The sequence below is a fragment of the Lacerta agilis genome, chromosome 5 (genome assembly GCF_009819535.1).
Source record: "Lacerta agilis isolate rLacAgi1 chromosome 5, rLacAgi1.pri, whole genome shotgun sequence".
In the NCBI taxonomy this organism is placed as follows: Eukaryota; Metazoa; Chordata; class Lepidosauria; order Squamata; family Lacertidae; genus Lacerta; species Lacerta agilis.
This window is the reverse complement of record NC_046316.1, coordinates 5,917,706-6,185,543: the sequence shown is the minus strand read 5'-3', so window position 1 is coordinate 6,185,543 and position 267,838 is coordinate 5,917,706. Positions and strand designations below refer to the sequence as shown.

The following is a 267,838-nucleotide window of genomic DNA, read 5'->3' as shown; positions in this document are numbered from 1 at the left end:
TCCCCTGCGGCGCCCTCTTTTAATATCAGAGAATGCAGCATTGTGTAGGAGGAAAGCAATGCCAGCTCGGCAGTGGAAAACTTTTTGCTTATGTCTAGAAGTTAATATAACGTTAGAGGAAGTCCCTTGCATTTATTAATGGTATTCCAGTGATCAGCAGCCTAAGCTGAGAAAAATAATAATTTATGTTGTAGTAACGTTAACCACCTATCTACCTTCCCGCCAGAGCGATACCTATTTATCTACTTGCACTTTGATGTGCTTTTGAACTGCTAGGTTGGCAGGAGCTGGGACTGAGCAACAGGAGCTCACCCCATTGTGGGGATTCGAACCGCCGACCTCTGATCGGCAAGCCCTAGACTCTTGTGGTTTAGACCACAGTGCCACCCAGGTATTGGGATCAAATAGACTCCAGTTTAAGTCATTGGCTTGGATCCTAAGTGCACTTAAGGATGAAGTATTCCTGTCCAGGACAAGCCTATAATAAGGTTGGGGGCAGGCTCCTGGGCAATGTGGGGTGAGGGCCACTGCGGAAGGGGAGAACCCCCCAAGATCCTGTCTTAGAAGACTATAATGTGATAATACATGAATCTTCCTCATATACAACCAGAAGGGAGTCTCTGTTGGGGGGCGGGGATGCTCTGAGAACAATTTGGGCTCAACAGTTGTAACATGTTAATTATTTGGCAGTAAATTGTTGTTCCATTACTGCACATTTAATGGCTCTGGCTCTCTACCTGTCAGGTCTTCTAGCTGAATAGGGAAGATAATGTTTCTCTTATCTGATAACATTGGAGGGATAACAGACACAGCAATGAAGGATGAGTCTTTTCCAGGTATGTAAATTAAACTTTAGATTGGGTCAATAATCTCCTTCCACCTCCCCTTTCTCAGGACCATTGATCCACTGTGAACATGTAGACATATCTGGCCATTTTTGCTTTTTAATCTACTTTCCTGTGTCAAAGTGGTTGAGGATTTCATCCCCACACCCTTCCCCAGGAATGCGAGGCAGGAGCAGATGAGCTCCCACTCGGAGCTGTTTCAATGCTCTTTTTGTTATTAAAAAAAAGAGAGTTTGGGGGTTGGGAAAAGCCTGCAGCCACTGTGTAAGGTAAGGCACAAAAACATCGAGATCTCCTGCCTCTCAAGATTAATGCAATCTTCTAGGGTTGGGGGGTTGCCACTGCCATCCCAACCTATGAAAATTGCCTGGGTCAAAGTCATCCCCAGCATTACCCTGAACATGGTTGGTGCAGATGCCTTGTTTAAAATGTTGTATCCTTCTACTGGATAACTATTCACATGTCAAATCAAAAATCTGTTTTCCTTATCTGATATGACTCGGTAGTTTCTCCTACAGTACTATAATTACCATATGCCAGAAGATTGATTTGACACTCCTGTTTGGTCATGAGCAGAACTCTAATTCTGTAGCCCCCGAGGCTAACTCAGAAATTGAAGTGAAGAATGTCGTGTTTTACTGGTAACACACTGGAGATAAGAAAAACGCTTGGGAAGAGAAACGTGTGGAGCTTTTGTTTCCCTTCCCCAGAAGGCAACATAGTTCAACAGGCTGAAAATGGAAACGAAGAGAAAGGAGAACTTTTTTTTTTTAAGTGACTACTTTTGAAGACTTCAAATGCTGCTGCTTTGCTCCTTATAGTGAATCCCTTATAGTGCAGCCCAATGGGAAGGTGTTATCTATTTTTTGAGTCGTTCAGAGTGATGACTCAAACCTTAGTGTTAAAGTCTTTTGTTTTATCAGCTTCCCAACTGTTTCCCATGGTGTTTCTTTATTTTCCCCTTTTGCTACACCCTATCTTCTATCTCTTATAAGGTAAAGGATCCCTGAACGGTTAAGTCCAGTCAAAGGCGACTATGGGGTTGCGGCTCTATCTCGCTTTCAGGCCGAGGGAGCCGACGTTTGTCCACAGGACAGCTTTCCAGGTCATGTGGCCAGCAGGACTAAACCGCTTCTGGCACAATGGGACACCGTAAGAGCGCACGGAAATGCCGTTTACTTCCCACTGCAGCGGTACCTATTTATCTACTTGAACTGGTGTGCTTTCGAACTCCTAGGTGGCAGGGGAGCTCGGACAGAGCAACGGGAGCTCATCCCGTCATGGGGGATTGAACCGCCAACCTTCCAATTGGCAAGCCCAAGAGCTCAGTGGTTTAAACCACAGCACCACCTCCCGTCCCTCCTATCCCTTATACCATAACAGTAATACATCTAATTCCTTCTATTGTTCAAATCCTGCTCTTGAGATCATCATATTATAATATTTCTTTAGGTAATCTGAAAAAAAGGATTCCATTCTTCCACGTGTTAAAATAGACTCCTTATACAAGATTTGAAGATGAATCTTTACTTGTCAGGATGGCAACACTTGAAAAAAGCTGTATTATTTATATATATCAAGTTCAATACAATTTGTTTCTCTCCTTTTGAGCCCAAGAGAAGGTTTGATCTTCTTTCAATGCATAAATCATTAGTCCGTAGTTTGACCATCCATATACTTTTCTGGACAGAGTCTACTTGAAATCTTCACACTCTGATGTTCTCAGTCAACAAAACAACAGTGAGACAACTAGGCAACCTGCTTTGCCGCTGTTACATTGCATATGTTTTCTTTCCCCCTTAAACAGTTTATTCTTTGTAAAATACATTTTCTAACAAATACAGTACAGTACAAATACGAACTAAAAGAAGAAGAAAAACCACACACACTCTTTTACTGGGGGCGGTGGGGGGGAGAGCATGTCTGTCTAGGCACTTTTCTCTGACACAATAGCAAGTAAGGAATTATTATTATTAATATTATTATTATTATTATTATTATTATTATTATTATTATTATCATCATCATTATTCCATTTTGCACTTTAATGTGAAACTACCTAACTCCCTTTCCCATAAGGCAACAGCAACCCACCCACAGGGAAGCTAGCATGTTGACTCTGCCACACCCGGCAAAAACTCTAAGAGAGCCCCTGTTATGGTCCACATTAGGGGCCACATGGGATACAAGATTCTAGTCCATTCTTTGGCACATGTGGGAGTGAGTGGGGAGGACCAGTGAGGCTCACTCTTCCACCCTTACTCAATTGAAAACACACATTAGAATAATACGTACTGATCTGGGATGGGCATATATTTCCATTGATAAACAGATATATCAATTGATATTCTTTTCCCATTTGCTGCTTCTATCCCTTATACCATAACAGTAATACAATAATTTTCTTTTTCTTTTTAAAATTTTTTTTCCTTTTGAAGTTGTTTTTTCATCTTTTCATCTTTTACCGCCAAAAGATGAAAACTTGTTTGCTATAACTTCTGGAAACACTGTGAGTAAAACATTCACTTATTTGCAAGCTAAGTTTCTGTGATTTATTCTAGCCTAAGTATTTTCATGGAGAACACTTGTTTAAAGGTGGGTGAGGGCAGATGTAAATCTAAACAAGTTTTAATGCGCTTGGTAACAATCACCATTGTGGCAATCACCACTGCGATCTCTGCTATGAGAGAGTAAGAGGATCTTGTTTTGAAACCCGTCTCTCCAACAGAAACAACATGTAATTCCATAACCAGGACAGTGAAATTGCCTTGCTGGATCAGATCAAAACACTTACTATTGAACATTCTGCTCTCTGCTTCCAGAAAAGGTGAGGAAGATGCTTCTGGAAGTTCATAGGCAGCCCATTGCCTGTTAGCTCCCAATGTTTATGGGTATACTGCTACTGTTCATGAAGTTCCATTTAGCCATCATTAACCATTGCTAGACCTATCCTCCACTAATCTGTCTTTTGAAAAGTAGTTGCCATTGCCACATTTTCTTATGGAACACACAGCTTTGAATTCTTTCTGTCTGTCTTTCTTTCTTTCTGTATGGAATTAATTTGGATCTCTTACAGTTAGCAAGCCAAGAAATTGTCCTACTCTCATTGCACAGACACTTAATGATTTTTTTCCTCCAGTTTTCAACCCTAATCTTAATGAACGAGGCAAGGAATTAGTTGGCTGAGTTGAAGTCTGGATCAGGGTCACCCAAAGGGTAAAATATTCTGAGAATCGTCAAGTCTGTTCACAAGTTTTTGATAAATTGCATTAAAGATAATGGGTGACAGTTTTCAAAGGCTATCTCTTGGTGTAAATGCAAAGCAATCCACACATTTAAAATAGCAGACTCCTCAACAATAATTCAACTCATTTTTGGTAAATCTCTTACTTAAAAAAAATAAAAAATAAAGTGCATTGCCAAGTCTATTAGCAAATAGCACTTCACAGATGGATTCATTTTATAATGTACAGTCGAGTGCAAGCATAGACAGTAGCAGGTGCCCCATGCTGATCAGGAATCAAAAACTGCAGTGAACAGCTGAGGGGCCTTTGTGACAGAGCACATTCTGTAGAAAGTCCTGGGTCTGTTTTATTTTCTTTGTTTCTTGGTATGATTGAGACCTGTTTTCATTTGTGGCACACTTGCTTGCTGTAAAGTAAAAGTTAAGATCAATTCTCAGACCATGAAACCCTATTAAAAAGATCTAGCACAGCATCCCCCACAGTCAAGCACCTTCATTTGCCAAAGGTTTTGCTAAATATGCCAAGAGCCCAGCTGCAACTAGGGAGTTGGGTGTGGTGTAGCTGCACCTCTGGAGCCAATCCGAGGTTCCTGCCAATATATTTGCATCATGCCAACCTCCCCACAGAGCCTAGGGCTTGCTGATCAGAAGGTCGGCGGTTCGAATCCCCGCAATGGGGTGAGCTCCCGTTGCTCGGTCCCAGCTCCTGCCCACCTAGCAGTTCGAAAGCACGTCAAAGTGCAAGTAGATAAAGAGGTACCACTCCAGTGGGAAGGTAAACGGCGTTTCCGTGCGCTGCTCTGGTTCGCCAGAAGCGGCTTTGTCATGCTGGCCACATGACCCGGAAGCTGTACGCTGGCTCCCTCGGCCAGTAATGCAAGATGAGCGCTGCAACCCCAGAGTTATGATACGACTGGACCTAACGGTCATGGGTCCCTTTACCTTTAACCTCCCCACCATCTCACCCCTCCCAAGAAGCAACAGTGAGTCTTCTGTTCGTACCTGAGTGTAGCGTCTCCTCCCCACCTGGTGAGATGTTTCTGCTGAGCTAGGTGATTCAGTGGCCAGACCAGGTATAAGGAGCTTCCTGTGTTTCAGAACAGGAGTGACTTTAGTCTACAACAGGAGTGCAGAAGGAGAAGCTTCACTCTTCTTCAGCCTCTCCTAGAACTTAGTCCAAAATATTACTCCACTGTTGAATAATGAGCATGCACACATTAATTCAAAGTATTCCAAAACAGATGACTTTCCTCTTATTTATTTTTTTTGCATCATTCCTATTGTTCTTCTTAAAATGAGTGCGTCATGTATTCCAAATAATGGAATCTTCCAGGGGCAATAATAACCATTCACATTAGAAAATTATGTGCACATGTAGAATATATATCCGTTATCACTTGAGCAAACATTGTATATCGCTTGGCTTAGCTGATGGGATATTGCTTAAGATAGAACAAAGATTTTATATGCTTAAGACAATTTGCATTTGTATAAAAGGACTGGGGAAAGAATATGGCCCAGATGGGGATATCAGCTGGTGTATGTTTGGCTGAGTCCTTGCTGAAATGTCTGGAGAGGGACCAAGTTCTGCCAGCTGATGCTTCGAGCAGAACTGCGACTCTGGAGTGCTATAAAGCAGAGCGATTCATATTTCTTTAACTCATCTATTTATTTTTCATAGTATGTTACGAAGCAATAAACCGCGTTGTAGCAATGTGAGAAAATTTAAAATGAAGTATATTTAGCCATCGTCTTCAAATGTATAGCTGTGAAGTCAGCAGCTGCTTTTGAGTTGACTTTGTGTGACTTTTTTTTTCCAATCGTGTCTTGCTTCTTGTATGAAACCCTTGGAGGCTTCCGCTAGGTCAATTGAAGGGGACTTGTGCTTCGAGGCCCAAACCCCCCCCCCCCAATATAAATAAATACAAAGTGACTCAGAATCAAATTTGAATGTTGATGGGCATATTTTGGCCACAACCTTATTGAAAAAAGTCCCAGAAGTGTGACTGGTATTGGCTTAGGCATTGGTATTAACTATTCAGGTTCCTGTCCACCCTGCAGGCAGAAGAAGAAGAAGAAGAAGAAGAAGAAGAAGAAGAAGAAGAAGAAGAAGAAGAAGAAGAAGAAGAAGAAGAAGAAGAAGAAGAGGAGGAGGAGGAGGAGGAGGAGGAGGAGGAGGAGGAGTTTGGATTTGATATCCCGCTTTTCACTACCCGAAGGAGTCTCAAAGCGGCTAACATTCTCCTTTCCTTTCCTCCCCCACAACAAACACTCTGTGGGGTGAGTGGGGCTGAGAGACTTCAGAGAAGTGTGACTAGCCCAAGGTCACCCAGCAGCTGCAGGTGGAGGAGCAGGGAAGCGAACCCGGTTCACCAGATTATGAGTCTACCGCTCTTAACCACTACACCACACTGGAAGGGTAAACAACCAGAAGAGGGCGCTCCATCAATGCATATTGACGGGACTCACCCCCCCCCCGGAGTCCCCCGGATCCTGGTATGGCCCTACCCTATCAGGGTTTCGGACAAAACCCCAGGCACCCAAATTCCTTTAACGGAATGCCCTTGAATTGGAGGGGCAGGCGATGGCCAGACCTCCTCTCCCCAAATTCCCCCTCTCCCGCCAATGCCTAACAGCCAATCCTTACAAAGTTGTGACGATTGCTAAGGAGTAGGCAAAAACCAAATGGCCATAGTCGATTTGCCATGATGGAAAAAAAATCCTACTCGGCTCCTGCCGCAAAACAGACGACCAACTGAAGTCTGAAGCAAGGCCATAGAGAACCTGGATTTATGGGCGGGCAGGCGGGTGTTCGACAGCGCGAAGCAAGAAGAATCCCCACGTCGCGTTGCTGCAGTTTAAAACCCCCAACCCCCAACCATTGCAAGGCTGCAGATTGGCTAAAAGCCATTGCGAGCCAGTGTGGTGTAGTGGTTAAGAGCGGTAGACTCGTAATCTGGTGAATCGGGTTCGTGTCTCCACTCCTCCACATGCAGCTGCTGGGTGACCTTGGGCTAGTCACACTTCTCTGAAGTCTCTCAGCCCCACTCACCTCACAGAATGTTCGTTGTGGGGGAGGAAGGGAAAGGAGAATGTTAGCCGCTTTGAGACTCCTTCGGGTAGTGATAAAGCGGGATATCAAATCCAAACACTTCTTCTTCTTCTTCTCTGCCAACCTGGGTCGGGTCCAGCCCTGCCCCCAGGCCGGTTGGGGGAAAATGTTCCAGGGCTGAGCACAACATGGCCCCTCTGTTAAGCGGATCCACCTTCCTGATAGGCACAGCCTCGCTTCCAGTGGCAGTGTCTCACATGGTGGAATATTTCTGTATACCAAAAACACGGGGGATGGGGGGACGGGACCTGCCTCTCTATACAAAAAGAAGAAGCAGCATGTAATGGAGAAGGATTCTCGCCTTCTTCTTCCTCTCATCTCCCTTCCTGCCTCTCTCCCTTTGTAGAGGGAATCCTTTTGTACAGAGGAGCGTTCAACTGAGCAAAGCCTCACCTGAAATGATGTAACCCAGATACAGGAAAGCATCTCAGTGAAAACCAGCCCATACTTAGCCATGCAGAGTGGTAGCCTCAAACTAGAGAAATAAGTGCTCTCTGTTTGGTTAAGCAGCTGCTGTTTCACCAGTTTTTGTAGCTGGTGGTGATGCATGAAGCTGAACAGACTGATGTTGAATTCAGATAAGGAGTTTCTATGTCGATGGCCGATGAAGTGCTCTCTGAGAGACAATTCACCTGTGCTCACCTGTGCTGGTTCGTGGAGGTAATCTGGGAGCCAGTGCTTTGTCTAGATTCAGGCACGTCCAACTCCCAAGAGACTGGGATCTACTCCCAATATATATATATATATATATATATATATATATATATATATATATATATATATATATATATATATATATAAAATATATATATTTTTTAAAAAAACTGGCAGTGATCTACCCACTGTCATTGGAGGGAGAAGGAGCGTGTGGATTGCCCAGAGTTCTTCAGCTTTTATTTGTTAACTTTTGGTAAACTTTACTTAATCCCACAATTACAGGTGGGTAGCCGTGTTGGTCTGCCATAGTCAAAACAAAATCAAAAATTCTTTCCAGTAGCACCTTAGAGACCAACTGAGTTTGTTCTTGGTATGAGCTTTCGTGTGCATGCACACTTCAGTGTGCATGCACACGAAAGCTCATACCAAGAACAAACTCAGTTGGTCTCTAAGGTGCTACTGGAAAGAATTTTTAATCCCACAATTGATAAGGGTCCTGTGATCTACCAGGATCAGCTGGGGATCTACTGGTTGGACATGCCTGGTCTAGAAGAACAATTAGTGGTTATGACCAACAGCACCCATGAGTGACTTTGTTGTGTAGGCTGCGCCCACTCTTAAAGATGAAGAATCTAACCATCCTCATCCATGTCACTGGATTGACCTGTGCAGAGCTTTCTAAGCGTGTCTGCCTTGAAGAAAACTCACAAGCTTTAGCTGATGCTAAACTATGCTCCTTGCTTTCTGGAGCATGTTGAGAACAGAAACAAAGGAAGAAAAAAATCTTACAGTGGTTCTGCAGACTACCAGTTACCTTTGGGGCATATTTGAGCAAGATTTTCTCAGTGGTGGCCCTTTCCAGATGAAGGCTCATTGATGGCTTTCAGAATAGACTGCAAAACCTATTTATGCTGGAGAGAGCACTAGGAAATTAGGACTGCAGCCTCATCATTTATACAGTGTTGCAAGAAATCCTATATAGGATAAATATCTAGATAGATAGATGATAGAGATAGATAGATAGATAGATGATAGATAGATAGTTAGATAGATAGACAGACAGATAGATAGATAGATAGATAGATAGATAGATAGATAGATGATAGGAGATTATAGATATAGATATAGATATAGATATAGATATAGATATAGATATAGATATAGATATAAAGGTAAAGGACCCCTGACAGTTAAGTCCAGTCACAAACGACTTTGGGGTTGCGGCGCTCATCTCGCTCTATAGGCCGAGGGAGCTGGCATTTGTCCGCAGACAGTTTTCCCAGGTCATGTGGCCAGCATGACTAAGCCACTTCTGGAGAACCAGAGCAGTGCACAGAAATGCCGTTTACCTTCCCGCCGCAGCGGTACCTATTTATCTACTTATACTTTGACGTGCTTTCAAACTGCTAGGTTGGCAGGAGCTGGGACCGAGCAACAGGAGCTCACCCTGTCGTGGGGATTCGAACCGATGACCTCCTGATCGACAAGCCCTAGGCTCTGTGGTTTAACCCACAGTGCCACACCTTTGAAAAGGAAAGAAAGAAGCCAGCCTGGATGCAGCGACTTCTCCCTCAATTCAGCTGCCAGGCTGGTGAGATTCTGTGCATGAAATTCTTTACGTCTTGTCTTTTGCCTCAGGAAGCAAAATGTCTTGGGTTCACCCAGGGGATAGGGAGGAATGTCTTTGTACATATGCCATTCAATTCAATGCATGCTCTTACTGAGTGGAACATGATTTACTTTACTCCATTGTTGTTTGTTTGTTTGTTTGTTGAACATAAGAAGAGTTCTGCTGGATCAGGCCAAAGGCCCATCTTGCCCAGCATCCTCTTACCATAGTGTCTGAGTAGTTGCATGTGGACCTGATGCAGCAAAACTCTCCCTAATGGTTATTAACAGCAACTGGTATTCAGAGGCACACTGCCTCCACATGTCTGTGTGTGTGTGTGTGCGCGCGCGCGCGAAGTACAGCACAATGCCATAAAATGAGCAGCAGGTAAAATAATCTAAGACCTCCAAAAACTGGAGGGTCGGGGAGAAAGAAGGTCTTCTCATGCTAGAGGATTTGCGTGTGCCCTGAGCTTGCAGCCTTAGACTGAACCTTTTATTGTCTGCGTCCACCGCAAACTCTGGAAATATGTTGACTTCGATTTCTCCAGAAACCATCTAAATGCATGCCAAGCTTCCTCCCACTTCGTAGGTTGTTTTTGGGGATTTTGCTTGCCCCGACAGCTAGAATTTAAAAAGCCATCAAGGAAACAGGGACCATGTAATTTACAATCAGAATGTAAAACCGGCTCCACAAACTACAGAGATAGTATTGCCTCTGTGGCTTGAAATGAGAGAACCACAAGTTTTGATAGCTTGCACCTGCAACATAAATTTTGCTGGATTTTTCCAAACCTGAAATGCTTAGTTATATGTGCCCAAGTGGGGAGAACCCTCAAGCTTCATTTACGTTGGACGGAGGCTCCAAAATAAGATTGCCAGAAGAAACAGATTCTAGTGTTTTAAACAGCCAGCGACTTTTCAAAACAAAACAAAACATGCTGATGAATAGCAAAACTGGGCCAAGTATATAAGACAGGACCACCAGAAAGGGCTTTGTGGACCTAATGATGTACATGATAGGAAGACATAAGGGCAGGGGAAGGGATGACTCGTGAACAGTGAACACTCGTGCCCTGAATGAATTAGAAGCCTTACACAACATTTGTAGCTAAATGGGCAAATCGGGTTCTACCATGAGTAAGAGCACGTGTTGCGATCGGGAGCTGGCAAGACACATCCCTTCCTGTGGGGGTGGGGCCGGCAGCCAGCCTTAGCAGCTATAGGGCAGAGAGGTGTTGCTGGGCAAAGCTAGATGTAGCAATTTGTGATGGACAGCTTAGCGTCCTATATATTCCTCTGCACGCAGGGTGATCCTTCTCTTGGCTTCGAGCTTCTGATCACCCATCCCGCCCCCCCCCCCTCTTTTTCTTAGGCCTCTGCGCTTGACCTTGCAACTGCCTGTCATGGGATTGTCTGCTTTGGGGCAGAGGCCCAGTAGGAATTTGTCCATCTAGCTGATTGGCTGTTGCCATTTGGTTTTGCCTACTGCAGTAGCAACTTGTCACAACTTGTAAGGTTGGCGGTTAGGCATTGGTTCCTGTGTGGATTGCTGGATTGGGCGGTTCCCATCCAGAATCATGATGATGCTGGGAATTCCGTTAAAGGAATCCGGCGACTCTTATGCTTTGTCCGAAGCCCCCGGTAGGGCTTAGGGCCATGGCCGAGTCCCCGGGACCATGGGGAGAGGGAAGCGTTGTTTCCCCCCGCTCCTTAACTCTCCTCAGCGGCATTCTCCCAATCGCTGGTTCTAGGCCAGCCTCTGTCCCGGTAGGACAGTAGTCTGAACCAATGCCTACGCAACCACTCACGTAATTTGTATTTTAATAAAGTTGTGGCCTAAATTATTGCCAAAAACCCAAACAAAAATTATGTCTCCTGTGTCAATTCATGGGGGGGGGGGACTTGAGGTCCTCGATACGCAACAATATGTAAACCTGGGCTTTATATATGCTTTGCCTTCCAAGCCAACACCCAGATTACCGTTCCAACATGCACAGACTTTTTGTAAAAGTTGAAATGCCACCAGTCAGCTGTTCAGGAGGATAAGCCAATAGCTAGATTTATGAACACACACACACACACATTTGTATTTACACTAAACAGCCAATTGGCTGGATTCCAGCTTTTAAAAATAGGTCTAAATGTGTACATCCCTGGCTGCTCCACACACACTCGGTTATGTCTGAATCAATCTCACCACCCTCAAGCACAATATCCTTTGTTTTAAATCAAACAAGCCACCATTTTCAAGTGAGGCTATCCCTCATAACTTTCTAAACAGCTGAGCTGTAAATCCACAATTCTGTCAACCTTCCTTGGCGAGGAGAAGTCCTTTTATTGTCTGAGGTTTGCCAAAACTCGGGGAAATCAATATGCCTCCACTTAGATAAGCGACATTATGCTGTTTCTGATGTGAAATCAAAGAGAATCTGGCACCCAGCTCCAGTTAACAGAGCTATGTGTTCACCAAGAAAGAGAGAAAGAAATACACACTGTTGTTTTCAGACACCATTATTCTGCCACTGGAATGCCCATCCCCCCCATCACAAAATATGTAATTTGTGAAAAGTGACATCATTTAATAGGCTTGGGTGGGAGTACATATACAGACCACATGTAAGCAAATATCAGCAGTACCTACACAGCTGGCCAACCCATTATTTCTATACAGGGAGTGACTATATTGTTAGAATTGTATGGTCCTATTTACTAAGTATGTATGCCAAATGAGCATATCCATTAAGTGTTTAAAAAAGAAAAGAGGGGTGTGGTAACTCTTTGGCCTTTCTTGAAAACGTTGTTGAAGATATTATAAGTCATAAAAGTAACCGCAACCAAAAAATGCTGTTCTTTCCCCCCTCTCTTGAATTTCATCTTGAAGAGATTCAAAAGCAGGCCTACAAACTGAGAATCTTGCCCACTCCTGCAAATGAAACCCAAGATGGCATCCTGACCACAACATCTTTTTCGTTTGGTACCAAGAGTTGACATCAAACTGAGTGGAATGGTTGGTGCTGGGGTTAAGCAAACATCTGGGGATTTGGAAAGGAGCTTAAAATGTTTTGATACAGCAAATGGAATCCATCACCCACACCTGTCTCTTATGGGGCTCTCTTCTGGAGCACAAGCTAAGAGCCAGGAGGGTAGGTTAGACTTTTTCACCTCAATGGTGTTCCTGGCCTAGTTCTCACTGAGGTGCCCTCCCTGTGTCTGGGCTGTACCAGTAGGACCTTATGTATGCTCTTTCATACAGAAAAAAACAACCCTGTGATAGAAAGCTAGAAAGCAAGCATGTCAAAAACTATGCTAGAAACCTTGCCTGACCTTTCAGCTTTCTACGTGCAGAGTATTTTTTTTACAGAGTAATATTCAATGAGGTGAACCTCTAGTGTCATCAACTGCAACCTGGAGTTATAACATCTCGACAAAAGTTTACCTTCTCAATGAGAGTCTCATCCCATTTATTTTGTCCGAATAATAGCTGCTCACTTGTATATGGTGGTGGGTAAAGTCCACTAAACCAGTCTCACAATTAATGTGGATGTTCCAAGCTTTCTTGGAGAACTCTCAGAAAATATTGAGATCGTACCAAGTGCACTCCAAAATGTTTGGAAAGGCAAGGCCAAGGGGACTTTCCTTGGCCAGTTTCCTCCCTGTAAAGTTCCATTTGCACACATACACACACACACCAACTCCCAAACTCACAGCCATATAGAAGAAAATAAGGCATGACATTTGGAGACATCAAGTCAATGCTGGGAAAATCTGCCCACTCAGCCTAAGTAACCAGTGTGGTGCTTTATCAGGTTCTCACTTGTGAGAGCACGCGTTGCGGTGGGGGCCGAAAAGACACCTCCCTGGTAGCTGGGCAGGCTGGCTGGCTACCTGGCCACAACTCCTATAGGTCCCTGCGAGTTGCTGAGGAGAACTGAATGTATCAGTGTTGTGATGGACAGCCCAGCGTCCTTTATATTGCCCTGCATGCAGGGATTTCCTCCTCTTGGCTGCGTGCTTCGGATCACTCACCCTCCCTCCCTTTATTTAAGCCTCTGCTTTTGACCTTGCAACTGCCTGTCATGGGGTCGTCTGCTTTTGGGGCAAGGGCCCAGTAGGAATTTTGTCTAATTGGCTGTTGCCATCTGGTTTTCGCCTACTGCAGTAGCAACTAGTCACAACTTGTAAGGTTGGCGGTTAGGCATTGGTTATTGTGCTGGTTACTGGAAGGGTGGGCCCCCCTTCCAGAATGATGATGGTGTGTAGTGAATTCCGTTAAAGGAATCCAGGGGCTCGACATGCTTTTGTTCGAACCCCCGGTAGGGGGACAGGGCCACGCAAGAGCCCCTGGGACCTCTGGGGAGATGGAGGGCCCTGCTCCCGGCCTCCTTAACGCTCCCCAGATGGCGTTCTCCCGACGCTGACTGAAAGTCAGCTCTGCCCCGGCGGACAGCTAGTCTGAACCAATGCCTATGCAACCACTCACGTAATTTGTATTTTAATAAAGTTGTGGCCTAAATTATTGCCGAAAACCCAAACAAAAATTATGTCTCTAGTGTGAGTTCTTGGGGGGTGCCTTGGGGACCTCAACACGCAGATGAAATTGACAATTTCATCCATCTCTACCTTCTTGTCACCCCTTGCAAATTGTGGGTGTGACCAGGGCCGGATTTAGGTTTGATGAGGCCCTAAGCTACCGAAGGTAATGGGGCCCTTTATATGTCCAGCTGTCCTTTGTAAACAACAAATTGTCGCTGTTTTTGTTGTTGTTGTTGTTGTTGAATATATGCTGTATGGTAATTTATGGACCTAATAGGTATCTAAAGCCATTTGCACATAACAAATAGGAGCCTTGGGGACCTCAACACACAACTAGATGTGGTTGTACTTCCATCATTTCTGACCATTGGCCATGTTGTCTGGGGGGGGGTGATTGGAATTGGGGTCCAACAAAAAACAACAACATCCCTTCTGTAAAGTGGTACTGCAATCTACCAACCCTCCCATCACAAAGAACCTGCCCAGCATAATGAAAGACGCTTTGCCACTATATCATAATGATTCGGAACAGTTATCTGAAAGGATAAAATACTGAGTTTCGGCCACACTTGCCACTTGCCACACCAGGTGGGCAGTTTAATGTAAAAGCAGATGGTTTCAATGAAACTAAGCCTAATAAATTATGCATTTTTAGACTTTATCCCAAAAGTCTGAAAGGCAGCCAAGCATTAGCCACATTCTAGACATGTTGTCGAAGGAAACTGCATTAAAGCGAGTGCCCAGAGAAAAGCTGCTTGTGCTGGAAAAAAAGCAATAAACAACATGAATTAGAAGTGTAGTTTGTGTATCTTGAATCGAGAATGTTTGCTTTCGGATTAGGGTATAAACTTTCATTAATATTAAAACATCTGACCATTAGTCAAAATGTGAGTGCTTTGTGGTGAGGCTTGTTTTGTGTATAGAAACTCAAGTTTCTGTAGCAACTTGCATTGAAAAAATTCTGGCCAAAGACAAAATACGAGTGAAACCTAAGAATTTAAAAAATCCAGTCCGGTGGAAGTCTCAACTCACATTGCAGTCCTGGGAGTACCTGGGAGTGAGCTCTATTGAACTCAATGGGGCTTACTTTGGGGTACACAACTGAACTGTAAGTGTTGTCACGTTATGTGTCTTTAACAGGGCAGTCGGTTGTGTGCAATACAGATTGGTTTGCCTTTTAAAACCTTTCGTCAAGTCCCCCCCCCCCAAAGCGGTGTACAGAAGTAAAAAGATCCGCGCAACATTCAAATAAAACAGTACTAGTAAAAATGAAAAATGTGTAAGAACAACGCCAGGGATTAAGCCCGTATGAATTGCTGCGGCCAAGGAGGAAATTGTCTAAGTTAACTTGACTGAAAGCCATGATGACCGTATGGAATGAGGGCAGGGAATCATGAAACATCATGACATCACATCACAAATGTTACCAGGAGACACGGGGGGAAAGAGGTTGGCTACAAAGACCGCACCTTTATTGCAATCTGATGCCGATTCCCATTGCTTTGCTGGATTCTGCCTATGAAGGAAATTCCAGATTTGTACCTAACAGATGACTAAACCAGACATCCTACTCTTTACTTAGTCAGAGGCCTTGTGGCTGAATCTCAGATCTAATTTGGGTAAACGCAGAGGCTGGAGGAATCACATGGGATGCTCCAATATCACAGATGTCAGGAACATTTGACCTCCCGAATGCTGCCAGCTACAACTACCAGTGTGATGTAGTGGTTAAGAGCGGTGGACTCGTAATCTGGTGAACCGGGTTTGTGTCTCCACTCCTCCACATGCAGCTGCTGGGTGACCTTGGGCTAGTCACACTTCTCTGAAGTCTCTCAGCCCCACTCACCTCACAGAGTGTTTGTTGTGGGGGAGGAAGGGAAAAGGAGATTGTTAGCCGCTTTGAGACTCCTTTGGGTAGTGATAAAGCGGGATATCAAATCCAAACTCCTCCTCCTCTTCTTCTTCTTCTTCCATCATCTGCTTGCCGGGGCAGATAGAAGCTGTAGTTCAGCAACATCTAAAAGACCAAGGATTCCTCACACCTGCAATAGTAGCACTACAGATGGCAGAGAATCCCCTGAAAACAGATTTCTTCCCAGGAAAAACTGTTCGACAGTAGAACTGTCTCCCTTGGGATGTTGTGGTCCTCTCTTGGAGTTTTTTTAAGCAGAGGTTGGATGGCCATCTGTCATGGATGCTTCAGTTGCGATTCCTGTATTCCTTTTTTTTGCCAATTCATTTTTATTAGTTTCCAATACAACAAAATCACATCGAAACATTCCAAATTACATTCCAAATTATTTATCCAATTATCAATTAAAAAAAAGAAAAGTTCCAATTCTGCCGAATTATTATTTGAATTTATTTGGAAGGTTTCCTCGATTCCTGCATTTCAGGCAGTTGGTCTAGAGACCTTGGGGTCCCTTCCAACCCTACAATCCTATGGTTTTATGAAAGGGAACACACAGGGGCGGTAATTGATTTGTAAATACAGTATCTGCGGATGGCTGAGATATGTGTGCCTATTGCTCACTACAATATAAGTTTAAAAAGCATAAATATATGTATTGGCAGAAGACAAATCCAAAGAAAGAACTGTGCAAATTAAAGCAGTCATAGGGGGAATGAAGAATACCAGGTGAAGATTTCAAGGAATACCAGGAGGGACGGAGTAATTCACTTTGGCTTGGTAACTTGTCAGTGAATCTTTTGTATGGCTCTGAGTTATACTGACACAGAAATGATGAAATTCTCTCTCTCTCTCTCTCTCTCTCTCTATATATATATATATATATATATATATATATATATATATATATGAGAGCTTTGTTTTGGACACACAATGCTGTAAGGCACTTTTGAAAAAATCACCAGCAAAGATTAGCTGACTCTGCTATTTTAAGGAAGTTCGTTATTCTGAACCTCATCCTTAGACCAATAAACCATCCCTGTCAGTTTCTATTTTTAAACTAACATTTTTGAATGCCCAGTGTGCTCTCAAAGCACAATGGGGAAAGAACTGCGGACAAAATGGTAAAATTGTTGAATACAGGAATGCAGATTAAACAGTGAAGTATAAAAATGGCTATAAATTCATATGATAATTAAACAACACATTATTATTATTATTATTATTTATTTGATAAATTCATTTTCACATCTAAAGACACTTGACATCCATATTTTTTGCGTTTGTTAAAATAATTACATGCAAATGCTAAAATTATTCTTAAATGTGGTACAACATACTTTTATAATCACACATTTATTTAATGTTCATATACACAGGATTGTGGTTTGGTTCAAGCCTGAAATGAACCATTCCAGGGGGGAAACCTCTATGTTACCTATTCTTGCAAATGAGCGTTTGTTGTTTTTTTTTAATATAAAAAAGACGTGGAGAATATGAAAAGTTGCAAAGAACATCAAGAACGCAGGTCTAAGCTGCTAGAGCATGTGGTTTACTTTAGCAGATATTTTGCTTGAAAAGGGACCAAGTTATATGGACCTTAATCAGGGTCGGAGGTTATGCACACCAAACTAATAATAATAATAATAATAATAATAATAATAATAATAATAATAAATAGTAACAGAGAAATAAATAATCTATAAGAGATGAACTAGTCATTTGAAAGCCACAAAGAGCTTTTCACCAACTCCCTCTGTTGCTTAGTTGTTTATCTGGCCTAGCCTCAGCCACATCTTTTTATTATTAAAAATGTTACATACAGGATTACAAAGGACATTCATGGTAAAAGAAAACAGATCTGAAATTCCTGCACTGGATCAGAACGAACTACTGTCAAGAATTTCGCATGCATCACCACCTACAATGGCTGAGCTATATGAGCTTAAAGCTGAAATAAAGTGATTGATTGATTGATTGATCAATTGATTGATTGATTAAAGGGACCCAGGTGGCGCTGTGGGTTAAACCACAGAGCCTAGGGCTTGCTGATCAGAAGGTCGGCGGTTCGAATCCCTGCCACGGGGTGAGCTCCTGTTGCTCGGTCCCAGCTCCTGCCCACCTAGCAGTTCGAAAGCACCTCAAAGTGCAAGTAGATAAATAGGTACCGCTCCGGCGGGAAGGTAAACGGCGTTTCCGTGCGCTGCTCTGGTTTGCCAGAAGCGGCTTTGTCATGCTGGCCACATGACCCGGAAGCTGTACGCCGGCTCCCTTGGCCAGTAACGTGAGATGAGCGCCGCAACCCCAGAGTCGGACACGACTGGACCTGATGGTCAGGCGTCCCTTTACCTTTATGGCTGAGCATCGGATCCCACAGGATGCCCAGCTGCACGTTCTTACTTCTGGTTATATTTCCTCCAACTGGGAGGAACTATCAGTACATTATATGCGCCCATGTGCAACGGCAGTGGAATGTCATGATCAGCGATGGTTTAAAATACCGCATTAAACAGGGCAGAACATTTTGTCCAGCCTGAATCGAAAAGCAAAAACTGCAAACACAATATATATGCCTTTCAACTTGGCACTAATGCCTGATCCTCAGTAACTTCCCAATAGCATTTCTAATTTATTAGGGCGGGGGGAGGCATGTAGCTCATTCTTCACAATTTACCAAGAGTTTTATTAGCTCTTACAAGCTCCTATGCATCACTGGAAATATCTGACAACTAGCCACCAGAGGGCATCTTTTTTCTTGGATTCCTGCCTGCAACAAATGGCTAGATATAAGAACCTTGGAACACTTAAAAAAACCCTATTTGGTTTATTTTGGTTTAATGAATTTTACTTAATGAACTACCAAGGAAAAGCTGTTGTCTGGGTTTTGGTGATATTGTATCCTTTGGTATCAGAAATGTGAATAAAAATTCATAGCAGAAAATGTTCTGCAGATATATATATATACACTGTATTTATGCCGAGGGAATTCTTCCTTCAGACTTCCAGAAACTATTGCCAACAGGAGGAAAAAAACAGCAGCAGAAATGGATAGGTGAAGGCCAATGGAGGAGTTGTATTTTGTAGCCCTGTTTCCTCAATAATACCTACAGGTTTTAACAGACACCAAAAAAAGACTGGCTGCAAATTCATATTGCAACAGGTTCTAGCCAAGTGTCCCTTGGTTTGATACGATCAGTTCAACAGGCACAGTGTATTTCTCTCTCAGCTATAGTCATGACGTTGTAGTTTTAAGGGTGTTCTTATTGAGAAGCTCAGTTCCTCTGGAACTCTGCACATGCCCTGGAACCATGTGCCCACACTTGTTTTGCACTGGGCAATGAGCAGAGTGCCATTGCCAAGGGATCAAAGGAAGCCAGAGTTGTTCCTGCGCCTGCAAATTTCATCCCACAGTGGATGTTAAGTGTAGGATAAACTATAACAGCAGTGCAAACCTAATCAGCCCCAAGAACCTTTGCCATATCTAATGCAAGTGGGCATCTTTCTTTAGCTATTAATTACCTCCCGGAAAGTAATCAAAACCATCCCCCAGCATGCATCTTCTGACCGTATTGGATTAGCTTTAAAGTTACATATTCTGAGAAATGCCCCTACGTAACTTCTCCCACAGGGACGCGGGTGGAGCTGTGGTCTAAACCACAGAGCCTGGGGCTTGCCAATCAGAAGGTCGGCGGTTCGAATCCCCGCGACGGGGTGAGCTCCCGTTGCTCGGTCCCTGCTCCTGCCAACCTAGTAGTTCAAAAGCACCCCAAAAAGTGCAAGTAGATCAATAGGTACCGCTCCGGTGGGAAGGTAAACAGTGTTTCCATGCGCCGCTCCGGTTCGCCAGAAGCGGCTTAGTCATGCTGGCCACATGACCCAGAAGCTGTATGTCGGCTCCCTCGGCCAGTAACGCGAGATGAGCGTTGCAACCCCAGAGTCGGACACGGCTGGACCTAACGGTCAGGGGTCCCTTCACCTTTACTTTTAAACTTTCCACACACCTGTGGGGACACCTTGCTGTCTCTTTGGACTGAAATGAGACACCAGTTGCTTAGGATGGCAGAATGAGATGGCTGCAACAGCTGTGTGCCCTTCAGTCCCAGGTTTCGATCCCAGGTGAGGCTGGGACTGAAGGGCACACGGCTGTTGCAGCCGTCTCATTCTGCCCTCCCAAGCGACTGGTGTGTCATTTCAGTCCAAAGAGACAGTTATTCCGCTTTGTGTGAAAGGGTACCCAATTGGTTCACGGGAGAAGGCAGGCTGGCCAATAAAGCAATTGTTGAGTCAAGTCCAGCTCCCACTCTGGGTTCTGTAGAAAGTTTCTAATACAGTTAGATTCCTTGGCAATGGCACTATGCCCTTCTGTCCCAGGTTTCGATCCCAGGTGAGGCTGGGACCGAAGGGTGCGTGGCTGTTGCATCCTTCTCATGTGCCCTTCCCTGAGCGGCTTTGTGAGGAGCGTTTCCATGGTGGGGTGTGGAGGGTGAACACAGCCTGCTGTGCCAGGACGGCCCTCGCCACCCAAGTGATACCAGCTGCTTTGCGAGGCTGGGGTCCTTCTCATGCTGCCCTCTGCGAGTGGTTTTGGAGAGAAAGCCATGCAGGGCAGGCTCAGGGAGTGTGGCGTGACAAGTACCCCGCTGCAAAATGCGCCCAGGGCAATCAGCCTGGCACACACACACACACAAACCCCATGCTATGCCCCTGCATTTTTTAAATTATTCTATTGTTTACAAACTTATGTGGAAATGTGGGGAACTGGAGAAACGGAGGAGAGAAATTCTGATGATAATAATTTAAAAAGCCAACCCACTTTCTCATTGGGCCATAAATTTCTGCTAAGTTGGACTTGGCAAATGGTTTCAAACACATTGTCAGTTTACAGGAAAATGACTTCTCTGGCATGCTGGCGGGCAAGGAAAGCTTATCAGTTTCACGGCTTCTTTTTACAGCTTTCTACACAATCCTCCAAACTTGTGCAAGATGTTACATATCCAACCCATTCCCCCACCTAAGTCGCAAGCAGAAGAGTCTAGGGCTCCAGCTGCTGATGCATTTTTTTTCCACTTCAAAAAAATAGATAAAATTGGATATATGGAAGGTCTTGGATACTTGTCTCTGTCAGCAGAATAAATCTGCATCAGAAATCAAACCTGGTGGATTACTGGGGTATGCCTAGCATTTGTACAAACAATGCATGCAGCATGATTCAAAGTTTAAATAATAATATTGCTATTTGAACTATGCTAATTTTAACATCCCACCCATAGTCCTCCTCCATTTATTTTTGTTTCTTGGGGTTTTGTTTTGTTTTGTTTTGTTTTGTAGATTGTTGGCCACTTTGGAAAGGACCGACTGGTTTCATTTAGCCTTTCTAAAAGGCTCTATTGCACTTTCTTAAACTTGAAATAAGGGATGTGGGTGGTGCTGTGGTCTAAACCACTGAGCCTCTTGGGCTTGACGATCAAAAGGTCGGTGGTTCGAATCCCCATGACGGGGTGAGCTCCCGTTGCTCGGTCCCTGCTCCTGCCAACCTAGCAGTTCGAAAGCACGTCAAAGTGCAAGTAGATAAATAGGTACCGCTCCACCGGGAAGGTAAACGGGCAAGTGTGTGCAATGTCTTGCTCATATTTTTCCATGTAACATTTTTACAAAGCAGTTTTGGTTGTTATCCATAGTGTTAGTATGTATATTATCTAAAACACAATTTGACGGAAACAATAGTGTCCAACATTAGTGAGAACAAACCCATTTACAATAATGTGCATTACTATTTGATGAGTTTACTCTGTGTAAAACTCTTTGGGCTTAGGCCCAGGATATCCGGAGGATTGTGTTCTCCTGTATGGACCTGCCCAGGCTCCAAGATATTTTGGTGAGGCCCTTCTTTCAGTCTGGCTGCCCATTTTTTATGGGCAGTTGGGAGAGGGCCTTGTGGGTGGATGCTCCCAGACTTTGGGAGTCCTGATGGCTAAATGGTGCCTCCAGGATCTGGGGCAGCCACTGCTGGGAATCAGCCACAGAAGATGTACCTCGAGAATCCCTCCTGTCTCACTTGTGGGGTTTTCAGAGAGACAGATGGTGAACTTCTGTGGGAGGAAGGATGCAGGGCCACAGAGGCCTTGGGCAAGCCCCTTTCATGCTCTTATCCTCTTGTCAGTGTCTGTGATGAAGGAAGAATGTCTCTTTCTGTCCCTGGAGTAGTTGCAGGAGGGGGAACAACAGGCTCAAATAGAAAGGAAACTCTTTCCGAGTTTAATCTCCCTGCGGCTGATGATCACTTTGTGAAGTGCTGGGCTTCCTCCCTCATTCCTTCTCCCACTTCCTACTTGTACATCTTATGTTTGGAAGTTCCTGTTGCTGTTGATTTACTATCATTGCAGGACTGAGTGGCCATTGTTTTCCTGCAACCCCAGCTCCAGAGAGGACTTTTACAATATGGAATGAGTCACAAAATTCACGTTCAGCACATAACACTCCATCCTTTGAGGACTTAGCACAAACAAAGAGCTAAACGGAAGCTTTTTTTCCGACGGGGCAGCCGTTTTGCAAACGGGCAATCCAGGCAACTCTGAAGCATGAACATGACTGAGACAGACCATCTGTTGCACCCATACTGTCAGCTTCCTGACAACCCCTGCTAGCCGTCCATGCACCACATATGTTCAACCACATGGAAATATACAGGTAAACAGGGCTACAAAAGGGCGAGGATTGTGTGTTCCCACATACAAAACACTGAAGGCTGGGAATAGGCAATGTCCCCACAATCTATGTGCAACCAGGTGGGAAGAGGTGTGGTTGGTGTGGTCCAAATTTGCACAAAAAATTGTTGTCAAAAAAGTGTGAATAAATTGGGGGGGGCAGTTTTTGTTTTTTTGCTTTGCTGGATTTCATGGTTCAGACATAAGTGAATTTCAGGCCAAAGAGCCGGAAGCTGGAGAACTGGAGCAGCACTTTCTCTCCTGCTAAGGTTTAAACCACCAGGACTATATTCGTATCCCAGACCAGGGGCGTAGCAAGGGGGGGCAAGGGGGTGGGCCACCCCGTGTTCCATAATGGAGAGGTGACAAATTAGCAAGGAACAAATTTTTTTGAAAAAAATAATAATTTTGAATTTTTTTTTAATGCCTGCTCCGAAGGTCTTATCTTACTATACTAGGGATGATATAGCTATATATGAAATTTCATGCATATCGGTTAATATCTTGACCCTCCTCCACCAAAACAGCTGTTCATTTGGCTGTTTTCCTATGTCATGAAGGCTGAAATTTCAGTTCAGAGAACACTTACTGGTCCCAACCCTAACCCTGTGGAAAGCCATCTAATTAGACTTTAATTTGATTTTGAGATGTTTTTAGGAGGTAATTTAATTATTGTTTGATTTTATACCAATGTTATGTATCTGATGTTAGCCACCCTGAGCCCGACTTCGGCCGGGGAGGGCGGGATATAAATAAAAGTTTTTTTATTATTATTACTTGTTATTATTCCTTTGTAAGAAAATATGAAATAACGTAAAACAATATTTGTGGGGGGGATCAATGGGGGGGGGGGTTGACAAGAAATTTTCTTCACCGGGTACCACCTGACCTTCCCATGCCTGGGGGGGGGGTGACAAATTTTTTTTTGCCCCCGGGTACCAATTTACCTTGCTACGCCACTGTCCCAGACTTCCACAATCTGGTATCTTCAGAACTTTTGGGCTACAACTACCTTCAACCAGCACATCCACAGGGACTTGGGCTGCTGGGAGTTGTATTGCAAGACACCTGGGCTGTAAGCACCTGGCTGGGAAAGCCTGCATTCTTCGTTAAGTTGGCAGGCTGTGACCTTCCTAACATCGCTGGGCTCTCTGTGCTTCAGACCAACAGGGCCAACGGTCAGGGATGATGGGACTTGTCGTCCAGCAACATCTGGAGGGCCACAGAGTCTCCACACCTGTCTTCCACTCTCAGCAATTAGCTTCCTCTTTCTCCTGCATCTCTTTCAACTTCTCCTTCTGAGGGGGAGGCCGTGAGGCACGGCCAGGACCAGGGCTAGGGCTTCTTGCGCCCTAGGCGAACCACCTTTTGGCGCCCCCCCCCCTCCTAAAAGCCTGCTTTAGCATGAGGTAGGGGTGGTGGAGAGGCAAGCAGCAGTTTCTCCGCTGTAGCGGAGAAGCTGCTGCTCGCCCGTCCCACCGCTCGCCCCCCGCCAAAGCCTTCTGGCGCCCCCATGTGTCCAGGGCGTCTGGGGAAGAGCGCGGGCGGCGCAAGCACCTGGCGTGTGGGGGTGGGGGAGGCCGCCGGCAGGGCCGCGTAGCTCCCCCCGCTCACTGCGCTCGAAGACGGGGCTGGGCGGCCGGCTCGCAGCCCACCCGGGAGCAGCATGGGCGGCAGCGGCTATGCTGCCGGCGTGCGAGCGCCCGCCCGCCCATGGGGGCAGGTTGGGGAGGGGGCGCCCGGTATGCCGGCGGGCTCGTGGGGGCGCCCCTGGGGGGGCCGACGCCCTGGCGTGCTGCGCCACCAGCCCTAATGGGCGAGACTGGGCTGGCTAGCCCGTCCCGCCCAAGCCTGGCCAGCGCCCCCTCCATTTTGGCACCCTAGGGAATTGCCTAATTCGCCTAAATGGACGCGCCGGCCCTGGGCACGGCCCCAGACCAACAACACCAGTCCATTTCCAAAAGGGTATTAGTATTATTAACTCACTGTGTATCCTGCGTTTCTTCGAGAAGCAGAGCCGGTTGCACCAACAGCAACAAAGAGTGACAAAAAGCAGCTGAGTGACAGATCGCTTTAATTCACTTAAGCTGTGCAAACCAGTGTTACCAACCTAAATAAAATACTGGGGGACGGGAAGGTAAACCCCGCTCTGCATAATCACTATGTTGCACAAGCGCATCATTGGAATGGCAATGCTTGGGGGGGGGGCTCAAATATTTTCTTGCAGGTGGGAGGGGGCTGAAGGGTCCTTGGCCCCAGGAGTTGACTCCTAATGTGCAAACCTGAATCCCTTCTGCAAAATATTGGCCGTCTGTGGGGAGGGGGGCCAGTTACCATAGACATCGGAAACATGCAGAGTCTACACCGTGTGGTGCTCTCTCTCTCTCTCTCTCTCTCTCTCTCTCTCTCTCTCTCTCTCTCTCTCTGTGTGTGTGTGTGTGTGTGTGTGTTTTGTGTGTGTGAGTGTGAGTGAGAGAGAGCCTGAGCGAAATATTCCAAGTAAATCAAAGGCTGCACCACGGAAGATCAGTTGGAGATTTCCTGAAACAGAGCAGAAAGAAACGCGCAAGTCAGGCCAGCCCTTTGCTCCGGACTTTGACAGGCTTCACTTCGGAGCTCAGGGTGGGGGGTGGGAGGGTCTTCCCCGGGCACAGTTCGGAGTCCCCCACCTGCGCATAAAGAGACTCTTTCAAAATAAAATAAATAAATAAACACACAAAATCCCCGCAGCCGAGCCGAGCGCCCTTCTCTCCGCCGCTCAGCCCCACGACGGATCCCGCGCTGCAGAGTCGGAGGAGCGCAAGGCTCCTTCTTGGCGCAGCAACCGGTCAACTCCGCGCCGCCGCTGCCGCAGCCGAGAGCGCCCGGCCTCCGGGACGACCTTGAGCCGGAGACCCCTGACGCCGCTGACGCCGTTGCGAGAAGGCTGCTCGCCTCGCCCGCCTTGCCGCGCTCTCTTGGCTGGATCCTGCTCCGGGACAGCCGCCCGGCGGAGAGCACCGGCCGCCTCCCTCCCTCCCTCCGCTGCACGTGGCTGCGCTGAGCCGCCGGCTGCCGGGAGGGGGAAACGGGCAGCTCGGGAGCCGGAGTGGAGAAGCGCAGAGCCGCCACAGCAGCGCAAGAGGAGGAGGCGGCGGCGAAGTCTTGGCTGCCCCAAGTTTCCCCGAGCGAGAGGAGCGCGCTGCGAGGCAGGAGGCGGCGCCCGGCAGCAGCAGCAACAGCCGCGCCCTCTGCTCTCCGCCGCCCAGAGCCACGCACAGCCGGCTTCGCGCAGGAGTCGCTCGGGCAGCATCCCGGCCAGGCGAGGCTCCGCAGCGCGCACAGCACAGCGCTCGTCTTTTCGCGCAGCCGAGAGAGCGAGCTCAAGCCCGGAACAGGTAAGGACCGGCTGGGCAACCTGGGTACGCGCGGGTCCTCTTCTCCGTTGCCCCTTTGCGAGTTTGTTTGTTTGTGTTTGTTTGCTTACTTATATTATTACAGATTTGTAAATTGGAAGGGGTCGGCAGGATCAACTAGTCTAACCCGCTGCCAGGCAGAAATCCTTCACTCAACACAGGGGCTCGAACCCACGTCCGCACTGCTTAAACGTTTTGGGTCCCCATTTGAGTGCCACGACTCAAATGGATTATGTAGCACAGATGTTGTCAAGGTGTGGTGATCTGTCCTGGAACAGCCCCATTGAAGAAGAGAACAGGGCTTGTTTACCCAGACCTCGTTGCTGGTTGAAAAGGGGCCCCCATGACAGTTCAAGCTTTAGCAGCACCCCCGAAATGTAGGTCCGCCATTGGCTCTACCAACCGAGGTACCCCGGTTGTCTTCTTCCAGGGCAAGGATTGCGTCTTGCGGCTGACAAATTGGCTGAGCAATTGTGCCGATGCGCTAATGTGCTTACAAGCAGCGTGTCTGCTGCAAACAAACTGGGACGTGTCAGCTTTCAATTATTATTATTATTTTTTTAAAAAAAGTTGGGAAATCCTTTATTTTGTTTTATTTTGGGGTTTTTTAAAAAACTTGACCAAGCACAGTTCTCTGCAATAGGAAAGCAATAAGAATAACGAGAACAATAAATCATTTATATTTTCCACTGCGATTGGTTTTTGGCGAAACGGGGGCTCGGCTCTTGGCTGCTCCCTATTTTTTCCAAGGATGCCTGTCGCCTGCATATCCCACCTGCCGCTGTTTCTTTGCAGCATGATCCTAAGGCTGAAATCTTTATGCACCTCTCAGCTGCTGGAAGTAAGCCTCATTTAACCCAAGAGGGTTTAACCTCATGTGTCTAGGATTGCAGTTGATTGCAGTTTTATTCGGGGATTAAACCTGGTGCGTTCTTACTGTGGCTTTCTGGGCATGTTTGCCTGAAAAGCATGTCCCGCTGCTCAGTGGGTGCTTTCTAGTTGAGGGTGTCGGTTGTTGTTCAGTCGTGTCCAACTCTTCGTGACCCCATGGACCAGAGCACGCCAGGCACGCCTATCCTTCACTGCCTCCCGCAGTTTGGCCAAACTCATGCTAGTCGCTTCGAGAACACTGTCCAACCATCTCATCCTCTGTCGTCCCCTTCTCCTTGTGCCCTCCATCTTTCCCAACATCAGGGTCTTCTCTAGGGAGTCTTCTCTTCTCATGAGGTGGCCAAAGTACTGGAGCCTCAACTTCAGGATCTGTCCTTCCAGTGAGCACTCGGGGCTGATTTCTTTAAGGATGGATAAGTTTGATCTTTTTGCAGTCCATGGGACTCTCAAGAGTCTCCTCCAGCACCATAATTCAAAAGCATCAATTCTTCGGCGATCAGCCTTCTTGATGGTCCAGCTCTCACTTTCGTACATTACTACTGGGAAAACCATAGCTTTAACTATACGGACCTTTGTCGGCAAGGTGATGTCTTTGCTTTTTAAAATGCTGTCATTGCTTTTCTCCCAAGAAGCAGGCGTCTTCTAATTTCGTGACTGCTGTCACCATCTGCAGTGATCATAGAACCCAAGAGGGTGTCTAATAGGTATCTAAACCTGTAGGCTTCTGTGTTTGTCACTCCAAGGCCATCTAAGCAGGAGCTTTGGAAGGAGTTGGAGCAGCAGAATGTCAAACCAAAACTCACTGCCCACCCCACCCCCCCACCAAAAAACTTAGAGGGAGAAAGGGTTCCCAACTCTCAGATCTTTTCTCCTGATCTTTCCCTTGCAATCCTCTCCATGGGAGCTTTTGACAGGTTGAACTGCAAGTGGTGTTTTCTCCTCCAAGAGGGCAGGTGTGTTAGTTGGGTAGCAACATTGCAGACACAAGTCTTTTGACGCCCATCCGGGACAGATCAGGGTCAGTGATGATTAACACTGGGATGGAGGACTTATGGGTGGTGGAGTATAACTTCTCCATTAAGGCAGATCTCTCCTCTCATCCTCCTGTTAATTTCATGGCACTCAGATGTTAACTGTCTAACCTTTCTGGTGGGTGCACTTAAATAAGTTCCAAGGTCCGGAGCTACCAGCAAGTCCCTCCAAATCACATAGTAAACACTTAGGGTTGTAGTTACAGGTAGGTAGCCATGTTGGTCTGCCATAGTCAAAACAAAACAAAATAAAAAATTCCTTCCAGTAGCACCTTAGAGACCAACTAAGTTTGTTCTTGGTATGAGCTTTCGTGTGCATGCACACTTCTTCAGATACATAGAAACTGAAACACAACTTGTGTTTGGACTGATTGGCTTTATCAGTTGCATTTATATTTGGGCAAACACATCTGTAACAACTATGTACTATGTAACTATGTAAGTTCACTTTTCACTCCCCCCCCCCCCGGCACATGAGAGTTGCTTAGGATGGTGCCAGAAATCAGGGACCAGCCTATCCAGGGGGATGCAGTTAAAGTTTTAAAACGGCCTTCCCCAACCTGGTGCCCTCTAAATGTTGGAGATTCCAGCTGTGACCAGCTCCTGCCAAGCGCTGCTGTTCTGGCTGGGAGTGGTGGAGATGGTAGCTCAAAACATCTGGATGACACCAGGTCGGGGCCTGTCTTAAAACAACTGCTTCTTTTTGCAAGTATTGGCTGTGAGATGTATGAATAAGTATTGTCATTCAGGGAGTGTAATATGATTGCCTCTGGCCGCTGTGCTCTTTGCAAAGGATCCTTGACTGGCCTCTTTTGTAGCATTCCCGTTGCAAACTGCATTCAGAGCAGCAGAAGTTTGAAATTAAAAAAAATTGTTTTGATTAGTGCCCAGTCTCTTGGGGAAGATTTTGAATTCTCACTCTGCAGCGGTAGCATTCAGTATCATGCCCTGTGAAGTTCTGGAGGAGCACGGTTGCCTGCTGCCCCCAAATGATGGGGAGCAGCAATTTCCCTGCTTTGATCAGCAGGTGTGCTCTCCGGCTTCTCTCTTGCTCTGGCGCTGGCTCCAGAAACACCTGGCAGCACCTCCTCTGGCGATGGTTCTCTAATGCAGGTGTAGCCAGAGCTTTGTTGTTGTTGTTGTTTAGTCATTTAGTCGTGTCCAGCTATTCGTGACCCCATGGACCAGAGCACACCAGGCACTCCTGTCTCCCACTGCCTCCTCCAGTTTGGTCAGACTCATGTTAATAGCTTTGAGAACACTGTCCAACCATCTCATCCTCTGTCGTCCCCTTCTCCTTGTGCCCTCCATCTTTCCCAACATCAGGGTCTTTCCAGGGAGTCTTCTCTTCTCATGAGGTGGCCAAAGTATTGGAGCCTCAGCTTCAGGATCTGTCCTTCCAGTGAGCACTCAGGGCTGATTTTCTTCAGAATGGATAGGTTTGATCTACTTGCAGTCCATGGGACTCTCAAGAGTCTCCTCCAGTACCCTAATTCAAAAGCATCAATTATTTGGCAATCAGCCTTCTTTATGGTCCAGCTCTCACTTCCATACATCACTACTCCTCCAAATGTTTGTGGCCTTCCGTTCCCATCAGCCCCAGGTAGCTTGTCCAATGACCAGCGATGGGAGGAGGTGCAGTCCAGCCACCATATTGGTTCCCCTGTCCCCGGTGCCCTGACAGGAGGCAGAGCTGGATGCTTCCTCCTTATGGCAAGTGGAGAAGACAGGAGACCCTAAACTAGGGGAGAACCTGATCCAAGAGAGAAGGCAGATTATTCAAATATTATGTTTTTATTTATTCATTACCTGCCCTTCACCCTAACATTAGAACATTACAACATTAGAATGCACATTTGAAGACGGTTTAATACAACTTACAATAATAAAAATTAAGGTGCATTCTAAAAAACATACACCTCAAGTTTCAAAAGTCAGAGTAAAGTCAGAGTAAAGAGTGGCATTTTAGCATCCTCCGGAAGCTGCATGATGGAGGTGCCGGATGCATCTCTGTGGAGAGGCAGTTCCAAAGCTCACAGCTGCCGCCACCCCAATCTCAGAAGGTTTGTAGGGAAGGAGATGGTCTTGCAGGTATTTGGAGCCCGAATCATTTAGGGCTTCAAGCACCAATGTGAGCATCTTGAACTGGGTCTGGAAATGAGCTGGCAACCAGTGGCAAATGGCACAAAACTTTCAGGTGGCAAGAACTGCCCTCTTTCAGGAATGCTCTAGCTCCCTGCACTGAGCATGGTTGGGCTCAATAACCACCAAGGACACTCGCCAACTCCATCCTTCTAGCTCACAGATCTGTTTGCTTGTTTCTCTGCCCCCTGTGTGAGTTTCTAGTCCTCCTTGTGAACAGATGAATCATAACTCAGTTTCTCTTCTGATTCTGGTGATGGAAACGGCAGGTTTCTTTAGAAGTTTATGTGTTGATCCTTTCCTGACACACAGAGTTATGAGCAACATGCACCTTATCATGAGCGTACCCAGGGGGGCAGGGGGGGGCAGCTGCCCCCCCCAGAAGCAAAAATAAATAAATAAAAATTTAATGGTTATCGGCAGCCTAAAAGGAAAAAAAGCTCAAGACTGGTCTTTCTCCCCCTCCCAAAATCTCAATAACAATTGAGCTCTTCCGCTCTTGCCCAAGGCACAGTTGGCCACTGTGTGTGTGTGTGTGTGTTGCGCCGGCTGTTTCCCCCTCCCTCATGCTGACAAAGAGCTGGCATGCCTATCTGAGACCGGATCTTAGCCTGCATCCTGCTTGGTCAAATGGGGATGCAGGCTGAGACTTGGGCAGTGTCAGGGGGCGAATTCATCGTTGCTGGGATTCGTCGTTGCAAGGGAGCTTGGCAAACCGAGTTCCCTTGCATGGTGAGTAGTTCCTTTGCGAGGACTGAGGATCCTGGGAAACTGAGTTTTTCAGCCATTTGGGGCTTTCTGTTTTGGGGGGGTGGAAGTTTTTCTGTTTTTTGAAGCTGTTTTTGTTTTTGAACCTGAACGACCATGGCTTGCCCCCACCCCCCTAGTTTTGATCCTGGGTACGCCCCTGCACCTTATTAAAGTTATTTAGCAGTTGGGCTACATCTCTGTGCTGAAAAGTAGTCAGGTAAATTTTAGAAACAAACAGGCAAGCCAACACTTGCTGCCTTATAAAAGGTCCCAGAACATTTCGTTTTGCCTGTCAAAATGGACTGGCCCTTTCACAGTTTCCTCTTCCTCGCCTTCTCTGCAGGTGAGCTGCACCGACAGGTAGTCAGGAATTCACCTTCAATGGGGTTACCTACCAAGAGAAAACGAGAAGCATCCTTCCATTTCCCCCTTCCCTTGTCCAACGCCGGTGAGGAGATTGCTTTCCATTGAGAAGTGGTCAGAGGCACTTAGCCTACGAGCGCCATTCTCTGGAAAGCGCAGGAGAGGAGAGAGGGTCCTGCTTGAGATTTCCCCTAAAGAGGCTTCAGGCTGGCCACTGTGAGAACAGGATGCTGGACTAGATGGGCCATTGGCCTGATCCTGCAGGTTCCTTTTTTCGTGTTCTCTCTGCCCTTTACCACCCCATTCACTGAATCCATAGGATTCAAAAGCCCAATATTTTGCTATAAGAAATTGTCATCTTCTGCACCTCTCTCTCACCCATGCTTCCTTAATGTAAATGTGCAATTCCTGTAAAATGGATGGATGGTATGCATGTGTATATGTGGTTGTAAATGTATAAATGCGTATATGTGGCTGTAAACGTGGGATGACATTAAATTTCGTTGTACTAGGTACAATGACAATAAGGTATCTATCTATCTATCTATCTATCTATCTATCTATCTATCTATCTATCATCTATCTATCTATCTAATCTATTTACTGGGGAGGAGCCCCATTGATCTCAATGAGACTCACTCTGAGTAGAAATGATTAGCACCGTGCTGTTATAATTAACTTTCAAATTTAAATTAAGGAACAAATTTAAAGTTGTTTCTTCTATGCCAGCAGTTTGATTTCGTAAAGTTTTCATAACTTGGACCAGCTGAGGTTGATTAAAGTTGATCTTTTCTTCCACATAGAGGACTTCTTTTTTAAAAAAAATGCTATATATTTGATATTGCACTTTAATGTTGCAACTTGCCCTGGGACCTAAGGGTATTATTATTAATAATATTTTTTAAATAATAAAAGACTAAGGGTAAGAATCAAGGGTGAATCATTTCTCATGTGGTGATGATGAGAGAATTTGAGCTGAACATTTATTCCACCTTGGTCTGGTCTGGAGCCCACTTGACTGCCTGCTGCGATCCCTCTTGACTAAAGGGCTAAATGCTGGTGTCGTCTTTGTAGGAAGCCTTTGGCTATCATTAAGGGATCAGGGGATGGATTTGAGAGTCTCCAAATTCCTTCCCTGCTTCCAAAACCAGTGGTCAACAAATCTCTTTTTGGCAATTGCCGGCAACGAGAGACATTTCCCATGGGATCTGTTTCACTGCAATAAGTGAGATAGACTTGAAATTAAGTGGGTTTGGGCTTGTGGTGGAGCACTGCATTAAAGATCTAAAAAAGAAAAAGAAAAACCCTTTGAATCTGTATTTAGCTTGCTAGGTTTTTTTTTTCTAGGTCATCTATTACCTTTGGCGTATTTAGTAAGCTACGAACTGGTTTTACAAAGCTAATAAAATCCCTTGTGTATAATTCAGATCATTGCTGAAGAATGACTATTTTCAACAACTATTTCCAAAGGGGTGGCAACATTAGGCTGTTGTCACACTGATGCCTTAGTGTTATTCCCCCTCCAGGCATGCCTCAGCTCCAGCCTCTCCCCAACCCCAAAAATGTTCACATCAGCATGACTTATTTAGTGTCAGATTCATTTCTGTTTGTGTTCCCACCAGGGGGCTTTAATGGAGGGGGGAGTGTCTTTAGCCTATGCAAAGGTGTTCACACCTTGGTTAGAGACTTTCTCGGAATGACTTCAGTCAGTTGAGAAACAATGTATTTTATAACAAAGTGCAGGGTACATGTGCATTTTGGGTAACATTCTCCGGATAACGTTAAAAACCCAGTAGCTAGGTTTTTAAAACTTTGCTGTATGTACCTGCAATTCGTTTTGTTTTTATACTGAATATGTTCCATGCATGGTTCTGTTATTGTTTACATGTTTATGTGTTAGTTGGTACATATCTTTATGTCAAATCAATTAACGAAACAACCGGCACTGGAAACGCAGTCAGTGCTCAGTAAAGTGGTACCTCTGGTTATGTACTTAATTTGAGGTCCGTTCTTAACCTGAAACTGTTCTTAACCTGAAGCACCACTTTAGCTAATGGGGCCTCCCGCTGCCGCTGTGCCGCCAGAGCATGATTTCTGTTCTTATCCTGAAGCAAAGTTCTTAACCTGAAGCGTTATTTCTGGGTTAGCAGAGTCTGTAACCTCAAGCGTCTGTAACCCGAGGTACCACTGTAAATGGGCAAGGGAACACAGCCAACGTCTCTTGAAGCAAAATCGTCAAAGAGATTTTTATTTCATTTTCTTTAGATGATGTATATTGTTGTTGTTGTTGTTCAGTCATTCAGTCGTGTCCGACTCTTCATGACCCCATGGACCAGAGCACGCCAGGCACGCCTATCCTTCACTGCCTCTCGCAGTTTGGCCAAACTCATGTTAGTATTACTCCTTCTACCTTTTGAATTTTATACTTCCAGGTTTGTGCTTTTGCAAGAGGTGTGCTGCACCTGGGTGATGAATTCTGGGGGGCGCCCGCCACTGAAGCAGCCTCTTAACTATCTACCTCTTATGAAATAATAAATAATTTTGATCAAGCTGGAAAAAACAAAATACATATATACCTAGGTATTACTGAAAGACTCTTGAGAGTCCCATGGACTGCAAGAAGATCAAACCTATCCATTCTTAAAGAAATCAGCCCTGAGTGCTCACTAGAAGGACAGATCCTGAAGTTGAGGCTCCAGTACTTTGGCCATCTCATGAGAAGAGAAGACTCCCTAGAAAAGACCCTGATGTTGGGAAAGATGGAGGGCACAAGGAGAAGGGGACAACAGAGGATGAGATGTTCTTGAAGCGACTGGCATGAGTTTGGCCAAACTGCGAGAGGCAGTGAAGGATAGGGGTGCCTGGCGTTCTCTGGTCCATGGGGTCACGAAGAGTCGGGCACGACTGAACGACTGAACAACAACAATTACTGAAAGGTATACCTACTGTTTCACTAAAGAACTTTCGACTTTGTGTGCTCATTTACCAAAGCTGTGCACGCCAGCGGCGGCGCTTGTCAGACTCAGCGCCGGCGCTTGTCGTTCTCAATGGTGCCGTGCACGCGAAATTAACTAAATTTGGGGGCGCTGGGTGGATCTTTGCACCCCTGCGGCGCATATGCCAAAGACGGCCCTGTATAACTCCAAGGAATTATTGGGATAGGAATACACCCCACCCCCAATCTTTCCTGCTTTTTATTATGAGAAATCCCCGCATTAATGTTATCCCACCTGGAAGTACTCTGCCTGGGGACACCACCTCTCAGGTAACAAGGTGCAAAGCAGCCCCCTCCCCTCACCCTGCCCAGCTGTGGTCTTTCAGAGATGAAGGCAGCCCCATTGTCTTCTGGACCTCTGCCAAACAGGCAGAATCCAGTGGCAGCAGTAGGTGGTGTTGAATGGAAACACACAAGTACTGTCAATGTGTTCCTCATTTGCTTCCTTGTTTTCGTGGAATTTGCCTGGGCTGGGGATGAGCCACATTAAAAACCCCAAGCTTTGGAAGAGAGATGCCTGCAAGGCATTTGAAACCGTGAAGAGCAAGGGCTCCATTTAATTCATGTGAAGCTGCCTTTAACTCCTCCGCTGAGCTATTTTTACCTTTTTAATAGTGCTGCACCTCAGACGTACTTCAGCAAAAGCTGACATCTTTGTCTGGTTGTCATACTGTAAACCTAACAATGCCAGGGCTTAAAATAGCCCTGGAATACACCCTTTTTGTTTCCTCTTCTGCTCACTCGTCCTCCCTCTTTCCACGTCCATCGGTGTTTCAACTAAATGCATCCTTTCTGTATTTATTTACTCTTCGCGAACTTTCAAGTCCAAATTAAGGGCTGTAACTCGCCTGATTTTCAACCACTCACTTTACTCCTATGCCGCCTTTCCAAAGCTAAAACCAACCTCACGGCGGCTTACAAAATATAAAATGTTGCATGGCTGCAAACGTAAGAAAAGCATAAACGATAAGCGAAGCACCAGAAAGTACACAACCAAATCGCACAATTGCCACGTAAATCATACGGTCCCAAAATAAACGTGCAAAAATGAAGAGCAGCAACAGCAACACACCCACCCACCCACCCACGAAACAAAACCCTCCAAACAGCACCCCAGCTCAAGAGTCTGTTCAGCAGCCTCAGCTCTTTTGTAGCTGGAGTCAGTTTTCACACACACACAACACACATGACCAGGTGGGAAAAGGCCAGCAAGGCAGGGAGCAGGTGTGGCAGAGAGAGAGAGAGAGAGAGAGAGAGAGAGAGAGAGAGAGAGAGAGGAGGGGAACTGAAATTGACAATTTCATCCATCCCTACCTTCTTGTCACCCCTTGCAAACTGTGGGTGTGACCAGGGCCAGATTTAGGTTTGACGAGGCCCTAAGCTCGTTATATGTCCAGCTGTCCTTTGTCAACAACAAATTGTCACTGTTTTTTGTGTTGAATATATGCTGTATGGTAATTTATGGACCTAATACTTATCTAAAGCCATTTGCACATAACAAATAGGAGCCTATACAACACAAAACACTGTTGCTGTATGTAGGTTTTATTTTATTTGTTTTTTTATCTTATATTTTGGAAATGTACATACAGGTTTTTTTCCTTTAATTTTTTTGGGGGGCGGGCCCTAGAGAGTGGGGTCCGAGGCTATAGCTTGTTTAGCTTATACGCAAATCCGGCACTGAGTGTGACCTAGAATGAACCCAACGCTCCTCTGCTAAGCATGGAGGAGGAATTCATTTGGCTCTCGTTTCTTCCATGGACCTGATCTGAAACAACCTGACTTGTTTGCAGATCGGAACAGATTTTTGCAATGAGTTTTTGACGCACAAAAAGTGTGCACAGAAATGTGACTTTTACACAGAAAGGTGCGTTTCCGAATGTGTATTTGCCTGGTGAGAAAAACACAAACATTGAAAGGTGGGTCCTTTGTGTAAAATGACTGAATTGTCCCTCAAAAGCATGTACAAAATGCACACAGGAGGGTGGGATGGCACACAGGGAGGTGGTTTGGACCTATGCTGGATTGCCAGGGAGACCGAAACAGGATGGAGAAGACTGGCCAACCCTGTCCCAGTTGTATAGGTGCACTTGTTTGGTGGGCAAACTTTTCTCAATTCTCTTAGCCTGACCTCTAATTGAAGCACCACAGGGTTCCACAGAGCATTGGCGAGGAAACCAACTGTTCTTTTCCGTAAATATGCATCTCCTCCCTCTGAATACGCACGCACGTGTCTCCAATCCTTAAAGCAGCAAGCAGTTCGATTGCTTCCAACCTACTTGGTAAATGCCTGAGGATTACTTCAGGAAGCAGATGTTTTGCCAAAATAGCCAGGCCTTCAGAATATTTATTTATGATTCACTGGTGGCGGGGGGTGGAGGGGATGGATTGTGATTTATGCAGAAGAGGGGAAATGGTTGAATTTCCTGGAATATTCAAGTTTACAGTTTTGTTTTGCCTTTGTTTTAGATTGTGCAAACCATATATCGATCATTCCCAGGGTGGCCAGTATTTTGAAAAGGCCACATCCATCCAATGGAAACGTAGCTAGAGGCTCTTCAGCATGAAAGCTCATACCAAGAACAAACTTAGTTGGTCTCTAAGTTGCTACTGGAAGGATTTTTTTATTTTTTATTTTGTTTTGACTATGGCAGACCAACACGGCTACCTACTGTTGTTGTTCAGTCCTTCAGTCGTGTCCGACTCTTTGTGACCCCATGGACCAGAGCACGCCAGGCACGCCTATCCTTCACTGCCTCCTGCAGTTTGGCCAAACTCATGTTAGTAGCTTCGAGAACACTGTCCAACCATCTCATCCTCTGTCCTCCCCTTCTCCTTGTGCCCTCCATCTTTCCCAACATCAGGGTCTTTTCCAGGGAGTCTTCTCTTCTCATGAGGTGTACTAAAGCAATATGTTCCAGTTACAGGTAGGTAGCCGTGTTGGTCTGCCATAGTCAAAACAAAATAAAAAATTAAAAAAATCCTTCCAGTAGCACCTTAGAGACCAACTAAGTTTGCATGGCCAGGTGGAGTCCCCCGAACCCCGGGCAACCCCTGAGGGAAATAACGGCACGTGACAACGTTCTATGGGATTAAATTGGCCATGACTTTATTAATATTCAGATTCAGGAGACCTTGGCTCAGGCATTGGGCGTTTATCCTTCCCAGCCCCCCAGCCAGGGTTCTGGGTAATTTCAGGGTTATCCAGCATGAGTGGGGAGTGGGCTAGCTCTGGAGAACATATGTTCAAGCAGATAGCCCACCCCCCTGTTGGCCAGCGCTGGAGGGGGAGGGCAATGACGAACTCTGAGCGTATGGTCAATGCCTCCCCCTGAGACCCATTTAACGGGAACCCTGTTATTGACACCGCAATGGGGGCGGGGGTCACCGCCCCATGCCCCCCCCAACTCTGTAGATGACTAAAGGATTCCGTCCAAGGCCTGCAACCGCCAAAGTTGTGACGAATTGCTATGGGAAAGGCGAAACCTGCCAATGCAGGGAAAGTCCTTTCCGGACCCTCAACAGCGACCTTGACATAGCAGCGCCTGTGCGCCTGTGGGAAATAAGTGGTTAAACCTGCAAAATAAATGTCAATTGAGGGAGTGGAGGGTGGGCAAGCTCTGAATCCAACGGCTGCTTCCCAGGTATGACTCAAGCTCTATTGTGTGTACTGAATAATCCCTCCTTCTACCTGGCCAATCCCCCCCGGCAACACCTCCCCAGCCGGGATTGGGCAGCTGCTGGAGTAGGTGGAGTCCACAGGTATCGAACCTGGGAAGGTGGTGCCAGGCCCCAACTGCCAGGAGCTGCACCGTGATCCAAGGGGGCTACTCGCAACCATGCAAAATGCGCACCCTTTTGATGTGGGAACGTTCATTGTTCTTGGTATGAGCTTTCGTGTGTGTGCATGCACATGAAAGCTCCTACCAAGAACAAACTTAGTTGGTCTCTAAGGTGCTACTGGAAGGAATTTAATTTAATTTTTTATTTTGTTTTGACTAAATCAATATGGTTTTCCTCTGTCCCTGAATAGCATTCCTGAGTTGTGACAACAGCGTTGAGCTGATAAATGTATATGACTGCATCGAGAAGAGGCCACTTTCTGTTTTTAGTAGTTGACACATGTGTGCATCTCTTCGTTTCATGACTGGCAGCAGATGTGTGAATGGACTTGGGGTGGGAGCTGACAAAATTCTGTGGCATCCTGCCTGGGATGTCGCATTCACACATGAACATGATCACTCATGTGAGGCAGGACATGCATGTATACCTAACTTTACAGACCTTCTGTCTGCAGTAGGGTGGCCAACCGTTTTTTTCCCTTCCCTAGCAAAGATCTTGTGACTTTAAAAACTACCCGAGACATACCCCAATTCAAGGGCTTTTAACTGGTTGAAATAACGCACGGCCTTTGCTTGAGATAATCCTGCCAACTTTTTTTCCTTGTGCCTTTAAAAGCTGCTTGATGAAAACTTTATCTACCGAGTGAAGCTTTTCCTGGGAAAGAAGGAAAACCTATTTCTGCCTAGCTAGCAACTTTGGAAGGTGGAAGGGCCTTTGCTAGCAGGGAAAGCAGGCAACTCCAACCTGTTGTTTATCTGCACCCATTTCTTGTGTGTGTGTGTGTGTGTGTGGTGGGGAGGGGCAGACACAGCAAGAACTGAAGTCCCAAGACCTCTGTGACTGACCCTCAGGCTTTGAGATACACTGAATAAAGGGGAAAATGTGTCTCCTCTTGCTCCCTGTCTGCTTTGCTGGGGAACGTGGCTCTGTTTTCTTCCTTATCCGGAGGAGAAACAACTGGGAAACTGTGTGGAAGCTGGTTATACGTAGAGTCATATAACTGTAGAGTGGGAAGGGACCCCAGCGGTCATCTAGTCCAACCCTCTGCAATTGGACATTTGCCATTGGGGATGTGCTGGAGCCCAGCAACTTTGCAGGCACAAGGTCCCACATTCAACCCCTGGCATCTCCTGGGGCAACATGGAAAGACCCTCCGTCTGAAGGTCTGGAGAGGCCATGGGATGTGGGGTGGTGAGTGAGGTCAAAATGCTTTACATAAAGAATAACTCAACCATTCTTCACAAGAATTTCCTTAAATATTGTAAGATTATCACCTGCTCTCACAAGATAGATTTCCAACCCAAAACGTACTGTGTGTATCTGAAGAAACTTACGCTGTGTATCTGAAGAAGTGTGCATGCACACAAAAGCTCGTACCAGGAACAAACTCAGTTGGTCTCTAAGGTGCTACTGGAAAGAATTTTCTATTTTGTTTCGACTATGGCAGACCAACACGGCTACCCACCTGTAACCAAAACTTACTATTATTAATAGGATAAGTTGCCTTGATTTTTATTTTTATTTTTGAAAAAAAAAGGTAAATAGAATTTTCAGGTGTTACAATGGCAGGATGCGAAAAGGTCCCTCGTTGTAACCCACATTTCAATAATTCAGGTGGCAAACTAACTCTGGGCTCGTTTGGACGAGCAATTTGGAAATAATTCACCCTACCAGCCTTGACTGATTTGTGGGTTAGCCTACCTTGCAGAAAGCAGCTGTGTGGTTTGCTCCTGGAATCGCTTACCAAACAACACACAAAGAAGCCCCTTTGCCCAAACAGCTTCCTGCTTGGTCTGTGTGATCTTAACCATACCAGCAAAATCCTTCTTGTTCAGCTGTATGTTTAATATCACACAAACTGTGTGACATGTGCATGCGAGGGGTGGGGGGTGGGGTGGGGTGGAGACAGAATGGCTTTCGCACAAATGGCTTCCATATGATTTCCCATACGATGAATATGATACAAGAATTGGCCCGTGGAGTTGGCCCTCTTGCTGCTGGCCATCCTCTTTATTGCTGTTAGTAATTGGGCCAATCCTGAAGGACGCAGGTGGCACTGTGAGTTAAACCACAGAGCCTAGGGCTTGCTGATCAGAAGGTCGGCGGTTCGAATCCCCACGATGGAGTGACGGTCCCTGCTCCTGCCAACCTAGCAGTTCAAAAGCACATCAAAGTTCAAGTAGATAAATAGGTACCACTCCAGCGGGATGGTAAACGGCGTTTCTGTGCACTGCTCTGGTTCACCAGAAGTGGCTTAGTCATGCTGGCCACATGACCTGGAAGCTGTACGCCGGCTCCCTGGGCAAATAAAGCGAGATGAGCGCCGCAACCCCAGAGTCGTCCGCGACTGGACCTAATGGTCAGCGGTCCCTTTACCTTTAACTGGGCCAATTGCCCCAGTCCAAAGTTTCTTTGTTGGGCTTCCAGGACATATGCACATCGGGTGCTGAAATGAATGTGTCTTCCCAGTTCTTTTCAAAGTTGTCATGTGCACACAGAGATGTGTCCATACCAGGGATCCTCGTGGATTTCATTTGGGTCTGCATTTCGAAGTGAACCAACCTGATTCACACTCTGTCAGTGGCGTAGCATGGGGTGGTGGTGGCCCGGGACACAAAATTCTGACAGGCTCCCCCATTGAGGCTGCGTGGCTGAGCTCCTGCCACCTCCCAGAGATGCTGACTCCATTGTCTCTCAAGATAGGCAGATGCCATCAACAACAATTGTCTTGGTTATTATTCCTGTGTGTCTTCTAAGCTAGCAGGTTCCTCTGAAAAATGCATTCATCTTTAACCATTGGTCATGGTCACCAAGGCTGATGGGAGTTGGAGTCCAAAAACATTGAGGATGGCCACAAACGTTTAACTCATGGGTGTTTTCTCTCTCTAGTTATGTTCATGATAGCAAGTTATTAAAGACATGTTAAGATCTCGTTATAAAATGGAAAAATATTTTTATTGTTCTGATAGATCTTTTTTCTCAAGATGTTTCAATTCTTGCTTTATTATGGCTTTTAGGAGCACTCTATAAAATATATGCATGGAAGCTTTTGTTTTTCCCATTACTTTGATCTAAGAGGAGATAACTGGCTACACCTAAAAAATTCAAAGGAAATGTTTGAATTTTGTCTTTGATACATTTCTTTTCCTTGGATTGAAAGAGAGACTGGAGTTTGTCAAGTTTTTCTGTGTGCCCAGAAATAAAAGGGGGGATGTATTTACTATGCTGTTTTCAACTGCAGATATGGCACCCAAACTGACCAAGCTCGAAGCTCTCATTCTGAAAACCTCATCCTCATTGTCAGCTGACTCTAGAGGACACTCTCGTTGCTGCCCAGCCACCATGACCTCGGGCATCGTGCACATTCATGTGTGCACAACCACACATCTATTTGGTGTGGATACCAACAACCTCAGATGAATCTTGTGAATATACCTGAAAACAGACACACATTAGGTTTACCTTCTTTTCAGTGCCAAACAGCATGCAATGTAAATTAAGCTGTTTACTCTTGAATGGGGTGTTCCCTGCAGTGCTACGGATTTGAATTTATTTGTTGTTTTGGAGGGGGGTGTCTCTCAATCACTCTTATGTATGGGTAGCCAAAGTCCTGCCATCCATATCTTGCCAGACTACAACTTCTATCAACCTTGAATAATGGTGTAGAGCCAGTGTGGTGTAGTGGTTAAGAGCGGTAGACTCATAATCTGGTGAACCGGGTTCGCGTCTCCGCTCCTCCACGTGCAGCTGCTGGGTGACCTTGGGCTAGTCACACTTCTCTGAAGTCTCTCGGCCTCACTCAACTCACAGAGTGTTTGTTGTGGGGGAGGAAGGGAAAGGAGAATGTTAGCTGCTTTGAGACTCCTTCGGGTAGTGATAAAGCGGGATATCAAATCCAAACTCTTCTTCTTCTTCTTCATTGTTGGCTGGGACTGCCTGACAACCTTAGGAAGTTGCCACATGGGCTGGTACTGCTCTGATGGAAGCCCTCCACAATGCAAATTGCAAGCGTGAAGAGTTGGGGATCAAACCTGGAAGCCCCCCCTCCCCCACACAACCACCAAACTGGATTGATGCACCCACACTGGCTATTTCCCCCCAAGAATAATGTGCACTCAAAAAATTGTACACTTAATATCTTGTGCAGAACCGCAGATATATTGCAGTGAATGATGACACTGAAGTGAGCATCTCTGTGGTTTTGAACATTTTCACATTTCCCAACAAATCTGTTTAGGTAAAGGGACCCCTGAACATTAGGTCCAGTCGAAGTCCAACTCTGGGGTTGCGGCGCTCATCTCGCATTACTGGCCAAGGGAGCCAGTGTACAGCTTCCGGGTCATGTGGCCAGCATGACAAAGCTGCTTCTGGCGAACCAGAGCAGTGCACAGAAACGCCGTTTACCTACCCGCCAGAGCGGTAAAAAGGTAAAGGGACCCCTGACCATCAGGTCCAGTCATGTCTGACTCTGGGGTTGGGGTGCTCATCTCATTCTATAGGCCGAGGGAGCTGGCAATCTTGTGCTTGTCTCCTTAGAAGTCTCACTGAGTCCAATGGGACTTAATCCCAAGTAAGTGTGTATTGCATTGCAGCTTCACATAAGAAAGACAGGTGTATGGTGTAGAAAGGTAAAGGTAGAATCATAGAATCCTAGAGTTGGAAGAGACCACAAGGGCCATCCAGTCCAACCCCTTGCCAAGCAGGAAACACCATCAAAGCATTCCTGACAGATGGCTGTCAAGCCTCTGCTTAAAGACCTCCAAAGAAGGAGACTCCACCACACTCCTTGGTAGCAAATTTGTAATTACTTCGTAGTAAAGGGACCTCTGACTGTTAGGTCCAGTCGCGGACGGCTCTGGAGTTGTGCGCTCATCTCACTCTATAGGCAGAGGGGGCCGGCATTTGTCCGCAGACAGCTTCTGGGTCATGTGGCCAGCATGACAAAGCCGCTTCTGGCAAACCAGAGCAGCGCACGGAAATGCTGTTTACCTTCCCGCAGGAGCGGACCCTATTCATCTACTTGCACTTTGATGTGCTTTCGAACTGCTAGGTGGGCAGGAGCTGGGACCGAGCAACGGGAGCTCACCCCATGGCAGGGATTCAAACCGCCGACCTTCTGATCAGCAAGCCCTAGGCTCAGTGGTTTAACCCACAGCGCCACCTGCGTCCAACAAACAAATCTGTTTACATTCCTTCTATTTCTTGCAGCCCATGTGATATAGGGCAATTATGTGGAATGCTTTTTATTTAGAAAGTATTTATAAGCTTCCAGCTGATTAAAAATATCATGGTGGTGTACAGTCTTGGGAATAGCAGATGCCTTTCAGAGCTCACACTATAACTTTGATCATGGGCAACTGACATTAATCTTGCTCCCATGACTGGGAAGGACCAGTGAGGGGGCAGGAGCCCAAGATGAAACATTGCCAAAACAGGGGCTAGATTTTGTGGATGCACAAGGTGTACAGAACCCCCCCCCAAACAAAAGAGACATTCTTTTGAACAGGAAAAATGATTTGTTGCAACTGCTGTACACTGAAAATTGCGATTGCAGTGGAAAATTACAATGTAATCTAGCTCACTGGTGTCTTTCTGTCTGCTATTGGTAGGTAGTAAATCGTAGCAGCTGGTCTTTTACGTTGGAAGGGTCCTCATGGAAGCATCCGATCTTGTGTGTTGGTTTTTTCTAAGACACATGCTTTCTATTACATTTTCACTTACATATGATGATATTCTCTTTATTAGCGAGCATGCTCTTCCCCCCTCCTTGTTGAAAAAGCATTGCTGTGGTTTCTTGAAAATCATATCTGGTGCAGGTTTCACATTTGCTTTCTGGGGAAAAATATCCACCATGTTTTGGGGTTCCCAATGATCAAGGCCAGCAGGGAAGCCAAGAGTTGCGTATGTCTCAGCGCAAGAGATATGAAGTTGGGTCATAGTGATTACAAGGCTAGATATATAGGATGAGCCCTTCAGCAAATCTGAGCTCTTTGGTCCACCTAGGAGGTAAATATGTCTCAAGGGCAACAGCTCTTTTGGGTTTTCCTTCCAAGTATTTTCACCACTTCAAGGCTGGATTTAATGCAAAGAGGCTGGAGTGGAGACAATAGACATGGGAAAGGGGACGAGTGGAGCTCAACATATGTAAAACAACATTTTTATTTTATTGAGTTAATTTTGTGCGCATGCATCTTTTTATCCAGACTCTGTTTCTGGTGATCTCAGTAAAAAAGACCAGTGATAGCTGGAAGGATCTGGACCATCCATTGCTTCCAAGGATTACAGCAAAGATGCAGCAATGAGACCCATTGCATGCAGAAGATTTCTGCTTCTGGACATCCTGGCTCTAGAATCAAAGTGGGCCCAAGCTATCAGCTTTTATTACCTAGTCACATTATCAGAAAGGTCTGCCAGGAATCTCCCCATGCGGGTGTTTTTCGTTTTCGTTTTGGATTGGGGCTTTTTATATTTAGCCAAAAGTCAGAGGCCTGTTGGACTAGCATTTTTTTTATTTCCAGAGAGCTTACATATAAAAAGAATAACAGAACTAGGGATGGGTTGATTTCTGGACTGATTTATGGTGATGGGCTCAAATAAACTAGAACTTTCATGGTTTTCACTTAGCCAAAAGGTGGGGGAGGCAACAGACATCCATAGTTATGTATTTATAAGGGTATAAATATTGTGAAGGAACGTGAGTTGCCAGGGCAGTAAATCAAGGTACAAGGTCAGAATAATAGGAGGATGAGGTGGATAAAAGAGAAGATTGATCACAGTAGTCTGGAATCTTGTTTGCAGGAGCCCAGCCCTGTGACGGATTTAATATTTGAGTTCTGAACCCGTGTAGTACAGGGGTGGGAAGAACGTAGATGGAGAGCTACTGTTAGATTTCTCGGTGATTTCCAGCAGATCAACAAGGATTTCCTGCTGCTTGAATAACAAAATAACCTGCCCCCCAAACAACAACAACAACAACAACCCACTATAATTCTGAAATGAAGAAAGCAAGTAGTGACGTGGCTGTCAGGGGTGTGGTGCAAGTGACAAGCAGTGGGGTTTTCGTGTGGATGGACTGTGAGCTCTGTTCAGTTCTGGTACTCAAAATTAATTTTTTGGGTTCAGATTATTTTTTTAAGGTATGCCTGTTGCGTATCTTTATAAAACACTGTATATTCCAGTTGGTAAATGTCAGGGTTCCAGCATGTGTTTTACAATTTTGTTGTTGGGGGTTACTGGAGGAAGTAGTTTTGTAGGTAAAAGCTAAAGGGCCCCTGGACAGTTAAGTCCAGTCAAAGGTGACTATGAGGTTATGGCACTCATCTCGCTTTCAGGCCAAGGGAGCCGGCGTTTGTCCACAGACAGCTTTCCGGGTCATTTGGCCAGCAGGACTAAACTGCTTCTGGTGCAACGGGACACTGTGATGGAAACCAGAGTGCACAGAAATGCCGTTTACCTTCTTGCCGCTGCGGTACCTATTTCTCTACTTGCCCTGGCGTGCTTTTGAACTGCTAGGTTGGCAGGAGCTGGGACAGAGCAACGTGAGCTCACCCCGTCGTGGGGATTCGAACTGCCGACCTTCTGATTGGCAAGCCCAAGAGGCTCAGTGGTTTAGACCATAACACCACCCGTGCTTTATACCCACCAGGGCGAGACCCTGTGAACTGTCTTGTCAATCACCGTGCAGGCTCCCAATTGGCAAAAAGGAAGAGAAAGTGGAGGCAGGCACAAGGTCCAGGGTGCTGAAGGCATGTGAAACCCTAGTCCCTAAGCTTCTGACAGTTTGTTCTCCCTCCCTTAAGTTATACAGTGGTACCTCAGGTTACATACACTTCAGGTTACATACGCTTCAGGTTACATACTCCGCTAACCCAGAAATAACGCTTCAGGTTAAGAACTTTGCTTCAGGATAAGAACAGAAATCGTGCTCTGGCAGTGTAGCTGCAGTGGGAGGTCCCATTAGCTAAAGTGGTGCTTCAGCTAATGCAATTCTGGGCTGCATCAATAGGAGTATAGCATCTAGATCAAGGGAAGTAATAGTACTACTGCATTCTTCTCTGTTCAGACCTCACCTGGAATACTGTGTCCAGTATTAGCCACTTTGAGACTCCTTTGGGTAGTGATAAAGCGGGATATCAAATCCAAACTCTAGCTTTGGGAAGGCTTATGATTAGCCTTATGAAACTTACCTGGGAAATGATGGGCTTCCTTGTTTGTGGGCCCTACCTTGTTGGCTGCCATTGACGGGTCAATGGTGCTTAATGCTGATCTGCGGTGCTGAATTCAATTATGGGCACCCCATTTTAACGGCTAAGGAAAAACAGACGGAAATTGACCAACTGCAATAACCAGCTCCTCTCAGTGGCTGGGGGGTCCATGTGCAGAACAGCTTCACAGAGTGGGCTCTTTTGAAAATAAGAGTAATGAAGAAAGGCCCCCTAATAACAATACAGGGGACAATGGACAACCCAGGAAATTCCCTCTTAAAGACCTCAGTAGGAGCATTCATTTTCTCTTCAAAGAAAACAGGGACTAATTGGTCCAACCTGCTCAAAACACATGAGTTGCTTGATTTCTCATATGAGTTATTGGACAGCTGAAGAATACTCTCTCATTATTTTTTAGTATTTGTGTCCTGCAAACTATTTTTATGAGCAACATGCTGTCTCAGTTACAATGAGATTCCCCAAACCCACCTCCTTAACTTTCTAATTTCCACAAGCTGCTTTCCCACTTCCTCAATTGTTTATTCTAACCTTCTGTAAAGTTGCCATGTGTACAGAAATGCCTTCTTTTTTTAATTGCCCCGTTTTTTCTTCCGAAAACAGAGTCGAATCACAAGTCATCTTTACAGCATGGAGAATGTCATAGTAGTTTGAGGACCAATGACTGTAGATGAGAGTATGTGAATTCGTAGGATCCTCAAATGGACATGTATGAAGAAGAGGGCTGGTGGAAGTTGGTGTCTAACAACATCTGGAGAACTACAGGTCTCCCACCCATGAGTTAAAATATCTCTGAGGCAAAGTTGGGAAAGATCTGTCAGCCTGAGATCTTCTGCCAGTTGAAACAGACAGTGCTAGCCTGGATGGACCCCTATGTTGGATAGCTTCTTGTGCCCTTAGCAAGATCATGAGTAGATGTTTGTGCTGGTGATCCTCATATCACAATTATTTTACCCTAGCTCTGCTTATGAGATCAGCTGCTCACTGCGGCCATAATCACGACATCTACCCTCCGTGTTAAACACGTGGGAAAATAATGCTAAGGTGATATGAGTCTTCAAAGAAGTGTGTGGGCGGGAGTGAGCCATGGTGCAATGCGCTCTATGTGGGGCTACCTTTGAAGGTGACCCGGAAACTGCAATTAATCCAGAATGCGGCAGCTAGACTGGTGACTGGGAGTGGCCTCCGGGACCACATAACACCGGTCCTGAGAGATCTACATTGGCTCCCAGTATGTTTACGAGCACAATTCAAAGTGTTGGTGCTGACCTTGAAAGCCCTAAACGGCCTCAGTCAAGTATACCTGAAGGAGCGTCTCCACCCCCATCATTCAGCCCAGACACCGAGGTCCAGCTCCGAGGGCCTTCTGGCGGTTCCCTCACTGCAAGAAGCAAAGCTACAGGGAACCAGGCAGAGGGCCTTCTCGGTAGTGGCACCCGTCCTGTGGAACGCCCTCCCATCAAAGGTCAAAGAGATAAACAACTACTTGACATTCAGAAAAATTCAGGGAAGTTTTTAATCTGTGACATTTTAATGTATTTTGATATTTGTTGGAAGCTGCCCAGAGTGGCTTGGGGGACCTAGCCAGATGGGCAGGTACTACTACTACTACTACTAATAATAGTAATAATAATAATAATAATAATAATGGAAGAACACGCAAAGTGTTGCGCATCCACCTCGGACAGAGCTCAAAATATTGAACCAAAGTGGCCTCCAGAGGTATCTGGAGCACTTGCCAAGCAAAGCTGCTCTTGTCCAAACCACACAGGCTTGTCCTGAAGCTTCAGACCTCCTTCTGCAAATGGTTTACACTTTCCATTTTGCAAGCTGAAGACTAACATTGGGAAGGAAAGGTGAGGGGCGAGGGAACACGTGGGCCAGCACACTGCGGATGCCCCAGCCGGAGTGCAGGATGGCCTCCACCAGGGCATTTGGACTGCCCTGACCTCCTCCCATAGCTGTCGACCTTTTCCTTTTTTTGCGGGAAATTCCCTTATTATAGCATTGGGAAACAGCAGGGAGGGTTGACAGCTATGCCTCCTCCCTGCCCCATTGGCCCTCTGCCTTCTGGTCAGCAGCTGCCCTGCTGTAATCTAACAGGCGCAGCAGCTCCGCCCCTCCCCCCCCAGTCAGCCACTTCAGTGAACTGATGCCCCCTCCACCATTTTGCCCATCATAAATAACATGGAGATTTTTTGGAAGCCATTTTTGCTGAGTCGTTACACACACCCCCACCCCCCTGCAATAGGCATACATTAAAAATGTGATCTGAGAAGGAGTCCTATGTCTCTTCAAATTACCCAGTAAGAGCCACTCAAAATCCACTCCACATGTATACCCAACATACGGTTGTGTGAATCCCAGTTTCCCACGTAGCATAAATAGAGTAATCAATTTTGCATGTACAGATTTCACACGTGGAACAAAAACGCCCGGCGCCACTTGGTTCTAGTCAGCATACTTGGGAGTAAGGTGATGTTTGCATTTTGGAAAACATATCAAACTTTACTATGTTGCTAATGTCATAACTGTGCAATGCCATCAATCTAATTGCAGAGAATTGTTCTTATTTACCAGCTGTTGGAGATAAAATGCACGCCAAGACATTCTGTGTTGCATTGGAATCAAATGTGAGGAAGTGATTTCAAAATGTTGACTGTTGGCAAGTGCGCTATCGAGATAAATGTTGTGTTCTCATGGCAATAGAATTCTCAACACTTGCCCACAACCAGAGGACCAAGCAGAACCAAAAGACCACTGAAACCCCTTCCCCAAAGCATAGTGATCGCAACGTCCCCGGCAAAGAACTTTCAACACAGAATTTTATGAAAGGGACATGATTCTTGAAATGGGTTCAAAAAAATTGTGTGTCCTCCCTCAAAGAGGGCACGTGTTGCGGTGCAACCTGGCAACCAGACCCTGTGTTGTGGGTGGGTCTGATTGGATAGCCACAACACCATATTGGTATGTCCCTCGATGCTGGGTGTAATCAGACCAATGGGACGCTAGCCAAATGGATCAAGCCCATCCATGTGTCCCTGAGTTTCCTCTTTGGGTCAGTGCATCGGAACACCCGCCCACCTCTCCATCTATTTAGGGCTTGCGCTTGACCTTGCTATGCTGTCATGTGTCGCTGCACCCTCTGTTGTGTAGGCTGGGTAGTCCCTCCCCTTACCTGGCCAATCCCTTGGCAACGCCTCCGCCCAGGCGGAATTGGACGGTTAACTGGGCAGGCAGAGACCCCAGGTATCCCTTCTGGGGGAGGGCGCAGCCAGCCGAATTACCAGGTGTCGCCCAGGAATTCAGGGGGCTGCGCACGACCACGCATAGGTCGCCCCCCATTTGATGTGGGGAGCAGTCATTTTCCCCACTTGGCTGATTGGCTGTTGCCATTTGGGTTTCGCCTGCCGCGTAGCAAATCATCACAACTTGTAAGGTTGAGGATAAGCTCTGGTTCAGGTGATAGGGATGGGGGAATGCTCTCGCCATCCCTAAGCAAAGGGTATTCCATTAAAGGAATCCAGGGACTCGATGGTTTGGTCAACCCTGAGAGGGGTTGTGTCTGTGCCTTAGTCCAGGGGACATCTGGGTGGTGGACTAGCCTGACCCCGCTTTCCACTGTCCCAGGTCTTCACCCCAGGCTGACCTATGCTGGTGCCCTGGGTCAGCGCTACCTGCCACGGTGCAGGGAGCTAGTCGAACCAGAGCCTATGCAACCACTCACTTTCTGTAATCAATAAAGTTGTGGCCTAAATTCTGCCAAAAACCAAACCAAAAGTATGAGTCTTGTCTGAATTTAAGGGGGAGGTCTAAACACGCAAAATAGAGATGCGATGAAAAGTGCTGTGCAGTGAAAGGACCTGGGAATAAAGATACTAATGTGGAGACAGCCAGCGTAGTGTCCAGATGTTGTGGACTACAACTCCCATCATCCCTGAGCAGCACAATACGTGTTGGGTTTTACCCAATGAAATCATGGCACTCAACTTCCACTCAAGCAATGGAGCTTCCTTTCCCTCTCTTCCTCCTTCCATGGGCCCCACAAATCTGCTCTGGAGGTTCCTTCATTTGCAGATACCAACCTCGGCCGAAGCTCGCCTGCCCTGCCGAGGAAACTTCTAGAAGTGGCGGCAGCTCGATGCATCTCATGTTCAAATATGCAGGATCTGTTTAGTGTGACAGCAGCAAAGCAGCTGAAAGAGATGGGTTTTACCCCACAGATATTCATGAAAGTTAATACTTTACAGTGGGAGATTTGTTTCAAATTAAAGGCTATCAGCCAAATTGTAAGTAAACCTCACTGAGTCGGGTCTGGGTGCATGAAATGTCCCTCTCACATGATCCAGATGTATGAACATTAGCAGTGTGGTTTGTTTGGGATCTCACGCAAAGTCGTGACTGCAAGGCCTGAACCAAATGAAACTCACTTCCTATGCTACAGTTCCCCCCCCCCCTTTTAATGAAAAGCTTTCTGGAAAGGAATATCAGCTTGTTCTCAAAGCATAGTGACAATCAACAAACACGTTGATCTTTTTTTAAAAAAAAAAAATCTCAACTAGATGGTATAAATGAAACTCATTCATATAAGAAGTATATTGTAAGCATGTTAACTTTATTGACATGAGCCTGGCTGTTGTTGTTGTTGTTGTTCAGTCATTCAGTCGTGTCCGACTCTTCGTGACTCCATGGACCAGAGCACGCCAGGCACGCCTATCCTTCACTGCCTCCCGCAGTTTGGCCAAACTCATGTTAGTAGCTTGGAGAACACTGTCCAACCATCTCATCCTCTGTCGTCCCCTTCTCCTTGCGCCCTCCATCTTTCCCAACATCAGGGTCTTTTCTAGGGAGTCTTCTCTTCTCATGAGGTGGCCAAAGTACTGGAGCCTCAACTTCAGGATCTGTCCTTCTAGTGAGCATTCAGGGCTGATTTCTTTGAGAATGGATAGGTTTGATCTTCTTGCAGTCCATGGGACTCTCAAGAGTCTCCTCCAGCACCATAATTCAAAAGCATCAATTCTTCGGCGATCAGCCTTCTTGATGGTCCAGCTCTCACTTCCGTACATTACTACTGGGAAGACCATAGCTTTAACTATACGGACCTTTGTCGGCAAGGTGATGTCTTTGCTTTTTAAGATGCTGTTATTAGTATTAGTATTTACTAAAACCAGTGCTTTTTTTTCTTTAAAAAATGTTTAGGGGTGCTCTCATTTTGACTCAAGAAAATCACCATTTTATAGTTCAAATCACATACAGTAAATGGACAAAGGTACCCCCAGAAAAAGCACTGATTGAATCTATATACTGCCCTTCATCTGTCGATCACAGGGTGGTTTACAACATTAGGCAGCCTCAGAAGCAAAGGCCTTGCTCCTGAAGTCAGATTTCCCCCTTCCTTCCTGTTGATCGATCTTGCCGTGTACCACATGCAAAAATAATAATGTCAAGCATGCATGTTAATTAGGAAGTAAGTTTTCATGGAAGTGAACTTGGCTGACGGGGAGTGCAATCTTGTGCTTGTCTCCTTAGAAGTCTCACTGAGTCCAATAGGACTTCCTCCCAAGTTAGTGTGTATTGCATTGCAGCTTCACATAAGAGAGACAGATGTATGGTGTAGAAAGGTAAAGGTAGAATCATAGAATCATAGAGTTGGAAGAGACCACAAGGGCCATCCAGTCCAACCACCTGCCAAGCAGGAAACACCATCAAAGCATTCCTGACAGATGGCTGTCAAGCCTCTGCTTAAAGACCTCCAAAGAATGAGACTCCACTACACTCCTTGGTAGCAAATTAGTAATTATTTGGTAGTAAAGGGACCTCTGAATGTTAGGTCCAGTCGCGGACGACTCTGGAGTTGTGCGCTCATCTCACTCTATAGGCAGAGGGGGCCGGCATGTGTCCGCAGACAGCTTCCGGGTCATGTGGCCAGCATGACTAAGCCGCTTCTGGCGAACCAGAGCAGTGCACGGAAACGCCGTTTACCTTCCCGCCGGAGCGGTCCCTATTTATCTACTTGCACTTTGACGTGCTTTCGAACTGCTAGGTGGGCAGGAGCTGGGACCGAGCAACGGGAGCTCACCCCGTTGCAGGGATTCGAACCGCCGACCTTCTGATCAGCAAGCCCTAGACTCTGTGGTTTAACCCACAGCGCCACCTGGGTCCCTGTAAATTAGTAATTACTTGGTAGTAAAGGGACCTCTGACTGTTAGGTCCAGTCGTGGACGACTCTGGAGTTGTGCGCTCATCTCACTATATAGGCAGAGGGGGCCGGCATTTGTCCGCAGACAGCTTCCGGGTCATGTGGCCAGCATGACTAAGCTGCTTCTGGCGAACCAGAGCAGCGCACGGAAGCACCGTTTACCTTCCCACCAGAGTGGTACCTATTTATCTACTTGCACTTTGACATGATTTTGAACTGCTAGGTTGGCAGGAGCAGGGACCGAGCAACGGGAGCTCTACCCGTTGCGGGGCATTGAACTGCTGACCTTCTGATCGGCAAGCCCTAGGCTCTGTGGTTTAGACCACAGCGCCACCCGCGTCCCTATGGCGTAGAAAAGGGACAGCATAAACAACAATACTAGTGTTTTGAATACTTAAATACAGTTTTCTTCAAATAACACTGATTGGCATGTAGGATGCTGTGACTTCTACACAAGAACTGGCCATGCAGGCAAGAGTTTTAACTTGTCTTGCATTCGAGAGTCTTCCTACTTAACTTGGGGTAGGTACATGTATGATCAACGAACAATGCTCATTTACTTCAAATGAAAAATAACAATAAATCATTGGACTTATTTTAGTCTTTTCCAAAATGCAAGCATGTCCGCCAGCTCTGCCATAAGAGATCAGTTCTGCTTCAATAACAGAGTGCTGACGTGTGTTTCAAACTCAGACCAAGACACCCCCTCCCCAAATTAACACAAATGAGAAATAGTAATTTATTTGGCACCTGCTTCTTTGTATTTTATGAACCCTTCTTTGGCTGTCTGGGCAGGTAGACAAGCTTTTCTTTCTTTCCTTTTTAAGCCTGCATTTCTTCTACTTCAGCTCCTCATTCTGTTTGAGCAGAGAGACTCTCAAATGCTTTCCGAGAGACATATCCTTGCCAGGCCAGGCATTCTGGAAGCTGGAAATTTGGGGCAGATACCATTCTTAGCATATTTTGGACAAAGTGAAGGCAGTGAAAGGAATCTCTGTGTGCGCAGATGGAGGATGTACTCCAGAGATGATTTATAATATGAGAGGTGAATACCTCTCTTGTAATGTGATGACTCTAATCTTATCAGGTTTGTTTGGGAAGCTGTCCAGGATTGATGCTTAACAGTGTTTGACAGAGGAACGGTCTCCCTCAGGAGGTGGTGGACTCTCCTTCCTTGGAGGTTTTTAAGTGGAGGTTGGAAGGCCATCTGCCGGGGATGCATTAGTTGAGATTCCTGCATTGTGGGGGGTTGGACTTGATGACCCTTGGGGTCCCTTCCGACTCTGATTCTATGAAAGTGGTTTCCCCATAACTCTCAAATTGTTATAGCGAGTTTTGCATTGGCTTCTTCTTCTTCTTCTTTTTCATGCAGCTTTGATTATTTCTTCAGGTCAGACCACAATAAGCTAGAACCTAGGAGTAAGTCCCATTGAATGCAGTGGGGCTTATTTCTGAGCGTATTGATATAAGATTGCACAGTTGGGCTGCTGACTTATGGATGCATCTCACAATGTGTTCAAACAAGAAATAACATGGGATTATCAGTGTCCTCTGTACAGGGGCGTAGCAAGGTAAATTGGTACCTGGGGGCAAAAAAAAATTGTCACCCCCTCCCCAGAGGCGTAGGAAGGTCAGGTGCGAAAAATTTCTTGTCACCCCCATTGATCTCTCCCCCCCCCCCGCAAAAATGGTTTTACGTTATTTCATAATTTCTTACAAAGGAATAATAACAAGTAATAATAATAATAATAATAACAACAACAATAACAACAACAACAACAACAACAACAACAACAACAACAACAACAACAACTTTTATTTATATCCCGCCCTCCCCTGGCTCAGGTTGGCTAACATCAGGTAAATAACATTGGTATAAAATAAAACAATAATTAAATTACCTCCTAAAAACATCTCAAAATCAAATTAAAGTCTAATTAGATGGCTTTCCACAGGGTTAGGGTTGGGAACAGTAAGTGCTCCACTGAACTGAAATTTCAGCCTTCACGACATAGGAAAACAGCCAGGTAAACAGCTATTTTGGTGGAGGAGGGTCAAGATATTAACCGATATGCATGAAATTTGATATATAGCTATATAATCCCTAGTATAGTAAGATAAGACCTTTGGAGCAGGCATTTTTTTACAAAAAGTTTTTTTTTTATGAACTGCCCTAGTAGGGTAATAATTGTTCCTTGATAATTTGTCACCCCCTCCATTATGAAACATGGGGCGGACCGCCCCCTATGCCCCCCCTTGCTACGCCCCTGCCTCTGTATTATTGGCAATACATCTGTATCACCAAGCAACATGAGAACTTTTTCAATGCCCAGAAGGGTTGGAATCTGACAGAATCAATTGAATAGTGTAGTTCTTGTGCAGTTGTCCCAAACCCTCCAGGCCGTTACTGAGGCAAGACACCAGTCTAGCATTTCTCATTCTGCACCTGCAGATGTAAAGGAAAAGCACGACTCTGTGCCATCAATATATTGCCAACAGCCCATTCCAAAATGCTAGATAACCCCACTCATTTGTTTCATGTAGATGTATGTAAGGTCCGTGGGGTGGTTGCTCGCGAGTAACCAGGCAAAACTCCGGCCTTTCTTTTGAGCCTTTTATTGTGCATGCTATATACAGCGCAAAGCTACAAGTTCATGACTGTATCAGTCACTCGCAGAATCCGGGAGTGGCGGCTTCCGGCTGTGACCCCAACAAAAGAGTTTCGGCATTCCAAATCTCCGCCTCCCCTCCCGGGGTTTCATCCCTCTGCGCACTTGGGGCGCCGGAAATGGCATGTCTCCCTGCTGACCCACTGTGCAAGGGGGCTGCGGGGTCTCTCCAACATCCCCAGAGCCCCTGCTCTCTAGACTCGGTGCTGCCTGCCCCTCCCCACTGGAGACATCGCCACTGCCTCCGCTGGAAGAGGAGGTGCTGCTGGTCAGGTTGGGCCGGGGCTCTCTGTAGCATCCCAAGAGCCCTTCCACCACCCTGCGCTGAGTCGGGGACAGTTCCCTGACAATGTCAAACACCAGGGGTATAAAGATCGAACCCTGCAGAACCCCACACTGAAGCCCCCATGAGGATGAACAATATTCGTCCAGCACCACCCTCTGAAAATGACCACCCAAGTCGGATCAGGACCACTGCAGAGCAGTGCCATCTGCCACCAGTTCAGATAGCCTCTTCGGAAAAATACCGTGGTCTGTGCTTTTCTTCTAGAAAAAAAATGTGCCATTGAGTATCCCCAGAAAGAAAACACAGGCCATGGTCAGTGGCACTGAAAGCCCCTGAAGGATCAAGGAGAATTGACAAGGAGACACTCGCCCTATCTTAGAGGGTGAGCAAGGCCGTTTCTCTGCCAAAACCCCAAAATGAAATGGATCTAGAAAATCAGCTGCATTAAAGAAAACATCGATAAGAAGAAAGAGGCCCTGAACACCAACAGTTAATACTTGGACCACAGACCTCTCAGGCAACTGGGCCACCTGGGCACAGTCTTCCCACTATGGTTAGAAATTATTTCTAAACCTGCACCTGTACATATAAGTTAGCATGCACAAATGTTATACAAATTTGCACCTCCTTTTTTTTTGGTTATACAGGCGTGGCCACTCTAGCGAGGGAAAAAAAATCGCCCAAACCTTCCATTTTTGTTATTGCTGCTGCTCGTAGAGCCCTGGAGACATATTTTTGCTGCAGCTAAATGTTATGAAACTTGGCCCTTGGAAATATGCAGGGCTGCAATTCTGAATAGATTTCTCTTGGCAGTTTTAAATATCATTTAACTGCCTACATTTGATAACGCAAAGCAATTCGTGCAGCAGATTTTGAGGCAGGTGTACAGAATGTTCTGAAAGGTGCCTTTGACTTCCTGCAGTGAGCAATCTGCAATGCATTTCGCTGTAAGCACTTCAAGCCAGCAAACACAACTGTCTTTCTTTAACTGGCTGAATATTCATCAGTGTCCTTGCCAGGAACCCCATCCAGCTAAGTAACTTTATCATGATTCACTTTATCTTCTTCGCCATTATGAAAAGGGAAATTAACTGTGGTTAGCTCAGTTATTTAGACTACTGGCTAGCCTGTGCAAATTCAGTGCGCCTGCAAGGTTAACATATGGTTGTGGTATCTGATGAATTCAACATCCCAAGGGTGCCTTTCAAAAGCAGAGTTGAGTTTTTAGTCTTTGTGGCTTCAAAGGGGATGCGAGCAAATCAGCATCTTCAGACGTTTGAGGTAAGTTTCTAGTCCTTATGAATGCAGAGAGAAACTTAAAATGAAGAGAAGAAGAGAAGAGTTTGGCTTTGATATCCCGCTTTATCACTACCCAAAGGACTCTCAAAGCGGCTCACATTCTCCTTTCCCTTCCTCCCCCCACAACAAACACTCTGTGAGGTGAGTGGGGCTGAGAGACTTCAGAGAAGTGTGACTAGCCCAAGGTCACCCAGCAGCTGCATGTGGAGGAGCGGGGAAGTGAACTCAGTTCACCAGATCACCAGATTACGACTCTACCACTCTTAACCACTACACCACACTTGACGTAGTGAAGCATAAATCTCAGAAGCCCAGGATGAAGACAGCCCCCTTGAGCTTTCACCACCCAAGTTGGCTGCCTCAGCTCCTGAGGAGGCAGGCCCTCACTCTTGATAAGAGGCGGAGCATGACTGGCCATGGGGCCATTGCCCCGGGCGCATATTTCTGAGGTGTGCGCAACACAGCATTCCATAGAGAAGATTCTCTTCCATTTCCAAGATGTTCTTCGAGGTGCTGTATCCTCTGTTACCTCCCATTTTCCCCATCCTTAAAGCTGGACTGGTCATTTTTTGGTTCAGTTCTACCGAATCCTATCAAGCATTTAATTAAACTTAACCTCATGCTTGATGCTTACTGATTCTATGGAATTTCTGATATGGGGATATCTAAAGAAGTGAAGAAGTGGTTTTCCCAGTAGTAATGTATGGAAGTGAGAGCTGGACCATAAAGAAGACTGATCGCCGAAGAATTGATGCTTTTGAATTATGGTGCTGGAGGAGACTCTTGAGAGTCCCATGGACTGCAAAAAGATCAAACTTATCCATCCTTAAAGAAATCAGTCCCGAGTGCTCACTGGAAGGACAGATCCTGAAGTTGAGGCTCCAGTACTTTGGCCACCTCATGAGAAGACAAGACTCCCTAGAAAGAATTTACTGAAGAAGCCCAAAACTGTCCATGGGCGAAACAGGGGACAAACGCTGGCACCCTGTCCATCACTTGTGTGTAACATCTTCGATATTTCATCTGACTGGACTTACCTTCATTGATTCCCACAGGAGCCTGGCTAAAGGAACTTTAAAGACTGAAATTTTCCTGCTGCATTAACTTGTCCAGTTTTCTGTTTGTGGCTTCTTTATTAGATTTTTCACATTGTCCTCTCTATTCTTGGATTACTAATATAGGATTCGGAATGTGGAATGGTTTGGTGGATTTCTGTGCGCCGTTTATGTGCTGTTTACTGTATACTGGTCTTCAGTCCAAGAACATCTTAAGATGGGATCCACCTTGAACTCATCAGATCTTTCCTGGCCCTAGCAATTGTGGACACGCCTAGTGATTAAGGGCTATTTGTTTTCACTGTCTCACCTGTCTCTTGGGCTGTGTTTCAAAATCTGTCAGCACGTCTCGGGAACTCCTTCCTTTGAAGGGCAGCCAGAGCCCAGCGACAGAGTTTTAGCCCAGGGTCGACCTCCTTAGAAAACAAAACAAAACTTCAAACTCCAGAGGTTCCACTGAAGATTTCTGTTGGCTCTGACACCCGAGATTCTCTGTTGTTTCCATTCTAACCAATTTGTCTCTGTGTAGGCTAAGTTTATAGTTATCACTGTTTTTTAATCATAGTTCTGTTTTTGCTTTGCCAGCTTTGAGGTCTTGGAAGGATTGGCTCACATGGGGTGTTGACTTGAGTAATGGATGGGCAAATATTTAATGTCGAAAACAGGCAAGTCAAGGGAGAGCATGACAGATTTACAAAGTTATGCATGTTGTGGAGAAAGTCGATAGAAGGAAGTTTTCCTCCTTTCTTTCTTTACACTAAAACCCAGGTTTAACTCAGGAAACAGATTGACAGGAGTCAGAGATGGGTCTGTTTCAGTCCAGTTTTGTAAAATTCTCCTTTGTTTTTTGACCACTGTCCATCAGCTAAGAAGGGACGCGGGTGGCGCTATGGGATAAACCACAGAGCCTAGGGCTAGCTGATCAGAAGGTCGGCAGTTCGAATCCCTGCAACGGGGTGAGCTCCCGTTGCTCGGTCCCTGCTCCTGCCAACCTAGCAGTTCGAAAGCATGTCAAAGTGCAAGTAGATAAATAGGTACTGCTCCGGCGGGAAGGTAAACGGCATTTCCGTGCGCTGCTCTGGTTTGCCAGAAGCGGCTTAGTCATGCTGACCACAAGACCCGGAAGCTGTACGCCGGCTCCCTCAGCCAGTAACATGAGATGAGCGCCGCAACCCCAGAGTCGGACATGACTGGACCTAATGGTCAGGGGTCCCTTTACCTTTACCATCAGCTAAAGAAAAAACCCCCACCTAACTGCATTTGAACGTTATAAAATATAAAAATAGAAATGGTGACATTCTCATGAGTGGGGCAGAGGGTTTTCATTGTGCTTGCCTTTTGAGGTGGCTGAGGAGGGTTTGTGAGATTCATTTTGTTCATCCTGCAAATCATGTCATCCAGTGACCTGCACTCTGCAGCCTCCCTGGGTTGCCTGCCCTTCAACTGAAGGGACGATGACATGAGGGAATCCATCCTATGTGGGCCTTTGCTGGTCAGGCAGCAGGAACAGTCAGGGAGGCTGCAGAATGCTGGAGATGTGTGCAACAGGGGAAAAAAACAGAAAAAGATAAGGGAAGCTCAAAACCCACCACCCACCAAAAAATAAAAAGAAATTCTAAAGCACCCTGAGACTCAGGCAGAAAAATAGAAGCATCTTTCACAGGGGAGGAAAGCTTTTGAGAGATGGGGAGACATGTTCTGGCACAGTGCTAATTTGTTTAACTGACTGGAAGTGAGGGGAAAAGGCATATATCGTGCTTTGTTTCTAAAGATCTTTTATTGCTCACCTGTCGTCGTCGTCCCCGCTTGTTTTGATTGAGGATGTTTTCAGTAATGCCCCAAATAGCACCTTTTATTCTCCAGTGTGTCACATCTGAAGCTTGATTTATACATGGAGCAGAAAAAGCCAGAAACCAAATCGTCCTTATTCAGGGGACAGGTGGGGGATTACATCTCTGAATGTTCCCCATTTTAAAAAAAGAAACAATTTGCAATCCAAGCCTCCCTTTGTGTAGAAAACTGGCTTTGCCCTCTCTGACTTGCAGAATCAGTTTGTTTTTTTAAGTGTATGAATTTAACATAATTTCCACACCTGCAGTCTGCCATCCTTTGTGTACAATCTGGACCCAGTGTGTGGCACACAGAGTGGGAGAATGCTATTTTTAAAAAAATCAAAAAAATCCAGCGCACCCTTACTAGACTCAGTGGGAACATAGGAAGCTGCCTTGGACCAAGTAAATGTACTGTTCCATCTAACTCCATGTTGTCTACACTGGCTGGCAGTGGCCTTCTAGGCTTTCAGGCGGGAATTTCCCCAGTCTGACTTGAACCTGGGATCTTCGACATGCTCTACCACTCAGCTATGGCCCTCAGCTCTGAGTAAACATGTGTAAGAGTGCATCATTTGTGATGTGAAGTGTGGTGTAAAAGCCAGAGTGGTATAGAGGCTACATTGTTGAACTAGGACCTGGGAGACCAAATCTCATGCCTGCACTCAGCCAGGAAGCTCATTGGCTGGTCAATGTCTCTCAGCCTATCCTACCAAGAGAGAAAACAAAATAGAAAAATAAAAAAAATTCCTTCCAGTAGTACCTTGGAGACCAACTAAGTTTGTTCGTGGTATGAGCTTTCGTGTGCATCCACACTTCTTCAGATACACTGAAACAGAAGTCACCAGACCCTTATATATAGTGAGAGAGTGGGGAGGGGTATGACTCCGAAGGGGGGTGGGAATGGGTGATTGGCTGATAGGTGTGGTAAACCTGTTGACGACTGTTAACGACTGCAATTGGTCTTACAGGAAAAGGCAAGGGGTGAGATGGCTAAAGATAGCTTTGTCATGTATAATGAGCTAAGAATCCAATGCCTTTGTTCAGACCAGGTCTCTCCATGGTTTTAAGTGTGGTAATGAGTTCCAATTCAGCAACTTCTCTTTCCAGTCTATTTCTGAAATTCCTTTGTAGTAAGACAGCTACTTTGAGATCTTGTATAGAATGTCCTGGGAGATTGAAGTGTTCTCCTACTGGTTTCTCTGTCTTGTGATTCCTGGTAGCAGATTTATGTCCATTTATCCTTTGGTGTTGGGTTTGGCCTGTTTGTCCAATATAGAGAGCTGAAGGGCACTGTTGGCATTTGTTGGTTACCATGGAGGGGGTAATCATGTGCATTATGCATCATCTTAAACTTATGGGTGGAAAAGTCAAATATAAATGTAATAATAATAATAATAATAATAAGAAGAAGAAGAAGAAGAAGAGGAGGAGGAGTTTGGATTTGATATCCCGCTTTATCACTACCCGAAGGAGTCTCAAAGCGGCTGACATTCTCCTTTCCCTTCCTCCCCCACAACAAACACTCTGTGAGGTGAGTGGGGCTGAGAGACTTCAAAGAAGTATGACTATCCCAAGGTCACCCAGCAGCTGCATGTGGAGGAGCGGAGACGCGAACCCGGTTCACCAGATTACGAGTCTACCACTCTTAACCACTACACCACACTGGCTCTCAATAAATGAAATCCTATACAGTGGTACCTCAGTTTAAGAACAGTCCAGTTTAAGAACGATTTGGTTTACAAACTCCGCAAAACCGGAATAGTGTGCCTGTTTGAGAACTTTACCGCGGTCTAAGAACAGAATCTGAATGGTGGAAGGGCACTGGCGGCGGGAGGCCTCATTAGGGAAAGTGTGCCTCGGTTTAAGAACTTTTTTGGTTTAAGAACAGACTTCCGGAATGGATTAAGTTTGTAAACTGAGGTACCACTGTATACACTTACCTGGGAGTATGTCCCGCTGAAGCCAATAGGGTTTACTTCCAGAGAAACATACATAAATGATTCTCTATTTCCCCATATTTGTAAATGAATTAAAAAACCTTATTTATCAACATGTACGTTCATTTAAACAGAAGCCTTCCTATTCATATTGATTTATCATATTCTGAAGGAAGCCCCATTGAGTTCAATGGGACTTATTCCCAGGTATGTGTGTACAGGTATTCAGTCTAAGGCTAGGAAGATGAACTCATGCAAGATAGTTCAGTTTGATGGGGATCAGCCTCTTGGGTTGGGCATCTCTTTCTTCTTACTTGCTAAAGGTAAGTTTTGCCTCTCAGAGATGTCCATCTAAAATGGGCAGTGGAGGAGTGTGTGTGTGTGTGTGTGTGGAGATTTACTCTGAAAAAGCCATTATGTGGTTTGGAAGCTGTTTGCTAAATCTCCTCTCGAGTTCCAGTCTTCACTTATTTGTCTTCATCTTTGCTTTCTCCTTGAGCAAATTTTAAAGAGTTCCCGAGTCAATAATTTGGACTGGTGGTGAATAGGGATTTGTCACAATGAGAAGCAATAACCAGGAACCTCTCTGTCTCGCCAGGCGCATCTCTGAATGTTGACGAGCCTTTATCAAAGAGGCTGAATCGAGACAAAGTGTGTATGTTTGAGAGTGACACTCAACCCCTACTAAATGATGAACTGTTGAGAGAATTGACACCAGGGGCCTTGAAGAGCTCCCTCTCGGTGGGGAGGAATGTTGGTACTCGCTAATCTGAAGTGAAAGATTGCTCTTATTGGAAGATGAAAAAGTCTGCTAAATAAATGTTCCCTACCCATCCCCAGTAATAATTGTCCCTTCAACATTGGGCCAAAGTTAAAGCAAGCCAGCCAACATTTTGGCAAGAGTTCAATATTTTGCATTCCTCTGGAGACATTAGTCAACAATATTGCCAATGTTGGCTTGTTTTTATTCTTAATCTGTGTTGACATTCGTGTTTTGCCCAGGCTTCTCCATTTGGGTAGATTCTCAGTTTTAAGAGAAGCACAATGAAGTGTTGATTTCACAACAATGGCACATTGGTGGAACAAAGAAGATTGTAGTGTTTCTTTTTTAATTAAGAAGGGGACATACTGAATATAACCTGACAGATTCTAGCTTTTCTTTCTCCAACGTTTGGCCCAATCCCCTTCAAACTCTGCCATACTTTCCCGTTGCAAAACTGTTGCTTTGCACTCCTGGAAAGGCTAGCCTGCATTTTCGGGGAAAGAAATGTTGCATCCATCAATGGTGATCATGGCTAAACATAAAGTTTATTCCAAATGTTATAAGAAAGGCAATGCTGTTCAATGGATATAATGTATGCAAATGTAAAATAGCCAATCAAGCTGGTATTGTTTGAGGAAAATCTTGCATTTCATGCCAAAACCTGGGCCTGGATGTGGTTAGGGCCACTCCTCCCTTCTAAGCAAGCCGTTGCAGAACTCTGGTGTGGGTCTTCCCAGACAATTTTTCTGATGTTTCCCATAGTTTGGAGTGCCCCTTGCCTAGAGTCTGTGTGGGAATATTAAGGATAGTAGGGGAGGACATATTGATTCAATATTATCCTTCCTTTACTCACGCTAGTGAGTCATGTAGCAGAACAGATTCCCCTCAATACAGCAGGAATCTAGTTTGCTTCATTTGAATCTCTTTAGTTAAGCAATCCAGATTGGATTATTCCTGGTAAGCCCCCTTTGATCCTTCTTAAAAGAATAAAGACACAAGAGTCTTTCCTTAAAAGTAACAAGAAGTTTACTCACATTCAGTTCACGGTATGATCCCTGAAGGCAGGCTTTAGCTAGTAGTTACAGAACAAAGTGTGAGTTCATCCCATATGGGGATTGATCCCATGTGCTGCTGGCTGAGAGCCAGCAGACAGCAAAATACATTAAGAGAACAGCATCAAGAGAAGAAAATGGCATCAAGAGAGAGGTGGCTGCATGACTTGGCTCTTTTATAGAGTCAGCCGGGTCATACCCATCTGGTCACATGCAGGGGGAGTCTGCTCCAGACCAGTAGAACAGGAAATTATACTGGCTGGAGTAACATCCCCCTGCCTGTGTCCACTCTAGGGAAACAAGGAATGTTACATTTGACTGTTCCAATGGATTACATCCCAGTCTGGAATAGTGCCCAAATGAAATTGGGATTTGTTTTCTTAACCTGTTTCCCAGAAGGGCCATCACATCAGCAATTTGTGGAGTTATTGCTAAGGACTGAGAAACTGTTTAATCTTGATAGTTGTCCTTAACTGGCTAGGATCACCCACGTGGACCAATCAAGAATCGCTGCCATCACTCCAGTTGGCTACACTTGCCCCTCTTGATGTCAGAACATTGTTAACTCTTATAGGGTCAGGCATCATCCTGCCCAGTGCCTGATCCCTGATTGTCTAGGGCCACTTGAGGAGAAATGAAACAGAGAGAAGAAATAGCAGGCAAAACTGTGGCAGAAGGAGGAAGCAAAAGCTGTAAACCCTTGCCAGACCATTATAAAAGAGGATTTAAAATGGTTAATGCTTGAATTATCACCATCATCCCTACACAGACACACAGAGACACAAATTCAATGGAAGCAAATTCCAGAATCCATGCTGGCACGTCAGTAATCCCCCCCCCCCAAGCATTTCTTTGTTGGGGCTGACATGTTTGTTTGTTTGTTTGTTCTGAAAGTGGCACAGAAGAGGAACTCCCAGCAATGCCTAAAGTACAGGTGAAACTAAAAAAATTAGAATATCGTGGAAATGTTCATTTCTTTCAGTAATTCAACTTAAAAGGTGAAACTAATATATGAGATAGACTCATGACATGCAAAGTGAGATATGTCAAGCCTTTATTTGTTATAATTGTGATGATTATGGTGTACAGCTGATGAGAACCCCAAATTAACAATTTCAACTTGGGGGTGTTCATCAACTGCACGCCATGTTCATCACAATCATAACAAGCAAAGGCTTGACGTATCTCGCTTTGCATGTCATGAGTCTATCTCATATATTAAACTCCAGTAACTAATGAAAACAATTGCTTACATAAATGGACTTTTCCACTATATTCTAATTTTTCGAGTTTCACCTGTAGAGGCAGGGAGAAAGTTTCAGTAAAGTAATTCAATAGCTGTGTGCCAACAGTTCAGTTACACCTTAGCACTGACACTAGGTCTTGTGGCTCAACCTTTTCCCCTGTGCTTATTTAACTTTTTAAAAAGTTCCAGCACATTATTTTTTAAAAAAATTCTGCCACCCCGTTTCTGAAAATTCCCTCTTGTGACCCTGTCAGGGCATTCATCTCCATCATCGCAGTGTTAACTGAGAGCTGGATTTCGCAGAAACCAGATAACTGGAACTTCTGCTAAATAGATAAGGGCATGTTTGGATCCATGTGCGTTTCGTTCACCTCAGCGGTGTGGAAGAAATGAGCAAATTTCCCTAAATTGCTGCCAAGCTAGAAGGGAAACAATAAAAGTTATAATTTGAGGGATTTGTCCCACAATCAAAGGAAACACAGATGTACCTATAAATTAGGGTGTGCGGCATATTAAAATATTGCTCTTTTATTACTTGGGTGTTTATAAATAAATGGAATGAACTTAGTAGATGAGAAGTTATTTCATTTTCATCCTCTCATTCCATAGAGAAAATACCAGGAATTATATCCCTGTCTAATTTGGGTGCAATTCCACTAAATCAGGTCCGAACAACTCAAGTGGGGTTGTTCTCTTGCATGCTATGTGCTTTGAGAGCCATTTCAAGTTTTGCTTGTAGTTGTTTGCAGGCAACCAGCAGAAACATGAGTTTGTTTATGGGGGCCCTAATACACCACCGAAGACCGAACAAGACCAGTGCAGCTTGTGTTTAGCTCAATGAATCTTCATGGGCGCTTGGAAAGGGGCTAAATTGTTCCCACTCCAACACCCAGCAAGGTAGTAGGGGCAGCTTGCATTTTTCTCCGTGTCAAACGCTCATAAAATGTACCATATTTTTCTGTGTATAACACGCCCCCGTGTATAAGACGGGGGACGCAAAATTAAGAAAATGAGGGGAGATTGCCCTGAATTGTTGAGCTATTTTTTTGGGGGGGTGGCCCACAGTTGTTGAGATTTTTTTAGGGGGAATTGTCGAAAAACGCACGCGACGCAAAAGCCAACTATTGTCTGTCCACGCACCGGCAGAAGCCTCCAATCGTCTGCAAAATACCCAATCACATGTCCCTCCTATGCACTATCCGTGTGTAAGAGAAGAAGAAGAAGAGTTTGGATTTGATATCCCGCTTTTCACTACCCGAAGGAGTCTCAAAGCGGCTAACATCCTCCTTTCCCTTCCTCCCCCACAACAAACACTCTGTGAGGTGAGTGAGGCTGAGAGACTTCAGAGAAGTGTGACTAGCCCATGGTCACCCAGCAGCTGCATGTGGAGGAGCGGAGACGCGAACCCAGTTCACCAGATTACGAGTCTACCGCTCTTAACCACTACACCACACTGGCTCATTGTGTGTAAGACGACCCCCAATTCTTAGCATAATTTTTTAATATATTATACACGGAAAAGTACAGTATATAAATTAAACATGGATTGATCATGCCTACAGGTGAAACTCGAAAAATTAGAATATCATGGAAAAGTCCATTTATGTAAGCAATTGTTCTCATTAGCTACTGGAGTTTAATATGTGAGATAGACTCATGACATGCAAAGCGAGATATGTCAAGCCTTTGCTTGTTATAATTGTGAGGATTATGGCGCACAGCTGATGAAAACCCCAAAGTTGAGATTGTTAAATTGGGGTTCTCATCAGCCGTACGCCATAATCATCACAATTATAACAAATAAAGGCTTGACATATCTCGCTTTGCATGTCATGAGTCTATCTCATATATTAGTTTCACCTTTTAAGTTGAATTACTGAAAGAAATGAACCTTTCAACGATATTCTATTTTTTTGAGTTTCACTTGTAGATGGTGTGGAGATCTACCAAAGCCCAGGATGGAATGAACTTCTGCTTGACTGCAAGCAAAACTGGCATGGAATGGAAATATGCTTATGCACCCATCCCTAGGATTCAAGTTTAAAAGTTTGTTGTTAACTGCAGTTGACATTGGTGCTGATGCATCCTGAAACTGGAGCTGAGACCCGTTGATGGAAGGGGCAGGTTGACGGAGCCTGCAATGTAATAGCTTGAGCCTGGCTGGTTAACTGTGCCCCTCAAAAGGGTGTATGTACAGATATATGTCTCTCTGCTTTCCCCAGGACTTAGTTGGTCTCCTGCAGACCCACCTCTTTCCCCATGTGGAGTTAACATTCACCTTCTGTTTTAATGTCAAAGCCATCTCCAGAGAAGCAGACACGGGGCAATGGATTCAAACTACAAGAAAGAAGATTCCACCTAAACATTAGGAAGAACTTCCTGACAGTGAGAGCTGTTCGGCAGTGGAATCTGTTACCAAGGAGTGTGGTGGAGTCTCCTTCTTTGGAGGTCTTTAAGCAGAGGTTTGACAGCCATCTGTCAGGAATGCTTTGATGGTGTTTCCTGCTTGGCAGGGGGTTGGACTGGATGGCCCTTGTGGTCTCTTCCAACTCTATGATTCTATGATCTCAGGAGATGCATGGCTCATAAATTTTATTTCCTTTTAGAGAAGTCCATTCTGAAATATTCTGCAAGCCGCATATCTGTCGTTCTCCTGAAATAGACACTGATCTGTGTGCCTATGTTTGTGGAAGTTGCAAATAATCGTCCCTTGTGGCACTGAGTTAGGAGAAGACCAATGTGTGTCTGCCTGAATATGTAGGGAGTGGCCTCTATGTGTGTCCATTTTGGCCGGTTTCTTTCTTGTGCCTCATTGTGCCTTTTGGTCTGAAAAAAGCTAGCTTCTCTTGTTTTAAATGAAAAGCTATCATGCACAACTGCACTCCCACCAGCTGCCAGTTTCCTGTTTCTTTTATCTCCTTTTCTCTTGATAACACATTGATTTTCAGTTGCTTTGCCTCGTTAACATTTCCCTTGATGTTCATGAGAGAGACGAGAAATAAATTGGCTGTGCTCAAGGGACAGTAACATTCATTTCCAGCTCCAAAGTCCTTCAAATTGGTTTCTATACGGTTTACTTTCCATTGATTAAGAGCATCAGAGGATGTAAAAACATGCAACTAGCACAATGGACCATATCTCAACAGGCAAAGTTCACAAAAGAACTACTGTGCCAAATCAGTCCAATGCAAGAAATGATATTTCTATTGGCCTCAGATGATGCAGTTTTTTGTTTGACCTACAGGGAGATTTGTGCTCCTATGGGAATGTAACATCTACCAAGGGTAACATCTGTTCAGGAGGAATTGTGGCAGTGGAGATAAGAAGTGGGGGGGGGGGGTTGTTTGCTTTTTTGGAGGAATTTTGATATTGTAGCTGCCGTGCTTTGACATCAGAAGGTCTTTTGTGAGAAAAGCACCATTTTGCCAACAAAAATACAGATAACTCTTAATTGGGAGTTAATACTCATTGAGCAGTTCCTGTACCTCTCATAGATCCATTCAGTTTTGTTTTCTCTGGCTTTCTTAGTATGACTAATGGATGATGACAAGAGTGGAGAGGTTGCCCTGGATTGCTTTGCTCCGTAGTTCTTGGAGCAGTGGAAAGCAAAGTGTTCTGAAACAAACACAGCACAGCCTCCAAGATGGACAAGAAAAGGCTCCAACGAGCAGTAAGAATTGCAGAAAGGGTAATTGGTACTAGCTTGCCTTCAATAGAGACACTCTATGCTACCTGAGTTAGGAAGAGAGCAGAGGGAATTGTTGCAGATCCTTTGCATCCCGGTCATCATCTGTTTGACTTACTTCCATCTGGACGTCACTACAGGATTTTATACACAAAAACGGCCAGGCACAGGAACAGTTTTTTCCCTTGTGCCATTCATTTGTTAAACTCATAGTTGTGTAGCGGAAGGGGAGGCCAGTTATGGGTGGGGTTTCTTTGCTGTGTCATTGTATTGTGAGTGGAACAGTGTTTCTATAAGGTATGTTTACATTGCAATGTAGCCGAAGCAAAATTCCAAGTATGTTGGAAAATGTACTTGACCAATAAATTATTCCTATCCCTATTCCCATTTCTATATGGTTGCTTGTGGTTTGGATGTTATATTGGACCTAAAATCTTTTTATCCCTCCACAAACTCAAAGCTGTTTACCACCTACCTAATAAATTAAACCACAGAGTCTAGGGCTTGCTGATCAGAAGGTTGGCGGTTCGAATCCCTGCGATGGGGTGAGCTCCCGTTGTTTGGTCCCAGTTCCTGCCCACCTAGCAGTTCGAAAGCACGTCAAAGTGCAAGTAGATCAATAGGGACCGCTCCGGTGGGAAGGTAAACGGCGTTTCCGTGTGCTGCTCTGGTTCGCCAGAAAGCCGCTTTGTCATGCTGGCCACTTGACCCGGAAGCTTTCTGGGGACAAACGGCGGCTCCCTTGGCCTATAGAGTGAGATGAGTGCCACAACCCCAGAGTCGGACACAACTGGACCTAATGGTCAGGGGTCCCTTTACCTTTAATATTCAAGTAAACAAATACTATAGTGCAGTCCCTTGCTTTGTCGCTCCATCCTTGGGTCTATCCACTGCTGTTCAGACCTTGGAGAAAAGGTCTGAAGGTGGCCAGGCTCTGCACTTTAGCCTACCTCCATCATGCATGGACAGCAGGTGGCAAGACTGAAGGGGGCGCAACAGGAGGTGGAGGGGTTGTCTTGCTCCACACAATTGTAACTGCAGCATTTAAATGACGAAGGCTACTCTCCTAAACTTATAGACAAAAAAGACAGTCACGGGAATAAGAATCTGCACAAAACAAATAAGGTACCGTGAAAATCCCTGAAACGAGGGGGAATGGACTATAACAATTATGTAAAAAGTAAGGCTAAATGTATAAAGCAGGGGTGTCAAACTCAAATTCATCGGGGGCCGCATCAGCAGTTTGGTCACCCTCAAAGGCCAGTTGTATCTGTAGGACTATGTGTTCACTCTTTATTATCATAGTGAATACAGGAAAAAACTAAAGAAGTAAACAAGACCTTAACCAGTTAGGTTTTCAAACCTTCTTGGTAAATGCAGTACTAGAACTTTTACATCCATGTTTTCAACCCTATATTACTGCTTTTTTTTGCGTTTGAACCTGTGTCATTTAAATATCTTATTTCCTTCTGAAGAAACTGAATAGTTCAGTGAAACGAGGTATTGTAGCCGGCATCCCGTTAAGGTCTTGTTTACTTCTTTATTCTCTCCCCCCTGTAGTCACTTCATATGTTTAGCCTTACTTTTCACTCTCCTAAACTTGGCTGCTGTCTGGCAGGGCTTAGTGGAAGAGCAGACCCAATGCCCTACCTGCAACCCTGCCACACATGCCGGCCAGCAGCAGAGATGGGGCAGGGGGACAGGAAAATTGCTGTGCAAGCCTGGTACTAGTATTGCATTTGGATGCAGCTCTGGCCCAACCTCATCACCAGCTCAGTGTCCCATGTATCCTGGGCTGGCTCAGACCCTCCCTGCCACTGGGAGGCCTCATTTCAAGGGTTTTTGCTGGCTGCCACCACCTGTGGTAATAATAATAATAATAATAATAATAATAATAATAATAATAATAATAATAATAATAATTTATTATTTATACCCCACCCATCTGGCCGGGTCTCCCCAGCCACTCTGAGCGGCCTCCAACAAATACCAAAAAACAATACAAAGTCACAATTTAAAAACTTCCCTAAACAGGGCTGCCTTTAGGTATTTTCTGAATGTCAGGTAGTTGTTTATTCCCTTGACTTCCGATGGGAGGGCATTCCACAGGGCGGGCGCCACTACCGAGATGGCCCTCTGCCTGGTTCCCTGTAGTTTTGCTTCTCGCAGTGAGGGAACCGACAGTACTTTGAGCAGCCCAACCAGGAGCTGGAAGGGGGAGTCCCACATGGTGGTCATTGGAAGTATTCAAGGCTGGGCAGGGGCACACCTTGGCCCAATCCAGAGCCTATCCCAAGGCGGTTTGGATTCCACCTTAAACGGGCTACTCAGTTCCAGTGAACATTCTGTAGGCTGGAGTCAAATAATTGTGCCTGGGGCATCCTTAAACAATAACATGGATTCAATTTCTTACCCAGATACTAATGAAAGTTATTGGCTTTTCAAAACACTTTTTCCAAAGCAGGGGTACCAACTTGAATAAAATATTGGGGGGGGGGGGAGAGAAGGGAACAGGTAAGCTCCACCTGGCATAATTGATCATATGTTGTGGCACATAAACACTACAGTGGTACCTCAGGTTACATACGCTTCAGGTTACAGACTCCGCTAACCCAGAAATAACGCTTCAGGTTAAGAACTTTGCTTCAGGATAGGAACAGAAATCGTGCTCTGGCGGCGCAGCAGCAGTGGGAGGCCCCATTAGCTAAAGTGGTGCTTCAGGTTAAGAACAGTTTCAGGTTAAGACCGGACCTCTGGAATGAATTAAGCTCTTCACCCGAGGTACCACTGTATTTGAATGGCAATGCCCATCAACTTTGGGTGGGGGGTAACCCCCTCAAATATTTTATGGGGGGGCAAAGGTATCTTGGCCCCAAGGAGTTGGCTCCTCTGAACCAAAATGCTTTCATTTGTCAGCAATGGATTTTCTGACAGCCAACCTCACTGAGGAACCTCTGGTTCAAGTAGTAGGGGGACAGGGACGGTGTATCTGACCCCACTGTTTTTGACTTCATAAACCTCTGCTGTGTCCCCAATTAATATTTCACGCCTATACTTAGAGCTCCAAACTCTTGAACCTTTTGCCACCATGGCCTTCTATTAACTGTTGTAACTGCTTTTCTGCAACATGTAGCAACCAGAAATAGACCGTAGTTAATAATGACGGGAGCGTGTAAAACCCGCCAGATGAAATCAAACATTTGTGTTCTGCTATTGAATTAATTAACAGCCACAGACAATTCAACGAAGTAGTAAGGAATTTTAATATATAACCATCCATATTTACCTCAGACTATAATAAACAGAACCCAGGAATGCTGCAGAAGAGCCACAGGACATTTGAAGATAAGTTTAATGAGCTGAAACACAAGTATGACACGAAGACAAGATGTTCTTTATTTGAATTTTCTGGGCACAATTTGTACAGTTCCACAGCTCCACTTGAAATACAGCCTTACGGAGGCTCCATCTCCCAACGTAGTTTTTTTTTTCTTTTTCTTTCCCCCAGTAGACAATCACAAACCAAAAATTAAAAGGGATGGGTGCAGTTGCAGGGAAGATTATTCCAGATGTGCGGGGAGCCATTCTAGATGCCACGCTTGGATGTGTTACTGAGTGAGCTCCAGCAGATGTGGGGCCGTGGGGAGGTCCAACAGATGTGGCCAGTCATGGGTAAGCTGAATATCCCACCTCTGCAAAGCCCCCTGGTTCTTGAGTCTCCTCAGCAGGCAAATTGATGTGGAAGGGGTTTCTTGAAGTTTGGAGTTTTTCGAAACACGTCACAATGGGGTTTCTGCAAACGTTCTGTATGCCAGTTTACACGGCATGTCAAAGTTTGCAAGCTTTGGGATGGACAGCTCTCCATTTGGCATAGCACAGCTTGTTCGTGAATGAGGTATACTGTAGACCCTTCCAAGCCAGTTCGGCTTGTTTTTTTTTTTTTTTGTCCATCATCTCATGTGGCTATTTGGAAATCAAAGTGCATTGCTGGTTTATAGAAGCATAACTTCTGAATGAAATGCATTCCATAGGTCACTCCTTCTCCACCAGGTTTGGCTTGGATAAACTCTGAAGTCTTTGAAGCTTTGCCTCCAGATTCAGTCAAAGGTTTTGCTTGGATGGGAGCAATGGTTGTGTGTTCTGCTGTGGTGTATTTTATGGTGGTTCCGCCCTGCAGCATTTATATTAACTAATGATTAATATCTGATTACTGGTGTCAGGGAACTGTCCTGTGGTGTAGTGGTTAAGAGTGGTAGACTCGTAATCTGGGGAACCGGGTTCGTATCTCTGCTCCTCCGCATGCAGCTGCTGGGTGACCTTGGGCCAGTCACACTTCTCTGAAGTCTCTCAGCCCCACTCACCTCACAGAGTGTTTGTTGTGGGAGAGGAAGGGAAAGGAGAATGTTAGCTGCTTTGAGACTCCTTCGGGTAGTGAAAAGCAGGATATCAAATCCAAACTCTTCTTCTTCTTCTTCTTCTTCTTCTTCTTCTTCTTCTTCTTCTTCTTCTTCTTCTTCTTTTTCTTCTCCTCAGTGCAGCGCAGGGTGGTGGAAGGGCTCTCTGGATGCTACAGAGAGCCCCAGTCCCACCTTGCCAGCAGCTCCTCCTCTGGTAGCGAACAGAGCAGTGAGACGTCCAGCGAGGAGGGGGAGAGTTCACAGGGGAAAGGGAGTAGAGGCTCTGGGGATGCACGAGAGACCCAGCACTCCCACAGTCCCGAGGGTAATACAGGGGGCACGCAATTTCCGTCGCCCCAAAGACATTGTGGGATGAAGAGAAAGGATGGAAGGCGGGGTTTTCTCATACCGAAACTCTTTTATTGGGGTCAGAACTGGAAGGGGCCATTTCCGGATTCTGACACCGCTTGATAAAGACATGAACTTTTTAGCTCTGCACTGTACATATAGTTTGCACAATAAAATCTTTAAAGGAAACAGCGGAGTCCTGGCTGCTTACTCATGAGCAACTAACTGAGAACCTTACAACCGGTAATATTAATAATGTTCATCCGTTTGAAAGATACCGTAGTTGGATTTTTAATATGAGACATTTGAGCTCCATATATTGTTTTGTGATTCTTCTTCTTGTGAACTCTTTTTCATGATCAAGGTTTAAAAGTTTTAATTAGAGGTTGTGGAACTGATTACAAAAACAGGGTGACTTGATTTCGGGGGCAGGAGAGACGAGGAATTTGAGATCATTGTTGTTGTTTTTACAACAACATTTGAAATTTGCCTACTTGTTCTTATTTGCCTTGGTGGCCACCTGGAATGATTGGTGCAATTTGGACAACTTTCAGGTGCGCAGGAACAACATTGCAAAGCACTCAGGCTCTGAAAGTGCTTTGAGCAACCTGCACAAAGCAGCTGTAATAACCACGCATTGTCTTTCAAAAATATTTTTTAAATAGTAATTGTCATATATTTTCAAGCTCAAACCCATAAAAGGAAAGGAATATAACACTCTAAACATTCTGAGGAGTGAAATCTGAAATGAATTCTTGAAATCAGGTGGAATAATTTAAAGCAAGGTTAATTTTTGCCAACTGGATATGTTCTTGTTGGTAAAGCTGGTAGCTGTAGATTGAGCAGGCAGGGAGAGTGAAGACCAGAACACCTTGGGTGGATGCAGAAGAATGCATACATTAATGAAAGTAACATACCAAAAAAGATAGAATATTATTAAGGAAAATTGCTTGTAAAAATGTGTATGGAGATATGGCTCTAAAATACCAATATGTTTGTTTAATCACAAACTGGTGTAGAAATATGGAGAATTCCACCTAAGATGGGGGAACTGAGGAGCAGAGAGACCCTGAAGTTGACATATCTGCCCATCCCTCGTGGACTCACCTTGTCGCGGGGATTCGAACTGCCGACCTTCTGATCGGCAAGCCCTAGGCTCTGTGGGTTAGACCACAGTGCCACCCACGTCCCTTCAGCTTTCCTTGGGATGTCCCTATTTTCATTGGAGAAATGTTGGAGGGTATGGTCAGTTATGCAACCACTGAGCCAAGGAGATAAGTAACTATACAACCTTTAGAAGACATCTGAAGGCAGCACTGTGTAGGGAAGGTGGTTTTTTTTAACGTTTAATGTTTTATTATGTTTTTATATATGTTAGACGCTGCCCAGAGAGGCTGGGGCAACCCAGCCAGATGGACAGGGTAAAACAAATAAATAAATAAGGCATCACTAATTTTTTTTTTGGGGGGGGGAGAGATATATTGGAGGCTATGCTCTCTCTTTTCTCTCTCTCTCTCTCTCTCTCTCTCTCTCTCTCTAATAAATTTTATTTTGCATTTTCTATTTTACATAAAAGTTATTTTCAGTATTTTTTTCAGTTCATTATATGTTCATTTCCCAGAATAGCTTCTGGTAAAAGTTTTATTTTTTTGAATTAATTCTGTGCTCACAATAATGTCTTTCCCGAAAGGAAAGGCAAGGAAGGAATACGTCTCAATTGCAACTTGTTCTTCTTTAGCCAATTTGTAGCGCACTTCTGCTCTGGGTCAAGTATGGCCCGAATCAATGCAGAAGGGCAAATGCAGTGCTGTATTCATGGGGAAAGGGAGAGGCAACTCTGGGTTATTCCTCCCAATATCAGCCTAGACAAATGAGAACTGAAATCCATATCTTCAGGCTATGATGAAATTGATTTACTTGCTCTGCATATGATAATCAATTCCAAGTGCTGCATAAGCATTTTGTCTCACAAATTCTATTTCTGTACAATCCAGGCACACTTTGTAGGGGTGTTTGGAATTAATCCCGGTTGGGAATATGTTTGAGTGCAGATAGATATGGGTACATCGCTCTGCACTTTCCCTGCATGTATTCTCCTCTTACCCTCTGGGCAAAATCCAGCAAAAGTCCGCTATGTGTGTGCAACACATTCCACTGGAGCTGACGGGGCTGAGGCCCGAGAGCTTTTCCTGGATTGCGTCAACTATGACTATAAAAATGCGAATCCGAAACCTAGTTGGAGAAAGAGGAGCGTCTCTGAAAGCATTCCTGTTAGCTGAAGGCACTTCTTTCTCAATAGCACCTCCTAGTATTAGGAGCTAAGAGATCTATACAGCGGTGATGACATGGTAAGAACAGGGATGTTTCGCTCACCCCACCTTCCCAAGTGGGGAATAAGTTTCAAGGGAAGGTGTTCTTTTGTTTTTTTTACAAGGTTAGTTCCCTTGCGAGGAGAGAATACTGGAGAGCTGGGTGTTCCTGCAAGAAACGTTCATGTACCGCAGGCAGGGGTCCAGACAGCAAGTGCTAATATTTAATGTAGGATCCGTTTCCCAAAACAAGAGCTAGTTATGCAGTTGTCTCCCCTCCCATATTCCTCTTCCTTTTTGCCAGCCGAACCACATTCCCCCCCCCTCTTTTGCTGGCTACAATCAAACTCCACCACCCTTCGTCCCTGCTAAGATAAGGTTACCAGATTCCCCCCCCCCAATGAATCCGGGGACACTTTGCAACTTCAATGGATTTTGTATGGGGACTGATTTGTAAATCCGGGGACTGTCCCTGGGAAACGGTGACGTCTGGTAACATTATGCTAAGAGAGATAAGAGTTGTCCTTTCTGTGGTCTATTTTGTCACAGTGGAATTGTTGTTGTTGTTGTTGTTGTTGTTGTTCAGTCGTTCAGTCGTGTCCGACTCTTCGTGACCCCATGGACCAGAGCACGCCAGGCATGCCTATCCTCAACTGCCTCCCGCACTTTGGCCAAACTCATACCAGTTGCTTTGAGAACACTGTCCAACCATCTCATCCTCTGTCGTCCCCTTTTCCTTGTGCCCTCCATCTTTCCCAACATCAGGGTCTTTTCTAGGGAGACTTCTCTTGAGGTGGCCAAAGTACTGGAGCCTCAACTTCAGGATCTGAAGTTGTAGAATTGCACACAAGCAACTCTAGGAGTGCTATCCTGATGCAGAAGAGCTAAGGGATTCTTGTGGATATAAGCAGATATTCTGGGCCCTAAGAATTTCAAGTGCAGCTCTTAGCGACTGAGTCCGAGATGATCTCTTAGTAACTGGAGAAGCAGCTCAAAGTAAGGCTTTGATCAATGCTTAAATGTGTGTTATAGGATACTTGGCTTATGGTCCAAGAGATGAGTTGGAAAAGCTGGAAAAGTTGGGGATTGTGGCGGTGGTATCGCCCATGCGAGGATCGGGGCAGTGGCCTTGTGGGCATGTTGCTCTGCCCCATGGGCAGGTCACCCCGCCCCCACCGCAATGGGTACCGGATGAGATAGCTACGCCCCTGCTGCAAAGGTTATGCATTAGGGTGACTGGATATAATTTGCTAATGAAGGCGTTACGGAGTGAAAATGTCCACAAAATGCAAACAAAACACGGCATGCAAAGGGATGGAGCAGACAGAACTGACCTGCGATTGATTCCAGCAAGATGGATAAAGTCGCGGAGCCCATCTTTTACCCGGACTGGAAACAATCTGATACGCTGCTTTCTCTGTCTTTCAGATGTGTGTGGTTTTTGTTCTTGCGTTTGTCCTGAGGTTACTGCTTGAGTATCTTCTCTGTATCTGAAAATAATGAGCCTTTCCCCAAGCTGAGATTTCCTCTTAACATTTGCATTCAATATGTAGTTAAGATGGGCTTAAGCTGCTGCACAAGAACAAGTTGGCATTGGACTGGATTTTTCTTTCTTTCTGGAGGCAACTTGCAGGCTCTTGTTGATGGTGGTCCAGCAAAAGCCATCATGGTATGCATTTCTTTCCCTTAGATCTCACCTTTGAGATCAGTGACTCTTCTACCAAATATCTTCGAGGTTAGCTTGACCCTTGATAAGTGCTTTTTAAGTGCTTTGTTCAACTGATATCCTCCCCACCCTCCCCTATGGAATTGTGCCTGGCCCTTGAGAATGACGTATCCATCTCTCTTCCAAGCTTCTGTTAACACCTGCCTTTGGGCATAAGCCACAGTGAATAGCTTTTTATATTGGACACAATCCATTGGAGAAGTTCCCCAGATCGTGTCCCATGTTTAAATCAATGGAAGCAGGGAGAAGGCACAGCCAATTCCATTAATAATGATGATAAAAGATCCAAAATGGAACAAAAAAGCCCACCTTGACGAAAGCCAAAAGTAGACATCGCGGAAAGTCCCATAGGTCCAGGGTCTTACAGCTGTACCACCATGGTAGAGCTCTCTATCTATCTACCTATCTACCTATCTATCTATCATCTATCTATCTATCTATCTAACTCAGCTAGACTATCTACGTGGTTCCCCCGTGTGAAGGCAATAAGATCTCTGGCCCACTATCTGAGTGACCTGACAAACCCTATGCAAAGAAGAGCCTTTACACTTGCCCGCTTCCACTCCATTCCTACACAGCATTCCTACAGGGTATATTTTCCAACACTCCTCCTGATCTTCGCCTTTGCCCGTGCAACAGGGGTAAGATAGAGGACTTTATTCACTTTTTCTTTCACTGCTCTTTTTATGACTCAATAAGACCGAGGCTCTTCCTATTAATTCCCCTGTCCATCGTCTTGGAAGATGACTGTATGAAATACTTATTGGTGGACGCCAACCCCATGGTTACCCACGGTGTGGCCATCTACATTTTGCAGGCCCTGAAACTCAGGGGCACCTCAATAGGTTAACTTTTTTTTTTATAAAGCCCTGGACTTTTGTAAATATTCTGAAATACCCATAGCCACGTGATTTATTACTGCTTTTACCATATCTTGTTTTATCTACCATGATTTTATACCTGTTGTTTAGCAAATGTATCTAACATATCTTGTATAGCTGTTACAGGTGGGTAGCTGTGTTGGTCTGCCATAGTCGAAACAAAATAGAAAATTCTTTCCAGTAGCACCTTAGAGACCAACTGAGTTTGTTCTTGGTATGAGCTTTCGTGTATCTGAAGAAGTGTGCATGCACACGAAAGCTCATACCAAGAACAAACTCAGTTGGTCTCTGAGGTGCTACTGGAAAGAATTTTTTATTTTGTATAGCTGTGGCAGGTTTCTGCCTGAATTCTTTTCTATGTGCTATGGCCAATTGGCCAAGGCAATAAACTTTGATTTGATTTGGTAGAGCTCACAGTCCCAAGACAGAAAATAACTGCTATTGGTAACAATAACTGAGGACAGCAGCGATTCCTGTGATTTTATTCATCACGGTGCTTGGTAGAGACCAAAGGGTATGACCTCAGTTTTACCTGATATTGAACTCCCAGCCTTCAAGCACGCAGTATAACAATGTGCAATGTGATAACTCTAAAGGTTATTTCACAATCATCAACTTTTAGCCTTGCAATGAATAGGCAGGTTGACATTCCATTGTTAGCACATCATGTTCAACTTTTTTATCCTTAAACAAATCCCTCTGCAGTGCACTGCACCTGATATGTCTTTCTATACACGCATACTCAGCGTTGTTCCTGGAACCGTCTTGTTAATGGCTCCTTTAAAACTCTCTCTGGATTCAGTTAATGTAGTTTAAGAATAATAACATGGATGTTATGTCAGTCAAGGCTGACAGGCTGAATTTATGGGTGAGTCACAACCCTTTTGCATTAAGACTCTGCAGCTAAACCGCAAAACCTTCCCCAAGTACTGTACGTTGCATTTAGATATCAGATTGAACAGAGTGGCCCATGAAGTCTCATATAGTTACACTGACTCCTATTGGCTGCTGTGAGAGCCTGGATTAAGTTGACTATCCATCCATTGGCTCCAGCTCCACAGTTTCGTGGTGCAGCAGGGCCAAAGGCTGCCCTGGACTTTCCCAAGACCGGCCCCTTCCTGCTGCTGCTCCAGTGGAGACTGGTGCTCCCTGGGACTGGTAGGGCAGAAAGCAGGGAGCCCAAGCCAGAGCCAATACCAGGTAGAGTTAACTGACCGATTCTAGTTTTGGCCCCATCTTCTTCCCTTCTACAATGGCAATGCCAAGACTAGCAAAAGGGGAGCTGATAGGCAGTGCCACTCCCTGGATGGTAGGTGCTGGCTGGAGGCAGACCAAGGCTGGTAGGGCAGTGTCCCACTCAGAGCTGAAGAAGAAGAAGAAGAAGAGTTTGGATTTGATATCCCGCTTTATTACTACCCAAAGGAGTCTCAAAGCGGCTCACGTTCTCCTTTCCCTTCCTCCCCCACAACAAACACTCTGTGAGGTGAGTGGGGCTGAGAGACTTCAGAGAAGTGTGACTAGCCCAAGGTCACCCAGCAGCTGCATGTGGAGGAGCGGAGACGCGAACCCAGTTCACCAGATTACAAGTCTACCGCTCTTAACCACTACACCACACTGGCTCTCAGTGTGTCTTTCCCCTTGATCTTAGTGGTTCGTTGTGCCAGGGCGCCGGCCTTTCAGGGGCGCCCTAGCAAGTGGGGGAGCTGCGCGGCTTTGCCGGCAGCCTCCCCTTTCCTTGCATGCCCGCCAGCTGCACCCCACCAACTATATGGCTGGCGGGCATGCAACTTCCTTCCCAGGAGGAGGAGAGTGATCCCCACAGAGGCTTAGGATAGAAGCTGTGTGCAGCTTCCCTCCCAAACCTCTGCATCTGCTAAAGACGTCCTTCTCCCGGTCGTTGTCCTCCTCCTCCTGCTTCCTGGAGAAAGGTGGCACGCAGCCTTCCCGGGCTGCCTTCTCAGGCGCCCCGACGCCAGAGAGCATGTCCGCCAGCATGTTTTCCTGCTTGATCACCACCACCATGCCAGGGATTGGGACAGTAGGGGAGGCAGAGGACATTTCCCCTTGTTTTGGAGTTGCCGGGGGGGGGGGCGCCGGAGGGATCTTTGCACCACGGCGCCGGATATGCTTAAGACTGCCCTGGTGACGTCTTTACGATCTGGATGCAAATGTTAATGGAATTGCTGGCCTAGTAATCACGGACTCTGTGAAAGGATCCTTGCATTCCCATTCAGAACTTCATGGCACCGAGTACATCATCCATTTGCGCCGGAGGTATTTTTGCACCACAGCACCGTATATGCTTAAGATGGCCTGGTCCCATTTGCCCGAATGGACCAGCCTCCGCTGCCCCTGTGCCGTGATATTGAGCGCTTTCGCCTGGTTGGAACATGTCCTTGACCTGTGATGATGTCTCATTTGCCAGGGTGGAGAAGGTGGAGATTGGGTGTCTGTTTGCGTGTGTCTATGTATGTGAAACCTCTGGCTTTTGCGTGGATGGAATGTAACCCACTGTACAAAGGGGGGGCTCACAGCCATTGTTCTGGCCACATTTTGCCTCTGGCTCCCCACCATTGGCATGCAGCCCCCACGAGGGAGTGTGGTCCTCAGGGTGAAAAAGGCCCTCCCTCCACCCTTGTTAAGCATTGCCCCCCCCCCGCCATATCATTCCTGTTTTTTCCATGATCTCTCCAAAAGGGATTCTCAGGGAAAAAAAGCTTAACAGAAATACTAAAGGCTTAAACCAAAAGCAGAAGCCCCTTTTTGAGTTGTGTCTGATAAAGAACATGAATGATTTGGTCCATACAGAAAACAGTGGCTCTTCTTCGCTCAGTCTCAGAGCATGGATCTCATTCACCCTTGGTGATGGGGGGAGCAGGAATTTCCTCTGGCTTGATGTCCCGTGGGCACCATTGACAAAACAACCACCAGTCTCTTAAGAGAATCTCTTGAGGTCTCCCTTCTGCTTTTAGGAGATGGAGCAACAAATTGGAATCTGATGGGGATCCAACTCCAGCAGCAGCCAAGTCCGCAATGAATAAAGACGGACACTCAGTTGGCCCCGATGTCGCTGAGCAGCTGCCTTGTGTATAAAGGAGGCCTAGTGTGTTGTGTTCTAAGAGGATTGTATATTAAAATAAATAGACAGAAAGGACAAATGTCTTCAGTAAACAAAAATTGCTCAACAGAGGAAGAAAAGTTCATACTGTAGCCATTTTCAGGATTTGCTGAAAGCAGGCAAGTGCATCTTTGGATTCATTCATTTATTTATTTGCTGGTTCCATAAAGAAGGCTGATCGGCGAAGAATTGATGCTTTTGAATTATGGTGCTGGAGGAGACTCTTGAGAGTCCCATGGACTGCAAGAAGGTCAAACCTATCCATTCTGAAGGAGATCAGTCCTGAGTGCTCACTGGAAGGACAGATCCTGAAGCTGAGGCTCCAATACTTTGGCCACCTCATGAGAAGAGAAGACTCCCTGGAAAAGACCCTGATGTTTTCGCCTGCTGCCTAAAGATGTATAATGAAGATGCCAGGAAAACCTCCCTGGGGAGAGCATACCACAAGGGGGAACCACCACAGAAAAGGCCTGTTCTCATGGAGGAAGCACATGAAGAATGATGGCCGCAGGGTTGTTGGTTCATACCTGGAGTGACATACACAATTCCTCACCTCAATGCCTATGGCCAAAGCTTCACATAAAGTTCTTGCTGTTATGTGTTGAAGTTCTCACCCTGGCCAACAGGGGTGTTGTGTATATAGTTTTCACTCAGGTCCACGTCAGTTAGTTTTGGCGGGCTGTTGTTGTTACAATGTTGACAGCCGACTGCCTATAAAAGCAGGCCAGCTGAGCTGTTTGTGTTATGTACTGAAGTTCTCGCCCTAGGCCACTAGGGGTGTGTGTATATAGTTCATTCTGCTGCAGTTCTCACTCAGGTCTGCACATGCAAACGAGGGATTGAAAGTGACGTTCAGGGATTGGGTAACTACAGAAAGTTGTTACTGTTGCTTGTAGCTGGGTTCTATATAAGCAGGCTGCTGAGCCCTTCAGTTCAGTTCTGTTCCAGCCTGAGAATAAAGAGAGCTGCTTGGAGAATCACTGTGTCGTCTGCTATGTCCACCCACTACCTGATAATTGCCTTATTTGATCCCAAACCAATATGCTGTGTGCTGTCTAGTTATATGCGCCTTAGGTGGTTACGGGGCTTCGACACGCAAGTGGGAAAAGGTCAGCATGCAATCCTTTCCTAACCCATCTTTTTATTTCAGTTCTTTTAAGATGATGATGATCTCCCAGTGACTCCAATGAACAAGTTGCTTCAGCAAACACAGGGGTCAGCAAACTTTTTAAGCAGGGGGCCGGTCCACTGTCCCTCAGACCTTGTGGGGGGCCAGACTATATTTTGAAAAATAATAATAAATGAATTCCTATGCCCCACAAATAACCCAGAGATGCATTTTAAATAAAAGCACACCTTCTACTCATGTAAAAACACCAGGCAGACCCCACAAATAACCCAGAGATGCATTTTTAAATATAAGGACACATTCTACTCATGTAAAAACACGCTGATTCCTGGACTGTCCGTGGGCCGAATTTAGAAGGTGATTGGGCAGGATCTGGCCCCGGGGCCTTAGTTTGCCTACCCATGAGCAAGCATGTCTGGCTCCTCTGAATTTTTTTCGAGTGCATCATAAAATATTTTCCGTTGAGAAGAATGCTTTTAGCCATCCTTCATTTAAAAATGAAACAAAACAAATCTTACTTCACCAAATACGATGACATTTTATTTTTCTTTACAGATTTCTTTTGGATTGTTGAAAGAAAGGAGAAGTGCAAGAAAAAATTCCGGAGAAATGACTGGAACAAGATCTCTCCAGACCCAACATCTTTGTATGGTGTTCTGCTTGGGAATGATACTCTTTCCAGTGTCTGTGACATCTAAACAAAATGTCCCAAGACTTAAACTCTCCTATAAAGGTAAACATTTTAAGTGACTTTTCAGTGTTAGTATTCCTGCTTTGTTGTAGCATTGCCAACCAATATTTTCAGTTATTCAGGGTTCCCCCCCCCCCCCAGAAAAGTAACTCAGTTGTTGTCATTCTTTTGGAAAATGGTAAATAGCAACATAAGTTATTTTAAACACTCTAGACCAAAACAAAACTTTGAGTAATAATGTTTGTATGTTTGTGAGGGTGGTGGTTGAGTGGAAAAGTCTGGCAACAGAAATGAAGACATTCAGATTAGTTTTATGACTCTCTGGCTGATAAAAAATGATTAAAAACAACATTGTTTACATGGTAAATAAGAGTGCGTTGCATGCTTTAATGCAAAAAAAAAAAAATGGCAAGAAAAATGGGAACAAGAGAATTAGCCAGTCTCTTTAGATTGGTAAGAAAAGGTCCCAAATTCTTCACTGAATAAAATGCCTTTAAAATTTGGTAATATATTGATAATCCTCTATGGCACTGGTATAACCCAATTGTTTAGTTTAGCTTCTTTTTGCCACTATTTTTAAGAAGGAAAAGTCTGGCTGGAAATTACATTTCGAAACTCCATCCTGCTTTTTTGTTTTTGCTTTTATTTTCTGACACTTACATCCTGACTTTCTTCCATCATGGCACCCATGGCAGCAAACACGTGGTTCCCAAGTGGTCTCCCATCCAGACCTAGCTGATCAGACCTAGCCCTGCTTTAACCAAGAAGGTAGATCCCTCCATGTTCATGTACCATACCCTGGAATTCTTGCTCTTGTGGTTGTGTCTGGTCTGGGATGTTTTTCTAATATTTCCAGAATTACACAATTCAAAAAACAGTTTTAAAACTGGAAAATTTCAGAATCCAAATCTGACTTTGGAATTTTTAACATTTAACCTTTTTTCCTTTTGGAATTCAATTTTTGTGACACACCTAAACGAAAAACAAAACAAAAAAAAACCCAACCCTCCCACAACTTTTGTGGATTATTTTTTAAGGAAATAAGTTTTAACCTGTGAACTATTTTATCATAATGACACTTCTCTAAAATTACTAAACTCACGGGTGTCATAACTGTTAGTGCTGCTGGTGGTTCGAATCCCCATGACAGGGTGAGCTCCCATTGCTCGGTCCCTGCTCCTGCCCACCTAGCAGTTCGAAAGCACGTCAAAGTGCAAGTAGATAAATAGGTACCGCTCCGGCGGGAAGGTAAACGGCGTTTCCATGCACTGCTCTGGTTTGCCAGAAGCAGCCACATGACCTGGAAGATGTCTGCGGACAAACGCCGGCTCCCTCAGCCTATAGAGTGAGATGAGTGCCACAAGCTCAGAGTCATCCGGGACTGGACCTAATGGTCAGGGGTACCTTTACCTTTTTACTCAGACAAACATCTGAGGTATTCTGAAGGAAGCCCCAGAATGGTTTGATTAAGGTTGTCTCTGCCAATGCAGGTTCCCAAACACCAGGAAACAACTGCAAGGCAGGAGGGGAAGGAGAGAAGCTGATCATAGTTGGATAATAAATAGTTTCCACCACGTTGTGTTTTCTTTTATCCCACTTTTAGACACTAAGTATGGAAGATGCGCTTTTAGTGCCTGTTGCACTCTTTTTCTTGTAATTACCCAGCCCATTGTCTCCTTCAGGCAGCCTCCACACTGACATCAGCTGTTTACACAGCAGCCAAACTAAGAATAACCTTGGAGAACAGACCCATATCCACTTTGTAAACAGTTATGAACTTACCAAGTCCCCTCCCCACCCTTATGTATTTGCAAAAGGGTCTTTGGGAGGAAAGAAGGGGAACACTTTTTTTACTACACAAGATACTATCCAGTAATTCTTCAAGCTGACCTGGCTAAATCCCAGAAGCAGAGATAGGACATAGCACAGGGAATGGAGGCAGGCAGTGGAAAAAGGATGAGGCTGCGAACAACTGTGGGTGTGGTCACCCCTGTGTGGCTTGCTCCTTTCCAAAGGCCTAACCGGAGACTCTCAGCTGCCGCTGACCTGCACCACCCCATTAATGTCTATAAAATGAAATGTCTGACACGATATCATGAGATTCAGCATCTCCCTGCCTTATAGAGCCAAAGAACTGAAGCAGCAATGCTGAACACAAGAGGTTCTTCCGCTAGATGTTACCGAAACATTAGGGTCAGTGGCAGCCTCACACCCCCAGTGATGTACAGTTGTGCTGTAAATGGAGAATAGCAGCACAACAGAGCAGTGGTGTCACATGGGGGTGGGGGGTGATTTGCCTCGGGTGCCAGGTCTGGAGGGGCGACCAGAAGGCCCCCCACGGGGTGCTCGCCCAGCCCCCCCTGGGCGTGGCGGTGCAAGCAGCCATCACGTCTCCATGCATGTGGAGGATCTGCCATTTGTGGCTGCAGCCGCCAGCAGAGGATCCTGCCACCGTCTGTACAGCGTTCAAGCGGCACCGGCGGCAAACCGCTACATACAACACATGCGCGATGTCGCTCACATGCGCTGTATGTAGCGACGCTGCACATGTGCTGTACATAGTGGTTTGCTGCCAGCACCACCTGAGCTGACGGCGGTGGGATCCCTTCATCACCACTACAGCCACAAGCGAAGGATTCCTCCGCTGCCGCTGCAGCCGTGAGCAGAGGATCCCGCCACCGCTGGCATGGTGCTTGGGCGGCGCCGGCGGCAAACCGCTACATACAATGCATGTGCAGTGTCGCATGCATGTGCTGGACGTAGCGACACCGCACATGCGCCCTACATAGCGACACCACACATGCATCGTATGTAGCGATGCCACACACACATGTCGTACGTAGCAGCACAACGTGTTTGCAGCCGGCGGTTTTCACCGCCCCGGGTGTCGGTTAGCCTTCGTTCGTCCCTGCAACATTTTGACATAGGGTAATAAACAGCTGTTGGGGAATTGCTGTAGTCCTGTTTGGGTATTCGGGTCAGATAGGGGAGAGAGGTTTAGCAAACGTCTGCTCTGATGGTTTACACAAAGACACATCTGAATCATTTGAAGTGTGGGCTAAATCCTAAAGAAAAGTGCAGGAATTGACACTGGAAGCAAACTTGTGGGAGACCCCAGCAAGGAGGCAGGAAGGGCACCAGCAATACCACCTCCTTCTATGTAATTTGTGGGCCGGCTCTGCTCCAGAATTCTACCATTTGACCTCTGCTGTCTCCTTCCTCCATACATGCCTTTCCTGGATTTTGAACCCAGCTCTGTTATTGACTGGCTGCACCATTCCCAACCTGGTTGCTTTCTGTCAATTGCTTATTACTATTAAAATATTCCTTATTTGCTGCAGGCAGTTACCAACACCTGCCCAAGACTGATCTTCCCATTACCCCAACTTAAAGTTAGCTTATTGCAGCTGACTTGCAAGATTCTTGAGTGCACAGTTGCTGAATCATTCAGGAAAATGACTACCGGTACTTTATGACGTGCACACAACTGACTCCAGGCTGGTAAAAAATAAAATAAAAGATGTTGCCTCCTTTAGGAAGGTGGACAGAATCTTTTGTTCACGGAAGGTGCCACTGCCCATCAGGCAGAATAGTATGGCTGCTTGCCCTGTGGGTAACCAGGAAGAACTCTGAAATATTCCCACTTGGCATCATTAAACTGATTTGCCTTTGGCAGAAAGGATTTCCTTTTTTCTTGCTTGCAAAAAGTACAGCTTCCCTTCTAAATAACTTTCAGCGAAATGTCCAGCATGTTTTCCTAGAACTCCCCAAGGTGCTGATTGCTTTGACAATGACACACACACACATACACACACCCATTTAAACTGTGGTGGTAAATTTTAAAACCCAAAGGCTTAGGAGAGAACACAAATCCTCAGCCATCAGCTAAATGTCTTCCCATTGCAGCAAAATCATTTTCCAGATACCGATTGGTAGAAATACCCTATTAGAAGGATATCTATTGCGGGGTTAAACATCTTGCACTCTTGTAAGCAGTTGTAGGCATCTTGCCAGAGAAGTGGACAGTCTACAGGTGAAACTCGAAAAATTAGAATATCGTGGAAAAGTCCATTTATGTAAGCAATTGTTTTCATTAGCTATTGGAGTTTAATATATGAGATAGACTCATGACATGCAAAGCGAGATATGTCAAGCCTTTGTTTGTTATAATTGTGATGATTTTGGCATTCAGCTGATGAAAACCCCAAAGTTGAAATTGTTAATTTGGGGTTCTCATCAGCTGTACGCCATAATCATCACAATTATAACAAATAAAGGCTTGACATATCTCGCTTTGCATGTCATGAGTCTATCTCATATATTAGTTTCACCCTTTAAGTTGAATTACTGAAAGAAATGAACCTTTCCACGGTATTCTAATTTTTTGAGTTTCACCTGTATTTAACTGCAGAGCCAATGACTAAATGTGCCCACAGCCAGGCTTCTCCAGCAGCGTGTAACTAAGAGAGAAGCAATGCATCATGTGACAATGGGAGTGTTATGTGGAAATATGCTGGAGCGCTCCCGCACGCAGCCGCCATTGCGCATGTCGGGGAAAAGCGCGGCAGGAAATATCAAACACTAAGAGGAAATACAAAGCAGAACTTTGCTGGTAAATGGGAGGTCTATAAAAATATGTGTTAAAATATAATAAAAGTATTGTTACCATGCCGGCATTCGAGGGATGAAGGGAATGAAAACAGTTTGAAGGAAAGAAAGTGGAGCAATGAAATGCCTAAGAATGTATGGCAGAATGGAGATAAGAAAGTGTGCAGGGTTGTAAGCATTCACACATATTAGTTCAAGCAAAGGGATTTGTCAGGAAGACGGTAAATACTTTATGTGAAGACAGAGCAGAGCATTTAATTTTTTTCTTTTTTTTCTTTTTTCCCCATTTTTTCCATTTTTATTTATTTATTTATTCATTCATTTTTTCATTCTTTCATTATACTTACCTATTTTCTTTTTAGTTGCGTTTATTGTATGTGTATATGTATAATATACTTTGTTCAGAATTGGGAAAATAGGACACATATAATCAAAATAATTATTGTATATAATTTTACTTAAGTTTTGTATTTGCGTTTGACTTGTATTTGTAATTGGAGATTTAGTGTTTAGTTTGTTGTATCTGTAAAATCTATAATAAAAATATCAAGCACAGTGAAGGAAATATCAAGCACAGTGACACTGCAGAGCTGTTCCCGCCAGGAAATACTTGTATGTGTATTATTGTTATTGGTTAATTGCATGGCTACGTCAGAAAAAAGGTTGAAAAATAAAAGTCCCCGCCTGGGTGCGAGCGCGAGGATTCGTCGGTTGCTCTCTGTGCGCACCAGTTACCCAACTGCCGTCTCCTGTTTGTCCCGTCTCTTTCGTTTCCTCCGCTGCTTTCTTTTCCACCCTCACGACCTTCCTTCAGTTGTTGGAGCAGGCTTCTCCAACAGTGTTGCAACTCACGGGTAAAAGATTGCCCCTCACTTCATCTGTGATATGTGGGAAGGTATGCTGCTGCGTTTGCTATAATCAAGGCTGAGAAGGGGAAAGGAAACCAGGCACCAGGTTGACTGGGTGCCTAAATATTTCATGCAGGTGTCTAGGAACTGAGAACCTCACTGTCAGCTGTACACGGCGGAGGATGTTTTTGAGTTTGATGCTGCCTCTGGATTCTTTCTTCTCAATGTGATGTTGGTGCCTAGGAATTTAAGACATTTTCCCAGCCCTGCTTAGCATCTCACTCAACAGGTTACTTTCTTGATAAGGGAGGAAATAATCTTCTGATTGCAAGATTGCACAACCGGCATATCTGTTACAAGGTAAACTAATTAAAAATCTAGGGGAACGACATTTCCATTTTGATTGCTGAAGGTCTGCTCAGCTTACATAACCCGCTAACGCCAGTGCAGCCCATAAGCTATGTAGCGTCACCTTGGGCATGGCAATCCCACCAGGTGTATCTAGGTCGTGGCCAAGAAACCTGGTAAAAATCTGGTGGTCATTTTTACTTCCCCTCCCACCACCCAGTGGTGGAGGAAGGGGGTGCGGTGGGGGTGGGTGGCCCCCCTGGTGCCATCCCTTAGGGGGTGACATTGCCACCCTGGAACGCTCGCTGTGGGCGGCACCCCCCCTGGGATGCTTGCCGCGCACCACAGGCAGCACCCCTTGACTTTGAGAAGACATCTGAAGGCAGCCCTCTTTAGGGAAGTAAATTAAAATATTTGATGTTTTATTCTGTTTTTAATCTGTTGGGAGCCGCACAGAGTAGCTGGGGAAACCCAGCTGGATGTGCAGGATATGTATGTATGTATGTATGTATGTATGTATGTATGTATGTGTGTATTGTATGTATGTAAAGGTAAAGGGACCCCTGACCATTAGGTCCAGTCGTATCCGACTCTGGGGTTGCGGTGCTCATCTCGCATTACTGGCCACGGGAGGCAGCGTACAGCTTCCGGCTCATGTGGCCAGCATGACTAAGCCGCTTCTGGCGAACCAGAACAGCGCACAGAAACCCCATTTACCTTCCCGTCAGAGTAGTACCTATTTATCTACTTGCTCTTTTGATGTGCTTTCGAACTGCTAGGTTGGCAGGAGCAGGGACTGAGCAACGGGAGCTCACCCCGTCGCGGGGATTCAAACCGCCGACCTTCTGATCGGCAAGCCCTAGGCTCTGTGGTTTAACCCACAGCGCTACTCACGTCTGTCTGTCTGTCTGTCTGTCTGTCTGTCTGTATGTATAAATAAATAAATAAATAAATAAATAAATAAATAAATAAATAAAAATTATTCATAGAGAGGGATCCATAGCTGATTCAGTTCTTTGTATTTCAAGGTTCTGTGACACATGGTGTTCCTCTTCCATGCTGACTTTGACCCTTCTTGGGTAAAGGTTGATATAATGTTGAACCACGATCATCTCTCATATTTTGAAATATTGGAAAGAGTTTGCATGGGATCAGTTGCTCAACTTGTAACCTTTCATGTGGACAGTTTCCTTTTTCTTAAAATATATATATATATATACTCTTCCATTTTTAATTGCTTCAGTAACAAGGATGGCTTTGCTTTATTTGGCAGCCACACAAGAAAGATAAGCTGCTTAGGAACAAGGGAACCTGTGCGTGTCCATGGCCCGAGGTCCTCTTTGTAATAACAAATGCTTCAAATGGGATACATTTCCATTTACGATGTTTCAGGATTAATTATTTAACTTGGCTGTGTGATGTTTTCTGAACTGGGCCTGTGACTTTTTCACCAATAAGAGCATTTCATCATCCCTGTAACAACAACAACAACAATACTTGAGAAAGAGAGCCCCCTCTTCTTTGTGCAGCTGCGTCTTTACTCAAGAGTTGGTTCAAAAACATCCAACATTAAAGGGCTAGCCATAAATGGTCAGGAGGAACTGTTTTGAACTTGAGACAACCCGCAGAGCTTTCAGGAGAGTGAACTTTATGACTGTGCTGCTCCCATAACAGAGAACTGCTTTTATTTTTAACGAATCTTCTCCTTTCTGAGAGGTCTAAAGTTCACTTTTTGTGGAAAGGTCACCAGACTCTGTTCTGCTCAGGTCTGATCAAAAGAGTTAATTATTGTGGGTCCAGCAGAGGCTGGGAGGCGAAAGGGTTGTGATCCTCTTGCGTTGAGAATCTCCGATGGATGTGGTAAAGCAATCGGTCCGTTACCGACTCTACGCTTTCTTTTTTGTCTTCCAGGAACATTTACTTTTTTCTATTAGCCAGTGGGTGCTTGTTTGTCTGTCGCAGATTTGATGGGGAGCCAGGTGGGCAGGGGTCTAGGCAAATTAGCCTGGGGGTTGGACTGGATGGCCCTTGTGGTCTCTTCCAGCTCTATGATTCTATTATTCTTACATTTATGGACCCCTTTCAGGCTTACTGGACAGTTTGGCATGGCAGCAGCACTCTGGCAGCAGTGCCATTTTAATTTCCCACGATGCTCTGGACTGCCCAGCATAGTTTCCATCCAGGGCATTGTGGGAAATAAAAGCCAAGCCTCGCAGACCCAGCTACCTGATGTAGAGGGCTCGGGGCAGCAGTTAGTGCAGGTGGGCCCTGCCGGCCTCGTGGGTCAAAATGCTTGTTTTGATTTTAGTTACCAGGACCTTCAGCAATATAATTACAGGTGGGCATTATAGCAGGGCATGTTGGGGTGTACAGTGGTACCTCGACTTACGAGCGACTCGACTTCCGTATTTTTCGACTTCCGAATGACCTCCGGAAGCGGAAAAATGGCCGCCGCTTCCGAAATTTTCGACTTACGAAGGGAAAGCGGCGGCACGATACCTCGACCTACGAAGTTTTGAATGCGGTTTTTTTGACATACGATTTTTTTCCCGTTCCGAGATGGCGCCTTCGACTTACGGAGATTTTGACTTACGAGCGCGCCTTCGGAACGGATTAATTTCGTAAGTCGAGGTACCACTGTATAAGGGTCTGGTGACTTCTGTTTCAGTGTATCTGAAGAAGTGTGCATGCACACGAAAGCTGATACCAAGAACAAACTTTGTTGTTGTTGTTGTTGTTCAGTCGTTCAGTCGTGTCCGACTCTTCATGACCCCATGGACGAGAGCACGCCAGGCACGCCTATCCTTCACTGCCTCTTGCAGTTTGGCCAAACTCATGTTAGTAGCTTCAAGAACACTGTCCAACCATCTCATCCTCTGTCGTCCCCTTCTCCTTGTGCCCTCCATCTTTCCCAACATCAGGGTCTTTTCTAGGGAGTCTTCTCTAATTACCAAACTTAAAACCATGGAGAGACCTGGTCTGAACAAAGACATTGGATTCTTATCTCATTATACATGACAAAGCTGTCTTTAGCCATCTCACCCCAACTTAGTTGGTCTCTAAGGTGCTACTGGAAGGGATTTTTTATTTTTTATTTTGTTTTGATTTGACTACCTCACAGGGTTGTTGTGAGGGGAAAGGTGGGTTTTAAGTCCAGTAACAAATAAATAGCTATAAGTTACATACTTAAAAACAAAGCAAAGCTGTGATGCGCCATAGCTAGAGATCTTTACCTCCCTCTGTGACTGTGATTCCAGTTTCCCTGCAAGAGAAGGAATGGCAACTGGGCTCCATGTTGGGGGTTGACTTGAAGAGTTGCAGAGGCTGAAGGCTGCTGATGAAACAAGCAGCCAAGCAAACAAGATGAAGTTGCGTTCCGCTCACATTTATTTGTTTGAAGCCAGCAGAACAGGGACTGTTTAAAGCAGGCGAGGGGGTCTCTGCTCTCCAGTCTGTTTCTTACATGGCGATGCTCATGTTTTGCAAATGGTACAAAGCCCAAGCTTTCCCAGTTTCCCTTGGATGTCAGTGGACCTTAATCATCTCCTGATAACTTGGATCATTATGAGCTCATTCTAAATTCTTTGAAAAGATTGGACTTTAAGATAAAACATGATTCCATGAAGCTGCCTTCTTTTTAGTAAGAATGATTTGTCAGAGTAACGGGGGGCAAAAACTCCCCATGATATTTTGCCAAAATGCAACGTGTTGTGCTGACCCAGGTTTTTATTTTAAATCCAATCAGTACTGGACTGTCTAAATTTTCAAGCTGTTTCAAGCACAGGTGTCTCCTAAAAATTAAGTGGCTAAATCATTGTATTCAAAAGACGATGCTTCAGATATCTTGTGAAGGTGTATTTGGAATCTTTCCTTAAAATTGTGTTTGTGTGTGAGAGGAAGGAAGGAAGGAAGGAAGGAAGGAAGGAAGGAAGGAAGGAAGGAAGGAAGGAAGTTGTTGTTCAGTCATTCAGTCGTGTCCGACTCTTCGTGACCCCATGGACCAGAGCACGCCAGGCACGCCTATCCTTCACTGCCTCTCGCAGTTTGGCCAAACTCATGTTAGTAGCTTCGAGAACACTGTCCAACCATCTCATCCTCTGTCGTCCCCTTCTCCTTGTGCCCTCCATCTTTCCCAACATCAGGGTCTTTTCCAGGGAGTCTTCTCTTCTCATGAGGTGGCCAAAGTACTGGAGCCTCAACTTCAGGATCTGTCCTTCCAGTGAGCACTCAGGGCCGATTTCCTTGAGAATGGATAGGTTTGATCTTCTTGCAGTCCATGGGACTCTCAAGAGTCTCCTCCAGCACCATAATTCAAAAGCATCAATTCATCAAACCATCGCTTTAACTACACAGACCTTTGTCGGCAAGGTGATGTCTTTGCTTTTTAAGATGCTGTCTAGGTTTGTCATTGCTTTTCTCCCAAGAAGCAGGCGTCTTCTAATTTCGTGACTGCTGTCACCATCTGTAGTGATCATGGAACCCAAGAAAGTGAAAGTGAAGGAAGAGGGAGAGAAAATCTGTTCTTCAAACTTGAAATGGATGATTGGTTCATAAATCTATACATATACCCAAGTTTCACTGAGCTGCAGTTTTGTCTGGAAACATTGAACATTGTCTCGGTTCCAGCAAAGCACACAACTGACTATGTGTGCCCAAAGAGAATATTAGCTTGTGCTAACAGCTGTTCTGCCCCACTGGGTGCCATATAACAAACCACTTTGGAATCTGAAAGGAGTTTCCACAGCAGTTTGTGATGTGGCATGGAGCTTTGCTGTTCAAATTGGCAGAGGATGCATTCATTCAAAGGAACATGGGTAAGCCCTGGTGCATACCTATACTAAGCCTTTGGAACCTGGTTGTAGAGCTGTGTTCTAAAAAGAGACACAACCGTATCCCAATATTTGGGTGTTTGAGGGAACTAGGCTAAAAAAAAAAACCAACGTACAAAGAAAGAGAGGATACCCCAAAAGGGCAAGTTAAACCAAAGGCATTGCTTTTCACTTGGCCGGTTACAAAATATTGCATGCCACCTTTTTGATTTGTTTTTCGGTCTTTTCATTATCCCCACGATTGTGAATTTCAGGTCACAACCAAGCAGAACTGCTATGTGCTGCTCAAAGGTCTTTAGGATGATTGTACTGAGCAGAAGGAAATGTGGATCTGGGCTTTATTCCTCCATCATTCAGCTCATTCGTTTTAACTGTGCACCATTCCTTGACATTTGCATTGTCCGTCTAATGACAAAACAATGCAACTGCAACAGTCTTCTGGAATGCATGTTTGAAAGTCATTTCCTTCCATTTCTTGTAAGCCTGAAATAGCTGTATTCCGATAATGTGTATACTCCTCATTCATTCCGATAATGTGTATACTCCTCATTCATTCCAAATATTGTTGATGAGAGGGAAATAGTAGGCTCTGGGTCATTTCGTGAATTATGAAAGCTGGACCCACAGACGATCCACCCCATGCCAAGATTCAACTATTACATTTTAGTTTGTAAGTGAAAATGAGTTGGTTTTTTCCCCATCCTCATTTGTCTACATCACAGAGCCTGACATGATTTGATATGAATCAGCGCCTGTGCCCAGGAGAATGACTGGAGGCTAAAACAGCAATGGGTTTGTTGAAATACACTACCCTGCGGAGGTTCATTAATCTTTTCCTGTGCTCAAACCAAACCGCTGCAAATTGTACCTGATAACAGCATTGAAATCCTAGTGCTGTTAACCATGTCCCTCCCCTCTCTCCTGCACTGTCTGCCAACTCGACATTAGTTTCGCATTGCTTAAGAAAAAACACCACAGATTTGTTTTAAATGTCAGGACTCTGAGCTGGCCTTCACACTGGCCTGCTCTGTAAATGACCATCATTGGTCCCAACCATTATAGAGCTGACAACTGAACATTAGCTAACACTGTAGTGTTAGATAATGACTGGAAGGGTCAATAAACTGGTTGGCTGGATCCCTCTAGAAGTTGTTGAACTCTAGCTCTCATCAACCCCAACTGGTATGGGCAATGATCAGGGATGATTCCTTGTACAAGCCAGTGTGGATTTCTTTTACCAAGCACACATATGTATTTCTTGATGCTGTCTTCCATTCTGCAAATCACCTCCCCAGTAGTCTGCCCTCTGCACTCTCCTCGGGTGCCTGTTCTTTAATCAACAACAACAATCTTTTTTTACGGCCCATAGACCCATCAATTCGTTACAAAGCAATACCCAATTTGAACACCCAGCCTTCAGGTTGTGGGATGTAAACACAGAGCAGCCAAACACAACATTGATAGAGTGGAGATGAAGGTAACTCAGTCCTCCAGGCATAACTTCCTACTACCTGGACTGAGTTACCGGTAACTTCCTCTCTGACCAGAAGTAGGTGTGGTCTTACCTGGGAACAAGATCCCAGGGAACAGTCACCATTTTGCCTCGTCTCTTGAAGAAGCAGGGTGCTCTCTTTGCTTGCAGCTGAGAGGAGCACAGGTGAAGCCTGTTCCCCTATGGAATCAGCTTCACTACATGTAAATACATTTATCTAAGCCTGTCTGCCTCTCTGAGCCTGTACTGTAACTCAGGAAGTAATGTAAGTAAACTCTTTTTATTCATCTAAGATATATTGTGTCGTGTGCAGTCTTAAGAGGGATAAAGGGGAAATATATACCAGGAATATATATTTCTTATAGAGGCTTTAGCAAGCCTGTGCAAGCGCTTCTGCTGTGTGTGTTTTAAAAGGGAATGAAACTCTGCTAAGTTTGGAGCTCGTTAATTCAAGCTGGGATGAGATATAGAAAATAATATATCATCATCCACACTCCTAAACATTCCCACACAGGTTACACAAGCATTTTGTTCAGGCTTATAAAATAGGGATCATTGGTTCTTGCAACCACCATACTTTAATCAAAGCTCAAGGGGGAAAGTCACAAGGCAGCTCCTCCCAGTCCCAGGGGCCTTTTTCAGATCAGGGCAGCTGGGGAGGCTGCAGAGTGCTGGAGAAGCAATGCTTTAATGGTAAGAAGGAAAGACAACACCACCTTTGGGCACCTTGTAATTGTAAGGTAAGCTCAACCCCCACCCTACATAGCCTCTCTTGCAGATGACTGCAACTTTCCAGAAACCGGAGGACAGGTGCAGCATTTGTCTTTTCCAAGCAGAAGTTCAAAAAGTTCAGCCTTTGGGATCTCAAGTTCAAAGGATCTCTGGAGACAGGGCTAGGAAAGACCTGCGCCAGAAATCTTGAAAACCGGCTGCAAGCAAGAACAGACAGTACTGCCTGAGATAATCTCGATATAAGGCAGATGTGTTCATGTTCATAATTTCCTGCTGTTTGCCCTTGGATGCTTGGAACAGACAGTGCTCTACTAGCATGGAGCTGGGATCCCATTGGAAGGTAGCAGGGCTGCAACCGCACCCTTTACTTCCAATGGCCACTTCACACAAAACAGGTGTCCTTCTCAGCTTTCCTTTGCATGTCATAAAACCTCAGGAGTGATCTCATCTTTGACACCAACACACATCTGTTTTATTGGGTTTATTTCCAGTAGGCATATGCAGTTGCTCATGGGATGTAGCTATCATTCAGAAATATTCACCACGCATTGGGATATGCGGTATGCTCTCCTGCGTGGGATTTCTACTGTTCGTCAAACTGTGTTTGAAGGAATCCTGTGGCTCTTTGGGAGCTTTTCAGGGGTTCCTCAAGGAGAAGATCCATAGTAGCAGAAAGACATCCTGCCCACCACAGCTGCTCTCCTACAAGGCACAACCATGGGCAAGTGTCGAGTGTGTTCTCATTTCACGCAGAGCGGGGTTGAGCTCCAGCGGTCCAGCGAGTGTGGGAGTGGGGGCAACTTGGGAAAGTATTGCTAGGTGTTACTGTGCAAGGAGCAGGGTAAAGTGAAAGAGAACCCACCATGCAGAGATTCAGTTTTGGGTGGCCTGTCCAGAATGTGGGTTAAGGGCAGAGGGATCTGCCTTGTTCAGAGATGGACCATTGGTCCATTCAATATTACTGACACTTTCCCAGTCCTACCTGGCAATATCAGGGATTCATCCTGAGACCCTCTTTATGCAGAGGAGATGCTCTACCCTTGAGGTTTCTTCCAAAGAAATGGAAAAAATAAAGACTGCTGAAGATAATATGCAAGGGTCTCCAAAGATTTTTAATCCAAGAAGGCACCAAGAAGGTTTCTTCAGCACACCAGAGGTGAGCTTTAAACAAAAACCCTCTAGAATTCCAATGACCCACTGATGTGCTTAAAGTTTACAGGACTTGGCTACCTATTTTGGGAACACCATGAGCCAAGACACAATTAATTCATGAAACGGGAGGCACATCCAGACTGCCTTTTGAAAAACCCAAATGGCCATTGGTCACAATTTAGCATTAAAGAGCAGCTGTTTGTGGGGAAAGCAGCAGGAGAGAAAAGGGTTTGGACGTGACGGCACTTTAAAGCGCAGACTTTAAAGCCTAGAAAGTGCAGGGCAGAAGGATAGTTTGGATGAGTGCCGAGCGTGTCTCTTGCTCAAGAACCTGAACAGCGCTTTCCTGAACCAGATAAAGACCCACCAAAGTCTAACAACTGCAGCAGTTGTTGTTGGTCTGCCAGAACCTGACCTGTAGACCATGGTTTTCTGGTCAAATGTTTCCCGCATAAGAGAACTTACCTTTACTTTCTACATAACATTAGTAATCATCCAGAGCAGTCTCTCTCTCACACAAGTTAACAAGCCGAAGTTCAGTTCATAACAGTTCATAAGCAAATGTGAGTAGCATGATTTTTTAATGAAATATTTTCCCCATTGTTTTTCTCCAAAGGCAGGATTAATATTTAAGAGTCGTGGAAATGCTTTACTGTATTTGTCCTCTGGGGGTATTCCTTTCTTGCTGAACGAGAAATTCTTGTTTTTTGAAAGATGGCACACTACTCTGATATTAATATGCATTTTTTTAAAAAAAATCACAGGGCCTTGATTAAATGGGTTGAAAGAAAAGTTTAACCTCATTTTGACATTAATGGAGGTCAGCTTTCCAACTGCTCCACAAAGGAAGATTTAGGTTTTCAGGGGTATTTACAGAATGAAGTAGATAGATGAACCCATCTGAAACAGCCAAGGAAAGGGGAGAAAATGGCTAGTTTTTAATTCATTTTAATTTTATTTTTAGTGTCTTGGGTGGAGGGGGGCATTTCTGGGATTTTCTGCCTTAGGTGCCAAAATAACTGGGCCGCCTACACTCTTGTCCTTCACAAGCATTAAACTGTAAAGGAATTAAGAGCCAGAAATGGAACTTGTTTGGCTTCATCCTGGCCTGATGATTATCAACTTCTCTTGTGAATCTAAAGCCAAATAAACAAAGGGCTGTGAATCTCAGAAGGTCTGTAGAAGCAATGTGAGTCTTTGCATGAAACAATATAATGGATGCTGTAAATCTTTATATTTGTGTTCTATGGTGCCGAAGTAGTAAGCCAACAGCAATGTAGACAGTGACAGTGGTGTCGCTGGGGGCGGTCTGCCCCGGGTTCCAGGGGAGGGGGGTGACTCTCAGCATGCCCACCCCACAACTCATAAGTTGCTCAGTGCAGCAGCTGGCTTACACAGCACACACTTTGCTTTTTCCTTCCTGCTGGGAAGAGCCACAGAAGCACAGCTCTGCCCAGCCAGGGCTCCACCCAGCAGCCTGGCACATTTCACCAGGGCACTGCCCTCTCAGGGGGCACAAAGGTGCCATCTTCAAGGGGTGACATTTGGCACCTCCACCTAGAGCCTCAAGCACAAGCCAGAGCAAACCCAGTGGCGTGGGGCTTAGGACTAGCCACAACACTGCAAAAGCATTAGGTGTGCTTGCTTTACTCAGTCCACCTGGACCTGGGGTACCATCCACCCACACCCCTTCAAGTCACAGTGAGCATTTTGCGTTCCCCCACAATTCTTTGCGGCACCTCATTAGCATTTGAGATGCCGCAAAGTGTTGTGGGGGAATGCAAAACACTCGCTGTGACTTCAAGGGGTGTGGGTGGATGTGGGTGGGTGACAAAAAACAAAAATCTGCACCGGGTACCACTTAGGCTTGCTACGCCTCTGGACAGTGATCCCGGATAATATGTTTCGCAGGAATCTTCTTCAGCACAACCCATTAATTCGAAGAATGGACATAGCAATAAATGGTAACACTTTCTTTGGAGCAGTGGTCATGTGGATATGTAACCACTGCTACTGGCTACATGATACCCAAGGAAACCAAATATGAAAAGTGCCATCAGTATTAGCATTCCACCAGCTCTTGGAAGTAACACAGCTTAGACAAGCATTTCTCTGATGTCTTGACTTGAGTTTCCCATTCTTTCTCAATTGTTATGGTGTTCCAATGGCCTTGTTTAAGGTAAAGGTAAAGGGACCCCTGACCATTAGGTCCAGTCGCGGACGACTCTGGGGTTACAGTGCTCATCTTGCTGCATAGGCCGAAGGAGCTGGCATTTGTCCACAGACAGCTTCCGGGTCATGTGGCCAGCATGACTTCTGGTGAACCAGAGCAGCGCATGGAAACGCCGTTTACCTTCCCACCAGAGCAGTACCTATTTATCTACTTGCACTTTGATGTGCTTTCGAACTACTAGGTGGGCAGGAGCTGGGACCGAGCAACAGGAGCTCACCCCGTCGTGTGGATTCGAACCGGCAACCTTTCGATTAGCAAGCCCTAGGCTGTGTGGTTTAACCCACAGCACCACCCACATCCCATGGGCTTGTTTACTATATATTTAAAATATGAATGTTTTAATGTAGTTGTTTCACTCTGTATTGCTGTGTATTACAGGTAGGTCTTTTTATAATTGGGTTTATTGTTTCTATTTCCTTGTAAATGGTATTGTTATTTGTTATTGAAATACTACTACTACTACTACTAATAATAATCATGATGATGATGATGATGATGATAGATGGCCCTAGTGTCGGAGCTGACTTGGTGGAGCTCTGGAGGAAATGGTTAGCCCAGTAGGAAACCAGACTCTTGAGACTCAGTGCCAGCTTCTGGTCTTCTGCCGGGGCGCTGTTTGCGACGGAGATTTCTGGCAAAGTGAGCACTCCAGTGTAAGCTCTGGATTTTCCACCAGCTCTGTGCCTGCCTTTGCTCTGGAGGCAAAGTAGGGAGATCAGGGCAGAGTTTGAGACAGAGACAGAATGATTTGTGGAGAGGACATGCAAACTTCTTATGAGAGAAGAAGTGTGCATGCCCACGAAAGCTCATACCAATAACAAACTTAGTTGGTCTCTAAGGTGCTACTGGAAGGATTTTTTTTATTTTATTTTGTTACACATGAGAGGAGGCCCTTTGACTCACTGGATTATGGCAGGTTCTTACAGGTCCTCAGTTGTACTGGGGTTCTCTGCTGTTGTGGGCAAAATTGGCACAGAAAGACTTTTGAGGACATTAACGCAGGGGCGTACCCAGGATCAAAACTAGGGGGGGGGGGGCAAGCCATGGTCGTTCAGGTTCAAAAACAAAAACAGCTTCAAAAAACAGAAAAACTCCCCCCCAAAAACAGAAAGCCCCAAATGGCTGAAAAACTCAGTTTCCCAGGATCCTCAGTCCTCGCAAAGGAACTACCGTATATACCCGAATATAAGCCGACCCAAATATAAACCGAGGCACCTAATTTTCCAACAAAAACCAGGGAAAGCTTATTGACTCGAGTCTAAGCCGGTTCACCTTTGCCGCTGTGGAGGAGGAGGAGGAGGAACGAGCAGCCCAAAAGCAGCCCTTTGGGCTGCTCCTTCCTCTTCCTCCTTTGCCAAGTTTGCATTTATGCGAGCAGTTCAGGAATGAAACAAGCTGCCTGGGGAGAGTAAAGAACCGCCGTTCTTGGACACTTCTTAAGGAATGGTTGACTGGGAAGAGCGGGTGGCGGCACGAGCGGAGAGAAAGGGCTTCTTTCTCGCCACCCCCACCGCCCGCCTCACTCGAGTATAAGCCGAGGGCAGCTTTTTCAGCATAAAAAAATGTGCTGAAAAACTAGGCTTATACTCAAGTATATAAGTACTCACCATGCAAGGGAACTCAGTTTGCCAAGCTCCCTTGCAACAATGAATCCCGGCAACGATGAATTCGCCCCCTGACACTGCCCAAGTCTCAGCCTGCACCCCCATTTGACCAAGCAGGGTGCAGGCTAGGATCCGGTCTCTGATAGGCACGCCAGCTCTTTGTTGGCATGAGGGAGGGGGAAACAGCGCACACACACACACACACACACACAGAGTGGCCAGCTGCCTCGGCAAGAGCGGAAGAGCTCAATTGTTATTGAGATTTTGGGAGGGGGAGAAAGACCAGTCTTGAGCTTTTTTTCCCTTTTAGCCTGCCAATAACCATTTAATATTTTTTTTTTGCTTCTGTGGGGGGGCACCTGCCCCCCCTGCCCCCCCCCCCCGGGTACGCCCATGAACTAACACACACATATATTTTGTCCAAAGCATTTGCATTTTGTTCCCAGTTTGTCTTATTTATGGATTTGCTTGTATATTTGCTTATTAAAACAAAAGCACGTCCCAGAAGCGTGACTCTAGAGACTGTTCAAGCTGTCTTACAATAAGCGCAACTTCATTTAAAGGAGATGTTTACTTTTGTTTACTTTTGACATCTCGTATATAAAGTCACACATAGAACATTCAAAACAATATCAGCCTTATCATACACAGTTACAGATTCAAAAATATAAATGGTAAATGTCCATTTAAAAATAATTCTAATTAACAAATTAATCAAATGATTTATTGCAGAGCACAAGAGCTAATGTTTGGATCGTGTTTGACCCTGTAAAAAGTAAATAACAGCTTTGTCACTCTGCCATGAATTTAGGATGTGGCTGCAAACATACATAAAAAAAACCCATTACAGTCACCAAGATACAGTTGCAAAGAGAAAAAGCAAGTAACTCTCCAAACAAGGAACTAACAAGGTTGCTCCCAGAAATATCTCAAGTAGAACTACAGAAATGCAATGCCCACTGGAATAAAGCAGTTCTTATTGGCCTCTCACAACCCTCTAGGGTGCTACCACAAAAAAACCAACAACACCCTTACTTCTTGTGTTGATTAACTACCATTTGACAATGCTGGGACAAGGAGCGAGGCCAGGGAGATCTCAGTATTGGAAAGCTATAAAACGTTTACATGTGTACATGGTGTTTGGGTGCATAGATCACTGAAACATGACCATTGCTCAAAATGTTTTTTAAAGTTCTTTGCCTTCGTGAATCAAACAGTTGCATCATTTGCTAAACACATGGACATTTGATGGCTTGTGCAACTCACATATGCAATGTAAAATTCAGGAAAGGGAATTAATCCCAAACTATGCAGTTGGCTGGGTAGTTGCAGCACTGAGTTCCTTCTAAGGTTGCTCAAATCCACAGTCTACATCCTAATTTACATTATTCATTTACATATATATTCATTTACATATATAATACATATATATTCATTATTCATTTACATATGTATATATTTCTTGATGGTAATAAAACCTAAAAGGGGTTTGCAATAAAAGAAAACATTAAAATCGTCAACAAAATATTGTTAAAGCAGGTATTTGAGAAGCATTCAAGAACTAATTCATTTCAACTGCAAGCTAAAAACATATTTTAAAAGCATGGGACGCGGGTGGTGCTGTGGTCTAAACCAAAGAGCCTAGGGCTTGCCGATCAGAAGGTCAGCAGTTCGAATCCCCACGATGGGGTGAGCTCCCGTTGCTCGGTCCCAGCTCCTGCCCACCTAGCAGTTCGAAAGCACGTCAAAGTGCAAGTAGATAAATAGGTACCGCTCTGGCGGGAAGGTAGACAGTGTTTCCATGCGCTGCTCTGGTTTGCCAAAAGTGGCTTAGTCATGCTGGCCACATGACCCGGAAGCTGTCTGCGGACAAATGCTGGCTCCCTCGGCTTATAGAGCGAGATGAGCGCCGCAACCCCAGAGTCGTCCGTGACTGGACATAATGGTCAGGGGTCCCTTTAGCTTTATCTTTAACTTCTACATGTCTGGATAGGCTTGTTTAAACAAAAATATTCTAAGCGGGAGGGAGCCAGAAAGAGTAGAACAAAAGTCCCTGCCTCATTTCAATATTGATATATTGATGATATATCGATATCAATTTCTTACAGATGTGGAACGAATATCATGTGGCAGGTACACCGGTGCCAATTGCACCTATCAGAGCTGCCAAGTGGGCTCACATTGGGGTAGGATTATTCCACAGGCCCACCACAGGTACCAAGCTGTTCACCACCTTGAACCAGGCTCAGGAGCCAAGACATGCTACCCTCCACCCCACCATCCTATAGCAAGAAATGTTGCATGCTCCTGTTATCTTAACCAGTGAAGATCGCGTTGGGTGCATATATTTACAGAAGACACCGATGAGCCGTGTGTATACATTTTTGGTGATAAAGGTTTTCTTCGTTCTCTCCCAGACTTGCTGCTTTCTAACAGCTGTGTTCCATTCCTGGGCTCGGCGGAGGGGCTGGACTTCCGAACCGTGCTGCTCGACGAGGAGAGGGGCCGGCTGCTTCTCGGCGCTAAGGACCACATTTTTCTGCTCAGCCTGGTTGATTTAAACAAAAATGTAAAGAAGGTCAGTTTATAAGAGGATATGTGTTTGCTCGTTTCAGCTGATAAGTTCGTTTTCAGCCGCTCTCGTTGGACAAACGGCGAACATCGTTTGTCATGCACCATCACAAGGATTTAATAGCCTCCCCTCCCACTGTTAACGTGGTTTGCTTTTAATAAACTGGATTTGTCGGCACGCATGGCCTCTTGCACAGTAATATAACATGACAAATATCGATTGGACTTCTGCCCCCCCCCATCTAGCTGGAATGTAAGCAAATGGCAACATCTCTTCTTCCATCTTGTGTTATGACAACCACGTCCAAGCAAAGGCCGTCTTCACTGAGCCCAAGTTCTCATCTCAGTTATACCTGTTGACCTGTTTGCAGATTTCATCGGCCAAAAAGTTTGACCCTTTGCAGTAGGCTCTCAAAGTTTTACAGAAACAATTTAGAAACATTGCCTGCCAACATGTGTGTGTTCATCATGCTTACACCCCGGGAGCTCTATTCCCAGAGCTCAGTCTTCTCAAATTTTTTAATGATGAACCTCCCACAGGCAAGAATCAAAGCTAAGGCTCCTGAAGCATAACCTTTCATAGAGCAGAAGTTGGAAAAGATAAATTTTTAAAAATATATTTAAAAGATACTCTTACCACCATTGCTTCCCTTTGGCCCAAACTGAAATCCCCGGTTTGCATAAGTACCTAATAAGGGTGTTTGTGGAATAATATTTCTGTGAGTTCCAAGGCAGAGTGGCCTCAGTCTCACCTCCCAGATTCATGAGTGGATTGGAACATAATTATCCTTTAGATTTCACACGGTTCTCTTTAAAAAAACAAAAACAAAGCAAGAGCTGCTTTTGCATTTACAAGGTACTTTTTTAAAAAAACAAACAAACCTTATTTAAAAACAATTAGCAAACATAAAGTGTTGTCTTTTGTGAGGGACCCTTTTAATTATTCCCGAGCCCTCACACTTTAAAACGTTTCCCCAGACCATGTCTCTCCCTAGGTTTCACTGACGACTAAAATGAATCCTAAAGTGTTAATATGGGAGATGTCTTTGGGGTACCTCAGTGCTCCACGTTCGAAAACCTCTTGCCACCTTGGGACCTCCCGCCCTGGGTTCCCAAACTACTGCAGCTTGCCTTTCCTTTTGGCAACTGCGTGGCACCTTTGGCTTCCCTGCCCAGTCCTCTGTGTGCCAGGAAAATAAGCCACCCGTTCCCTCTTCCACAGGAAACCTTTTGTGCTTTTCTCCTCAACCACACCTTTTGAGGCACTGACGCACTGCCAGAGTCCACGAACGTTGAAACACAAAATATGTTTATTGAGGTAACTTAAATAACATGGATATTCAGGTTTAATGCAGTTACAATTCTTCTTTTCATGTACGTTAGCTTTGTTACAACATAGCAAGGATAAAAAAAACCTTTCCTTCCCTTCCCAAAGCCTAACCTCTCACGAGCTCTCTCCAACCCGCTCACCCTCTAACCCTGACCAACTGCCCAACCGCCATTCTCCCCTTTTAAAAGGTCGAAAAGCCCCGCCTCTTGCGAGTGAGCTGCCAGTCACCTAGAGTGGGTGTTAACTCTTTATGCGCTGGGCACCTGACCATACCCAGATTCAGGACTGATCCGTTACATCTTTCGAGATGAATACATGTGCAGATGCTGTATCTTGCATGCAGTCCTCCACAAGACACATTTTCAAATAAAATATAGTTAGAAATGTGTGCATTGAGCTAAAATACTATTTAAATACAGTCATACCTCGGGTTACGGTCGCTTCAGGTTGCGCAATTTGGGGTTGCGCACCGCGCCGAACCCTGGGTTTTGGCGCTTGCGCATGCACAGAACCACTAAATCACTTCGAGGATTAATTACTTTTTTGGTCCCTTTCAAGGTGATCCCTTCCCTCAGAATAACTGAACGGTGGATGCTTTTCATCTCTGGCTGTAATGTTCATGCAGATTTTCCCCACCACCATTAGCTGTCCGCTGAATACCATTTGTCATAATACAGTAGAAGCATCAGGTCCTGTTCTAAACCCCTAGGAGCTTAGCCCCAAGTGATTGCCAACCTCCAACCCCCAGCCTGCGCAGGTCAACTCAGAGATACACCCCATTCCATTTAATGGGGCTTAAGTGTGTATAGGATTGTGCCTTGCAGCACAATCATATGCATGTCTACTCAGAGGTAGGTCCCATTGAGAACGGTAGGATTTTCTCCCATGCATATCATTGCAGCCTTAATCTTAGAAGCTTGAATAATGTTCTGTACGTACAAAAGCCGTAACGCTCTGATGAGACGCAACTTTTCTCAACAATGCCTAACAGAAAACTGAACTCATGGGTATCTGTGGTGATGGCAATCTCCTCACTTAGCTGTCAACAGCCTGAAACCGTGCAATATGGGAACCAGATGCTTGCGTGAGAAAACTTTTGATTTTAATATAATACGTTGCAATAACTGAGACTATAATTATATTTTGATGTAATTAAAGTATTTTTTTATTTTTTGGTCCGTACGTCATAGATTTCTACTTTTTCCACAAGCATAATAATTCAGAAGCATATTGGCTCATGTATGCATGGCTATCCCGGACAATGGATGTTAAGTTATTTGATGGGAGGAGGGAAAGAGCATTTAAATCACCCACTAAGACTGGGCATCCCATAAATTAATCTACAGGCAGCCTAGTTTCCCCATGGCTGAAGCTGTTGACCATCCAAGCCACTACAAACTTCCTCAGTATTTTCACAATGATCCTGTAAGGTAAATCAGCGTTATCATCTCTATATTGTGGCTCAGCAGAGACAGAGAAGTCAGCATCTCTAGTTAAGGCTGGAACTAAATAACGTAGCAGTTATTGGGCAGGTCAACACCACATATTCATTACATATTCAAAGCATATGACTTCCCTGAAAGAATCCTGGGAAGTGTAGCAGGGCCACAATTCCCAGCACCCTTAGCAAACTACAATTCCCAGGATTCTTTGGGTGTGGTGTGGGTCCACCCATCATGGCTACTGGTCCAAAGCAGCAGTTCTGCAGCTTATCCCATCCTTTGTGGTCCTCCAGATCTTGCCAGGGATGATGGGAGCTGGAATCCTAAAATATCTGAGGGCCTCTCTTGCCTTATAGCAGCGATGGCCAAACTTGGACCTCCAGCTATTTTGGGACTACAACTCCCATCATACCTAGCTAACAGGAACAGTGGTCAGGGATGATGGGAATTGTATTCCCGAAACAGCTGGAGGGCCAAGTTTGGCCATCACTGCCTGATAGCATCTAGCAGTACAAAACATGGGACAGGAGGTCATCCTGTTTATAGTTCCTCAGTCCTCAATCCACTTCACCAACTGCAGTGTTTGCAGGGCTGGGAATTGGTGTCATGGCATGATATTTTGCATCACAAAAGAAGGGGGCCTGCCGATGTTTTCAGAAGCAGCCCTGCACCTGGTGAACCTCTAGTTCATGGCAGAGGTGAGATTTGAACCACAGCCTCTATAGCAAAGGATGAGACGCGGGTGGCACTGTGGGTTAAACCACAGAGCCTAGGGCTTGCCGATCAGAAGGTTGGCAGTTCAAATCCCTGCGACGGGGTGAGCTCCCATTGCTCGGTCCCTGCTCCTGTCAACCTAGCAGTGTGAAAGCACGTCAAAGTGCAAGTAGATAAATAGGTACCGCTCTGGCGGGAAGGTAAATGGCGTTTCCGTGTGCTACTGTGGTTCGCCAGAAGCGGCTTAGTCATGCTGGCCACATGACCCGGAAGCTGTACGCCGGCTCCCTCGGCCTATAAAGCGAGATGAGCGTCGCAACCCCAGAGTTGTCCGTGACTGGACCTAACGGTCTGGGGTCCCTTTACCTTTACCTCTACCTCTATAGCAAAACATTTGGCACATTGTAAATGCTGTAAGAACGATGCTCCACATTTCGTGTCAAAGATGCCGAAGAGGAACACTAATTTCATTCCTGCGGCTTCCCCTTCTGCACAAACGCTTGCCGCTTTTTCGAGTGAGTAAACAAACATAGGAAGCATATCCTCCGATCAGCTTTGGCAGCCCCTGTTCTCCCCTTGGCTGTGGTTAGTGACGCGCAGGGATAAATTGCAGGTTCTGTTTACGGTTTTGCAGAAGTGTCTGCCTGTTTCTGATAAGCTTCTCTCCCAGGTTTATCATTATGGGCCATCGCTACGGAGCAGCATATTTTAATTACTATAAAAGGTAAACTGCTATTCCGAGCTCCTTTGCCTCCCTAGCGATCCCTGTGGGATCTGTGGGTGCTCCGGTCTTTTGGCAGCCACCCTACCTATTTAAGTCCCCCCAGGGCGGATTTATAGGTCTGGCTTTTGGAACGATGGTCTCGAAGGAATCTCTGCCTGTCCGCCTTCCTCTTTAATTGCTCTTTGTAGTTGCACCCCTGGTCACGATACATGTGCCATTCCTGCTGGGCTTGGTGTATATCAAACTCACTTGAAAGACTTCAGCGCTTGAAAGGTACTCCCCAGTAGCAAATAAGTGTCAGAATGTGGTGTTTGTGCTGCGCTGTGTTTAGACTGACCGCGGTTTGCCTTGGCTGGGTGCCACCCGGCCTTGCTCCAGGCTTTCCTCCACACACACGGGGAGCTGTGCGGGCTTCAAGCATGTCCTTTGTGTGCCTCGGAATTCAGAGTCATCTGACAAAATACGTTCCATTACAGGTAGCCTCTGGGGACCGAAGCAGTAAATTCGAATATTAAATGCCTTCCTGCAAAATGATACGAGTGTCAAATGACTTGGAAACGCTGCCATATGATATTTAAGACGGACCCCGTGATCTGAAGTGGGAATTGGGTCTGCTGAACAAATAAGCGTGTTTTTATTGTTTAAGTCTCTGCAAATAAATCTAAATTATACAGAGCCTTCGGTTTCTATTGGAAATAGGCATGCACACAGAGGCAATTAGAGGAGTCGCCCGGAAAAGCGTTGGCCAACATCATGTGTTGTACAATATTGAAATGCTGTGCCTTTAAGAACCCTTAAAAATATATATATTAAAATGACAAATATGGTCCGTGCCTGAGGTGGTTTCCCCCTATCGGTATTGTGGGCTGTGTAGCTTCTAGCTTACCCACAAAATTGCTCCCCAAAGTTAATGATATTACCACAATGACGTGGCGGAGCGTGGTTAAGAACCTGTAAGTATCATGTGAAAATAATAATAATCTAAGAGCATTTGAAATATTTATCTTGAGATAGTTGCACGAGAAGCCGCACTGCTCAGGAGGCTAAGCAAGGATAGGAGGCGTTCTGATTATTGCTGTGGAACTGTTTGCGGGATCCGCCCATGACGTCTGCTGTAATGAGTGTGCTATCAAGGAGCAACAAACTTTTGACCAGTTGCCAATGCTCAGGCTCTGTGTGTTCCAGGAGCCTCAGCCACATCTGGCCAAAGAGATAAATGGAGGAGACATTTCCCCAGAACCCTCACATGCATCAGCTGTTTTGGCCTGCCACCTGACACAGACAGAGAGAGGATACATCACAAACTATTGCTCTTTGGAGCATTGTGGGTCAGAAACATTTGTTTGGGGACAGGAAATTGTGCTTCAAACAAGAATATTGTGTAACTTCTTCAGAGCTGTGCTGCTGGCAAGGAAGCGTTTCTCAAGTGTTTTCCAGAAGAACAATTTCTAAAAAATTTCTTCATGCAAACAATTTACTAGGGATTGTGTAAAGTCCTAGTAGTTTAAAAAGGTAAAGGTAAAGGTACCCCTGACCATTAAGTCAAATCAAATCAAATTTTATTAAACGGTCACAGACCAAATCATCCTCTTCAACTGAACAACGAAGCACACACAAGACAAACACACGAAAAAACAGCATTTTGAAATTAAGATCTTAAATAAAATTAAACGTTTGCCTTTGCCTGCGCATTGTCAATGGATAGCTCATATTTCCTGCGTCTAATAGCAGAAACGCAGAATTTGGCAACATTAATCGTAGTCTCAGAGACCTTGTCTTCTACTAGGGCTCTCAAGCGTTGGGATTCTGATTCATTTTTAAACTTGTGAAGAACTGGGGTAATAAAAGTCTGTCACAAATCCTCGTAGAAACTGCAATGCAGCAGTATATGAAGGTTTGTTTCCACCTCCAAGGAGCCACATGGGCAAACACGTAACTCATACGGTTTGCCTTCATACCTGCCTAGTAACAGGGCAGAGGGCAACACGTTGAATCTGACCAAAGTGAAGGAATGTCTATACTTAGGTATTTGTAGTTTGGTCAGATAGTCTGCGGGTGAAAAGTCTAGTCGTGGAAGACTCTGGCGTTGTGGTGCTCATCTTGCTCTATAGGCTGAGGAAGCTGGCGTTTGTCCACAGTTTTTCCAGGTCATGTGGCGAACCAGAGCAGCGCACGTGTGAGGTTCACGTGATGGTGCTTCACGAGTAACGGAGCGGGAGCCCAAAAGGTCTTTTGGCGGTTTTATTGTGCAAGATATTTACAGTGCAGAGCTACTAAAAGCATGTCTGTCTCAGTCGCTGGCAGAATCCGGGAGTGGCCCCTTCCGGCTCCATCCCCAGCATAATAGCTTCGGCACCCCAAATCTCCTCCTACCCTCCTTGCGTTTCATCCCTCTGCACAACTGGGGTGCCGGAAATGGCGTGATTCCCTCCTGACCAACCGAGCGCGGTGAGCACAGGGTCTCTGCAACATCCCCAAGCCGTCTCCCCGCCAGATTCCCTGTTTGCCGCTCCTGGCTGGCTGAGGTGCTAGGGCTGTTTGGCGCATCCCCAAGCCCTCTCCTTTCGCGGCTGGCCCCTTCCCCTTCCTCCCCACTGGAGGTGTGGCTGCTTTTCACGCTGGGAGAAGCGCTGCTGCTCAATTGGCGCCAGGGCTCTCTGTATGCCAACGGACCCTCCGTTCCCCTCAGCAGGCCAGGTGGCAGTTCCCTGACAGCACGGAAATGCCGTTTACCTTCCCGCCAGAGCGGTACCTATTTATCTACTTGCACTTTGACGTGCTTTCGAACTGCTAGGTTGGCAGGAGCTGGGACAGAGCAACAGGAGCTCACCCCGTTGCGGGGATTCGAACTGCCGACCTTCTGATCGGCAAGCCTAGGCTCAGTGGTTTAGACCACAGCGCCACCCGCGTCCCACCTAGTAGTTTAGAAAAGTACAAAGCAATGTTACAGTGTCAAATGCTTGTGATGTGCTTTCCCTGGCTCCCTACGCAGAACTTAAAAGAATCATCAAATCTCAGTAATTAAGACTGGAAACCTATAAATGTCTACTTGGTTGTAGGTCCCTTTGACTTTAATTGGTCTTGTATCTAGGTGTCTACAGGATTTAGCCTTATAGTGCAATCCTAAACCCCGATGGTGATGGGTGGAGGGGATATGCATTGTCTCTCCAGTGATCTCTTCTAGCAGAACAATCACCACCAGTTATGGGGGTTCTGTCCAGCTTTGCCCAAGGCAGACAGAAGGCTACTGCTGCTGGTTTTTCCATCACTGGTAGCAAGCAGAAAACCCTGAAATGGGGCATTTGGGGGCAGGGTGGGAGCTGTTTAGGGTCTTTGGGATCCAAACCCTGCACCTCTCCTAAGAGGCATAATTCTTGGCCCCTTTACTACAGCAGCCTGAAGCTAGATCAATAAGAATTTAAAAGACACCCCCACTCCGAACACATATGGAGACCTCTTACAAATATTTGGTCATAGATTTGATACCTTTCTCCCACTCTGAATCCCATTTCTGATTACACTGTTAATGTACGTCTAGTTTCTGTTGATGGTTTAAAGCAGTTGCATGTGAAGACACACACCCCCAAACCACCCCCAAAATCAAAGAAACAATAGACACAGAATTTTGGTTAAGGTTTTTGGCAATAATTTTGGCCACAACTTTATTGATTACAGCAGGTGAGTGGTTGCTTAGGCATTGGTTCCAGACTACCTGAAGCTGCAAAGTGGCAGGAACTGGACTGACACTGGACTGCACCATATGCCAGTAAGGGAAAGCATCCTGGGGGAGCGAGAAGCTGGCTTCGATCTCACAGCTCACCCCAGATGCTCCCAGGGACTCTGGCGTGGCCCTAGCCCCTTGGCAAGGTTTGGACAAAAGCAAGACGAGCCCCTGGATTCCTTTAACGGAATTCCCTAGCAGCAGCGATGGAGGGGCAGGCACAGCCAACCACTTCCCCTCCGCAAAACATTGAACCAATGCCTAACCGCCAACCTTACAAAGTTGTGACGATTTGCTACACGGTACACGGTAGAAGCGGCTTAGTCATGCTGGCCACATGACCCGGAAGCTGTCTGTGGACAAACGCCGGCTCCCTTGGCCTATAGAGCGAGATGAGCACCACAACCCCAGAGTCGGACACAACTGGACCTAATGGTCAGGGGTCCCTTTACCTTTAGGGACCCAGGTGGTGCTGTGGGTTAAACCACAGAGCCTAGGGCTTGCCGATCAGAAGGTCAGCGGTTTGAATCCCTGCCACGGGGTGAGCTCCCGTTGCTTGGTCCCAGCTCCTGCCCACCTAGCAGTTCAAAAGCACATCAAAGTGCAAGTAGATAAATAGGTACCGCTCCGGCGGGAAGGTAAACGGCGTTTCCGTGCGCTGCTCTGGTTCGCAAGAAGTGGCTTTGTCATGCTGGCCACATGACCCGGAAGCTGTATGTGGACAAACGTTGGCTCCCTTGGCCTATAGAGCGAGATGAGCGCTGCAACCCCAGAGTCAGACACGACTGGACCTAATGGTCAGGGGTCCCTTTACCTTTACTAGGCAAAAACCAAGGGGCACCAGCCAATCAGCCAAATGGCAAAATTCCTACCAGGCCCCTGCTCCAAGACAGACGACCCCTAGACGGGCATAGCAAGGACAAAAGAACAGCCCTAAGTATAGGGAGGGAGGGCGGGTGATCCGCTGCATGTCGCAAGAAAGAGAAAGCTCCATGCGACGTGCAGCAGCTTAAATAGCCCCAGAGTCCCCAATCAGCCATATTCTACCCCAGCAACCGAGGGGCTTCCAATGGGGTGTTGTGGCTATCCAAACAGTCCCGCCCCAACAAGAAGGAGGCAGTTTAGGTGATCTCACCGTAACACATGCCCTCCATGATGGAGAACATGATTTATAAGACTCCAATATGAGAGAGTGCCGTAAAAATGGAGATTAATTGTTTATTTGGCACGGATTAGGTTTCTCCAAGTAGTCAGTTTAGATGTTCTTCCAAGTGGTCACCCTGGGAGAATACTAATGGGTGATTCCCATGATACTGGACATTAGCTAATACCAATGGACATTATCCTACTGAATAATCAGTTATTACTGCACTGCTATTAAATCCTTTTAAAGAATCAAGCTAAAGAATGGTCTTGTATGTTTTGACATTTGGAAAGGCCCGTTTCTGATCTGAGCATTTTTTAAAAAAATTCTTAATAAGAGCTTTTGAAGCGTTAACATCAGAGAAGTGAGGTCAGTGTAATCTGTATTTTCCTCCAAATATAGCTTATGGAAAATTACTGGAATTAGATTTCAAGAACAGACTCACTGTGCTGTGTTGAACAAGTGATTTTGTTTCACCTGCATTGGGGGGTGGGGGAGGATTGTGAGGATAAAGATGAAGGACCCCGTTCATGTTCGCTGAGGGTTCCTCAAACGTGTACCGCTCGAAGCACGATAAATTCTGATAGGCAAGTAAAAAGAGGGTCCTGAAGTCAGCTGCATTTGTGAGCACCTTGTGGGACAGGACCCTGAGAAGAACAGGAAGAATGGGTCACATCCTGCATGCTGCTTTAAATGAGTTACAAACAGGGCCATCTTAACCATAGGTGTTAGGGGTGCGGAGCACCTGGGCGCCGGGCTCTCAGGGGTGACAGGCCGAGAGTCCGGGGCCCAAGAGTTGGAGTCCCGGGAAGAGCCCGCCCATCGGTCAGAGCGCCACGGCGGGCTCTTCTGCTGTGGGTGGCTCTGTGTAATGAATCAGATCTAAGTTAGGAGATGTTCAGAAACCCACGGTGTTTTAGGAGTTAATGGGCACCCCAGTTTGAGTGGCAGATACCTCTTGGGAGGCGGGACATCCCGCTCTTTAAAAGGAGGGAGGAGCCGTTAGTGGAGGAGAGAGTGGTGACTGAAAGAAGGAGGGTGTGGGGCCAGGTTAGGTTTAGGTTAGGTTAGGTTAGGTTAGGTTAGGTTAGGATCGTTGAAGATGTGTATATGTTGCTGAAAGAAAGAGTTTGCACTGTTATGAAACTAAGCTTATGAACCATCACTGAATCCGTTCTGTTCTGTAAGAAATAAAGACCTCTTATTGTTGAGCTCAGAAAATATTGTCGTTCATTTGGTCCAGTGAGCTATGTATGCTCATGAGGAGGTGAACTCAGGGAAAGGACAAAACTGACCTGCAGGGTGATAGTTTGTGTCTTGGAGTTCCCTCAGGAGGGGCTAGCAGGCGGAAACCCTGGTATTGCCACAGAGTTGCTAAGAGGGCTTAGCTAACTGATATAGTGAGGGGATCTAATAAAGAGAGACCCCGAACTGTAGGCAAAGGAGAGGTTAACCCCTGGAGCCCAGAGCAGAGGATATAACCGGCCACGGCCGCTGGACAGGAAAACTCCCATTACTGAGAAATTCCCAGATTATTAATCAAAGGGAAGTGAAATAACAGACAGACCTCAGAGGGACAGGTGGGGTGCATTGTAATTTCACCCAGAACACCTGATTAAAAATTCACTTAGTAACGAGGGGAGAATCTGAAGTGGAGGTTCGTCGCACTCTGTGCCACGAGTTTGGGGGCGAGCGAGCCAGCGAGACGCTGAGGCGACCGGCTGGCTCCACCCTCCTGCATGCCTGGGATTGGCATAGGGCCATGGAGAGGCCCGCCCAGAGCGCGCTGCCCACCTGACGAGGCGGCCGGCCCAGCGCCGCCACCTCACGCTGCTCTGTGCCCTGCTCTGCCCTGTCTGCATTCCTCGATGGCCGGCCCAGAGTGCACCGCCCCCCCCCTAAAAAAGGTCAACAACTCTGGACAACCGGTGGGGTTACAAGGCCAGTTGGAAAGTGGGGGAAAGAGTATCTGCTCAGCTTAATATGAATGCCTTTCTGTGTGGTGATCGCAAGGAGGGAGGTCTGGAAATGAATTTTTTGCCCCAACATTTCTTTGAGTTCCTTGAAGGAAGAACAGGAATTTTGTTGTTGTTGCTCAGTCATTCAGTCGTGTCCGACTCTTCATGACCCCATGGACCAGAGCATGCCAGGCACGCCTATCCTTCACTGCCTCTCGCAGTTTGGCCAAACTCATGTTAGTAGCTTCGAGAACACTGTCCAACCATCTCATCCTCTGTCGTCCCCTTCTCCTTGTGCCCTCCATCTTTCCCAACATCAGGGTCTTTTCCAGGGAGTCTTCTCTTCTCATGAGGTGGCCAAAGTACTGGAGCCTCAACTTCAGGATCTGTCCTTCTAGTGAGCACTCAGGGCTGAATTCTTTAAGAATGGATAGGTTTGATCTTCTTGCAGTCCATGGGACTCTCAAGAGTCTCCTCCAGCACCATAATTCAAAAGCACCAATTCTTCGGCGATCAGCCTTCTTGATGGTCCAGCTCTCACTTCCATACATTACTACTGGGAAAACCATAGCTTTAACTATACGGACCTTTGTCGGCAGGGTGATGTCTTTGCTTTTTAAGATGCTGTCTAGGTTTGTCATTGCCTTTCTCCCAAGAAGCAGGCGTCTTCTAATTTTGTGACTGCTGTCACCATCTGCCAAACAGGAATGCAGATACACAAAAAGAAAAAGAAAAAGAAAACCCTCACCTATATAAATTGTATAGGTACTAAAACACCTGTTTTAAATTGATTGCAGATATATTGGCCAGCAACAAAGGACAAGGTGGATTTATGCAAACTAGCTGGGAAAGATGCACAGGTAAGTACAGTACATGCAGATGGAAACTGCCTTCAGTTGTGTGGGCACTGTTTAAAATATGTTTGTTGGCTTAGGCTGCAGTCTTAGACCCAGTTACCTTGGAGTAAACCCCCCTGAATGCAATGTGAGGCAGAGAAAGGTGGTGGGGTCACACTGTCCTTAATGCCACCACTCCCTGTGGAGCAATCCTACATCCTGACGCCGTGACCTTCAAATAGAGACGCATCGAGAAGATGGCCGACCCAGTGGCCCACCAGTTGTATTTCTGTTGGTGAAAGTGGCAGCAGAGGTGATCATTCTAAAAAGGGAACCAAGTAAAACATCACCCTCTGGGATCTATATAGATATAGATGTACAGGTGAAACCCAAAAAATTAGAATATCGTGGAAAGGTTCATTTCTTTCAGTAATTCAACTTAAAAGATGAAACTAATATATGAGATAGACTCACGACCTGCAAAGCGAGATATGTCAAGCTTTTATTTGTTATAATTGTGATGATTATGGCTTACAGCTGATGAGAACCCCAAATTAACAGTTTCAACTTTGGAGTTTTCATCAGCTATACGCCATAATCATCACAATTATAACAAGCAAAGGCTTGACATATCTCGCTTTGCATGTCATGAGTCTATCTCATATATTAAACTCCAGTAGCTAATGAAAACAATTGCTTATATAAATGGACTTTTCCATGATATTCTAATTTTTCGAGTTTCACCTGTATATATCCATACCTCACTCCAAAATGGTTTGGGTTTTTTTTTTTTTTCAACCTCTCTTTTACCCCACTGCCTCCTTCAAAAAAAATATTTTGGAGAAAGACAGTGGGGGGAAACCCCAAACCTCAGCTCAGCTCTAGTTCTTTAATCATGTTCAAGTGTAACGGGATGTTAAGAAAGTGATACAGAGTGATTGATGCACAAGAGTCAAGCCTTGGTAAGGCAGGGTTTCCTTCCATTCTCTTTTTTTGAATGCGTATTTCATAATAGATGCTCTGATCCATCACAACAAGGCATAATAAAGGTGCTTCAAGGAAAACGTTGACTGAAGCAGAACTATGGCATTGCTCCCTATTGAAGGGGGAGTATTCATTACAGAACGGAGCTTGTAGGTTTCCATCATTCAGCATGAGCCCTTTGAAATCCGCGAGAGTTGTAAATTATGTGGATTTACTCCATTTTCATTTATGCCTGTCGAAAAAGCCAGTTTCTGCTAGGAGCGCACAGAGCACAGCTTGAGCACAGCATATTAACAAAAGCAGACTTGTGCATTAATATTACAGTAATTAGTTGGTGGCAGTTTCCTCCCCCCCCCCCAACCCATGACGCTGGCTTATGCAAGAGACCATTGGTCCCTCTAGCCCCAGTGCTTTGGTCTCTAACAGTCCGAAGTCGCAGGCAAATAAACCTGCTCTTGCCCGGGTTGCTTCAATAAAGAAGATGAGAATTGAACAATGAATCTCCTGAATGTCAAACAAACACCGTGCTGAGCTAAAGCCCCACAATCCTCTGGGCACAAATGTTCTTAATTTCTCCATTTCTCCCCACCAGACCATTTTCTTCCCCAGTAGCTTAGTTTGGACGTCATACCAAACCATTGGGCTAGAGTCAACGGGAGGCTTTGTTAGGCAGCTGCTGAGGATGACGTCCTTTGAGGGGCACACCGTTGATCCCCAGAGCCTCCTTGACATCTCTGCCTGCTTACTTGTCCTCTCTGAGGTTGCAAGCTGCGGCAAGAGTGAGGCACCAGAGCAGCAGTTTCCACTTGCTTCTGGGTGGTTGTGAGGACTGGGAAGAGAGAGAGGACCCATGAATGGCCAGTGGGGACCTCAGCAAGGAGGAGATGTGTGGGGATAGCCAGCAGATGGACGACCAGTAATTCTGGAGTTCCCGCTCCCACTGCGCCGTGAAAAGGTCCGCTGGCTATGATCTGAAGGTAGTTGTCGTGAGTTCTGAAGGTTGCTGGAGTTTCTGAAGGTTTTCTGCAGGCGTCTGGAAGTTATGAAGATTCCAGAGGTCTCCGGAGAAGAAGATAGACTAAACTAGATAGCGGCCAAAACTTAGAAGGCCAAATAAAAGCTTTTTAAATAAAATGAAATAAATACTAAGAGACTGCAGTCAATGGTGAAGAAGCTCTCAACTGCTCTGTGCGGCTGGTTTCGCTTTCGGTTTCTCTCTGGCTTGTCACGCACCGATGTTCTCTCTGGCTTGTCTCGCGCGTTCTCCACACTCGCTACAGAGAGTGGAGGCTATTTATTGAAGACTCAAACATCGTCATAACAGTTACATCAACCAATCACAACCTTGTCTCTATGCTAGCTTTTGGGCAGGAAACTAACTACTGACCGTTGCATTGGCCAAATTGGAGCGCTTCGCCCAAACGCGGAGGGATCCATGCAGCAGAACTCCCTGCTGGATCCTTCGTCCTTCCTTCCTAAAGCGGAAGGACACCTAAAGTAAATCCAAACAAACAGGTGCAGTAGCACCTTTAAAAACATATTCCCACAGAGATGGGCCCACTCAGGGAGGGGGACCCACTGAGGACATTTCTTGTATATAATGATGACATTTTAGATCATTAAGTTTGCTTTATGGGAATTATGTGCCCTGCCCTGAGATCAAAGAAGATGGACTAGGTTATAAATAAACTGCACATTGCCCAAGGGAAGGGCTGTTACTCAGGGGAAGAGGTCTCAACCTCCGTCCCCATTATCTCTAGGTAGGGCTGGGAATATCCTTTGTCTGAAATGCTGTCAGCATAGACAATGCTAATGGTCTGACTTGGAACAAGACAGAATCTCTTTTTCCTGAAACACGGAGCCAGCACTAAAAATTTAGAACCCAATCCATGGTTCCGTGGTTTGAGCTTTTAGATGTGCAGTGGTCAAACAATTGTTCTGAGCTGCTCATCGGCTTTCTCTTCCTGCTCCATCTCTGTAAATCCACTGCTTCCACCAAGTAGCGCAGTGATTTATTGGTTTGGATGTCCCACCAGACTATATTTAGCTCAAACTACGGTTTGCAAACCCACTTCAGACGATGATTTGTGATTCTGGTATACTTCCCAATCACAAATCATGGTTTGTCAATTCAGATGCCAAGCCACAGTTCAGCTTCCTTAGCTATGGTTTGGTGTGAAAGCTGGGTGTTATGTAATGTTTAGCTTAAAAACAATAAGCCCTGTTTTCCGGCTTTCTGCCAGACGTTTCTCCAAGTTGTTTCAAACTTTCCTCGGCATCGTGCAGCACATTGGCCTGGCAGTGGAATGGAATGGAATATTGCACAGCTAATGATGATGAATAATTTCTGCCCTTCTTTCCACAATAGACAGAATGTGCCAACTTCATCAGAGTCCTACAGCCTTACAACAGGACCCATGTTTATGTCTGCGGTACGGGAGCTTTCCACCCGGTCTGTGGCTACATAGAGCTTGGAACACACAAAGAGGTAATTTAATCCACTCCCAAATGGTGCATGACAAGGAATGGCTCTAACTTTCCCTCGCATCCATCATTCCCTTGAAAATACAGTCTATGGCCATATAAAAAATGATCTGACAGCCCTTTATACAAACAATGGGGCAATGTTAATTTTTTTGCCAGTGGTGTAAGAACTCATGTTCTCACATTTTTTGATGTGTGCATATTGCACGTTAGCAAACCTCTGCGCTCAAGCAAGGTGATTAATATCATTCTACACAGGCTGGCTTTTCCGGGTGATTAATGGTGCAGTGGGCCCATTGAACCCAGATGCCTTGAATGACCTTCCCCAGCAGGGAATGATAGCCAGAGAAAGGAAGCACACTAGGCTAGAGAGCTGGATTTGGATGTTGGCAACTCCAGTCCAAGTCCCTGCTAAAACATGTTGTTTCTCTCTGGATCTCTCTCCAAGGCCAGTCTTGGGTTGATCGGTCCATAGGGGAAGGGAGTCTCACTGCACTGTTGGGGCTCATTGCACTAGTCACCACTAGCACAACTCTTTAGTTGAATGTGGCCCATAAGGATACATGGAATGAGCCAGTGTGGTGTAGTGGTTAAGAGCAGCAGACTTGTAATCTGGGGAACCGGGTTCGTGTCTCCACTCCTCCACATGCAGCTGCTGGGTGACCTTGGGCTAGTCACATTTCTTTGAAGTCTCTCAGCCCCACTCACCTCACAGAGTGTTTGTTGTGGGGGAGGAAGGGAAAGGAGAATGTTAGTCGCTTTGAGACTCCTTCGGGTAGTGAAAAGCGGGATATCAAATCCAAACTCCTCCTCTTCTTCTTCTTCTTCTTCTTCTTCTTCTTCTTCTTCCTCTTCTTCCTCTTCTTCTTCTTCTTCTTCTTCTTCTTCTTCTTCTTCTTCTTCTTCTTCATTCCGAAGTACGTTATACGTGGATGCTACAGAAATTGAGCAATAATAATATTAAGTAAAGGAATGGCAAGGCGTATCATGTCTCCATTAGGTGTGCCGGGGACTGAGAGTTCTCCACCACTGTGCAGTTTTTGTTTTGAGATTGATTGCACATTTTAATGAAACTGTGTTGTATTTTGTTTCTGCATTCACATCATGTTGCTAAATGCTTAATTTTGAATGTTTACGGTCCTCCGCCTCGGGACCTTTAGCCGAAGGGCAGATTCTGAAAGCTTTTAATATGTAAATAAATAAATAATGGCTGCCTGATGGTGGGAATGACTCTGAGACGCATAGTCAGCACCCCATCGAGACAAAAAACAAAAGGGGGGAAAGTGGGAGAGAAGGGATTTATCTTGCAAGAGCCTCATGGCTGAGTGTAGGCCTCCTCCAAGCTGTGCTGCGGTGCCAAGCTCTTTCTATCTAATTCTGCAGCTTCAAAGGGCCAGATGACCATTATACTAATCTTTGTAATTATCAAACAACACACTTGCGATTTGTTGCGAATCAAGACTCTAATCTCCTGTTGTGGAAGCAAAAATCTCAAGATGTTCTTCCTTCCTCTAATGAGTTTTTCATGCCTGCTGGTCAGCCTTTGAGACCTGCCAGCTACCTGCTGTCTTGGGCCATTCTGTAGAAAGATAAATGTCTGGCTTGTGATCAGATGGCTTACAACCTGTTTTTAAACTATGCAAGGCTCTCTCCAAAAGGGTCAGAGAGTTCAGCACAAGGAGATTTTTTAAAAAAATCTAGGCCTTCTGCCATTGCAGTTGATGCCAAGTCTAATTCATGGAAGCAAGATGGTTGTGCCTTTGGTTATCATAAAACATACAGATGTGAGAGCTACCCAGCTGAATCAGACTAGAGTCCTAGCCAGAGGCCCCTGGGGAGCTTACAAAGAGTGCAGCTATCCCTGGCTAACCTTGATGGCAGAAAGTGAGGAGGAATTGAAGAACCTTTTAATGAGGGTGAAAGAGGAAAGCGAAAAATATGGTCTGAAGCTCAACATCAAAAAAACTAAGATCATGGCCACTGGTCCCATCACCTCCTGGCAAATGGAAGGGGAAGAAATTGAGGCAGTGAGAGATTTCACTTTCTTGGGTTCCATGATCACTGCAGGTGGTGACAGCAGTCACGAAATTAGAAGACGCCTGCTTCTTGGGAGAAAAGCAATGACAAACCTAGACAGCATCTTAAAAAGTAAAGACATCACCTTGCCGACAAAGGTCCGTATAGTTAAAGCTATGGTTTTCCCAGTAGTGATGTATGGAAGTGAGAGCTGGACCATCAAGAAGACTGATCGCCAAAGAATTGATGCTTTTGAATTATGGTGCTGGAGGAGACTCTTGAGAGTCCCATGGATTGCAAGAAGATCAAACCTATCCATTCTCAAGGAAATCGGCCCTGAGTGCTCACTAGAAGGACAGATCCTGAAGTTGAGGCTCCAGTACTTTGGCCACCTCATGAGAAGAGAAGACTCCCTGGAAAAGACCCTGATGTTGGGAAAGATGGAGGGCACAAGGAGAAGGGGACGACAGAGGATGAGATGGTTGGACAGTGTTCTCGAAGCTACTAACATGAGTTTGGCCAAACTGCGAGAGGCAGTGAAGGATAGGCGTGCCTGGCATGCTCTGGTCCATGGGGTCACGAAGAGTCGGACACGACTGAACGACTGAACAACAAAAACAATCCCTGGCTGTTCATTCCCTGCAGCTGATCTTAACAGGTATACTTCTTTGGAACGTGGCAGTTCCATGTTGCTATTGCCACCAACTGCCTTGCCCTCCAGGACATCCCAAACCCTTCCGGTTTTGGCCTTGCAAGGTTACGTTATCATTCACCAGTAATCCCACACATTTTTAATCAGGCTTTCTTGCATGTAAAAAGGTTTGAAGAGTTCATTATCCTGTTAGTCTTTCATTATAGCATGTTAGCCTTTCAACGCAGTCTCTTAGCACCCGTTCAGGTGAAGAGAGTCGTGAAGAAGAGGAGCAGCCGCAGTTGACAACTGAACTGGCAGATATGAACTCTGAGCTCAGGTGTCAAGTCTTCTCCCTAAGCACCAACACCTCCATTCTCCAGAGAGTTTGCCTTTCCTTCTCCTGCAGCAGCTACCAGCTTCTCCAACCAGAGACAGCTGTAGAGAACGTCCTGTTGTTTTTTTGCATGGGTCCAGGAAGAGGTGGTGCCCTTCCCTCCTTCCCTTCCGTGGATCCCAGCACAAAGTGAGAAGATGCTCCAGCCTTCTGCAAATGGAGGAATGTGTGTTCCTTTCACTTCTGTGACTGGTGGGATGCCTCCTCCACTTTCCCTCACTGTAGAGGCAAGAGTAGTAGTCAGGCAGTTGAGTTGAAGGGGGTGGAAAGTGCAAGACCAGCTGGTCAGTTCAGCTGCAAAGTTGGGAGGAAGCTTTTATGTGAGTTGTCCTGTTACGCTATGCCAGCCTTTGCCTTTAGGAAGATAAACTTGTCAATACACATATATGTTGTGACCAGGCTGTGGCTCCATTGAGCAGGGTATAAACCAGTGTGGTGTGGTGGTTAAGAGCGGTAGACTCGTAATCTGGTGAACCGGGTTCGCGTCTCCGCTCCTCCACATGCAGCTGCTGGGTGACCTTGGACTAGTCACACTTCTCTGAAGTCTCTCAGCCCCACTCACCTCACAGAGTGTTTGTTGTGGGGGAGGAAGGGAAAGGAGACTGTTAGCCACTTTGAGACTCCTTCAGGTAGTGATAAAGCAGGATATCAAATCCAAACTCCTCCTCCTCCTCTTCTTCTTCTTCTTCTTCTTCTTCTTCTTCTTCTTCTTCTTCTGGAACGGGCAGAGCTTTTGCTGAGCATCCCATTGCTACACAGCTTGGCAGAGCTCTCCCCTTGCCCAACCTAGGCTGACCTGTAAGATACACAGCGTCACCAGTTTAATGCTTTGCTTTTCAGAGACAAGAACGTAAATCTGCACGTGAAAGGGCAATATTAGGCAGCTATAGAAAACTGCAAAGAAAATCTGAGATGTTTAATTCAGTTTTCTGCCATTTCCTATTTGGGCTTTTACATTAGAAACCAGACTGCTCCTGGTTGCAACACTGGACTAATGAACATATCCTTTATACGCAGGATGTGGCATTCAGATTTGATGCTCACAACTTGGAGTCTGGCAGACTGAAATGTCCTTTTGATCCTCAACAGCCGTTTGCATCTGTCATGGCAGGTAAGAGTTTAGCAGAAACAATGATTTCCTGCTCATCGTAGTATAAGAAGCTGGTGTTGCATATTGGCTGAGTGACTCTCATGAACCAGGAAGTCCCTGTTGCATATCCCCTTCCTCTAACGAACCTGCTATAAGACAAACTGAGGTTCAGTCCACTTTCCCCCTCTCCAGTCTCCAGCATTGGGCTAATAATGGTAACTTTCAGGAAACCCCCCTCCCCAGGGTCGGTAGCATCCCAGGATCGTTTGCAGTACAGGGACCCACCCCGTTGTTCAACAGTTTGTCTTCCCCCTCCTCAGGAGGAAGCGACCATTCCTCCAGTGGGGAGGGGGAGTTGGAGGCAGGAAGTCGACGCAGGGGCTGTGAAGAGATTGCAGAGCCTGAGCACCAAGGGGAAAGCGGGGAACAGGGACAGCTTACCGCGCCCTGAGTTCTCAGACAGGAAAGACGTGGAAGGGGGAGGCGGGGGTTTAGAATCCCGCGCCTCTTTTGCTGGACCAAGAACCAGAAGGGTTCATTCCTGGTCTCTGCAGAGGGATGAGATAGACGTTTGAACTCCACTGTAAATATCTGCACAATAAAGAACTTAGTTTTTAGAAGTTCTGCGTTCGACTGATTTCTCATGAGCAACCACTGAACGTCCTTACAGTAACCTTCCTTTGCAAGGTTGCCATAAGGATTACGATGCACACACTTCAAAGCTGCATACAAGGCAAACAGTTGAAAGCTGTCTATGAATAAAGGCCAAAATACCTACATAAAGAAGTATACCTCTGAATAGCAGTTGCTGGAAATTGCAGGAAGGAAGGGAGTCGCTGCACTCTGTTCCTGCTTGTGGGTTTCCCATGGGCACCTGGTTGGCAATGGTGAGAACACGATGCTGGACTAGATAAGCCACTGGCCTGATCCAGCAGGCCCTTTATTGTTTTTGTTTTTTAAAAATTTTTGGTGAAAAATACTAGGTAGAATTAAAAGGATAATTCCTTGGATGATTAAGATCCAGGTTTGGGGGCAACTGCTCTTTGGTGAGAGAACCCTGGCAGAGATTTGAAATCACAAAATATGCAGCAAAATACAATGTTTGAATATATGCTGTTAGACCTTTGAAATATAAGTTGCTCACCTCTTCCCTTAGCATAGAAAAATGCCACGTGTTTGGTAAGTTACAAACTCTTCAAAGCTCAGATTCATGTGCTTTTTCACACAGCGTTCAGAAAAGACGGGCAGTAAAACGTACGTTCCAAAGTAGTGAGAGCTTTTTAATTATTTGTATAGAAATAGAAAAATGGCTTACTTAAGCCGTGCACTCCAGCTTAGACCTCCTTACTGGTAGGGTTCACATGGTGGAGTGGGAGAACCAAGAGTTTGGTAACCCTTCCTCCCAAGGTAAGGGACCTAGCCTGGCAGGACAGCTTACTCTATGGTCTTAACCCCTTACACATTAATTAGAGTTAAGCATGTTGGTTATATGAGCCTGGATATCCCACACTCTTCTATGGTTATTATGAGCTGCTTCCAGTCAACTCTGAGCTAGAGCAATACTATGCAGCTTCATATGGAACATTAATCCAATTTATTTGAAGTGGAAAAAAGTAAAAGGTAAAGGACCCCTGGATGGTTAAGTCCAGTCAATGGGGTGCGGTGCTCATCTTGCTTCAGGTCAAGGGAGCTGGTTTTTGTCTTCAGACAGCTTTTCTAGGTCATGTGGCCAGCATGACTAAAATGCTTCTGGAGAACCAGAGCAGCACACATAAACGTCGTTTACTTTGCCAACGCAGCGGTACCTATTTATCTACTTGCACTTTTTGGCCGGGATTCGAACCACTGACCTTCTGATCGGCAAGCCGAAGAGGCTGACCGTGACAGAAGCCAGAGTGCATGGAAATGCTGTTTACCTTCCCACCAGAGTGGTACCTGTTTATCTACTTGCACTGGTGTGCTTTCCAACTTCTAGGTTGGCTGAAGCTGGGACAGAGCAATATGAGCTCACCCCGTCTTGGGGATTTGAACCACCAACCTTCCGATTGGCAAGCCCAAGAGGCTCAGTGGTTTAGACCACAGCACCACCTCCCGTCCCATGTATTTGAATGTATTTTAAGTACATGCCTGTCATAATCAACATAGCCAGTTTTTCCAAGCTCCTTGATTTATGTCATATTTCTGTATGCATTCCTCTCTTGGCTTCAGTGTGGAGAAGCCATTTCCTCATCACTTTCCAGGCACAGGCCAGGCTGTAAAGCTCCATTTCTGAGTGCTCTTTTCCGCCTCCAGAGCAGTCTCCATGAAAACCCGCTCTTTAAAGCTGAACTGGAGCAAACACCAATCCAGGGAAAACCAGAATGGTCATTGGTTGCACTCCAGCTTTAAAGAGAGGGTTTTCATGGGGAAAGTTCCAGAGCAAAAAAATTGTGGAATGAAGGATTAGGCCAGAAAATCATTTTTTTTTTCCTGAGAAATTTCAACACAACCCTGTTTACAAAAATGGCTGCTAACCCAGCCCCACTTACCTGGAAGTAACGAAGTCACTGAAAGGAATAGGACCTACTTCTGAGTAGACATGATTAAGCTTGCACTGTAAGACACAACATGAATGTGCAATATCGCTGGGTCTTCTTCCTGCCTTTGAATCGTAGCTTTGAGTAGAGTCGGATACTTGCTGTCATGCACTGTAAGAGTAATTCCTCTATTTCTGCATGTACTTTGGCTATCTTTGTCCCAGTTATTGTTTCCAAGCACCTCCACATTTTCATTACTTGTCCATCAAGTTGTATGCCTTACAGAAGATAAGAGAGATCCACCCTGGCATTCTTACTTGTGCCAAAAGAGAAGTTCCTTTGAAGGATTGGTCACAGTGTATTTATAAAAAGAATATGACTAATGTTCATCCTTTATTCTCGGATAACGAGATTGATGATTTCTATTGCCTGACCCTGCTGAGGTCCCAGACTTCCATTATTTAAAAAACAGCAACAATAGGACTTGTCTGTCTTGGAATGTCTTACCTCTTTTAAATGGCCCTAAAGCATTCTTTAAAGACAGCTTGGAAAATCCCCCTAGTCTCCCTTTTCTTTGAAACAAAGGCAATGATTTATTATAGAATTAAGCAATGTTCTAAGAAGCATTGCTGCACCTTTGAAAGGTCACAAGGAGAGGATGCATCAATAGCTGAGTTGGTGGTACCATAATACATCTAACAATGAATCTGTTCTACGACCCAAGTCCACTTTTAGGATGTGTCCAAGTGTCCAGAGCTCAAATTGCAAACCCTGTGGCCAGAGACTTTAAAGGGAGGTGGGTTTTTAAGGACACCTACCAACCAAGGCAAGATTTAAGCGAAGGGAGGTGGAGCCAGATGGAAACTGGCAGTTTAGGGAACTGAAACAACTATGTCAGGCACCCCATGAGCCACACCCTGGGATCCTATATCAGTACAAATCTACATCTCAGTTACAGCAGAGAAGGGATTCTAACAAAACATGAAAAATAGGCAGGAGGAATGCTCAACAACCTAGTCAAGGACAACCATTAACACAGATATTTTACAGGTGAGAATCACTGCAGTTGAGAGATGAACCATTTCCCCAAAGGAAGCCAAGAGAATCATCATCATCATCATCATCAGTCTTAATTTGCGGCAGCGCTCTTAAACATAAGTTGCGGCAGCGCTCTTAAACATAAAGTTCCATTTTAGAGCAGGGGAACATCGAGGCTCAGATATATGCAACTTGTCCATTGATCAGTCAATTAAACATAGGCATGAGAATGTATCTTAAAAAGCAGAGACATCACCTTGCCGACAAAGGTCCATATAGTTAAAGGTCCGTATAGTTAAAGCTATGGTTTTCCCAGTAGTAATGTATGGAAGTGAGAGCTGGACCATAAAGAAGGCTGATCGCCGAAGAATTGATGCTTTTGAATTATGGTGCTGGAGGAGACTCTTGAGAGTCCCATGGACTGCAAGAAGATCAAACCTATCCATTCTTAAAGAAATCAGCCCTGAGTGCTCACTAGAAGGACAGATCCTGAAGTTGAGGCTCCAGTACTTTGGCCACCTCATGAGAAGAGAAGACTCCCTGGAAAAGACCCTGATGTTGGGAAAGATGGAGGGCACAAGGAGAAGGGGATGACAGAGGATGAGATGGTTGGACAGTGTTCTCGAAGCGACTGGCATGAGTTTGGCCAAACTGTGGGAGGCAGTGGAGGATAGGGGTGCCTGGCGTGCTCTGGTCCATGGGGTCACGAAGAGTCGGACACGACTGAATGACTGAACAACAACAACATGAGAACGTAAGAGCCCTGTTGAATCAGATCTAAGGCCCATTTTCCATAGCATCCGGTTTGCATAGGACCCTACCAGATGCGGATGGAAAGACCGGAAGCAGAACTTGAAGGCAACATCATTCTTCCTCATTGGAATTCCTGGCACTGTGATGTTTTTGTTACTGGATAATTAGGATCCAGAAATCCTGTATGATCTTCTGTCCACCTTCTGCCCACAGCCATGGTAAGGCTTTAGAGTCCCTTTCAGGTCAGATGAGAATTGCGGTGGAACATCCGCCCCCTCTCCCTTGATTGGCAGGCGATCTGAGCACTTTGGGGTTGGCCAGGGAAACTGACAGCTTTCGGTTCAGGCTTCCGCTCAGGAGCCATTGAAAGTCCCCTGCTTCTGTGCCATCAGCAAAGGGTGGAAAACAGTACCCATTCTGTGCCAGGATTCGAGTGCAGAATCATCATATCCTAGGCCAGCTGAAGTCAAAAGCTCTCTGCATGGCAACTGTTTTATGATTGTGCAGTGGCTCATGGTGTGGTTTGCTCCGCTTTCTCCACATCGCCACAAACATTTGGAAAGGCCGGCTCTCGTGCTTTAGATGGAATTGGTACAGCAGCTTTCTGCCACCACTTTGACTTGGAGCAACTTAAAGCAGACTCCGATGTGACAGTGCCAAAGAGCTAAGGCAGCCTTTAATCTCCAGCTCTTTGTATGTGGGAAAGCTTACCGCAGGAGTGGCATGAACGAGACAGGCTCCTGGGAAAATACATTGTGTGGAGGCAGGGCCCAGGATGAAGGGGCTGGTTCCCGTGTTTGCTGTCTTCATTCATCATGCCCTCTTCTGAGGCACACGCATGGACACAGCTTGCAAGGGCCAGATTCAAAGGGGAAGAGGGGTGGATTCTCATGTGCAAGGATCCCCACCCTTTCTGGAGATCTGAAGGATGGAGAACACAGCGAGACAGTCCCCTTCTTAGAGACTTCGTGGAAAAAGATGGAATCCCAAGGAACAGTGGCTGTATCAACAGAAATGTAGTGTTTCAATCAAGGGAAGTAATATTCTGCCTTGGTCAGACCACGCCTGTTCTGGGCGCCACAAGGATGTTGACAAGCTGGAACATGTGCAAAGGAGGGCAACCAAGATAACCAAGGGTCTGGAAACCAAGCCTTATGAAGAATGATTGGGAGTGTTTAGCCTGGAAGAGAGGACACTGAGAGGAGATATGATGATAGGCATCTTCAAATATCTCAGTGGCTGTCACGTGGAAGAGGGAGTAAGCTTGTTTTCTCCTGCTATGGAGGGTAGGACTCAAACCAAAGGCTCAAGTTACAAGAAAGGAGATTCCAGCAAACATCAGGAAGAACTTTCTGCCAGCAACAAACTCCCTCGGGAGGTTGTGGACTCTCCTTCCTTGGAGGTTCGTAAGCGGAGGCTGGGTGGCCACCTGTCATGACTGCTTTAGCTGAGATTCCAGCATTGCATGGGGTTGGAGTCCCAGCTCTACAAGTCTATGATTCTATGACAAACTGTATCTCCTCAAATTCCATCTTCTATATAACTATTAGTGGTACCATCAGGTTTTTCCCGATGAACATGGTGGATGTGACAGCAGGACTGTAGAAATGGCTTCCAGCTGTTGCTGCTTGTATATGTTTATCTGTGAAATCTGCGGCTAGAGAGGGTCTTCTTCCTGCTTCCTACACACACACACACACACAGAGAGAGAGAGAGAGAGAGAGAGAGAGAGAGAGAGAGAGAGAGAGAGAGAGAGGTTTCTCTCTTAATGAAACTCTTTCGGCTTTCCTTGGAGTTCCCTCAGCTGTTTTACCTGACACTGAAGTTTGGCAGCAACGGGGCCTGGGAATCCTTTGGAAGAATCACACGGAGAAAAGTTGATGTGCGCGCCAACATTTGAAAGGGAAGGACACTGTAATGATGCAAAATGGAAATAAATCTGGAAATGACTTAAATAAACATTATCCTTTTTTCTTTTTTCTTTTTGAAAACCCGCTCGATGAAGTGCACCCAAACAACTTAACTGATGCACGCAAGCACACCGCTTCTTACATATGCCACTGTTATTTCGCATGTTCTCTGTCTTCTAACAATCCACAATCTCCATGCTCTTCATAGGAGCTAACAGGCATGCAGGAGATCAAAGAACAAGCCAAGTGCTGAAAAGTCCTTGTCACCAGAGGTTAAAGTAAGATGGGCTGTTTCTTTTAACCCTTTTATCAGTCACTGAGCATGTCTGTCAGTTAGCAGACATTAATTACACCATTCATGCTTCATTACGACTCCTACCTTTCAGAATGTGTTGTGATCACTGCACAAAGGACTTGTGTCATCTGAAAAATGGGGAATTTTTTAAAAAAATCTCTTCTGTTTGTTAATAATAATATGCAGACTGTATACACATAAACATACTTTGTTTTATCGAATTTCTGTTAGATGTAATACTAAAACCATGACTGATGCTGAAAACAGCCTGTGGTGATCTCTCTCCCCCTCTTCCATTCTATACTATCTGGAAAAATTTGCCTTGTGCTCTGAATTCTTCCTCCCCTCTCCATATCATTGCCTGCCAGTGACAGAGAAGGGTACAGAACCGGATAAGTTTTGCTAAATGTTGCATGGGGGCAGGGAGATAAAATGCACAGCTAGTGCTTTGTATGTCAGCCACATGTTTACAATCACATCTGGTTTGGCCCTAAGTCAAGGATTTGGACATTTTCACACTAGATTTTTTTTAAAAGTGTTTTGAAGTTGTTCATACGGAAGTTGGTAAGCTCAGGTGTCCACAGATGTCAAACGGCGTTGGAATAATTTGAAAGCAATCGGGTCAACTGGATATGGAATAATAAGCAGAGACAGAGGATTTGCTTGGTAGGAATACTGCAGTGCAAATCATGTTTTGGATAGTGTAACAAGCTCACAGCTATTGAATGGAGGGCTGCCTGTCTTTCTGTCATTGATGCAATAATTAAACAGCTTACAAGTCTTCTGCTTTAAAGTGCTGCTCCTGGTTTTCAGTATCAGCTGATGCAAGTGAATTTGTAGACGGATTTGGAATGCTGTCTGAACCGAACCTCTGGGTACAGAAATGCCATTGTTCCCTTGATGTCTGATGTGCCCTTGATTTCTGAGTGCCGTTGCTTATGTAAACAAAACAGCACCACACACGTGAGCAAAGCACCCACAGGTTAAGTGGAGCCCTGAGATTTGCAGAAGCATGTAAATCTATTATTTTTATTTTTAAGTGTATTAAGTGGAAGAAACTCCCGAAACATCCCAATTGTGTGATCCGAGTGTACTTAGCTGCCACAGAGTGCACAGTGTGGCTGGTTTTTTTGGGGGGGGCTGTGGGGGCGCAAAGCAGACTGGAATGGAGAAGGGGCATCGCTGACTGAATGGCACTTCTACATTTTGTTGCAGCTCCCACTTGCTCCTCTGAATTTCAAATGCTGGGGACCTACGACGGGAGGCCATCCCCTCCATTCTCCAGCTGTGAGCATTTGGCTGCCCACTGGAATGCTGGAGTAACTGAGCAATGTAGACAGTGTTTTTTTTTTAATGGAAGTAAAGTTTTTGGCTCCAGGGAGGAGAAAAAACAACAACATTTGAAATGGTTCTGAGATCACAGGCCTACAGGTGAAACTCGAAAAATTAGAATATCGTGGAAAGGTTCATTTTTTTCAGTAATTCAACTTAAAAGGTGAAACTAATATATGAGATAGACTCATGACATGCAAAGCGAGATATGTCAAGCCTTTATTTGTTATAATTGTGATGATTATGGTGTACAGTTGATGAGAACCCCAAATTAACAATTTCAACTTTGGGGTTTTCATCAGCTGCACGCCATAATCATCACAATTATAACAAATAAAGGCTTGACATATCTCGCTTTGCATGTCATGAGTCTATCTCATATATTAAACTCCAGTAGCTAATGAAAACAATTGCTTACATAAATGGACTTTTCCACGATATTCTAATTTTTCGAGTTTCACCTGTATATGAATCTTTTGAGATTGTCTACAAAATAAGAGCAACCACTGTCTGTATGCCTTAATCCTAAGCAATGTGTTTCTGTTTGTTTTCCATTTGTAGATGAATACCTGTATTCTGGAACGGCCTCTGATTTCCTCGGCAAAGACACTGCTTTAACACGTTCTCTGGGTTCTTCACAAGATCACCATTACATCCGGACTGATATTTCAGAACATTACTGGCTCAGTGGTAAGAGAACTAAGCATGTGTCACTAGGGAACACATAGTCTCTGCTTATGAGCCCAGAAACCTGTTTTACTGCACAGTCTAGTAGTCACCTATACAACTGCAGACACAGACATCCTGACATATTTAATTCTGTTGGGTTCAAATCTTCAACCCAACCCTCTGCAGGTGCTCTGATGAACACCTGGAACTTCTGTACAGGGCAGTTCCATGTTTGGAATAGATAAGTGTATATGTGTAACTCTTTGTGCCACTACAGCCAACAAATTACCATTGAAATTTACATCTCTAGCTCTGCAGAATATTTAACTTATATGCAGAATTCATCATGCGAAAGGCTGGACTGGATGAATCCCAAGCCGGAATTAAGATTGCCGGAAGAAATAATCAACAACCTCAGATCTGCTGATGACACAACCTTGATGGCAGAAAGTGAGGAGGAATTAAAGAACCTCTTAATGAGGGTGAAAGAGGAGAGTGCAAAATATAGTCTGAAGCTCAACATCCAAAAAACTAAGATCATGGCCACTGGTCCCATTACCTCCTGGCAAATAGAAGGGGAAGAAATGGAGGCAGTGAGAGATTTTACTTTCTTGGGCTCCATGATCACTGCAGATGGTGACAGCAGTCACGAAATTAGAAGACGCCTGCTTCTTGGGAGAAAAGCAATGACAAACCTAGACAGCATCTTAAAAAACAGAGACATAATCTTGCAGACAAAGGTCCGTGTAGTTAAAGCTATGGTTTTCCCAGTAGTAATGTATGGAAGTGAGAGCTGGACCATAAAGAAGACTGATCGCCAAAGAATTGATGCTTTTGAATTATGGTGCTGGAGGAGACTCTTGAGAGTCCCATGGACTGCAAGAAGATCAAACCTATCCATTCTTAAGGAAATCAGCTCTGAGTGCTCACTGGAAGGACAGATCCTGAAGTTGAGGCTCCTTTACTTTGGCCACCTCATGAGAAGAGAAGACGCCCTAGAAAAGACCCTGATGTTGGGAAAGATGGAGGGCACAAGGAGAAGGGGACGACAGAGGATGAGATGGTTGGACAGTGTTCTCGAAGCTACTAACATGAGTTTGGCCAAACTGCGAGAGGCAGTGAAGGATAGGCGTGCCTGGCGTGCTCTAGTCCATGGGGTCACGAAGAGTCTGACACGACTGAATGACTGAACAACAACAAAGCTCTGCAGAAATATCAGGAAGCCATAAAATCCTGGCCTAAGAGCACAGCTTGGAATGTGAAGCCCACACTTCATTAGGTATCCTTGATCAAAGGCAGATTTGATGCTCAGTTGATACAGCAGCCCTGGCATCTCCAGGAAGGGCTGGGAGTATTCCCTTCCTGGAACCCTGGAGAACGGTTGTTAGTCACTGGTTGCACAATTGCTGAGCAACATGGAGCGATGGTCTGCCTCAAAATAAGGCAGCGTCCTATGTTCCAGTTTTGCCTAGGCAGGCCGGCACCCTAGGAAAACAGAACGTGCAGCAAAGTTAGACATGTGTGTTCTAATCTGGAGTTACCTTTTGCAAATAGACCTGGCTACAGGTGCAATCACACAGGCTTCCAGATGGGGGCTCCACACCAGCAGGTGGGGCTGCTTGGCTGTACTTCTCTGTTCTTACACCCAACCATTCCTCCTCAATTTTTGCATTCTGGGTATGCAGGCAGATGTTTTATACCCGCACATCTAATTGAAACGAAAACAAGCAAACGAAAACAGAAACTGCAATAGCAAACTCTACCGTCCTCAATTATCATGCCTCACAATGGGCGAAATGGAAGCTTGTGTTGTTGTTTGGGGTGGGGTTTTGCAATTTCGATTTGCTATTTTTATTTTATTTTTTAAATGTTAATCCTGAAGTCTTCAGCAAGAGTGGTATTTATTTGCCTTGCTTGTATAAGGCTTCTGCAAAAATGACAACGAGGTTCTTCGCAATATCTGTGAAGTAGTAGCAGCAGTAGCATTTTTGTCATTTTTTAAAATGTATGTAATATAGGAGAGCAATAATGTTGCTCCCTTCTGCCCTTCCTGCAGGAGCCCAGCAGGGCTTTGAGTAAAGTGGTTGATCTGGCTTCACTTTCTACCGGCACTCCCCACCCAATTTAGGATTGCAGGCTTCATGCATGTCTTTTAAACAGCTATTTGTAGATCAAAACCAGTTATCTGTATCTCTCTGAAACACTGAGGTTGAGATCCAATCTCCTTAGATAGGAACATCTTTCTTTTGGACCATGTCAGGAAACCCCCCTCTCCGCGGCTGGTATGGTCGCGGGAGTGTTTGCAGTATAGAGAACCCCCTACCGGTAAGCTGTTTACCAGCTCGTCCTCCCCATCCTCCGCCGGAAGCAACCAGTCCTCCAGTGGGGAGGGGGAGTCAGAGGCAGGAAGGCGGTGCAGGGGCTCTGAGAGGATCGCGGAGCCTCAGCGCCGAGGGGAAAGCGGGGAACGGGGTCAGGTTCCCACGCTCCGAGGGCGCAGGCCGGAAGGACGTGGAAGGGGGAGGCGGGGGTTCAGAATCCCGCGCCTCTTTTGCTGGACAAAGAACCAGAAGGGGTCATTCCTGGACTCTGCGGAGGAATGAGATGGACGTTTGATCTTTTGCTCCACTGTATATAGCTGTGCACAATAAAGAACTTAGTTTTAGAAGTTCTGTGTTTGGAGCTTTACTCATGAGCAACCACTAAACGTCCTTACAGACCATAAAGGTACATTTCATGCTTGCAAAAAATCAGTTTAAATACCACTAAGGGCAACATTAAAAGAGCTTCCTAAATGGAAGTACAGTGGTGCCTCTGGTTATGTACTTAATTCGTTCCGGAGGTCCGTTCTTAACCTGAAACTGTTCTTAACCTGAAGCACCACTTTAGCTAATGGGGCCTCCCGCTGCCGCTGCGCCACCAGAGCACGATTTCTGTTCTTATCCTGAAGCAAAGTTCTTAAACTGAAGCGTTATTTCTGGGGTAGCGGAGTATGTAACCTGAAGCGTCTGTAACCCGAGGTACCACTGTACTGCTTTTCCTTTCCTAATAAGATAATTTTTAAACACTTTAAAAAAATCACCACACACACACGCGCGCACACACACACACACACTCGAGCAATACCCCAAACCACAGACACAGATTTAAAGACACATTTTATACGCAGTCCGTCAACCGGATATTTAAATGTGTTTCTTTTGGCCATTAATTGTCTCTTCCATGGAGGACCTGGCTTCCCATAATTCAGGGTTACTGTGCGGTTGTGATGGATGACTTGCAAAGCAAAGATCTCCTGACCAAAAGGACATGGTGGCTTCCCAGCAATGCACAGAAGGGCCATTGTATGCCTTGCAGCCTTTGGCAAGACAATGCCCTGCTTTTTGAATTCTCAAGCCCTGGCAACCTTCATTGCATTTCTAGGCACTGATCTTGTATCCTATGCCCTCTTTAATGGCAAGATATGAAGCCGCCCCTGGAGGTGTCTCATCTTTTTGTCACTGAACTCTCTTCCTGCACAAATCTGATAGAAATCAATGGAAGTGGCTCTGAGTGGAGGAGCTCTATGCAAGCAAGTGAAGAGAAATGGGAATTGGGAGCACCTTTGGAGCTTCTGGGGAAAGGTAGCAGAAGAAGAAGAAGTGTTTGGATTTGATATCCCACTTTTCACTACCCGAAGGAGTCTCAAAGCGGCTAACATTCCTCCTTCCCCTTCCTCCCCCACAACAAACACTCTGTGAGGTGAGTGGGGCTGAGAGACTTCAGAGAAGTGTGACTAGCCCAAGGTCACCCAGCAGCTGCATGTGGAGGAGTGGAGACACGAACCCGGTTCCCCAGATTACGAGACTACCACTCTTAACCACTACACCACATTCAAGGCAAGACCATCTGTATCTCTGCCCTGGAATGAACAAAGAATCAGGGAAGAGGTTAAGGACAAACTTCGAGGGCACAGGGAAGCATCATAGAAACAACGAAATGGAGCAACTGAAAAAAACGTCCCCTCCCCAGACTCCCTCTGTTTCACGGTGGTGCCAGAGTTGTTGGTGGATCCTGTGGTCTAAACCACTGAGTCTCTTGGGCTTGCTGATAGGAAGGTCAGCGGTTCAAGACTCCGTAATGGAGTGAACTCCCATTGCTCTGTCCCAGCTGCTGCCAACCTAGCAGTTCGAAAGCATGGCAGTGCAAGTAGATAAATAGGTACCGCTATGGTGGGAAGGTCCCATGGACTTCAAGAAGATCAAACCTATCCATTTTGAAGGAAATCAGCCCTCAGTGCTCACTGGAAGGACAGATCCTGAAGCTGAGGCTCCACTACTTTGGCCACCTCGTGAGAAGAGAAGACTCCCTGGAAAAGACCCTGATACTGGGAAAGATGGAGGGCACAAGGAGAAGGAGACGACAGAAGGCGAGATGGTTGGACGGTGTTCTCGAGGCTACCAACATGAGTCTGACCAAACTGTGGGAGGCAGTGAAAGACAGGCATGCCTGGTGTGCTCTGGTCCATGGGGTCACGAAGAGTCGGACACGACTGAACAACAACAACATGGTGGGAAGGTAAACAGCGTTTCCGTGTGCTCTGGTTTCTGTCACGGTGTCCTGTTGCACCAGAAGCGGTTTGGTCATGCTGGCCACATGACCAGGAAAGCTGCCTGTGGCCAAACACCGGCTCCCTTGGCCTGAAAGCGATTTGAGTGCCATAACCCCACAGTTACCTTTGGCTGAACTTAACCGTCCAGGGGTCCTTTACCTTTTTACCTTTACTGTGGCTGGTGCACAGTCTAGAGCAAATATAGGTGGGTAGCCGTGTTGGTCTGCCATAGTCAAAACAAAATCAAAAATTCTTTCCAGTAGCACCTTAGAGACCAACTGAGTTTGTTCCTGGTATGAGCTTTCGTGTGCACATCTGAAGAAGTGTGCATGCACACGAAAGCTCATACCAGGAACAAACTCAGTTGGTCTCTAAGGTGCTACTGGAAAGAATTTTTGATTTTGTTTTGACTAGAGCAAATATAGTTGTGGCTCAGATGCTGTTGCAAAGCTGTTCCCCTTGACTGCCTCTTGGATCACACCAAGACCATGGAGAGGGGGACGTCACTTCAGAAGTCCCTTCGGAGGGGAAGCACTAGCAGGGGAACTGTTACATTATGTAATAGGTATTTCTCTTTGGCCGTTGGGAATGCGGAGAAGTTCCCTGGCTTCACCATTTAGATTTTTTGAACATGGACCTTTGGGGCAGAGCAGGTACTTTCATGCATTGTCATTTAGCTGCTTGCTGTTTGTGGTTTCGGCACAGGAAGGCTGCATGAGAAGCCTGGCCTTGGCTCTGATAGAGTTCTCGATCCTGTTGGACTGCCTGGTTGTGGCCACGTCTCTCTGGGTCACCCTATCGAGCTGAGGCAGACATCCATGTATTTGCACAGATGTAGGAGCCAGGTTCCATGATCACTGCAGATGGTGACAGCAGTCACGAAATTAGAAGACGCCTGCTTCTTGAGAGAAAAGCAATGACAAACCTAGACAGCATCTTAAAAAGTAAAGACATCACCTTGCCGACAAAGGTCCGTATAGTTAAAGCTATGGTCTTCCCAGTAGTAATGTACGGAAGTGAGAGCTGGACCATCAAGAAGTCTGATCACCGAAGAATGGATGCTTTTGAATTATGGTGCTGGAGGAGACTCTTGAGAGTCCCATGGACTGCAAGAAGATAAAACCTATCCATTCTCAAGGAAATTAGCCCTGAGTGCTCACTGGAAGGACAGATCCTGAAGTTGAGGCTCCAGTACTTTGGCCACCTCATGAGAAGAGAAGACTCCCTGGAAAAGACCCTGATGTTGGGAAAGATGGAGGGCACAAGGAGAAGGGGACGACAGAGGATGAGATGGTTGGACAGTGTTCTCGAAGCTACTAACATGAGTTTGGCCAAACTGCGGGAGGCAGTGAAGAATAGGCATGCCTGGCGTGCTCTGGTCCATGGGGTCACGAAGAGTCGGACACAGCTGAACGACTGAACAACAACAACAGGAGCCAGCCACTGAGGAACCGCACTGCAAAGGGAACCATATTAATTGGCTCCGATTGCATTTGAAAGGAACACATTGGCTTAGAGAAAGATTGGGGAACCAGCTGGACATTGTTAGAGCTCCTTTATCCCTGACCATTGTCCCTACTGGACGGGGCTGATTGGAGTTGGAATCCAACATCAGGCAAAGGGCAGCAGGTTTCCACTCTTGGCTTCAATTCCAAAACATTCGTATGGTGCCATGAAGACTTTTCACAGAATAAATGAATGTTTTGTTTCTTCAAAAAGATGAGGATGGTCTATGTGGTGGCAGTGGGAATCATATTTCATCCCTCGTAACAACCCAGTGAGGTAGGTTAGTCAAAGGAATAGGATCTCATCCAAGGATCTTACCCATTGAACTTCACAGCTGAGTCCAATTACTTTTTCTTTTTTAAAGGATTTTAAATTTGAACCCAGGTCTCAGTCTCTAAGCACACTGGACTATTCTATTCTGTTCTGTTCTGTGTCTGTTAGTGTGTCTGAAATCTGACATAATGTCTTAAGTTGAATGCTTTTAGAATTTGTGTTATTCTGTTAAAGTTCAAGAGATTCCCAAAATTGCTTTCTCAATGTAATCATGTTTCACTCTAACAAAAAGGCCACTATTAAAATTGACGTAAAGTTTGTATTTTCTGGGTGTTCTGGTGTCAAGAAATTGGCTGATGATATTATTACAATTAAAGAAAACACAGACACATAAATACACACACACACACACACACACGAAAGATTAAACCACCCATTCCTGTTTTGGCCTCCCATGAAAAATGGTGCACACTTAAGTAATTGAGCAATTAGTATTAAATTGCTTATAGGAATGAGACGTACTTTCCCCTTTTCAACTATAGTCTGTTCTATCAGCTGAATAATTCACTTCACTGCAAGGAAATGTCTGCAGCTTAGTGGTAGAGAACAAAAACTCCCAAGTTTATTGAACCGGCATTTCCAATTAAAAGGATCCTAAGTAACAGGCAATAGGTCAGAGATTTCTGCCAGAGGTGACCTTGCTGAGCAATGATCTGAATCAGCAGAGGGGAATTTCTTAGGGCAAGAACTTCTTGCTTATAGTGGCAGATCTCAGAAGGACCAGTCCTTTCCCAGGCTCTTAAAAGATGCTCAGGCCCTGTTATTTTATTTATTTAAAGGTGTTTATAAATGGCTTCCTGCCCACCTAGCAGTTCCTGCCCACCTAGCAGTTCGAAAGCACGTCAAAGTGCAAGTAGATAAATAGGGACCGCTCCGGCGGGAAGGTAAACGGCGTTTCCGTGCGCTGCTCTGGTTCGCCAGAAGCGGCTTTGTCATGCTGGCCACATGACCCGGAAGCTGTCTGCGGACAAACGCCGGCTCCATTGGCCTATAAAGCGAGATGAGCGCCGCAACCCCAGAGTCGGACATGACTGGACCTGATGGTCAGGGGTCCCTTTACCCTTTACCTATAAATGGCTTACTATTTTAAACTCTCCAGACAACATAAAAGCAATAAACTTCATCATTAAAACAAAAATGCCACACAAACCCAGTAAAACAGTTGTATAAAAGCGTATACAAACGAAGAAAAGTTGGGATTCCAGGAAGTCAAAGCCATAAAAATGCAATACCTGCTGTATTTCTATTATTGTATTATTGCATTTCTGTGTTGCGGGGAGGGAGAGACAAAGCGTGTTCTCCTTCATGGAGAGCACGTGTTGCGGTGGGGGCTAGCAAGTCACCCCTCTGCTGCTGGGCGGGTTTGTATGGATGGCCACTACTATGATTGGGCTCTGGCTGTCGTTGGGGAGATTCATATGTTGCAATTTGTTGATGGACAGTCCAGAGCCTATAAATGACCCTGCACTCAGCGTCGGAGCCCTCCTGGCTTCGTGCATCGGATCGCCCGCCCTCCCGCCCTGTTTTTAGGCCTCTGCATTGACCTTGCTATGCCTGTCATGGGGTTGTCTGCGTTGTAGCAGGGGCCTGGTAGGAATTTTTTTCCACTTGGCTGATTGGCTGGTGCCATTTGGTTTTCGCCTACTGCGTAGCAATTAGTCACAACTTGTAAGGTTGGCGGTTAGGCATTGGTTATAAATTGATTTAGGAGGGGCAGAGTTGGCTGTGGTTGCCCCTCCTATGCTGCGAAGGGGCAGGTTGGCTGTGGTTGCCCCTTCAAAGCTGCTGCTGCGAGGGGAATTCCGTTACAGGAATCCAGGGGCTCACCATGCTTGTCCGTTTCACCCGGTCGGGGGACAGGGCCCACGCAAGAGCCCCTGGGAGCATTAGGGGAGAACGGGCGCACATTCTCTCCCCAGAGTGTTTCCCCCTATACTGACTCCACAGGCGGGTGGATGTCAGTTCTGTCCCCAGAGGGACAGATAGTCTTAACCAATGCCTAAGCAACCACTCACTTAATTTGTATTCAATAAAGTTGTGGCCAAATTAATGCCAAAAACCTAAAACTTATATCTGGTGTGAAGTGTGATTTACTTGATGGGTGGTTTGGGGACCTCTACATGCAATTAGCTTCCTTTTGATTTTTCAAATTTAGATTGGCTTCTTGTGAGAACAGTGATGCCTTTTTACTTCTTTGTAGCCTGCAACTTGACAGTTCTTAATATCCAGTATCTAACTTATATAGTCGATCATCATTTGGGTGTCAGTGGAACAACCATAGGATATAATGTAACCAGAGATGAGCTACAACACTGCAAATTTCTCATATAATTTTGAAGAATGCAATAAAAGCTGAAATTGTCCAGATGCCATTTAGTTTACATGCATTTATTTTAGGTAAAGGGACCCCCGACGGTTAAGTCCAGTCGTGTCCAACTCTGGGGTTGCGACGCTCATCTTGCTTTACTGGCCAAGGGAGCCGGCGTACAGCTTCCGGGTCATGTGGCCAGCATGACTAAGCCGCTTCTGGCAAACCAGAGCAGCGCACGGAAACGCCGTTTACCTTCCCGCCAGAGCAGTACCTATTTATCTACTTTGGGGACCTCGACACGCAACAGCCAGGCCTACCTCCTTTGCCTGAGCTCTGCCTCATATCCTTCTGGGACTTGAAAAGATGTTTTAGCCATCAGACAGGTGGCTGTGTGGGAGCAAAGTGTGCTCGAGCTCACGACCTTGAGATTGAGAGTCTTGTCTGGTACAAGACATATTTTTGTGTTGCAAAACTCTTATGTTATGGGGCTGTGGTGGAACTAAAATGGAAGACTGTGCAAGCTTCTTCACAATAAGTGATGGTTGCGACCTATAAAATGTCCCTGTGCAAGATAATAAAAACACCAAGAAATTCGGAGAGCTCAGAGTCTCCACTCTCAGAGCAACCTGCCTTCCTGGTCTTTGCATGATGCAAGTCTGTATACTCAGACACAAGTCCTACTGAGTTCCATGAAACTTACTTACTCCCATGTAAGTGTGTATAACATTGCAGCCTCCCTGCTCTAATCTTACTCCTCCAAACCATTTTCTGCTGGGAGTGATACTGAGTGTTTCTCCTGTTGCAGATTTCAGCAGAATTGATGTTACAGGTGGCTGCCTGTTGTGCCTCCGCAAGAGTCTCTGCCTTGGCTTTGCCTCCGCTTCCTCCTGATTTGTACAGAGACGTAGTGGAGCTTACATTAGCCCTTTCTTTAAAAGTGATGTGCATTGCCAACATTGATTCATTTTTAAAACTGTATTTAAGCATGGTCTTAGGACTCTTGCTCAAACACTTTTAAAAGGAGGGAGATGGATGCCATGGAAAAGAAGCCAAGAATGCGTGAGGGCCCATTCACACAGAAACATTGGCAGTGAGTTCGAATGCATGCCGGAAATCATGTCCACACCATGCTCTGGATGACAAATAATATTGACATAGTATGCATGCATGCTGGTCCAGTTCATGCAACCCTTGGCCTATGAAACAGGAGTGAATCTGGCCTAAATGACAAAACGCTTGCAGATGAATGAGTGGTTTCCTATGGTAGCAAGCCCGGATGACTGAATGATCCTGGTGGTTAACAGTATGACAATGCTACCTTTGACTTCCATTTTTTGTGTCATGGCCTGCATTGCATTAGAATCAGAAGTGTAAGATGAATTCTGATTGTTCAATGAGGAATTCGCCTAGGGCAAGTGTGGGGAACTTTTAGGTTCTCCCGCTGTTGCTGAACTACAGATCCCATTAGCTCCAGCAGTCTTGGCCAATGAGCAGGGGTGATGGGAGTTTTAGTTCAGCAACATCTGAAGGGCCAGAGGTTACCCACACTTGACTTCAGAGAAAGAGGAGGTGAAGAGCACACAATCCCACCGTCCAGAGATGGAGAGAACTGTGGCCTTCCAGATGTTGGACTCCAACCATCAGTGCCAGCTGATGGTCCATCAATATCTGGAGGCCTCCATAGCTTCTTCTTGATCCTCCATTGTGGTTCAGGGTAAGAAGTCTTCCTTCTGCACCAGCCTCAGTGTCTTGTGTCATCTCATAGGAGTTAGAAAACACAGATAAATGCTGTTACAATATTTGGTATTTTGGGTGTCTTTTAGGAGCAAAGTTTATTGGACTCTTCCCCATCCCGGACACATATAATCCGGACGATGACAAGATCTATTTCTTTTTCCGAGAAGTTTCTCAAGATAGCAGCACCTCTGACAAAACCATCCTTTCCCGAGTCGGCCGAGTCTGTAAGGTGAGCAATGAGAATATATGGAAAACTAACTCTCTAGTTTTGTTTCCTCGGTAAATATTAATCGCCCAAGGGAGGAAATAACTTTCCCCAAAGTACTGTCTAGGCTACCAACAATAATATGGATTACTAATGGAGTCTCGCATTCTCTCAACTGGTCCTGCACTGTTGGTTTGATAAGCCAGCTGTGAGTTTGGAATTCTTATATTTTCACAGTTGATAATGATGTTAAATAGTAGCCAGTTTAATTACCTGCCTCTGAATAGTGAGACTCCCATTCTAGATTCACAAATCATCGCTAACCCAAACAAACTAATCCACTTCTGTTTTGTTTTGTTTTTTTAGTTCTCCAGTATGTATTCGCTGTTGCTTTCCCCCCCACAGCATTTGGTCTGTGTTCTTTCACCCATTCAACACCTTCTCCTCCAGTATATTATTTCCCAGGATTCAAAGGGCTGTGCGGGGCTGCCCTTATATTTTTCCTTGCCTGAAACAACCTGGGCTGCAGCTTTGTGGTACTCTCACACTTTCTGGTTCCATCCCCGTTATTTATTATGGCTAGAATCCCAAGAACGGGGCTCTGGGCTTGTGTTTCTCAAGCAGCAAATCGCCGCCACCATCGCACGAGAAACCACTTCTGAAACTGGGGGGGGGGGGATTTCCAAAGGAGATAGCATTGCGGGGAGGGTCAGCTGTTTAAAAACCTGTGTATGTTCAATCTTTTGGGTGTGCCTGAAATCGCGCTTTGAATCCCAGCCAATGTTTATACATTGCATGCTCTGCCCGAAGGGAACCAAGCCAAGGTATGAGTTTAAGGCACAACAGGTATCCCGGAACAAAAGAACTGCAAAACGCAAATATGACCAAGCACTGTAAAATCAGTTTAAAGTCAACAGTCAGTGACAGCAGTAGTCAATCAATAACCATCCCAGGTAGAAATTTCAGAAGCCATCAATGAAATACCCTTTTGACCACTAATTAAAACATTTTTTTAAAAAAAAGGAGAAAGATTGCTTGCAGTCTAAGGAAGTCATCAGGTGGGTGTCCTTTGGAAAAGTTGAATTGCAACTAATCACCAAACTTAAAACCATGGAGAAACCTGGTCTGAACAAAGACATTGGATTCTTATCTCATTATACATAACTAAGCTATCTTTAGCCATCTCACCCCTTGCCTTTCCCTGCAAGACTAATTGCAGCCGTTAAGAGTCGTCAACAGGTTTTCCACACCTATCAGCTGATCCCCCATTCCCACCACCCTTCTGAGTAATACCCCTCCCCACTCCCTCAGTATATTTAAGGATCTGGTGACTTCTGTTTCAGTGCATGCACACGAAAGCTCATACGAAGAACAAACTCAGTTGGTCTCTAAGGTGCCACTGGAAAGAGTTTTCTATTTTGTTTCGACTATGGCAGACCAACACGGCTACCCACCTGTAACTGGAACTTTGGAAAAGTGTTTCACAGTGCCTTGCCAGGGCAGTGTTCCACGCTGGTTGCCGTGGCTAATAAAGTGTTGTTCTTACATCATGGTCTTGCTCCTTCCCCTCTCGACTCCTTGGAATAAACATGTTGCTAAAGGAAACACAGGCTAAACATAGATAAATAAAGCAAGCAAGGAGAAAGGTGGCTAACAGTTCCACAATGTAAGAGAAAGGCGACTGACAGCTCTACAGTCCTCTAACTTCTTTTGCTCTTCTCTGAAAGGAGCTTCCAGGATGGTTACCAGCCAAGTCCATGCACAGCCAGCCTTGAGCTCCTGCACTGCCCCCTCTGGTCCCCAGGGTGACCAAGAGGACATCAGAAACCCCCACTGATAATTAACCGTAGTTTATTATGTCATCCAAAACATAAGCCGACTGTTCATAAGCTTTAAAGGTAAAGTTAAAGGGACCCCTGACCGTTAGGTCCCATTGCAGACGACTCTGGGGTTGCGGCACTCATCTAACTTTACTGGCCAAGGGAGCCGGCGTTTGTCTGCAGACAGTTTTCCCCGGGCCATGTGGCCAGCATGACAAAGCCGCTTCTGGCAAACCATAGTGGTGCGCGGAAACGACAGAGTTGTACCTATTTATCTACTTGCACTTTGACGTGCTTTCAAACTGCTAGGTTGGCAGGAGCTGGGACCGAGCAACCGGAGCTCACCCCGTCGCGGGGATTTGAACCGCCGACCTTCTGATCAGCAAGCCTTAGGCTCTGTGGTTTAGACCACAGCGCCACCCGCGTCATAAACTGTGGTGAGGTTCAATTAAGCATAGTTAACCACCATTTGTCAAGTTTTGAACAACACAATAAGGCAGTTGTGGGTCACCTAAAGTCAAAACAAAACCATCCAGCCTCCTCGTGGGGGTGTTAGAGAGGGTGGAAAATTGTACTGGCACAAGGCTGGCTGAGACTCAGTCTCATAATTCAAAATGATGGGTTTGCTTTGTGTCCAAACCAGCCCAGATACTCACTGTCCGAATCAGCTCAATTAAGGTCGGCACTTTCATTGGATGGAATTTTTCTCCCTGCGGCAGGTGAAAGTTTAACTGGTACCTCTTTCCTGCTGTGAAAGAACAGTGATGGGAAACGGTTTGCCAATCCCATGTCTGTCTTTGTGACCTTTTAAAGATGCAGGATCTCTGCCAGAAAAAAAGGGGGCGGGCACCTTAGCGGTGGTTTTATGAAGATAAAACAAGATAAGGATTGTAGAGAATTTGTCACACGGATTTTAATAACATATTCAAATCCGTGCCAGGATCTGACTGCTGAGGCTTTGCATATGTAGGGCATCTACTTCAAGCCTTGGCTCAGCTAAAGAAGCTCAAGATATGGGGAAGAGATCGACTGTAGGCTCTCCAGAGTGGGAAACAGTTTCCATCCCAGGGGACGACATCCAGGGGTGTAGCGAGCCGCTTGGCTGGTGTGATGCCCCTCCTCGCTGGCCCGCCCGGCTCCTCCCAGGGAGCCCAGCGGCAAAAAAGCCGCTGAAAGGGGGAAAGCCCCCTTTCAGAGGCTTTTTTCACCGCTGGCTGAAGGCGCCAATCGCGGTCAGAGTAGATAATGCTAGGATAGTTGGGCCAGGATAGGTTTGACCAGTGGTTTTTTTCTAAAAAAAAATAAAAAATGATTAGGGCTACTTTCATTTTCCTACTCATATTGAAAATTTATTTATTTATTTAAAGCCCTAAACGGCCTCGGTCCTGTATACCTGAAGGAGCGTCTCCACCCCCATCGTTCAGCCCGGACACTGAGATCCAGCGCCGAGGGCCTTCTGTCGGTTCCCTCACTGTGAGAAGCAAAACTACAGGGAACCAGGCAGAGGGCCTTCTCGGTAGTGGCGCCCGCCCTGTGGAACGCCCTCCCATCACAGGTCAAGGAGATAAACAACTACCTGACATTCAGAAAATACCTAAAGGCAGCCCTGTTTAGGGAAGTTTTTAAACTGTGACTTTGTATTGTATTTTGGTACTGTATTTGTTGGAGGCCGCCCAGAGTGGCTGGGGAGACCCGGCCAGATGGGCGGGGTATAAATAATAATAATAATAATAATAATAATAATAATAATAATAATAATTATTATTATTATTATTATTATTATTATTATTATTATTATTGAAATGCTGCCCCTCAATTAGGCCAAACTTAGATTCACAAAAATGTTTAGGGGTATGCGTCCCCCTGCGTCCTCCCAGAAAAGGGCAACTTTATTGCAAGACTCTTTGTCCCCCCCCCACCTTTCCAAAAATTAAGAAGGGGACCTCTCTGGGTGTTTTCTGGATTCTTTTAAAAACCATATCTAGGGGTAGATGGAATGAATTTATTTCTGGTGTGTGTCACACACTGTACAGCTGCAATCTCTCGGCTCCTTTAGACTCTGTCACTCTTAGCTTGAGAGTGAGGCCTGCCTGCATCGAACCTCTCTAGCCAAACAGATTGGGGGGTCATTTGCAGTTGTGTGGGTGGTAGGCAGCTCCCTGGTCTGAGAACGGACAGAGCTGAGCGCAACCGTTCGGCGGGAAAGGGTTAAAGGGCTTAACCAATTTGACACCAGGGCTTTACGGATGCTGTCCCTCTGGGTCAAACATCTGTCAGCGTTTTCATCTTACCCAGTGATTAGAGGATTCAGATGTCCTGTGGGATTGCATGGGTTTCTTTCACCATTTCTAATTTTGAGATAATTTACTTTTTAAAAAATATGTATTATTTTGACTCATGCTTCCTTCTTTTCTTTAAAAAAAAGAACCATCAAACCTCACCCCTCCCCTTAATTTTGGTTGCATCGTTTTTCATTCTGCATATCACCTAGGGGATAGTGTTATAAATTGCAAGGAAGTTCTTTCAGCGTCCACGGCCGGACTGAAACGCGTAATTTGTCATGACAAGTGGCATTTCTGATATTTTGCTTTTCTTTTCTTAAAGACGTTATCAGCCACTTATCTGCAGTAGCTGGCATTTCTTCGTCTGCTTGGGGGAAAACTAGAATGTTCCCACTAATATCAAATGAAGTGTAGCCAATGCCTTGGCTTTGTTTTGTGTTTTCCCCTCCCGTTAGGATTAGGCATAGAAAATACTTACTTATCAAACCTTCATTAGGCATTTTACGAGTAAAACCGCGAAAGAAAGAGGCACGTACAAGAACCATTTTTTAAAAAGGGGGGAGAGTATATATACAAAGAGACAACAATTAAACTCGTAGGCTGATTGTATGTGTATATATGTAAAATCTAGGATTTCCTAGAAGGCTGATCGCCGAAGAATTGGTGCTTTTGAATTATGGTGCTGGAGGAGACTCTTGAGAGTCCCTTGGACTCCAAGAAGATCAAACCTATCCATTCTTAAAGAAATCAGCCCTGAGTGCTCACTAGAAGGACAGATCCTGAAGTTGAGGCTCCAGTACTTTGGCCACCTCATGAGAAGAGAAGACTCCCTAGAAAAGACCCTGATGTTGGGAAAAGATGGAGGGCACAAGGAGAAGGGGGCGACCGAGGATGAGATGGTTGGACAGTGTTCTCGAAGCTACTAACATGAATCTGACCAAACTGCAGGAGGCAGTGGAAGATGGGAGAGCCTGGCATGCTCTGGTCCATGGGGTCACGAAGAGTCGGACACAACTGAACGACTGAACAACAACAAAGCTCTCAGTTCCCAGAACTCTTTGGGGGAAGACTGTTTAAAGTGGTGTGATGCTGCTTTAAATGTACAGTTCACATGGCGCCATATTCCCACATACAGAAAACTCCTGTTTGAGGAAGTTTTGCTGGTTTCATGAAAAAGAAACCTACTTGTACTCATGTTTAAGCCAAGGCACAGGCCAATGGGAGGAAGCAACTTCAGTTCATAGGTGAAGACCTCAACCTACTTCTCTGTTGCTCTTCTTGGATCACATGGAAATAAGTCAGTGGAGAGACAGCACTGCTCACTCTTTTAGTCATTCTACACGTGAGGGACCCTGTTGTTTAAAATCAGTTGCCAAGCAGGGCTTTACTAAATTCCAAATAGATTGGGCCTGTCGCTTTGCTTGCTTTTGTCTGCAGAAATGACTATTGCAGATATTAATATTGTGCAGTTTGAAGTGCAGTTGGTTGCATGAAAACTGACTCCTTTTTGGAAATAAAACATTATTAAGGCCCATGCATTTAATTAAAACTTTACTTGCAGAACTGTCTTCAAAACAAAATGAAAACTTCAAATGATACATCCAAACAATTCCATACGACATGTGCCAGTCCAAGGCATAGACTCAGCATCTTACAAAATATGAAATAATTTCAACAGACCTGGAAGCAGAGGTCTGTCTCTCACCTCAGCCTTGCATTCCAGCTTGCATCCTGCTTGATGCTGTTTACCTGGAAACTATTTACACATCTTCACTTTCACAGAGCCTGGGAACAAAGAAAACAAGGCAGTTCCCCTCAAAATGGGGAATTCAATAACTCTCTTGTGGTCTAAGGTTAAACACTCATGTGTTATCTAGCAGAAAACAGTGGCAATTATCACCTAGAGCTCAGAAACCCTTAGAATACTGCAGAGGAATTTCTCCAGAGTTAGCAATACAGTAATACATATTTAGGTATTTTCCATTTCTGTGTCAATTAAACAATTATACTTCACATCGACTGTCTTCTCAAATAACCCTGATATGAAACATGATCCTGTAGCATTCATAGCAAAGTCACATCCTACGAGATACCGATATTATTAAGGGTATATTGACACCCTTGTTGGCGTCAATCAAAGACATTCCAGTATTGTCATGCGGCATGCAATTATTCAAATACAGCATCACTTCTGAATGGCAGAGTTTAAAGCGCTGCTTGGTGATAGGTTCTCAGAACTTCACTGTGATGCATTTAAAGGAAAAGGATCACATTGCATTCTCGGTTAGACTTTAGTACTGTTTGGGAGCTGGTACCTAAGCAAGTAGGTGCACCCCATCTCCCCCCTTGATTGAAGCTTAGTTAAAAAAAAAGACCCTAACCTAACTCCCTCTCCCCTGAGGTAGAATCATAGAATCATAGAGTTGGAAGAGACCACAAGGGCCATCCAGTCCAACCCCCTGCCAAGCAGGAAACACCATCAAAGCATTCCTGACAGATGGCTGTCAAGCCTCTGCTTAAAGACCTCCAAAGAAGGAGACTCCACCACACTCCTTGGTAGCAAATTCCACTGCCAAACAGCTCTCACTGTCAGGAAGTTCTTCCTAATGTTTAGGTGGAATCTTCTTTCTTGTAGTTTGAATCCATTGCCCCGTGTCCGCTTCTCTGGAGCAGCAGAAAACAACCTTTCTCCCTCCTTTATACGACATCCTTTTATATATTTGAACATGGCTATCATATCACTCCTTAACCTTCTCTTCTCCAGGCTAAACATACCCAGCTCCCTAAGCCATTCCTCATAAGGCATCGTTTCCAGGCCTTTGACCATTTTGGTTGCCCTCCTCTGGACACGTTCCAGCTTGTCAGTATCCTTCTTGAACTGTGGTGCCCAGAACTGGTCACAGTATGTGCACTTCACAGACCATGAATGTAACATTGCAGCCCATCACTGCATTTCTAACAGTCCTGGCCTTGATGATTAGAACATGAGAATTTTTTGTTTTGCCTTCCTTAGGCTATTATACTGGTAACTTCTAGCTGGGGGGTCTTTTAGTGATTTAACCTGGTCCACTTTGCTAGCCACACTTCCCATTCAATATCATTAAACATAATGGTGGCAATATATTACTTTTCAACGCCACTGCTCCAAAATCTTCTTCTCTATTATTTTGCCAGTGCCGGGGGTGGGGGGAGGATACAAAGAGGGGGGAAATATAAAATTTTATTTAAAGGCAAAGGGACCCCTGACCATTAGGTCCAGTCGTGTCCGACTCTGGGGTTGCGGTGCTCATCTCGCATTACTGGCCGAGGGAGCTGGCGTACATCTTCTGGGTCATGTGGCCAGCATGACTAAGCTGCTTCTGGCGAACCAGAGCAGCGCACGGAAATGCCGTTTACCTTCCCGCTGGAGTGGTACCTATTTATCTACTTGCACAGGAGTGCTTTCGACCGGCTAGGTTGGCAGGAGCTGGGACCGAGCAACGGGAGCTCACCCCATCGCGGGGATTCGAACCTCCGACCTTCTGATCGGCAAGCCCTAGGCTCTGTGGTTTAACCCACATTGCCACCCGTGTCCCATAAAATTTTATTTACGATTGCACTATTAAAAATACCAACACACTATGGACACACACATTTCCCCCTCCCACCCCCCTGATCCCATACCCAGCAGTCTCTTTCACAATGTGCCATAATCCCATCAGGCTTCAACCAGGCACCAACCAGGTATTTGTAAAATCGCAAGTTGTCAACTCTAGGCAGCCACTAGTAATTGCTGGTTTACACACTGTTATGTACTGAGTTGAATAGGATCCAAACTGCAGCAGGCTGATTGGTCCTAGAACAATAGGATTGAGATTGCAGGAGTCTGATTGGTCTGCAGGAGCCACCCAATCCAGCTCCAGGTGGAAGTGAATCCGCACTCTGATTGGCATACAGGAGTATGCCGGAATTAGCCAATCACGTGGGGCCCATTGTGTAAATAGTGTATATAAAGCAAACGTTTTGGGGGAACTACATTCCTCACTACTATGAGCTGAATAAAGAGCATGAAAATCACACTGGACTCCGAGTATCTTTCACTGGCGACGAGGATGGGATCCCGCTGAGCTGACTGCCACACACAGCACCGCAGCAACGCCACCTGCCGCACAGCTGCCTCGCACCGTATATCCAGGCTTCAGCTCCGGGTCCCGAGGAACTCAAGATGGCAACGGACAGCAGCTTCTCGCCATTCAACCCAGCATCAGGAGACTGGGAAGGATACGCCACCCGTTTCACCTTTCTTCTAGAAGCTAAAGGGGTCACCAACGATGCCAAGAAGAGGGCGATATTCTTCAGCGTCTGCGGAGAGGAGACATTCGAAATCGCCCGGGCTCTCCTTGCGCCTGATGATGTCGCTACCGTTCCTTACAAAACAATAGTGGAACGGCTGAAGGGGCACTTCTCGCCACAGCCCTCGGTGGTGGCTCGTCGAAATGCCTTCTATGCAAAGCGGCAAGCCCCTGGGGAAACCATAACGGGGTTTGTGACCTCCCTCCGCCAAGCCGCTCGGTTCTGCAACTTCTCAGAGTTGGAGAACATGCTGCGTGACCGCCTCGTCGGTGGCCTGAGGGATGAGAAGCTGCAACGACGCCTCTATGCCAAGAAGGACCTAACATTCCAGGTCGCTCTGGAGGAGGCCCTGGCAACAGAAGCCGCCGAGAGGTCGATGCAAGAGGCACGGCCGAGCGTGCCGTCCCAACCAAGGGTCCACCACGAGGACCTCATCGACGATTCAGGATCAGACAGGGAGGAGGTGCACAGAGTACAGCGGCGCACTCAAGCCGTGCACACACCACAGCTGCCTCGACCAGAAGGAGGGAGCTGCGCAAGCTGCGGGGAGAATCACGAGAGGAGGACCTGTCGTTTCCGCAATGCCGAGTGCAGGCAGTGCAGAAAATCAGGCCACATCGCCCGGGTGTGTCGGGCTCGGCCCATCCGACGCCAGGCATCAGATGACCGCCCCAAGAGCCCCAGGTCCCGGGGCCCAACGCACCAAGGCAACTCGACGGAGACCACGGACTACCAGGTATACCAGTTGCCCCACCCCAACATAGAGAAAATTTATGTAGAGGTACAGATAGAGGGGGCCCCGTGCCGCATGGAGCTGGACACAGGTTCAACCCTATCCATAATCTCGGCACGGACTTTAAGGAAACTGTGCCCTAGTGGGGGTCCCAAACTCAGGCCAGCCCCATTCACCCTCCGGGACTTCCAGAAACGTAAGGTCCCCACAATGGGGGTGGGGACCTTCAGGGTGCAATATCGAGGGCGGACGCGGCAACTGGACTTGCTCGTGGTCAAGGGCTCCTACGTTAGCTTACTGGGATTGGCATGGTTTGGACCACTGGGGCTAGCCGTCACCGGGGTGAACCGCACTAGCTTACAAGTGGATGTGGACGCCATATGCAAGGAGTTTCCGGCAGTTTTCGATGGGAAATTGGGACAGTATACGGGCCCCCCCATTGCCCTACAGCTGGACCCCGCAGTACGACCTGTCCGGCTCAAGGCCCGCCGGGTCCTGTTCGCCCTGAAACCCCGTATAGACGAGGAATTGGACCGGCTCGTGGAGCAAGGAGTGCTGGAGCCTGTGCCTAATGCCACCTGGGAAACCCCGATCGTCACACCCGTCAAGCCTAATGGTTCGGTCCGCATCTGCGCAGACTACAAATGTACCATAAACAAGGCCCTCACGGCCCACGCATACCCAGTGCCAGTGGTCAGCCATGTCCTCGCCACCCTGGCTGGGTCAATTTTTTTTGGCAAGCTGGACTTGGCCCAAGCCTATCAACAGCTGCCAGTAGATGAAGCCACAGCAGAGGCACAGACGATTGTGGCACAGACGATTGTGACACACAGGGGAGCGTTCAAGGTAAAGTGGCTGCAATTCGGTGTCAGCGTGGCACGAGGCATATTCCAGAATCTAATGGACTCCCTCCTTAAAGGGATTCCTGGCGTCACCCCCTTCTTCGATGATGTGTTGATTGCCGGGCCCACGGCAGAGGAGTTTGAGGATCGCCTTCGCACCGTTCTGCACCGTTTCCAGACAGCGGGTCTCAAGGTGAAGCGGGAAAAGTGTCTACTGGGAGTGCCTCAGGTGGACTTTCTGGGATTTATGGTGGATGCAGAAGGGGTCCACCTGACTGGGGACAAGGTACGGGCCATTTGTGATGCCCCAGCGCCCAAGGGCAAGACTGAACTTCAGGCCTTCTTGGGGCTATTGAACTTTTACCATGCCTTCCTTCCCCATAAGGCAGCAGTAGCAGAGCCCCTACACAGACTCCTGGACAAGCGGGCCCCTTGGGTGTGGGGCCAGCGCCAGGAGGCCGCATTCCAGGCAGTCAAGGACTTGCTCGTCTCAAATTCGGTCTTGGCACACTTCGACGAGAGGCTGCCGGTGGTGTTAGCATGTGACGCCTCACCCTACGGCATCGGTGCTGTCCTTGGACACCAACTCCCAGATGGAAGAGAGGTGCCAGTGGCATACTTTTCCCAGACACTCACCACAGCTGAGCGGAACTACTCGCAAATCGACAAGGAAGGTCTGGCAATTGTGAAGGGAGTAAAAAAATTCCACGATTTCTTGTACGGGCGGCCCTTTACCGTGGTGACTGATCACAAGCCGTTGCTTGGTTTGTTTGCCCCCGAAAAGCAGACCCCCCAAGTGCTGTCTCCTCGCGTCCTCAGGTGGTCAATTTTCCTTGCCGGCTACCAGTATGCACTGATTCACCGCCCTGGGAAAGCGATGGGCCACGCAGACGCCCTCAGCAGGCTACCACTACCAGAAACAGGCCCCGACCCAGCACCCGCACAAGAGGTTATGAGCCTGGAGCTGCTTCCCGACCGCCCTATTCAGGCACAAGAAGTTGCACACCATTCCAAGAAAGATAGGGTCATCTCCCGGGTCCTGGACTGGGTGTGGAGGGGATGGCCCAGCAGCAGCCCCGGGCCAGAATTCGCTGGCTACACAACCCGTAAACATGAACTGTCGGCCCACAAGGGGTGCCTGTTATGGGGAAGCAGGGTCGTCGTTCCTGAGCCCCTTCGCAAAAGGGTCCTTGCAGCCCTACACGAGACACACCCAGGGGTAGTGAGAATAAAGGCCCTCGCCAGGAGTTATGTATGGTGGCCAGGGATTGACGGAGAGATAGAGACCTGGGTCAAACACTGCCAGGCCTGCCAAGAATCCCGCCCAGATCCCCCAAGGTCCCCAGTGCAGTCCTGGGAGTCCGCCCGAGCACCATGGTCACGCCTGCACATGGACTTCGCGGGCCCCTTCCAGGGGAAAACATTCTTCATAGTGGTGGACTCCTACACCAAATGGCTGGAAGTCGCACTGGTACCATCCACTTCTACGTCCGCAGCCATCCGGGTACTACGCAGGCTGTTTGCAACCCATGGACTCCCTGACACTCTCGTCTCAGACAACGGAACCACATTTATGTCAGAAGAATTCCAGACCTTCACAGCGCAGAATGCCATCCGCCACCTCCGCTCAGCACCATTCCACCCTGCCACCAATGGCCAAGCAGAGCGCATGGTGCGGACCACCAAGGACACCCTACGCTGCATGACGCAAGGGGACTGGGAGTACCGCCTTGCCACATTCCTTCTAGCACAGCACAGCACCCCCAGCTCAACGACTGGCCGGAGCCCCGCTGAACTACTAATGGGCCGGCGCCTCGCAATCAGACTGGACCGCCTCCACCCTGACAGAGCTCAGGATGAGGTGGTGGTGGGGGAAGGCAGGAACCCCCGGACCTTTGTGGCCCAGGATCCAGTGTACGCAAAGAATTTTGGGGCAGGCCCAGCATGGGTACCCGCCACAGTCACCAGGGTGACGGGCCCCGTGTCATACGAGGTGCTAACAGAGGGGGGGCAATGCTGGCGCCGCCACTGCGACCAGCTACGGCGATGATTCCCAGGAGAAAACCAGGAGGAGGACAGGTCAGAGGAGTCCCAAGGGAACAGTGGGGCATTGAGACCCGTAGAGCAGGAGGGGCCGGCAGGGGAGGCAGAATCAGTAAATACTGAGAGGACCCGTGAGGCCGAAAGGGCACCGGAACCAGAGCCACGACAGAGCGAGCTGGTTGCGCCAGACCAAACAGCCCCATCACAACCAGCAGCCTTGGAACACGAGCCTGAACCAGAACCCCTGACCAGGGAACAGCCCAGGCCGCAACGCACACGTAGGCGGCCAGCGTACCTTGAGGACTATGGATGCAACCTCCCAGGCAGGACTGGAACTTAGAGGGGAGGGGTGTTATGTACTGAGTTGAATAGGATCCAAACTGCAGCAGGCTGATTGGTCCTAGAACAATAGGATTGAGATTGCAGCAGTCTGACTGGTCCCAGAACAATAGGATTGAGATTGCAGGAGTCTGATTGGTCTGCAGGAGCCACCCAATCCAGCTCCAGGTGGAAGTGAATCCGCACTCTGATTGGCATACAGGAGTATCCTGGAATTAGCCAATCACGTGGGGCCCATTGTGTAAATAGTGTATATAAAGCAAACGTTTTGGGGGAACTACATTCCTCACTACTATGAGCTGAATAAAGAGCATGAAAATCACACTGGACTCCGAGTATCTTTCACACACGTTGCCCCCACAGTGATTTCCGGGTTCTAGAAACCTTACTCCCCTTACGCATCTGGCCATTTGTCCCAGCATTTAAGCCATTCTGCTTCCTGGACTTTTTGCCCAGACATGTTGCTGAATATGCAGACGGGAACATAATTTCTAGTTATTTTTCCTCTCTGCTCGGTGATCCAGAACCGGAATGCCCTGTGCGAGAGAACGTTTGTGTGGGTTTGCCAAATAAGCACCTTTCTCAAACTGGACTTTCCCACAGTCTCTTGCAGACATTGTCGCAAGGACTTTTCAGACTTGTAAATTAGTGCTTTCTATCATTTAAGAACTTCAAGAGATGGCTTTTTTTAATTTTCAAAAAGCAGGTGGACATTGGAGTGATCTCATTTCCATGTCGGCTGTCCCATAAACAGCCAAAGCAGGAAACATTTTGCGCAGATTTGCCAGATGTTAAGAGCTTAGCCCTGCTTTTCCCATCATGGATGTCTGGAGGGCAGAATCTCCAGGCAGGATCTGTGCACAGCAATATCTGGTGAATCTTGTGGCAGGCTTGCTTCTAACGCTCACGCACTGGGAGTCAGTTCCTATCCCTCTGGATGCAATCCAGGAATAGGGAAGCGCTGTCAAGTCCCATGGGTTCTAAAACGGGAAATGGACTTGCAGGCTTAAATCCCTGTGCCATAAATGCGCTTAGCTCACAGGGGGAATGTCAGTCAGGAACAGGAGCCTTGCTGAAAGTGGGCTATTTTCACCGCCATGCTTGTAATCCTAACACCTTTTCTATATATGCCCCAGAAACATTGAGTATGGCATAGTGGTTAGAATGTTGGACCTGGGAGACCAGGGTTCAAATCCTTCACACAGCCATGAAGCAAAATTGTGTATTTTAGGCAAAATTGCATGGGGAAAAATCTGGATATTAGGAGAAATTTGCACTAAGGTGCTGCTGAATTTTCATGAGGACTTTTTTTAAAGAAACATAAACTGCCAATGTAGAAATGAGAACTGAAGATTGGAAAAATGAGAAACAGAAAGAAAGCAGAACTGATGGATGGGCCTATCCAGTGTGGTGTAGTGGTTAAGAGTGGTAGACTCATAATCTTGGGAACCGGGTTCACGTCTCCTCTCCTCCACATGCAGCTGCTGGGTGACCTTGGGCTAGTCACACTTCTCTGAAGTCTCTCAGCCCCACTCACCCCACAGAGTGTTTGTTGGGGGGCGGGGAGGGAAAGGAGAATGTTAGCCGCTTTGAGACTCTTTTGGGTAGTGATAAAGCGGGATATCAAATCCAAACTCCTCCTCCTCCTCCTCCTCCTCCTCCTCTTCTTCTTCTTCTTCTTCTTCTTCTTCTTCTTCTTCTTACCTAAGACACCTTTAAAATACTTGTTTTTGTCCTTTTACCTGCATGGCTGACGCTGCCTTGGCAGTTGCTGCCATCCCATAGTTGCGAGGGGTTGGGTGTGGCATGTTGGCAGACCCTTTTGCAGTTATCTGGACCAACGTGAGAGCAGCTGTGGATCCAGCAGCAGCCACACCGCTGAAGGTATTCATTCAAGGAGGATTAAAACCAAGCATTTGCAGCAGATGGATTTACCTGTATGGATTATATGCAATAACGTGTCTGAGGCCTCCTTTGATGGCACAGAGGGATGGTGCCAAAATCTGCAGTTACTGGGCTTCAGCAACGGCTCTCAATTACTAAGTCCTTCAGATGTACCGGTATTCTGAGCCTGCCTAAGCCTGCTCATGGATGCAAGAAGCTCTCCTCTCCACAAATCTGCTGGAGTAGATCCATGGGGTGATGTGGGGGTGCACTGGGGCAGGAAAGGGTAGGATAGAACTCATAGAAATCACCCCCTCCTTTAAATTCACACCTATACATTCAGTATTCCTCTATGCAAATTTTATGCAATTTGGAACCTAATTTATCCTCTTTGTTGACATATGGGTGGGCCATGATGGGTCTGGTGAATTCCAGAGAAATAAGCACACACATGTTTATTGAACCAGTTCTGTAATTTAAAGGTAAAGGTAAAGGGACCCCTAACCATTAGGTCCAGTCGTGTCCGACTCTGGGGTTGCGGCGCTCATCTCGCATTACTGGCCGAGGGAGCCGGCGTACAGCTTCCGGGTCATGTGGCCATCATGACAAAGCCACTTCTGGCGAACCAGAGCAGCGCACGGAAACGCCGTTTACCTTCCCACCAGAGTGGTACCTATTTATCTACTTGCACTTTGAGGTGCTTTTGAACTGCTAGGTTGGCAGGAGCAGGGACCGAGGAACAGGAGCTCACACCGTCGCGGGGATTCGAACTGCCGACCTTCTGATCAGCAAGCCCTAGGCTCTGTGGTTTAACCCACAGCGCCACCTGCGTGGGTTAAACCCACTGCCTTCTTAAATCCTCATACTAGAGACCTGTTAGAGCAAGGTGTTTGTGGTTCAACCAGAAGGCAAAACTGGTTCAAACTTCAAGGAATTGTACCTTCCGCACATTAATTTTTTTAAAAAATGAAATAAAATTTTATAAAAACAAATACATATCACAGAACTTTTGCTTGCAATCATCAACCTTTTACAGCAGTGGAAACAGCAAGTGAAAGGAAAGGGAAAGGGAAAGGAATGTTGAATGAGTGAACCACATCAGCTCTGGAAACAGCTTTTGTTTGAACTATGTGTGGGAGATTATTTTAGCTCCCATTGCTGGCCAGCCTTGCAGACTTCCCATTACTTTTTCAGAGCTGTAATTTTCTCACATCAGATGTGCCGAATTATGGGGTTAGCTGTGGAAAACCTGACTCCTGAGTTAGAAAATATTTTCACTTCATATCCGGAAGTTTTCCTCCCCCTGAATTATTTTTGGAGTGATTTCAAATTAGGAAGTCCAAGCACGCAATTTAGAATTGTCTCTAGTACAATTTCTGTGAGTGACGGTGAAATGGAGGAAGTAAGAGAAGAGAGGCATTTTACCGGAATATAAGACTGCTTGTCGAAGTCCAATGAAATGAAGAGCAGTAAGAAGCTTCCAGATGGTCTTGACACCCACTAAATGGGAATGAGACCCACCAAACGTCACCAGACCATGATAAAGGGGGGCACTGTACCCTCTTGCCTTCAGGCCACCACTCACATAATCCATGGCAAAGGCTGCATCAAGAGTATGCTCCGCTCGGTGTGTTAGACTGGGTCTCCCGTTGGGGCAGCCTCATGGACATTGATCCTGGGTTGAGAATTGTTGGCTCTCATTGGCTCCAATGTGGTGGTGAGAACTCCAACAGCATTTCCATTTCTCTCTCTCAACACAACACCGAATGCAGACCCTCTAAGCCAGGCACCCCCCAAACTCGGCCCTCCAGCTGTTTTGGGACTACAATTCCCATCATCCCTGACTACTGACCCTGTTAGCTAGGGATGTTGGGAGTTGTAGTCCCAAAACAGCTGGAGGGTCGAGTTTGGGATGCCTGCTCCAAGCCCACCCTGGGGTCAACAGGTTTTCTTTTGAAGGCGGTGGAACTCCTGAGGTCCATGGTGACACTTGACCCTCTAGCCTTGCCTTGTTCTGCGCTGAGGCATTCCAGAGCTAGGTCAGTCTTACCTAGATCACACACCCAGATGTCAGTGGTACCTGCCCCTCACCCATAATAAAGAAATGGATGAGCATGGTCTAATTTTGGATTGACCTGGCGTTATGCAACAGCACTGCTGAACTAGGGAGCCCAGCAAACAAGGAAGCAGGCACTTCTGAGGAGTGGAGGGGTCGAGAAGAAGGGTGGAGACCAGGCACCTAGACTTCAGCTTCTCCACCCAAAATTTACCACCCTCCAGGGGTGGCCTGTCCTGTTTCGCCACCTGAGGCAAAGTTGGGAAGGTACCAGTCCTACCGTCAAAGCCTCGCTTACCACAGTCGCATGGCATCAGCTTCTGGCGAGATTGCACAGGATCTCACTGAACTTTCACAAGATCTCTCTTTGGGATTCTGCTTCCTGAGGAGGCTGCTTCAGTCCACCTTATGGGTGGGCTGCCCCTCCCCCACCCTGCCCATGACCACATCAAAATTGTTGCCAAAATTGAGGCAGTATCCTAGTATTCCCCGCCACATGTCCACACAGAAACATATTAACACCACTCCACATTAAAGTACGTGTTAACAGTAACATTAGAGTAATGGTGATTTCCCCCATGTTGGTAATACGGTTAGAACTGCACACTCTTTTGGTTCAACAAAAGGATGGCAGGATTCTTAACAATGTGTTAGGAAGAGCACAGCAGTTCTCTCAATTTTTATGTCTCTGGATGTTGGCAAGGTTCATCTTATCCTGGGCTGCTAAGTTTTTAGGAAATGTCCAAAAGAATCCGCAATTTGTCCTGGTGGAGTAGTCAATCCCATAATGAACTCTGGGCAAATAGATTCCCATGCCACAGCTTATTGTGGTCAATGACTCTCTTTAAATCTTGCCTTTATATCTGCACAAAATGGTCTCTTGCTGCTGGTCAACACAGTAATAACAGCAACTATTTAAACAGCTCGTCCTGTTCACAATGCACAATTCACACTTGGACCTTGTGGCAGGGACTTGGTTTTCTTACAGGCAAGCATTGTGAGCAATGATGGATTTACTGAGGCAAAGTACTGTTACTGGGAAACCGCAAATGTAATGGTGCATTTAAAGTAAATAAGCTCATGGAGCTGAGAAAATTGGGACATCTTTGTCCATTTCAGGATAGAATAGCTCAGGGAATTTATTAAATGTGACCAGAGAGTTTTCTCTAATGCAACCTACTGTAGCTCTGTGTGTGTGTGTGTGTGTGTGTGTGTGTGTGAGAGAGAGAGAGAGAGAGAGAGAGAGAGAGAGAGAGAGAGAGAGAGAGAGTTTCTTTTTGCTAGTAATATCAGCTCTCTCCTTACGTATGCAAGGAGAACTCAAGAGTTTGTTTCTTTTTTTTGATTTTCATTTATTTCCTGCTGTTCTTGCCAGGAATTTCCTTTGATAGATGCCTTTGCATAACTTGCTGCAGGCACAATTAATAAGCAACTTCTTCAAATTCCACATGTTGTCTGGATTGACTTACACAGCTGCTTTCTGTAATTATTACTTTTAAACTGCAATGCATTTGAATTTCTCAGTGTCCTCCAGAATTGATTGATGTGCAGAAAACTTCCTATGCATTCAGATGTTCCTTCTTGATGTGTGTCATTTTTACTTACAGTAAGATTTAGGAATGGCAAGCTGCAGATGTTCTCTTAATTTCCCCCTTGGCATCTGTTCTTTTCCGTGGTTGTGATTTGCAAAGTCTGCAGGCTGTGTTCTGTGCAGTACAGCTTAATTATGATACCTGGCTGGTGTGGACTGCATGAGCCTCAATGAAGATGAAGCAAAACACGTTGGCTTTTCCCCTACCTACATTTGTAGATCATACTCAAGTGGGAGAGAGACACATATCTCCCATTGACAGGTGTGTGATGTATCCCTGTACAATGCACATATTGCCATGGGGCACACAGGAAGAGAGGAAATGTCTATTTCTCCTTTCTCACTGCTTTGCCAACAAAGGTCCGTATAGTTAAAGCTATGGTTTCCCTATGGTTTCCAGCTATGGTAGTGATGTATGGAAGTGAGAGCTGGACCACAAAGAAGGCTGATCGCCAAAGAATTGATGATTTTGAATTATGGCGCTGGAGGAGACTCTTGAGAGTCCCATGGACTGCAAGAAGATCAAACCTATCCATCCTGAAGGAAATCAGCCCTGAGTGCTCACTGAAAGGACAGATCCTGAAGCTGAGGCTCCAATACTTTGGCCACCTCATGAGAAGAGAAGACTCCCTGGAAAAGACCCTGATGTTGGGAAGGATGGAGGGCACAAGGAGAAGGGGATGACAGAGGATGAGATGGTTGGACAGTGTTCTCGAAGCTACCAACATGAATCTGACCAAACTGCAGGAGGCAGTGGAAGACAGGAGTGCCTGGCGTGCTCTGGTCCATGGGGTCACGAAGAGTCAGACACGACTGAACGACTGAACAACAACAACAAAGCTCTCAGTTCCCAGGACTCTTTGGGGGAAGACTGTTTAAAGTGGTGTGATGCTGCTTTAAATGTACAGTTCACATGGCGCCATATTCCCGCATACAGAAAACTCCTGTTTGAGGAAGTTTTGCTGGTTTCATGAAAAAGAAAATGCATAAGGGTTTCTCTGTCCAGTCCTCAGTCCTCTCTATGGATTCACAGGCCACAGCTGCCATTGTGGCCTCCTCAAGTGCTGAATCTGAAGCTTGTTCTTAACCTGTATCTTGCTTTCACATGGCTGGAATCTAGCCTTCTCTCTGAAAGTCAGAGTCACACCATCCATTGTTCTGCTCCCTTTTGTCTCTCCCTCCCCATCCCCCCTCTGGCCCACCCGTGCCACACATTTTGCCCATGGGGGAATTGAATGTGGCCAAAGGCTGGAAAAGGCCCCCACCCCAAATTTATGATAACCAGATATAAAGAAACAAGGAATTCCAGCCACATGTGCTTCTCTTTCCAGCCATGTGATTCTAAATTTCATAGGAGGTGCTGATGGACTCAAAACTTGCATCAGCTTGGGTCTGACTGTTAAAATAGGATGTTTCTGAAAGTGGTGTGTTTTTCTTAGGCAGCTCTGTGCCATTAATCCAGTTCTTGTTGCCAAATACGATCGTGATCAGAGAAATGGTGAACTGTTCATGATGGTCTACAAGATAGTTACATTGTCTCCCTGGCATATAATTGCCCTGAATTTCTTATTACCTTTTCCTTCCCCTCCCGAAAAAGTCAGTTCAGATTTTTTCCATGTGACTATAGTTTTACAGTAATTGACCAAGGTTAAATATCTCCCTCACATTTGGCAGCCTTCCTGTTCGTGCTTCTAACACCCAGGCACAAGTGAACAGCAGACTTTCGCTAGGTACTTCCTTGTTCCTTGGAAGGAGTCGCTTGTAGGTGGAGCGCTGGGGTTTCCTTACAGTTTAAGAGACTACTAAGCAGTAGGTGCTAATTAAGTTGTTATTCGTAGCGAAATGAAAACCCTTAAGAGCTTTATCTAGCAATATAATGAGGTTTATTGTAAAGACAACTAAGAGCCCTGCGGCACCCTATAGTCTGAATTCATTGTGGCCAAATGTACATTTTTGGGAGAAGGTGCGCAAAGGCAGATTATCAACTCGTCAGCCCAATGCTGTCCCCCTGCATTCGATTGAGGACCTCTTGTTTGCATGTAGAGGTCCTCAAGCCCACCCCCAAATAATTCACACCGCACACAGGAATTTTGTTTAAGGTTATTGGCATAATTTTGGCCACAACTTTTTTTTTATTAAATTACAACATGTGAGTGGTTTCTTAGGCATTGGTTTGACTATAAGTCCCATCCAGGGGACAGGCTGGCTTCCATCCGCCTGGTGGAAGACAGCAAAGGGGAAAACACATTGAGGAGAGGATTGGGGTCGGGGTGGCCAGGACCCTCCCTCTCCCCTAGTGTTCCCAGGGGCTCTTGCGTGGCCCTAACCCATGACCAAGGGACGGACAAGCATGGAGAGCCCCTGGATTCCTTTAATGGAATTCCCCGCGCAGCAGCAGCAGCATTGGAGGGGCAGGCACGGCCAACCACTTCCCCTCCACCAACCAATTGAATAACCAATGCCTAACCACCAACCTTACAAGTTGTGACTAATTGCTACGCAGTAGGCAAAACCCAATGGCCACAGCCAATCAGCCAATTGGGAAAATTCCTACCAGGCCCCTGCCACAAAGCAGACGACCCCATGACAGGCATAGCAAGGTCAAAGCGCACACCTACAAAACGAGGGGGGGACGGGTGGGAGGTCCGGTGCACGCAGCAAAGAGGGGCTGGTGCTGCGAGCACCCAGAATATATAACCCCTGCACTGTCTATCAAAATTTGCAACATACAATTCTCCCCAACAACCCCAAAAGCCCCTATCAGCATCCTTGGCTAGCTAATTAAGTCCCACCCCACAACTGCAGCAGGGTGTCTTGCTAGGCCCCAATCGCAACACGTGCTCTCTAGGAAGGAGAACACGCTTTTCCATCAGCTGTCCAGGGCATAGACACCGTTGGAAAGGGGAAGAACTAAAGAACGGAACTGAGATGAAAAATGAAGTTAAGAAAAACATATCCCAGACAAGTCTTGTTAGTACAGCGTGCAGTTGTTCTGCATCTGTGTTCAATTGTCTGGAGCTGGTGTGATTAACCTGTGGTCCTCCAGGTATTGTTGGAGTCCAATAAAAAGTTGCAAGGCTATCAGCCAGGTGCCCTTCTCTGAGAAGGTCATTCCAAAGAGAGGTACAATACTACAATCACAAGGAATGCCTGAGATCCAGTTTATCCTGTTGTTACAAAGCTCACCCCCAATCAGATATTTTGTTTGCCGTGTTGTAAGAAATCAGGGTCTTTTATATATATAATAAATGTGCATAAGTATGCCAAGCAGACAAGGCCACATGTCTGAGGCAGACAGGCCTCACACCATTTTGACTCCCAACTGACCAAAAACCGTATTTTTCCCTGGAGCTGAATTGCCCAGGGGCCAAAAGAAGATCATGCTTTTTATTTTACAAAGAGAAAAGGGGGTGTTGAAAGGACCCCGCTCAGCAGCTGATCAGCAAGAGATCGGGAGACAGATAAGAGTCCCCGGCTCCCTTTCAGCCCCGCCCTCATTTGTTGAATGTGCTGCAGAGGGAGGTTGTTTGTTTCCCCAGCGACATGTGAGTGGCTGATTAGATTCTCTGTCTGGAAACTGTAGAAAAGGCTCCCTTTCCTTTAGAAGCTGCAGAAATGTGAGTTGAACCCCATAAAAACAGATCTTTTCCTCTTTGCTTTTCCCCTTTTGCAAAAGGAGCTTTGCTTTTCCCCCTTTGCAAAAAAACTGCAAAACTTTTAGCTGATCCTCAAAAAATAGGGTTTTTACCTTTGCAAAAAAAGCTGCAAAACTTTTAGCTGATTCTCAAAAAAACAGGGTTTTTAGAGGAGGAAAACCAATTTTTTTTTCTTGTTTCCTCCTCTAAAAATGAGGTACGCGCTATGGTCCAGTGCGCCCTATGGAGTGAAAAATACGGTATTTCTTTGTCTCAGGAACAAAGGGGAGGGGGGAGGTTGTCCCTCCAGCTACTCAGCAGCCCTCTACCTGGGTGATAATCCCTGGCATCCTGATACCTGAGTGCCAGAGAAAAGGGTGTGATTAACTTGGCTGGGAAAGAGGGAAATGTAAATATCTCTTTTGTTTCACTTGATGGGTTTTTGGTGGAGGGAAAGAGGAGGCAGGGGGCAGGGTCCAGGATGCTCAGATCACTGCCACCAGACCTCCCCTTTCATGATGTAACCATAATGTATGGGGGGGGGGCTTGGGTTACACCCCTTCTGTGATGTATGTGTGAGGTTTCTGGGGGTGGGCTGAACTCCAGCGTGGGGGAAATTCAAATTTGTATTTAAGGAAAAGCAGTCCTTTGTTTGAGGTTCTTCCCTGCTCACCTGTGTGTGAGGAAAGGACCCTGTCGCGACAGTGAAAATAAAGACTTTGCTTCTCATTCTTCTCTGGTTGGCCTCTGTTATATTCTCCTACCGATGGAGAAACTAAAAGGGGCTCTTGCGTACCCCATAAGGGAATAAGGGCAGATTTTTTGCTTATAACAGCCCCTTCCCGCCCCCCTGCCCCTCAGATATTCTTTTCTGGTGCTGCTATTCATAGAACCATAGAGCTGAAAGGGACCCCCAGGGGTCATCTAGTCCAACCCCCTGCAGTGCAGGAAACTCGGCTCAAGCATCCATGACAGATGGCCATCCAGGCTCTACTCAAAAACCATCAAAGGATCCATTGCGTAGGTGCTACCAGGATTTTAGGAGACATATTAGTTGTATGAGTTGGGTCTACCTGTGTTAGAATGGAGCCTACATATGGAAAAAGAAGCCCACCTGTCTATGTCAGGCCCAGAGAAAGGTGAGGTGTTTGTGCTGGGGGTACACTGGGTGCCTGTGATCCCACTCGTCCACAAATGGCTGCTCAGCTTGTTAAAACAGAAACATCGTCACCCCACCTCACCCATCCCACCCACCTCTTTCCCCCTTCTCTCCCTAATGCCTCAACAACCAAAACTGATTTTTAAAAATGTTACATGGAAAAAAATACGAGAGAGACATTGCACACACTTTTGTAAATCAAGAAAATCTTTAATAATAATAATAATAATAATAATAATAATAATAATAATAATCTCCTGCAGATAAGTATTCTGCTCCAATCCAGTGTAGAAAATGCTGTATCATCTCTTCATTTCCAAATCTTTTTCCCCCCTGAAGGAGAAAACAGGCATGTTACGCCTGCCTTTTCCCAAGCTGTTTAGGTAAAGGCCTTCCTTTCTTTCCAGCAGAAATTAAATTACATTATTTCTTTGCCATCAGAACGACATGGGGGGCCAACGCAGTCTGATAAACAAGTGGACCACTTTCCTGAAGGCCAGGCTCATTTGCTCGATCCCAGGACCGGAGGGAGCAGCTACACATTTTGACGAGCTACGTAAGTGAATTTCCGCTTTAGTGGTTGTCTCTCTCTCTCCCACCCCTTCTTTAATCACAGAAGATCAAGACTCTATAAACCCATTCTCTTCATTCGAAAGTAGCTGCTACTGGGGGCAGGGAAATCTCTTTAAACCCTCTCTTCCCAAATTGCCCCCCAAAATGGGCTCAGCTGTAACGTAGACAGACAATATGGAACAAAAATGTGTATAGTGCAATATTTCTCTATAGAGGTCAACTAACAGCCCCCTGGTTTTTAGGGGACTTTTTTGTGGCACAGTATCCAAGGCGACCCCTGTAAGCAGGTTTTGTTGTCATCTATAAAATAAAAAATGTAAAAGGTGGATGTTTGTGACCAATCACTTTTCTCCGTAACCGCTTGACCGCTTCCATTGAAATTTGGACACAACGTTCCATGGCCATATGGGAGTGTTTGTGCGTACTTACATTGTACAGATAGCACACCTTTCACCGGTAAAAACGTGATTTTATGCAAAACAATATAGCGCCCTCCAGTGGACAACTTCGAAACGTCACCTTCTCTTTCCTTTCTTTTCAATTTCACACACTAAGCCACAGCAACTCGTGGCCGGGTACAGCTAGTAAAATATATCTAGAGAGTAGCAGGCCAAAGTTCTGGCTTCCCTTTAGACATGCAGCTGGGTCCTGTATTGGCCGCCTCTTTGCACACTAATCTTACTAAACGCAAAGATTTCCACCATGTGGTTCCTCACGACAGCCAAGTAAGAGCAGCCCTTTGGGACACCTGCATAACATGTTACACAAAGCTCTGCAAACAAGCATCCTGTGGGCGAGCAAACACTTTTACTCCTACTAATTGCAACAGCATGTGAGTAATAGCCAAGCGGTTTCCAACCATGCCTGGACAGGTAAACGGAGCCTTGGCGTCTGTATTGCTTTGTACAGGAAAAGCAAGCGGCACACAACAAACCCAGAGGATAGATTTGTTTATGACTTGTGCTTAGAAACCGAGCCGGTCACCTCGCGTTTTGTGGCAATCTAGACGGCAAGTGGGGGCTCACATGAGTGAATACATTTGAATTTTAAGAAACGGAAAACCTTGCACATAGAATAATAGGATGCAAAGGGAAAGGCTAGGCTGGAACCCTTTCCCCTTATATGCTAGCTTTCTATTTGAAGGGAGGGGAGTGCTGTAGGGGAGCATTCCAACATCTACCCGATGCCTGAAATTGTAGACTTTGGAAACCACTTTAGTGAAGCAGAGCTGGGCCTTCATTGGAGGACGTACAGTGGTGACCTGCTAGACAAATGCCTCGCTAGACGAAAAACTCGCTAGACGAACGGCATTCGTGTAGCGGAAGCTGCCCCGCAAGACGAATTTGTCAATGGGGCTGCCTCGCAAGACGATTTTTTTTTCCCGTCTAGCGAAAACCGCTATTTGCATTGGTGCTTCGCTAGACGAAAAAATCGCTAGACGAAAATACTCGCAGAACGAACTATTTTTGTCTAGCGAGGCACCACTGTATCGTGTTTATGGGTCTCGTGGGTGTGGCTCAGTGCAAAAGAAGGAAGGAAAATACAGTGGTATCTTGGTTTATGAACTTAATCCATTCTGGAAGTCCGTTCTTAAACCGAAACCATTCTTAAACCGCTGCGGGTGTCCAGTGGCATCGCAAAGGGGGGCAGTTCGCCCCAGGTGCCATGTCTGGGGGGGGGGTGAAAGATCCTCCATTCGCAGCTGCAGCCGTGAGCAGAGGATCCCGCCGCCAGTGGCAAACCGCTATGTACACGCACGCGTGCGCTGTACGTAACGATGCCGCACATACGCTGTACATAGCGGTTTGCTGCCAGCGCCACTTGAGCACCGTACAGACAGCGGTGGGATCCCTCCGTTCGCGGCTACAGCCACAAGCAGAGGATCCTGGCACCGTCCGTACAGAGCTGGAGCGCCGCTGCCGGCAAACCGCTATGTACAGCGCATGTGCAGTGTTGCTACATATGATGCATGCGCCATACTATGTAGCGACGCCCCGTTTGCCCCTGCCGGTGCCCTTCCACCATTCGGATTCCGTTCTTAGACCAATGTAAAGTGTGCAAACCGGGACACTACTTCTGGTTTTGCGGAGTTTGTAAACCGAATCGTTCTTAAACAGGGCTGTTCTTAAACTGAGGCACCACTGTGGATGTTCCCGCATCAGGTCCTCATGTCTACCTGGCCAACTCTGTGTCTACAAGCTTTTCAGTCCCAAAGGGGAAAGAATGAGCCGGAGTTTAAAATAACTCTGAATCACAACATTCCATCACACAGTGGCTTAAATGGCTTAAGCTGGGTGCCTGCCAAGCATAAGCATGGAGCCCTTTCAGGACTTCGGACACGGACTGATATTTACAAATTTGATAGCTTTTATTTCAGGGTTTGTTTGTTTGTTTTTTGCTCTGCTTTTGAAGACTGGTTGACACAGCCTGTTGTGGGCCCCGCACACACATTGCCCAACATTTGTGTAGTGTAGGGTACCACAAGAGACACACTCCGCATGTAGCTACTTGCTCCCATACTTTTTGACAAGAGGAGATTGCAGGAACTGCACAACATCTTGCCACATGTTGTATTCTGTATGCAGTGAGGGGCAGGCACAGAGGCTTGCCACGTGTACCGTATGTTTCGCTCCATAAGACACACTTTTTTCCTCCTAAAAAGTAAGGGGAAATACCTGTGCGTCTTAATGGAGCGAATGGTGGTCCCTGGAGCCGAATTGCCCAGGCGCCAAAAGAGGATCATGCTTTCTATTTTACAAAGAGAAAAGGGGGTGTTGAAAGGACCCCGCTCAGCAGCTGATCAGCAAGAGATCGGGAGACAGATAAGAGTCCCAGCTCCCTTTCAGCCCCGCCCTCCTTTGTTTAATGTGCTGCAGAGGGAGGTTGTTTGTTTCCCCAGCTACATGTGACTGGCTGATTAGATTATCTGTCTGGAAACTGTAGAAAAGGCTCCCTTTCCTTTAGAAGCTGCAGAAATGTGAGTTGAACCCCATAAAAACAGAGCTTTTCCTCTTTGCTTTTCCCCCTTTGCAAAAAAAAACTGCAAAACTTTTAGCTGATCCTCAAAAAACAGGGCTTTCCCCTTTGCAAAAAAGCTGCAAAACTTTTAGTTGATCCTCAAAAAAACCAGGGCTTTCCCCTTTGCAAAAAAGCTGCAAAACTTTTAGCTGATCCTCAAAAAAACAGGGCTTTTAGAGGAGGAAAACCATATGTGTGTGTGTGTGTGTGTGTGTGTGTGTGTGTGTGTGTGTGTTTCCTCCTCTAAAAACGAGGTGCGCCCTATGGTCCGGTGCGCCCTATGGGGTGAAAAATACGGTGCCTCTGCTTCAGAGTATCTGCCGAAGTGTGTATTCAGCTCATACCCTGAAAGCTTACTATATTTAGTTGATCTTTTAGGTGCCACTGGAATTATTAAAAAAAGAGAGATATTTTCATCTTTCATCTTGTTATTTATTATCACGTGTACAGAATTTGCAGTTATAGGTTTGGAGTGTATTAGTGAAGTGTACTAATAGTGTCTGGGAAATAGTAAATTATATGCCTAGAAATAGAAACTAAAAAGTGAAAGCCATTGCTTTATTGCCAGGGGTTAGCCAAAAGTTTGCAAATTTGAAAAAAAATGCATATAAGTAAGAAAATACCTACATGCTTAACTTTAAAAGCAACATATTCTCCATTGCAGAAGACGTGTTCTTACTTTCTACAAGAGATGAAAGAAATCCTATGGTTTATGGTGTCTTCACTACTACCAGGTATGCTTTACTCCTGGAGACCAAATCTGTGTGCAAACTAAAATGGAGCGTCTTGGAGAACCCTGGCTGGTTTATAATGCAATGCTAGGCCTCAGATTGGATTACAGTAAATATTATTTTGCCTTTTTCCCAACCACCTTAGGAGGTAAGCGCAGGCGGAGAAATTGTGGTTTTCTCAGTGGCCCCCCAGTGAGAGCCAATTGGTGTGGCAGATGAAGTGCTGGGCTCAGATGTGGGAGTTCAAGGTTCGAGTCCAAGATCCAGCTATTAGGCTTGGCCAAAGCACGTTCCCTTCGCCCTGACAGGTCTCACCGTCACGCTTTGAGGCGAAAATGCACTTTTGAGCTCTTGCGGGGGAAGGCAAGATACAAACATAACGTATGGCCGCCGTCCAAGCCCAGCGTTCCATTTAGCATGGAATCCCTTCTGTTCTTCAAGATTTGAACAAAACTCTGCAAGGGTTACAAGCCAGTAGGCCAGGCCTTCAGCAGAGCCCACCAACCATTCCCCTCTCATGAACCCCTATAAGATGGATTCCAACTTCAATCCACGGGTCAGAAACTATTTTTGAGGGAGGGTCACTTTGACAAAAAACTTGGTGAGAAATGGAGGTTCTCCGCAGGCATTTCATCCCTGCCTCTCTTTTCTCTTCAGAATTGGCAATAGGGAATTGAAACAGGCGGATTTAGCCCAGGGCCTGCTAGTTCCCGACCCTTCTTTCAGTTTTATAATCCTTTTTTTTTTTAAGGTTTTTAACTTTATTGCATCATATGACATAGCTTTACATTACAATGTTCATACACCAATACAAATATAACAAATACATTCTGTTTATATATAAAAGAAAAGGCTTTGTACATCTTAAATAAATTAGCCTCTATCATTTTGTTTACTATTCTCGGTGTTTATCAATTAAACTCAGTCATCCTTTTATTTATCTCCATCAAACCCAGCGTAATAACCCAGCGTTATTTCAGTTTTATAATCCTAATTATGAAGTCCACTATACATGATAATCTAGAGGCAGTCAGCGGATTCTGCACTATAATACTTTTAAGTTAATGACTTGTAGCTTCAAGCCTCTGGGAAGCCTTGCCATGTCAATTTATCTATCAAGGAACCTTATGTTCTTCCTGCCACAGATGTCCTGCATGTTGCAGAGGTTTGGGGAGGATGGAAGAAAAATTGTAGACTTTGGAAACCACTTTAGTGAAGCAGAGCTGCAGGGGCGTCGCTAGGGGGGGCAGGGGGCTGTCCGCCCCGGGTTCCAGGGGAGGAGGGGTGACTCTCAGCATGCCCACCCCACAACTCATAAGTTGCTCAGTGCAGCAGCTGGCTTACACAGCACACACTTTGCTTTTTCCTTCCTGCTGGGAAGAGCCACAGAAGCACAGCTCGCCCAACCAGGACTCCACCCAGCAACCTGGCATATTTCACCAGGGCACTGCCCTCTCAGGGGGCACAAAGGCGCCATCTTCAAGGGGTGACATTTGGCACCTCCACCTAGAGCCTCAATCACAAGCCAGAGCAAATCCAGTGGCTTTGGGCTTAGGACTCACCACAGCACTGCAAAAGCATTAACTGTACTTGCTTTACTTAGTCCACCTGGACCTGGAGTACCATCCGCCCACACCCCTTCAAGTCACAGTGAGCATTTTGCATTCCCCCACAATGCTTTGCGGCACAAATGCTTTGCGGGTGACAAAAAATAATAATCCGCACCGGGTACCACTTGGGCTTGCTACGCCTCTGCAGAGCTGAGCCTTCAACGTTTTTATGAGTCTCGCGGGTGTGGCTCAGTGCAAAAGAAGGAAGGAGAATACAGTGGTACTTCGGTTTACAAAGTCGATCCGTTCTGGAAGTCCGTTCTTAAACCGAAACCATTCTTAAACCGAGGCGCTCTTTCCCCAATGAGACCTCCCGCCGCCGGTGCCCTTCCACCATTCGGATTCTGTTCTTCGATTGGGATAAAGTTTGCATTTTGTATTTTAATAAAGTTGTATCCGAAATTATGCCAAAAAAACCTTAAACTTAAATCTCTGTGTGAAGTGTGTTTCATTTGAGGGGTGGCTTGGGGACCTCGGCACGCAAATGGCGGAGCATGTAATTTTCACTTGCCAAAAAGTCCCCCATGTGCTTATGGGGGAATTTGTCGTTATCATGCAAAAAAAGAATGATTTGTTCACTTTAAAAGTTTGATACGTAAATTGATCTTGAAGTCAGCAGTTGTTTTACATACATACAAATTCTTTATTCGACCGATAGTCAGAAAGCAGCAGTTGTTTTCAGGTGCTGAGCTGAATATGCTGCACTCACGACTTGCTTCTGTTTTTGCAGCTCTGTATTCAAGGGCTCTGCTGTCTGTGTGTACAGCATGGCCGATATCCGAGCTGTTTTCAATGGACATTATGCCCACAAGGAGAGTGCGGATCACCGCTGGGTGCAATACGATGGGAGGATTCCATATCCCAGGCCTGGGACGGTAGGTGTCATGTTTTCCAATATGTCAGTTGCAATGCTATATAAGTCACTTACATTTATACTCATATTCTACTACTTTGGCTATGTGGTTAATAAAATATTGAATTCTTGCATTGTGAAAAATGAAGATTATGGTGAAAAGTGAAAAACATGAATTGCAAAAAAAAACCTAGAGCTTACAGAGCAAAACCGACTTTAGATTTGAAATCAGCATTGAAAGAACATATAAGAACAGTTGAAAAATCTCATGCAACAGGAAAAAAAAATGTTCCCCAGTGTTATATGCCTGGACAAATAATGTAGTAGTAGTAGTAGTAGTAGTAGTAGTAGTAGTAGCAGCAGTAGTAGTACCATGCCCATCTGCTTAGGTTGCCCAAGGCACTCTGGGAAGCTTCCAACAGATACCGGTATATTTTCCTCCCAGGATGCTTTCAATTCTCCATTCATCCCTTTCCTCATGTTGACAGTTTCTGTTGTTATCTTTATTCCTCCTTTTCTTTTGTATATGCCATTCTTCCGTTTCTCTGAGACAGCTGTTCCCAAACTGCTTATTTCCTGATTGTCTCTCAAACTCTGCTTTTCTAATCTTTGGCTGCATTTCCGTGAGTCGGCAGAGATTGTCTCCGAGCCGTCAGCACCTCATGCCCTGGAATAATGCTCTGCTTTGTCAAACTTTAAATTATGAGCGTATGTGTCTTAAATCTTGCCGGTTCTGTTTTGTTTTCACTGTCTCTATTTATGATATTTTCTTTAGATGCGGCCATTAAATTTGACCCCTTTTGGTATAAATTGTTTCAGAACATCGTAAGTAAATAGTGGTTGGCTTCTTTAAAAAAAAGATATGGTAATGAATATGTCAGTAATGGGAAGAAAAGAGTTATGCTTAGTACAAGGAAAACTTCTAGATATTGAGTTGTTAAAAGCTCTGCATTTGTGTACAATTGACAGCTATTTCAAAAGCTCAGGCTGTTCACCGTTACTTGGGACAAAGGCTCATTAAACACATTGTGACTTAGTTCCAGGGACCCAGGTGGCGCTGTGGGTTAAACCACAGAGCCTAGGGCTTGCTGATCAGAAGGTCGGCGGTTCGAATCCCTGCGACGGGGTGAGCTCCCATTGCTAGGTCCCAGCTCCTGCCAACCTAGCAGTTTGAAATCACGTCAAAAGTGCAAGTAGATAAATAGGTACCTCTCCAGCGGGAAGGTAAACGCTGTTTCCGTGCGCTGCTTTGGTTCGCCAGAAGCGGCTTAGTCATGCTGGCCACATGACCCGGAAGCTGTACGCCGGCTCCCTCGGCCAGTAACGTGAGATGAGCACCGCAACCGCAGAGTCGGACACGACTGGACCTAGGTAAGGGGTCCTTTTAGACTTAGTTCCAAAGTTTGCCTTGGAAATGAAAACAAACAAACATCGTTTTGTTCATCCTTGAAAGGGATGTCTGGATGTATAAAGGATCAGTGCTTTGTGCACAAACAAAACAAAACCCAAAGCACTTTTCATCACTGCTTCTCCCCACCAGCGAGGCCCCTAGACTTCTCTGGGGCAGGAGAAGAGGGAGCTGACAGGAGCAAAAGGTCACTCCACTTCTTTGGTGGAGCATCATGCTCCTATCCAGGTGGGAACATGGTGTGACTCACACCCCTTTTCACCTTGGCAGGAGTGGATGTGATTAATGTCACAGGCATGCTGGGACATTTAGTCCTCTTTTGGGGGAATGTGGAGTCCCTGTCTTGGGTCAGTTCAGGCTTCTCATCAGGCAGGGGAAGAAGATGGCAGGCCGCCAAGGTGTCTGACTACTCAGGTGTACTCAGTCAGAAGTTCCTGCTTTTATGATGACCTCCTTTTGATTTGTGTGTGTATGTGTTTGTGTGTGTAATATCTAGTAAGGATGCAGACCTTGTGATTTATTTGTTGCATTGGGATGTGGGTGGCGTTGTGGTCTAAACCACAGAGCCTAGGGCTTGCTGATCGGAAGGTCGGTGGTTTGAATCCCCGGGACTGGGTGAGCTCCTGTTGCTTGGTCCCTGCTCCTGCCCACCTAGCAGATCGAAAGCACATCAAAGTGCAAGTAGGTAAATAGGTACCGCTCCGGCGGGAAGGTAAATGGCGTTTCCATGCACTGCTCTGGTTCGCCAGAAGCGGCTTAGTCATGCTCTCCACATGACCCGGAAGCTATCTGCGGACAAATGTCGGTTCCCTCGGCCTATAGAGCGAGATGAGCGCCGCAACCCCAGAGTCGTCCGTGACTAGACATAACGGTCAGGGGTCCCTTTACCTTTACCTCTACCTTGTTGCATTTCTATTCCACCTTCTTCTCCAAGGCTCTCAACCACAACAACCCTGTGTTTTTATTTTTTTTATAAAAAATAAAAAAAATTCTTTCCAGTTGCTACTGGAAGGAATTTATTATTATTATTATTTATTTTGTTTTGAATATGGCAGGCCAACACAGCTGTGAGGTAGGTCAGTCTGAGAGGAGGCAGTCCCTGGTCCAAGGCCGCCCACTGAGCTTTATGTCTGGGTGGGAGATTTGAACCCTCATCTCCCAAATCCTAGTCCAACACTCTAACCACTATATACACAGATACCCCAAATCCATTTTAAAGGCACTGATTGGGAGATAGTCTGAAAATGTTGCATGGTTAACAGGGGAACTGAATAACTTTCCATGTTGAACATGTTCATGTTGCCTCAAAGCTTCTGGACCAAGGATTTTATATGGCTTCAGGCGTTTATTGCTTGAAACAAGCCTCCAGATCCATGGCTGGAAAAGTAAAGGACTCCGGATGGTTAAGTCCAGTCAAAGGTGACTATGGGGTGCGGCGCTCATCTCGCTTTCAGGCCGAGGGAGCCATCGTTTGTCCACAGACAGCTTTCCGGGTCATGTGGCCAGCATGTCTAAGCCACTTCTGACGCAATGGAACAGCATGACGGAAACCAGAGCGCATGGAAACGCCGTTTACCTTCCCGCCACAGCGGTACCTATTTATCTACTTGCACTGGCGTGCTTTCGAACTGCTAGGTTGGCAGGAGCTGGGACAGAACAATGGGAGCTCACCCTGTTCCGGGGATTCGAACTGCCGACCTTCCAATCAGCAAGCCCAAGAGGCTCGGTGATTTAGACACTTATTGATCACTGACCAGGACCCTGATCAGTATTCCAAATTTATCCCTTATACTTGGAGTATTTATTTTTTTAATGCTTGGTAAAGTTCAGGAGTGGGCAGATGGGCAGTTACTTCATGAAAGGATAGGTACAGATGTAGCTATTTAAAGTGGGAAGTAATCAGGGACAGGATCGTAGAATTTGTAGAGTTGGAAGGGACCCCAAGGGCCATCTAGTCTAACCCCCTGCAATGCAGGGCTATTGTGTCCAACATGGGGCTCAAACCTACAACCCTGAGATTGAGAGTCTCATGTTCTACTGACTGAGCTATCCCAGCTGTCAATATTGTATCCCATTAATATTATTTGTGTGTGTTTGTGTGTGCATTAAAGTTTCCTAGGGATGGTATGACGCTGGATTCGTTGTCTTGGCTGTGTAAAAAAACAACAACCCTCAGCAAAAACCAAAAGCTGCTTCATTGAGAGTGTTGGAACTACCCAGAAAGGAAGAAAGTTCTTCCTTGTTTAAAGTTCCTAAGCATCTGGTAGCATATTAAGCACAACAAACTAATTTGCTGTGAAATACATTTTCTCTCATGTGTAATTGCCAGAGATGCAGTTCACTTCCTTGAGGCATTTCTTAGCCCTCTTTTACACAGAAGCAGGGGGGCGGGGTATGTTCTGTTCAGCGGGCTTCATCTCCCAAGTAAATAGTGTTGCAAAGTACATGTGCTGTGGGAGAGCACTCTGAAATTTCATCTTTGACTAAATATGTGGCACTTCGTGTCAGAGGGAAACTCCTGCTAACTTAGCCTCAAAACGGACGGCATGGTGCCACATGGAGCAAGCACACTGCTCAGCCTCTCAGTTGCTCCCTGAGCAACACTTGTCTGCCCTCTGGTGCTACTTAAGAGGCCACAGCCAATGGAAACGGCTGAAAACCTGCCTGTTCTTTGGGGCTGACTTTGAGGTGGTTTCGCTGCTTTCAATGCAAATGCATATTTCCCTCTTCGGAGCTGAGCTTTGGAAGAAGAATTTCTTAGATTCTTTGTTGTTGTTCAGTCATTCAGTCGTGTCCGACTCTTCATGACCAGAGCATGCCAGGCACTCCTGTCTTCCACTGCCTCCCACAGTTTGGCCAAACTCATGTTAGTACCTTAAAGAACACTGTCCAACCATCTCATCCTCTGTCGTCCCCTTCTCCTTGTGCCCTCCATCTTTCCCAACATCAGGGTCTTTTCCAGGGAGTCTTCTCTTCTCATGAGGTGGCCAAAGTATTGGAGCCTCAGCTTCAGGATCAGTCCTTCCAGTGAGCACTCAGGGCTGATTTCTTTCAGAATGGATAGGTTTGATCTTCTTGCAGACCACGGGACTCTCAAGAGTCTCCTCCAGCACCATAATTCAATTAATAATTCTTTAAGCCTCCCCAAACAGCTGTTGTGCAAAATAACGTGAACTATATGGGCTGGTACGTGCAAGAAGAAGAAGAGGAAGAGTTTGGATTTGATATCCCGCTTTATCACTACCCGAAGCAGTCTCAAAGCAGCTAACAATCTCCTTTCCCTTCCTCCTCCACGACAGACACTCTGTGAGGTGAGTGGGGTTGAGAGACTTCAAAGAAGTGTGACTAGCCCAAGGTCACCCAGCAACTGCATGTGGAGGAGTGGAGACACGAACCCGGTTCACCAGATTACGGGTCTACCGCTCTTAACCACTACAGCACACTAGCTCATCTGGCAAGATGACCAATTGCTGTACTGCTGGCTGGGATTGTGAAGGAGGAGGGTGGGGGCGTGGAAGAGGCAATGTATATTTCTAGGTGGGTGAGTTGTTCTCGGGGGGGGGGGGGAGTATATGTCAATGACAGGAGTCCAGCAATGGGGAAAGGGGGGCAAGCTTATTGGTTTGGGGAAGCCACTTGTGTCCCCCTCTTGCATCGCCCAGGGGAATGTGAATGCCTCTGAAAAAGAAACCAACACTGGCAAAGCTTTCCAGCGCACAGCATGATGCTCATTCCATCTTTTTCTCTCTTCTCTCTTCTTTGCTTACGTCTGTCCAAGAGTTAGCGAAGCTGATAGAACCAGCCCTAAGAATGGTTTGTGATCATTGTTTTCATCAGTGGCACAACAATATTCACACCCAAAATTTAGTCTCACAAATAACCAAGGGATACTGTGTTCTGCCTGAATCCAAAAAATAAAATAAAAATGTTTAGTTATTGCAGACCAGGGTGCGAAATTTAGGAGCCACCTCCCTTCCCACCAACTGACTCTCAGTCCCCTCACTCTGGATTTCCAAGTTACAATTAGGGATGGAGGAGAAGCCAATTCAGTTCACATTTAAAGGCAAACCTATCGCAGTCACACTTTCTGAAAAAGCACACAAATCGAAACACAAGCATCCTTCAGGGTTTGCCCTTCTCCAAATGGTGCGGTGCCGTTCTCAGCCAAGTGGCGTGCACAAAAATGCATATAAAATGTAAAGTGGGCGTAAGCATTTATATACAGGTGAAAAGAACATGCAAAAAAATAGTCTCCATGTGTACATTATTGTCAGGAAACCCCCCTCCCCGAGGCTAGAAGGGTCGCGGGAGTATCTGCGATACAGAGAACCTCCCAAGCTGCTTTCTAGCTCCACCTCCCCAGACAGCACAGGAAGCAATCATTCCTCTAGCAAGGAGGGTGGAAGAGAGGCAGGAAGACGATGCAAAGGCTCTGCGAGGATGATAGAGCTTCAACACCGTGGGAAGAGCTGGGAGAGGAGTCAGGTTCCCACGCTCAGAGACAGGAGGCAGGAAGGACGTGAAAGAGGGAGGCGGGGGTTCAGGATTCCACGCCTGTTTTGCTGGACAAAGTGTCGGAAGTCCTCATTCCAGGGATCTGCAGATGGATGAGATGGACGTTTGTTTTTAGCTCCTCTGTACATAGTTGTGCATAATAAAGAAATTAGCTTAGAAGTTCTGCGTTTTGGCTTTTACTCATGAGCAACCACTGAACGTCCTTACAGCTATGCAAAAATTGCATACAAATATGTGTAGGGTAGAAGAATCAGTCAAAAGACTGGTGAATTTTCTCTGACCGGCCTATAGTGACTTATGACTGTAGGTGCTCCTTGCAACTGAGCATGCATGGGCCTGCCCTCTGTGAATCATGCCACCACATGCTTAAGACCTCATGTGCACAGCTTCCTATTCTGTGCAAAATGTGCATCACTTCTGTATCAACCCTTTTGCACATGAGCCCTAGAACATATGGAGGGGAGAACCCAGGAGTTCCAGCCCTGATTTGTCCGCCACTCCCTCCCTGCCAATATCCATGTCTACACTCCATAAACATGAACATCTGCACAAGGCTTCTGGTTCATATGCTTGCATGTCCTCTATTTTGAAAGGATAATTTAGCACCGTCTCTCTGACTCACCTTTCTTTTTATACCCTTTGATGTGTCAGAAGGTGAGATAGAGGAGTTCTCTATCCTGCAGGGGGAAAGAGACCTCCCACTTTTCTCCATTCCAGCTGCCTCTCCGGCTGCTATAATTTTTTTTAGAACATTTGCACACCACCTTTCAGTTCCCCGCAAGTTTTTCTCTCTCTCCTTTTTGACTAATTTTGGTGTTGCCCTTGATCCTGTCTCAGTTAATGTCTTGCTTGTTTCTCCAGTTAGATGTTCCCCTGATCTTCTCAGTGTAATCGGCTTGTCTCAGCTGAGAAGAATGTTTCCCTGTTTGTGTGTTTCTGTTGCACAAACCTCCTCTTTGCCCAGCCCAAATCTATTCTGGTTTTTTAATTTTTCTACGATATGAATCATTGCTGATTACATAGCAGGTTTCCCGAACATTGTAAATCTTGTCGCATTTCATGCTTGCTAGTTATTTAGCAAGTGATGCCAACGGGAGGTCATTCAACAATCCTCTTTTCTTCTCCCCACCCCTGTAATTCTCCAGATTCTCTTTCCTAGTTTTTCTTACTGTCAACAGCGCAAATGCATTGGAGGGAAAATGATACGGCAAGCCGTAGCAGAGGGTGCAGAGCAAACGTCAAACAGAGTTCTAGCTGATTCCACTTGCCACCTGAACTAACAGTTTGGCTCAGCTCAGGATCAGGATCTTTTATGAAAATATTTCTTTTTGTCGGGGGGTGGTGGGGGGGGTGGGTGGGGGAATTTGGTCCTTGACCAGTTTGCTTCCTGACTGTTTTCCATATGAGTATTACCATTCCTCTTGCGACTAAAAATCAGCAGAGTTAGTGCAAGTTTGATTTTCTTACATTCCTCTGATTCTCTCGGTTGCACACGCCCTGCTTTTTTGACACAGCAAATATATACATTCAGCGGAATCAAGAACCATCCCTGGACTGCATCAATGTTGTAGAAGCTTGCACTAAGAAAGCGAGGGTATCTGGGGGAGCCCTTCACCTGAGCCTTATTGACAACGCACTATTTTTCTTTGTGTGGGGAAGTTTGGTTTTGGTGAGCATGCAGTCAAACATGGAGCCCTCCCCACGAAAATCTGAAGTGCCATCAGACTGAAAACCGACAGAGCCAAGCTGCTTCGTTGAGCACTACACTTAAACACATCTCTTATCTCAATGGCTTTCCTTGAAATTACCCATGAATTCATTTGCTAAGGAAGAGAGACACCAAATTTACTTGCTTGTTTTAGGTAAAATTTGAGTGGGAACTTGAATGTCATGCTATTTATTTTATTTACAAGGCACAGGGCCTTCTCGGTAGTGGCGCCCGCCCTGTGGAACGCCCTCCCATCAGATGTCAAAGAGATAAACAAATGAATTAATGGGTAATTTCAAGGAAAGCCAATGAGATATGAGATGTGTTTAAGTGTAGTGCTCAATGAAGCAGCTTCACACTGTCAGTTTTCAGTCTTACAGAGACTGATTTTCTCCTGCAAAACCCTTTGAGGGTTCCTTAAAAGACAACAATTGTTGTTCATGTTGCCACAGATTCTGGGGGTGGTTGGTTGTGTGTCTGTAGACACACAAGGCAAATGCTTTGCTGGAGCTATGCAGCTCTGATCAGTGCTTGGATGTTGAGGAATCTAGGCTTGCAAGAAGCCTGCTTTGGAAACATGGTGGGAAATAATTGCAATACAGCAAACAGAAAAGACCCTGATGTTGGGAAAGATGGAGGGCACAAGGAGAAGGGGACAGCAGAGGATGAGATGGTTGGACAGTGTTCTCGAAGCGACTAGCATGAGTTTGGCCAAACTGCGGGAGGCAGTGAAAGATAGGCGTGCCTGGCGTGCTCTGGTCCATGGGGTCACAAAGAGTCAGACACGACTGAACGACTGAACAACAATAGCAAACAGAAACCTGTCTGGTACGGTCATTTTAAAGAACATTTTCATGCACTGCTGCCTTCTGACTCTTGACTCAAAATTTTATTGAACCACATGGTAAACGATGGTCAAACTTTAGGACCTTCACATGGAGTTGCCATCCCATGGTGATGACTTTAGACCGTCTCCATGTGAGGACTATAACAACTGAATGGACTTGTCCCTTAGATACTTGCATAAGTCTTCACCTGACTTGCTATATCTGGACTATATACTGTTCCTTGAAACTTTCGTATCTGTTGATTCCTGCTTTGCCAGGATTCACTTTCAGCTTGTAACTAATAGCATTTGCGCCTTTATGAAAAATCTGTGCCTGTATGAAAAACAAAAAAGAATTTGAGAAGGAGCATCTGTGAAGGTCAAGCCTATCCATTCTCAAAGAAATCAGCCCTGAGTGCTCACTAGAAGAACAGATCCTGAAGTTGAGGCTCCAGTACTTTGGCCACCTCATGAGAAGAGAAGACTCCCTGGAAAAGACCTTGATGTTGGGAAAGATGGAGGGCACAAGGAGAAGGGGACGACAGAGGATGAGATGGTTGGACAGTGTTCTCGAAGCGACTGGCATGAGTTTGGCCAAACTGTGGGAGGCAGTGAAGGATAGGCGTGCCTGGCGTGCTCTGGTCCATGGGGTCACGAAGAGTCAGACACGACTGAACGACTGAACAACAACAATCTGTGAAGGTCACATTTTGAGAGCTTGCGCGTCTTTTTCTAGGTTCAAATCACAGAGAAGCTTCATTCTCTGTCAAGACACAATGGTTTCAGGTGGAAGCTTCTTCAGTTCAATCTATGGGCAAGTCCAAACTCAATCTAGCTTAAGATCGTCAAGGGACATATTTCAAATGTCCAGGTGGTGATCTCGGGTAGTTAGAAATGGTTTGTGTTCAGAGCACATCTGGTTCTTTGCCAGCGCATAATTAGAGGTTGATTCGAAGCAATTAGTGGCGACAAACCCACATCCCTAATGTCTTTTCAGCTGTGGTGAAACTGTGGGTGGAGTTTGGAATGCCAAGATGGTATAATATTTGCCTGTGGTGTGGGATACCACGATAGCACCAGGTGTGACCTCGGAGGCTTCCATTGAGGCAACAACTCCTGATGCCGTTTGTTAAGCCCAGCCAGCCAGTGCTCAGAGGCAGAATAAACCACATTTTGTCATCACACACACACACACACACACACACATGTTTTTTTTAAAAAAAGCATTTCAATATTGTGCATATTACAGAGGCAGATCACCTACATCCCAGCTCTCTGAAGAGAATAATCATGTTGTTGTTGTTCAGTCGTTCAGTCGTGTCCGACTCTTTGTGACCCCATGGACCAGAGCACGCCAGGCACCCCTATCCTCCACTACCTTCCGCAGTTTGGCCAAACTCATGCTAGTCGCTTCGAGAATAATCATAATCACAAAAAAAAAATTGTATCCTGCCCTCCCCAGCCAAAGCTGGGCTCAGAGCGGCTAACAACAGGTAAAAATAGCACAGTGTACATAAAATCGCACCGTCAATTAATTAAAATATTCTAGAATCAATTCAGAATCAAATTAATGGCAGCCATTGGGTTAGAGTTCTATGAGGATTACAGCTCCGTCTTGCAGGCCCTGCGGAAAGATGTCAAGTCCCACAGGGCCCTAGTCTCTTGTGACAGAGTGTTCCACCAGATCGGGGCCATGGCCGAAAAGGCCCTGGCTGTGGTCGAGGCCAGCCTAACCTCCCCTTGGCCCAGGATCTCCAATATGTTTTTATTTGAAGACCATAAGGTCCTCTGTGGGACATACCAGGAGAGGCAGTCCCGTAGGTATGAGGGTCCTAGGCCGTATAGGGCTTTAAAGGTTAAAACCAGCACCTTAAACCTGATCCTGTACTCCACCGGGAGCCAGTGCAGCTGGTATAGCATTGGGTGAATGTGATCCTGCGTCAAGGACCCCGTAAGGAGTCTCGCCGCGGCATTCTGCACCCGCTGGAGTTTCTGGATCAGTCTCAAGGGCAGCCCCACGTAGAGTTTGTTACAATAATCAAGCCTGGAGGTGACTGTCGCATGGATCACAGTGGTGAAGTCAGGGCGAGAGAGGTAGGGAGCCAACTGCTTAGTTTGGCGGAGATGAAAAAATGCCGCCTTTGTTATAGCTGCAACCTGCGCCTCCATAGAAAGGGAGGTGTTGAAGATTACACCCAAACTCTTAACGGACGGTGCTGGGACTAATTGCGCCCCCGCAAGGGATGGGAGTTGGCCCTCCAATCCCATGTCATCCTGACCCAGCCAAAGGACCTCTGTCTTCGAAGGATTTAAATTCAACCGGCTCCCACGTAGCCATCCAGCCACAGCTTCCAAACATCTGGTCAGTGTGTCTGGGGCCAAGTCAGGGTGGCCGTCCATCAACAGATAGAGTTGGGTGTCATCAGCATACAGATGGCAACCCAAACCAAAGCTCCGGACAAGCTGGCCGAGGGGGCGCATAAAGATGTTGAAAAGCATCAGGGAGAGCATTGCGCCCTGCGGCACTCCACACACCAAGGAGTGGCATGAAGACAGTCCCCCCCCCCCCGCAAGCGCCACCCTCTGTCCCCCGACCAGAGAGAAACGAGATGATGTCAGGAATGCTTTGATGGTGTTTCCTGCTTGGCAGGGGGTTGGACTGGATGGCCCTTGTGGTCTCTTCCAACTCTATGATTCTATGATTCTATGTGGCTTCAGCTGCCATCATCTCAACTTCCCATCATCTCATTGTTGCCACAGCGCAGCTGCTGCTGCCCTCTCTCTCAAGCACCATGCCAGCCCCGATTCAACCAAATGGATGGACAGTACTTTATGGACAGTTGAGAGAAAATACTTCTTCACAAACCCATAGTTAAGGATTCTAGTCAGGCAGCTCAATGTGGTTCCTTCCATGGTTCTACGTTTCAGTGTATCTGAAGACATGTGCATGCACACGAAAGCTTATACCCAGAACAAACTTAGTTGGTCTCTAAGGTGCTACTGGACAATTTTTAATTTTTTTTTAATATATTTCGACTGCGTCAGACCAACACAGTTACCTACCTGAATCTAGAACTATAGTTAAGGAGTTTGATCTCCCAAGAGGATGTGGCTTGTAAAGGGGTTATATGGTTTTTTGGAAGATACTTCTGTCCATGGGTATGCACTAAAATGAAACTTCCAGCTTCAGAGACCTTATCTGCTGCTGGGAAGCAGACAGGAAGGGAGGGGATTTGGTTTCACATCCTGCTTGAGAACTTCCAGGTGGCATCTGACTGGCCTCTATTGGAAGCTAAATAGTGGACTAGATGTACCGTAGCTTGGGCTTACCAGCAGGGCTCCTCTTGTGTTCCTCTGCCCCTTCTCCTTCCTGAGGTTCATCATAGTTGATGTTCACAGTACTAGGCAAGCTTCCATGTTCTCCTCTGAGGTCAACATTTGGCATTTTGGATGCACACTAAAGCCCACCAGGGACTGGGAGGAGACTCCCGCATTTGCCCCTGACATTTGGCAGGACATGAACTCAGAGTCTGCTGAAAGGCAGCCTTGTTCACTTGCGTTCTGGCCACCTACTTCTGCACCACCCAAAGACATCAGGAAGGGTCGTTCAGTCACTCTGGGCGGACAGAATTGGTTTCAACAGCTGGTACTTAGCGACTGGAAAGTCAGCAGTTCCTTGGGTGGAGAAGAAAGATACTCCACATTTCATTCCTTTGCTCTGGGTAAACTGTGTGACTGTCAAGAGATGGCTGTTGAAAGGATCAGCCTTGCCAACTATAACAGCAGAATTGTTCCCAGCAGTTACATTTTCCTGATCCTGGTCCAAAGACCTCTCCTACAGTCCGTATTTACCAGTGGCGGCCTCTATTTTTCTGGTATCTGCTTTGGAGAAATGTTGAGGGGGTCCAAACATGCACGGCGACAGGTCTTCAAATTTCATCGCTGGCTCACAAGTCTCCAGAAGTTAAATGTGTAATTCAAGGAGTGGTTGCCTTGCCCCTAATCCCTGGCATTACTGCCTGGGTATGCAGGCAGTGGGAGCCCAGCAACATCTAAAGGGGTGGAAGTTGTCCAACCCAGGACACACAATGCCAGTAAACTGCTTCCCTCCCATACTTTCACCCAGTTGCCCCTACAGGTAATGAATGTTGCTGAAGATGCTGGGTTTGCATCCATTTTGTAATATGTGCTACCAGACAACGTGTCTCTGAATACCTGTTTCTTGGAATCCCTAGTGGTTTGGGTCTGGCTAGCTCGAGTCCTGCTTGCCAATTTCCCAATGGGGTGTTTAGTTGGCCACTATGAGAACAGGATACTGCATGAGACAGGTGATTGGCTTGATCCAGAAGGCCCTTCTTACTGTAGGGATGTGGATAGATGCTAGGAGAGGACATATTTATTAGATACTAGCTGGCCCGGCCACGCGTTGCTGTGGTTTTTTTTGTTTTTGTTTTGTTTTTGTTTTTTAATTCTCCTGACCCCGAGAGTATTCTGGAAGCTCCTGTTTTCATTCTTCCCTGTCCCTTTACAGCAGGGGTCAGCAACCTTTTTCAGCCATGGGCCGGTCCACTTTCCCTCAGACCATGTGGTAGGCCGGACTATATTTTTTTGGGGGGGAATGAACTAATTCCTATGCCCCACAAATAACCCAGAGATGCATTTTACATGCAAAGCTGCGGCGGCCATTTTAGGTGAGGGCACTGGCGACCTTAAAGAGCATTCTCCCCCACCCCAGTCCCAAAATCACCCAGTCCCCAAATCACGCACCCCAGCGACACAATCCCCTCAGAGCTGGTCTTACTCTGCAACCTCTCAGGCATGCCTCCTGCTCTGTGTTTTTCTTTTCTTTTCTCGGAGCATGCGAAGCTGCGGCGGCCATTTTAGGTGAGGGCACAGGCATTGTTGCTCTGGCCAGGCCTGATGATGTTGACGGGCCATCTGCCTTTCTATTGGATGCTGTTGGAGTCTTCATTCCTTTTGCTGGTGAGGTATAATAGGCGCGTCATTTTTTTGCCTTTATTCTATATTTTAGGCATGACAGGTGTGGTTTTTTTAAAAAATTATTATGCCAGATTCTTCCTCGATGGTCATGTTATACTTTGTGCTAATTTGATGCTGTTTGGTGCAGCGGTTACGGAGCAAGGTGGTGTCACGCGCGCACGCAATGGGAACATTTATATATATATAGATTATCCTTCCTTCCTCCTGTTTGCGAGTTCAGCAGAGTGCATCTCTTTTCGTTCAAGTAATCCAGGATAGTCTCAGGCAGACTGGATTCTCCTGGTTTCTCCCACCCCCCCTTAAGACAATAATCACACAAACAGTCCTGCGAAGGGTAAAAATGGCATTTACTCTCCCAGAATACTTGTTGAAGAGTAACAGATACAGTAGCTTTGTTCAGGCAGGCTTAAAATTGTAATGGTAAAATGGTAAAAATGGACATAGCCTACTTAAGTCTAGCTTAAAATGGTGTCTGAGCATTGGAGCTCAGACATGCATGCAGATGTCCTTCACATTTATGTCTTGGTGATGAGATGAAGAGGAAGAGAAGAACGAGAGAGGATGTGCCCAAGCAGGTAACAGAATATCTATAGCTGTGCTCTTCACCTGTCAGGGCACAGTGAGAGTGTCTTTCACAGAGTCCTCTCTAGCAAACTTACAGGAAAACGCTGTGATCTTCAGCTCCCACCATGTGCCTTTCTAGCAAAGCATCAGTTGTTGGATTGACTCCATTGTAAATATCCCCACACTTATGTTCATAGAATAATACAGTGGGAAGGGGTCCCCTGGGGTCATCTAGTCCAACCCCCTGCAATGCAGGAATCTCAATTATATCAATTAATATTACAATTATATCCATTTTAATATTAATTACTATATTAAGTGTTCTAAAGGGTTTTTTTTTATTTACTTTAAGGAGACTGAAGAGTTTTCGGGCAGCCATGTGCAATGGTGGGGAGGGACATTTCAGGTAGTGAGTTTTGTTTTGGGGTTAGTTAAGCGTTAAAAAAATATTCAAAACTGTCCCATTTTCGCTTCTCTGAATCAAGAAGGGAGAAGCATGAGTCTGTTTACAGAAGATTCTATTTTGACATAATAGCTCCACTTTTCATACTTGAGCGTGTTTACATTGCAGGGTCAATTCCAAAACTTTACCAAGTTCAAAGGGAGGGGAGCAGCCATGCTGTTTCGCTAGTAACCTTAGCTGAATGAATAAGATAGTACTCTGGAAAATAAAAATAAAGTGGTCTCTCTCCATAGAAATCGCCACGAAACAAAAATATGATCAGGGCGGGCTATGGGTGGAACCCATGTGCAATTATGCTTTGAACTAGGAAGTTCAAAATCAGTCTGTAGTGGGTGTGCACTATACTCCTCAGTCTGTATTTGTGTCGATTCTGGGAGGCATTGCCTAAGCCATATTGGCTACCCTATAACATAACTGAACGTTGGGCTTCAGCTTGGGAGTCTCACACTTCAGTTCTAAAACTAATTTGAAAATCCATTTCATTTCTGTAAGCGAGACTTATTTTGAAGTATAGCTGTATACTTGTATATCTGAAGGAACATCTCTACCTCCATCACTCAGCCTGGACACTGATGTCCAGTCCAGTTCCAAGAACCTTCTGGTGGTTCCCTCATTGTGAGAAGTGAAGCTACAGGGAACCAGGCAGAGGGCCTTCTTGGTAGTGGCACCTGCCCTGTGGAGTGCCCTCCCTTCAGATGTCAGAGAGATAAAGAACTACACAACTTTTAGAAGACATCTGAAGGGAAGCTTTTAATGTTTAATGTTTTATTATGTTTTCATGTGTGTTGGAAGCTGCCCCGTGTGGCTGGGACAACCCAGCCAGAGGGCTAAGGTATAAATAATAACATTTTTGTTGTTGTTTAGAATTAGAGTTTGGATTCAAATCCTGGCTCCAATGACCTTTCATTATGGGCTACTTTGGTTGTGTTTTTTTCCCCCCTGTTGGAGAAAGGTTGTGCCCCATGGGTCACTCAAAGTGCACCTTCTTACCCTACCTATTGGTCAGGACTGTTCTCCTCTCAATGTATGGGTGTAACGTGCATATAAGCTAAAAATTTAAAAGCTCAACCCATGTAGACCGAAAGCACAAATAGATTCAGTGGTGCAATTTGGATCATTGTGAATTTCAATCGATGCCCACCTGCTCCGTGCAAACTTTTCACCCATAGCTGGACACCTGACAGGTGGGGGAAATGTGCCCGGTGGGCAGAGAGAGAAGGCAGGTGCTTGTGCCCATCCCAAATGACTGGTGCGAATATTGTCCAATCCAGCCCAGAGCTCCTAGTTCATCTTACTTCTCCCCCAGTGAAATGGATAGTTGTTGAATTTCAAAGATGAGGTGACTGTAAATGTTATCTGACAGATACTAGCTGCCGCTGATGAAATTTATTCCGTTTCCCGATCCTATCGGAGATAGTTTTCTGACCTATCAAGCACTGAATCCCTGCTTGTACTTAGAGAAGTGGCACCCTGCCATGGAATTACCTAAGTGCCTCCAGGCAACTCTCGCTGTCATCTGGGTATTGAAAACGGACACAAATAACTGGGAAGATTCGGTCCAGTTCCTGGCTTCGTATCCAGCATGCATAATGCTCTCTTGAGCAGCGCCAGATCTTAAGTGCTGAAGTTCGTCCAAAGCCCTAACAAAGTTTAAGCTGGAGCTCTCTGCCAAATGGCATATTTGGTATTGGAAGAATGTGCTGAGAGACAATTACCTCTTTCTCTCTGTTTAAAAGGTCTGTGTCACAGAGCGGGCCTGCAAGCTTAAAAGAAGCATCTTAAACACATTATAAAATCGTCTGTTTGCTAGATAGGAGCAGCTCCCCTTTCGCAGATTATGTTGTAGCTCCACCTGGCAGGAAATTTGGGAATTATCTTGTTAGTACGAAAAGATTACAGCTCAGATTCTGGAAACATGCAGCTCCACTGAGACCACAGATAAATAGTTTCAGCATTATGGCCCATCGTTTTTGCCGCGGTGATTATTTAAAGAGATAGTGCTCATCAGCCGGATGGAGAAGAAGCTCTGGTTGTGATATGAATATTGTGGGATGTTGGAGAGCTCTCCCCTATTTTCCCCAAAGCTGCATAGCAAAACACTCCGTTAATTTCATGCCGTAAATCAAACCCTCCTTTCGTGGTATCATGTGAGCCCAAGCATTCTATAGCATAAAATGTACTTATATTCAGGGGAACCCTGCCATTTCCTTTTCTTATTATTTATTGCTTATCCGCTTCTTTTGTGGTATGAGGCAACGCCCTGCTACTACACTTTTGGACTGTGAATACTATTAAAAATAAAAAAAATAAAATTTACAGAGGAAACCCCAGACAAAATCCCTGCTGCCCATTTATCCCACTAGCACATGGGGCATGAAACAGTCTTTCAACCTTGCTTGAACATCTTTGAAATGGGACCATGAACATATGTGACATCATCCAATATGGGCTTCTTGTGTTGCAGGACTGTAAGTGCTTTGCCTGTTTAGACCCTTTAAAAGGTAAAGGGACCCCTGACCATTAGGTCCAGTCGTGTCCGACTCTGGGGTTGCGGCATTCATCTCGCGTTACTGGCCGAGGGAGCCGGCGTACGGCTTCCGGGTCTTGTGGCCAGTATGACTAAGCCACTTCTGGCAAACCTGAGCAGCGCATGGAAATGCCGTTTACCTTCCCGCTGGAGCGGTACCTATTTATCTACTTGCACTGCATGCTTTCAAACTACTAGGTGGGCAGGAGCTGGGACCGAGCAACGGGAGCTCACCCCGTCACGGGGATTCGAACCGCTGACCTTCTGATCAGCAAGCCCTAGGCTCTGTGGTTTAACCCACAGCACCACCCGTGTCCCTCTTAGACCCTTTACCTTTCCCCAAAATAAATTCACACAGGAGTCAGATATTTGGTTTGGTTTTTTGGCAGAATTTAGGCCACAACTTTATTGATAACAACCAAGTGAGTTGTTGCATAGGTTCTGGTTCGACTATCTCCCTGCACCCTTGCAGGCAGCGCTGTCCCAGAGCCACGTTCGTAGGACAGACAAGGTTGAACACCAGGGACAGCTGATGGCAGGTTCACCAAACAGCCGTTCTGGTGTTCCCGGGACTCGGCCACTGGCCGGACCCCTTTCGGGGATCGCCAAATCAGTGAGTCCCTGGATTCCTTTGCCAGAATATCCTGTCATTGCATAAGTGTGGCCACGCCACGTGTCACGCCTCTCACCTGAACCAGAGCCTATCCGCAACCTTACAAGTTGTGATGATTTGCTACACGGCTGGCGAAACTCAAATGGCACCAGCCAATCAGCCAAGTGGGGAAAATTCCTGCCGTGCCCCTGCCCCAAAAGCAGGTGACACACGACGGCATAGCAAGGTCAAGCACAAGCCCTAAATATAGGGAGAGGTTGGTGGGTGTTACGATGCACTGGCCCAAAGAGGAAGCTCGTAAGCCACACATGGGTTTAAATAGATCCCGCGTTGCTGCTTTCCAAAGCATCCCATTGGTCGAATTGCACCCCAGCAACACGGGACCCACCTATCACGGGTTGTGGCTGTTCAATGATTGCCCACCCACAACACTGGGTCAGGTAGCCGATTTGCACCGCAACGCCTACCCTCTTAAATGGAGGACCCACTTTATCTGGCAATCCTAGAATGCATTGCTCCTTCCCCTCATAAGTCTCTGTGTATAAAATCACATGAGAACACAAGAAGAGCATCTGCTGGATCAGGCCCACGACCCATCTAATCTAGCATCCTAATTTTATTTTTAATCTATTTTTTTTTAATAAAGAATTTATTGGTATTTAAAAAGAATACAAACAAGAAAAAAGAAAAAAAATACATACAACATACAAACTACAAAATACAAACAACAAAAAAGAGAAGTTATACAAAACATAAAACACATGTAAAACAATAAAACCCCTATTTAATTATTTTCATCTTGTTTACAATCTTACTTGGGGGGACTTCCTCGCATCCTCTCTTCTGCGTTCATTTCAAGTATACTGTAGTAACTTTGTAACTATTTTGACTCTACTTTTACAACTAATCTTAATCCTTATCTATCGTCTTATATCTATCACCTTATTCTTAACAAAAATACGAAAAATGCAAAAATCACAATTAAACTTCTTATGTCCTATATTAAAATAACATTTTAATGCTATCGCCTATAATATCCACTGATTTCAATTTCAAATATCTAGCTTTTCACGTTGTTTCAAATATTCTTTGAATTTCTTCCAATCTTCTTGCACCTTCTCCTCCCTCTGGTCACGGAGTTTCGCGGTCAGTTCTGCGAGTTCAGAAATGTTGAATGCACATATATAACACCATTTTTAAAGTGAGCAGATAGTCCATCTTTGCAGGTATAACTGGTGCTGGTTATCGATAAGATAAACCTGTGTGATGCTTGCAAAAAAGAGCAATCTTCTTGGTAACGGAGACCAGGAAGCGTCCTGGAAAAGTAGCTCATAGCCGCTGCCCTTCCCTTCAATGGCTTTCCCAATTTTCATGTGTTCGACTCTAAATTTGATTATAGCTGTGTTGCACTCGTTTTTCTCTCTGCTGTTTTCTCTAAGCAGCTGCTTTTTAATATAATTTGCTACAATGCTACATTATTATTATTTTGATGGTTTGTGGCCAAAAGAAATATAAGTAAATTAATTCATAGGGTTTTTTCCCCACATGCTGGCTACACACACACACACACACACACGCCAATTTAGCATTGTATTTTACTGTACATATTGTCATAATTTCTGCCTGACTTCTTCTACTGTAAACCAATTTCATCCAGGGAGCCTGGATAACAAACAAGACTTATTGCAATGTGTCTGCATATGTTTTAATATTGTTTTAATATGATTACTCTTTTGTTGCTGCAAAGGCAACTGTCTTCTGGCACCTTAAAGACTAACAGATTTATTGCAGCAGAAGCTTTTGCAGGCTGGTTTCCACTTCCTCAGAACATTACTACTTTTCCTGAGTAGCCTCAAGGGGGCAGTGTCTATTAACTATTGGGGGGGAAATACAGTTCATAAGTATGTTGAACATCTGTCTTGACCAAATGCAATCTAGATTTGAGCAATCCCCGCTGAACTCAGAGGGACTTAAGTCAAAAATTTAAGTCCTAAAAATTTCTACCTTCAGTAATACCAAAGTATTCTTGAAGTGCTGGCAGAACTTCAAGGGGGGTGGGGTGGGTCCTGATTGGATCATTCACATTGTTCCAACTCTCTTTCTTTTCCCCCTATTCCTTTCTTTTCTACTCTGTCCATGTTTGTGGGAATACGTTTTTGGATCTTCCCGCACTTTGCCGCAACACAAAAACCTTCAGCGCTTTGCACGGAAGGCAAAGAGATCCGGCTAGCTACTGCTGCCTGGATCCCTCCGCGCTTGTGGGAAAGCGCGCCAGAAAAGCCTCTGGTAACGGTCGGAAAGCAGTTTCCCGCCCGGAAACTCGGCCAAATGCAATGTTGTGATTGGTCTATGTTAATGTTATGACGTTGTTCAGTTTATCAATAAATGGCCCCTGCTCTCTGTAGCGGCGTGTAGAGTGCGCGAGACAAGCCAAGAGAGAACAACTGTGCGAGACAAGCAAGAGAGAAAGCGAAAGAGAAACCAAGCTGCACAGAGTAGTAGTCGGGAGAGCGCAACTCCATCATTGACTGCAGTCTCTTAGTCTCTTACTTCTTATTTTATTTTGGCCGTTTACTTTTGGCCGCACCTTTTTGCTCTGCCTATCCTTTCCTCTCCGGAATCTCTGGAACCTTCAGAAACCTGCGTAACGAACTCCAAACAACTTCTCACGACCTTCAGCTTCATAACCAGCGGACCCAATCATAACCAGTGGGAGCAGGCACTCCGGGAATTACTGGTTATCCCAGTTGCTGGTTATCCCCACACATCTTTTTTTCTGTTTTTCCTAGACTGTCTTTCCCTCTCTTTTCCGTCTTAGGGAGATTGAATCGGGGGGGGGGGGGGACGACTCTAATGAGAAGGATGGTGATGCCACTGCTGTCACCCACCATAAATTGGAGTATTATCCTATTGTGGGTTCTGACCCAATAGCTGAAGATCAATGGCCTATGCAGAGGGACTGATTTTTGCAAAGTTCCTCCCCCTGGTTGCCTAAAGGTGATTTTTTTTTATTCACTATGGGCAACCAGGCAAACAGGAATTTCAAAATAAAATAAAAAAATTCTTTCCAGTAGCACCTTAGAGACTTAGAGGTATCTGAAGAAGTGTGCATGCACACGAAAGCTCATACCAAGAACAAACTTAGTTGGTCTCTAAGGTGCTACTGGAAAGAATTTTTTTTTTTTTTTTTTACTATGGCAGACCAACATGGCTACTCACCTGTAACAGGAATTTCAAAGTTATGGGTAGGTAGCCGTTTTGGTGTGCCATAGTCGAAACAAAATAAAAAATAAAATAAAAACTCCTTCCAGTAGCACCTTAGAGACCAACTAAGCTTGTTATCGGTGTGAGCTTTCATGTGCATGCACACTTCTTCAGATGCACTGGTGACTTCTGTTTCAGCATATCTGAAGAAGTGTGCATGCACATGAAAGCTCATACCAATAACAAACTTAATTGGTCTCTAAGGTGCTACTGGAAGGAATTTATTTATTTATTTAGGAATTCTAAAGTTTATAAGCAGGCAAAGAAGAAGAACCATCACAGCTTTTCTCTTGTGTCTTCATTCTGCAGTGTCCCAGCAAAACATACGACCCATCCATCAAGTCCACCAGAGATTTTCCTGACGATGTCATTAGCTTCATAAGGCGCCATCCGGTGATGTACAAATCAGTCTACCCAGTAACCGGAGCGCCGGTGTTTTCCCAAATCAATGTGGACTACAGGCTGACGCAGATTGTGGTGGATCGTGTCATGGCTGAAGATGGCCAGTATGACGTCATGTTCTTAGGGACAGGTAAGATTAAGATGTACACCGTTGGCTCCTTTGTTTCCCATAGAGACTTCCATCTTCCTGCAAAATGCCCTTTGCATGTATTCCACACACATGGAACTATGTTGCGCATGTGGATCATTGCCTTGGGATTGCGAAAGACTTTGCCCTCCTTTCTTAACCCTGGAGCAAGAACATTTGCTCTTCGGGGCACAGTATGTGCTTTAGCCAGATTGTGGATCCAGTCCATTAGCTGTGCACCGTCTCATAAAGGGCCGGATTTAGGTTTGATGAGGCCCTAAGATACTGGAGGTAATGGGGTCCTTTATATCTCCAGCTGTCAACAACAAATTGTCGCTGTTTTTTGTGTTGAGTATAAGCTATATGGTAATTCATGAAGCTACACAACACAAAGCACTGTTGCTGTATGTAGGTTTTATTTTATTTGTTGTTTTTTTCTTATATTTTGGAAATATACATCCAGGTTTTCTGTCCTTTAAATTTTTTTGGGGGGAGGCCCACAAGAAAGCGGGGCCCTAAGCTATAGCTTGTTTGTTGTTGTTGTTGTTGTTGTTCAGTCGTTCAGTCGTGTCCGACTCTTCGTGACCCCATGGACCAGAGCACGCCAGGCACGCCTATCCTTCACTGCCTCCCGCAGTTGGGCCAAACTCATGCCAGTCGCTTCGAGAACACTGTCCAACCATCTCATCCCCTTCTCCTTGTGCCCTCCATCTTTCCCAACATCAGGGTCTTTCCAGGGAGTCTTCTCTTCTCATGAGGTGGCCAAAGTACTGGAGCCTCAACTTCAGGATCTGTCCTTCTAGTGAGCACTCAGGGCGAGGAGGGGTGTCACGTCAGGGACAAGCGCCCCTCCTTGCTGGCCCGACCCTCGCCTCTGCGCCGCGGCTCTGCAGCCGAGCGCCGAAAAAGCCCTTTAAAAAAGGGGGGGGAGAAGGAAAGCAGCCGCTTTTTCGCTCTGCCGGTGGCTGCTTTTCCCCTCTCCCCTTTTTAAGGGCTTTTTTTCAGCTCTGGGCTGCGGAGGCAAGCGCCGAAAAAGCCCTTAAAAGGGGGGGAGCAGCCACTGGTAGAGCAAACAAGCGGCTGCTTTCCTTTCATAGCACCTGTGCGCCGTGCGTCATGATGCACGCCCCCCCCAGGGGGTGCCATGGAGGCTTCCCCCACCACTGCATGCATAAACACTCACTGTATATCCAGTTGTCTCAGGCTAAATCAACTCCTTCTGGTGACAAGCAGAAATGCAGTGGCGGAGGAAGCCGTTCGGGCGCCCATAGGGGCGGGGCGCACTGTGGGGCTTCCGGAGTCTGCCTGCCTCCTCCCACTCAGCTGCCTTAGAGCTGGGGGTGGCAACGGGTGGACCATTTGGGCAGCGCAGATCCTGCGCATGTCCAAACCGCCACGTCTCTCCCAGCTGTGAGTGCCGCCCGGCATTTTGTCATCCCCCTCAGGGGTGACACCCAGGGTGGCCTGCAACCACCACACACCCCTTCCTCCGCCCCTGCAGAAATGCCAAGGCATTTGGAACAGGTGCCTATCTCAGAGGCGTAGGAAGGTCAGGTGGTACCCAGTGCGGAAAATTTCTTGTCACCCCCCATTGATTCCCCACCCCCACCCCTGCAAAAATGGTTTTACATTATTTTATATTTTCTTACAAAGGAATAATAACAAGTAATAATAATAATAAACTTTTATTGATATCCCGGCCGAAGTCGGGCTCAGGGTGGCTAACATCAGATACATAACATTGGCATAAAATCAAACAATAATTAAATTACCTCCTAAAAAACATCTCAGAATCAAATTAAAGTCTAATTAGATGGCTTTCCACAGGGTTAGGGTTGGGAACAGTAAGTGCTCCACTGAACTGAAATGTCAGCCTTCACCACATAGGAAAACAGCCAAGTAAACAGCTATTTGGGTGGAGGAGGGTCAAGATATTAACCAATATGCATGAAACTCCATATATAGCTATATTATCCCTAGTATAGGGACCCAGGTGGCGCTGTGAGTTAAACCACAGAGCCTAGGGCTTGCCGATCAGAAGGTCGGCGGTTCAAATCCCTGCGACAGGGTGAGCTCCTGTTGTTCGGTCCCAGCTCCTGCCCACCTAGCAGTTGGAAAGCACGTCAAAGTGCAAGTAGATAAATAGGGACCGCTCCAGCGGGAAGGTAAACGCCGTTTCCGTGCGCTGCTCTGATTCGCCAGAAAGCAGCTTTGTCATGCTGGCCACATGACCCGGAAGCTGTCTGTGGACAAACGCCGGCTCCCTTGGCCTATAGAGGGAAATGAGCGCCGCAACCCCAGAGTCGGACACGACTGGACCTGATGGTCAGGGGCCCCTTTACCTTTACCTTTATCCATAGTATAGTAAGATAAGACCTTGGAGCAGGCATTTTTTAAAAAGTTTTTAATGAACCGCCCTAGTAGGGCAGTAATTGTTTCTTGATAATTTGTCACCCCTCCATTATGGAACGAGGGGCGGCCAGCCCCCTATGCCCCCCCTTGCTACGCCCCTGGCCTATCTGCAGATAAGTGCAAGGCTGATCCCTACCTTTGAAGTCTGCTTGTCTGCTTGTCGCAACACCACATAGCAGCAACTCTCTGTGGTCAAAATTCTGAACCATGGTTTTGTTTTCTTTAGCCATGGTCAAGGCCTGGCCACCAACCAGGATGTGAAATCAAGGCCTGAAGTGGGTTTGCAAACCATTGTTTGCATTACACATGGTTATGCAAAATTTAGCTACAGTCCTAGTAGTCTCTGAATCTGAGTCAGCCAAAAGGTATCTGGTATATGCTTCAGTTGGTCGACCAGGTAGTTTCATTAGGAGCGGTTGAATCCACTCCTTCCTCGTGTCGCGGTACAATGTGCAATGGAGGAGGACATGCCCAATAGATTCAATCTCGTTGTTATCACAAGGGCATAACCTCTGATCTATTGGCGTCTGATTGTATCTGCCGGCTAGTAACGCCGAGGGAAGGGCGATAAATCGGGCCCTAGAGAATGCCCAGCGATGTTCGGGATTGTCTAACGATTTTAGTTAGTTTGCTGGGTGTGTCTTTCGATGGTCATATAAGTGCCTATGAATAGTTGAGAGTCGGGTGAGGTCATTTTGGCGTTCAATATCAACAATTCTTTCCTTGATTAGGTTTTTCGCCCTTTCCATTCCCAGGCTCAGAAGATACCCTGTTGAGAATCCATATGAAGCTAGTTTCCTGAGAATGGTCTTCCCCCAACTAGATTGAAATTTATCACATTATGCAAATTGTGATTAAGTCAGTTCTCCCCGCCCCCCCTCCCTAGCCTTTCCTTTGGTTGCAAAATGATAAAAACAGGTCAGGTTGCTATATCCCGATATATATTTTTCAGGGGCAGGAGTTTGCTCAGGAAGCTAAACCAATGTACCATAGTACCTTTGGGATCTTAATCAGGGTTAAGGCAACCAACCATGGTTAGTGCTAATGATGGTTGAAAGCATTATGTCTGCACCAGGCCAACGTGTGAAAAAGCTATCATTATCCAGTGTTGCTCTTCATTGAAAAGGTTTTTTGTTTGTTTTTTGGCAGCTTATAGCACAAAATGTAGTCAGTAGATGGCAGTCCAGAATTTCAGCAGACAGAAGAGTACTGCCTGCAGTATCTAAATTGTTGAAAATCGGGCTTCCTAAGGGGAGCATGACATTTTTATTTACTTTTTACAAATTCAAAACCTACCTTTTACAAAGTCATGCTAAAAGTGGACTTCACTGCTTGCTTATTTCTGTGTATTGGATTGCATAGTTAGTCTCCTTTTCTGTTTACCTACCATAAGTAAGATTGTGGGGAAAGTTGGTTTAGTCAAAAGAGAAAATGCTGCAGTATTTTAAACATCTTGCAATAAATGATTCAGCTCACTAAGACTCATTCAAGCCTTGTTTTCCAGTCACTCAATTCCAGGATCTTTTGTTTGTTTAATCACTGCCATATGCATGTCCCATGTGTAGCCTTGGAGTAGAGCAAAATGAAAATTGGTTGTTGTTTTTTCTTTCCTTTTGGAAATAACGCAGGACAATTGATTGCGATGGCATTGGTTTTGCTGTTTGTTTGCTTAATGCTTCACAATGCAGAGCGTGAGGCTGTGGTTACTCAGTGCTCAGGAAATATACTTTGTGCATGCTCAGGACTACTAAATAGTTCCAAGACACGAAATCTGGTGAGACCTGAACTGAATAAACTGCTTCTCTGTTCGTACTCAATGCTACAACACTCTTGTAGTTTAAGGTCATAGTTCACTTGAGAGCCAGTGTGGTGTAGTGGTTAAGAGTGGTGGACTCGTAATCTGGTGAACCAGGTTCGCGTCTCCGCTGCTCCCCATGCAGCTGTTGGGTGACCTTGGGCTAGTCACACTTCTCTGATGTCTCCCAGCCCCACTCACCTCACAGAGTGTTTGTTGTGGGGGAGGAAGGGAAAGGAGATTGTTAGCCGCTTTGAGACTCCTTCAGGTAGTGATAAAGCGGGATATCAAATCCAAACTCTTTCTCTTCTTCTTCTTGCACATACCAGCCCATATAGTTCATGTTATTTTGCACAACAGCTGCTTGGGGAGGCTTAAAGAATTATTAGTTAAATTATGGTGCCAGCGGTACAGCAATTGGTCATCTTGCCAGATGAGCCAGTGTGGTGTAGTGGTTAAGAGCGGTAGACTCGTAATCTGGTGAGCCAGGTTCGCATCTCCGCTCCTCCACATGCATCGGCTGGGTGGCCTTGGGCTAGTCACACTTCTTTGAAGTCTCTCAGCCCCACTCACCTCACAGATTATTTGTTGTGGGGGAGGGAGGGAAAGGAAAATGTTAGCCGCTTTGAGACTCCTTCGGGTAGTGATAAAGCGGGATATCAAAACCAAACTCTTCCTCCTCCTCCTCCTTCTCTTCTTCTTCTTCTTCTTCTTCTTCTTCTTCTTCTTCTTCTTCTTCTTCATTTCAAAGTTGGGAAAATAAAACCAATGGAGAATTATTTTCCAAAGGCTAAACCAATGACTTCATGATGCCATGAATTTGACTTGGATAAATTTATTTGAACACACACCTTGTATAGATGCTGTGTGGTGAAATTATCGTGGATTCCAGATACAGTCCCCCCCCCCACACACACACACATTGGATGTGCTACAAGAGCTTCTGACTATTTAAGGGTGGTCAGTTAAACATGACCATTGGCATGGGGCTCCTGCAGGAAATAGCAATCCTGTAATCAAATTCCCTGTCTCCATCCAAGAAATTTAGGAAGATGTACATTTCTTGTTTCCTCGCCAGTGGCAGAGAGTATATACTGAAGAGAAAGGGAGATTCAGTGCTTTTTTCTGGGGGGGGGGATGCAGCGGTACGCATACCCCTAAACATTTGGTGAATCTCAGTTTGGCCTCATTGAGGGGCAGTATTTCAATATGAGTAGGAAAATGAGAGTAACCCTAAACATTTTTTTTAGAAGAAAGCACTGGGGAGATTCATGGAGCAATGGCATCATAATGTGTATCTGCCTAAAAAAAAAAAAAATCTGAAAAAGTCTGCATGCACACGAAAGCTCATACCAAGAACAAATTTAGTTGGTCTCTAAGGTGCTACTGGAAGGATTTTTTTTATTTTTTATTTTTGTTTTTTTTTAAAAAAAAAAAAAAGAGAGAGAAAGAAAATCCTATGTGGAGGGCCTGCACTCAGGTGCCATGTCTAGAGAAGATGGAAAATCTTAATGTAAAATCCAAAAATGGCCACTGGTTTTCAGCTGTGTCCCTTTCTTGCAGATGTAGGGACAGTACTGAAAGTTCTGAGTATAACCAAGGAGAAGCGAGACATGGAGGAAGTGGTCCTGGAAGAGCTGCAGATATTCAAGGTAAGATTACAAGCCTCATTGACTGGAACACAACTCACAAAATCACAGAATTGCGGAGTTGGAAGGGACCATGAGGGTCATTTAGTCCAACCCCCTGCAATGCAGGAATCATAGAATTATAGAGTTGGAAGAGACCCCAAGGGCCATCCAGTCCAACCCCCTGCCAAGCAGGAAACACCATCAAAGCATTCCTGACAGATGGCTGTCAAGCCTCCGCTTAAAGACCTCCAAAGAAGGAGACTCCACCACACTCCTTGGTAGCAAATTCCACTGTCAAACAGCTCTTACTGTCAGGAAGTTCTTCCTAATGTTTAGGTAGAATCTTCTTTCTTGTAGTTTGAATCCATTGCCCCGTGTCCACTTCTCTGGAGCAGCAGAAAACAACCTTTCTCCCTCCTCTATATGACATCCTTTTATATATTTGAACATGGCTATCATATCACTCCTTAACCTTCTCTTCTCCAGGCTAAACATACCTAGCTCCCTAAGCCGTTCCTCATAAGGCATCGTTTCCAGGCCTTTGACCATTTTGGTTGCCCATGACCCTGAGATTAAGAATCTCATGCTCTGCCAACTGAGCTCTTTCAGAAGGGCAATTGAAGGAAAATGAAGCTCAATGAATTTCATTCTTCAAAAAGAATTGTTTTGAGGGGGCACAAAATCTTCATTTTGTGTCCCTCAGTAATAAGTCACTCACATCAGTCACCTGAAAATAATTCTAGGATCTGCTGAAGTTTATTTAAGAATTCTGTATGTTTTTTTTTTAAAAAAACTAAGTCATTATGGTGAAAATAAACTTAAATGCTCATAACAGAATTGCCACAGAAAGTGAAGTGAAACACGTGGTGAATTTGGAGCTTCCTGCTTGGGCAAAACATCTGCACTGATTTCAATATCAGATTAGCAAAAATTCTCGTGTTTTTGCAGCCTGGGGTAGGCTAGGAAAAGGCACACACCCCAAATAGCAGTTTTTGCTCTTGGCTCATAACTATGGTGGAATTAGATGTTCTGCATTTGCCGTGATTCTTAGAAAGTCAGTTTTAGGTCCAACCCTTGGTTTTCCTGCAATGGTCTTGTGGCTTAGAAATCATCCTTGATGCCCTTGCCTTACATGTCTGTGGGAAACAATATTTTCTCCTCGTAATTCTCTCCCTGTGCACTTAGTACCTTGATTACAGAGGTGGAATACTTCTTGTTTCAAATCTCCCAGTGTCATCTTTTTGCTGCCATGGAGGCCAACTATAAATATTACTCTGAAAATACCAAGAGTGCTCAACAGGCTGCCAAGTAATCAGGAATTTCCGAGCATGTACCAATTTGCTGCATACTTGCGAGATCACGTCAAAGGGAAAGGCGCCATATCAGATTTAATACCAAACAGGGCTATTAGCTCAGCAGATGTTCCTCCATGTTATAAAGGCACTTCTAAAAAAAAATAAAAAAATTCATGAGTGGAAAAAAAATAGAAAGAGAGAAGGGACTGTAGTTTATTTACATGTTTAAGAAGCCACACCAGAATGATGTAATTGGATGTTGGGGTTTCCAAGAGCCAGCCCTTGTGACGAGTTTGCAGGTGGTGGATGCCTTCAACCTCATCTGTAGTCATCTATATGGTTTGCCCTGAGGGAATACCGGTAGTTACTTCCTTTCCTGGCCCCATTCAACACAAGCCCTGAAGAGTGGATGCATCAGATGATGGTTGCAGATCTAGCATCACGGGCAGAGTATGTGTTCTACTGTTTGACATCTCATGCCACCCAGTTGCTTTCCATGGAAGCCCCTCGTGGGCTCAGTTGGCAACCCTTCCATTGAGATTCTTGGTCAGGAGAACCTCAAGTTATGGCCCGCTTGTGAAGCTCCTTGACTGACCAGGAACATTTCACAGTCCTTTGCCCTAATCTGCTTCATGAGATGGTTGCTGGAGTAGAGAACCATCCTTTGAAGGAAGACCAAGATGCAAATTGAGACAAATAAATAATGAGCAAGTGATGGAGGGATGTAAGACTCGTACCAAAAAGGTCTGTCTACTCAGGCCACCCTGCCCATTTCCATTTCACAGTACATAGGGGAAGTATCTATTTGTGTGTTTGGACCTTTTAACCTCACCCCAAATAAATTCAGACAAGACTCAAATTTTGGCTTGGTTTTTGGCAGAATTTGGGCCACAATTTTATTGATTACAGCAAGTGATTGGTTGCATAGGCTCTGGTTCGACTAGCTCCCTGCTCCACAGGTAGCGCTGACCCAGGGTTCCAGCACAGGTCAGCCAAGGGTGAACACCTGGATAAGTGGAAAGCCGGGGACCTGCTCTAACACACCTGGAAGATGGACACACTTCCAGAAATACACCTTGTTTTCTTCTCGGGGAAGACAAATGAGTTTCCATTCCTGTCACAGGTGAATTCATCCCAGGTTAAAAGTCTCAGAATAGTTTGGTTTCTAGGGAAGTACTATTTCAAAGGCTTAAGTAAAATTGCAAGGGATTTTGGCTACTGGCCTCCTGCTTGGTGGAGTGACAAATGTTTGATAAACCTGGTCTTCAATCTAAGTGGAAGAAGGATTTTCATTGGGTTTTTTTTTCCATTTCCTTTTCAGCATCCCTCACCCATCTTGACTATGGAGATGTCCCCAAAGCAGGTAATTTATAATTAGCAATTTTAGCACCTACAAATTGCTTGTATTCTAGCACATTACTGGAGATAACTATGCCATTTTTTTCAAAGAGGGCATCTAAACATTTTCTATCCTAATATTTCCATTTCTTTCTTTTTCTTGAAGCGTACAAAAAAGTCCCACCCTAGTCTGTCTTCTCTAACCACTCACATTCGATATCAGAATACTTATTTTGTTCTGAAATACATTCCTGTATCTATGGGTGGGGGGAGTGCAAAATGAAAAAAGTGGGGTGATTTAATGTTTGTTCTGTTCTTTTATTTCCCAAAAACTTGAGTTGCAATGAAGTACCACTGAAATCAAATTAATCAGTGATTTTACAATCCTGTGCATGTCTACTTGGAAGTTTGTCTCATTGTGTTCATTGGGGCTTGCTCCTTAATAAGTGAGCGGTCAGGATTGCAGCCTCAATGGAACTACAATGAAATTCTTCTGATTTAGGAAACTTACTTCAGTCCATATTGATAGAGCTCATGAAAAAAAAATCCCATTTCTGTAGGTTTCTCAGGCAAAGATCTATTTTAAATAGATTGTACCAAACCTGTGTTCCAATTTCCCAAGTGTTTTCTCCCCCATTAAATAACTTTCCAATTTTCTGCCTCATTTGCAGGGCACATTCAGAATTTGGATGCATGTAGAGTGGGACGCAGGTGGCGCTGTGGGTTAAACCACAGAGCCTAGGGCTTGCCGATCAGAAGGTCGGTGGTTTGAATCCCCACGATGGAGTGAGCTCCCGTTGCTCAGTCCCAGCTACTGCCAACCTAGCAGTTCGAAAGCATGTCAAAGTGCAAGTAGATATATAGGTACCGCTCCAGCGGGAAGGTAAACTGTGTTTCCGTGTGCTGCTCTGGTTCGCCAGAAGCGGCTTAGTCATGCTGTCCACATGACCCAGAAGCTGTACGCCGGCTCCCTTGGCCAGTAACGCGAGATGAGCGCTGCAACCCCAGAGTCGGACACGACTGGGCCTAATGGTCAGGGGTCCCGTTACCTTTACCTAGAGTTGATCTTATTCTATTGTCGCAAAGTAGATAAAGCTGATTCCCACACTTCCTTATCTGAAAAAAAACCCATGCTACAAGTTGCCACATGCCATCTTACCCTGGGCTTTGATTGAAGGGAGGGAAGCTGAGGAGGAGACTAACCACCAATTGCCTGAGACAGGTGTGAGCTCACGGGTGTTGCTTTTAAGAAGAGTCTTTGTTCCTTCCCTTAAAGTTCCCTAAACACCCTCGGCCCTGTATACCACCCCCCATCGTTCAGCCTTCCGGCGGTTCCCTCCCTGCGAGGTTACAGGGAACCAGGCAGAGGGCCTTTTCGGTGGTGGCGCCCGCCCTGTGGAATGCCCTTCCGTCAGATGTCAAGGAAATAAACAACTATCTGACTTTTAGAAGACATCTGAAGGCAGCCCTATTTAGTGAAGTTTTTAATGTGTGATATTTTATTCTGTTTTTAATCTGTTGGCAGCCACCCAGAGTGGCTGGGGAAACCCAGCCGGATGGGAGGGGTATACATTAATAATAATAATAATAATAATAATAATAATAATAATAATAATAATAAACTTTAAAAACAAAACAAAAATCTACACATGTAGCTTTCATGCAGTGATTTCTTTCAAAGTAAAAGGCCTTCCCTTTTTTAAAAAAATTACAACAAACAGCTGTCAGGCAGGCAGTAGGCATCTCGGAGCGTAGCGAAGGACGTCATGGGTTTTCACAAAGCTTGCAGACCCAGGAAGGCTGCAGAGTGAAGACCACCAGAGAAATGATTTGGAGTATGAATGAAACAACACTCACTAATGCCCCTTAGCCATCTCAAAAGAAAAGTAACCACAACAAACCCCCACCCATGTGAATTTTTTGCCCCAGTCTGATAATTTTCAGATGCAATTTCACTTATTAATTGAAAGGATTTTTTGTTTTTTGTTTTTTAAGGAAGGTTTTTTTTTTTTTTTGCACAGCTCTGGTTTTAAGCTAGTATACCTCACATCTCTCTGTCAATGGAATTATGGAATTCAATACTAGTGGGTGTTTTAGAACTTTTATACAGTTTTCAATGTGCTACCTGCCCTGGATCTTTGATGTGGACTTGAGTGCCAGTGTGAAAAGACTGGCAATGTTATGTCTACTTGGGTTGGTTTCAGCTCAGACTGTCCTTGCCACTTACTTGGAGAAGCGATGATTGCTGTCTATATCAGACTGGCTGAGGAAAGACAGCTAAATAAGCCGCGCTCTAAAAAATTGGAGATTAACTGCGCAGAGAGATTACTTGGAGAAACAGAGTTTGTTCACTGATTACCAGAACATAAATTGCATTTGCTGTACAAATTTGTAAGGATTGTATATATATAAAAAGAAAATTCTAAATGAGAAATTGCTGAGAAGGAAATCAAGGCCCAAAGAAAAAGAGGTTTCTTGAAGAACGCTTCTAATTTGTTTGCCTTGCCTGATTTTCAGCAACAATTGTACATTGGTTCCAGACATGGATTGGCTCAGCTCTCGCTACACAGATGTCACACATATGGCAAAGCTTGTGCAGACTGTTGCCTTGCCAGAGACCCCTATTGTGCTTGGGATGGAAATTCTTGCTCCAGATACACACCAACATCTAAAAGGTGAGTGATTTCATTCCTGTCTTGACCGAGCACCTAAGAGCAGCTTCTTATGTGAACCCGATGGTTTAATGCAGAGCTACTCCTTCCCACACTGCTGGGTTAACCTGTGAAGCTTTGGGCTCAATGGGATGAGTTCAAGGCTGGTACCATCTGCTCTGCTAGTTGGTCGCTGTGGGTTAAACCACAGAGCCTAGGGCTTGCCGATCAGAAGGTCAGCGGTTCGAATCCCTGTGATGGGGTGAGCTCCTGTTGCTCGGTCCCAGCTCCTGCCCACCTAGCAGTTCGAAAGCATGTCAAAGTGCAAGTAGATAAATAGGTACCACTCCAGCAGGAAGGTAAACGGCATTTCTGTGCACTGCTCTGGTTCACCAGAAGCGGCTTTGTCATGCTGGCCACATGACCCAGAAGCTGCACGCCAGCTCCCTCGGCCAATGAAGCGAGATGAGCGCCGCAACCCCAGAGTCGGCCACGACTGGACCTAATGGTCAGGGGTCCCTTTACTGTCCCTTTAACCTGGGTGAGGGTCTACAATTTCACAAAGTCATAACAACCTTTATTTTTCCAGGCGCGCAAGGAGGCAAGACGTCAAATATGGAGACCCAGCTACCCAGTGCGGGGACGCTGAAGATAGTAAGTATCTGCATCTTTGTCTCCAAAAAGATAGGCGTGGGGCCTAATGAAATGGTGTGCTCAGCTCTTGAAAGGCCTGTTTACTGAGCATATGAAGGTAGGGATTGTTGTTCCAGTCCTGCCTGAAAGGAATGGTGCCCTAAATACATGGTGCGCAGATACCAGAAGGCTGTGGTGACTCTATGTAGACCAAGAGGCATTTACTTCTTAAATTCATTTTTGTAAAAATCATATTTATTGATTTTCCAATATATATTTCCAATTACCAATCAAATTAAAATCCAAATTAATTATACAATTCCCAATTAAAACAATTCCAATTATGCCAAATTTTTATAATTTGTGGACTCCCCATGTCTCGGACTCCGGAGCGCTTTTCTCATCTCTTTCAGTTGCCTTCACAGTCCAATACTTTCACAGCCTCTGATATATGCCAGCAAGCAGACACGATTATAATACATAATGTCTCTGTATGGATAAAGCCATCCTCATTACAAATGTCACATTCCGGTCGGCGCCATCTTCTCCTCCTTCTTACGAATCAAACTTCTTCGCACAGCAATCTCCCCCCGTGCGCATTCCAACCACTTCTTTCCAGGAGAGCCAGACACCTCGTAAATTCAAGGGCTGAATTAGAGTACAGTGGTACCTCGGGTTGCGGACACGATCCATTCCGGGGTGCCGTTCGCACCCTGAAAAGTCCGCAACTCGAGCGGCGATATCGCGCATGCGCCAAAGCGCGATATCACACTTCTGCACATGCGTGAACTGCACAGAACACTTCTGAGCATGCGCAGACAGTGCAGAACACTTATGTGCGTGCGCGCACAGTGAAACCCGGAAAAATGCAACCCACAGCTACCATAACATAATACATATGACTGTATTTGAAACAACCTCTGGCTTACATTCCTTGATAGTTGGCATGCACAAGCATATTTGTAAGCAGCGCCCTCAGTGCTAATAGACCGAGCCAGCCTCCTGAGAGTTAGCCTAGGACTATAGTGAGCTTGCCGTTTGCAAAACCGGCGTCCATAGATGTGCTGCATCATGTCAAGTGACGCAACCTGGAGGCAAAACAGAAATACAGAAAAAAGCAGAGAATACCCTTGCAGGCAGAGAACTCAGTACGAGTAACTTGCACTATGCACGCTTTTAATTTGTGCACGCAAAAAATAGAAAGGAGGCAAATGCTTGGGGAAGAAGGACTTTTGCAATCCCACCCGCCGTTGAAGCCAATGTGTTCTGACTAGAGACGATTTTGGCTCTAGGCCGTGTAGGTTGAGAGTCGCCTGTATACATTTCTTATGCCTTCACCAGGAGTAGAAATAGTTAACAGGGAAGTCTGGGAAGCAGCTTGGGGCAAATATGCCCCCCTGCGCAAAAAAACAATAGCAGTTCTGGTTGGTTGTGTTTGCATTCTTGCTATATAGTACCTGAATTAACAATGAGCTAGTTGGACTCTCTTCAACCCTTCAAGAAACACAAAGAAAGGAACAGTTCTGGAGATGACGACCACGGAAGAGTTAATTGGTGTCTATGTAAGCACTATAACTGAACGTGAGAGGAACGCTACAGCTTTCCAAGAGAAACGCAGGAGGTCGGCTTAGGCAAGTGAGCCAAATAAGCAGAATTCCCCCCAGGAAAAATGAGGAAACACACTTTTTTCCCATTCCCTTGGCTTATTTCCACAGAGCAACTTTTTGTCAAAGGTCTAGCATCTTAGTTTCAGCTATCAAGCTATCCAGGCCTTCTTCTAATTCTTCCTTGCTAATTAAACAATCCTCTCCTGAACAACGGCCTACTGTCTCCCACCACTACGGACACTGACGGGCTTGCCAAGGGGTCTGGCTTGCTCCCCTGGCAACTGGTGCTGCTGTCTTGCGGTTAAGATGAAATTTCTGTGACAACGTAACGTAACGTTTTAAATGTTCAACCGGGTGTTTTGTTTTCCTTTCCTAAACAAAACAATAGGGCCCCCTGCCCCGAACACGCATTTGGTTTATTATTTGATCCAGGAAGAACAACTGTTTTCAATTGCTCCTCAGTTAATTTCAGCTAGAGCTCTGCTGTGAACTAAAATTAAGGGCCATCAAATGGATGCGAGTACAGACAGGGTGAATGGGGGCTGCAGCTTTCTGTGCTGCTACTTTGAGAGTATAAGGAGTGACCCAAGGAAACACAAGGTCAAGAAGTTCTCTGTCTGGAATGAGCCGATTGACTTTGGCCTGTAGACTGATAGGAGTTGACACAAAATAAAGAGAGTCCCATGGACTGCAATACATCTATCAAGAGCCAAGAGCCTAGATATGTAGCTAAATAGTCCCTCTACCTCCAACTGGTCCCATCACCTCCTGTCAAATAGAAGGGGAAGAAATGGAGGCAGTGAGAGATTTTACTTTCTTGGGCTCCGTGATTACTGCAGATGGTGACTGCAGTCACGAAATTAAAAGACGCCTGCTTCTTGGGAGGAAAGCAATGACAAACCTAGACAGCATCTTAGAAAGCAGAGACATCACCTTGCCAACAAAGGTCCGTATAGTTAAAGCTATGGTTTTCCCAGTAGTGATGTATAGAAGTGAGAGCTGGACCATAAAGAAGACTGATCGCCAAAGAATTGATGCTTTTGAATTATGGTGCTGGAGGAGACTCTTGAGAGTCCCATGGACTGCAAAAAGATCAAACTTATCCCTTAAAGAAATCAGCCCCGAGTGCTCACTGTAAGGACAGATCCTGAGGTTGATGCTCCAGTACTTTGGCCACCTCATGAGAAGAGAAGACTCCCTAGAGAAGACCCTGATGTTGGGAAAGATGGAGGGCACAAGGAGAAGGGGACGACAGAGGATGAGATGGTTGGACAGTGTTCTCGAAGCGACTAGCATGAGTTTGGCCAAACTGCGGGAGGCAGTGGAGGATAGGTGTGCCTGGCGTGCTCTGGTCCATGGGGTCACGAAGAGTCAGACACGACTGAACGACTGAACAACAACAAAAGCACCGTGCAGCTATAGACTGTGGGAGTGGAATTCCTCACATAAGAGCCACATGTAATGTCTTTTGATCTGCATGGTGCAGGTTTTGTTCATGGCTGTAATGTGGGCCTGTTCTTTTCACCTTGGCCTTTGGCCAGAGACTTGGCTTAGATGGAAACACAGGTGCAGGTATGGCTCTCTAAGCTGCCTCAATGGGAGATATCTAGGAAGCAGGTTTTTACTCCCTCCTCATCTTCCCAAATGGGAAGAAGTTCCAGGCAAAAAGTATTTGAGCAAGTATGGTTTCATTTGGAAGGATGCTGCAGGAAGCTGATGGCATTTTGCAATACAGGTATTTGTGTTTACAGTGGTACCTCAGGTTAAGAACTTAATTCGTTCCGGAGGTCTGTTCTTAACCTGAAACTGCTCTTAACCTGAAGCACCACTTTAGCTAATGGGGTCTCCCGCTGGTGCTGCGCCGCCGGAGCATAATTTCTGTTCTTATCCTGAAGCAAAGTTCTTAACCTGAGGTATTATTTCTGGGTTAGCAGAGTCTGTAACCTGAAGCGTCTGTAACCCGAGGTACTACTTTATTTACAAATGTATGCAAGCAGAGCATTGATAGAGGGCTAGAAAGACAACCCAATCTGCCTCCCAGTAGGATTTTATTTTTTCCTACCCACTCTTAGTTTGCCTGCTCCCTGTGCTTGGAGGGATGGAATCAGGATGAAGAAGGCAACTGGTCCCTAGCCTCACTCAGCGGTGTACCTGAAATATCCCTAACAGAGAAATGCTTCTGGCAACTTGGCCCCCGACTGGCTCTGTTAACACCCTCCTGTACAAACTCAAAATCTTACAACACCATGTGACCATGGGGAGTTCTTGAAGGAAGAACAGGGTGGAATGTCAATACAAGGCATGTCAAGCCTTGTGCCCAGGGTGGGCTTCTTCCACCACAATGGTATCCCAAAAGACATTTTGGTTTAACATATCCATTGCTATATCCTGTAATTCAGGTCAGGTGGCACTCAAGGCTGGTTCCAATCACTCTCCAGTGTCCTGACTGTGTGCATTCACACCCAGAGCAGGGGAAAAAAAAAACCCCACAGATTCTGGCCCTGAGTTCCTCTTCTCCCTAAGGCTTGTTGTTGAATCATACATCACTTCAGAGAGTTCTTCCAGACACTCCTGGTCTGTGTTTATAGATCTATAGTCTGTTCCTTCTCCAAGCAACCTTGAATCGCTTAAGCTGAAAAAAACGTTTGCATTTAATTATTTATTACAGGTGGGTAGCCGTGTTGGTCTGCCATAGTCAAAACAAAATAAAAAATTCTTTCCAGTAGCACCTTAGAGACCAACTAAGTTAGTTCTTGGTATGAGCATTCGTGTGCATACATCTGAAGAAGTGTGCATGCACACGAAAGCTCATACCAAGAACTAACTTAGTTGGTCTCTAAGGTGCTACTGGAAAGAATTTTTTATTTGATTTATTTATTAGTTATCTTTGCTAGTTAGTTCAGTGTATCCGAAGAAGTGTGCATGCACACAAAAGCTCATACCAAGAACAAACTTAGTTGGTCTCTAAGGTGCTACTGGAAGGATTTTTTATTTTTATTTTTTGCTAGTTATGTTTGTTAAGAAGTGCATTTATTATTTGTGAGCTGCTTCAGAAAGTCTAAGATTTCTCCCAGGGGAGGAACATAGTTCTGAGATGGGTGCCCCAAATGCTTACTTTTCAGTGGTGGGGCAAATTTAGAGTTCGGCTTCCAGATGATGTCCCTGGCAACTTTGCCTCTAAGGAAGTCTGTAGCAGTCCTTCTGTTGACCCTCTTCCTAGAGCTAGCTGCCAGCCAGCAAGATCACTGTAATCCTCCTCACGGTTCCCAGTCTCATTAAATAGAGGAGAAGAATTCCTCTAAGAAAGGCTGTAGATCAGATTCTAATTCCATCAGTGGTTTAATTGAAAGGAAGTGATCAATTCAGCCTTAAATAGCACTGCAGTAAACAGCTTGCACCAGATCGAACCATCGTGTGTTGTGCTAAACCTGAGGTGCCTCTTGTTTCCCTTCCCTGCCATGTGTTCTGCATCATCCATGTTTTCCCTTCACTTTAAGAAATCAGGGCAGGGTTAATCTTCTGTACCATGTTTGCGTTCCAGGCATTAGTCACGAAACCACTGATGAAAAGGTGATTTTTGGCATCGAATTTAATTCGACGTTCCTAGAATGTATTCCAAAGTCCCAGCAAGCTTCCATCAGGTGGTTCGTCCAACGCTCTGGAGAAGATCACGAGGAAGAGGTACGTTGCGATCATTAAGAATGTCTTTTTCCCTCTGGAGAACTTCTGATTCCATGGTCAAAGGCAGGGGTTAATAGAACGAAGAAATATAGTCTCCCTTGCCTCAGCTCACATACTTGGGAATGCTCCAATAATATCACAATGGAATATCAAGACCGAGAAGACAATCCCTGTGCAATTTGCAGCCTTCCTTTTAACGTTACGCATGGAGTTTTGGGTATACACTGTAATGTTCGCACGCACTTCAATTCTTCCACCCAGGCTAAATGCTGGGCTCATCACATTTGTTCAAACAAATCATGCAGAGATGACTGAAAAACGGTCACAGAGACGCCCGGCCACCTTTCTCCATTCATTGTTTATCTGTGCATACATCTCCTCTGGAAACTCATTTTCCCCAGGGATTGGGAGGGGGAGAAGCACAGACAATTAACCTCTCAAGAGATGAGCGTAGATAAACAACAGAAGCTGAAAGAAAGGCTTTTGATCCCCTGCGGCTTTCACCGCTGGTCTCTGGGGAGCCTCCAAAACTCTGAGCAGTTGGAACCTGCTTTACTTTTTACACAATGAGCATAACATCAGGTTAGCCATTATTGATTTGTATGATGTCGGTAGATTTTTGTCATTGTCTTGTTGGGCTGTGTGTGTGATGAAGGGGAACCATACCGGGTTGAAGGTGTCTTCTTCTGTTTGTCCCCGTGCTAGTTTTAGGTTGCTGGTTAATTTTTCTAGTAGGGCTGTTTCCCATACTACTTGGTACCATTGGTCCATGCTTGCTCCTGACAGGTCTTTCCAGTGTCTGGTTATGATGTTTCTGGCTGCTGAGAATAGATGGGTTATGAGATCCTTGTGATCAAAAACACCCACCCACCCACCCCACTCACACAGGAAACCAAAGATCACCACAGCCAACCACAAATGAACAATCACACCCTACGCCAATCCCAACCTCTCTCACCAGCAAAGAAACACAAGCGAACAACAGAGAACCTACACAAACGACGCTGACACCAAACCCTGCATATATTAAGGAAAATAGAAACATCGTCTCCCCACCTCACCTATCCCCCCATCCCACCCACCTCTTTCCCCCTCCTCTCCCTAATGTCTCAACAACAAAAATTGATTTGTAAAAATGTTACATGGAAAAATACGAGAGAGACATTGCACACACTTTTGTAAATCAAGAAAATCTTTAATAAAAAATTTTTTAAAAGAAAAGAAAAACAATGAGCATAACATTTAGTGATGTTAAATTCTCGAGAATAATCTTTTGGATTATTCTCCAAAAGATTTGGATTATTTTCCAAAATATTATTCCCGAGAATTTAACATAACTAAGCCCATCTCATTATATCGAGCATGTATTCAGTATTCATACAATCATGTCCTTGCCTACTGTAAACATATCAAAATATCAAAAATTCTCATGGTGCTTTTGGAAAACATGCAGAGGCAGACTTTGGGGGAATCTTTGGGGCAAAGGGTTCGCCAAAGGGTTTTGTTTTGTTTTGTTTTGTTTTACAGTTGAGGGGAAACCAGCAAGAGTATTTTGCTCTGTTCCTCTGTGGTACATTGCAATCTATCAATCAATCAATGTACAGATGATGTTCTTGGGTGATCTTAGAAGTTACGATGGAAAATGGTGGAATGTGTATTAGGACCTTTAGACCCCGAATTATGCATTTGTGTGCTCTAGGGGGGGGTGCATTTAATAATTTATAAACATAATTCCATAAAATAAACTATTGCCATGTATAGAATGGGATGGAAAGTACAGCAGAGATGGATCCTTTGCTGCCGCCCCCCCCCCCATTTAATTGTGTTGGCTAAGCACTCTAATAACCGGTATTGCATAGCAAATGGGTAGAGGAGTGAGTAGGTATCATTTGCACATCTGGAGCTGTCTTAGACTGAGCTAGACTAATTCATTCAATCAATCAAATCTTTATTACGGTCATTACCAGCTAGACTAATTATACATCTGGCCCAGCATTATCTGTCCTGGCTACGCACACCTCTCCAAATTCTCAAGTAGGAGTACCTTCCTAATGCGGCTTTCTGAGATCCTTTTAAATGCTGATGCCTGTGATCCAAACTGGGATCTAGCACCTGCCACCTGTGTTCTGCTGCGGAGCTATGGCACACAACCATCAAGGAATTTTAAAGGAGTCAAGTTGGGTCTGCAGGGACGTGGGTGGCGCTGTGGTCTAAACCACTGAGCCTTGGGCTCGCCAATCAGAAGGTCAGCGGTTCAAATCCCTGTGACGGGGTGAGCTCCCATTGCTCCATCCCGGCTTCTGCCAACCTAGCAGTTTGAAAGCACGCCAAAGTGCAAGTAGATAAATAGGTACCACTCCGGCGGGAAGGTAAACGGCGTTTCCGTGCGCTGCTCTGGTTCGCCAGAAGCGGCTTAGTCATGCTGGCCACATGACCCGGAAGCTGTACGCCGGCTCCCTCAGCCAGTAAAGTGAGATGAACGCCGCAACCCCAGAGTATTCCACGACTCTTTAAAGTTGGGTCTGGACTTAGGAAGCCAAGAGGCTGGCTGTCTTTAGAACTTAACTAGCACTGATGGGTAGTTTTTGTGCTACAGTGTGTCATAGGGGACACATCAATGCCTGAAATCAGAATTAAAAATAAATAAATCAAAAATCAAAGACATATTGCCACTAAATTGTGATGCAATGGGCTGTCCAGCAGGAGGCTGTGGCATTTTCACAATGTTTGGCTGAGCACGCTTAATCCCTATAGTTGTAGAAACCTTTCCCCCAAGGTTAAAAGCACTGCAGTTTTAAGTGCTGGGGAAATGCTGAAGAGCACCTACAGAGAAGAGCTTTGCGTGTCGAGGTCCCCAGTCACCCCTCAGAATAGACAGTAATTTAGGTTTTGGTTTTTGGCATAATTTTGGCCACAACTTTATTAAAATACATAATATGTGAGTGGTTGCATAGGCATTGGTTTAGACTATCTGTCCCACTGGGGACAGAACTGACGACCGTCAGTGAAGGGAAAACACTTTGGGGAGAGAATAGGAGCTGGGGGTCAGACCCAACGACTCTCCCCAAATGCTCCCAGGAGCTCTTGCGTGGCCCTGGCCCCTGACTGGGGGGTACGGACAAAAGCATGGCGAGCCCCTGGATTCCTTTAACGGAATTCCCTGCACAGCAGCAGCATTGGAGGGGCAGGCACAGCCAACCACTTCCCCTCCACCAACCAACGTAATAACCAATGCCTAACCGCCAGAGCCATCTTAAGGGGATCTGCCGCCCTGGCGCGGCTATTCCTCCGGCGCCCCCGCCATGCCGCCTCTCCGCCGCCTCCCTCCCGCGCTTGCCGCCCCTTGGGAGGGGGGTGGGCGAGCGGGGGATGAGGGGCGTGGTGCTGGAGCGGCGCAGGGCTCTGCGCGCCCTTCCAGCGCTTCCGGGATGGGAGGCGAGGGCGGCCGGCTCGCGCTCCCGCGCGCAGCCAGACGGCGCGGCGCGGCTGGGCAGCTCGCGCTGCAATGGGGCGGGCGGCCGGCTGCGCGCAGAGTGCGAGCTGCCCGGCTGTGCCGCGCCATCCGGCTGCGCGCGGGAGCGTGAGCCGGCTGCCCTCGCCTCCCGTCCCGGAAGCGCTGGAAGGGCGCGCAGAGCTCCTGTGCTCTGCTGGGCAGCCAGAGGGCGTGGCGTGGCCGGCCAGCTCCCTTGCCGGGAGTCAGAGGGCGCTGCCGGCAGGCGCTGCCAGCGGGGCTGGAGGGCGGAGGCGCCCTCCAGGCCATTGCGCCCTGGTGCGCCGCGCCACCAGCCCCAATGGATGAGACGGCTCTGCTAACCGCCAACCTTACAAGTTGTGACTAATTGCTACGCAGTAGGCGAAAACCAGAAGGCACAAGCCAATCAGCCAACTGGAAAAATTCCTACCAGGCCCCTGTCACAAAAGCAGACAACCCCGTGACAGGCATAGCAAGGTCATACACAGAGGCCTAATAAACGAGACGTGGGGAAGGGTGGGTGATCCGTTGCACGCAGCAAAGAGGAATATTGCAAGGTGTGCCAAGCATTTTAAACCCACTGGGCTGTCCATCAACAGATTGCAACATAAAAATCTCCCCAACAACACCAAGGACCCAATCATAGCTGTATGCTCCCACCCAACTCTGGAGGGGTGACTTGCTGAAGGAGAACACGCTTTTCCACACTTCCGCTTGTCTCATGCCTAGAAAGCAGGGATCCAATCAGTTTTTCACTTCTCCCATGCTTCCTAGGCAAAGGTCTGAGTGGTTTTGCCTTTGCAAAACCGGAAAAATGGTACACCCCCCCCTCTAGAAAACCTGCCCTTTAGAGCTCAGTCTGTTGTCATTTACCCCTGGGAGGAAACGGAGGGGCAAACATACAGTAGATGTGGAAAAGCCCTGAGATTCTTTAGGGAAGTTAGGTGCTGTTATTGTGCTTTAAATATATGGTGTGTACTCAGCCTTACTCTTCGTAAAGTCATAGTTTCGTCCCATTTATTTAAACAACTTTTCTCGCTTTCAGTCTTTCTTCATCCCTTTCTCTCTCTAACACACACTTCCCCCTCCTTTTGTAACCATGCTTCATATAAATATATATATATATATATATATATATATATATATATATCTCATCTCAAAGGCTCCCATATTTCAGGATGATGATTCCACCTTTTTGCACACTGTGCCCCCGGATACTACCAAGCGAAGTGCTGTAATAGCTGCTGTGATGTTTCAGCGGATCTTGTAAATGTCACTCCAGAAACAGAAGGGTCATGTGCTGTTCACGGTGACATGCAATACGGTTTCCTGAGGGGAAGGAGAGGGCAAAATCCAGATTTGGTTAGCAGGCATTTGGCCCAGCAGGATGCCTCCCTGGTCTTCACCTTTCAGGTCACGCTTTGGAATCCCACTTCCAGTCAGAACAGGGTGTGGGGAGCGAACAGGATCTCCTCTGGTCCCGGAGCTGTCACCAGGTCATTCTGTCGCCAGTGGGAGTCCAGCTCCCTGCAGTCTGAAGGTTTTTTTTAAAGAGTCACGAGTCAGTTGCTGGGCACTCTCGTTCTAGTGTTGTTGAATGGAGGCCGTGTTTGTTCCTGTGGTTTGAAAGTTAGTCACTGACTTATCACAGGAACTAGGGAGAGGTGAGAGAGATGAATTAATCTTAATAACATCTGTGACATTATTTGTTCATAAAGTTATAATGCATCTTATGCTCTTCTAATTATTTATTTACCGGTATTCCTCGTTAAGTTATTCTGCACACATGATGAGCATAGCTGTCAACCCTCCCTGCTGTTCCCCACTCCTGTAATAAGAAAATTTCCCGCAAAAAAAGGGAAAGGTTGACAGCTATGATGATGAGTGGCAGGCCCGCCCCCCCCCAAAAAAAGCTCTGATTTTTTTATTAGTTTCTTCAAAAGGGCCTCTTGTGAATATATAAAATCTGAGCACCCCTTGCATTTGATTGGCCCCAATGCAGAATCCCATGGGACTCTTGCTTTGCCGAACTGCCGTGTGCATTTCCAGGATATGCGACAAGCCGTATTCTTGAAATGACAACTGCGAGTTCCTGTTACTCCTTCCGTTCCTCCATGTTTACAGTTAGCCAAATGGAACTGAGTCAGAACGATTTTTTTTTCACCTGCTCCATCAGTAATCTGCTATTTTTTTCATGTGCCTGTTTCATGTTGTTTGGAGTCGGGCAGCGGCAGTAAAGTCTAGTTGGCAACCGCAATTGCAGAGTTCGGTAATGGTGAGTTCAGACCGGCTCTTGCGAAACAGTTAGTAAAATTCACAGCTGGGGAAAGCGGCACGGTGATGGGATGTTGGCAGGACTTTTCAGAAAGATGGATGGATGGATGCCCATGTATGTGAAAGGATGTTTCACTTGGTAATGGCCTCCTGGATTTTGTTAGTTACAAAACTCAATTAGAACATTTTGTGGAAATAGTGATGGATCACAAGAACAAAATGGTTGCAATAGATGTGACTGGCAATTCCTCTTAGGCCAGTATTCCGTCTTCTGGGCTGTTTCCTAGTTGGAGTGAACGGTGTGACACTCTCTGTGCCAACATTCCTAGTTTCCAAGGGTTGAAACGGCATCTGGAATTTGCACTACAAGAGTTATGAGCGGCCTGTACGCATCTGGTGACAGCGCTGTTCACAACAGCAAACTAACTAGAGAACGTTTCCAATACATCGGGAGTTACTCTGCCAGTGCAACCTCCATGTGGAAACATAGGAATTGGAGCAGCGAGAACTCGTAGCCACATGAAATCATGGTAGTCTACAACTGGTGGCACGGGTCCTTTGGGAAAACGCCTCAGTGTATGCAATAATTTCTATGAGCAAGGGTGCAGTGTTGAGGCCTATCAACAGATTATTTCAGGGTAGTAATGGATAGTCCTTGTAGGCCTAATTAATTGAGTTTATACCCTGCCCTTCCTCCCGAAGGAGCCCAAAGTGTCAAACACATCCGCCATTTTTTTTCTATAAAAAATTAAAGTATTCTAAAATCAGTTTAAATATTCTAGAAAGAGTTACAGTCATAAACATTTTTTCATATCATAATTTCATGGTGGCCAGGAACAGTATCCTCCGGCCACCAAATGCCCAGATAAACAGGACTGTTTTCAAATGGGGAATGTCAAAGGAGAAAATCAGAGGGCTTCTCTTGGATAAATGAGGCACAGCCAAGGAGTTAGAGCAAAACAGCAGCCAGTAGGCTTGGCCTTTATTTTGATAAGAAAATGCGGTCTCGACCAGTCCTCCACCCACCCACAAGGAGATAAGATGGAAGCCCCTTTCCCTGGGCAGCATCAACTTTTATTAACTTCCCACCACCAAAGTACACCCCTAAATCTACATAAAGAAGGCTGATCACCGAAGAATTGATGCTTTTGAATTATGGTGCTGGAGGAGACTCTTGAGAGTCCCATGGATTGCAAGAAGATCAAACCTATCCATTCTTAAAGAAATCAGCCCTGATTGCTCACTAGAAGGACAGATCCTGAAGTTGAGACTCCAGTACTTTGGCCACCTCATGAGAAGAGAAGACTCCCTAGAAAAGACCCTGATGTTGGGAAAGATGGAGGGCACAAGGCGAAGGGGACGACAGAGGATGAGATGGTTGGACAGTGTTCTCGAAGCTACTAACATGAGTTTGGCCAAACTGCGAGAGGCAGTGAAGGATAGGCGTGCCTGGCATGCTCTGGTCCATGGGGTCACAAAGAGTCGGACAGGACTGAACGACTGAACAACAACAACAACAAATCTACATCACTGTTTCCATGGAAACCTTTACAGAGGGAGGGGGGTTACAAGCCAGAAACTTGATCATCTTGACACCCGTCTTGCTCCTTTTCTGGCCCCTCCCGGACATACACCTTTGCAAGACAGAAGGCACTTGAGAGTTCCTGTCTGAGACAGCCTGTGTGAGAGACATGTTGATGAGTGTCCTTTGTTTTATCCCTGGCCCAACTAACATTTTGATGATTGTCTCTTTGTGGATAAATGGCTTCAGTGTCTAGCCCCAATGTCCGTTGGGCAAGGTCCGGTTCGTGCCTCAAGGATTATGGCACCTGGTCACTGCTCAAGCGGTCAGGCCCTCTTGATATTAAGTAATCAGAAACCCAGTCATTGGTAAGGTTCTGAATGAAATGATACAGCTCTGATACTGTTTGAAACTGTTTCCTTGTTCGCAAGTTGTGCAGTTTACATAAAAGCGGATACAGTGTTGCTATCTTAATGAAGTCTATTTACTTGTGGGAAGTTATCTGTTAACACCTTTCACTGGAGATGAGATAAAAGCGGATACAGTGGTTTTGTGGTGGTCGTGCGCTTGCTCCTAGAACACCGAGACGAACTGAGGTAGAAGACACGTTCAGCACCCCTTATTTACGGGGGCCGTTTACCAACAAAAGGATATGTGTATATATGTTCGTGCTTATGTGAAGGGAAATTCCATAACAGGAATTACCACTGAAAAGGCCTTGTCATGAGTCAGTGCCAATTGGGCACCACCAACAAGGCCTCACCTGCTGATCAGAGAGTCCAAGATGTTTGATCCTGGGCAAGGCATTCTTTTAGGTACTTTTAGAGTTTTGCTGGAGGAGACTCTTGAGAGTCCCATGGACTGCAAGAAGATCAAACCTATCCATTCTTAAAGAAATCAGCCCTGAGTGCTCACTAGAAGGACAGATCCTGAAGTTGAGGCTCCAGTACTTTGGCCACCTCATGAGAAGGGAAGACTCCCTGGAAAAGACCCTGATGTTGGGAAAGATGGAGGGCACAAGGAGAAGGGGACGACAGAGGACGAGATGGTTGGACAGTGTTCTCGAAGCTACTAACATGAGTTTGGCCAAACTGCGAGAGGCAGTGAAGGATAGGCGTGCCTGGCGTGCTCTGGTCCATGGGGTCACGAGGAGTCGGACATGACTGAACGACTGAACAACAACAAGAGTTTTGCATGTTTTACCTTGAATTAGGCCCAGCAGCTCCACGGCAGCCAATGCCGTGCTTTCGGACCAGTGGCACATGATCCAATCGGGTTGCCCGACTTGCCAGCCTAGCAGCCACCTTGTGCACTAGCTGCAGCCTCCAGACAGTTTTCAAGGGCAACCCCAGAGCTTTTATGGATAAAGTCTCCCTTAATTAGAAGGCATTGTATTTCCCTTTGGAAATACAAAAAATAAAAAATATAAAAATAAACCCAAACCCAACAGTTATTCTATTCCATCTGCAGCAGGTAAGCTAACTGAACTGACAGATCCGTTTTGCGGCTGACAGTAGAAGAAAAGAAAAAATGTGTTTGTCTATCAGGAAAGCTAGAGATTAATTTTAGAAATCTGTTTGGTACAGAAACAAAAGAACCAAATGACATAAATGTTATTTTTCTCCCTTTTCATTTTTCATTTTTTTGTTCCTTGTGTAACTCAAAAACTGTTCGGCGTAACTCAAAAAACTTTCACACTGCGTTGTTAAATTTGATTGGTTATATTAAGAAGTGCTGGTGGTAATGACAAGCATTCCTGAGATGGTTGGATGAGGGGCTTGGAAAAGTCTGAGTGATTTAGAAATGATGCATATTAATGTTATTACCCACACAGCTACCTACTTTTTGACCTCAAAATATAGGGTGAGTTTCAGAATGGCCCAAGAGATGAAAGCAACAACGTTTTCCAAAAAGAATTCTCTGTTTGCCCTGCAAAAATGCACGCCCGCTTTTTGTTTCCACGTTGCATTTAACCTGCTTGTAGCCTTTATTTTACCTCCAGCGCTTTTGTTGATTAATGAAGGAAAGAAAGCAGCCTTTGAAGCCGCTCTCTCCTCACAGACAGGTGCAATATTTTAACAGTGGAAGAGCTGCTGCGGTTTGTAATGATGGGAGCTTTCAAAGCACACCATCCACAAAGGGCAAGTGGCATTGACCTAGCCTGATTGTAGGCGCAGTTTTGCATCCTCTGTTAATTTCTTTCTTCACTGCTTCGAGGCTTTCTGTCCAAAATACTTAAATATGACTCTCCAATCTGGACAGAAGAAGGCAGTTAAAATAAATGGTATTTTAGTCCTTTGCAATTACCCTAACATAAGGCATGCTTAATTTATGAGACAAATGCATTCCAGTCTCAAAAACGATTGGCAGTTGAAAGGTTTAGGGAAGACAAATTAGGAATTGGAAAACATATTCTCTCAAGGAAGAGTGGTGGCCAGTAAATAAGATAGGACCCCCCACCCCCACCCCAAAAAGAGGTGCATCAAGTGTAGGTCTACAAACAGTCTGCAGCTGCAACATCCAAGCGTAGATGCAGTTTACAACTGAATACTAGGGACTAGAGACATGTAACAGAGCAGCATTGTTGGCTTACTGCCCTGCTGTTCAGCTCCCAGTCATTTTCATTATTATTATAATGGATGTCCTGGATGCTTTAGCTGAGATTCCTGCATTGCAGGGGGCAGGAGGGGAAGGCAGCAGTGAAGCGTTGCCCAAATCAGTCATCATTTCATCCTGTCAGAATATAATACCTGTAGATAGATGATATAGATAGATGATAGATAGATAGATAGATAGATAGATAGATAGATAGATAGATAGATAGATAGATGATAGATGATAGATGAAAGGAAGGAAGGAAGGAAGGAAGGAAGGAAGGAAGGAAGGAAGGAAGATATAGACAGATAGACAGACAGACAGACAAATAGATGATAGATAGATAGATAGATAGATAGATAGAGGAGCTATAGGAGTATAGCATCTAGATCAAGGGAAGTAATAGTACCACTGTATTCCGCTCTGGTCAGACCTCACCTGGAATACTGTGTCCAGTTCTGGGCACCACAGTTCAAGACGGATTCTGACAAGCTGGAACGTGTCCAGAGGAGGGCAACCAAAATGGTCCAAGGCCTGGAAACGATGCCTTATGAGGAATGGCTTAGGAAGCTAGGTATGTTTAGCTTGGAGAAGAGAAGGTTAAGGGGTGATATGATAGCCATGTTCAAATATATAAAAGAATGTAATATAGAGGAGGGAGAAAGGTTGTTTTCTGCTGCCCCAGAGAAGCGGACACAGGTCAATGGATTAAAACTATAAGAAAGAAGATTCCACCTAAACATTAGGAAGAACTTCCTGACAGTAAGAGCTGTTTGACAGTGGAATTTGCTGCCAAGGAGTGTGGTGGAGTCTCCTTCTTTGGAAGTCTTTAAGCAGAGGCTTGACAGCCATCTGTCAGGAATGCTTTGATGGTGTTTCCTGCTTGGCAGGGGGTTGGACTGGATGGCCCTTGTGGTCTCTTCCAACTCTATGATTCTATGATTCTAGAGAAATTAAAAGAGATTTAGATATTTGGTGTAAATTTAAATTTATCTCTGTGGGGAAGGATAGCAAGTATGAAAATGAATATCTTACCAAAAAATTTATTTCTTTTTCAAATGCTGCCAGTGATCAAGGGGACAAGTCAGTTCAAGGAGACAGACAGATAGATAGATAGATGATAGATAGATAGATAGATAGATAGATAGATGATAGATAGATAGACAGATAGATAGATAGATAGATAGACACATAGATAGATGATAGATAAACAGATAGATGATAGATAGATAATAGATAGACACATAGATAGATGATAGATAAACAGATAGGTGATAGATAGATGATAGATAGATGATAGGTAGATAGACAGACAGACAGACAGATGGATGGATGATAGGGCAGCCACAATTCAGCACCATTTAACACAGCCATCTTTTTTTTATTCTAAAATGGGACCACATCACATGTGTTTCATCAGTTTCAGTTCTCTCTTAAGTGTATGCTTGTTGGTAAGCCTGGATTTGCCTTTGTAATCTGCAAAGGCCTCCAAAACATGGTGTAACCAAGACTGTTTTATCCATCGTAAGTGAAAAATGAGACGTGGAGTTATCACGTATAAATATAGTAGTTGAATAGTAGGGGTGCTGCTGTAGGGGGTTAATGTGTGAGGAATGACAGGGCGGTTGACAAGCAGAGTGAATAAGGTCACAGCCCCTAGTAACACATACTTGACCTATGGAATTCATTGCCACAAGCTGGCTTTGGAGAAAGATTAAACAAGTTCATGCAGGGTTGGCCTATCAACAGCCAATGGCAATGGAAGCTAAATAGACATCCCGTGTTTAGGAGATCTCTTAATGCCCAAGAATGCTCCATCACCTTCATTCCTTTATGACCTCCCAAAAGCTTCTGGCTGATTGGAAGAAGGATGCTAGACTCAGTGGCCTTGGTCTCATCCAGCAGGACCCTCTTTTGTTAATTATTTCCCACTTGCCTTAATGTTATCATCCATGCTACCTTCATACATCAAATGACTGTCAAGTCCAGATTTCTTGGTCCTGTGCTTATCTCACTCAGTCTATCCCTTGGATTCTTCCAACCCACTAGATCAAATGCTAATCTCTTTCTATTCCTTTTTTTCACTGAAATGCTTGTAAATATTAGCTGAGGCAATCATTATTGATTCATTAGTTTTCTTTAGTGCTGTCACTCAATTAAATAAATCTTGGCCACTTGCATGAGTTTTAATCAGATAGAGCAGCATAAATGTCTGTTTGGATGAAGTTAACATTCTTCCTTTGTTATCAGGTGATGCATCAATGTGTCATAATGGGCACAAATATTCCCTTCCATGCAAGGGAGATGTCTTATCTAAGAATGTAGCTGCCACCAGCCATGCAAATACTTATATTGAAATAAATTAAACTTTAACCTAAGTTAAAAGAAATAAAAATCTTACTTCCTGCTTAAATGAAGAGCATCTCTTTAATGGATCAAAAGTTTTCTCGTCAGTTAATCTAACTGGTTATACATGCCTATTGTGAACTAAATCCTGTTGAGCTACGTGCGTTCAGGATTGCAACCTCAGACTAAACATTGCAGTCCTGCTTTTTTTCTTTGCTCAGTTCTGTCCAATTCTTCCTTAGGGGAAAACCACACACAAAAGGTAGTGTTCACTTTACCAATGCCACTGCAGAGTTTCGCAAGCCTCCTTTTTCCAGACTAAGAGTTCCTTAGCTATAATGTCTTGATTTCATTTCTGGGATGCATATACAAATTCAGTCGCTCCCTGGTCATGTTCAGCCCAGAACGCTACTGATATACAATCCTACCAAATGGATAAATGAGAAACCAGGGAGAGGAATTTAACCAAGGAAAGAGAAGAAAGGATAATAAGTAACAGATCGCTAAATTAGATGAGCTGCCCCACAAGGAGAAATTACGCACAAAAATATCCCTTAAGATGTTTCCTTATGAGCATTGCATTGCATTACATTACTTTGCTTAAGTTTAGTGAAAGAAGATACGGATAGGAGCCACAATATTTGACAGATCAATAATACTCTCTACTTTATTTGAAGAGGTAGGTCCTCTTCAAAAGTTCCCTTTCCACACAGTTTGGGTACAACCAAGGCAAAGCTAAGCACTTTCAAGACCCACGAACCTCACCTGGAAAGAACTGGTGAATAATCTGGGAGCTCTGGATCCAGGGCTGGGTTAACCATTAAGTAAAATAAGCACTTAAATTTTAAGTGCTTATGTCATCAAAGGATGGGGGGGGGAGGCACCACAGAAAATTTACATTGCCGAATTTACCATGGACCGTACGGAGCAGCTGAACCAGGTTCTGCCAAAAAAAGGCTCCGGCAATAAATGAAAACATTACATACCCATATTATTATTAATAGTAACAACAACAACAACAACAACAACAACAACAACAACAACAACAACAACAACATAGTTATAATAGAGATTAAGGGTTAACAAAAATTGGAATTTGGTAACTGGTAAATTTTCCCCCGGTCCACTCAGGCTCATGGGATCATTCAGGCGTCCACTGAGAGGGAACACAGCAATGCTCAGTTCAGTTGCCAGATTTTGGGAGGGGATTTCTCCAAAGTGGAAGTTTTTTAAAGGCCTTGGCCAGAATTTTGGAGACAACTTTTCATTGGTTTTTGTCAGGGAGCAAAGTATTAACAGCAAAGATATTTGAGGCAATTGATGTGTCAATTTACAATGAAATTGTACACAAATTGACACATTATCAATTCGGATGCCACATGCTATGTTGTTTGTGATAAGTGATAAAAGAATCACCCTAGAGTTTCATTTTGTTTATTGCCAATTCTAAGGCATTGTGTAAAAAGTGAGTGACAGTTGGTTGCTATGTATATAATAGTGTGATTATGTTAAGTTTATTAGGACAGTGTTTTTGTTTTTCTCATGTGGTGGTAGTGACCTAAGTTCATTTCATCACATGACACAAGGGGGCCTCACAGCCTGTATCCACCTGCTGCTACATGGGTTCGAGTCCTGCTGACACTGATTGATACTTCCCCAGAGGACTTGAACACTAATTTCTCAGCTAAGCTTCAGCACTTTCACTCATATGTGCATCATAAGTTCAGTGCCACACACACAAAAATGTGAAAATAGGATTCAGTCACGCTGAACTTTACAAAATAGCGGTAATTGTAGAAGACAATATTGAGTGTGCCTTTCCAAATGAAGACATTTTCTTTTGTATATTTTCAACATTAGTGGACTCAAATTGCTCAGCTGAGTGTTCATTTACTCAGGTGGAGAATATTAAAAATCCCAACAGAACAACTTTGCAGCAAGGCCGGCTGGGTGTCTTATCTCTACTATGTATAGAAGCAGATGTGTGATGCAAGATTGGTTTTGAGGATCTGATCAAAGATTCAGCAATTAGAAAAAGTAGGAGATTTTTAAATATATATATATATATATATATATATATATATATATATAGTGGAAATATGCGAAAATAAACATTAATTTCCATTTACAGGTAGGTAGCCGTGTTGGTCTGCCATAGTCAAAGCAAAATTAAAAATTAAAAAAAATCCTTCCAGTAGCACCTTAGAGACCAACAAAGTTTGTTCTTGGTATGAGTTTTTGTGTTCATGCACACTTCTTCAGATACCATGGCCCTATCTGAAGAAGTGTGCATGCACACGAAAGCTCATACCAAGAACAAACTTAATTGGTCTCTAAGGTACTACTGGAAGGAATTTTTTCATTTTTATTTTGTTTTGATTAATTTCCATCTTACTGTAGGTTTGGTTTCATTTAAAAAAAAAGCCAATTTTATTTTACAGTTAATTATTGTTTCTATTTTGAAGTAGATATTTATGGGGGGGCACCAAAATCATTTAAGTGCTTATGGCCTCTAAAGGTCTGGATCAGACCGTGTCTGGATCTCATTTCCCAAATCCCCATTGTAAGTGAGGGGCAGGACAAAATTGAAGCCGGAAGCCCTCCCTGGCCACCAGTTCTATTCTTGGTTACTGGATCATACACACATCCTTTCCCAGCATTTGTGATGCAGTCGATGGGTCGGCGGGGTGGCATCCTGACAGCTGCACAGGTCTCTTTCAATCCATGGTTCAGTTTGCATGGTAGCATGCCAGGCTGTGTGTGTATGTATATTGCGGAGGGAGTGGGGGAATTGTCCACATATTTTTCACATAAAGAAACAGTGTACAGTCTACCCAGTGTGAATAAATTTAATTTAGCCATCTTCATGCCTCCTGACTATATTCCTTCTGAAGTTTGCTAGAAAGGCACATGTGCGCTTCGGGCATTTTTCCAGCTTCACTTCTCTTTCTCCCTCTCTTTTTCCCCACACGCCCTCAATTTTTTTTTTTTTTTAAGAGTAAAGCTTTCACAGCAGCCCTGTGTCTCTGAATAGTCCCCTTGTACAACAAGCATGGTGCTGAGATTTCTGAAGGGTCCCTGCTGCTGCTGCATGCTGCGGAATCAGGCTGGACTTGCTTCCCTCCCTGCTTTGCACCCCGTGGGCCTCAGTGTGGCAGTAGAAGAATGCTGCACTTCCTTCTGCAAGCCACTTTTTTTCCCTGACACACAGAGACTTCCAAAGGAGCATCTTTGTGAGCTGGGAGCCAGGAAAGAAATCCCTGGTTCATGGTCACCAAGCCAATCTTCCTTAGCCCTCTGGGGTTTTTTTTGGGGGGGGGGGGGGCGACTGTGCTGAGCAACCTTACAGAGATCACCCATGGGGAATCTTTTTGAGCATTTAAGAAAAGCGCAAAAATAAAAAATAAAAAAAAATCCTCCCAGTAGCACCTTAGAGACCACCTAAGTTTGTTCTTGGTATGAGCTTTTGTGTGCATGCAAACTTCTTCAGATACACTGAAACAGAAGTCACCAGACCCTTGTATATAGTGAGAGAGGGGTATTACTCAGAAGGGTGGTGGGAACGGGGGGATTGGCTGATAGGTGTGGAAAACCTATTGACGACTGTGTGGAAAATCAGCCAATCCCCCATTCCCACCACCCTTCTGAGTAATACCCCTCCTCACTCTCTCACTATATATAAGGGTCTGGTGACTTCTGTTTCAGTGTATCTGAAGAAGTGTGCATGCACAAGAAAGCTCATACCAAGAACTAACTTAGTTGGTCTCTAAGGTGCTACTGGAAGGAATTTTTTATTATTATTATTTTGTTTTGACTACGGCAGACCAACATGGCTACCTACCTGTAACTGGCACTATATAAAGTGTGAGTCTTCTTCCCCTCCTCCTCCTCCTCCTCCACCACCTCCTCCTCCTCCTTCTTCTTCTTCTTCTTCTTCTTCCTCTTCCTCTTCCTCTTCCTCCTCTTCTTCCTCTTCTTCCATCACTCGTAGCCATGTAAGATTGTCTTCCATAAACACGGTTTTAACAATGAGTCCATAAGTGACTGTGGAGACCAATTCTGGACCTACACGTCCTTCCACAGTGGGGACATTGGTTTCCGGGCGGGAGTTGATCACGGTGTGGATCTGCCAAGTGTGCCTTCCTCTTAGCACGTTTCTCCCTTGCGTCCTGAGTTCGAGTGCCTTCAAAGCCCATGACACCTTTGGTAAAGGCTGTTCTCCAGCTGGAGCACTCGCAGGCCAGTGTTTCCCAGTTGTCAGTGTTTGTACTACACTTTTTTTAGATTTGCCTTGAGACAGTCTTTAAACCTCTTTTGTTGACCACCAGCATTACGCTTTCCATTTTTAAGTTCAGAGTAGAGTAGTTGCTTTGGAATGTGTGAGTAAGTGCCATTCAACCCTCTGTGGCTTAGAGTGCTGGCAGGGTTCAACTGAGCAGCCAGCCATGGCTGCCGCAACCACCTTGCCAATCTCACTGACCAGGGTAGAAGTGCAGGAAAGGCAAGAAAAATGCCTCTTCTCTATGTCATCTGCCAGGCTGGCACAGCAAAGGAGCCCTGGTTGTGGCTGCCATGGTGTCACAGGACAGCAGCATAGGCCTACACAGGATCTGCCCCTCTCTTCACATGAAACACCCCGTTTCTGAGGCTACCACCAGCAGGGATAGTCCCAGCAGTAGCTTCTGTCCATTTGGGGAGATGCTGGTAGAGAAAGCTCCACTTGATCCATACCTCCTCTGGCAAAGCAGATCAAGGTTTTGGTTTGCTCTGCCTGTTTATGATTTGTGAAAACCATTGTAGGAATTGCATACATCCTATCGCTTTTTGTAGGATCTCATCTAAAGCAGTTTACATTGCAGTGGGTTGAAGCTGCTTCCCAACTGCAAAATCCTACTAACTGTTCCGATCTTCCTGCCCCGGATCAGGACCGCCAGCTTGAACCGACCTGTTCAAGTTAAGCATTTCTGATTTGGCAAGATTATATCGTTTCATCCTTGTCTTTATTCATTGACAATTGCCTCCCTTTTCAGTAACAAATTCTGACATTTTTTTGTCGTGCAACCACTATAATTATTGCTTAAATGTTAAAATGTCAGGAAATCAAATGCTGGCTTTCACATCAGGAAATGTTTACTGCACTTATGTCGATTACAAGATGGTTGTGGTTTTCCCGTTATTTTTAATACTGTGTATTCTGTGTTATTAGCAGACTTGAAGACAAACTGTTTAATACCTCAGCGACTGAAACATATGAAATCGTTAATACAAAAAATACCACTCCCCCCCCCCCAGGACACCAATTGGAATTTGAAAGGACAAGGGTTCAATATGAATTCATAGCATGATTTTGGAGAAGTACATTTTAAAAAACCCCACAAAAAACCCATCGCTTCTGAATGCCACTCCAGCAGTTTGAAGCAAAGTAATCTGTTCATGAACCTGGTCTCTACATCAACCCCTATGATTCCTGTTTGCAGCACAAACACAAACAAAACACACACTCTTGTCCCAGATGCAGGCACAGTGGACTATATGAGACATTACAATTCCCGTTTCCTTGCAGTGTCCATTGCTTTCTGTTTCTCCATTTTCTCGCCTCCCCCCACCTTCTCTGTGTAGACAGTAGTCAAATTTATCTTTTTTTTTTCCTTTTGGTGCAAAAGAAGACAGCTATATTGTCAAAGGTGGATTTGGCACCTTAGCAGCCAAATGAAGAAAAAGTTATCTGTATGGTTCACCTGGGCCAAAAATCCCTAGTGTACGAAAGCTGAACTTTTAGGCACAGTGGCTCTTGATTAGCTTAACTATGTTTAATATCCTAGTTCTGATTCGATGGTGAGTACATGAATCTTTATTAAGCCTTTTTATTGTATATTTGAATTCATATCTCTAGTAAAGTTGATGGTTTGTACTGTTGTTATCAAAGATAAAGTCCAGACCTTGAAGAAACTGCTGGTGGAACGGGAAGATTTGAAGCTGCCCACCTGTCGGGAGGACATACCCACACGTCTGAATGACTTTGTATAACCTTCTCCTACATTGGGAAGATAGACCCATACACCTTATAGACTTTTGCATAACCATCTTTAACATTATATTGCACTTTGTATATTGCACTTTGTATATTGCACTTGGTATATTTCACTTTCTTTTATTGCACTTGGTATATTGCACTTTGTATATTGCACTTTGTATATTGCACTTTCTTTTATTGCACTTTGTATATTGCACTTTGAATCAGCACTTTGATGTTTGAAAGCATATATAGGCTTTGCCTCTGAGGAAATATCTATGTATACTTTTTGTATGATGATATTGTCAGTTTAGTTCCATAATTAATACATTTCTATCCAGAGATATACACGGTTTTGTATTTTATCTGAGGAACTTTTAGGCACAGCAACCTGCTTTAAACAAGATTCCAGCCCCAAGGTGACCTAGTTTAGATAAGGTGTGTGGTGGATAAAACTGAAGCTGAGCAAGGAAAACTTAACTCAGAGATCATTGGCTCCCTCATCCGGGACCAGATCTCTTTGTCAGCTGTTCCTTCTCCACCTTTGGCATCTTACAGAAAACTTTCCTTTTGCTTTCGTAAGCCTCACAACAGTATTTGTTTCTTTCCACCCACAGCTGAAACCGGATGAAAGGGTCATCAAGACGGAATATGGGCTGCTGATTCGCAGCTTGCAGAAAAAGGACACGGGGGCCTACTATTGCAATGCCCAGGAGCACACGTTTGTGCGAACCGTCGTGAAGCTGAGCTTAAACGTCATAGAGAACGGGCAGATGGAGAGCTCCCAGAAGACGGAGGATGAAGAAGGGCGAGGGAGGGATCTGCTAGTGGAGTCCCGGCTGCGGTACAAGGATTATATCCAGCTACTCAGCAGCCCCAGTTTCAGCCTGGATGAGTACTGTGAGCAGATGTGGCACCGGGAAAAGAAGCGCCAGCGGAACAAAGGAGGGCCCAAGTGGAAGCACATCCAGGAGATCAAGAAGAAAAGGAATCGCAGGCACCACCAGCCGGCCACCCAACACACTGCGCCCGCGTCCACATAGTCTGCATATTTTATTTAAAGAAATGACTTCTCTTTTTTTGCAAATGAGAACAATTTTGTTAGTTTTCTGGGCCCCCCCTTTCGATGTTGCTTCTCTCAAAGAGACCAGTCCATGCCTAGCCGTTAATGTATATGAGACACACACACCCCATAGAAGAATACACTAGCAATGCGGGAGAGACTTCTTCAGGTCTTGTGTGCTGTTCCGATGTCCCCTGGTTTCCACTGAGATGACTTTCTTTGCATCTCAGGCTCCAGAGAGTTAATTTATGTGATGTACCGAATGGCTGCTCTGTTGTTTTCTATTTAAAAACATGGACGATGGGCTGGTTGAACAGCCGCTAGGTTTCACCGCGCCATTTCACGGCAGGCTGGTTAAAGTGTCGGGGTCTGTTGAAAAGATAGAGCATCCATCCCAGATAGACGGCACCCTGCACCATAACTCCTTTGGCTTAGATAAGACCTCTTGGGCTGAGCACACCAACCCTTCCCAGGGCATGATCTGGCACATTGACCCTGTCTGTGGAGGCATTGACACATAGAAATGGAAGCCCACTGGCAGCAGCGTGTGAGGGATTCATCCACACAGCTGACAAAATTGGGCCCTTTCTGTTCCTTCCTAGGCCTAAAGTTGTAGCCTGGTAAGTTGTAGGTTCTTGGCCAGCTTCTTGGCCATCTCTCAAGGAATGTCCCTCCCAGGACCTTTACCACACGGGGTCTCAGGGCACATAGGTACTTTCTGGCTGGGTGGACAGGACGGGTCATAGCACACACAAACATATGTAATCCTCACTTTTTCAGAAGACATGTAGAGCTTCATTCCCTAGAGTGTAAGTAGCAACCAGTTTGAAGGCCCTCTACTGAGGTGATCTGTTGACTCTAATTGGACCTGCCAGCGAAGATCCTTGAGAGTAAAATTTCTTAAGAAGCGAATGGGAGTTATGCGCACAAATCCTATTAGTGGGTAATGGGATTTTTTTGCCAGCATCTCTCCTGTCTATCTCTTAAGGCATTTTTACCCATCTGTATCACATCTCACCTCTGCTACTTTAGAGTCTTCTTCAATACAAACGGCAGCGCAAATAAACCCACCAAGGGAAATGCCATTTCCCAGCCAAACCTGGCAGAAGCAGCCTTTGTCCTTAGCTGTGTATTCTTTTTGTAAAGGTCTTGTGCATTTTAGAGACAGGGGTGCACTGGGGAAATTAATGCTTTATATTTTTATTAAAACGAAATGAAAACAACGTCCATGTGTAAATAACGCACAAGTTAGAGTTGGGCAGCTTTGTAATTTTGTAAAATATTCCTAGTTTGTTTTTTAAACTTTTCTGTTGTTTGGTAGGTTCAGTTTTCCTGACAGAATTCAGTTTTTCCTCCAGGAGAGCCCTGTGGCCATGTAGCCTTTTGGCATCAGCGGAGCTGGTTTATAACGCCCAAATTGAGATCAAACAAGAGTCGCATCTCATCATCTCAAGGCTTGCCCCTACACTGAAGTGCCTTCTTACCAGTTTTCCTCCTTTCTGCTTCCCCCACCCACCCTTTTCGCTTTTCACGCCTTTTTGGGTGTGAAATGACAAATTAGCTACTTCCTCACATGGAAGAAAGCTTTGATGGATACCAAAAACGACAGACTTTCCTTGTTTCTCATGCATTCTACTCATCTTGGGAGCAAAGTCTATGGGAAAGCCATGTAATTGGCATGCCATTCATTAAAGCAAATTCGTTAAAGCATTGACTCTCAGCTCTGGAAAAAATTAGCAGTAGTTATCGTCTGTTGCTCTGTTTATGTACCTACATTCCTGCTGGTTAATAATTGTACAGATGCTTTGAGTTTTGCGTTTGTTTTTTGGATAAAAGGATACGCGTATGGAAAATATGAATGTTAATGATTCGCATCGTCATAAATCCCATTAGAAAATTAAACCATGCTGGGCTCCTGCTCCTAACTGATCTTGAAGAGATATGCACCTGCTCCCCCTAAGTTGTGCTGCTCATATAGACTTCTTAAAGGTTTGATTGTACAGGGGCATTTTCAACCATCATTGCATTATGGGGTGTTGGGTTTTTTCCAGGGTGGTTTTCTTAAAAAAAAAAAAAAAAAAGATTTCATTAAATTAGCATTGGGTCAGTTAGACCCCCCTATTAACATGGTGGTGCATAATCAAGTTAATTAATGACCCCAACATGATGGACACTCTAATTTAGCAATATAGCCTCTGCTTTATAGCAGTGGCATAGTATGGGTTGCCAGTGCCCGGGGCAAGGCAAGTTTTTGCGCTTGGTATTCTGTACAAGATTCAGTTGAATGGAGGGCGGGTGGAATCTATGAGAAAGATAGAAGGAACCTGTGATATTGGGGCTAGTACAATTATTCTTAGTACCTTCACTATATGTTTTTGGCTCCACAACATTTAGTACAAATGTTCAGTATTTCAGTTATTAGCAGGAATTTGATTCTCATATCAACTTAGTAATTTATTTATTTTTTTACAAAATAGGATTTTTTTTAAAAAAAATAACAACACACAATCAAAATGTGATATATATATATATATATATATATATATATATATATATATATATATATATATATGACACAGTTGGTTTTAACAGGATCAAACATTTCAAGGGGCACTGGAGGCCAATGATGGAGTTAGACAAAGCAAAGGATATGGAGGAAGAAGGTCTTTTAAAAAGCCATTTGCTTATTATTCAGTCGGCAACGAAGGTCAGGCCTAAGGACTATAGATCTTGGGAAGGACCTCAAGGGAAACAGAATGAACACAGGAATTTGAGCAATTTCAGTGCAACTGAAAAAATAAATGGCTTTAATAAATGCCCTAAACTTGCTAAGTATGTCATACACTAATTTCTACCGTACATCGCACCCATAAAAAGTGCTGTGCAGGTTTCTTTAATTATGTTAAACCAAAGCAAAAAGAGTATTGTACCATCCTGCAATGACAACACACAACAAATAACTCTGAAGAAAGGCCATGAAGGTTTTTAATAGCACTTGCAAAGGTTATTGACGTAAAAAATCTTCTTAAATCGAAATTTGGTGTGGGGGCACAAGGGAATCATGTACGAACATTCTATTTGCAGGAATTTTGTGAAAAAAATTAACAATAGGTTGTTGTTCAAAAACAAACAAATAAATTCTGTTTGGGGAGTGTGGTGGAGAAATGCTCATCTCCTGAAATATACAAATGATATGTTTCCACATCTACTGAACACTTTTAAATTCTTCCCCTAGCAAAGTCCTTTAAAACATAGCAGATCCTGTGAGTAATAAATGTCTTCTTTTGCCATATATGATTCTCCTCCTTTGATTTCAAAGGCAGTGGTGGAATGTGGAATTACTGTTAATTTGAGCTGTGATCTGCCTCAAACTGTTAGCAAAAAATCTAGAAGTTCCAGGGGGATACAACATGTTGTTGTTGTTTTTTAGTCGTTTAGTCGTGTCCAAATCTTCATGACTCCATGTATCAGAGCACGCCAGGCACTCCTGTCTTCCACTTTCTCCCACAGTTTGGTCAAACTCAGGCTAGTCGCTTCGAGAACACTGTCCAACTATCTTGTCCTCTGCCATCCCCTTCTCCTTGTGCCCTCCATCTTTCCCAACATCAGGGTCTTTTCTAGGGAGTCTTCTCTTCTCATGAGGTGGCCAAAGTATTGGAGCCTCAGCTTCAGGATCTGCCCTTCCAGTGAGCACTCAGGGCTGATTTCCTTCAGAATGGAACAGTTTGATCTTTTTGCAGTCCATGGGACTCTCAAGAGTCTCCTCCAGCACCATAATTCAAAAACATCCATTCTTCGGCGATCAGCCTTCTTTATGGTCCAGCTCTCACTTCCGTACATTACTACTGGGAAAACCATAGCTTTAACTACACGGACCTTTGTCGGCAAGGTGATATCTCTGCTTTTTAAGATGCTGTCTAGGTTTGTCATTGCTTTCCTCCCAAGAAGCAGGCGTCTTTTAATTTCGTGACTGCTGTCACCATCTGCAGTGATCATGGCGCCCAAGAAAGTGAAATCTCTCACTGCCTCCATTTCTTCCCTTTCTATTTGCCAGGAGGTGATGGGACCAGTGGCCATGATCTTAGTTTTTTTATGTTGAGCTTCAGACCATATTTTGCGCTCTCCTCTTTCACCCTCATTAAAAGGTCCTTTAATTCCTCCTCACTTTCTGCCATCAAGGTTGTGTCATCAGCATATCTGAGGTTGTTGATATTTCTTCCGGCAATCTTAATTCCGGTTTGGGATTCACCCAGTCCAGCCTTTCGCATGATGAATTCTGCATATAAGTTAAATAAGCAGGGAGACAATATACAGCCTTGTTGTACGCCTTTCCCAATTTTGAACCAGTCAGTGACCTCCAAATGTTTCAGACTCCAGTGCCCATCACTCCCATCCCACCTCGCTGAGGGGAGTTGCAGTCCCAGCTTCATTCAAAGAGCAGCACATTGTATACCACAGCCCAATACACACATGTACATCTCGCTTATTCAGCATTTCATAATTCACAGCTTCAATTGCACACACACAAAACGTTTTTGAGGCAATAGGAAGTTTCTTTCTCTGATGCTTCCTCTGGTGTAATTCATTATACATCCGCCTAGAACGCTGTTTCTGAATCTCGTTTCAAGAAGAAAAAGGAGCAACAATGTGGTCGTTGACCTGGATCCATCAATAGGAAATGTTTGAGATAATATATTGGTAAGTTTAGTGTTACCAGATCCATAAATTGTTCCCCTTTCTTTTGTTGTTTAAAGCACAAGATCAGAAAAAAAGAATGTTTGGGAATGACATAACCTTCCCTGTTACAGCATTACGCATGAGAAGTGTGAATGGTCTGTTGAGCCTTGTATATGTTATTACAGTTCTCTGGCAAGGCAAAGTTATAGCAGGTATTTAATGTATATATATACATAGCTGATTTGAAAATACTTCATTGGCCACTTCATCTCACCTTGCCATCGGCGATTTAACTGGAACCAAGAGACCGCTTTTTAAAAGCAAATTATTCCAAAAACATCACCTGGTGAATGTACAATTCAATGATATTGCAAGTGTAAATACAGGTGTAAATCATTTGAGGACAAAGGAATCACACTTGTAGAAGAAAATCGATACCATATGGCTTTTAAATCTTTTCTATTACATTTTTATTATTAATTTTTACCTTGTGTGGCTAATATTCTTCTGCAATAAGCTGGTGTAGTTTAGCCAAGGTGCGAAATCCGTTCATTTCTGGGTTTATTTGAAAGTAGTTAAAAAAACAAAAGTTGCACAGCTTAGGAAAGATCGCCAAGGTGTTGCAATGAAGCTGTTCTTTTCCTTTCATGTGTAACAAGGCTGGTTCCTTTACCTCCTTAATCTGAATTGTTTGGGAGCGTTCTTCATCCATTGGCTAGGCTTTACCCTATTTCATTTTTTAAATAGCAAACCCCCTATGCTCTCAATGTTAATATAGAACATTGCCTAGAGAGACCTTAAGGGGAAGAACAAAATAAAAAATTCTTTCCAGTAGCACCTTAGAGACCAACTAAGTTGTTCTTGGTATGAGCTTTGTGTGCATGCACACTTCTTCAGATACACTGAAACAGAAGTCACCAGATCCTTAAATATAGTGAGGGAGTAGGGAGGGGTATTACTCAGAAGGGTGGTGGGAATGAGTGATCAGCTGATAGGTGTGGAAAACCTGTTGACGACTCTTAACGGCTGCAATTAGTCTTGCAGGGAAAGGCAAGGGGTGAGATGGCTAAAGATAGCTTTGTCATGTATAATGAGATAAGAATCCAATGTCTTTATTCAGACCAGGTTTCTCCATGGTTTTGAGTTTGGTAATGAGTTGCAATTCAGCAACTTCTCTTTCCAGTCTATTTCTGAAATTTCTTTGTATTAAGACAGCTACTTTGAGATCTTTTATAGAATGTCCTGGGAGATTGAAGTGTTCTCCTACTGGTTTCTCTGTCTTGTGATTCCTGATATCAGATTTATGTCCATTTATCCTTTGGCGTAGGGTTTGGCCTGTTTGTCCAATATAGAGGGCTGAAGGGCACTGTTGGCATTTGATTGCATACACAATGTTGGAAGATGAGCAATTAAGGGGAAGGACAGATCTAGTGCAATACTGCAGTTTTAATGTCTTTATATAACATGCAGATTGTTTTAAATTATATTGTGCAGTGAAATGTATATTTTACATTTTTTTACACATTTACCCAAGATTGGTGGAGATTTTCTTTTTATCATCCTGCTCTTCCTTTCCCCTCAAAAGCTCATGTTTTTTCCTCATCTAAAGCAGATCACCTTCTTCGCTTGGTGGCCTGATTTAAATCTCCAAGCGGCTAAATTTACGCAACCTGGCACTTTTCTTATTTTGGGCCCTAAGGAAAGGCAAAGGAGTATCATAGGCCAGGAGTTTAGAGGGGCTAGTAAAATGTTTTGGAAGGGCAATAACTTTCATGAACTCATTTGTGAGGCTGCTCTGAAGTTGAAGCCAAGCTCTCTTGTAGCTCGGTGGCGCACTAGATAACGTTGCCTTGAGAAACTAGATAAAGAATTCTGTTCCATTTTCACTCGGGTTCTCCCTGAGACAAAAGTTCAGATAAAATAAGCATTTGGAGATTTTAAAGAAAGTTGCATTCTAATGTATGGAGGCCTTTACAAGGGTGGAGAATGTTTGTTTCTTTAGCTGCCGGAGTGATGTAAGAAAGAGAAAAAAGTGCTCCTGGTGTCTTTTATTACCGCTGTGGGTTGATAGTTAATAGCTTTGCCTAGGCAAGCCAAGAAAATCATAGACAAGTCATAATATTGGAAAGAGGTCCAGACAAGTCTCCAATTGGGTGGTGTTTCATATCCACACACCTTGGCCTCTGCTAGTCCTAACCACTATTCTTGCTATGCTGCTGCTGTGTGGACTGAATCCAACTAGAAACATTTTGTGTTGGTTCTTTAAAAAAATTAAATACCAAACAGACAGATTTTGATCTGGATATTCATAAAATCATAGAGGTGGAAGGGGGTCCAAGGGTCATCTAGTCCACCCCACCCCCCGCAATGCAGGAATCTCATCTAAAGCATCCACGACAGATGGCCATCCAACTGTCTCCAGTGGAGGAGAGCCCACAACCTCCCAAGGGAAACCCTTCCACTGTCAAACAGCTCTGTCAGAAAGATTTTCTTGGTGTTTAGTTGAAATCTCCTTTCTTTTAACTTGAAGCCATTGGTTTCAGTCCCATCCTCCAGAGGAGAAAACAAGCTTGCTCCATCTTCCATGTGATAGCCCTTGAGATATTTCAAGATGGCTCTCATATCTTCCCTTGTTGTTGTTGTTCAGTCATTCAGTCGTGTCCGACTCTTCGTGACCCCATGGACCAGAGCACGCCAGGCACCCCTATCCTCCACTGCCTCCCGCAGTTTGGCCAAACTCATATTGGTAGCTTCAAGAACACTGTCCAACCATCTCATCCTCTGTCGTCCCCTTCTCCTTGTACCCTCCATCTTTTCCAACATCAGGGTCTTTTCCAGGGAGTCTTCTCTTCTCATGAGGTGGCCAAAGTATTGGAGCCTCAGCTTCAGGATCTGTCCTTCCAGTGAGCACTCAGGACTGATTTCTTTAAGGATGGATAAGTTTGATCTTCTTGCAGTCCATGGGACTCTCAAGAGTCTCCTCCAGCACCATAATTCAAAAGCATCAATTCTTCGGCAATCAATTCATCAATTCAAAAGCATCAATTCAAAAGCAATCATATCTTCCCTTAGTCTCCTCTTTTCCAGGCAAAACATACTCAACTCCTTCAACCATTCCTCATAAGGCTTGGTTTCCATAACCTTGATCATCTTGGCTGCCCTCCTCTGCACATGTTCCAGCTTGTCAACATCCTTCTTCAATTGTGGTGCCCAGAATTGGATACAGTATTCCAAGTGTGGTCTCTCCAGGGCAGAATACAGCTGTGCTATTACTTCCCTTGATCTGGACACTAGAATTCCGTTGGTGCAGCCTAGACTAGCATTAGCCATTTTTGCTGCTGCATCACACTGTTGACTCATCTTAAGGTTGTGGCCCCCCAAGGCCCCCTAGATCCTTTTCACATGTCCTGCTAGTAAGCCAGGTGTCCCCCATCCTATATTTTGATATTGATAGTATCATGTCTGTAGTGCACAAACCTTAACGGGGTTTGGATCCCTAATGAGACTTGTGAACACTCAGCAAACACAGGGAACTGGATGCTACAAATGTCCGTTACCAGATTTGTAATCCTGGGAGCTCCTCAGAAACATACAAGGATGTTCCTCCTCCTTGTAACTCTTTACACGATGCAGTTACCAGCTTCTGAAGTTTCTCCCATGTTTTAAGAACTGCTTTTCAGGCAATGTTAGGTGATGCATTTAAGAGAGGGAGGCCTCAGAAGCTGAACTTCACACCAGGGAGGGGCAAATTGGTTAATTTTGGTTTGTCCCAGTTTCTCAATTTTTCAGTCCTCAATTCTTCACATTTCCACATCAGTTTATAATTATTTAAAAAAATCCTCACAAAAATTCATCAGCATTTAATGCAGATTTCCCCTAATATATACAGTGCATGTCTGTGTGCAATTTTTCCTAACATACACATTTTTGCAGAGTAATATCCCCTACTATAAAGCTTTTTAAAAATGCTGTTTTCAGTAATACGTACCTTTGGGTATACATTATTTGCTTGGTAAACTGCATTGCATAATTCAGAGAAGTGTAGGTTTCAAGGGACGGCTGTGTGTTTTGATTAGTGTATCATTTCGGAAAGTAATACTTAGGTAGGTTTGCCTTTATATGAAAAAATGAATTAAATTTCTCCCCAAATCCCTATTCCGCACATATGGAGTTTGTACCCCTTAAGATTATGACCTATAACTTTACTTTCACACACCATGAAATGATTTTTAGGTTGGACTCAAGTGGACTCACCTCAGTTTTTATGGTATCTTAAAATGAATCAGAACGTTGGAACGGGATTGATGGTGACGGCTGAGAAGCTCCGATTCCCTCTCCAGTCACCTCCCAACTTTACTCTGAACTAAGTCACAGTTTTATGCATCATAAATGGTCCCCGACTATATTCCTATGAATCTGACCCTGGCAGTTGGAAGAGACTCCTCAATCCTTCATAGAGAAGTTAGTACTTTTATTTAAAACCCACTAGATGTATAAATTTGTATGAATTTGGCCAGTTACACCCCCCCACCCACCCCTAAGACAGACACACACACACCCTCCCTCTCTTGGCTACTTTGTATGGTTATTTTAGAAACTGTTAAAGAAATTGACGTTTCAAGTCAGTTTAAAAAGCCATTTAGGCATTTCCCCTCAACGTCTGGATCTATAAAAATAATGTAATTATGGATTTAAAATGGAATAATTTATAATGGAATAATTCCCCTCCCCAGTGAAAATCGTGTCATGTTTTATGATTATGTATGTATAATTTTGTAACAGAAAGTCCTGAATGTGTGTATGTATATGTGTGTGTATGTGTATATATATATATGTATATATATACACACACACACACACACACACACACATATACACACACACACATGCATGCACACACACACATATATACATACACATACATATACACATACACACACATACATATACACACACATAAATATACACACACATATACATACAGTGTGTGTGTGTGTGCGCGCATAATCTTTGTGCAGCAATGATCAGGTGCTGCAAGTAGTTCAGTACCACAGAACCAATTCAGTGTAGAAGGACATTCACATTAGAGGGTACAGTTAGATGTTTTAAAAACAGGGGCCCATATGATTTCATTCTGTTGCAGTCTTTTTCAACCACATGATCACCTCCCCCTTTAAGATAGTACCAACGGTCTGTTTGCAAAAAAATAAATAAAATAAACTGCTACCCGTGAAAAGTAATAATTAACACACTGCTAAGTGGTTAATGAGCGGTGTGTTTGTTTGTTTGCTTGTTTTTTACTTTACCGCCAATATGGATTCTAGACTTGCATCCAAGATGGCGGTGAGCTCATAAATGTACATATTGATTGTCCTCTAGCAAACAGTAAGTTCTGAAGGACTCTTCACTCTGTGTGTAAATATTTTGCCATCAGAACAGACAGCTTCATAGAGGTGTTCAAAATGCAAATTATTCCTAAAGCAGCAAAACTAAGGGACGCGGCTCTGTCAATAGGTCAAAGTTTAATTTCAATCTCCTCTCGCCCACTCCATTGTCAGCTGCAATTTTGCCCACGGAGCCAGAAGTTGTTCACCTTCATAACAAGCTTCTGCTTAAATCCTGATGCATATTTAACATCCACAACAGGATTTGTGTGGTACCAAATCTTGTTTCCTGGACATTTGTCATCTATTTATATGCGGTCATTATGGTCATCCGTTTAGCCCTAGATATTTCTAAATCCATATTTTGTGACCATGGTTGCTTTTCAATTCATTTTCAGTTTATGCTCCTAATAGGCTGGCCAGGTGAGATTAAGAGATGGAGACACTTGCCCAAGGTCACCTGCTGGGTTTTCAAGTTGCATGGGGGTTTATAAAACCCTGATCCATGTGGAATTATGTGCACACTGGAGGCTTCGATGGTATACATCTCCTATTGGGTTTGGAACCATGTGCACAACTAGATATTGCATGGGTTGCTCAAGGACATTCATGTTATTTCCTATTATTATATTATTATTATTATTATTATTATTATTATTATTATTAGTGTTTTAGTGTGTTTTTTATGTCAGGAAACTGGTAGCTGCAAGCATAGACCTGACCAAGATAATCAGCCCTGATAGTACAACTCAGGAGGAGTAAGGGAGATGCTGACTTCAGCCTTAATGCTTAGCAAATTTTGTTCCTGTGAATTTCAGAATTTCAGAACAATGTGCAGATCAGCAAGTGATTTCCCTTGGAATTTCAAAATCCTCCCCAATTTTGTGATGTACTTCTTGTCTCAAAAGAGTAATACCAAAACCTGTGGGAAATGCTTAATTTGGATGACACATGTTTTGAAATGTGTACACTCAGATCAAATGTGTATTTAAACATGCATATACCGTATGTGTCCCTTGGGGTCACGAAGAGGTCGGACACGACTGAACGACCTGAACAACAACAACATACCGTATGTGCAGTTCCTGGAGACAGTCAGGTCATGTCATGTATCTACAGCAGTGGCCAGACGAGGAATGACCGCTTGGAAGAACGCAGAGAGAAGAAACACCCTGGTGCATCTGCAGCAGCACAACCGGATGCCTTCCTCTGCCCCAGCTGCAACAAAACATGTCTCTCCCCTATCGGTCTCTACAGTCACAGCAGGTGCTGCAACTTTCCAGCAGTTTGACCTCACCCCCCCCCCAAAAAAAAATTGGCTGTCAACCTTCCCTTTTATTGCAGGAAATTCCCCTATCAGTACTATAGTCTATAATATAGTACTGATAGGGGAATTTCCCGCAAAAAAGGGAAGGTTGACAGCTATGCCTCCCCCCCAAAGGGAACTCCTCCATTGTCTCCCATGACAGGCAGATGCCACCCAAACCAATGATTAATAAGGATTTAAAATGTAAACTCCATAGAGATGTTTTCAAAATAAAAAATAAAAAAGCAGATTAATGTGAAGAGTGTGCATGCACACGAAAGCTCATACAAGAACAAACTCAGTTGGTCTCTAAGGTGCTACTGGAAGGAATTTTCTATTTTGTTTCGACTATGGCAGACCAACACGGCTACCCACCTGTAACTAGATTAATGTGGAAATGACTCAAACAGACACAAAGTAGGAATGAATGGATCCTTCCATTCCTGCATCATTGTCCATCATTGAGCTAATCACGGAAACTTGCCGAATTGGTGAGCACCACCGTTGAGCTCTTTCATAGACACATCAAAGCCAGTGGTTCTCAGTTCCAAACCCAAGCTGTCTGGGAAGCGTGGGATAACCAGTCTCGTATAACCAACTAATGCACGACAGGCTTAATACCACAGAGTAAGCTGTCCTGGCAAGCTTAGCTAATGCTGTTTCCATTATCGTGGGAGGATTGTCCCCGTCGCTCCCCGCCCAGTCCACCTGAGAAAACCCCAGCGTGTGAAGAGGTCGGAGCTGGTTGCTCCAGCTTAGCTGCATGGCTCTCACTAGAGATGTGACCCTGAAGTGGGAGATATGAACACCCATCCTCTTTATCACTGGCTAAGATTTAGCTCTCACCACCTTTCCAGAGGCAGGGGACCTATTAGGATGATAGATCCAGTTGTCTTCCATAAAGCTCTGGTGGATTTTCCAGGCTGATATGGCTGGTGCTCTTGTCTTGGCTGATTTGGGGAATATGCAAACCTGCCATGGCCCTGACCCAGGGGCGTAGCAACGGGGGGAGTGGTGGGGGCGGTGCGCTCCCTGTGCCACATCTCCGGGGGTGACAAGGCATGCCGGCGGTGCCTGCTCAAGTGCCGTACGAACATTGCCAGGATCCTCCGCTCACAGCTGCAAGCGCATGTACAGGATCCTCCGTTTGCGGCTGTGGCCGCAAGCAGAGGATCCCGGCACTGGCAGTACAGCGCTGGAGCAGCGGCGCCGGCAACCCGCCACATAGCGCGCATGTGCCGCATCGCTACGTACAACACATGCGTCATACTTAGTGACGCTGCGCATGCGCAATAAGTAGTGATGTCCTGCCCCCGGGTGCACGTCATGTTTGCCACTCCGGGTGTCCGAGCGGCTTCCTACACCTCTGCCCTGAGCCCCTTCTCCTGTTACATGAAGCCCACTTGGCTCCTTGGGGAATACAGCCAGCCTGCCCACATGGGTGGGTGGGGGAGATGCTTCAGTCAATGCCTGCCCCCCACCCCAGTCTCTGGGAGCAGAGAGGGACTGATGCCAATGCTCTGTGGATGCTCCCACTCAGGGCCATCTTAAGGGATTGGTCGCCCTGGCGTGACGATCCCTCAGTGCCCCCGGTGGGCCGCCTCTCCGCCCATCTCCCTCCCGCGCTGGCCGCCCCTCGGGAGGGGGGGTGAGCGAGCGGGGGATGAGGGTGTGGCGCTGCAAGCCGGCCGCCTTCTGGAGCCCCAGCTGGAGCACTGGGAAGGGCGCGCAAAGCCCCGCGCCGCTCCAGCGCCACACCCCTCATCCCCCGAGGGGCGGCCAGTGCGGGAGGGAGGTGGGCGAACGGGGAATGAGGGCTGTGGCGCTGGAGTGGCACGGGGTTTTGCGCGCCCTTCCCAGTGCTCCAGCTGGGGCTCCGGAGGGCAGCCGGCTTGTAACTCACATGCCGGCGCGCGAGCGCCCGCCCGCGGGGGCGGGTTGGGGAGGGCGCGCCCGGTATGCCGGCGGGCTCGCGGGGGCACCCCTGGTGCGCCGCGCCACCCAGCTCCTATGACGAGACGGCCCTGCTCCCACTCCTTCTGAGAGGGGAGGCCATCCTGCCTGGTGAGGGAGGAGATCTCCCCACACCCAGCAGTGGGGTGGGGTTTTGCATTGGCTTCTCTGAAGGGGAGAGCCAATGAAAAATCCTGCTTCCGGGCAGGAGGGAGGTGGGATTCAGAGAAGATACCTTGCAGAGTTCGCACCCCCATTGCGGGGGGTGGGGGGGGCGGCAGAGGGGATGTTTCATCTCAGGTGCCCAAACACCTCAGGCCGTCCCTGGGTACACACCAGACCTCAGAGCAATGAATTGAGCTGGGAGGCATCATGAACACAAGTGGAGGGGAAGGTCCAGATGAATGAAATCAAACACTGGGGAGAGAAGTGCTTTAAAAAAACAAACAAAAAACAGCTCTGCTCTTGGGCCTTGACAGGCAGAAATCCAACTGGTGTAGCTTTCCCCTTTCTATTACATCTATGTCAAGCAAAGCTTGACAGATGAATGCCGGGCTGCTAATAAATGCAGAGAACTACAAAGTGTGGCAAACAGAGAAGCAAGGGGAGGGGGGAGAGAGAGAAACACATCTAATAAATATGATGGGGCAGTCCTCAAATTGCGATCTGGCACCAGTTATGCATCGTGTTTCACAAACGTACACAGAAAGGGAAGCCAATTAAGCTGAATATTTCATTCTGTCAGAAAAGGTTTAGAGGGGTCAAGCATTAAAGACAATTAGTGAAATATCTGTTGTCTGGGGCCTTCTTTAATGACGAGCCTTTCTGCAGAACTAAATGAACTCACACAAACAGAGAAAATCCTGTGTGTTTTGGACTTGATTCTGGAACAGCAGAAACTTCTTATGAGAAGTTGCACTGAAAAGATGAGTTCTTGGCCTAACGGGGGAAACGACCCTTCCCCAAGCAAGTAGTAACAGGAGGAAGGCAGGCATGAGGTGGGGGGAAGGACGTTTCAACACTGCGCCTTTGCCATCCATTGATACTGAAATGCAACTGGATGATGTACTCGGTGCCATGCAGTTCTGAATGGGAATACAAGGATCCTTTCACAGAGTCCATGATTACTAGGCCAGCAATTCCATTAACATTTGCATCAGAGTGTAAAGACGTAATCAGGGCAGTCTTAAGCATATCTGACGCAGTGGGCAAAGATCCCTCCAGCGCCCCCTCTGGCAACTCCAAAACAAGGGAGTGGGCGGTGGAAAATGTCCTCTGCCTCCCCCACCGTCCCGATCCCTGGCATGGTGGCGGCGATCAAGAAGGAAAACATGCTGGCGGACATGCTCACTGGCGTCGGGGCGCCCGAAAAAGGCCAGCCCGGGAAAGGCTGCATGCCGCCTTTCTACAGGAAGCAGGAGAAGGACAACGACCGGGAGGAAGGACGTCTTTAGCAGATGCAGAGGCTTGGGAGGAAGCTGTACATAACAGCTTCCTTCCTAAGCATCTGTGGGGATCGCTCTCCTCCTGTGGAGGCTTGTGTCAGGGTTGAGCCACATGAGGAGGAGTGGTGGCAAGCCCCCCCCCCCCCAGCATGGCTGCACCCATGGAAGAACCTGGGGAAATGGAGGAGTTCGTACCTGGAGAAGACTGGTGGCGGCACTCCTCAGAAGAGGAAGAGTCAGATGGAGAGGGGGAAAGACCAGAACAGGAGGAGGAGGAAGTCGAGCCAGAATCAGGCCCTTGTGAAGAGAGAAACAGGCAGGGCCCTTCCCCTCCTCCCTACTCAGCTGTAGAGCGTAGAGCTGAGAGACGCAGGGAACAACTAGAGGCAGCTGCAACTCGTAAGAGACGTGGTTGCAGGCTGGCTACTTAAGAAAGGCTGGCTGCTCCCTTCACTAGCACCTGCAACTGCTATGCTGAGTGCGTGGTTGTTCTTGCTTGTTCTGTTCCTGATTCCTGGCTTGTTCCTGACTCCTGGCTTGTTCCTGACCCTCGGCTTGTTCCTGACTCCTAGCTTGTTCCTGACCCTCGGCTTGTTCCTGACTCCTGGCTTGTTCCTGACCCTCGGCTTGTTCCTGACCCTCGGCTTGTTCCTGACTCCTGGCTTGTTCCTGGCTCCTGGCTTTTCCCTGACTGACTTTGCTGGTTCCTGACTTGGACTGTTCTGACTTCGGCTTCTCCTGACCCCATACTGATACCTGACTTCAGCTGGCTTCTGACCCGGACTGTTCGACCTTGGCTTATCTGACTGACTGCTGAACTTCAGCACGCCAACTTGGTGGCGCCCTAACAGCTTGGGAAGGAAGCTGCACGCCCGCCCGCCATATAGTTGGCAGGCATGCAGGGAAAGGGGAGGCTGCCAGCAAAGCCACGCAGCTCCCTGACTTGCAAGGGCACCACTGAGAGGCCAGTGCCCTGGCACAACGAACCGCTAACACCAGTGGTCATTCCCAACTGGCTCTTTCCCTATTGCCAGGCTCAGAAGGCTTTGTCCTTTAGGCTCCAATCCACCCATTGCTTCTGGGATCCATGAGAACTGATACCTCACATTGCTCTTGTTGCTGTTGTTGCATTTATATAAAACAAGAAATGTCCCAGTCTCCCCTCTCCATATCTCTCAACAGCCCTGCACCGTGACCATTAGCCTCGTGCTGCAACACAAATATTTGCCCGGTTAGCCTCCCCTGTAAAAAGAAGTGAAAACACGCCAACCCAAATGCCTGGTGCGGTCCTCACAGCTAATTTCATCTGGAGAACAGCCAAAGGCAGAAGGTCAACGGCATTCAATGCCAACCTGCATGAAATCCTACATGGAAGCAGTGCTGTCAAGTATCCCGTTTTCCCCGGGATTCTCCCTTATTTCAAGCAGTTTCCCGCTGCTCTCCCTTATTTGTATTTCCCTTAAATTTCCCATTTTTAATGGAAGCAGCTCCTCCCCTGCTGGCCAGGGGACTGGGTGGGAAGACCTTGCCTACTTGGAGAGAAAAGCCTCAGCCCTCAAAAGCAAGTGGGAGCCCTTTCCTGTGCTTACAGGGGGGTGTATTCCTCCCCCTGCATCAGCCCCTATCCGTTGCCGCCGGGCCCCTCAGCCGGCCAATAGGGTTAGCTGGTGGGCGGAGCCTGGCTGCATTTGAGCAGCTGCTGCTTCCTGTCCTGTTTTGATGGGATCAGACAAGAAGACGATGGGGATCCATCGCGCGGAGCACATGGCTGCCCTCCTCTTTGCCCGAGGCTGCTTGGAGTTTACATTGCTGCTCCGCCCACTTTTGCTTCTGGCTCCGCCCACCACTGACATGTGACTATCCCCGGGATAGGTGAGACTGCTGATCCCTTATTTCAAATCCGAAACTTGACAGCTATGCATGGAAGTCCATTGGGAATGCAACTCTTTTGCCAACTCCTCCTATCCGTCCATCCGTCCCCCCCTTCCACCTGCACCTCACACCCTGGAGCCAATATTAGAGTCCCCAAGCCAGTTTCAATCTTAGTAAGACGATGGAGTGAGAATCCTACGATACAGGGGGAAGGGAAGCCAACCCCCCCCAATCCATCCCCAATTCAGGAGCACTCTGGAAACGCAATCGTTCTCTCCGCCTCTCTGGTCAGATTATTGGTAGAAAGCGCTGTCTCTTTTTGTCAGAAATGTGAACGGAACACTCACCCACAGCATACTTGCCTGAAGGCTGAGCATTCTGTGGATTGTGGAAGGAATTCCATCGTTCTCAATAAAAGCATGTTTTGGATCACCAGGTTCTGCTTTCAAAGAAGTTTCGGAAAGATTATTTTACAGGCCACTGACATTAAACAACATAGAGAGTATTTTTATTGCAGAGAGAGAGAGAGAGAGAGAGAGAGAAAGAAAGAAAGAAAAGAAAGAAAGAAAGAAAGAAAGAAAGAAAGAGAAAGGCATATAAGGTTTTTCAGGCAATCTACACCATTCATGTTGCTGGAGGATTGTTTTCAGCTGGAATATGGTAACCAGCTGCCCACAAATGGGAAGAAATTTTCCTTCGGATTTGCTGTCATAGAGGGGTATGCCTGCAGCCGAGTACTTGAACAAGACATTCACTTCAGAAGGAAGATACCACCAAAGAGAAATCAGTTATTTGCCAAGGAAACCCAGATTCCGAGTTGAGAATAAACTCGGCATACCAAAATATTTTGTGTACTTTTTGGGGGGGGCGTTCAAATTCAAAGTAATTTTTTAAAAAACAAAACAAAACCCAAAATGGAGAATGGAGGTGGCAGAATGCAAGAAGGGAGAGGTAGGCATTTGTAGTGGGCGTATGTGAGCAGTTCTTGAGACTGGAAGCTCAATGTGGCAAAGAATTGTCTGTTTTGTGCATTGCATGCTGTAAGCAGATGGTACTGTATAAGCAATAACCATTAACCACAGAAGCATATGCAGACGTTGACTGAGAGAACAGAGCTACCCCACAACCATTATTCTGGAACGTTTTCTATGGTTTCTGGGATTTCCTCAGATTCTACTCGGCCGTTTTTAAGAGGGCCTCCATGAGAACTACTGGAGTGTCTTTCAAATGAAACCCAAGATCATCAGTGTTCGGATTTCATGCATGCATAATTAGTGAATGTATCCTGGCAACAGAAGCCCCTTGCCTACAGAAGCCTGCTTCACCTCCTAAAGCTTATCTGGTTTTTAGGCATGCTTAGATCTTTCACTTTCGGGGTACAGCTGGCATTATTAATTTCACGCGGCTGAACGAATTTTGAGTGTGCGATTTGATTCATTAAAATCACGTCCAAGCTGAAACGTGTGTAGAGGAAGAAGAAGAAGAAGAAGTGTTTGGATTTGATATCCCGCTTTTCACTACCCCGAAGGAGTCTCAAAGCGGCTAACATTCTCCTTTCCCTTCCTCCCCCACAACAAACACTCTGTGAGGTGAGTGGGGCTGAGAGACTTCAAAGAAGTGTGACTAGCCCAAGGTCACCCAGCAGCTGCATGTGGAGGAGCGGAGACACGAACCCGGTCCCCCAGATTACAAGTCTGTCGCTCTTAACCACCTACACCACACTGGCTCCCGGAATTGTAGAGGAAGGCGACCCAGATTATAAAGGGTCTGGAAACCAAGCCTTATGAGGAATGGTTTGAGGGAGCTGTATCTGTTTAGCCAAGAAAAGAGGAGACTGAGAGGAGATAGGATAGCCATCTTCAAATATCTCAAGAGCTGTCACATGGAAGAGGGAACAAGCAGGTTTTCGCCTGCTCCGGAGGGTAGGACTCGAACCAATGGCTTCCAGTTACAAGAAAGGAGAATTCCAACTAAAGATCAGGAAGAACTTTCTGACAGTAAGAGCTGTTTGACAGCGGAATGGTCTCCATGAGAGGTGGTGGACATTGGATGACCATATGTCATGGGTGCTTTAGTTGAGATGTCTGCGTTGCATGGGGTTAGACTAGATGACCCTTGGGTCCCTTCCAGCTCTACAATTTCTATGATTGTATGACTTGGTTACCCCAGTCTCTCCTCTCTCTCTCTCTCTCTCTCTCTATCTCCTATATATATATATATATATATAGAACTCTTCACACAAAACCATCTGCAATTTTCTACTGACGGACACATTTTTTGCAAGCGATCTTCCAGATCACAATGCATTTTTCTGGTTGTTTTCACCAATGTATTTCTCTTTATTCATTGTTGTTGTTTAGTCGTTCAGCGTGTCCGACTCTTCGTGACCCATGGACCAGAGCACGCCAGGCACGCCTATCCTTCACTGCCTCTCGCAGTTTGGCCAAACTCATGTTAGTAGCTTCGAGAACACTGTCCAACCATCTCATCCTCTGTTGTCCCCTTCTCCTTGTGCCCTCCATCTTCCCCAACCTCAGGGTCTTTTCTAGGGAGTCTTCTCTTCTCATGAGGTGGCCAAAGTACTGGAGCCTCAACTTCAGGATCTGTCCTTCTAGTAAGCACTCAGGGCTGATTTCTTTGAGAATGGATAGGTTTGATCTTCCTGCAGTCCATTCAAAAGCATCAATTCTTCGGCGATCAGCCTTCTTTATGGTCCAGCTCTCACTTCCGTACATTACTATTGGGAAACCATAGCTTTAACTATACGGACCTTTGTCGGCAAGGTGATGTCTTATGCATACTTTCCCTTAAAATATGCATTGTTGTACACATTTAGGGCGGGGCAGAAAACTGCACCAAAGAATTCAGTGTGAATCTCATGGTTTGCACATTGTTTGGGTAAGTAGGAATTAAGCCAACTGAACTGAATTTCTCCCTGTCCCTGCAGCGCTGACACACTCTTTTTAAAAATAAATAAATAAAATTAAGTCTCAATTGATTTTACCATTTTGTGGAGTACTTTAGGATTGGCCTTTCACCCTATTTCACATTAGGCCTAAGCTCACAGTGATCCCCAAAGAACTTGGGTCTAACGATCGCCACATTTCAAACTGGAGTTTTGCTGCAGTTTCAGGGGAGCGATATATTGCCTCTTGAGCACCAGAGTGACTGCACATGCTGCCCACACCTTTGAAGCAAGCAAAACGTTGACGGTGTGCTCTGAAGCATGTCAGCCGGGGTCAGAATTGCCTGGACCCAGCTAAAATATGTGGTGTCAAGCACATGAAGTAAAAAAATTGGTATTATAACACTGCAGGGTACAATAGGAAGAGCACTATTCCACTACGTAAGTAACCTTGTTGAAACCGTTTTGGCTGCTCTTGCAAAACTGACTGAAAGAGCCAAGCTCCAAACCAGTTTCGCTCAGGTTTAGCAGCAAGATTAGAGTTAACATTCTGCAATGACTTCAGTAACGCTCCTTCCGATTTATACAAGTGTGCGTGAAGCTCAGGTACGGCTAATGCCTACCTCTAGAACTTTTCATTTGTGGGAGTCATATAGCAGTATCTCCCAAGGGTCACAGGGAAGTCTCCACAGCCACTCTGGGCAGCTTCCAACAAATATTAAAATTTGAGAAGCTATATTTCAAACATGACTACAAACAATGGATTGCCAATGTGGAATTGTTGTTCACTGTGCTGTTTTCCTCTGTTTTCAGACTTATCCACATTTATTAGGTCAACAAATGTGTTGTTTAGTCGTGTCTGACTCTTCGTGACCCCGTGGACCAGAGCACGCCAGGCACGCCTATCTTTCACTGCCTCCCACAGTTTGGCCAAACTTTGTGCGTTATGTTCATTTGTATGCACACGGCAGTTGGTGAACTGCATAGCAAAATTTGCTGGGTTTGCTCTGTCCTTACCAATATTGGATGGGCCATTTATATTATAGTTCTTCTTGTTGTTGTTCAGTCATTCAGTCATGTCCGACTCTTCGTGACCCCATGGACCAGAGCACGCCAGGCACGCCTATCCTCACTGCCTCCCGCAGTTTGGCCAAACTCATGCCAGTCGCTTGGAGAACATTTAAAGGAAAAGCAGTTTAGATGGGCAGGATGAATTTGAGAAAAAGCTGGGATGGAAAAGGAATGGGCAGCCTCACCTCCCAGCATTTTCCCGTTCAAAGGGCAGCCTTCAGTGACTGATATTATGGTGTGTGGTTTTTAAATAATAATAATAATAATAATAATAATAATAAGAAGAAGAAGAAGAAAAGAAGAAGAAGAAGAGAAGAAGAAGAAGAAGGCACCAATAAATTGTTGTTGTTCAGTCGTTCAGTCATGGCCGACTCTTCATGACCCCATGGACCAGAGCATGCCAGGCACCCCTATCCTCCACTGCCTCCCGCAGTTTGGCCAAACTAATGCCAGTCGCTTTGAGAACACTGTCCAACCATCTCATCCTGTGTCGTCCTCTTCTCCTTGTGCCCTCCATCTTTCCCAACATCAGGGTCTTTTCAAGGGAGTTTTCTCTTCTCATGAGGTGGCCAAAGTACTGGAGCCTCAACTTCAGGATCTGTCCTTCCAGTGAGCACTCAGGGCCGATTTCCTTGAGAATGGATAAGTTTGATCTTTTTGCAGTCCATGGGACTCTCAAGAGTCTCCTCCAGCACCATAATCCAAAGCATTATTCTTCGGCGATCAGTCTTCTTTATGGTCAGCTCTCACTTCCATACATCACTACTGGGAAAACCATAGCTTTAACTATATGGACCTTTACGGTCAAGAAATAGGGCCCCTCAAAATTGGTGCAGGCAAGGCTCCGCAGCCCATAAATCTGCCACTGCTCAACACCACGTCCTCCTGCACATTTAACCAGCATCTACTCATCTCCCTGTCTTCCATATTTAGGTCGCCGCTGGCTGTCACATCCATGTCCCTCTATCAAAGCGTGCAGAATTGCAAAGGCACCCTACAGCTGTAGTTTTTCTCCCCCTGGTCCCCATGTCTTGGATTCCTTCCCTGGGTTTCCCACGCTCTCGGGGGGGGGGGGTCAGGCACCCTGGTTTGGGATGTTTTGTTCTTCAGGAAGCAAATACCTTGCTGCGCTTCCAGCTTCAGCCACATCAACCAATCCCGACTGGTGCCTTATTTTTTATTTTATTTTTTACTTTGTGGAACGGAATGGCCAAACACTTAACTCTGCCAATCAAAGGGAAACTTAGCCTGAAATATTTTCCCCATGTGTTTCTCTTTGGGAGCCCCATTTTAGACAGACTCATTCTGCCTTTCATCTGGTTTGAACATCAGAATAAAACACAATTAGAAACTGATGGAAGCTGTGTGTGTGTGTGTGTGTGTGTGTGTGTGTGTTTAAAAAGTGGTCCAAACTCATGTTAAAAACTTTCTGTGACTTTCCAAGGTGTCAGTATTAACAGATTTGTTAATGATTGAAGTTTTTTTTTTTTTTAAGTTCTGAAGATATTTCTCTCATCCAACTCCTCCCCGCCCCCGACACACTGTTTTCCAACTCTGCAATGCAGACATCTTGTAGAAACAGATGGTTTGTACTAGCAGAGGAGCGCCCTGGCCTGCATTACGCTCCCTCTTTATTAGATATCATTGCTGGGCCCTTTTGCCAACTGCTCCGTATTACAGTAATTTGTGAGTATCTTCAACAGGAGCCCCTTACGAAAACACCACGGAGACCTTGAAAAGGCCACATGTGCTTCTGTGTTGAATCACATCAAAACCCAGGTCACGGGAGGCTGCTTTAAAATTCTCCTTGCCGCCCTGTTCCGATCATCCTGTAGCATCAGAGTTAAGTCTGTTCATGCGGGTTTCATTCATGCATTTAACCTTTGCAAAGGTAAAACTAATAAAGATTAGATCCAACTGTCACTGTGTTAGATCACAGCCTCCAACTGAGCATATGCTGTGTCTGGGCATGAATTATGTTCTTGGGTGCACAGATCAGTAGCTCAGGGTTTTTGCTTGAAATAGGCAGGACGGGGGCTCCTGCCACCAAGGTGATTATATAGCCAAAGGTCAGGGGTTGTTGGAACTATCAGAAAATATTAGACCTAAGAAAATACCAACCCTGATTTCACCAAATATCCACTGGAAACCACAAAACCTGCTTTTCTTCTCTGCACGTGGACTAGGACAATAGACAAAGCTTATTTCTCAACAGTAAGGCATACTGATTTCTGTGTTTGTTACTTCCAAGGAAGTGGGTGATTCCGCTCCTCTCTGTCTCTTCCATCTTTAGTTTATCATGGACTGTCACAGCTCTGTCCCTCTAGTGAAATATGTGGCTTTGCAAAATACCACAGAGCTGCAATTTTCTCCAAATTGTGTAGGATCACAGCATAATAATAATAATAATAATAATAATAATAATAATAATAATAATATTTATTATTTGTACCCCGCCCATCTGGCTGGATTTCCCCAGCCACTCTGGGCGGCTTCCAACAGAAATCAAATACAAATATATCACACATTAAAAACTTCCCTAAAAAGGGCTGCCTTCAGATATTTTCTGAATGTCAGGTAGTTGTTTATTTCCTTGACCTGTGATGGGAGGGCATTCCACAGGGCGGGCGCCACTACCGAGAAGGCCCTCTGCCTGGTTCCCTGTAGCTTTGCATCTCGCAGTGAGGGAACCGCCAGAAGGCCCTCGGCGCTGGATCTCAGTGTCCGGGCTGAATGATGGGGGTGGAGACGCTCCTTCAGGTATACAGGACCTTCAGGTATACAGGACCTGAGTGTGCACTCCTGTCTCAATGACATCTACACTGGCTTGTCCGTGCCCACAGAATGAAAGATGGCAGGATCCGCAAGGACGTGCTATACGGGGGATACCGACTCTGCATTGTAAAGATGTCTGCAAACATGACATGAAGGCTGGCAAGAACAGGCGTGCTATGTGGGAATCCCTTGTGGGTGACCGCAGTGCCTGGAGACATGCAGTTTGTGCACCCATAGCAGTGACCAGAGGAGGAATGACCACTGGGAGGAACACAGAGAGAAGAAACACCATGGTGCGGGGTCGGCAACCTGAGGCCCATGGGCCACAAGCAGCCCACAGGGGTTGTTTTACTGGCCCACGAGCCACCCCCAAACTGAGCCGCCTGCTCGGCGATTCCCTGCGGGCTGTGCTAAACCGGCATGGCGTGGTGTGGGGGTTTGCTTTCATGGCACCAGAAATTGCGTCTGCGCAGGCGCTGGAAATCGCAACTGCGCAGGTGCCGGAAATCGCGTGCACCCGCGATCCAGCCCACAGAGGGGGCTCTGCAGCAGTGAACCGGCCCAGGCAAGGTAAGTCTTGCTGACCCCTGCCATGGTGCATCTGCAGCAGCAAAACCTGATGCCTTCATCTGACCCACCTGCAATAAAATATGTCTCTCTCATACTGGTCTACGTAAGGTCTGTACCTGCTCCTCAAGAGGCAGTGTACCCTTAAGAGCAGGCAACCTCTCTGGTCCTGGGAACGAACAATTAAAGTGCCTCTGTCTTATCTGGATTGAGCTTCCGTATTCTGGCTGCAGTCAGAATGTGGGAATACGTTTTGGGATTTCCCGCGCTTTTGCCGCTTCACAAAACCTTCCGCGCTAATGCACGGAATAAAAAGGATCCGGCTAGTGATTGCTGCCTGGATCACTCCACGCTTGCTAGAAACGGCCACAAGCTTGTTTCCCGCCCGGAAACACCGACTGTTGCAATGCTCTGATTGGTTTATGCTTATGTTATGATGCTGTTCAGTTTGTTAATAAATGGCCCCTGCTCTCTGTTAGCGATGTACAGAAATTCGAGACAAGCACAGAGAGAACATGTAGAGAAAAAAGAGAGAAAACGAAAGAGAAAGAACACGCAGAGCGCACCCCAACAATAGACTGAAAACTCTTATTTTTATTTGGCCTCTTTCCTGCCTTCGGCCGCACCTTTTGCTGTATTTCTTGCTGCCTATCCTTTCCTCTTAAGAACCTTTGCAACAACCTTCGCAACACCAGAAAACTTCTCATGACCTTCAGGAAAACCTCATAACCAGCGGACCCATCATAACCAGTGGGAGCAGGCTCTCCAGGATTACTGGTTATCCCAGAAGCTGGTTATCCCGACATCAGAAGGGTCACATTAAAGCACAGGATATGTCAATTGGCCAATGATACCAAGGTGTATGGTTTCAAGGGTTCTCCCCCCCCCCTTCCCATGAATAACCTGCAGGTAGATTTCCCATAAAGCAATAACAGCAGAGCAAATCCTGGTGCCTTTAGGCAGACCTTCCATTTCTAATATATTATTACTCCCCAAACAGCATCTTCAGGGCATAGCATCTTCCACCCTAAATGCAGTTTAAAAACAAAAAGCAAAAAACCCCCAAAACTACCATGCCTCATTAGGCACCTGTTTAGATGATGTCAAGAAACTAACTGTGACGGCACTAAACCCCTGCCCTTTGGCCTTTCCTGGTGGATGCCAAAATGATTATTTCCACGGATTCCCATCCTGACATCAGGGAGCAATTGGTTAATCCTCAGATCCTCCCGACTTGTTATCTGCCCTGTCCTCTGTGCCTGTCACCTTCTGTGCTCCTCAGATTTGCTGAAGACTGAATTCACAAACTGACAAGCCGGCGGGGTGGGGGGTGGGGGAGTCAGAGCTATGCTGTGAAGTGGAATTAGCTCCTTTTCACTAGGAAAACAAATGTAGAAACACACACATGGAGAGAGAGAGAGAGAGAGAGAGAGAGAGAGAGAGAGAGAGATGCAGCCAGCAGAGGTTCCATTTCAGCTGTGTTGCTGAGCTGGCGTCTTGAGACTGCCTGTTACTGCTGGTTATTGAGAGAGAGAGAGGGAACCCAGCGCAGTGCGGGCTTTTTTTTGTTGCTCTCAAGCCATGCCTAGTTTGGCCTTTAAGGTGCTGGCCTGCACATCTGAGTTGATTGAGAGGAAGGAACAGTATCAATTGGACACTTATAAGTCTTGATGGCAGAAAGTGAGGAAGAATTGAAGAACCTTTTAATGAGGGTGAAAGAAGAGAGCGCAAAATATGGTCTGAAGCTCAACATCAAAAAAACTAAGATCATGGCCACTGGTCCCATCACCTCCTGGCAAATAGAAGGGGAAGAAATGGAGGCAGTGAGAGATTTCACTTTCTTGGGTTCCATGATCACTGCAGATGGTGACAGCAGTCACGAAATCAGAAGACGCCTGCTTCTTGGGAGAAAAGCAATGACAAACCTAGACAGCATCTTAAAAAGCAAAGACATCACCTTGCCGACAAAAGTCTGTATAGTTAAAGCTATGGTTTTCCCAGTAGTAATGTACGGAAGTGAGAGCTGGACCATCAAGAAGGCTGATCGCCGAAGAATTGATGCTTTTGAATTATGGTGCTGGAGGAGACTCTTGAGAGTCCCGTGGACTGCAAGAAGATCAAACCTATCCATTCTCAAAGAAATCAGCCCTGAGTACTCACTAGAAGGACAGATCCTGAAGTTGAGGCTCCAGTACTTTGGCCACCTCATGAGAAGAGAAGAATCCCTAGAAAAGACCCTGATGTTGGGAAAGATGGAGGGCACAAGGAGAAGGGGACGACAGAGGATGAGATGGTTGGACAGTGTTCTTGAAGCTACTAACATGAGTTTGGCCAAACTGCGAGAGGCAGTGAAGGATAGGCGTGCCTGGCGTGCTCTGGTCCATGGGGTCACGAAGAGTCGGACACGACTGAATGACTGAACAACAACAACAAGTCTGGGGTTACTTTAAGGGACATGTGCTCACTCCATTATATGAAAAGATTGGCATGTAGCTGTCAAAGGCACAGAAACCCCATAAGTATCCTGTGTGGGAATACGTTTTTGGGACTTCCCGCGCTTTGCTGCTTCACAAAAACCTTCCGCGCTAATGCACGGAAGAAAAGAGATCCGGCTGGCGACTGCTGCCTGGATCCCTCCGCGCTTGCTAGAAAGCGCGCCAGAAAGCGCCTAGTAACGGTCGGAGACTTGTTTCCCGCCTGGAAACACTGACAAATGCAATGTTGTGATTGGTTTATGCATATGGTGTGACACTGTTCGGTTTGTTAATAAATGGCCCCTGCTCTCGGCTAGCGGTATTCAGAAACACGAGACAAACACAGAGAGAACACGTGTAAGAGCAAGAGAGAAAGCAAAAGAGAAAGAGCGTGCACAGAGAACAGTTGGGAGAGCGCAACCCAACAACCGACTGCAGTCTTATTCTTTATTTCTTATTTTCATTTGGCCTCTTTCCTGCTTTTGGCCACACCTTTTGCTATTCTTTTCGCTGCCTATCCTATCCTCTTCGGAACTCCAGAGAAACAACCTTCGCAACATCAGAAAACATCTCACGGCCTTCAGGATAATCTCATAACCAGCGGACCCATCATAACCAGTGGGAGCAGGCTCTGCAGGATTACTGGTTATCCCAGAAGCTGGTTATCCCCACAATCCTGCAATTGGCTCAGTTTACCTTATATTCCACACCAGAGATATGTCAAGGATTTGTCTGGATCCAAACCAGAGAAATTGTCAAACAAGCGCACACACTGCTTTCTAAATGCAGGAGAACACGCATTTGAACTGACAGGCACCTGTCTGACACACTTGCTTTTACAGGGTTTTCTTGAGGCCTGTGACTGAAATATCATAGGGAGAAGAACAATTAAGTTGTCAGCGAGTTCAGCAGTGCAAATAAGATCTGTCAGTGTTTGATTACTTCGTGTGATTTTTGAAGACCTCTCTGTTTGCCCTAAATATAGGTTTCTGATAAATATAGGTTCCTGTTCAGATAAATACCCTTGGAAATATCCTTCTGTTCTCTCTCTCTCTCTCTCTCTCTCTCTCTCTCTCTCTCTCTCTCTCTTTCATCCAAGTAAACTTTCGCTGGGTGGAAGGTGGGTGGCTCACCTCTGCCTGGAGACATTGGTTCAAAGCAAATATAGTCCAGGAAGCAACATCTGATGATAGTGTCTTTGTTAAACTACTACAATTATAGCCTGTTGCTCAGTGGAGTAGATTTATTGGAAGAGGGCGGAGAATGGTTTTATGCTGCAATTATGAGGATTGTGATGAAAGTATAACAGCTTCTTCTTTGCTTTCTTTCGGCGTATGTGGTACTCACTATATTTCTATAACACCCTTTTGGAAACTCAGCTTTGTTTCCTACTTTCATTTAATAAGTTAGGCGCTAGCTTCATTCAAGTTTTAAAGTGAAGTAATAGTAGTAGGAACCAAGTTTTGATTTAAAAAAAAATGTAAATGTTTTTATTCATTTTCAGGTCCACTGAACTATACAAGCAACAAAGAATATCACTACACGTTGGTCGTCACAACTGCCTATGAGAATAAAAGTTACGATTTGTCCCAAGTGTCTATCTTGGCTCAGTTGAATAAATCATCCCATAAGCTCAAATGAGAGTGTGGTGGTGATTTTTCACGGCCTTCTCTTTCCACGTAGTCAGGAAATGGTTGCCAAGTGTTGCGTGTCGAGGTCCCCAAACCACCCCTCAAATAAAACACACTTCACACCAGAATATAAGTTTAAGGTTTTTGGCATTAATTTGGCCACAACTTTATTGAATACAAAATAAGTGAGTGGTTGCTTAGGCATTGGTTAAGACTATCTGTCCCTCTGGGGACAGAACTGACATCCACCCGCCTGTGGAGTCAGTATAGGGGAAAACGCTTTGGGGAGAGAATGTGCGCCCGTTCTCCCCTATGCTCCCAGGGGCTCTTGCGTGGGCCCTGGCCCCCGACCTGGGGATACGGACAAGCCTGGTGAGCCCCTGGATTCCTTTAATGGAATTCCCCTCGCAGCAGCAGCCTTGAAGGGGCAACCACAGCCAACTCTGCCCCTCCTCAACCAATTTATAACCAATGCCTAACCGCCAACCTTACAAGTTGTGAAGAATTGCTGCGCAGTAGGCGAAAACAAGATGGCACCAGCCAATCAGCCAAATGGAAAAATTCCTACCAGGCCCCTGCCTCAAAAGCAGATGACCCCGTGACAGACATAGCAAGGTCAACGCAGAAGCCTAATGATAGGGAGGGGGGCGGGTGATCCGATGCACGCAGCAAAGAGGTATATCACGCTGCGAGCCAAGCAATATATAGTCACTGGGCTGTCCATCAACAATTGCAACATATGAATCTCCCCAACGACACCCAGAGCCCAATCACAATAGTGGCCATCCATACTAACCCGCCCAGCAACAGATGGGTGGCCTGTTGGCCCCCACCGCAACATGTGCTCTCCATGAAGGAGAACACGCTTTGCAAAAGCAATGAGATTTTAATTCTGTTGCCATCTGAGGGTCACTAACTGGACATATAATGGGGTTGCCATACATTTGGGATTTCCCAGACATATTCGGAAAACTTCATTTAGCAGCAGTATCTGGGCGGAAATTGGTATTAAATGTCTGGGAAAATCCAGATGTATGGCAGCCCGTATGTCCATAAACATAGCTCAAAAAACACAGCAAATTTGTCCCTTTTCTGCCCGGATTTCCACTGTTCGAAATATGGCAACCCTACTAATAACCATGTGAAACCTGCTGGTGAAGTATCTTGCTTCCCTGCGTGTAGAATTCTAGTCCGCTAATTCCTCGCTGCCTGCTGTAAGTTTCATAGTTCTGGAGTTCTGCAACTCTTGCAAATCCCTCTCTATTGAGAACGTTACAGGCAGGGGTGTAGCAGGGGGGGGCGAGGGGGGCGGGCCACCCTGGGTTCCATAATGGAGGGGGTAACAAATTATCAAGCAACAACTTTTTTTGAAATTTTTTTGAATTTTTTTTTTTGAATTTTTTTTTAAATGCCTGCTCTGGAGGTCTTATCTTACTATACTAGGGATTATATAGCTATATATGAAATTTCATGCATATTGGTTAATATCTTGACCCTCCTCCACCAAAATAGCTGTTTACTTGGCTGTTTTCCTATGTCGTGAAGGCTGAAATTTCAGTTCAGAGAACACTTACCTAACCCTACCCTGTGGAAAGCCATCTAATTAGACTTTAATTTGATTTTGAGATGTTTTTAGGAGGTAATTTAATAATTGTTTGATTTTATACCAATGTTATGTATCTGATGTTAGCTACCCTGAGCCCGACTTCGGCTGGGGAGGGTGGAATATATATAAAAAAGTTTTTTTATTGGACTGGATGGCCTTTGTGGTCTCTTCCAACTCTATGATTCTATTATTACTTGTTATTATTCCTTTGTAAGAAAATATGAAATAACGCAAAACAATTTTTGCGGGGGGGGGGTCAATGGGGGAGTTGACAAGAAATTTTCCGCACCGGGTACCACCTGACCTTCCCATGCCTCGGAGGTGTGTGTGTGTGTGTGTGTGTGACAAATATTGTTGCCCCCGGGTACCAATTTACTTTGCTACGCCCCTGGTTATAGGTAGGTAGCCGTGTTGGTCTGCCATAGTCAAAACAAAATAAAAAATAAAAAAAAATCCTTCCAGTAGCACCTTAGAGACCAACTAAGTTTGTTCTTGGTATGAGCTTTCGTGTGCGTGCACACTTCTTCAGATAAGCTCATACCAAGAACAAACTTAGTTGGTCTCTAAGGTGCTACTGGAAGGAATTTTTTAATTTTGTTTTGTCTGTTGAGAATGTTATTCTTTCAATAAATCAAGTATCTTTTTAGCAATGCCACTACACTTGCAGGTCCCTTGTCCCTAAAACGTATTATGGACTACCATCTTTGTGGAAGCAAAGAGGATTAGACAAGTTCATGGGGGATAAGGCTCCCCCTGACTGCCTGGCATGTTCTCCCTCCGAAGTTGGTTGTTGGGAATCGCAGGTGGGCAAAGGGCTCTTGTGCCAGGGTCCTGCTCAGGAGGTTCGCTCAGGCATCTGCTTGGCCACTGTGAAAGCAGGATGCTGGCCTGAAATGGGCCATTGTCCTGACCCAAGGGTTCTGCTCAGGTTCTTGTGCTGTGTTTTTAGTGGCCTGTGATACTTGACATACAAGATGAATGCCACCTTGGTAACTTTGCACCAGCTTTGCAATCCCTAAGACTACTTGCACACCAGCAGGAAATTCATGGAGTTTCCCCAAAAAAGGTTGGTGGGGGGGGGGAGAAGATGAGAGATCATTTAAAACCTTCACTTCCCCATCAATCAATGTTCCTTTCAGGTGGCGTCATTTTTGATCAGGAAAGGAATATCTGTATTTGAATTAAGAATACAATCTAATGTGACTTTAATGGTTTTTATGTAGCTCTCTCTCTCTCTCTCATAAATTAATTTGTAATTTTTATCGTGCCCCTTGTTCTGCTACATCGGTTTCAATTCAAACGTTTCTATCTCTTTTCATCTCAAAAAATTGACACAGTAAGTGCATCAGAGAGAGAACTATGGACAGCAACAAAATTGAAGGCAACAATGGCCTTCCTTGCTATGGTGGAAAATTCATTGAAAAGCTGTCCGGCTTCATCCAATCATCTCCTGAAAAAAAACTTATTCCTTCTTCTTTCTAACTCACACAGAAGTAAAAAGTGTTGGGTTTTAAAACAAAACAAAACAAAACAAAGAAGTGTCTTAGCTATTTAGTGCAGAATGTTTTATAAGGGTAATCAAGCTTTTTGCCCAGAATAGGCTGTGGGAATTGAGGTCCATGAAATCTCGTTTCAACTGCTTTTATATTTTCTGTCTGAGGGATATCCTTCCCAAACGACGAAGGGCGTTACTTTGGCACTGTGTGTGTGGTAGATCCCTCGCTTTGTGAGCTTTCCTTGGAACAAGGGAAGACAATTGTGCCCTCCAGTGATTCCTGGCAAGAAAGTGTTTATTGGTCATCATTTTCTCTTTAGGAACGCCGCATGCTGGCAGCTAAAAAGGGCAGGAAGAGGTTTCTTAGAGAGAACCAGAAGACTGAAACTGTTTGCTTATAAGAAACCTCTCTCTAGCATACTTAAGCCATTTTATTTATTTACAATGAGGTTTTCATGACTTTCCCATAGAATGTCCATTAGATGTAGCAAAAGGGTTGTAATTCTTCCAGAGAAAAGGCAAGAAGCCTAGCTGGAAATTGCTGGACTGAAAACTCAGTTTAACCCTTTTGAAACTTCGCCCCACACTAAATGGGAAAGGAGAAGGATCGGGGCAGAAAGATGGAAGACGTACATTTATGCGGTTTAAGGAGAGTATCGTTTATCTGGTTCCCTCAGCCAGCTGGCACGCTAATGACCTATAAAATAGAGCCAGACACACAGTGAGGCTCATACTTATGAAAATCATAAAGTCACATTAAAATATTGAAGCCTTAGAAGTGGGAGCAGTGCTTAGAAAATGTGGAATTGTATCTTGGCAGATACTAAGAAAAACAACGTCTACTTCATTAAGAGACAAGAACTTTAAACGATACCTGTTTTTAAAAACAGGAACGTGTTTATAAGCTGGAACATTGCAAGGCAATAACTAGATGCAGTATATTTCTGTCAAACGCACCTGGCCTCTAACAACCCACTTTGCCCTCTGTGGCTCATTGAGATGAAGGACAGGTAAATACGTTACCACAATGCAAGACCCAGCCAGGTGGTCTTTTTGACGATATTCCTCAGTTCGTTCCATTGTTGACACCAATTCCTCAAGACTTCCACTAAACGCCTTCAAATGAAGACCACCTGATGCGTTTTGCAATCATTCATCTTGTTTAAAAATGTTTTGCATCTGTAATCTAGAGTAGCTGAGGCCCCTTTGTGTAACTAAGGCTATCAGGATTTGAACCTTTGACATTCTGGCCATTCAAGGCCTTCCTTCAACTTGTTCAGACTCTCTAAGGCATTAAGGAAATGTTGGGCATATCTGAGGTGCCCAGTTCAAGCTTATTTAGACTGTGGCTTGAAGTTTCTTTTTCTTTTTTCAAAAATTTATTAAATTTTAACAAAACACTACACAAAAAATACATATGGAAACAATAAAAACAATACATCCAAACAATAAAACAAAAATACTTATTTAAACCTATCTAATCTTCTATAAATCATTGTAGGTGGACTTCCTCTCTTCCTCTCTGGCTGCATTCCTTGTAAATCATCGTTAGCAATTTCTTTACCTTTTTATAATCTAACTTAATATCTAAATCAACTAATCTTAACTTAATTACCTTATCATTACTCCCTCTATTTACTAAATCTAGTCTAACTTCTAAATCTGTAGCCTACCTCTTTATATCTGTCTGCATTCAAATATTTATTTTAGCATATCTTTTTCAAATATACTTTAAATTTAGTCAGTGGCTTGAAGTTTCATCAATCATACTGTTGTACAACACATACCTCTTTGCATAAAGACACTTACTGCTTTTTATTTCTAAACTGGTAAATCTGATAAACTTTCATCATTTAAATTGCAACAGGTGATCTCATAATGACTGTTTCAATCCATCCAGAAATTAGTGGAATTTTGCCCCCGTAAGCCTCATTCCATGCCCAATACAGTGGTGCCTCACAAGACGAAATTAATTCGTTCTGCGAGTGCTGTCGTCTAGCGAAAATTTTGTCTTGCGAGGCACGGACGGGGGAAGAGCGGTTTGACGGGGGGGGAATCGCGGAAAATTTTCGTCTTGCGAGTCAGCCTTTCGTTAGCGAATGCCTTTCGTCTAGCGAGTTTTTCGTCTAGCGAGGCATTCGTCTAGCGAGGTACCATTGTACGCGTGGGACGCCTTTATCCAGTGGCGCTGGGGCCCATGGCAAAATACAGGGCAGGTTTTTGCCCAGTATCTTGTCTGTGTGATACGATGATGGGAAAAAGCTGTCCCATGAGTCTTTGCAAAGGGGAAGGGAAAACCTATATAAGGAGCTTACACCCATTTTGCTTTGAGAGCTTTCTCCCCCATCTCCAATGGCCAGTCCTACTTTCAGGGAAGGCTTATGAAGCAGACGTTTGGCTAAAGTTCCATCTTCTTGCCATTCCCGTCATGCTACATATTGATTGTTCACAGTCATTCTTGAAATGAGCATATCAGTCCATTATTCTAGTTGTAGAGTGGTTGCTTCTTGCTGATTAATGAAGTCTTAAAATACAAGGTTGGGTGTGATTTATTTTTTTTAAGCAACAAGAACCGAATGTTTTAAAGTTCAAATAAATAATTTGTCCAGAAAGCATAACCATCTGCCAGACCCTTGGTCTGTTAGTGTTATTCTTTTCGAGTCCCTGGGGAAGATGACCAAAGTGCCAAAACCAAATATGGAACATACCTTCTGGGCTCCTCTCCAAAAGACGTGAAAAGAAGGATGCTTAATACAAAGAGAAATTTATGATGATGAAAAAGAGTACTTACTTAGTACAAATGAACAACAGATTTACACTGCGAAATAGAGGTCATAAGTACGCTTCTCAATTATTTCACTTCAACAGCCAGTTCTGGACAGAGACTCACTCAGATGCCTGGTGCTGCAGCTCAAGCCAGGACTCTGGTAGGTCAGGCCCCATTTACCTGTTCGCCAGATTTCTGAGGCCACTGCTTTGAAGAGGGAATGGCAAGATATTCCAGCAGGCATCTGGCCTGGGGGGGGGGGTCTTTATGCGTTTATTTAGACCCATATAGCTACCGCCTATAGATTGACTTATTCTCCCGGAACTAAAGCAGGGATGAATATGTGAAACTACGGGTAGATAAAGTTATCAATTCTGGTTTCCCTCAGTTTTCATTTTTCTAACCTTACATTTAGCGTACCACATTTCCACATCAGTTTGCACTTAAAAATAGGACAAATGAAAATTTGCCAGCATTTTAGTGCACACATCTCCTAATATACATATTTTTGTAAGCACGTTCCCCTGATATGCCTTTCCGTGTGTTTTCTTCACTATTGTGTGCACATTTTGCAGACACTCCTCCAATCTTTGTATACTTTTTTGGGTTGGAGAGCTGCGCCACAAGAGTCAGAGAAGTGCTCGATTTGAAGGACAACTGCATTTTGCCCTTCATTTGCCCTGCATATTGTTTTGGGAATTGCAAATAGACAGGTGGCACTGTGGGTTAAACCACAGAGCCTAGGGCTTGCTGATCAGAAGGTCGGCGGTTTGAATCCCTGCCACAGGGTGAGCTCCCGTTGCTCAGTCCCAGCTCCTGCTCACCTAGCAGTTTGAAAGCACATCAAAGTGCAAGTAGATAAATAGGGACCGCTCTGGCGGGAAGGTAAACAGCGTTTCTGTGCGCTGCTCTGGTTCGCCAGAAGTGGCTTTGTCATGCTGGCCACATGACCTGGAAGCGGTCTGCGGACAAATGCTGGCTCCCTCGGCCTATAGAGTGAGATGAGCGCCGCAACCCCAGAGTCGGAAACGACAGGACCTGATGGTCAGGGGTCCCTTTACCTTTACCTAGGGTTGCATTAAAATTCAAAGCAAAACAAATTTCTCTCACATACCCATACAGGGAACCAGACAGAGGGCCTTCTCGGTAGTGGCGCCCATCCTGTGGAACGCCTTCCCATCAGGGGTCAGAGAGATAAACAACTACCTGTCATTTAGAAAATACCTGAAGGCAGCCCTGTTTAGGGAAGTTTTTAATTTGTGACTTTGTATTGTATTTTAGTATTTGTTGGAGGTCGCCCAGAGTGGCCGGGGAGACTCAGCCAGATGGGCGGGGTATAAATAAATTATTATTATTATTATTATTATTATTATTATTATTATTATTATTATTATTATGTGAAAAACACATACACTACACATTGCCTTGAATTGTATGATTTAGCAGTTTCTATTGCCCATGAGGCTAATAATAATAAAAACCTCTGAGATCTTTTATATTAATTTAATACTTTTTGATTTTTGACTAGGAAATTCATAAGGGACTATTTGGGGCAACATTTTTTTTAGTTAGCATTCGCAATACTGGCAAGATGCACATTCATTCACAAATGCACAGACATTGCGTGGTTTTTCATTACTTCATCATTGTACACTTGATTATAAGCAGCTGAATGTATGAACTGAATTCAGTAAAAAGCTTCGCATTTTGAGGTTGTGTTAAAATCTGTGATGGCCTGTTAGCACATGCAAGCCGTTGCTGGGTGTTGCAGTCATGATGTGGGGGTAGAGTTCTACAAACCAGATATATTATCCACGGTGTCTTCTGCAAATAGGACTGTAAAAATATCATAAAATCAAAAAGTGAGAAAATCATAGATTTTGAAATATGTGAGAGCCTACGCTCATCATAAACCAATCTTGACTCGGGGTACTTAATTTTGGAACAGTTTTTACAGAACTTAAAGCAAACCATCTGAATATAATCAGTCTATCGTGCTCCTGGATTCCTAACATAAATCGCCCAAGATCACTGTATATAGACATCGCCCTGAACTTGATTACATCACCTTCAAATACGCTGTTTCCAAATGCTGGTCTATGGTGCTGTTTTCATGATCTCGTACCTGATTGAAATGGAACCCTTTCCAATTCCAACCCTAACTTGGGCCCCATGAGCAAGAAAACGCTTTTCAATCTCTTTCACATTTGTGAAGAAAGAGAGAAATCTCTTTCACATTTGTGAAGAAAGGAACATGAAAGTATGGAAATCTTAATTTGATGGAAATAAAATCCCTAGAGCGATTTTCCAGTTCTTGGGAAGACCAGCCTGTGAAGTTCTTCCTGGCTATAGTAAAGATACTAGCGCACATCTTATGCTCTCTTCCAAAGTCCTAATAGCTTTGATTAATAGGGAACGTTCCAAACATTCCTATTCTGCAGATATTTCCATCTTAGTAAAAGTGACATCACATATTTGGGGCCATTACCCACAATAACAGATTTCTTTTTACGAAGATGGACTTATCTGCACAGATATTTTGCACATTAGCTAGATCCTAGCAATGTTCTCATTTTTTCTTAGCGGAATTGGGAATATTAGGCAAAATGTGTGAGCTAAACGTACTGATACAATGATAAAATTTCATGAGGACTTTGGAAACAAACCAAAACACAGATGTGGTAATGTGGAGAACTGGAAACTGGGGAAATGGGAGACAAGGAGAATCTGAAACTGACAAATTAGCCCTTCCCTCATCATCCTTCGCTTCTTTCATATCTCAAAAGGAATACATATTGTCCAACATCTCCTAGATGACAATAGGAACACTCAGGTCCACTTTGTACTAACCCATCCGCCAAAAATCTCTCCCACAATTTGTTTTGTCTTCTGCTTGTACACATTTCCAATGGCTCTTCTCCACCTGCTGCCTTCTGGATCCATTTACTCTGCAATTGCTTGCTGGGACCGAGTTGGACTGGTAAAGGAAAAATGAATAAGGAGAAAGCAATATGACATGATAGTTGCAGCTCAAGCTAATTTGGCAGCAGACACTGTCTGGATAGAGAGCTGAAGGACGAATGGCAGACGGGACTCCCATGCAGATGTGTGAGGTTTTAAAAGGCACTTCCAAACATTGGGCAATGTTTAAAGAACTTTGGAACAACAGACAGAAGAGGGTTAGTTATAACCCTTTTGCACTTTTAAGAGAACAAATGAACATGATCTTCTTAAACCACAGATTATAAACATATAAATTAACAAAGCAGTTCATTAAATACCTTCCTCCTATTAACTATATTCCACATGTCAAGTTTTTATCTCCTTTTCCTATTTCTGGATATTGGCAGCTTGGGTTATAATGGCAAACATTACAGTGGTACCTCGGGTTAAGAACTTAATTCATTCTGGAGGTCCGTTCTTAACCCGAAACTGTTCTTAACCTGAGGTACCACTTTAGCTAATGGAGCCTTCCGCTGCCACTGGAGCACGATTCCTGTTCTCATCCTGACCCGAGGTACTATTTCTGGGTTAGCAGAGTCTGTAACCTGAAGCGTCTGTAACCTGAGGTACCACTGTATTTAAATTCAAAGTCTAGTCACAGAATACAATGCTATCGATGATAAATGTGTGGATATTGTTTTCTTGTTGTGTTTTTCCCTCTGCACATCTTGGTGCTGGAACTTTCAATAGCGGACCAAGATCGTGGGGTGACCTTGGTCCAGTCACTGCCTCTCAGCCTAACCTGTAGCCAGGCAAAAACACTTTGAGGAGAGCCCAGAGCAGGCCCAGTGAGGGCTAGATAGAGAGGGTCACCTCCGGTGTAGAGCCTATGATGTAATGGTAAAGGGACCCCTGACCATTAGGTACAGTCGTGTCCGACTCTGGGATTGCGGCAATCATCTCGCTTTAGTGGCCGAGGGAGCCGGCATACAGCTTCCGGGTCATGTGGCCAGCATGACTAAGCCGCTTCTGGCGAACCAGAGCAGCGCACGGAAACACCGTTTACCTTCCCGCCGGAGCGGTACCTATTTATCTACTTGCACTTTGACGTGCTTTCGAACTGCTAGGTGGGCAGGAGCTGGGACCGAGCAATGGGAGTTCACCCATTAAACTAAATAGTCCAGTGGCATAAATAGGTATAATATAGCTTGCAGTACATGTGTTTTTGCATTTAATGTGGATCCCGAGGGGAGTGGGGATTGCAACAGGCAGGGAAGAGTTTAATTATTTGTCCCTAACTCTGAAGAAAAAGAAGAAGAGTTTGGATTTGATATCCCGCTTTTCACTACCCGAAGGAGTCTCAAAGCGGCTAACATTCTCCTTTCCCTTCCTCCCCCACAACAAACAATCTGTGAGGTGAGTGGGGCTGAGAGACTTCAGAGAAGTGTGACTAGCCCAAGGTCACCCAGCAGCTGCATGTGGAGGAGCGGAGACGCGAACACGGTTCCCCAGATAACAAGTCTACCGCTCTTAACCACTACACCACACTGGCTCTCACTGAGCCTGAACAACAACAACAACAACAACAACAACAACAACAAAAATTCCCAGCGCCACTGCTGACGCTAGAAGGATACACTCATAACACTAAGCATTTTAACACCAAATAATATTAGAAAGAAATATCTCCAAATAGTACAACTATCTCTGTTTAGCAGTGGCAGTTCCTATTTTGAGGCAGTTCTTATTTTAGTTTTTGGAGATGCT

General features: G+C 45.4%; 1 protein-coding gene across 1 annotated transcript; it reads left to right on the top strand.

Moving 5' to 3' along the window:
- Nucleotides 1–25,602: 25,602 nt before the first annotated feature.
- Nucleotides 25,603–229,314, top strand: SEMA3D (semaphorin 3D). The gene is made up of 18 exons (XM_033148347.1): nucleotides 25,603–25,992; nucleotides 82,734–82,911; nucleotides 103,133–103,293; nucleotides 115,117–115,179; nucleotides 118,508–118,627; nucleotides 122,685–122,778; nucleotides 131,163–131,291; nucleotides 141,835–141,977; nucleotides 165,111–165,225; nucleotides 168,925–168,994; nucleotides 171,332–171,476; nucleotides 192,653–192,875; nucleotides 198,643–198,731; nucleotides 201,327–201,368; nucleotides 203,861–204,018; nucleotides 204,584–204,648; nucleotides 209,776–209,915; nucleotides 228,755–229,314. Exons 2-18 carry the CDS (start codon nucleotides 82,788–82,790, stop codon nucleotides 229,178–229,180), a joined length of 2,307 nt encoding a protein of 768 aa, XP_033004238.1. The 5' UTR covers nucleotides 25,603–25,992; nucleotides 82,734–82,787; the 3' UTR covers nucleotides 229,181–229,314.
- Nucleotides 229,315–267,838: the final 38,524 nt, after the last annotated feature.

Coding starts and splice junctions, on each gene's coding strand:
- SEMA3D (XM_033148347.1), top strand. CDS start 82,788: ATGACTGGAACAAGATCTCTCCAGACCCAACATCTTTGTATGGTGTTC. Junction 198,732..201,326: donor AAGAGCTGCAGATATTCAAG/GTAAGATTACAA, acceptor TTTCCTTTTCAG/CATCCCTCACCCATCTTGAC. Junction 201,369..203,860: donor TGGAGATGTCCCCAAAGCAG/GTAATTTATAAT, acceptor CCTGATTTTCAG/CAACAATTGTACATTGGTTC.